The sequence below is a fragment of the Panthera pardus genome, unplaced genomic scaffold, assembly GCF_024362965.1.
Source record: "Panthera pardus isolate Hobbes unplaced genomic scaffold, ASM2436296v1 HiC_scaffold_13, whole genome shotgun sequence".
NCBI lineage: Eukaryota > Metazoa > Chordata > Mammalia > Carnivora > Felidae > Panthera > Panthera pardus.
Window position 1 is genome coordinate 62,991,950 of NW_026526688.1, and position 225,680 is coordinate 63,217,629.

General features: G+C 38.8%; 3 protein-coding genes and 2 pseudogenes across 8 annotated transcripts; 1 reads left to right on the forward strand and 4 right to left on the reverse strand.

The window, feature by feature from the left end:
- Positions 1-13,673: 13,673 nt before the first annotated feature.
- MSMO1 (methylsterol monooxygenase 1) lies at positions 13,674-29,106 on the reverse strand. Its single transcript, XM_019441059.2, has 6 exons — positions 28,977-29,106; positions 22,689-22,974; positions 18,838-18,986; positions 17,624-17,750; positions 16,070-16,224; positions 13,674-14,697 (listed from the first exon to the last, which is right to left on the reverse strand). The coding sequence occupies exons 2-6, from the start codon at positions 22,941-22,943 to the stop codon at positions 14,502-14,504; spliced, it is 882 nt and encodes a 293-aa protein (XP_019296604.1). The 5' UTR covers positions 22,944-22,974; positions 28,977-29,106; the 3' UTR covers positions 13,674-14,501.
- Positions 29,107-33,142: 4,036 nt separating this feature from the next.
- Positions 33,143-150,211, reverse strand: KLHL2 (kelch like family member 2). 6 transcript variants are annotated; one of them, XM_019441061.2, is made up of 15 exons: positions 150,067-150,211; positions 137,062-137,187; positions 126,064-126,170; positions 101,475-101,596; positions 81,426-81,588; positions 61,079-61,188; positions 54,858-54,974; positions 53,496-53,645; positions 47,029-47,146; positions 41,559-41,756; positions 40,837-40,938; positions 39,355-39,483; positions 38,599-38,739; positions 35,422-35,565; positions 33,143-34,262 (listed from the first exon to the last, which is right to left on the reverse strand). In XM_019441061.2, exons 1-15 carry the CDS (start codon positions 150,090-150,092, stop codon positions 34,234-34,236), a joined length of 1,782 nt encoding a protein of 593 aa, XP_019296606.1. In that variant the 5' UTR covers positions 150,093-150,211; the 3' UTR covers positions 33,143-34,233. The 6 variants fall into 6 exon arrangements, with proteins under 6 accessions (XP_019296606.1, XP_053757125.1, XP_019296609.1 ...); XM_053901150.1 differs by lacking the exon at positions 54,858-54,974; XM_019441064.2 differs by lacking the exon at positions 41,559-41,756.
- Positions 64,678-77,806, reverse strand: LOC109262134 (hsc70-interacting protein-like; annotated as a pseudogene).
- A 28,691-nt stretch (positions 150,212-178,902) lies between the features above and the next one.
- On the reverse strand, positions 178,903-179,171 carry LOC109262205 (protein S100-A6-like). Its single transcript, XM_053900682.1, has one exon. It carries the CDS (start codon positions 179,161-179,163, stop codon positions 178,903-178,905), a length of 261 nt encoding a protein of 86 aa, XP_053756657.1. The 5' UTR covers positions 179,164-179,171.
- Positions 179,172-186,562: 7,391 nt separating this feature from the next.
- Positions 186,563-196,032, forward strand: LOC109262166 (NHP2-like protein 1; annotated as a pseudogene).
- The last annotated feature ends 29,648 nt before the right edge of the window (positions 196,033-225,680 follow it).

Consider the following 225,680-nt stretch of genomic DNA (forward strand, 5'->3'; position numbering starts at 1 on the left):
TACACAGAGAACAAAACAAACAAACCTCTTACTCATTGTCAGGACTATGCCCTTAATTTCAGAAAAGCTTTGTGCATGACAGTAAACCCAACTCCACTGAAAGTTTAAGTCAGATGGCTGTAGGTGGGTGAGTGGTCAGTCACATTGTTGCTGGCAAAAAAGAAAAAAAAAAACATACACAGCACATTCATCAAGTGGATACTCAATGTTCACAATAGCTATGACTTTAATATAGTACCATACATAATTTTTGCTGTTAGAAACCTCAGTGTTGTCTGATTAGTCCTCGAAGTTAAATCAGGATTCTCCTGCAACCCAAACACAAAAGAACCTTCCACTGGCCCTTTTGTTGAAAAATTAATCTGTATGTGGAGTCTTGGTCCAAGCTGGGTTTGCTCTCCACTTGGTTGCACGATTTACTCCAGGGGCCTGCATCCTGAGATATGTAATTTGGGGGAGGGCAGATCATTCTACCAGGTAGATGAGAGGCCAGGAGGTATGGAATGGTCACTGCCCAGCAGAGTCCTATGGGGGGCTGAGCCTAGGTCTTGGGGCCAGGTTTGCCTTCTTGTGAGTGACCATGGGTTGTCTTTGTCCGGGGGAATCTGTGGTCAAAAGAATAGAGTTTAGGTGAGAACTTAAGTCACATTTGTGTAAGAGAAGAATGAGGAGTTAGGGGTGGAGAGAGAATAGTGAAATAGCAAAGAAAAAGGAGGAAGAGGAGATGAGGGGGAGGAGGAGAGAAAAAGAAGAGAAGGGAAGAAAAAGCAAAAGTAAGGCAGTTGAAAATCCAGTACTATGTCTATTCAAGGGTCTTAGAAATTTTATAAACTTCATCTTCCTTAGTGTGAAATGTGTAGGAAATTTACCTTCCTTATGGATGATTAGTCCTAAATCAAACCGAAGAATCTCTATATCTTATTCAAGATGCACAGCAGCATAACAAAAACAAAAAAAAAGCATGACATTTATAAAGCATTTCAGTGTTCACAAAGTGTTTCTCCTGCATTTTCCAACTTTATTCTCAAACTTTTTTCATTTTATTATCCACTTTTTACAGATAAGCCACCTGAATTCATGGAGGATAAATTCAAAAGCAAAGACATGTGAAATCAAAGAGAAATATTATTAACTCAAAGATGTATTTTAGAACTACCCCTTCATTTAATTTTTTGGACTTGAGCTCATTCTACTCTAGAAAAATGTACTATAAATCTAAAGTCTTAGCGTGTTACTAGGAGCCAAGAACAAATTGAATTTCTGTGTCTTCCTCCCCTCTGTGAAAAAATTATTATGTCTGTGCTTTTACCAACGATAAAATGTGGTGTTCATCGGACTTCAACTAAAATTATATACTCTGCTATTTAAAAACAAGATACCAAAAATGGAATTAAAAAGATAATACAATAACTTGCTTATAAAATATAACAGACCCTAGTAGCTAAGGGAATGCATTGCTTTATTGCCCTTAAATTTTCCATTAATATAATACATAGAAAAAAGTCAGAAGTGCATCTTCTCTTATATACCCATGTTTGAGAATGAAATTACCAAAAATGAAAATCAAATGTCATGCTCTCGTGAGACAAATGTCACAAAGGATGATTGATTTTCTCTTTAGCTATAAGATGTTGGCCATCTTATACATTTTAAACTCTTATAAATTAATAAATCTTGTAAATAAATAGGGTCTTTAATTAGGGAGTAAGTTAAATTGCTTCAGGAATCTATAATGGTAACTCTAAACTAAACATTACACAGGTGCACACAACACTAACCTTTCATCATAATTAATAATCATATCTACTTGGATCTTTAATACTCTCGTCAAAGTATTGATCCCCACTTCCCCTCCCTGTCGTAGATTCGTTCTTTCTTGTCCAGCAAGAAACTGGGATGCAGGGGGGCGCCTGGGTGGCTCAGTCGGTTAAGCGTCCGACTTCAGCTCAGGTCACGATCTCACGGTCCGTGAGTTTGAGCCCCGCGTCGGGCTCTGGGCTGATGGCCCAGAGCCTGGAGCCTGCTTCCGATTCTGTGTCTCCCTCTCTCTCTGCTCCTCCCTGGTTCATGCTCTGTCTCTCTCTGTCTCAAAAATAAATAAACGTTAAAAAAACAATTTTTTTTTTTTAAAAAAAGAAAAGAAAAGAAAGTGGGATGCAGGATTAAAATGCGAGAAATGGCTAATGTCCAGGAGAAGACAAGAGCCCCGATGAAGGGTTCTTGCTCCATTTTTATTAGGATCAGAGGGCTTACAAAAATGATGATGGACGTGCACAAAGAGGCAATGAAACTGTGAACATTAACCCATGGGCATGAGGGAAAGGGGGTTTTGGAAATATGTGGTGCTAGAGGTTTGGGTTAATACAAAACAAAATCCTGGCTCCGGTTGGAAGGTTGTTTACGGCAGACTGAGGCACTACCTCTGTCTACCTAAACTGGTCTAGGGGACAAAAAAGACAGAGCATGCAACCTCAGGGTCAACAAGGCACCTTTCTTTTGTTAATTAGCTCTGCTCTGGACAACTTCACCCCGCAGAGGTCTTACAGCTCTATTTACCTGTCTACCTAATTCGGTCCTTCCTTCCTGTTAAAGCCACATATTGTACTAAATTGGGGGCGTTCCTGCCCTGAATACCTAATCTTGTTTACCTCATATACCTTTGTCCTATACTGGGGTCTTTGCCCTGCCCTATCTATACTGGGGCCTTTGCCCCACCCTCTTTATACCCATTTGCCTAATCTCGTTTACCCAAACTTGGGTGAGAACATACTATGGCTTTCTAATTCTTTATGCCTTGTTAACACATCAGGGAATTCCTAAGCCTATTCCCCACACTTCCCTACACACACATACAACCCCTGTTTCTCCATGGGTATTTCATCTCAGAAATGGCCTCATTTTCTATTTGTTCAATAAAATTCCAATTGACAGCCTTGATCTTCCTTTTTTCCCCATGCCCCACATCAGCACTTTCCATCAATTCTACCATATATATACACACATATATGTATGTAATATGTATATATATATATATATATTCCACCCTTTCTTTTTTTTAATTTTTTTTTAATGTTTATTTATTTTTGAGAGAGTGAGAGAGACAGAATGCTAGCAGGGGAGGGGCAGAGAGAGAGGGAGACACAGAATCCAAAGCAGGCTCCAGGCTCTGAGCCATCAGCACAGAGCCAGAAGTGGGGCTCGAACCCATGAACCATGAGATCATGATCTGAGCCACAGTTGGATGCCCAACTGACTGAGCCACCCAGGTGCCCCTATATTCCACCGCTTCTTGCCATAACCACTGCCATTACCCTAATCTCGGCCTCCAACTTTTCTCACATCAACAATTGTGATCGCCTCTTAACTCATCTCCCTGCTTCTACAACCGTCCACCCTGAATTTATTATTCCCACTGCAGCCCATTTTCAAAATTTAAAGCAGATTATATCACTCCCCTGCTGAAAATTTCCAGGAACTTTCTAATGTACTTGGAATAAATTCCCAACTTCTTGCCTTGCCTGCCTCTCCCATCCCATCAATAACCACTCTCTTGGGATCCCTAAATGCAGTGGGGACTCCCAGGTACTATCTATCATATCTTCCTGTTCATTTCCTTCAACACACTTATCACAAAATGCCGTTTCTTTACTTGTGTTGCTTTTTTTTTTTTCCTATAAAAGATGAGCACCTTGAGGGTAGGTTCTTGACACTAGAGTCTAACTTACAGAAGAGATTCCATAAATATTTGTTGAAAATAATGAGACATATGTCCTGACATTTTAACTCAAGTCCACAAGAACTTTATCCCTTTTAAACTTTAAAGACTTTAAGGAAATAACCAATCCGCATCTAAAAGAAGAATATTATCCCTAATAGACTTAATATCTACAATCTTTTTTTCTTAAGTTTATTTATTTATTTTGAGAGAGAGAGAGAGAGAGAGAGCATGAGCAGGGGAGGGGGAGAGAGAGAGAGAGAGAGTCCCAAGATGGTTCCTCACTGACAGTGTGGAACCCGATGTGGGGCTCGAACTCACGAACCTCAAGATCACTACCTGGTCTGAAACCAAAAGCCGGAAGCTTAACCGACTGAGCCACCAAGGCGCCCCACTATCTATAATCTTTGAACGAGACACTGTCCTAATTATTGGCTTTAACTTTCTACCCCTATGCCATATTTTACAAATAAGGAGACTGAAGTTGAGAGATGTTAAATAATTAGTACAAGTTTATATAAACAGGAAGTGATGAAGTCAGGCTGATGGAGAAACTGCATCATTTTCATGGTATGGGCTTTCCATTCATTCATTCATTCAGTCAGTCAGTCAACAAACTTATTTAGAACCCACCATATGCCAGGTACTTGGTAGTTACTTGGTGGGATGTGGTCAGTGAGGAATGTAAATGGATTAACATATAGTCCCTGACAGAGAAGAGCTCAGAGCTCACTCTCCAGTGTAGAGACATAAGACTGCCTTGTCCAGTGATAAACATGTTCTCTGGCTAGAACCAATCACCATGCATAGGAGAGTTTATTTCAATTAGGATGTAGCAGAATTGAAATCTTGGAAAAACACATCCTGTTATGATGTGACTTGTTGAATATTTTAAACACTTTGAAAACAATATACAATATAAAGTCCAATAACTAATTAATTCAGATTCAGAACACACTACACCCCAGCGGCTTGGGAACCGACTTGTGGCAGGGAGTGTTACCAAACACATTGAGTCATTAAGTCTTCTTAGTTGGGTAAAACAATTAGGTTCAGCTGCCACATCACTCAAAATTGCTTCATGAAGGATTCTTTCAAGATTTAGTGTGCTATTTATTGTCTTGTTCCTTGCCTCAGCGAATTAATATGCTGATTCGTTGATTCGGCTTAAATTTTATTTCATACTTGCAGAATACCCCAACAGCACAACTAAAGCCCCGTCTTTAATCTAGTTTTATCTCTTCCTAGGAAGTAGTTGCTTATCTCCTTATTGTCTTCAGGCTGCCTCCCAACATCTCTGTCTTTCATCATCCATTTAATTGACCCGCCCCTGGATGTCTATGACCAACCCACACTTGGCTAGACAGCCAACTGGGGCCGAAATAACACCACCACATAGAGAAGGGGCTGAAATGGTACCTTGAGCTGATGGGATTATGTAGGAGAGGAAACAGAGGGCAAGAGAGAATGAGTCACAGGTACTCCGCTGGAAAATAAACCACAAGGCCCCTTGGCCATTCTTCTACCTTGGCTTGTCTCATGTATACGCCTCAGAGCAGGGCAAGCTCCCTTGTTTGAAATGCTTCTGGAACAAACTCCAAGTCACATCACGAGCTAGTGTTATTCTGCAACTTCTTTTCCTATTGCTCCCATTGCTTCCATCCATCTCTTCGTATGTGGCATATTCCTGGTCTGACCAGGTCTTAATGCATGTTGTTCACTGTACTGTGATTATTCTTCCCCTTCTGTCCCCACTCCATTTATGGGTAACTTCTGTTGTTATTCAGGTCTCAGAGGTCTTATGGGGGAACGTTCCCTAACAGCCTCCATCAGGTGTGAAAGATCCCATGGCTGTGTGATCCCAAAGTTCCTTGTGTCTCTCTCCCTTCTCAGAGCTTTTTACTAATTACTTATTTAATTGACCAAAATCTCCTTTATACTATAAATTTTGTGAAGGCAAGAATCATGTCTCTCATGCCTTCTAGTGTCTTCTACTGCCTAGCATAGGTTGATACAAAACTAAAACTAAGCAAATATTTATTGACTGCATGAATATATAAATTCTTACAGAGATCAAGCAATGCTCCTCAGTTGACACTGGATACTCCACCATTCAAAAATAACTTGCTCAAAATCTACATCCGTTAAACTGCAACTGCTTCCATAGCTACGGGAAACAGCCCATGGTTATGGACGTATGCAGATCTGAGAGAAGTATTGTCCTGAGCTTGAGGAAGAACCATCACCACTGCCTATTTCTGCCAGTTCACATGGAACCTGGAATATAACTCTACTGACTCTGAAGTCCTGAGCAGCTGAACTAGTCAGGACTTGTTTTGTTACAACTTAAAATAAACTGAATTCAAAATGGCATAAGCAGGGGCACCTGGGTGACTCAGTTAGTTAAGCATCTGACTTTGGCTCAAGCCATGATCTCACAGATCATGGGTTCGAGCCCCGCATAGGGCTCTCTGCTGTCAGCGCGAAGCCTGGCCTGCTTCAGATCCTCTCTCTGCCCCTCCCCCAGTCTCTCTCTCTCTCTCTCTCTCTCTCTCTCTCTCTCTCTCTCTCTCTTTCTCTCTCTCTCTCTCAAAAAAAAAACAATTTTTTTAATAGCATAAGTAAATAGGAAGTAATATAGGAAGGAAGGACAGAGGGAGGTGGGGAGGGAGGGAAGAAGGAAGGAAACTAATTCACAAAATGGAGCTGGCCTCTTTCCCAACTTCTTCCAAGGACTCCACCAACCCCAGGAATCTCCATCTAGCTATCCATCCACCTATACGTCCCTTTCTTGCCTCAACCTTCTGTGCTAGCTTCATTCTCTCCAGGGAGAAGGACTTCTACAGGGAGTTCTGCAGGCACTTTCAGCACTCTCTGTCAATGCCCATACATAAATTCCCTAAGAAAGATTATGGATCCGTCGGCAGACTTGGGTCAGGTGCCTATTCTCAGGCCAATCCCTGGAGATAAGAAAATGGGGCATTATGGTAGGTTACACCTACAATTTTTTTTTATCTAAAATCCTGGAACAAGCAAAATCTCTATAAAGACTAGAAATACAGGTAAAGATTCATTATCATCAAAAACATATCCAATCTGTAATAAAAATTAAATAATATTATCTGTGTTTTCAGGTTTTATATAAGACTTCATAGACTAGAAACTAGAGTTCTGGCTTTAAATAATGTTCATTATCTAAAAAGAGGTCAAGATTTTGTGTGTGTGGCTTTTTTCTAGCTTGATCTTTGTTTCTGGAAGACAAGCACTTTCCCCAACCATCCCTCAGCCAGAAATGGATGGAAGTCATCACCAAGTTCCCAGTCTGGGACTTTTCAGTCTATAAACAATTAAAGCTGTGGAGCCGACATGTGGCCATATTAGAAAGGAATATTTTTTAATGGTTAAGTCTCAGAACAGTGAAGTCTCAGAGTATTTTGTTGTCTTGTGATCTGTCCTCACTCCACTGAATTAGTACTTTAGAAAACCATTCTTACTCAATCCTCACAGTCTGGTGTAAGAAATTCTTTCTAACATGTAAGCTTAGTGTAGTAGGTAAGCGATGGCTATAGACTGCTCTTGGATTAAATGGTAAAAATAAACCGGGGTAGCATGAACAAGACTTAAGAAGATCATTTGCTTTGGTAACTAAATGGTCTGGGGGCATAGCCACCTGGACAATCTAGTTCCAGAGTTGTTTTATGCTTTCAATCCAGCATCAACACTCCTCACAGCAGGAACATCACTTCATTTATGAGGTGCAAAAAAAAAAAAAAAAAACATGATTCATTTGGACTAAAATAAGAAAAACTGATAAAATGGATGATAAATATGATTTTCATGTAAAACTTCCATCAAGTTGAAAACTTGATTTTTTAAAGTTTTTGTGCATGGGGGTTCCCTTTTCTCCATATCCTTGCTAATACTTGTTATCTCTTGTCTTTGTAATAACAGCCATTCTGACATAAGTGAGGTGATGTCTCATTGTGGTTTTGATTTGCATTTCCCTGATGGTGAGTGATGCTGAGCATCTTTCCATGTGCCTGTTGGCCATCTATATGTCTTCTTTGGTAAGATGTCTATTCAGGTCCTCTGCCCATTTTTTAATGGGATTATTTGGTTTTTTCGTGTTGAGTTGTATGAATTCTCTATATATTTTGAGTGTTAACCCCCTATTAGATATATCATTTGTGACTATCTTCTCCCATTCACTAGGTTGCCTTTTCATTTTGTTGATGGTTTCCTTTGTTATGCAAAAGCTTTTTAGTTTGCTATAGTCCCATTTGCTTATTTTTGCTTTTTTTCCTTTGCTGGGGGAGACACATCCAGAAAAAAAGTTGCTTCACAGTTGAATTCTACCAAACATTTAAAGGAGAGTTAATACCTATATGTCTCAAACTCTTCCAAAAAAAACTAAAGAGAAGGTAAAGCTTACAAACACATTTTACACGGCCAGAATTACCCTGATACCAAAACCAGCAAAAATGAAACAAAAAAAGAAAATTACAGGTCAATATACCTGATTAATATAGATGAGACAATCCTCAACAAAATATTAGCAAACTGAATCCAACCATATATTAAAAGGATTACATACCACAATCAAGTGGGATTTATCTCAGGGATGCAAGGATGGTTCAACATCGGCAAATCAATCAACATAATACATCACATTAACAAAATAAAAGATAAAATAATATAACCATCTCAATAGACGCAGATAAAGCACTTGAAAAAATTCAACATTCATTCATGATGAAAATTCCCAACAAAGTGAGTATAGAGGGGATATACCTCAACATAATAAAGGTCATATATTAACATCATACTCAACTTTGAAACTTACAAGACACCGATGAAAAAAACTGAAAAAGACACAAATAAATGGAAAGATATTCTGCGTTCATGGATTGGAAGAATTAACATTGTTAAAATGTCCATATTACCTAAGTCAATCTACAGATTCCTTATAATATCTATTGAAATTTCAACAGCATACTTCACAGAACTAGAACAAATCTGAAATTTTCACAGAACTACAAAAGATCCTGAGTAGCCAAACCAATCTTGAGAAAGAAGAAAGCTAAAGGCATCACTCTTCCTGATTTCAAACTATACTGCAAAGCTATAGTAATCAATACAGTCTGGTATTGATATAAAAACAGACACACAGATCAATGGAACAGAATTTGAGAGCCCAGAAACAAATTTATAGATACAAAGAACAGACTAGTGGCTTCCAAAAGGGGAAGGGGGTCAACAGTATGGTGCTGGATGGTAATGAAGTTTGTGGGGGTGATCACTTTGTAGTGCATACAGATGTCAAATCATAAATCTGTACATCTGAAATTTCTATATTAAAAACAACAACAAAATGGACTTTATATTTCTGAGATAAATCCCATCTGATAATGTATAATCCTTTTTGTATCATCCTAGATTTGGTTTGCTAGTATTTTCTTATGACTTTGTGCATATATACTCAAAAGGGATAGTGCTCTGTAGTTTCTCCTTATTGTGATGTTGTTAATCTGGTTTTGGTATATAGGTAATACTGGTCTCACAGAATGCATATGAACTGAGTTTTAAACACTGCTGTTCTCTCTCTCTCTCTCTCTCTCTCTCTCTCTTTCAATTTATCTATCAGGTCACTGCCAAGTGTTTTCACTCTCTTGGAAAGTCTATACACCTATAGGTATAAAGACTTGGGTCAACAATGATTGATTAAACATTCATCCACTTGATAAATATTTATAATGAAATCATTTTTTAAAAACCATTTGTCAGCGTATTCTGGTTTCAGTCCAAAATAGCTGTATTTTAATTTTATTTAGCATTCTTAGAACACCAAACACTCTGTAGGAACTGGGATGGCTACTGTGGATAAGATCATCGCTATGACAATCCCTGAGTCTCCTGGGAGATACAGACCAGCACATATCCAGTGTGCTAAGTTCTACGATAGAAGTCAACAGTCAACAGTGTTATGGGAGTACTTCAGAGGAGTACCCATGTCTGACCAGAAGAGAAGAGGTTAGGGGCGCCTGGGTGGCTCAGTCGGTTAAGTGTCCGACTTCGGCTCAGGTCATGATCTCACGGTCCGTGGGTTCGAGCCCCGCGTCGGGCTCTGTGCTGACAGCTCAGAGCCTGGAGCCTGTTTCCGATTCTGTGTCTCCCTCTCTCTCTGCCCCTCCCCTGTTCATGCTCTGTCTCTCTCTGTGTCAAAAATAAATAAACATTAAAAAATAAAAAATTTAAAAAATAAATAAAAAAGAAGAGAAGAGGTTAGAAAATGATCACCAGAAGGGAGTAGAAATTGAACAGAAGAGGCTAGGGTATCTCTGGATACTGAGGAGGCCATGGATCAAGTGGGCATGAGGCTGAGAACAGACAGACTCTAAGGTTACCTGCTGAACTGTGGATCCTAAACCTTTTTCCAGAATTGATTCCCAGAATGAATCTGGGCATCAGGATATATTTCTCCCGAGACAGAGATTGAAACTGAACCCAACCTATAGAAAAAGACAAAGCCTGAAAAGACTCTCTTGCTGCCTGATTATCTAAAATGGTTTCACAATCATATTTGCAAATTCTTTCCCCCCTCAGGAACTTGGAAATTTCAAAGTGCATTTAAAGCTATTAGGCACTTGATTAAATATCTCCTCCTCTCTCCTGGGATTCAGTTCTCAATCTTAGCAGGGCAATCTCGCTTCTTTTCCCAACGACAGATCATTTTCCCTTGGTAAGGAAGTGTAAGGGCTGAGTAGCTCCAACTGCTACTCTGTATGCTAACAGTGCATCACCTACTCGTGAGCAGTAACCAATGCCCTATTCTTGCTTCTTACTCTCTACTTCTTCTATTACTAGCAGATGAATTATTTTGTAGCAAAGAAAGCTCACTGAATCTCCATGGGCTACAAGAAGGCGCATTCAAATCTGCCAAAAGGTTAAACAAAATTTAAAATTTTCTTTATAAGGTGGACACAATCTTTTGTCAAGTTCGACAGACACGCGTGCCCTCTACACGTACCAAGCAGCATACTCCATAAAAATCTATGTTACTGAAGTCAAACTCAAAGCTGCCAGAACATTAAAGTGCAGCAGACTTCAACTGACCCAGGCAGCCCTGATGCAGAGTTTCTTTCACCTTTGGTGTGTACTTCAATGGGCATCTCCCTTTGCCCTCTGCTCTCCCCAGCATTTGCTGTTATTTACTTAAGACTTTCTCAATTGATTGTTAAAATGGCAGCACAGTTGCCAAATCCTACATTAAGGTACTGTTGTGTGCTCTCCTCTTTTTTTAATCGATCGACATTTCTTGAACTCCTATAACATAGGAGGCATCCATCACATCAGATGTGCAAAGGATATGGAGGAAAATACAGAGAATAGGAAAATCCCAGCCTGCCCTGCAGGCAGCTTAGCCGCTCATGACCTGCATGCCTTTGATCATATTAATAACCCTCGCTGCGCCTCTGTTTCAGGCTGAGAGATTAGCATGAGCAAAGGTACAATAGTACATAGTGCAAAATAGGTAACTTTGGCTAAAAAGAGGTAGCAGCACATAGTAGCCTGTGCTAAGGAGTGATAGAGACGAGTGTTACAGAACCCACCGTGGGGAGAGTGGGGAGAGGTTGCAGTCACCTGAAGCGGGAATAAGACCTTATAGGAGTAAGAAGGAGGGGGCGGTGGAGGGAGGCTTGAGCCGGGTCCTTAAAAGTAGGGAAAGGTACGGAGTTTTTAACAGAACGAATAGCTAACGTTTAGTGCCCACAGCAACACATACATACTCCACATGGAGGATCTTACTTAATCCTCACAAAACTCCTATGAATTACTATTATCCTCATTTCATACGTGAGGAAATGGGTTTAGTGGAAGAGGAAGGGAAAAGGCTTTCCAGGAAGTGAAATGACTTATCTGAAGCAAAGGAATGAGACCTGCTATGAGGGCATCTGCGGCTTTGTCTCTCCTGTTCCTGTCCCTGCAGTGCTGGTTTCAGTCCATGAGCAAGCAGCTCCTGTGTTTACTTGTCCCGTGATCCTCTTCTCTGCCACCAGCCCTTTCCTTTCCATACACAGCGAGCCTGCGTCTGTCCCCGGAGTTTTGCTTATTTTCCTAGTAGGCTTAAGGTAATTTCAGTTAGTGCATTTTAGCCTCCCACATCCCCTTGCTTTTGACATGTGGACTTCAGCAGTACTCTAAAGACATTTCAAATGGTCCTCTAGTGATTTTATGTAAGAATGTCAGCATTTGCCAGTACCCTGCCATTCATGTGACCAATGGCGTGCCACTCTTCCGAACATTGGCAGAGATGCTAGTCTTTTAGAATGGATTGGGTGTTAAATCCTCAGAGATGAACATACAACCCTCTGCCCCCTTGCTCACGAATGGTTTCGGGTCTTTCTCCAGCTGGGGGGATATGGGACTTGAACATGGATTTAACAGCCCTAGGCTTTACGTAAGAGCATTAGAAATGGGAGATGTGGGACAGGGGAGGTCTCGTGACACACTGCAAACCCAGGCTTTTTTAAAGGTCTAAATGTCTTTAGCCAGGATATGTAGAAGAGTGAGATACTAGTTCACTGGGACAACACAGATGTAACTCTAACATTCATTTTAGCTACAATATTAACCATAAGCTTTCAAATTACTTCATTACCACTATCTTTACTTTTGGTAAAATCCAAAATAGATAACCCGAAACAGAATATTTTGCTATTTTCTAGAGTAGGAGAGCTATGTATTTTATTTGTACTCTAGTCTTCTTACTTGTTTCATTTTTGTCTGTCAAGTGTAATAGAGAAGATAGTTTAATCCAGGGAATTTTAAGAGGTCTGGCCAGTAAATCATATTAAAATGTATTTGTACTAAAGTGTTGTGTGAGCCTTGCTTTCTGGGTAGCTACTGGTTTAGAACTTTCTTCTCAAAAGCCTGTATATAATGACAAGGGGAAATTTTGGAGACCCATCCCCTGAGATTTTTATAGAAGATGCAAGTCTCCAGTGTTGTGAGCGTAGTAGCCACAAGCACGGCTTCTGAAGTCAAAAGGCTAGCCCTGTGATCGTGAGTCACTTAACCTCTCAGACAATGCCCTCACAGAGAGGCGGAGAGAATGGCATTTGCCTCAGAGACTTAAATGAAACCATACATTAAAAGCTCATGGCAGAAGTCAGGGTATACATTAAGTGCTCAGTAAGTTAACTAGTATGAAAAGAATGAATGAGGTGAACCAAGGTGTTTAGCACCATTTCCAACAGTAGATGTCACCCTCCTCCCAAGTACTGAGTCAAAACATCTGTGCATTCCATGAACATTAGAGAACAGAGGGTAGAGAATAAAATTTCCTACAGATAGCTTATAATTAAACAGCACGATTTTAAGTACAGCCCCCAAATCGCTGTTTGAGAATTAAGAGCTAACATTTTAAACCACGCCCACACAGGAAGGGAAAGGGATAGAAAGAATGAAAAGGGTCATATGGTCTAGGTACAAATTAGAAAACATGGTCTAGCAGAATAGTCTCAGTTCAACTTTCTGAATCCTTATTTGAATCTCTTTATGTTTGCAAAAGAAGGAAAAGAAACTTACCCAAAAATGGCTCCATATTATAAATAACAATTTGGCAGAATTATCAATTCTTTGAGTTGAAATCTAGGTATGAGATTAAATCAGCTCTAAAAAGTTTAGTTCTATTCTTCCATCTGCACAGAAAACATACACCTCAAAACAGAGAAAAGAGCTGTCTCAATATCCTCCATCTTATTAGCTCAATGGAATTGCCTGCAATCATAGCCTTATAAATACATGTTGAAACTGCCAAAGACGTTCAGCAAATGAAGCACTTAAAAAAGTAGAATTATTCCTTTTATTACAAAACTTAATAATTTAACGATTTCTGTACTTTTCTTTAGAAGAATAAAAAAATGACAGCTGATACTCAAAACCGGAAACCAGATAATCAGACAAAAAACATCACATTTATTTCAACAGTTCAAAGTGCAAATACAGCAAGTCAGTCCACAATGTTTCAAGATAGTTTTAAGTATAATGAAAACTTGATCTACAAAAATGAAAGGGTAAACAGCAGAAATAAAGCTCAATTTTTTTTAAAAATTCAAGTAACCCAAAAACCCTTAGACTAAAATATTCCACTTATGACGATTCAGAAATGCCTTCATTTATGGATACCAGTAGTATTTTGCAGTCCAAAAGGACTTCTCAAAGAAAGAGAATCACCCAAAACCGGTCAGCTTAGGACAAGAGTGGAGGTTCTTGGTGCGGGCTCTTCCTGATTTGGCGGCCTCACTCACACTGTCAATTGATGTGGTCCAACCCATGATACTTTGAGGTTTAGGCAAATTCTAAAAAATGTGTGAAGTTCAATATGAGGCCAACACCCTGCTAAGAGTTTTTGAAACGGCCCCCATAGATTTAAAAGATTTTATAGACCGATTTTCACTTCAGGACTATGGTGTTATTGGGGGAAAGACATAGATTAATACTTGTTCCATTACTTCGCACCTTTCCGTAAGGTTAGCAACGTGGCCTTTGAAACTTCCTTGTGACAGTCGTCCTTCAGTATCTATTTACTTATTTCCACACATACAGAACTTTATTTATATAGAGTAGAAAAAGTTCCCACTAGGAAGATAATTAAAGGTTGTTAATGTTCCTTGTATCACCTGGCAGCCAAGACACGTTTATTTCTGCTCCGCAGAAGCAATGTTAGCTACTTGCTTCAATTCAGGAAAGTGTATCTTCAGAAAGGTTTAGATGAGATATTTATTTACTCGGTCTTTTTTCCAACTTTCTTCATCTTTTCATTATAGGCAATAAATTGAGAGTCTGTTCCAAAAATTCTATCCCACCAGGTAAATGTTGAAGCATAATTTCCGATGAAGTTCATATGGTGGAAATCATGATGCCGAGAACCAGCATAGAAAGGGATCAGATTTAAAGGGTTGAGAGGAATGTCATAACCACTGAAATAAAAATGATAAAGATTATGAAGGAAATAAACCCACTTCAAATAACTGACATTTTCATTGACAGTCATCTGCCTGTTAACTAATTCGAGTAACTTTCCATGTCACCTAAGTCACATTTATTTCCGACATGTTTACAAAGACAAAACCTCACAGAAAAATGGTACATATTCTAGAAACCATTTCAAGAAATTAAAATAAAAACCTTAATAGATCTTTGGAACTTAATTTTATATATCATGGGATCAGAGAGAGGGCTTATAGTAATGAATCTTTAGACACAGCCTTTCAAGAATTATTTTTCTTTTCTGTTTTAGAGGAGCTTTCTCACCACAGTTTGTAATGCCCATAAAAGTATGTGTCCTTTAGGAAAAGTTAAATGAAAGGAGTGACTGGGGACTCCTGGGTGGCTCAGTCAGTTAAGTGTCCAACTTTTGATTTCAGCTCAGGTCACGATCTCACGCTTCATGAGATGGAGCCCCGCGTTGGGCTCTGTGCTGACACCACGGAGCCTGCTTGGAATTCTCTCCCTCCCTCTCTCTCAAAAGAAAATAAATAAACAAAAATCTTAAAAAACAAAACATATGTAACAAACAAGGCTAACATGAACCAAGAGGTTACAAGACATATAACCTAACAAAAATGGGCAAACGATATAAAAGGGTTACTCAAAGAAGACAAAACACATCGACTGATGAGCACACACAGACGCACAGCCTCTCAAGTCCCTGAAGAAATGCAGATCACAATACTGAAAACTCTTCAGTTCTCTTAAGGACAAAGAGTAAAGACTGTATCTATCCGGCTTGGAAGGTGTTGTGGGAGGGCAAGCATTCTCGTATATACTCCTCCTGGGGATGTAAATAGGGACCCTTTTGGAAGGCAGTTGGGCAGTATCAATCAAAATTTTATTTCACTTGACCAAGCAATACATGAGTACATTCTAACTGTAAAAATGACAACTGCCAGAGACAGGAATGTAAAAAAAAAAAAAAAAAAAATGTTTATCCAATGATTATGTTCTCATGTTTCCTTTAAATAAAAATAACAAAACTAATGTGTCTTACTAGTCTGCTTAGAAAGATCGGGGCGCCCGGGGGACTCAGTCGGTTAAGCATCCGACTTTGGCTCAGGTCATAATCTCGTGGTTTGTGACTTCGAGCCCCACGTTGGGCTCTGTGCTGACCGCTCAGAGCCTGAAGCCTGCTTCAGATTCTGTGTCTCCCCCTCTCTCTGCCCCTCCCATGCTCATGCTCTGTCTCCGAATAATAAATAAACAGTAAAAAAAATTTAAAAAAAGATAATCTTACGACTGTGAAAACAAAGATATATTTTGATACCTTATACCTGAATAGAAACCATAGCTCACCTATGGACGTCAATAGTTTCCATCAAACGAATGGTCACCCATGCCCAAAGGAAAATGACATGATCACATAAAAGCATGATTCCAATAAAAAATCCAGTTCCAAGAATCAGAGTTTCCAAGGGATGTGCATATTCAGCTTCCATTCCAAATGGAGCCTAAAATAAATAGGTAAGAATTACTTAATGTGTTGTGACTGTTAATTTTATGTGTCAGCTTAGCTAGGCTACAGTGCCCAACAGTTTGATTGGTCAAATACCAGTCTGGATACTGTTGTGAAAGTACTTTTTTGATGTGACTAACATTTAACTGAGGAGACTTTGAGTAAAGGAGATTACTCTCCATACTGCAAGTGCTCTTTATCCAATCAGTCGAAGACCTTAAAAGCAAAGACTGAGGCTTCTCAAGGAAGAAAGGATTCTCAAGACTGAAATACAGAAACCCTGCTCAAATTTCCAGCCTGTGGTCTGTCCTACGCATTTCAGACTTGCCAGGCCCCACAATCACATGAGCCAATTCCCTAAAACAAATCTGTGTGTATCTCCTATTGATTTTGTTTCTCTGGAGAACCATGACTAATACATAACATTAAATATATTCTAATTTATTTATACATATGGTTTTATAATATTATATTGTTTCTTTATGTAATGACAGTATACCTAGCTGAAGATATATAAACAATAACCGTAATTCTCAATAAAAACATCTTTTTGTGGGGGCCTGGATGGCTTAGTTGGTTGAGTTCAACTCTTGATTTCAGCTCATGATTTCACGGTTCATGAGTTTGAGCCCCGTGTTGGGCTCTGTGCTGACAGTGCGTAACCTGCTTGGGATTCTCTCTCCCTTTCTCTCTGACCCTCCCCTGCTTGCTCATGCGTGCGCGCGCTCTCTCTCTCTCTCTCAAAAATAAAGAAAACTTGAAGCAAACATCTTTTTGTTTCTACCAAACATCAAAAGGTCTAAAGATGTCCCTAATAAAATCTTAATAACTGCCTTTAATGGTGTTAGATAAAAACATTAAACAACTTAAACTCTAATTTTGGTTTATGCAGTTGAATTTGTTCTGCCCAGAAAAGGACACTTGATTTAGCAGACCCTGTCATCAGGATCAATGTGGAACACATTGACATAACCAGTTGGACAAAGGTACATGAAAGCAGTTCTGATCAAATCAGTTTTTGTGGAGGCCAGAATGAGGTGGAACTGTGTTAATCAAACAAGTCAGTAATTGTTTCAGAAGTTTAAAGATGAAAGGTTCATTGTTTTGGGATCCAATTTAAATGACTTTAACATCACTATGGCCTCTATTAATCTGCCACATACCAACTGTGATAGGATAGTGCTCTGGCCCCAAAGATGAGTGACTGAACTATTTCATATAACATTTTTCTTGAAAATTTATAGAACTGGTTGTATGTATGTGCGTGTGTGTGTGTTATGGTCTTAACATGTTCATGCCAAATAAAAAGCAATACAAACATCACTGACAGTTTTTTAAAAGCTTGAAGAAAAACATTTTGCCTCTAATAGAAAACAAAAAAAATTCTAACATACCTGAAACTCATGATGAACTTTATGAATATATTTATATATTCTTTTATGATGTAAGAGCCTATGCAGAAAATAGTGCCAGGTATCTTCAATCACTGCGCAGCCTAAGCATTTTACCAACAGCAGACACCTTTAAGATGAAAATACTGTAATGAGTATACGATAACTTACTTAAACAATCTAGATTTTTCCTTGGGATCACTGCTTGAGGAATTACATGAAACCAAATACCCACCAACCACCTGACCTAACTGGATACACTGACCAGCAAACTCTCAGAACTGATAAGTACAACGTGACTATATTATAGCTGGTATTATAATACCTCTGAAGAAGGGGTAAAGAGATTGACACTGTAGCAATTCTAATTCATTTTTTAAAAATGCACATGTATAGGGGTGCCTGGCTGGTTCAGCAGGTAGAACACATAACTCTTGATCTCAGGGTTGTGAGTTTGAGCTCCACATTGCTCCACTTAAAAAAAAAAACAAAAAACAAAAAACAAAAAAACTGAAAAAATTTCACATGTATAAAATCAGAGTTAAACAAAATCCAAAACATCTAGGAAAGGAATAATACTGATGAAGGACTTGAACTGAGATTATTAAGAGTTAAAATCATCACTTCTTTTCCACCAAAGAGAGGGTCATAAGAGCAAGGGGCAAAAACATTTTATATACAAATGAACACATACACAACGCTTTTATACGTTAAACATATATTACAAAGAAAAGAAAAAGTGTACACCTAATATTGGTATATCTGTATTTGGGTAAGTCAGGAGCAAACAGTTGAACACAAATATTATTTGAACACAAATACTTGTGCTCAGATAATATATATGTGTCTGTATGGACACAACTTTTATAAATCTCACAATTACTCTCTTCTCTTTTTATTCATTTTGGACTTAAAATGTAACAGAGTTTTTCTTGGTTGAAGCATATGGATCTGTATACAGTCACATAAAGGGTGCTACTGAAACTTCTGATGTATGTAAGAAATCACTTTCCAATAAAATATTACATTAAAATATAGAGAGATAAAAAATGGAAACATTTTAAGTTTCTACTAATGGTTTACTTTTCTACATTGTATTTACTTCTAAAGTTTAGAATAAACATTAACCAAATGAAGAAAGAAGATCAACATTAAGGATATTTTAACTAGATAATAAACCATGACTGAGTATCAAAATCAAATCTTTATCTACATACCATCTTGGCATTCTTTCCCAATCATAAGGAATATTAAAATACTCTGTAAAATAATAAGTTCCACATATCAAAGGAAGCTGGATACAAAAGTGATTAAAGAGAAGTACTTTAAAACATTTCCACTGGTTTTCCCATGTTTCTGGTTTATCCTAGGGAGAAAAATCGTAGTATTTAGTATTGTGTCGGTAATTTGACCTGAAAATCAGAGTGAATTCTAATTATTTCTGTAATGTTTCTATGTGACCTTAATTCTACATTATTTAATTAATCTTATATTACAGTGACTATGTTGTAATACGCAAGGGCCAGGAATCACAGCACCCTCCCCTTCTAAATTCTTGACAACTATGGTAATGAGTTAAAATAGGTGAAGAAACTGTTCCCAAACAAACCCAGGAATAAAGGTCACAAACAAACTGAAAAAAAAAACAAAACAAAAAAACACCACACCGTGAATCACTCTTCCGTCTTTGCTGCCCACAGAGCCCTCACTTCTGTCAGCAGGAATTTCAGAGAAGACATGTGTTATGCTGAGATCACAGGCAGGTTCTCCCAGCTGTCATACAGACCGCACTGGAAACCTGGATTACGGAGGTGAAGTGATGCCTCCAGCCATTTAGCGGTACTCAGAAATAAGTGTATTCCCAGAAATAAGTGGATTTTTGTCATTTCCAATGACAGAATTATAACTCTCTGAGCTGGAAGAACGTCAGAAATGAGTCCAGTGGTTCCCAAAGAATGGAGAGCTACTGCCCACAGATGACGACATTCAGAGATGAAAGTCAAAATGAGAAAAGTGAGATCAATGTTGTAAAAATGTTCAGAAAACCTCATCAGGATATCGACTTGGTTAGCAAGCCATATAAAAGAATCTAAATTTATTCGATTTAAAGGGCTGCAGTTAGATAAGAAAAGGTGCTTCTGGTTTCATAAAAAGACGGTGATAATATATAATAGTTATTGCTTTGTTTTGCATGTCCTTACTTAAAAATCCAGACAGCTGCCAGTCAAACTTTTTTAACTAAACCATAATATCCCAAGCAAGGAAACTACTGCTCAGCAGAAGCCCAGAGAGGTCTGCTACCTTGCCCAGGATCACACGGGCAGGGACCCGAACTAGAACTAACTAAAATCTAGGTCTCCAGTTCTGGTCTTAAAATTCTCTTTTTTGTTGCTCTTAAAATTCCTTGAGTTATCCTCTCTAACAAAAAGAAGAAAAAGCATTTAATAGATAACCAATCTAGAGAGCCAGCCTCCAATCTCAGGGCCACCATCACTAGCTAACTAGCTCTGAGATGCTCACAACTCTGTTTCCTCAACAATAAAATGAAGGGATTAGACAAGATAATTATTAATTAGCTATCTCTACTCTGAGATTATCTGACCTCCTTACTCCAAACCTCCAGTCTGTGATTGGGGACAAAATAAATTAAAGAGCCTAGCTTGGGCAAATTGTCCCTACAAATTCCATTTAACAGACTTTTAATATGCTAGCTTGAATGTGATACCCTAATTTAGCTGCAGAAATTAACACACAAATCAGTCAACTATAAAATCACATGGTTAAAATGTACATAAATTAGTTTAAAAGATAATGAACAATGGGGGAGCCTGGGTAGATAATGAACAATGGGGGAGCCTGGGGTGGGGGGTGGGGTGGTGGTAATCTGCTTGGAATTCTCTCCCTCCTCTCTCTGGCCCTCCCCTTGCTAGCTCTCTCTCAAAATAAATAAATAAATAAATATTAGAAAAAAAGATAGTGAACAATCAAAAACTCCTACCTAGTGGAACATCAGAGTTTACTGCATTTTACACTTTATATATCACTGCATTCTAATATGAAGGAATACCATTATTAGGACAATCGAATGTTTTTAGTATACGCGTCCCTGAGGAAAACTGCTAGAGAACTACGAAGATGTGATGTTCTGTAAATTTCCCTCTCACTAGTGAGCACGCGCACTGACTATCCCCTAGTCTATCCTGTTTGAAACTGCTCTCCTCACTGCCAGCAACCTTCTTCCTGTGCCCACAAACAAGGGTTTCAGGGCTTTTGCCTTCAAAATGCATAAACCTGTAATTAACTGTACTGATTCTGTTGCTTGTTTTTAAACCCTTTTATGAGAACTTGTACTGATTTACCAACACAGTTCATTTTGATATCAAAAAGCTCAAAGCAGGGATTTTGATGGTGTTGAACCTCAAAGGAAGACAAGACAGCATGAGGCCATATACCCGCCCTTTCCATTTCTGTTTCTAAGTCCACCTGTAACCAACTAGACAATTACTTGTACGGTCTTTTGCCACCTTTTAAAGTCATTCATAAAACACTGACTGAAAAAGGTCTTCTTCTCTCTGGAAAAGTGACCACCCTCTGACCAGTGAGTCAAGTGCGGAGGGCAGAAGGAGGCCAGGGACACTCTGGCCTGGCCAGACATACCATGATTCAGCCCTATAAGCAAACAAATCAAGAGGTGACACACTCTAGTCAGAATCATCCCAAACATGCATGAAGACAGACATCCAAATTGAACTCTGCCTTTCAAAGCAGGCCCTGTTATAAAAAGCATTTTGGAACTTCTGTCCTTAATTTAGGGTAAGAGAATACTCCCCTTTGGGCATGTCCCTTTTTCCTTCCTCTCCAATCTTTTTGTTCTTCCCTTGGCTTACAGTCTAGTCGCCTGATCGCCTGCGGTATCCCCGGACAGGATCAATGACGCCCTTTGCGTGAGCACTTAAACTCACTGGGAGAGGCAGCGGGGCAAACAGACCCATGGGGGAGAATGTGCACACCGCCTGCCACCTGACGGGTACTTAGTAAGTGCAAATTAGTCTCCACAAAGGAACACTCTCAAATGTTCTACCAAGACCACGTGTCCTTGAGTTTTAGTTTGGCATGACTTTTTAGAAAAGTAAACAGCAAGCATTAGAAACTATCATGGGTTTGCCAAGTGCTGATAAAGCATCTCTAATAAGCTAGTCCAGGCTCTTTGCTGGGACCCCTGTCACACTCTAGTTGACACTCTGGTAGAGCTCACCATTTTCCCTGTGATTAAAACTGAAAAGCAGCACTGTGTGTATCTCAACACTTTGTCATGCACGGTGGGATCTCAAGAAATTTAGTGCACTAAAACAAGTATCTAGAAACTAGGGGCCTCAGGACTTCCTCATTTGGGATGACATGAATGCTGCTCAACCACTACCATATTATTTAAGGAAAAAACAAAACGTTTAATAACCCCAATCAAGATCTTAGAATATTAACTTACACTTAGCAGCTGAGACATCAGGGGTAGGAGCGAATTGCAAATTATCTACAAATCCCCATAACTTTCCTTTCCAGCTAGTTTAAGAGATTAAAATTTCTAAGCCCAAATTAGACAAATATCACATCTAATGAAAGCATAATTTAACAAATTATTCTTGAAACATTAGCAGTAACAATCTAGGGCTGTGCTGTCCAATATGGTAGAACTAGAAATGTGTGGCTATTGAACATTTTAAATATGGCTAGTCTAAACTGAGATGGGCTAAAATTAATGTAAAATACACAATTGATTTCAAAGTCTTATTGTGAGAATAAGAACATAAAATATCTCATTAAGTACTTTTATATTGATTACTTAAGATAATAGTTTAGATTTATTAAATGAAGCATAATACTAAAATTAATTCCCCTATTTCTTTATACTTTTTTATGTATTCTATCAGAAAATATAAAATTATGCATGTTCCTTCACTGAATTTCCATCGGACAGCCGTGATCTAGATTCTCTCAAAACAAAGTTATATTTACTTTTAAAACCTTCCACATCAACGATAACATTGCATTGTAAGTCCATCACACTCACCTTCTGAATTTTGTACTTTTTCATGTAAGGTATAAATTGAAACAAAAATCCAGGTAAACAGAACAAGAAATAAAGCGCCTCATGAACTATCAAAGATCCCCATGTTGCAATCTGGAATTTCGTGTAATTATTCAACATATAGTTCCAAGCATTTTTAAATGGTTCTTGTAGAGGGTTCTCAGGTAACAGTGAATCTACATACTCCACAGCCAAGGATGCCGAACTAAAGATGCTGATACTTTCATTTGTTGCCATTTTTCAAATCTCTGCAGAAAGCCTTAGAATTCTGTAAAAATAGACAAATAAATACATAAAACAGTGAAATTCCAGCAAAATAATTTTTAAAATTCATCTTCTGATAATTTTTAAAACAACAAATACTAAAGTACCAATTCTCAGATCCTAAACATGTGATTAAAAAAAAAAAAAGTCAACTACTAGATGTCATCACCGTGTCCATTTGAGGACACTGATTTAAAAGCCACACGTTAAGTTTCAAGAGCAGGATCTAAAAGAACACTGGACAAAGAATTTCAGACTATATTTATTTATTTATTTATTTATTTTCAATATATGAAATTTATTGTCAAATTGGTTTCCATACAACACCCAGTGCTCATCCCAAAAAGTGCCCTCCTCAATGCCCATCACTCACCCTCCTCTCCCTCCCACCCCCCATCAACCCTCAGTTTGTTCTCAGTTTTTAAGAGTCTCTTATGCTTTGGCTCTCTCTCCCACTCTAACCTCTTTTTTTTCTTTTTTTCCCTTCCCCTCCCCCATGGGTTTCTGTTAAGTTTCTCAGGATCCACATAAGAGTGAAAACATATGGTATCAGTCTTTGTGTGTATGGCTTATTTCACTTAGCATCACACTCTCCAGTTCCATCCACATTGCTACAAAGGGCCATATTTCGTTCTTTCTCATTGCCACGTAGTATTCCATTGTGTATATAAACCACAATTTCTTTATCCATTCATCAGTTGATGGACATTTAGGCTCTTTCCATAATTTGGCTATTGTTGAGAGTGCCGCTATAAACATTGGGGTACAGGTGCCCCTATGCATCAGTACTCCTGTATCCCTTGGATAAATTCCTAGCAGTGCTATTGCTGGGTCATAGGGTAGGTCTATTTTTAATTTTCTGAGGAACCTCCACACTGCTTTCCAGAGCGGCTGCACCAATTTGCATTCCCACCAACAGTGCAAGAGGGTTCCTGTTTCTCCACATCCTCTCCAGCATCTATAGTCTCCTGATTTGTTCATTTTGGCCACTCTGACTGGCGTGAGGTGATATCTGAGTGTGGTTTTGATTTGTATTTCCCTGATGAGGAGTGACGTTGAGCATCTTTTCATGTGCCTGTTGGCCATCCAGATGTCAGACTATCTTTAAAGAGACTCTTCAGTGTGGTCTCCTTGGAAAAACTTGTAATTTCAATTAGCAATAATGGAGTTTGAGTGTCACTTAAAACAAAAAAAAAAAAAAAAAGAAAACATCTGCCAAATAAGACTACATAAAAATTAAATACTTCTGACTGGGGAATAAATAATTATAAGTAAAGTCAAAGATCAAATGACAAACTGGAAAAAATATTTCCAACACTCATGACAAAAGGCTGCCAAGTGTGCTTTAAAGAAAGAATAAAAACCCAACAGAACAATGCCAAAAGACATTCCCAAGGAGTTCATGGAAAAATAAATATAATACAAATGTTCACTAAACAAATATGCAGCTCAGTTCCACTCAAAGAAATACATCCTAAACCAAAAATCTTTAAAAGTTTCATGGTGCTCAGGACCCAGTATTGGAAACACACTTTGGGGAAACAGGCATCATTATACATTGCTAATGGAAGGATCAGTATGTCTGAGGAAAAATTCACAATATTTGTCACAATTAAAAATAAATACACCCTTTGATCCAGCAATTTTCTTACTCAGGTACACTAAGACTGAAGGAAGCATTGCTTATAGCAGCCGAAACAAAGAAAAAAAAAAAAAAGAAAAACAACATAAATAAGTCCATCAACAAGAAAGGAGTTAAATAAACCCTAAGTCCTTTCACAGGCAATTATACAGCCACTTAAAAGAACAAGGAAGGGCGCCTGGGTGGCGCAGTCGGTTAAGCGTCCGACTTCAGCCAGGTCACGATCTCGCGGTCCGTGAGTTCGAGCCCCGCGTCAGGCTCTGGGCTGATGGCTCGGAGCCTGGAGCCTGTTTCCGATTCTGTGTCTCCCTCTCTCTCTGCCCCTCCCCCGTTCATGCTCTGTCTCTCTCTGTCCCAAAAATAAATAAAAAACGTTGAAAAAAAAAATTTAAAAAAAAGAAGAGTCAATTAAAAAAAAAAATTAAAAAAAAAAAAAAAAAAAAAAGAACAAGGAAAATCTGTATGTTCTTCATAGAAGGATGTCTAAGATACAATGTTAAATGAAACAGCAGGTTGCAGAATAATACCCATAAAGAAGAGCCCCCCCACTTTGTTTCTGTGAAAACGTTATATATTTATCTGTGTGCGTGCACACGTGTACACACACACACACACACACACACACACACACACGATGTATGGAAGGATATCCAGGAAACAATTGAGAGTGGTGACCTTTAGAGGAAGAGATCAAGAGGAAAAGATGCACACTCTTGTCCATGTGCACACACGGGATGAGGGGCGGTGAGGCGGGAGGAGAAAAATTCTACTTTCCATTTTATACCTTTTTGCAATTATAATTTTCTCATGAATATACTTTACCTATATAATAAATAAGCATAACGGGTCATGAAATCAAAAAAGAAAAACTTACAAAGAATGTTACTTTCCTAAAAATGTTCCCTGTTGTTCCTAATGTGCAAATTATGAAGGACAACTTTAAAGACAAATTGTTTAAAGCCTCAGAAGCATTCTTTTCTTTTTTTAATGTTTATTTATTTTTGAAGCAGAAAGAGAAAGACAGTGTGAGCAGAGGAGGAGCAGAGAGAATCCGAAGCAGCTCCAGGCTCTGAGCTGCCAGCACAGAGCCCGACACGGAGCTAGAACACGAACGGTGAGATCATCACCTGAGCCGAAGTCGGACGCTTAACCCACTGAGTCACCCAGGCGCCCCAGAAGCACTCTTAATAGTGCTCAAAATGCCCCACTCCCAATGCTGACCTCTCACTGTGCCTCACAGAGGATACTGGGGAGCTCAGTCAACTTTCTCAGGTCTCTGAATTCACTTTGTATGCTTAGTTCTTTTGTCCTACTCATTCTCAAATGGCTTATATTATGGGACTACAGTTACATCCTGGCCATTCCAACCTCAAAATTTCTCTTTTCTCACTCACCCTCTCTGAGAGTGACTAGTGTTTTGTTCCCTTCTTACCTTAAGAACTAGTCTGTCACTTGTCCTTTCTTACTCTTCATCTTGCCCTCTTCACTGAGTCCATTCCTTCAAGTTTAGAAAACATACTCATGTCTCCATACTCGTACTTTCACAAGAAAGTCTTCCTTTCTTGTGAAAAGTTTTCCTAACCTGTATCCCCCACTTCCCCAAGCCACTGTCCCACTTTTCTTCTCTGAACCAACCTCTTTTTTCTCTAGGGAGAAATCAACAAAAAGCCTCTCCCTGCTTTGTTTGCATCCAAACACGTCACTCAACCACTTGCAATCTAGCTCCCATTCACGCCAAGGTGTCTTCAGTCTCCTAACTCACAAGATAAAAGTCATTCCAATCCTCATTTTTCATGAGATCATCACCAAATTTGACAATGCTTAACCAACATCACTTAGTAGCTGTGTGACGTTAAGCAAGTTATAGAACCTCTCTGAACCTCAGTTTTATCATCTGCAAAATGTACAGAATCGTAACTAGAAAGTGGGATCTTTTCATAATGTATGTTTATATATATATATGATATATATATATCATATACATATATATCATTTATATATATATCTCATATATGAGATATATATAGAGAGATACACATATCACTACAATATACACCTTAAATATCTTACCTGTCAATTACACCTCAATAAAGCTGAAAAAAGAAAAATAGTTTTAATGAGTCCAAGACATAATACACGTGAAGTACTTAACTTAGGACCTGACACACAGTAGCTAAGCTAACAATAATTGAGCACTTCCTATATGCCAGGAACTGTGTTCTAAGAGTGCTACATGCTCTCTCTATATTAAAGACTTTAATCCCTCACAAAGCAGGTGATTTTATTATTTCCATCTTATAAATGAAAAACTGAGGTTTAGAAAGAGTAATCAACTTTTTTTTTAATGTTTATTTATTTTGAGACAGAGAGAGCATGGGGGGAGGGGGGGCGCAATGAAAGAGGGAGACACAGAATCTGAAACAGGCTCCAGGCTCTGAAAGGTCAGCACAGAACCCAATGCGAGGCTCGAACCCACAAACCATGAGATCATGACCTGAACCGAAGTTGGTCTTTCAACCAACTGAGCCACCCAGGTGCCCCAGAGTGAGCAACTTTCTTAACCCAAGTTACAAAAATACTAACTGGGGGAGATTATGCTCTCATCCACTATGGTCTATTGTAATCATCAATAATAAAGCATACAACAGGGGAGCCTGGGTGGCTCAGTCGGTTAAGTGTCCGACTTCAGCTCAGGTCATGATTTCAGTTGGTGGGTTGGAGCCCTGCGTCGGGTTCTGTGCTGACAGCTTGGAGCCTGGAGCCTGCTTTGGATTCTGTGTCTCCCTCTCTGCCCCTCCCCTGCTCACGCTGTCTCCTTCAAAAATAAATAAACATTGGGGCACCTGGGTGGCTCGGTCGGTTAAGCGTCCGACTTCGGCTCAGGTCATGATCTCACGGTCCGTGGGTTCGAGCCCCGTGTCGGGCTCTGTGCTGACAGCTCGGAGCCTGGAGCCTGTTTCGGATTCTGTGTCTCCCTCTCTCTCTGACCCTCCCCTGTTCATGCTCTGTCTCAAAAATAAATAAATGTTAAAAAAAATTTTTTTTTAAAAAACAAAAATAAATAAACATTAAAAAAATTTTTGCTAAAAAGAAATTATCTATAGTATCTATAGTCTTTCTGTCCCTAGCCCTTTCTCCTAAACTCCAGGTTCTGATTATCTAAAACTCTACCGGCCATCTTCAATTACACAGTTCAGAGTTCCATCAAACTCAACATGCCCCAAAATTCAGCCAACTGCTCCCTGTAACCCTGCCCAAATATTCTATCTTCCTTAACCTCTAATTTGGGGAACTGCACCATCATCTACTTAGTCATCTCTGAAAGAATGTTCCCGGTCTCTCCTCTGCTGCCTAGGTCAAGCCTTCAAACTTACCCCCAATTTAGAGACTTGGTGTAATTCAGGGGTTTACTCTCCCGACACAAGAAAGGAGAGTTGGATACATCTTTGCCAAATGAACAAAACCAAAAAACTAGGAATTAAACTTAAGGAGAGGGGAGGGGAAATAAAGAGTTCTTTTCCCTTTTCTCATCCTTGTGCAACCTGATTGGGAGCCTGCTCCATTCTCAGGAAGAAAAAAAAAAAATGAGTTATCTGTGTATTCTCTGAGAAACTCTGAAGTTTGGCTGAGCACGGTCGGCCAGTGTCCATCCTTTGGCCCATATACCTTGGCTGAGCCCGGACTGCAGCAAACAGTTCCCTCATTGGCTGGCGTTGCCCAATCTCTTAGCTTGCCCTCCTTAAACACTACCTTTAAGGTACAACGGCAGGGTCTAGCTAAACAGCAGAGTTAACCCCCTTCTTTTAAAAAGATGCCAAGGGAATGCGTCCCTGAAAGATAAAAACCAAGGCCCTGAGCGAGGCGAAACAGGCCCTGCCAGGCCTTCACTCTTCACCTCCTTATCTCCCACCTTCCCGCTGTATTCTCACACTTCACGTGTAACGGGCACAACACTCCCTTGTCGGTAACGTCCGCCATCCAACTCCTATTCATCCTTCAGTGACCTCCTCTCAGACGCCCTTCCCAACCCCACTACCTCCACTGCACATACGCAAGAGACCTTATCTCCCCAGTAGTGCTTCTGCTTTTGCAAAACTTTCATCACTCCTTCACCCTGTGAACTATCTCCTAATATATCCCGTCTTCGGATGACTGTAAACTTTTAAAGGGCAAGAACCATGCCCCAGCCTAAATTCATCGTTTGAGATTTCACACGGCTTTCACCTGTTCCCCTTGCCTTCCGTCCTCACAGCGGGCGCTGCCGCCCTGCGAGCGCGCATCCACGGCCGACCCCGCTCCCCTCAATACCACGGGGCAGCTGGCCGGCGCCCGCCCGCTCCCCCTTCCTGGCCTACCAGTCTCACCTGGACGACCGCGCGGGAACTGCGGGCCACCGTCACCCAGACTCCACCAGGTGCTGCACCTTCGGAACCTGCCTTTCCGGCTCGAGGGTGGAGCTAAGAGGCCGAGGCGGCTTCTTTTGCTGTTATTGGCTTGCGAGGGCTCCCAACCCTCCTTCTCCGCGCTGTGATTGGTCCTTGCAGTAGGCGGACTCGTGTGACTCGCGTGAACAAATCCCTGGCGGTCCCAGCCATTGGCTCTGCGAATGGAGTGAGGATAGTGAGACCGAGGCGTCTAGCCAGTAGCCAGCGCCGCAGCGCGCCTGGAGGCGGGGAAGCGCGAGGACGCGTGACGGCGTGAGGGGGCGGACACTACCACCACGAGAGCCGCTGCAAGGAGTTGCCTTGGCAACCGCGGTTCTTGAGGAATTGCTGCCGGCCCCCGCGCAGTCCCCGGAAGAGGGTACCAGGCCGCCCTCCGCGCGACTTTAAGATGTGACTTGTGTAGCAGTCGCTTGGCAAAAACCTGGGAAGAAAAAGTATAAATGAGTTTTAAGATCTGTTTTGACAGTTTCTTTACAGACAGCCTTGCCTCCCTCTGCTCTACCTTGGATCTAGATCATTCTTCTTCCTTGTTTCCCCAGCCCCAGTGTCCCTTAATAACCCCCTATATATGGAAGATGGAGAATTTCAAACGCAATATATCTCCTGTGATCATCTAAAGAGTTATGATTACCCCCATTTTCAGATGAGAAAACACGAAGCTCAGAAAAGTTTAGCAAATGGTTTGACTTGGCAGACGGCTGCTCCCTGGGGTGTTTAGGCGTCAATCTAGCCCATAGGCCGTGACCTGAGAACGCCCACGTGGTGTACGTGGTGTAATCCAGGTGTGGGACAAACGGGCAGAGAGCTTGATGCGCTTACAACTTTTCGGGAGCCCTAGCCTCGTCCCCGCCATGTGTCAACAGTAAAATACTTGTGTACGAGGCAATAAGAGTCGTGTGTACAGATGGTGTAATAGTATACGAATTTAAACAGGGCCTTCTAAGAATTCGCACAAAGGCACCATTTGGGCTAGGTGAAAGCACTTGCTATTCAGTAGTTTCTGGAAACAGGATGCCATTGTTTCTCTCAGGGCTATGCTCAAACTGGTTCTTCTGCCTGAAGTACTCAGCCATCTCTTCCCTTACCCATCACCCATCAACTCAGGCACTATCAGCTTGAGGAAGTCCCCTTTTGGTGGATGTCTCTCGATAAGTTCAGTGACTCTCTCGTCTAACTGTCCCATGTCTGACAACCACGTTCTCTGTAAAGTATCAGGACAGAGAGGTCAAATCAAATGAAAAGCAAATGGATCTGCCCTTTTGGTGGTCAGAACCCTGTAGGACGCCTGTGCAGGCAGGTGAATGGTGTCCTGGAATGGATGCTGTGGTGCACCACCCAAATCCCCCTCTTCAGGACTGAAGCAGGCATTTAGCTTCTGAGTGTTGGCAAAGACAGCCACCTCTCCCCACTGGCACACCCCCTTTTCATGGGACCGGAGTCCAGTGACTGAATGATGCCGCAGTACAAAAGCGCAGCCCCTCATCCTAATTTAGGACTACTTTGCTTGTCCAGCCCAGCTCCAGAGATCTCCCCTCTTGTTGGCTGAGGTTACCAGGCTTTCTCAATTAGCAGTGTGCTCTTGGGTAACTTCTCAAAGTCTTATCTAGTACATTTGTAAAATGAGTATTGTAATAATACCTACATCTCATTTGCACAAGTATCTGGAATACAGGAAGTGTTCAGTAAAGTGCTTACTGACCATTTCAGATCATATCCACCATAGTAGATACATTTTCTAAATCAGAGCAGGTGTATGTATTGGAGGGGCCAAATTATTATTTTAAATCTTGGACATTTAGAGCTGAAAGAAAATACAGATATGGCAGCCAACTCAGTTACTTCCCTACAATGAAGAAATGGGATGTTCAGAGAAGAGCAACGAAGGCGGTAATTTATCGAGGGTCCTCTGTATTTCAAGCTTATTATAACACACATCATTTCTTTCAAATCTCACAATAACCTTGTGACACAGGCACTATTGTTGCCATTTTAGAGAAGACAAAATAACAGTCAGAGGTTAAGTAATGTGTTTAAAGTCACAGCAAGCAGCTGTTGGAGAGGGATATAAATTTAGAGCCACCTTCTGATTCTTATGCCCATGGGTTTTCCAGTACACATCTTTTTCTTCTTTAGAGTCATGAGGCCAGGGTTGGAACCCCAGTCTTGATTCAAAGTGTGATTCCACTCTCCCCTGTAACCTCCTCTTCCAACTGAGGCACTGGCAGCCATACAAGCCAATAGGAGGCAATTTGCTCAAGATCAAACTGAAACAAGCGGCAGGCATAGCACATCAATGTGTATTATGCTACCCTTGTCTCTAATAAAATAAGTCTCATAACTCGGGGTGCCTGGGTGGCTCAGGCGGTTGAGCATTTGGCTCTTGGTTTCAGCTCAGGTCATGATCTTATGGTTTGTGGGATGGGGCTCTGTGCTGACAGTGCAGAGCCTGCTTGGAATTCTCACACCCTCCCACTCTCTCCCACTCTCTCTGCGCCTCCCCCTTCTCTCTCCGTCGTTCTCTCTCCAAATAAACAAAGTCTCATAACTCATCAGCAGCTAAGATTATGAATACCCAGGACCTCATGCTCTAAGAGATGATAATAAAAACCAGGAATCATATGCCAGAGTCTAAAGGAACTCCTAGCAGTATGCACCCCATCCACCGTACCCTTGCCACCAGTGCATTTGGCCAAGAAAGCAGAGATCCACACAAAGCAGGAAGCAGATTTCCTTCCCAATGCAGATGCTCAAATCTAGTCTTGAACTCTGCTCAACCCGGTGCTGTTTCTTTGGCAGGATTTCTAACATGCCTCTCTGTCTTAAGTTCTGCTCTTTTTTGTACGATAATAGAACATACCAGGAATGGTCTTCTATGCCTTTTTAAAAAGGGGTGGGGGGTGGGGGGTGTTCCAAACTGGAAAGACAGAGAGGCATGGGGGAACAGGGTACATCCAAAGCCTCTGAAAACAGTTATGAATCCACCCACTGACAAAACGTGGCAAAACTACTTTATAGTATAGCTATTAAAGCTTCAAAGGAAGTAAAGACAAAGTGGTGTTTGACATTTTAAGTATTTAAGTCTCTGTTACCTTAATAGATTGCATTTTAAGAAAAGCTTACACATTTTTTAGATAAGTCTAATAATGCACAGAGAGTTTCATAGAATATTAGTGTTTGGAAGCGATCAGGAAAGATAATGACACACATTTTACTTGATGCCACTGTGGGAAACAGCTAATAGCGCTCTAAGTTCATTAGATCCTCAACATGTTCGTTGACAGTGGATGTGCTTGGAGCCACACTAATGCAGAAATTCACTTTTTCATATGGTAAGCAGAGGCTTTTTCTTTTTCTGATTAAGTTCTTTATATTTCCATTTATAATTGGAAGTTCGAGTATTAAATATGGTTGTTTAAATTTCAGTACTCTGTATTAAACTAAATGGAAATTTTATCACAGGTATAATTCTTTCCTCTTGGTTATCCATTGTTCTGGCTAACGTTCTGTCTATGCTAGCCTTTTAAATTCCTCTTCTGAGGCACAGCCACCATATCCCATCGCACTTTCTCCTTCCCATTCCCCTCCCCACTAGTCCTTCCCCTCTTCCCCTTCCCATCTCCTTCCCTCCCCCTCTGCACCCTGTCAGGGGTCCACAACCTCAGCTGTCCATCTTGCTCCCCCACTCCCAATCCTTCAATTCCTTTTATTTAGTATCAAAATCACAATTCCTTTCTCAGTTACTTTAGAGCAGATTTTTTCTTTTTTCTTTTTGGTCCATTGCTCTTTGTTCTATTGTTATCTTGTGCTTAGATTAGGGGACAGAGGAATATAAAAACTTTAAATTTCACCAATACTTGGGAGACTTTTCTCTGATGGTTGAGGTAACTTTTTCTTGGATAACAATTTTCAGGGACCTCAGTTAATGATAACAGACTTGCCTTATAGGTTACTTTGGCATCAAATTTAAAATACTGATTTGTGAAGTTACAGAAAATGCAAACTTTAAAAAAGAACAGAAAAACGAAGTAGGCAACTTTCTTAATATGAAACTAAATAGATACAAATCAAGGACAATGTGAAACAAATAATATACAAACTTTTATTCAAAGATATTCAAGAAAGACATGTTTTGGTCATTTTAAAGTGAGATTAATTGAAGATCTCAGAAAAATTGTATTTGATCAACGCACATGGCTACTCACAGAAAGTTCTCTCTTCTGTTAATAGCAGCTAAATTTATACACACAGAAAAAATTCTTAAGACCATGCAAATTCAGTTGAATTCCATACATTCATTATATTCATCAAAAACCTGCAGTAATATTCATGCCAAAGAGTTACTTTAAGAAAAAAATTAAAAATACACACCAAAACATGACCAAGATTAAACTAAGGAAAATAATAAATAAGCATAATTTATATTTTATTTAAAAAAGTTTGGCATCACACATAGTCAAGTGTGTTACACCATGTTCATTCCCCAGAAGTGGCATTTTAAAGTGTTAAGCATTGTTAAATATCAAAAAATACAACTCTGTTTTACAATGTAGTACTGGCATAATTCAAAGTACTGTGCCAATTATAAATAGTATAATCAAGTTTCAAACATCTTTTCAAACATATTTAAAGGAAAGCATATAGACACACATTATATGCACACAATTTATTATACTCATGTAATCAAAGGTATTTTATAAAAGCAAACAGTTTTATCCCTCACCTAGTTTGTATACTTACATAGATTTTAATACCTGTTCAAAGATTTTCAGTTCCTGTGTATACAGATTTTCAGGAGAAGGAATAAAGATAAAATTTAATTTTACAAGAACACACATTATTTTATCTTCCTTCACAAAATAATCCATAGTCATTCAAGGTTGGTAAAGAACTAGTCTTTAAGAAAGCAACTGTTGTCTAAAGACTACAGAGTAAGTACTGCAGTCCGGGATTCTTATTAAAACTCAGTCAGCTGCTGCTCATTGCAGAAAAAGCCTATGCGGTGCTTCTACCAAAAATAATCTTCAGTGTCTGAGGCCTCTCAGGGCAGCCGATCGTAGCTTCTGCTGAGACGTAAAGTGCAGCCACAAGTGGAGAAGTGCTAGGCTCTGAGTCACTTCAGAAATACTTGGTGAAGCCTGTCTCTCCAGTATAAATATGCCAACAATGCCCTTCAGGCTCATAGTGGTTTATCAATAACTGTGACTCCTGAGCAAAGACACAAAGAAATAAGACAGAAGTCACAGGCACCATTCTGTACCTCTCAGAAAGCAGTGGACTCTTTCCTACAAAAACATCAGGGACTGAACAAATCATGGTGTTTCAAGGTCTCTTTCTTAAACTTTATTTAATACTACTATCATTTTAATCTAAATGACAGCTAAATCTCTGTTCCGGTTATGGACCAGAACCACATCAGACTATTTAATCCAGAACTAACCTTTTGCTCTTTATAGTTATAATTAAAGGAAAATAATTTTATTTTATTCAGGAAATGTCAAAATCCACCTAATACTCAAAGGGACACAAGAGACTTTTGGGGGTGATGGATATTTTCATTATCTTGATTGTGATGATGGGTTCATGGGTATATACACATGTCGAAACTAGTAAAATTCTACATTTTTAATATATGCTGTTTATTTTATGTCCATTATATCTCAATAAAGCTATTTAAAAAATTCACCTAATTTTGAGCTATGTTATTCTGGGATCCTACTATATATAGTTCTTCTATTAGGTGTTTGGATGATACCTAAATAACAGTGATGGTTAGTTAGTATAAACTTCTTTTCTCTCCACTATTGGGTCAATATCAGAATGAATATTAGAATTTAGAGTGATATACATATGTATCTGTCATCAGAATAATATGCAACATACAATTTTAAAGACCTGTCATTATATTTATTATTATTACCAATCTCTTACTAAGAGAATGGGCCCAAAATGGTATTTTATATGATTCAACCACTGTTTTGCTTAAGTAAGAAAAATTATGCCACTGTCTTACTGTAGTACTATCACACGGCACCCTGCCAGGGGAGGTGTTCTAGTGGTTATATTTCTTGGATAGCTGAGTAATTAAAGACTTGCCACATAGTGAACTCCACTCTATGTAGATTTTAGCCATATTAAATTTTATTGTACTGTTCTACACTGGAAAGGTTTGGGATTTTGAATTCAAATGACTGTAGAATGACAAAAGAATACCAGTGCCTTATTTTAGAATATATACATCCAGTATTAATTATTTTGAGAAAAGAAATATACTTTGAGAAAATTCTTCTGACAACATTCTTACATAAAAATCAAGATGATGTAATCTTTCTCATATTCCAATAGAAGACAATTAGACAATTATTACCTGCGTAACTTCTCCCTGTGCTCATACAAGATGACACAACTGTCCATTTATCAGTCGTTGGGTTATAATATTCTACTGATGCCAAGTTACAGGAACCATCATCCCCTCCAACTACATATAACAGACCATTAACTGCACAAACTCCTTTAAAAAAATTATGGAGAGAAAAAACAATTAATTTTAAAACTTTGGGGAAATATAAATACCCCTATATGTGTTTGGTGAGGTGTTCCAGAGACACTGATTTCCTTGAAAAGAGGCAAGAAGAGAAGATGGTGAACATGAAAACAATTCCTCTTATATTTGAGAGGTGAACACCACTTCCGAGCTCCTACTCATGCCATGTAGGCAGTAGCTGCTTATGCAGGCACTATTTCAGTTAGTCTTGACAACAACCCTACTTTATGGGTCAGAGACGATTTTAATTCTTATTTTGTTAAAGAAAAATTAAAGGTCAAAACGTTCAGTTAACTTTCCCAAAGTCAACTTCTTAGGGAACCCTAAAGAAAAAATATATATTGGTAGAAGGTAAAAATGATTTTGAACTCTGAAATGATACTGAATGGTTAGCTATTTTATCTCCTGTAAGAGGAGAGAACAATATTATTTATTACTAGAATAACTCATTTTTTTGGAAAAATTCAAAATACCTAGAAAAGCATATATAAAAAAAGATCACCTCTAATTCTGTACTACTTAGAATAATGACCAGTGAAATTCTGATCTCTACTCTTGCAGACTCTTTTCTATGCATATATACTCAGATACTTCTTTTTTTAATCTTAAAGTTCCTCATACTACACATGCTACTTTATTACCCACCCACTCCTAAATGATATACCTTGGACACTTCCCTAAGTTAATAAATACAGATCTATGTAATTTATAATGGCTGCATAGTACTCCATCTATGATAATACCATAATTTGTTTGTCTTTTAGATATTGTTATTTTCAGGTATTTTTGCTCTTATCATGATGTTGCAATGAACAAGGATTCCTCTTGCATACTTTTTTTGCATACTTGTGCAACTATTTCCTAAATATATTTTTTTACAAAGAAAATTGCTGAGTTAAAAAGATAAATACCTTTTTTTAAGATTTTATTTTTAAGTAATCTCTACACTCAGCATGGGGTTCAAGCTTACAACCCCGAAATCCAGAGTCGCATGCTCTACCGACTGAGCCAGCGAGGCATGCCAAGATGAACACCTTTTAAAAGCTCTTTATTTTAGTGTATATTTTTTTTTCAACGTTTTTTTATTTATTTGTGGGACAGAGAGAGACAGAGCATGAATGGGGGAGGGACAGAGAGAGAGGGAGACACAGAATCGGAAACAGGCTCCAGGCTCTGAGCCATCAGCCCAGAGCCTGACGCGGGGCTCGAACTCACGGACCGTGAGATCGTGACCTGGCTGAAGTCGGACGCTTAACCGACTGCGCCACCCAGGCGCCCCTAGTGTATATTTTAAAAGCATATTTCTAAGAATTTTAAACAAGGTTCAGAGCTATTAATAAACTGGCACTTGGAGGGCATTAAAACATCCAGACGATGCTGCCCACACACTGGTCTCTGTAGTTTTGTAGATGGTTTTTCTAACATAATGAACAGATGCCTGCGGATTTTTAACATAACAAAATAATGAGTTCAAATCTCTATATGGCATTTAAAAGTGGACAAGCAATAGTATTTTCTGTGCAAATGGAATGGATCTTCTCTACTCAAATTCAATTGTGTTACTATTCTAGTCTCTTGACAGGGAGCAAACTCATACCATTTTAATGTAGCTCAAACACTTGAAAAGCAAGAGCAAGATGGTAGTTCTACATACACAAATGACTACCTTATTCTTCTCACTAGCAGAAATGAACTAACTTTGATTTGAAAACAATAAAACACAGGTAGAGAAGAAAGCCACAGACTATTCCAATCTTTAGGAAAATAATGAAAGCTAAATGCAAATAAATCTCCCAGTCCAGCAAGGCACATGAATGTATTACTGTGGCTTTTCTAACTTTGTATACACCAGGGTCAAGCACTTATTCTACTTAATAATTTGTGGGTCTTACCATAGTTCTGGACTGTCTAAAGCAGAGAGGTTTTTAGTACCTCACCAAATACAATTGACTAGATGAGGGGAAAGGTCAAGTGGAATTAATTATAAATTCTGTTCTGTTACGGACAGTCCTTGCAGTCCCACGTACTTTGTCTCCCCTCATGATCACACTGAATTAAACAGAAATTTTTTTTTAATGTTTATTTTTGAGAGAGAGAGTGTGTGTGTGCCTGTGTGCACGATGGGGAGGGGCAGAGAGAGGAAGAGGAATACAAAGGATCTGAAGTTGGCTCCACGCTGACAGCAGTAAGCCCTAAGCGGGGCTCGAACTAATGAACAACAAGATCATGACCTGAGCCAAAGTTGGACGCTTAACCAACTGAGCCACCCAGGCGTCGCAAATAGAAATTTTTGTAAAAATAAAGAGAAATTCAGAGGAGCATTTTGGGCAGGATCGAGGGTGCATCTTGCGACATCATCCAGTGGTGAACAGTGAGTTTGAGAATCATGAGGAACTTATTTTGGACTGGAAAATGGCATGAAGATAATGGCATTTTCAAATAGACCAGCATTTCCTGAAAAGACAATCTAGCTATCCTGGATCTAGTTTCCATTTCTATTTTCCTTTCATGGATCTTCTTTCTAAGAGGTTAGTTCCCTAATCTTGAAGACCTCAGTTTTCTTAAAATTACTTGTTGCTATTGTTGTTTTAGTTTTTCCATTTTTAGAAATCAAGAACTAGTAAATTAGGGTTAGCTTCTTCAAGCTTCAGATTCAGGTAAACAACTAGCTTTTAACCTGGTACCAATATTTACTCAACCAGACTAAATTGAGAACTGTAGTCTCTAGTACATTATGCATGGTATGCAATAAAAAGTGTTTGTGGTTAAGAATGAATGAATTCAAGCATCAAATATAGAGGGCTCTTCCTCTCATTTAGTCACCAAAAAGTAGCCACTAAGCTAGGCATACACTATATAAAATTATTACATAAGCTTCTGTCTTTAAAGAACCAATCTATTAGAAAACCCAAATCACTAAAAGAATAAATATACAGCAATACTAGTAAAACTCTGAATACAAATCAATATACATTTCATAACTGTAAGCTAGACAGATACCTGCATTTCTTCTGCACATGTTCATATCTGCAACCTGCCTCCATGTATTGGTGGTGGGATCATACACTTCAACACTTTTTCGTACTAAAGGACCATCATGACCCCCTACAGCATACAGTAAATTGTTTAACACACCAACACCTATAAAACACAAAGAACCAAACTAGAGCAGAGTAAAAGGGACAAGAAATTCAGAACATATTGGGGTTTCTACAAATGACTTGTAAAAGTAAGTCAATATTAAAGCATACAATCTAAGAAATGGAAATGAACAGAATTGACAAGTGAGTATCCCAATAAGAACTATTATTCTAAAAGAGGGATGTCAAATAGAATAAAAATAACATGTACGTGAAACACAGAGAGGCAAGTCCTTTAACATGATCTCTTGAAATCAACTTTCATGGTGTAAGCAAACCAGTATTAAAGCACAAAATTTGTAAGAAAAGGATATGAAGAGACTTGATTATTGAGTTCAATAAGCACTCAAAACAAAAACTAAAAGGAATGCCAAACAATATAAATAATTAAATGAAACACAGAAGAAGCCTTTAATATAGCACTTACGAATTTTACAGTGATATTTAAGTACACCTACTACCACTACCTGCATAATTCAAAAGACATTTGACAGTGGCATTAAAATCAGTATGTATATTTTCCGATGGTATAAAGAGATGCTAATGAATCATTTCACTTGTTTAACTCTTTTCCATCATTTTCATACTTCAATTGCTAAATGAGTTTCCTACGTACCGGCTCCACTCCGTCTGGTGCTCATTTCTGCTATATAGGTCCACTCATTTGTGGTAGCATTATAGCATTCGACTGTGCTAAGACACTGACGTGACGCTCCATCATACCCCCCTACAGCATAGAGCAAACCTAAACAAGGAATCACAAAGAAAGCCAAATTCATAAAAAGCCATTTTTTCAAGTCATAAAGTATTTTCCTCCACAGTAGCAGTTTCCCTTTTGTTACTCATTTTTATAAATTATGAAGATCTTGCCTAATGGTGACAGTAGAGTTACCAAACTGCATTATGAAGATCTATACGTGATGGTATTAATTTAACATTTTCATCAATAAATCTGACTATAAAACAGAAACATAAAACTCACTACATCTTTGGATAACATTATTTGGTAAGTGAACAACATCCTGGAAAACAGAATATAGTAATTTTAGTAACTTGGGAAAAAACAGTTAAATCAAGAATTAGTACCAATATGCAATAGAATATTATTTGGCAATAAAAAGAAATGAGGTACTAGTAAATGTTATAGCATAGATGAACCTTGAAAACTTTATGCTAAATCAAAGAAGCCAGTCACAAAAGAACACATACTATATGACTTCATTAATATGACATTTCCAAAAATGGGAAATTTATCCAGAGACAGAAAGTAGACTAGTGGCTGCCGAGGTCTAGGGAGAATGGGGATGACAGTTAAGGGGAGTGGACTGGTTCTTGGGTTAAAAATGTTCTAAAATGAATTGTGGTGATGGACGTACATTGAATTGAACACTTTAAATGGCTGAATTGTTTGGTATGTGAATTATATCACAAGAAAGCTTTTCAAAAAAAAACTCAGTGCAAAGAATTATACCCACAGTAGGGAGGGAGCGAGAACCCACAGATCTGCCCAAGCAAATAAAATAAAAATCACACCAAAAAATAATACTTATAGCCTACTTAAGCTCTGTTGGTAAACAAAGTAGGATATAAATACGTAACTGTGGCAATACATCCTCTTAAATGTGAAATAGACTTTCTCTAGAATTAAAATTTTTCACTTATGTCATTTTATTTGTTCCCCAAATAATTGTATTAAGATCAGTTAACAGTTTTATGTAAGGTAAAAACATACACACACACACACAGAGAGAGAGGGAGAGAGAGAGAGAGGGAGAGAGAGAGGGAGAGAGAGAGGGGGAGAGAGAGAGGAGGAGAGAGAGAGAGAGAGAGAAAGAGGGAGGGAGAGAAGGGCAAAGAAGAGGACAGAGGGAGAGAAGGAGGTGAGGGGGAAACAAGGGCCTTACATAGGTTACTTTATATAGACAAACTAATTTAAAAAAATAAATAAAATTTTACGATGGCTACTCCTTTCTTTTAAATGATCATTTGCTTGCTCATTTAGAAAACTGGTGTTTGGATTACTAGAAGAATCACTGCTAGCAATCCAGAAGCCGTATGTGCCTGGAAATGTTCACCTAAAAGAACATTCAGCACCCACCTCCAACAACACCGACACCCACGCTGCTCCTCCTTGTGTTCATGGGAGCCACGTGAAACCACTCATTTGACTTTATATTATATGCCTCCACAGATGATAAACCTATAATAAAGCACAATGCTCTTCATTTCCTCCTCTAAAAAAAAGTGAGGTAATTTTTCTTTTATATATATTATTAGGGAAAAATACTTTAGGTATGTTAAATTGGGCTAAAATGAAAAGAGGAAAATGGTGGAAGGTAAACATGTCAAAATAGGCATAGCCTCTCTTCCCCAGGGCCCCTAACCATGCTACTCACACTTACTAGCTTTTTAAATGTAGTAAGAGGACTGACAGTGATCCATAAGGAAGAAAATTTATATACTTAGTATTCTTACACCATTTAAAAGAGTTCTTTTAACATTTATTTATTTTGAGAGAGAGAAAGAGAACAAGTGCAAGCAGGGGAAGGGGCAGAAAGAGAATTCCAAGCAGACTCTGTGCACTATCAGCACAGATCTCATGAACTGTGAGATCATGACCTGAGCCAAAATTAAGAGTTGGACGCTTAACCACCTCAGCCACCCAGGTGCCCCTAAAAGAATTCTTGATGAGAGTTTTTAAACTTATCTTTATAAATTCCCGTTAAAACACTCAATGTCTAATTTTGCCCCAATTCGTTCCCTAAATGTGATTGTTGTGTTAATTCTAATGCAATGTAGAAAAGATGAAAAGGAAGTTACCTGTACTGCCATCAAAGCCTCCCACAGCATATAACAATCCATTTAATACAGCAGCCCCCAAAGTGCTTCTGCGGTCTCGCATGTTAGCAACACTGGTCCACTGATCTTTCACGGGATCATAGGAATCTACAGTGCGGACTCTTAAGGAGCCATTAAAGCCACCAACAGCAAAAACGAGCCCAGCCATGTAGACCATCCCTGCAAGAGAAATCCAGCAGTTAACGATGAGTATGCAACCATACTCATACCATAGATAGACTACCATACTATCTAAAGGCTGCATTCCAGTAAGTCTATAGCTGTTGTCAGAATATAAGCTACTCTTAGGAGAATGCTGACTGAATAGAATTCTACTCATTAGCAAGAGTATCTAACCAATACATTTTCCTCCTTTCTAAGATTATTAAAAAATCCAATGGTATGGGCTGACATATTATTCTGACTCTTGACTTTTTCAAATATTTATTTATAGACTTAAATACTGAGCCAAGAAGTTTGCCAACCACTTGTATACAGCTCCCATGGCTTTCAATTTTGGATCTTCTACTTTATATGTGTATCTTAATTTGCACAATATATTCTGGTTTATCACAGTGCGATAAATCAGGGGACAGTAAATTACAGCCTGCAGGCTGATTATTTTTTGTAGAACCTATGAGCTGGGAAGGGGTTTTACATTTTTTTAAATTTATGTATTTATTTTGAAAGAAAGAGACACACACGAGAGGGGCAGAGACAGAGAATCCCAAGCAGGCTCTGCACTGTCAGCATAGAAACTGATGAGGGACTTGAACTCACCAACCATGAGATCATGACCTGAGATGAAACCAAGAGTCGGACACTTAACCGACTGAGCCACCTAGGTGCCCTTACATTTTTTTAATGGTTGAAAAACACCAAAAGAAAATTTTGTGACACGTAAAAAATTACATGAAATTCAAATTTCTGCATTCATAAGTCTTACACAGCCCCACCCATTCATTAATGTAGTATCTATGACTACTTTCACACGATAGTGGCACATGAGTTGTGACAAAAACCATATAACCCCCAGAGCCTAAAATACTCACTCTCTGGTCCCAAAGAAGTTCGCTGACCCTGGGCTAAAGAGAGGTTAGGGAATCCCTGGATGGAGAAGCCAAATTGCTAGCCTCTGGATCTCAACCACCTTTTCACTTTTCTAAGCTTTCTCCTGTGCTTCTCCTGATCTGAGAAGCCCCTCTCACCATCCACTGTGCTTTCTTCAAGTTTAAAGTCCTACTGAAAGTTCCACATTCTCTAGGAGGCCTTCCTCGAACCACTTGAGCCTGAAGAAATTACCTCTAGCTCCTGAACCCCTAGAGCAAATAATACTCTATACAGAGCATTTGAGGTTAATAAATCTTACTGAACCTGCATTATCATCACTTTAAATTGTTCAAAGTTTTATTTTTAAATTCTGTAGTGTTTATGTCACTGTTCAGATGAAGGCAGGCATTGTGCCTCACAGTTCTCTGAATCCAGCCAGGAGAACAGGAATCACCAGCTCTGTGTTGACCAGCTCAGTGTTTCCTATGATGGTGTCAGGCAGGCATACATCACTACCCCCGACTGTCTTACCCTCTGATGCTTCATCCCCAGCTCCCAAAATATTTAGGGATGTGTAGTCCTTCATATGGCACGAAGACTCCTACTGTTCAAATGAAGCTGCCCATGTTGGCAGCTCCCTGTCAGAGAAAGGAATGACTTCTCAGTCCCTGCTTCAATCAGGAAATGAAAACTCAAGCTAGTTTCTGGTAAATCTTCAGAGTTTGGGGAGAGCTGTAGGCAGTGGACAATTTAAGTAGGCAGGGGACTAACAAATGCTAGAGAGTAACCCCTGGATTCCTGAATGCCCTCAGTAGCAGAAAATGTGGTAGATCTCCTGGGAAGGTGGGGGGAGAGGCAGTGAGCAGTGAACACCGCAGGCAATATATTTCACCGTGAAAATGCCCTATATCCCAATTCATAAGGAGCACTGGGGAATGTTCACTGTGGAAATTTGGCCCATTTCAATGTTTTCTTTTCTCTACAAACAAAACAAAAATCTATCATTTCTTGCAGACAGTATAATATGCTTACCAAGTGGTAGGGTATAAATGACCAAGTGGTAGGGTATAAATATATGAGTCCAAACACTCTGGGGGAGAGGTGGGTGAACTAAAAGAATTGATACTTGGGGCACCTGGGTGGCTCAGTTGGTTAAGTGTCTGACTTTGGCTCAGGTTGTGATCTTGGAATTCATGAGTTAGAGCCCCACGTCAGGCTCTGCACTGACTGCAGAGCCTGCTTGGGATTCTTTCTTTCTCTCTCTCTCTCTCTCTCTCTCTCTCTCTCTCTCTCTCCCTCTCTCCCTCCCTCCCTCCCTCCCTCCCTCCCTCCCTCTCTCTGTCTCCCACTTGTGCACTCGCTTGCATGCTCTCTCTCAAAATAAATAAACTTAAAAAAAATAAATAAAAGAACTGATATTCTTCACAGTTATAGGGAAGCAAAGCACCCAGACGTTTGAGTAATTTGGCCATAATTCCACAGTTAAAGGGCATCAACTCTAATCTAAAGTGGGTAGAGAAGCACACTGTACCTTCATGGGGACACAATGAAAGTAAAATTTACTCATGAACAGTAAACTTTGGAATGGACCCAGGCTAATGACTTATGGTGCAATAAAAAGGAAACTGAATCAGGAATCAGATATGAAGTAAGAAACCAGTTATAAGTATCACAGAAGACTCCAACAGTAACAATAAAGATAAAATACCTAAGAATAAACTTGCCAAGAAACATGTAGAAGCATATGAAGAAAATGTTAAAAATCTACTAAAGAGGGGCACTTGGGTGGCTCAGTTAAGTGTCTGACTTCAGCTCAAGTCATGATCTAACGCTTTGTGAGCTCGAGCACTGCGTCAGGCTCTGTGCTGACAGCTCAGAGCCTGGAGCCTGCTTCACATTCTATGTCTCCCTCTCTCTCTGCCCCACCCCCGCTCATGCTGTTTCTCTCTCTCTCTCAAAAATAAATAAAAACATTAAAAAAATTTTAATAAATAAAAAAATTAAAATCTGAAGAAAGAAGACAGGAGTCCCATCACCAGTCCCATCACATATTAAATTATAAGCCACAGTAATTATAACAACAACTGCTCTGTTTTGATGCATAAATTGGCAAGACAAATCAACAGAACACGATATTTAGAATAAAACCAAGTAAATGTAGAAATTTAGTATATGATAAGGGCAGCACTTCAAATGAGTAGAAACAGCTAGGTTAGCCATTAGAAGTCTTTGGACAACCGGATACCATTAAAAAAACAAACTCTACATCTTACTTCTTATATCAAAATAAAGTCTAGATGTTTTTGATATGAATATAAAAAATAAAACTCTGAAAGTACTAGAAAAATTCGTATTTTAGAATATAATTTTGTTTTAGGGAAGAAACCTAACAGGTACCACCTTAACCAAGTGATTGAGGTTACTATCACCAGAAATACCCCATCTATTCATGAGAAAACATCACACCCAAAACTGAGAGACATTCTTCAGAATACCTGACCAAGTACTCTTCCAAAGAATCAAGGGCATGAAAAATAAGGAAAGACTATGGAACTATTACAGAGGACTATCACAGAGGTCAGAGGAGGCTAAGAAAATATGACAATTAAATACAATGTGGGATCCTGAAACAGAATAAGGACATTAATGAAAAAACTCATAAAATACGAAGTCTGTAGTTTAGTTAACAGTAATGTACCAACACTAATTTCTTAGTTTTGATAATTGTATCACAGTTGTGTAAGATAATAATATTAAGGAATAAATATATCAGAGCTCTTTGTAGCATCTTTGTAACTCTTCTGTAGGTGTAAAATTATTTCAACACAGAAGTAAATAATTTTTTTAACTTAAAAAAAATAAAAAACGTGTATGTACATACACACACAGTTTTACAGTAAGGATTTTCTACACACGAAATAAATCCTTAAGTCTAAAGGCAAAACTCTGATGTACAGGACTTCATAAAAAGGCAAAAATTTGGGGAGCTTGGGTGGCTCAATCAATTGAGCGTCTGACTCCTGATTTCTGCTCAGGTCATGATCTCACAATTCGTGGGATTGAGTCCCCCTTGGGCTCTGCGCTGACAACATGAAGCCTGTTTGGGATTCTTGCTCTCCCTCTCTCTCTGCCATCCCCCTGCTTGTTCACACGCACACACACTCTCTCTCAAAATAAATAAATAAACAAAAAAAAATGGCAAAAATTTTACATGGCAAAAATAACACAGGTAAAATCAACAAAGATTAACACAAATATTCACACATGTGACAGACAAAAATGGTACTTTCCTTACCATATATCTGTCAAATCAATAAAATAATATAATAAGAAATGGCAAAAATCATAAACTGACAATTCAGAAAGATGTTTAACTTTCCTCATAATAAAAGAAGTATAAAGTAAGATAACATTTTTCACCTACCAGACTAGCAAAACTCTAAACATTTAATCACAAGATGTTGTTAGGAATGTAGGGAAATTGACACCTTCATATTTTACTATTAGTAGTAATAATTGGTAGTTCCTCTTAGGATACCCTTTGAATCAGTCATTACAGTTCTAGAGTTTTACACCCCACTAAAATATACTGGCACGTGTACATAATAATGTATATATAAGGAATTCATTCTGGCATTGTTTATAATGTAAATTTAAAAACAATTTTTAATGTTCAATTAAAAATTCGCAAAAATTACACTACATCCAGACCGCCCCCCCCCCCCCCCCAAATACTAAACAGCTCTTAAAGAATGAAGTAACTCTATGCTGACAGGTAACAATCACCAAGAAATACTGCTCAAGTACTGCCTTCCATTTTGCTATGGAAGCTATGAATTATGGATCCAAATTTGAGTCCCAGGAAGAATCCTTAGAATTTACAACTGCCTATTCTGACTGCAGTTTTGGCTAAATAAGGTCTATTTCAACAAATGTTTATAAAGTGCATGCTTGGAAGTAGGCAACTTACTGTGGATTATGGCTAAGTCAGGAGTCTCTTAGAACTAAGGGTCCCACTCTAAAAAATTATTTTTCAGCACTTCAGCAAAGGTAACTAGGAAAATACTGACCAAATTGCTAAGCTATTCCGCTTTATATTAGAGAATCAGAAAGGTATGTAAAGATGAAGACTGAGTGGCTGTTCCCAATAATGTCTTGGGACATTAAAGACACGTCTATTTTGGGGCACCTGACTGACTCAGTTGGCTAAGCCTGCAACTCCTGATTTCGGGTCAGGTCATGATCTCATAGTTGGTGGGTTTGAGCCCCACATCAGGCTTTGTGCTGACAGCATGGAGCCTGCTTGGGATTCTCTCTCTATTCTAATTAATAAAACAGGACCTCAGAGAGAAGCTCCCAATGACACAGCAGTAGAGAAATGACCATAATGCATCATGCTTACCTGCCCTACATCTCCTGGAAGGCAATTCTGCTACTTGGTGCCATCGCTCTTCTTTAAAGTCATAGCATTCCACACTTCGGATAGCCTTTGGTGCTTGGCCCCCAACTACCACCATCAGCTGGAGGGCAGAAATGTAAGCATTTGAATAAACAACTATTGCATTTTGGGGGGATTTAAAATGTCTTACAAAGACATCGATGTGGAGAGTGTTAGGATGAAGATGGTGGGGTGAGCTGGGAAAAACAACCACCTAATCAACACTTAATAAACATCAACAAAGGGGGCACATGTTAGAACTACAATTCTATTATCTAGCACATTTAGTCAAAAATAAGGATTTCAGAAACTAAAATAAGTTTCTGATCCTTCAAGCAAAAGCAGAATTAAAGCCAAAAAACAGCAGGCAGTCAGCACTGGCAAGGCTGCAGTACGTCATAGGGCTTGCTATAAACTAAACCCTGGCTTTGTAACGACCAGGGATTAGATCTCCACAATCCAGGAGTACAGACAGAAGTGAAATTTATGTTAGTGGGTAGGTGAGATGAAAAGGATGGTAAGGCATTAAAAGAAACATGGAAGAAGGTGGGGGGGAAAAAAACCTATTGAAAAAGGGGGAATAATTGAATTGGGAGTTCACAAGAGAGCACACATTCCTGTATCTCAAATAGAGATGCCACACAAATAATGGAGATGCTAGAAATCATAATGAATGAATGTACAATAACCTAGTGCTGAGAATAAACAAGGTCTACAAATTTCTTCATTTCAACTCAATCCAACAACTATTTACTAAGTGCCTGTCATCTATCTATACTTGTCCAGAACTAAGCTAGGTGTTATACACATAAGAAATATAAGACATAGTCTCTACCTCCCAAGAGCTTATAGATCTCACTAAGGAGACAAGACCCATGAAGTAATTCAAGAACAATATACATTTATTTATGACCAAAAAGGTATACGATTAGTATAGACATTAGTCACTAACGCTGATCAGAAAATGGAATGTTGCCATAATTTAATGAAAGCTTCCTGGAGGGAGTGGAACCTTGAGAGACAGATGGAATTTAGCAGTCACTGTGTTTGTCTTTTACTGAGTACAAAGGGGCACTTTTTGGCAACAATGGAAACACAGCTGTCAAATCAGAAGAACATAAAAGTTAATGATGTCACATATGGAAAACTTTAAAGAATGGCAAGGACCTTAGGGGAAAGTTGAAATGATGATAGGAGAAAATAGATGTTCAAAGGAAATAAAAAAATCAAAACAAACAGAAAGTGGAATGATTCATACATACAAAGAGGGGAGGTTTGCAACCTTGACTATGACCTACCTGTACTTAGAACTACAGAAAGACAGGTGCACAGAAAACAGGATTCCTTAGAGTAAATCCCAAGTTTCCAAAAAGAATCCTATTTTAGTAATTTATTAACTGGAGAGTTTAAGGAATTTTAAAGGTTTTAAAAAGAAGACTGAGCATAGACCAATTACACGGTTTTCTTCAGATGTGTCATTTTTCTAATGTTGATGTAAATAAATAAAAGGAAGAATTAACAAAGAAAATCCACGATATTCTCTCCACATATTGCGGAAGAGGAAAGAACAGGGAAGAAGGCAAGGTTGTAAAATCATAGAGGTAGAATAGACAGAAAGATCAACACCATATCCAGGTGTTTATATAAGATCGATCAGAATTTAAACTTCTAAACACTGTCTGGCAGTTAGGCAATAGTTAAGAGGCTTAGTTAACATCTCTGATAAAGATCAATCTAAAAAAATCTCCACACCTGAAAAACATAATCCAGTGAAGAAATGGGCAGAAGACATGAATAGACACTTCTCTAAAGAAGACATCCAGATGGCCAACAGACACATGAAAAGATGCTCAACGTCGCTCCTCATCAGGGAAATACAAATCAAAACCACACTCAGATACCACCTCACACAGGTCAGAGTGGCTAAAATGAACAAATCAGGAGACTATAGATGCTGGCGAGGATGTGCGGAAACGGGAACCCTCTTACACTGTTGGTGGGAATGCAAACTGGTGCAGCCGCTCTGGAAAACAGTGGAGAGGTTCCTCAAAAAATTAAAAATAGATCTACCCTATGACCCAGCAATAGCACTGCCAGGAATTGACCCAAGGGATACAGGAGTGCTGATGCATAGGGGCACTTGTACCCCAATGTTTATAGCAGTACTTTCAACAATAGCCAAATTATGGAAAGAGCCTAAATGTCCATCAACTGACAAATGGGTAAAGAAGATGTGGTTTATATATACAATGGAATACTACTTGGCAAGGAGAAAGAATGAAATCTGCCCATTTGTAGCAAAGGGGATGGAACTGGAGAGTATTATGCTAAGTGAAATAAGTCAAGCAGAGAAAGACAGATACCATATGTTTTCATTCATATGTGGATCCTGAGAAACTTAACAGAAGACCAGAGGGGAGGGAAAGGGAGTAAAAAAAAAAAGTTACAGAGAGGAAAGGAGGCAAACCATAAGAGACTCTTAAATACTGAGAACTGAGGGTTGATGGAGGGTGGGGGAGAGGGGAAAGTGGGTGATGGGCATTGAGAAGGGCACCTGTTGGGATGAGTACTGGGTGTTGTATGGAAACCAATTTGACAATAAATTATACCTACTATCTATCTATCTATAGATAGATAGATATAGATATATATATGAAATAAATCAAGCACATGTTGTAATGTTCTAGAACAAGATTAAGTCTAAGTATAGTTATACATTTTGAAAACATTGTACTTCTCTATGCTCTGCTTACTTATTAAGGTGTTTGACATGTTCAAAAAAATTAACCAGGCTAATTTTTTAAGTCTATTCTAAATCATTTAAGGGGATTCAATTATTTTTATAATAAGAGTTGAAATATTTAAGGAAGATTAACTTATGAAGTTTATTGGCAATTATTTAATAAATCAAACATTTAAGAAAATGTAAAAAAAAGAATAAAAAGTTTATTATTATTTTTTTACAAACCTCTAGCTATTCTACCACTGTTCAATAGAAATGTGATATATATAATGTGCATATCATTGTAAATTTTCTAGCAGCCACATTAAAAAGCATTAAAAGAAAAAAAAATCTCCAAAGGGAATATTTTTTTAAAAGACCTTGAGAAACAATATGGGTTTATTAGATTTCATGATTCTTAAACTTTGAATCTCATGTTTTCCACGCAGTAGTTCACTTTTGCGTATCAGAATAAGAATGGAAGAGAAAATGTACTACTGAGTACAGAGAATGCTAGTGTTATCTGTTCTGTACTCACCCAAGTAAAATGGGGTGAGGATTTGGGACTCCAGGAATCAGAGAGAACAGGGACAAAGAATGTATAATGGGAACACAAGAGAGCAAGGATATTTGTATGACATCAAGAGACTGCACTAATAACCACTATGCTACTAACCATCAAAAGAGGTACTCATGACTCTAACACTCCAGTTATTTGTAAAAGACATTTGATATCATTTGAGAAACACCAAACTAATTATGCTACTGTAAAGAAATAGAAAACTGGGAACACTTTTGGTATGAAAAAATTAAATGTGACATATTTAAGGAAGGCAAGGGGTAGGGAGTTAAAAAAATTCAAGTGACCATCCTAAAATGTAGATCGATTAAACTTTATTTTTTTTCTTCACCTATTAAGTATTAGTTAGAAATTGCCTCCTGAAAACTCCAGTTTCATAATTTTCCAGTTGGAAATCTCAACACATATGCTGGGTAAAATACAGAAAAATAGATACACAGAACTAATGATAGCATTTGTTAAAAAAAAAAAACAGATTCCAAAGTAAAAAAGAAGCCACAAAGTATAGTAGCAAACACACATAGTTTGTCACTATGATGTCCAAAGCCAAGAGCGCCTTACAAAATCCCAATACTGTTTACTGGAGATGCAAAACTAATGTCTGAGATATACAAAGAATCATTCATGCAAATTTGTATGTATATATCAGAGCCTAATATAAAAAGTACTAAGTCACTGTCATGGTAGACATATTGCCAAAACTTACAAAAGTTTCCTTAGAACCACTACCGCATTTTGTCTGATTTTACTTATCATTACTATGAAATATGTAGGCATGAGAAATTAATCTTTGCTTCATTCTTACCTACTCAGAATTAATCTTGAATATAACCACTTGAAAATGCTGAAAGAGCATCCAACATAAGCACTTTTTCAAAAATATATGTAGATAAGTAAATTTTGAGAAGGGATCATGCAAATGCAAGGTCAAAGCAACAGTGGAGTTCACTACCATTTGCCATGTCTGCTGCCCCTCCTCCCTAGCCACCTGAGAAAGCAGAATGAAACAGAACCTTCATGGACGGTATACCAACCACAAAAAAAAAAAAAAAAAAAAAAAAAAAAAAAAAAAAAAAAAAGCTAAAGAATTGAGAAATCCAAAAGTATAATAGATTGGAAGGGCCATTCCAAAGCCATAGCCAGAAAAGCCCAGAAACAATATAAACTGAACAGATAATCACAACTCTACAAAAGAGAAAATAAAATACCTGATAAGATTTTACCAAGAACTCTTTAGAAAGTTTCCAAAAGTGACATGTTTATTCCAGAAATTAGAAGAGAGTTAGTTTTCACTCTAAAGGTCTTTGCAGGATAAAGATAGCAATGCTAAAGATGCCAGAAGAGGGGATATACAGATATGAAATGTTTAAAAAAGTATTAAAGATAAAACAAACCAGAAGGAAGCTGACAAAACTAGCATAAAATAGTAATTTAAATGGGCTAAGACTATCAACACTTATTATAATTTTTTTTAAGAACAAAAACTGACACCAAATAATATGGACAAATATGAAGTGATGAAGATTTATAAAGATGGCTATTTATAAAAGCAGGTAAAAGGGTATTTGGAAAATGTAAACATTTATAAAACCAGCAGACCCAGATGGCATGCATACTAAGATGTTAAGGGAACTAGCTAATGTACTTACTGAGCCACTTACAATTATTTTTGAAAAATCTTGGAGAACTGAGGAGAGATCAGAAAATTTAAAAACGGCAAATACCAATTCTCAAAACAGGGTAGGAAGTGAATGCCTTGTAAATACCTTCTAAGTGATAATAGTTCTGAGTAAAAATTTAGAATATTTTGAGAAAAGCATCCAAACCTCTAGGAGACGACAAAATGATGAGTAACACGCAGAGGGATGTTAAAAAAAAAAAAAAAATCATGCCAAATTTGAGTCTATTTGATCCTGAATCTCACTGGACATTACAGGCCAAATTACTTATTTTTGGCTGAGATAAATTATCTCTGTTTAGATAATAAACATAATCATATGGACTGAAATTTTCTGCAAATGGACTATGTCAGTGAGTGGGTATTTCTAGCAAGGTATCACCAGGGAGAGTGCTGAGGTTCATTCTAGATTAAAATGTTTACTAATGATCTAGAAAAAGGAGTAAATAGCATACTGGTAAAATACACAGTTGGTTCTAAATTGAGAACTGATGTTAACACTGGGCAGAACAGAAAAACAGTATCGATAAATATGTGAAGCAATTAAAAATGTAGATTCCAAAAATAAAACTTGAAAAAAACACTAAAAAACATTAAGTGAAAGAATTTAAAAGACATAATTTAATGGAAAGGATAGAGTGGTAACTAAAGATGATATAAAAAAAAACAATGGGTAACAGATTCTTATTTCTTAATTGATCATTGCCCCAAATGCATACAAGAGCTAAAAATACATAAATAAAAGCATTACACTATGGATCATTCTGATTAGACCCTACACAAAATGATACATAAAGTGCTGGTCTTCCAGTACTGTGAAGATGAAAAATGAGTACAAGAAATTGCAAACAGAGACAGAAATGAGGGGTTTTTCTGAAAGGAAAATTAAACCAGTGAAACATACATGGCTTCAACTAAAAAGATAAAGGTAGAATATGAACGTTGACACAAGGGAAATATGAACACTGGAGATCTGGGAGGACATATGGTGAACCTTGCACTGATGGCTACATAGGAAGTGTGAGTGCACCGTCAAAGAGTATACAACAGGGAATAGGAAGGAAATGTACTGAACAGGCTATTCATCAGCTTTAACTCTAATACGTAATTCTGAGAAACTACTTGGTCTTCAATTATTATCTATATGCGCAGCTTCCAGAGAAATCTTTTTACCTACTCTGATTTTCCTTTCTACTCTAACTGAAGCTAATGAGACTCAGAAGGGAAAAAGATCAGTTGCCTTCTGTTCCAGAACAGTGACATCATGCGGTTTATAAAGATTAAATGAACCAAACAATCCCCACCCTCTACAGACAAACCCAACAGGGAAGTTGAGTTATATACACTACAGTGAATTTCCAGGCACATAAAAATTCCAGACGAGTAAAAGTATTAACAGCCTCACTATGGGCCTTTCAGATGAAATAATAAGTGTGAACAATAGATCCTACTTTGGGAAGGTTCATGGGTGTCCTCAGTCGGGTCCGGACACTCTTCATTAATATACGCTGCTCTGTCGGCAGCAAATGATACTTCATAGCTTCAATGAGGTAATCTTTGCAGGCACTGCTATTCTTGACCAATGCCTCCTCTTCAACCCTCTGTAAGAGAGAAGACACACCCCATGAGGGGAACAACTATTTCATGATAAAACGGACAAAGCAACAGAGTAAAGAAGAGGGAAAAAAGCAGTAACTATCCTCTCTGGTTCAGTCTTTCCCTTACAAAGGAACATTTATAAATATCACCAAGAGAAAAATAAATGAAGTCCAAAAATGCTCAAGTATCTGGTGTGCAGAGAAAAACATACGTATGCAACAAAAAGAAGAACTACAATCAAAATTATATACCTCAACATCGGCTACAGAATAATCTTTAGATCATACTATATTTGCCTATTTCTTATCTTTAAACATCAAGCCAAAGAGTAAGAAAAGAATTTAGACAATGAGTTCTTCAGGTAGAGTAGGCAATACTAATAAGCTAAAGACAATTTTTCAAACACAAAAAGGCAAATAAAATATCCAGAAGAGGGACTCAAAATATTCTATAACAATGTGCCTACACCACAACTAAATCTTGTACCTGCTATTCCTGACCTCAAATGCAGGACAGGTTTTTCTGTTCATTTTCTTAATAGTGGAGTATCAATGATTATACAGATCACAACAAATAATGAGGCTTCAAGAAATCCTAAAATGCTCAGACTGAATCTCTTAATAAGGAAGGTTTCCATGGATGGCTCCAATTATAAAAATGTTGAAATGTTCCAAGTAGGATACTAATAATAAAAAAATAAATTCAAAGTTGTTCATAGACTGCTAAAGATCCATTTATTTCTACTTATTTCAAATATGGTGGTTTTCCTCACCTTAGAAACAAAGACAGAAACCCAATGCATGCCACTATAATACTATGAAGTCAAATTCAATGGTATTTGGGTCGCATGTCAAAACTCCATTTCTGCAGGGCAATCAGAAGAAGCTATCAAAGGGAAAGCACAGAAGATGCAGAGCAGGGACACAGAGCCACAGGTGCATTTATTTATGTGTAAATGACCATAAATACTGCCTCAATAAGTTCTAGTATCTGCTTGCCCACATCAGAAGTGGGGAGAAGTAAATTTCCAAGAATGGGGAGTGGTCTAAGTAAAGGAGCAGCTGCCGAGGACTGCAGGTGCCTTTATCATTCTCTGTCCTGCGCCCTGTGGTCTGCATTCTGCAGGTGTTATCACCGTGTTAACAGAGATCTCCATGCTGTCAGCCCAGTGACAAAGTGCTATGTGTATTCAGGTGTTGTGAATATGCTTTTACCTGAACTAAATATTCCCGAGGAAGCAAAGGTAACCGCACATGTTCCATCAGCCGTGCCATAAATTCCTGCCTTACATCCTTGTCATGGTTTACCCAAGCTATTACTGCTTCAAATACCTTGCAGAAAATGTGGGGAAAAGAAAATAAGTAATGAGTTATGTACCAAGGCATCTGAATAAAGTATGATGAGATTACATTTTATATACAACTCTTGCTAAGACATTCAAGTTTAATACATGGCTCAGGGGCACCTGGGTGGCTCAGTACTTAAAAAGTTATCCAATCTATTTCTTTTTTTTTTTTCATTTGACAGAAGTACTTTTTTCCCCTGCTTTATTGAAATATAATTGACAGATAACATTGTATAAGTTTAAAGTGTTCATTGATAGACTTGTACATTGTGAAATGATTGCCATCAAAGCTCTAGCTAACCCTTCCAACATGTCACATAATTACTTCTTTTTTTGTGGTGTGAACATTCAAGATCTATTCTCTTAGCAACTTTCAAGTATATAATGCAGTTTTATTAACTATAATCACCATACTATACATTCTCCAGAACTTATTCATCTTATAACGAGAAGTTTGTACCTCTTTGACCAACATCTCCCCATGTCTCTCACCCTCAACCCCATCTACCACCACTCTACTATATTTCTGTGAGTTGTTTATTTAGATTCCACATATAAATGATACCATACAGTATTTGTCTTTCTCTGTCTTATTTCAATTAGCATAATGCCTTCAAGATCCACACATGTTGTCACAAATGGCAGTATTTCCTCTTCTCTCATAGTTGAATAATATTCCTGTATATGTGTGTGTGTGTGATACTTCCTTATGCATTCATCCACTGAGGGACAACAGGCTGTTTCCAAATCTTGGCTATTATGAATAATGCTGCAATAAATCAATGCACATGCGAGTGCAGATGTCTCTTCAAGATTCTGTTTTCATTTGCTTTGGCTATATACCCAGAAGTGGCATTGTTGGATCATATGGTAGTTCTATTATTAATGTTGTAAGTACTTTTAGTACTTTTATGTATCTAGTATTTTTCATTTGGTATTAACTAAGCACTTAACCAAGTACACTATCTAATCTTCTTGAACTGAAGTGGTAGCTGTGATAATCAGATGATACGTGATCTAATTCACTGTTGATGACTTTTCTAAATTGAATTTGGTTCTATTTACTTGATTTAAATCTCAAGTCTCTTGCAATTCCTATCAAAATAACATCAGCATTCTTCACAGAGCTAGAACAAACAATCCTAACATTTAAATGGAACCAGAAAAGACCCCGAATAGCAAAAGCAATCTTGAAAAAGAAAACCAAAGCTGGAGGCATCACAATCCTTCAAGACGTATTACGAAGCTGTAATCATCAAGTCAGTATGGTACTAGCACAAAAACACACTCAGATCAATGGAACAGAATAGAAAACCCAGAAATGGACCCACAAACGTATGGCCAACTAATCTTTGACAAAGCAGGAAAGAATATCCAATGGAATAAAGACTGTCTCTTCAGCAAATGGTACTGCGAAAGCTGGACAGCGACATGCAGAAGAATGAACCTGGGCCACTTTCTTCTACCATACACAAAAATAAACTCGAAATGGATGAAAGACCCAAACATAAAATAAGAAGCCATCAAAACCCTCAACGAGAGAGCAGGCAAAACCTCTTTGACCTTGGCCACAGGAACTTCTTACTCAACATGTCTCCGGAGGCAAGGGAAACAAAAGCAAAAATGAACTACTGGGACCTCGTCAAAATAAAAAGCTTCTGCACAGCAAAGGAAACAATCAGCAAAACTAAAAGGCAACCAACTGACAGAATGGGAGAAGATATTTGCAAATGACATATCAGATAAAGGGTTAGCATCCAAACTCTATAAAGAATTTATCAAACTCAATACCCACAAAACAAATAATCCAGTGAAGACATGTGTAAAAGACATGAATAGACACTTCTCCAAAGAAGACATCCAGATGGCCAACTGACACATGAAGAAATGCTCAACATCACTCATCATCAGGAAAATACAAATCAAAAAAATGAGATACCACCTCACACCTGTCAGAATGGCAAATATTTAACAACTGAGGCAATGACAGATGTTGGCAAGGATGCTGAGAAAGAGGATCTCTTTTGCACTGCTGGTGGGAATGCAAACTGGTATAGGCACTCTGGAAAACAGTATGGGGGCTCCTCAAAAAATTAAAAATAGAACTACCCTATGACCCAGCAATTGCACTACTAGGTATTTTTCCAAGGGATACAGGTATGCTGTTTTGAAGGGGCACATGCACCCCAATGTTTATAGCAGTGCTACCGACAGTAGTCAAAAGTTTGGAAAGAGCCCAAATGTCCATCGATGGATGAATGGATAAAGAAGATGTGGTATATATCTACTATGGAGTATTACGCGGCAATCAAAAAGAATGAAATTTTGCCATTTGTAACTACATGGATGGAACTAGAGGGTATTATGCTAAGCAAAATTAGTCACAGAAAGACAAATATCATAAGGCTTCATTCATATGAGGAATTTAAGATGCAAAACAGATGAACATAAGGGAAGGGAAGCAAAAATAATATAAAAACAGGGAGGGGGACAAAATATAAGAGACTCTTAAATATAGAGAACAAACAAAGGGTTACTGTGGAGAGGTTGTTGGAGGGGGAGGATAGGCTAAATGGGTAAGGGGCATTAAGGAATCTACTCCTGAAATCATTGTTGCACTATATGCTAACTAATTTGGATGTAAATTAAAAACTAAATTAATTAAAAAAATAAATTTCAAGTCTCTTTGGAATAAAGCACCCAAAATATTAAAGCAAAGTGATGTTGTGGGATGAAAATCATATACCCTTATAAACAACTATTTTTGGCATTTCTTTAGATTTACAAATAGATGTGGACCATACACTTCTAAACTGAGGGACTGCAAAATAGATGAACTTTCTTTTCTCACAATGGAATATGTTAAAATCTAATATTTGAATTTTTTCAAAAAATGAAATAAGATCATTACAAATTAACAACATAAACCTATGAGAAAGCTAATAAGCTAATATGAAGATAATAATTGACTACATAATTTCCTTCCAGACTGATGAACACATAATCAATAATTTTTAAAGTGTTGTAGAAAATGCTTAATGATGATAGTTAAGTTGATTACCAGGAACAAAAAATATTTATTTTGATACAGGAAAAGAGCGAGAAATTAAAAATAATCTACATTATAATGAACATGCCTCCTTAATTTATTTGGTCAGCAAGCACCTACCAAGTACCTCTATGTGTTGGCTGCTAGAAATAGAGGATCCTGTAAATTCTATCTACTATTTCTCAGCTCTGCTTTCTCTTCACCTGTTTATACCATCCTGAATCAGATCCAACTACTCACTGGTTTGACTTCAACATCCTATCTGTCCCTCACCCCATTTCTGGGGTTTTGTTCATTCAGCATATCACCACTGTGACAGGTGGTCTCCAAACTGGTCCCCTAATAAAGTACATCTCTCAGTATCCACATCTTATGCAGTAAACCTCCCACAGGGAATCTAAGCTGTCCCTGTGTAACCAAAAAAAAAAAAAAAAAAATATTGCAGATGCAGCACTGTGTGACTTCTGAAGCTGGGTCATAAGAAGCTTTTCTCATTCATTATGGTCTCTTGAAATGCTCATTTCAGGGGAAGCCAGATGTCATGTAAGAAGTCTGATTACTTGAGGTGCACCTGGATGGCTCAGTCGGTTAAGTAGCCAACTCTTGATTTCAGCTCAGGTCATGATCTCATGGTCCTTTGAGTTCAAGCCCCACGTCAGGCTCTGCACTGACAGCATGGAGTCTGCTTGGAATTCTCCCTCTCCCTCTCTCCCTGTCCCTCCCCTGTTCACTAATGCTCTCTCTCTCTCTTTCTCAAAATAAATAAACATTAAAAAGAAAAAATAAGTCTGATTACTTAAGATCAATCACCATGCTATGAGGAACCCAAGCTAGCCACAGAGAAGGAGGGTAGGGAAGGGGAGGGAGAAAGAGGTCAGAGGGAAGGGAGATACCAACCAAACTTCAGCCCAGGAGCCAGATAAGTGAATGAAGAAGCCATCATGGATATTCTGGATGGATGTCCAGACGGACTGAAACCCCAGCTTTACGGCTAATTTGGTATCACGCTGGTATCTCCAGATATTCAAGCCAAGCCAGCTGAAGCCCCAGACACTACAGACTGTTCCTATATGCCCTGAATGAATTCTGCCCACAGAATTGTGAGCATAATAAAATGGTTATTGTTTTGTGTCACTACACTTTGCAGTGGCTTGTTATGCAGCAGTGGAAAATCAAAACAACCTTCATGACATTTCTATAATATAGGTATTACCATGGCATTCTCCTACCATTTAAAACCCTTTAAAGGCTTTTTGTTACAAGGATGACGTCAAGTTTCTTTAATACGGCTGAGAAGATATTTTATGTCATTTTCCCATCTTATCTCCCAGCATTCTGCCATACATATTCCAAACTCTAATCACAAAGAACCAACCTAATATAATTATTCTTTCATGCCTTTTTTACATTTATGTATTGTACCTCTTCCTGGAATGCCCTTCCCATTCCCACCCATCCCGACTTCCCTGGAAAACTCATAAACATTTTTAAAAACTTGGATCATAACTTTGGGAACAAGCTGATCTTGTTCCCATCCCTGGAATGATGTAATGTTCCTACAGTACCCTCTACAGCATTCTGTAGTCATCCATTTACCCCGCTGGTTGTCCCTCCAGTGGAGTAAAGAGTTCTATTTTGTTAGTATTGCCATATCTGGGACTCCGTGACAGTGTCTGGTACAAAGTAGGCACTCAATATGCGTCTGTATGCGTCTGAATAGTGATGTTTTCCTCTCCCCTGTATTTCTAAAGTGCTAAGATTATACATCTAACAACCATTTACTGCATGTTTTTTCATATGGTATAGTAAATACGTCTTTTTGTGCCCAGGCAGGAATAAAGCTAAATTTCATACAACTTTAAATGTAAAGCATCAAGGGGGGCGCCTGGGTGGCTGAGTTTGTTAAGCACCTGACTCTTGATTTCGGCTCAGGTCATGGTCTCACAGTTCGAGAGTTTGAATCCTGCATCAGACCCTGCACTGACAGTGCGGAGTCTGCTTGGAATTCTCTCTCTCCCTCTCTCTGCCCCTCCCCTGCTCGTGCGCGTGTGCTCTCTCTCTCGCAAAATAAATAAATAAACTTAAAAAAAAAGTTTAAATTTTTTTTTTAATGTTTTATTTATTCTTGAGAGAGAGAGAGACAGAGCATGAGCGGTAGAGAGGCAGAGCAAGAGAGGGACACAGAATCAGAAGCAGGCTCCAGGCTCTGAGCTGTCAGCACAGAGCCCAGTGGAGGGCTTGAACTCACAATCCGTGAGATCATGACCTGAGCTGAAGTCAGATGCTCAACTGACTGAGCCCCTAGGCACCCCTTTAAAAAACGTTTTAAATGTAAAGCATCGAAAGAAAGAAAGTTTCACTTCCTTCAAACTTTCACAAGCTTTTGTGCCCTGATTCCCATAGGATACAATACCTATCCAAAGAATAAAACTCACTAAGAGAAGATTCTTCATCAACAGGAAAGGTACAGGTGGCTGACATAGGTAAGCTCAAAATGTGGAGAGATCGGAGGCTACAACCAGACAAAGCAGTTGCACAGTGCTCTGGAAGGGAGGAGGGAAGCACTGGGCCGGGCAGAGTATAAGTAGTAGGAGATCAGTCTAAAGAGCATGGTCACGAATGTTCAGTCTAGAACAAGCTAAACTTTATTAGCCCTGGTAACTTCCACCAACACACATGATGGTGAAATTACTTTGGTCTGAGAAATACTGCATTTAGATCACAATTTTTACAGACATCTAGCTGTGGGAAGAAACCTAGCACCCATAAGGGCTTATTTCAGTTTAATGTGTTCAAGCACTTGCTGTGGGGTCAAGTACAAAACTCTAATGTCTAGCAATTTAGGGAACTTCCTATGGAGTGAAGAAACACACCAATTTGCACAGATAATCAAGTTGACTAACTGAGTTTTTAATACCTTACAGATCAAAGGTCACTGGCTATCACTACACATATAGGATTACAAAGTTACAAAACAAAGTGAAATAAAGAAAGGAAAAATATTACATCACTATATACTAGGAAAAAAAATTTTTCCTTACCTTCTCTTCTGAAGAAATGGTAAGTTTGTCGCTTGAGATTAAGCTGCACACTTGTTCAATGCCAAGATTGAGAAATTCTTCACTAAGGACAACATCTGCAAAATGCTGCTCTGTTTGGAGGTTAAAAATAAAATCCATTAACACCAACATTCCATTATCCAGCTTCAAGCTGCTTTAAAAAAGAAGAGGTTTTTCTAAATCTAACCTAAGAATGAAAAGAACAAATTACTTCCTCAAAGCAAGAACTAACAAAGCCCAAACAAACTCACCTGGGGAAGTGGGCTCTACTTGAATAACAAAGCAGAAGCATGAGCAGAAAGGCTGCCTTATCACATACTCAGCTGAATCACTTGTGTTTTATGTTGGTATTTTAAACATGTATTCCTTACACAGTAATAAGACTACCAGTATTTAAATCAGTAAAACCTTTTGATTACATAAATCAGAAAAATATATGGCATTATATACTAACACATTTGAATGTATTATGTAAAACATTAGAGGGTTCTAGAACATAATGGAGGAAGGATGGAAACCTGCTTTACTTGAAAACTTTAAACAAAGAAATTTTAAATGCTAGTTTGAATATATGACCATCATTTAAAAAACAGAATTGATTTATAATATAGATAACTCTGGATTCTATGGCAGTTTATCTGGGGATGAAATCACACTATTTTTTACTTTCAACCCCTTTCCAAAAACTAGTAAAATTAGTAATTCTTAAAATACTAAAAAAACCTTTCTTTGATTTCAATGATAAAATATTCCCACTTCTCCAAAGGGGGCAAAAAAAAACTATTAGTATAATCAATGACTTTACAACTTTAAGAATAAATCATCTACAAAGTAACCTTTCCTGAAACTCCAGCTCTCATTTATAAGACATGAGCTCACAAGGAAATGTGGTACTTTGGAGTCAGACACACCAAGGTTAAATCAGAGCTCTGTCACGTACTAACTTGGAAAACCTTGGGCAAGTTATGTCATTTCTCTAAGCCTTGGTTTCCTCATCTATAAAAGGAGAATAATAATACCTTACGCAATAAGACTGCTGTGAGGATTAAATGAACTAAGCACCTAGCATTGTGGCACAGTAGAGAGTAAGGATTTAATAGTATAGCTCTTAAGTGTATTGTAATCCCTAAGTTCTAAGGTAAACCTAGGTATTTTCTAGGTCTTCACAATTAACCATATTCTAATAGTAATTTTGTTAAAAGGCTTCCTTAGGTGAAATAAAGACTTATCTCAAATGTATTTCAACATACCACAGAAACGATTAGTTGGCTTCCCTTTCAGAAACACTTCAAAATCTGGATTTACATAAACCCTATAACTATTCACTTTACAAAAGATTCCTTACAAAATCACTTTAAAAATGATAAGCAGCTCTAGGATAATTATAAAATGATGTGGATTTACAAATAATCTGACACACAATTTTTTTCTGTTGGAAAAAGTTTATTTTATCTTTTTAATTTATTTTTTATTAGAGTTGACAATATTAATATTAGTTTCAGGTGTATAACACAGTGATTCAACAATTCTATACATTATGCAGTACTCACCAAGGAAAGTATAGTTACCATCTGCCATCATGCAGTTATTACACTATTACTGAGTATATTTCCAATTTGAACTTTTCATCCCTATGACTTATTTATTTTGTAACTGCAAGTTTGTACCTCTTAATCCCCTTCAACTATTTCACCCATCCATCTATCTTTTTACCTCTGGCAACCACCAGTTTGTTCTCTGTATTCAAGAGACTGTTTCCAGACTTATGTGTGTGGATTTTGTGTTTTTTAGATTCTGTATGTTAAGTGAAATCATATGGTTTTTGTTTTTCTCTGAGAAAGGGCCATCCATATTATTGCAAGTGGCAAGATTTCATTCTTTTCCATGGCTGAGTCACATTCATTGTATCCATATACTACTTGTTCTTTATCCATTCATCTATCAATAGATACTTGGGCTGCTTCCATATCTTGGCTATTGTAAACAGTGCTGCAATAAACATCGGGGGGTGGGGGGGCATATAGTTTTGTTTTGCCACAATAAACCTAAGGTTGCATATATCTTTTCAAATTGGTGGTTCGTTTTCTTTAGGTAAATATCCAGCAGTGGAATTACTGGATCAAATAACATTTCTATCTTTAATTTTTGAGAAACCTCCCTACTGTTTTCCACAGTGGCTGCAAGTATTTACATTCCCACCAGCGTGCACTCAAAACACCTTTTCTCCACATCCTTGCCAACATTTGCGTTTCATTTCTTTTCTTTTTAATACTAGTCATTGTGACCGGTGTGAGATGATATCTCTTCATGGTTTTGATTTGTATTTCCCTGATGATTAGTGATGTTGAACAAGCACTTTTTTATGTGTCTGTTGATTATCTGTATGCCTTCTTTGGAAAACTGCCTATTCAGGTCCTCTGTCCATTTTTAAAACAGATTATTTGGTTTTTTTGTTACAGAGTTATAGGAGTTATTTTTTTTGTTTATTTATTTATTTTGAGAGACAGAGAGAGAAAAAGAGAGAGAGAGCAAGCAAGCAGGGGAGGGGCAGAGAGAGAGGAAGAGAATCCTAAGCAGGGTCTGCACCATCAACGCAGAACCTGACACTGGGCTTGAACTCACAAACTGCGAGATCATAACTTGAGCTGCAGTCAGACATTTAACTGACTGAGCCCCCAGGTGTTCCATGAGTTCTTTATATGTTTTTCATATTAACCCTTTTTAGGATACAGTATTTGCCAACATCTTCTCCCATTCAGTAGGTTGCCATTCTTTTTTTTTTTTTTTTTTTTTTTATGGTTTCTCTCACTGTGTAAATGTTTTTAGTTTGATGTAATTCTGGTATTTCATTTTTGCTTTTGTTTCTCCTTGTCTGAGAAGACATATCCAGCAAAACGTTGTGAAAGCTGATGTCAAAGAGAGTATTGTTTATGTTTTCTTTTAGGAGTTTTACGGTTTCAGGCCTTACATTTAGTTCTTTAATCCATTTTGAGTTTACTTTTGTGTATGGCTTAATGAAATTCCAGTTACACTCTTTTGCATGTAACTGTCCAGTTTTCCCAGCACCATTTATCAAAAAGACTATCTTTTCCCTAATGTATATTCTTGCCTCCTTTGTCATAGATTAATCGACCATGTTATTTTGGGGCTCCCAATTCTGTTCCATTGGCCTAAATGTCAATTTTTATGCCAGTACTGCCCTCTTTTGATTATTATACTTTTGTAATATAGTTTGAAATGAGAAAGTGTGATGCCTCCATTTTTGTTCTTTTGTTCCAGTCTGAAACCATAGTTTATTTTTAATGTAGCTAGAAATCCAATAACTGTATATTTTTAAGCAGAAAAAAACTCCTTTACTTTTCTTTCTTTCAGCATTGCTAGCATAAGAAAAAAAACACTTCTGGTTTAGAAATGATACTGAGTTTCTATGAAAATGAAGGTACTTCGTATTTGTGGAAATTAAAAGCACAGGACACATTTTCAGAAGACCACAAATTTTACTTTTACCCCTTTATGGTAATATTTGAAATGTTAGAATGTACTTAGCTAATATATAATTAAGTAAATTAAATAAGGGACCCCAAAAGGAACTGGTCTTCTTGAGTTATTCACAGCACACATTAGAAATTTTTAGAGAGAACACACATTAACAACAACAAAAAAACACTGACAAGCCCAAATGCAAATTTATATGCTGAGTATTTTTAAAGGGTTTAAAAAGCATGTTAGCAGACAGCCTTTTCTCACTTATACAACAGATGCATTTCTATCTGCTTGTGCACAGCAAAGGGTGAGAACCTGAATCAACTTACTTATGACTTCAGAAATGTGCTATTTCAGAAATGTATTCCATGGAATTTTATTCACTGCTCCTATCACTGTCTCTTCAAATAAGCAAAGTACAGAGGCTTTTATCCCTTGAAACTGTTTTTAAACATCAGCACTTTAAATTGAAAGATAGGAGGAAACTTAGCAATTCCTGGTACCGCGCCTGGACTTAGTCTTAATAAATGTAAGAGGTGAAATGTGCAACAGAAAATCTATCATTTCTTTATTCTTGGAGGAGAAGGAGGGAGAAACAGGAGAGACGGAGGTACGGTGTAATATTTAAGAGCTGAATAGGAGCACAATGACTCATAATACCATCAACTCCACATTGAAGAACCATGGAACTCATCAATTTTATAATTCATACTGAACCACAAGTTTGGTTCCCTTCTATGTATATCAATGAATTCAAACCTCATGCTCTCCAAAATATGAAGATGAATAATGGAAGATAAACTCCAACTATAACAGATATTTCATAAGTAGAAGGCTAAACACCAAAGGGAATCCCTCTTAGAGAGCCAAAGCATAAAAGACTCTTAAAAACTGAGAACAAACTGAGGGCTGATGGGGGGTGGGAGGGAGGGGAGGGTGGGTGATGGGTATTGAGGAGGGCACCTTTTGGGATGAGCACTGGGTGTTGTATGGAAACCAATCTGACAATAAATTTCATATATTGAAAAACAAAAAAAACAAAGGGAATCCCTCTTTCCAACATCTTTTGATATGGTAACATTTCACTGAGGGGGAAACCTAACACTTAACTATGAAATCTTTTGGTCAAGTAAGAAATTACAACTGCTTACATAATCACTATATGTATTACATATTAAATTAAACCCAGCATTACCTATGCTTGCATAATTATGCTGTGAATGATGATAGCAGTGATGATGCCACCAAAAAAAAGGACTACTTTTAACCCCAAAAAAGTAAGGGTGGGCAGCGGGGGAGGGGAGGTGACAACAAGTAGAAAGCACACAAAGAGATGGGCATTTTCTGACCAGGAAAGGTCATTCTAAACACAGAAATCTAAAAAGAAAAGTATTCCCCTGTGTGGAAATAATGTGAAACATTTATTTTCTGTATCAGACAAGAACACAACTAAGAAATCTAACCCTACTGCAGCATTATAAAAATCATGCCCTCACCAGTGTAAGCGTAAATGCATCTGCACAAGGGCAACGCCACATAAAAGGAGCAAGGTTGCTGCTGTTCTGCCAGTACTTCCGGCCCCTACCCAGGTCCTACTGCAATACTGGTGGTCCCAAAGGTTTTATTGAAATAAATCATGTTTAAAAAATAAAGCACTTAAAAAGACAAGTCAAAATGCCTCAGTAATCATATATCCAACTCAAACTGCATCTATTTAAATGTTATATTTGCCTCCTGCTAATAAACCTCTATTTCACTCAAGCTGAGCAGTAAATCTTCCATACTGAAAAGTATCTTCCTTGCCCAATTAACCCAAAGGGAAAAAACTGAAATCATTAGTAAAGAAAAACGTAGGGGTTAACACCCCCTTTTAATATGTTTTAAAATATTTTTAAGGTTGAAAAAGTGTTTAAAGTTTGTAATTCCCAGTAGGAAATCATTATCTGAATGAACCCAATGGCAAGCCACTGTAAAATGTTTCAGTTGCATGCGAGGCAGAAGGGTAGGGATTATCTTCACAGCACCCCAGCTTTCTCCATGAGAAGGTCAGAGGGACGCTGACTCCTTCTCCTCCAGGGTTTGTATTATTGCAGCATCCAATAGGTGGTCTACATTGCTTTTCCTTCAGCAAGGGCTTTATTTGTCAGAAGGGCATTATGCCTGACCTCCAAATTTGGCTGAAAATTTACCCATGAGATTCATAACATTTGGGTTGCTCTGATATCCAGACATATTTGCTGGGTTCTGGGCCACATCCTGGAAGGCCACCATAACTTCTGGATACTGCATGGCTTCTGGGTCACTGAGAATTTCATGGAGCCCAGGCATTCCTGCCATTCCAGGCATTCCTTGAGGAAAATTACCAGGCATTAAGAAGAAAGTTATCCGGGAAAGAGCCATAGTGAGCTCCTGATTGTCCTCTGGCTTCTTCCTCCCTCTGGGCTCTCTCATGTTCTTCCAGAGCCTTCTTAACCCTTTCTATTCTTTCTTTGATCTCTTGCTCTTTCAGTTTTTGCTCATACTTTGTTCGATATTCAGCAATTTTCTGGGCCCTTGGTTGAACTTCTTTCAGCATTGCACTAGCATCTTCATCATAATCCAGTTTACAAGTAAGGGCAAGATCATGTAGTCCAGAAGTCTGTGGTGCTTTCCCTCACCACTTGTAAGGCTGAGCTGAATCAGGATTTATTTCAATAGCTCTATCACAGTCTCGGATGGCAGCATTTGGCTTCTGTAATTTGATGAAGACACTGGCTCTCTTGACATACAGAACAGCCAAGCGAGGATTCAGCTTGATGGCATCTGTGAACAAGTCAATGGCTTTCTGTAGTTCACCATCATTCAGGGCATCAATGGCAGCCACCGTTCTATCATTTGCCTGATCCATCATTTCCTCAGTTATCTCTATATTTTCATCCCCCATTTCTTGAGGGGCATCAGTATCCGGTTCAATCACACCACCATTGTCAATTTCTAGATCATTTTCCTCACTTGAAGGTTCATCTGTCTTTGTTTTCCTCTGCCTTCTCACTGTGTTTTCTTCCTCGATATGGTCTTCTCATTTAGTTTTATGGGTAGGAGGTGCTCCACTCACTCATGGAAAACACATTTCCTCAGTGTGTAGAACCCTCGGGTCCTGCTTACACATTTTCACAAAGGCCCCAAAGCTTCCTCACTTTGCGGGGTCCATGGTCCATGGTCCAGAGGTGGCAGGCGGTGGGCACGACTAAGGTTGTGGCTGATTCCAGGCGTGGGTACTAGCTCTGCATGACCATGTGGAAGGAAGCTGTTCTTCTTTCTTAAGAAGGATTGCTTTGGCTATTTGGAGTCCTTTGTGATTCCACAAAATTTTTAGGAATTTTTTTTTTCTATTTGTTGAACAATACCACTGGCATTCTGATACGGACTGTACTGAATCTATAGGTAGCTTTGGATGGTATGGACATTTTGATAATATTAATTCTTCTGATTCACGAACACAGGATGTCATTCCATTTATTTGTATCTTTTTCAATTTCTTTCATCTAAGTCTTGCAGTTTTCAATGTACAGATCTTTCACCTCTTTGGTTAAATTTATTCCTAAGTATTTTGTTGTTTTTGATGCTATTACAAACGGGATTGTTTATCTGTTTTTCAGATATTTCATTGTTAGCATACAGAAAGTCAAGTTTGTGTGTTGATTTTGTATCACATAACTTCACTGAATTTGTTGATTAGTTCTAAGTTTTTTTTTTTATGGAATCTTAGGATTTTCTATATATATGAGATCATATCATCTGCAAAGACAATTTTACTTCTTCATTTCCAATTCAATACCTGTTATTTCTCTCTCTTGCCTGATTGCTTGGCTAGGACTTCCAGTACTATGGTGAATAGGAGTGGTAAGAGTGGGCATCCTTGTCTTGTTCCTGATCTTGAAGGAAAACTTTTCAGCTCTTTCACTGCTGAGTATGATGTTAGCTATGTGTTTGTCATACATGACCTTTACTATATTAAGGTTTAATATATTAAGGTATGCTCCTTCTATACCTAATTTGTTGAGAGTTTGTCTCATGGAAGGATGCTGTATTTTGTCAAATACTTTTTCAGCATCTGAGATGATCACATAATTTTTATCCTTCATTCTATTCATGTGTTGTATCACATGTATTGATTTGCAGATGTTGAACTATGTTTGAATCCTCTGGATAAATCTCATTTGATCATGATGTATGATTCTTCTAATGAGCTGTTGAAATCAGTTTGCTAATATTTCAATGGGAACTTTTGCATCTATATTCATCAGTGATATCGGGCTATAGCTTTCTCATTCTCTGGAAGAACATGAGAGAGTCCAGAGGAAGGAAAAAGCCAGAGGACAATCAGGAGCTCACTATGGCTCTCTCCCAGGTGGCTTTCCTCAGAATGCCTGGAAGAACAGGAATGCCTGGGCTCAATGAAATTCTCAGACAGTATTCTCAGATAATGTCCTTATCTGGCTTTGGTAGTTTTAACCCTTGCAAAATGAGTTTGGGAATATTCCCTCCTCTTCTATGTTTTGGAAGAATTGGAGGATTCGTGCTAATTCTTTAAATGTTTGATAGCATTCATCAGTGAAGCCATATGGTCATGGACTTTTCTTTTGGGGAGTTTTTGATTACTGATTTGTCTTTGAATTTTGACTGCTTTATTATAATGTGTCTTGAAGAAAATTTCTTTAAGTTGATTTTGTTTGGTGTCCTACAAAAGCTTCATGAACTTAAATTAAATATCCAAATCTTCATCCAGATTCGGGTAGTTCTCAGCCATTATTTCTTTAAATAAACTTTCTGCCCCTTCTCCCTTTCTTCTCCTTCTCAACTACAGTGATTCACCAGTTGGTCCTTTTGATGGTCTCTCATAGATCATGTATTCTTGCATTCTTTTTCCCTTGTTCTCCTCAGACTAGATAGTTTCAAACTTCCTGTCTTCAATTTCACGGGTTCTTTCTTCTGCTTGATCAAGTCTGTTGTTGTTGCTCTCCACTGCATTTTTCATTTCATTCACTGAATTCTTCAGCTCCAAAACTTTTTTTTATGATTTCTTTTTGTTAAACTTTTCATTTTATTCATGTATTGTTTTCCTGAAATCACTGAATTATCTGTGTTTTCTTGTAGCTCATTGAGTTTTCTTAAAACAGCTACTTTGAATTCTTTATCAGGAAAATCACAGATCTCAATGTTTTTGGGTTTGGTTATGGGAAGATTGCTATAATCTTTTGGTGGTGTCATGTTATCTTGATTTTTCATGTTTCTTGGCGTTGTGTGCTGCTGTCTTTACATCTGAAGTGCAATCATCTCCTCCAATCTTAACTGGAGTAATACCTTCTTTCAGCCCTGCTAGAGATTCCGAGGATAATCTTAAAAGCAAAAAAGGGAGGGGGGGGGGGACCTTGTAACACACAAGGGAGTTCCCATAAGGCTATCAAGGAGATTTCTCAGCAAAAACCGTATGGGCTAGGAGAGAGTGGGATGATCTATTCAAGGTGCTGAGAGAAAACAAACACAAAAAAAACTGCCAACCAAGAATATTTGGCAAAGTTGTCCTTCATAAATGTAGGAGAAATACTTTCCCAGATAAAAAAGCTAAGGTAATTCACCATCACTAGACCTGCCTTAGTAATGCTGACAGGGGTGCCTGGGTGGCTCAGTCAGTTAGTTGAGTGTCTGACTTTGACTCAGGTCATGATCTTGTAGTTTGTGAGTTAGAGCCTTGCATTAGGCTCTGTGCTGACAGCTCAGAGCCTAGAGTCTGCTTCAGATTCTGTGTCTCTCTCTCTCTCTTTGCCCACCCTACCCTCCGATTGTGCGCTCTCTCTCTCTCTCTCTCTCTCCCAAAAATAAACTTTAAAAAAAAGAAATGTTGACAGGAGTTCATCAAGCTGAAATGAAAAGATCCTAATTATTAGTAATATGAAAACATATGGAAATATGCAACACTTTGTTCATGGATAGATACAGAATATTTGTTGTTGGGGGTGGTGGGGCAAAAACAAGGGATGTCTTATGCCACTGTGATAAAAAAAAAAGGTTTCAGGGGCACCTGGGTGACTCAGTGGGTTAAGCATCTGACTCTTAATTTTGGCTCAGAGCATGATGCCGCAGTGTGTGGGTTTGAGCCCTGCATCAGTCTCTGCACTGACAGTGTGGAGCCTGATTGAGATTCTCTCTCTCTCTCTCTCTCTCTCTCTCTCCCTGCCCTTCACCTGCTTGTGCTCTTTCTTTCAAATTAAACTTAAAAAAAAAAAAAGGTTTTTAATCATATGAAAATATTAATGATTAAAATTTTTAAAACAAAGAAAAAAAAACCAAAATATTCTCAAACTAGGCCTCGTTTTCTTCCCCAATAAGAAAGAAAAGCATTGCTATAGACAATCGATGTATTTTACTGTCTTGACTTCAGTGGACAAATGCTGTCCTAAGAAAAAAACAACTGCTTACCCTCCTCATCCTGGGCCACTGCCCCACTTTGCTGGCCTTTATGCCAAACTTCTTTAGGGCAGATCTTAATAATGAAGCCTCTGTATTTTGATTCACACTCACGTCTTTATCTGTTGTAACACAGCCTTTGGCCCATCCTTCTTCCCCTGAATTTGTTCTTTGGAAGCCCTTTTCTTGAGATTAAAACTTCTCAACCCCTGCACAGTGTTTAACCCTAAGGTCACTCTCTCCCAGTCTGGATTCTATTAATACTTTTTTGAAAAAAATTTTTAAAAGATTTTATTTTTTTAAGTAATCTCTATACCCAACATGTGAGTTCAAGCCTGAACTCATAACCCCAAGAACAAGAGTCACATGCTCTACGAACTGAGCCAGCCAGGTGCCCCTCTAATCTTTCTGATCACTCAGTCTGTCTCCTTCAGCTCCCTAAAACTGGGTATTACTTACAGTTCTGACTGCCCTGAGCCCTCTTTTCATTCTCTGCTTCTTCTCCCTTAAGTATCTCATCCACATTTTTGTGTCCCAGTTATCTTTAACTAGCACTCCAGTATGGTTGCTCCCAGATCCAACCTCTCTCCCCAAACTCAATATTTGAATTTCCAGCTGTTAGTCCCCACATGATCTCCATCATGGCTCTTTTATTTTTTTTTATTTTATTTTTTTATTTTTTTATTTTATTTATTTTTGGGACAGAGAGAGACAGAGCATGAACGGGGGAGGGGCAGAGAGAGAGGGAGACACAGAATCGGAAACAGGCTCCAGGCTCCGAGCCATCAGCCCAGAGCCTGACGCGGGGCTCGAACTCACGGACCGCGAGATCGTGACCTGGCTGAAGTCGGACGCTTAACCGACTGCGCCACCCAGGCGCCCCCATCATGGCTCTTTTAAACAGACAGATCCACCCCTTACTGGGTACCCAGCAATACACATAAGCAGTCCTCTAAAACCCTCACTTTATTCACCACTTTAGGCCACTTACAATGGCCTGCTTTGAGCTGTACTGTCTTAATTTTTCATCATTGTGCATTTTTCTACTCCTTGGCTGGATTCTTAGCTAGGTCTGATTATCTCCTCAAAATAAATCAAGGTCTTCTACTAGCCTGCTGTCTTTGCTTATTGCTAATAAACTTGCCCAGTGGGAGAACTTCTAAAATTGATAGTGCATTTCACTGTTCATTCTCCCTTAAGCCATCAAGACTAAGACCCACCTACACCTCAAACAGGGTCAGTACCTTCCTCCAAACACCTGCTTGCTCTCCTGTACTCCTTTTGTGTCTTAATGGCTCTCCTACCCACACTGATTCCAAGGCTAAATGAAATCTCAGTTGATTCCTCACTCCCTTTTCTCTCTTTTTTATTACAGTAAAACATATAACATAAAATTTAGCATCTTAACCATGTTTAAGTATACAGTTCAGTAGTTTTAAGTACACTTAGATTGTTATGAAACAGATCTCCACAACTTTTTCATCTTGAAAATATGCAGCTCTATAGCCATTAAAGAACTCCCCTTTTCCCCCTTGTACATCCCTTCCTCCCTTTAAACCTGAAAATAAATTGTTTCACAAATCCTATTGATTCTTTCTCTGTAATGCCATAGAAAATCATAAGATTTAGTGGGGTAAGGGATCTGAAAGGTCCCCAGACACAACTTTTATTATGTCAGGGTAATCTCTAAAACTTTTATATTCAGTGGATATCTGGTATAGTTCACAGATATCAGCAGACATCAAGGCATTCACACCATTCTTGAACACTGACTGTAAGTGGAAGTTCTGCTTTATGTTGCACTAAAATATTTTCCCCTCTGATTCTGTAGCACTGATTCTAACTCTGCCCACCACAGAACAAGATTACTCTCTCTTGCCCATGAAATTCCTTCAGACTTTTACAGAGCATTATATTCTCCCAAATTTCCCTCCCAAGGTCTGTAACTCTTAAGTCTTTCAAGCATTCCTTGTATAATATCATTTGGGGTCTTCGGTTTGTCAGTCTCTCTCAAAATATGTAACCTGAAAATGAACTCAATTTCACAGATACGGTCCGACCCGGGAAGAACAGAATGAGATAATCACCATACATCTTTCCAGACACAGTTACAGTACTATTATTGAATACACTATCAACTAAAACCCTAACATCTTTGGATTGGTTTGGCTAATACAAACCTAATACTTGTCATAAGCCAAGATAAGAACTTCTTTCTTTTCACTGAATGAATTCTGATTCAGCTTGCTGCACCTCAGCAAGGTAAGGTATTAATTAACAGCTACTGCAAACTGGAAATATGCACACACTAAAATGCACTCACAAAATATTTATTTAAAATGTAATGCTAAAGGGCAGATCATGTCAGAGTTTAGTGTGTTTCCTTTACTCACATCCAGGGTTAGTTTCCACATCCCCAATCTTGCTTCAGTCACCTCCTCTCTACCTTCATTATCATGGTTCTCTGTTGCCAACTTCAACTATTGTTTCCAATCCTTTCACTGACATGCTGACAGATTACTCTTGTTTAACAGCACAGAGCTTTCACTGTGACTTCAGTAACTTGCTCTTACTAGTTTACCACCGCTGCTGAGTAAAACCAAGCTAGTTAAAAATTTTTTTTAACATTTATTTATTTTTGAGACAGAGAGAGAGCATGAACAGGGGAGGGTCAGAGAAAGAGGGAGACACAGAATCTGAAACAGGCTCTAGGCTCTGAGCTGTCAGCACAGAGCCCGACGTGGGGCCCGAACCCACGGACCGCGAGATCATGACCTGAGCCGAAGTCGGACGCTTAACCGACTGAGCCACCCAGGCGCCCCTAAAACCAAGCTAGTTAAACTGGCATTCAACAATCAGTTCCTTTTTTTCTAAAAAAAAAAATCCCATGACTGCAGTAGGGCATAATTCCCAGCAGTACAGACTACACCATGAATATGCAATATACATTAAACACATATATTGTACATATAGGATATACAGATGTATTCTTCCTTATTGGTAAGGATTCTCTTCACTCTCTAGTAGGACAGCTGCACTTTGCTGTCTGCTTCCCTTCTGCAACTAAAATAAACTTATCAAGAAATGACTACCCTATGATACAGCAATTGCACTATTAGGTATTTGTCCAAAGAAGACAAAAATACAGATTCAAAGGGATACATACACTCCGATGTTTATAGCAGCATTATCAACAATAACCAGATTATACAGAGAGCCCAAATATCCATCAACTGATGAATGGATAAAGATGTGTTGGGGCACCTGGGTGGCTTAGTCAGTTAAGTGTCTGACACTTGATTTCAGCTCAGGTCATGATCATATGGTTTCGTGAGTTCAAGCCCCGCTTCGGTCTCGGTGCTCACAGTACAAAGCCTTCTTGGGATTCTTCCCCTCTTTCTGCCCCTCCTCTGCTTGCATTCTCTCTTAAAAATAAATAAACTTAAAAAAAAAAAAAGATGTGGTGCATATACACAATGGAATATTACTCAGTCATCAAAAAAATGAAATCTTACCACTTGCAACAATGTGGATGGAGCTAGAATGTATTATGCTAAGTGAAATAAGTTAATCAGAGAAAGACAAATATCATATGATTTCAGTCATATGGAAGTTAAGAAACAAAATAGAAGAACATGGGAAGGGGAAGAGAAGAGATGGAAACAAATCACAAGAGACTCTTAATGACAGAGAACAAACTGAAGGTTGATGGAGGGAGGTGGGTGGGAGATGGGCTAGATGGGTGATGGGCATTACAGAGGGCACTTATTGTGATGAGCACTGGGTGTTATATGTAAGCGATGCATCACTGACTTCTACTCCTGAAACCAGTATTACACTGTATATTAACCAAAATTTAAATTTAAAAAATTCTGAAAAAATAAAAATAAAAAAAAAAAGACAACCCATAGGATTTGTTACACCAGGTTTATTGGGTTCATTAGTTCTGGTCTCTCATCCAAAATTAAGTCCAATGAAATTGATAATAGTCCAAAGTTTTTCTTGTTCCATTTTGTACACAGTGATAAGCCACAAAGTACCCTTTAGGTTTGATTTCTCAATACCAAACACCTTGTTGATCAAAATTAAGCCATGAAGAATTCCTATAATTTCTCTATATTCCATCTGGCGCAGAATTCCATCTGAGAAGTGAGGTAAGTGCATGGATAACAATAGTATTTTAACACACAAACAGCTCATCCCTGAGAGAGAAAGTATTTTTGGGAAAATAAAAGTCTCTCTGGTCTTCATCTTCCTAATTAATAAAACAAAAGTTATCTTAGCAGATAACTGCTAAGGTTCCTACAAGTGCTAATACTCTGTGATTCTTTCATTCTGAATACTATTTAGTCTCTAGGGAAAAAAAATTACATATATATATCCAGCAGCTCCATTAACACAGATAGCTTTGGCAATATCTAAAAACAGCTAACTCATCTCAATGAGAAAAACTATCAACAAAGCAGAGCAGAAGAGACTGCATGTTTACCAGGACACAAATGAGGACCATAATGAATGTAAAAATATAAAAATGATTAATTCTTGTAAGAAGCATCAATTAACGTGGCATGAATTCAAGAAGTGCTGTACATCAAATTCTTTCACAGTTCTCCAAAGGAAGAATCTTCTGTAGCAGTAAATTAACATTGCAATAGACCCTCAAATAATCAGCACCTATTCTTTATTGCATATCATACAATCTAGGCTAGTAATACTATTAATTAAAACCACCCTCTTGGGTGTCTAGGTGGCTCAGTCGGTTAAGCATCAGACTTCGGCTCAGGTCATGATCTCTCGGTTCGGTTGGTGAGTTTGAGTCCTGCACTGGGTTCTGTCCTGATGGCTCAGAGCCTGAAGCCTGCTTCGGATTCTGTGTCTCCCTCTCTCTCTCTGCCCCTTCCCTACTTGCACTGTGTCTCTCTCTTAAAATTAAACATTAAAAACAAAAAACAAAAAATAAAAAATACTCTCTTAACACAAGTTTCTTTCAAAAAGGCAGGCTTCAAAATCATGGGCTTATTTTGACAGATGTTTACCCCAAGCAGTGATTCCTAGCCTAAATTACAGAAGAGTGAGCAAATTGACTAAAGCAAATTGATTGGAAAGGAAAACAAAACAAAAAAAAGTTACAGGAACTACTTTTACAAGAGAATAAGGCAAAATGTGGATATAGTGAATCTGGGTGTAAGTGGAATATTACTGGCCTATAAACTCCTTGTAAGCAGGGGTTACATCGCACTGAGCTTATCACCCCCAGCAGTCTGGGTGGAGTTAGGTGCATAAAGAGGGTAGCTTTGAAATGACTGACCATTGAGTCTAGGTGGAACAGCCAAAAGATTACTGGGGTACTGGCATCAGAGAGCACACAGATTTATGAAGAAATACAAAAGTATGAAAAGGCAGGAATATAGTCAGCACAAAGGTTGAGACCTTGGCATTCCAAATAGCAGCAAGGTTCAACATGCCCCAGAATTGTGTTCTAAGGTGGCAGGTAGGTTTATATAGGAAAGATGGCAGTCACAAGCAACTATGAGGAAGGAGTCTCAAGGAAGTCAACAATATAGATCTTGAACTTGCTGATGGCAGTAGAAAAGAAGTAGAGAGGGAAGAAACACTCTAGGTGTCAAAGACAGAGGTAGACACAGGCCTGGAGAGAAAACAGGCTGCAGAGAGAATGCTGTAGGCTGACAGCCAGCCAGTGCAGAGCCGAGGATGGTGCCTGGAACGGAACAACAGTCTGAAGTCGTATCCCTTTACCCACCTTCTCGGTGAGTCGGGGGAGTGGTCTCCTAAAAAAGTTTGCCCCCAACATGCAGGTTTGCAGGGAGGGAGCAAAGTTTTATTTAAGACAAAGGGAGAGGGAACATACATGAAAGCAGGGGGGCATATGAAAAGTTTGATCGCTGTACAAGCACAGTGCAAAGGCTAAGTGGAGGGCAGCCCAGGCATCCAGGCCCAGGATGTAAAGAGATAACAGGGTTAAGAGCAAGAGTAGAATGAGAAATAAACTGAAAAGTATGGCAGTGACTGGAGAAGACTTCTTTGCAGGTTGTCCTAATACCGAAGAATGAGGAGTGTTCACCAAGCCCAGAATTTCAGTTGGAGCGCTGGCTTGAAAACGATACGGCAAATTTCGCCAGAGATCACTTAGAACTAATAGTAAGCAGCTTCTCAAATTTTTCATATAGGGAGTGGTGAGATGAAGAAATGACTAAGAATCTAAAACTATTGTTCCCCTTAAGTGTGTCTGAAATTCTTTTATAATTCTACAACTGGCAACTTTTATTTATCAACATAGAAGGTTAAAATCTAACTTTCAAGTTCAAATCTAACTTCCGAAACAGTCTGGGACTATTAAAATGCATCAAAACCAGTAAGTTCGGTTTTTATCTCCTCTATATTTTTATCCTGAGGAAAATGCTAAAGGTATTTGTGATTTGGGACATGGTTAAATACGGATGCCACTCAAAACATGGGAAGTAAAAGCATCCACAATCCAGCATTATCGAAACAAGTCTATACAACTTGGAATTAAGTGTGAAAGTTTTCTTTTTCAGGCTTGAAGCAAACATAATTTCATATAGCTTTTTAGCTAAGAAAATAGTCATTCAAGACCATAACAAAGGCTGATTACAGTCCAGAACACCATGCCTCAACATGCAAATCATTTCCTTGGCTGGTCTGGTTGCCCTCAGTTGTCCAGGATTTGAAGAACATATCACTACATGCCCTGGTGAAGCGGTGTGGGCCAGTGTGACAGGCTGTGACTGCCAGCATCATGCTGCGGAAGCCATGAGTGTACAGCAGGATGAATAGAAGGATTTATACCCTCCCTGCCCAGACTTTCTATCCTGCCTACTTGGTTTCTCACATTTTTACTTTCTTCAAAAATGTGATATTATGAAAAAATAACAAGTTCATAGAAGACATTTCCATGGGACACCTTAATTCTTTCATTATACCTGTATAATTTAATTTAACTATAATAAACACCAGAGAGCTCTTTTCCAATCTGCAAGAGAAAGGAATAAAGCAGGTCTTATGTCCAGAATCTCTGGTGAGTTTTCAAAGGACAGGAGTGCTCCAGTCTCTGAAGTGCAGGCTACGTTGGATTAGAAAGTGCCCTGAGGTTAAGCAAGCCTTCTTTCCTTTCCTTTCCCATTCTTCCTCTCTGCCAGCTCCCCTCTCTCCTCCCTTCTTCTTTCCTTGTATGTATGTCTGTATGAACCCTTCTATTATTGCTCTGTATTCCTTCCTTCCTTCCCCTTCCCCTTTCCTTTCCTTTCCTTCCTAGAAAGGCCTGTCACAGGCCTACCTAGCCCACTATCTAGGACAGAAAAATGAAAAGGTAACATATTAACTTTCTCAGTTGTCACTGTCTCCCTTCACCGCACCCCCCCCCCCCCCCCCACAGCCCAGATCATTTCACATGCTGGATTGTTTGAACGTGAAAGTAACTGAAGAATTTGGGCAGATTTTCTGGATGCAAAAAGTGCTTGAATTGTACAAAGAAAGAAGGGAAGGACTAAAAAACTATCATTTGTTCACAACAGAAAAAAAAAGTTACCTTCCTGCAAGGACTCCTGACCTCCCCACCTCCTATCTGCTTAAGATATAAACAACAATCAGATATTTTCACTAGGAAGAACAACTGTTTTTTAGTAGTCTACTGAATTACATAATTCAGAAAGCTTGTTATTAATATACCAAAGTATATGGAGATAGTTTCATTATATGAAGTTGGTCAATGCAATTTTATTTCTTTAAAATTATGAGTGAAATATATAGATAATATGACAGAATGGCTTCAAATAATACAAGATGCAAAAATTCATCAAGATGTAGACCTACCATTTGTACTCTTCTACATATACATTAGATTTCATCAAAAATAACATAAAAAATAACAACAGAGGGGGGGATAGTTAATAACAGAGGGATATATAGTTGAACAAGATTTTCCATGAATTTACAACATTTAAAGTTCAGTGATGAATACTATTCTATTTTTATATGTGTCACAGTTTTTCATAATAAAAAATGCTGTAAAATGTTACTTATAAACTCAAGCAAATATAAGATTCAAATGCATGGTATAAAAACAGTGTATCTTTTAAGACTAGACTTTGATTTAAAATATAGAACATTAAAAGCTAAGAACTGGGGCGCCTGGGTGGCTCAGTCAGTTGAGCATCTGACTCTTCATTTCAGCTCAGGTCATGAGCCTCACGTCGAGCTCCACACTGAACATGGAGCCTGCTTGGGATTCTCTTTCTCTCCTTCTCCCCCGCTTGTGCTCTCTCTCTCTCTCTCTCAAATATTAATTAACTAATTAATTAAGGGGAGCCTGGCTGTCTCAGTTGGTAGAGTATGCAACTCTTGATCTCAGAGTTATGAATTCAAGCCCCACATTGGGCATGGAGTCTAGCTTCAAAAAAAAAGAAAAAAAAGGAATTTTTCTTCATAATTTTGCTGAAAATGACAATAAACTCTCCATGAAAATGTCTTTGCATAATTATGAAGAAAGACTCTACAAACCAAGATACAGAAGTGTTCAAATTCTAGTAGAGAATTGTTCATATTTTATACTTTATAATAATACATTTAAGATTTTAAATAAGAGAAACAAACAATTAAATCTCATAAAAATCTCCTAAACACACAGTACATGAGTTGGTTCTGACAGGAGAAGAACTAGGAGTTCCAGTATATCATGTGAATTATGGGTGGACATCTTTTGCATGAATCCTGCTTTACTCATTCTGTCCCCAGCCCCTCTCCCTACCTCTTAAAAGTCAGTAATGTGTATCAAGTAATAGGAGACAACGAGCTGCCCAAGAAAGATATGTTAAACAGTGATTGTTTCCTGCAGAAAAAAAAAAAAAAACATCCAAAAATATACAAGCCTCCTTCATTCTCCCAATATAAATCACTTATAACAGGCACATTATGTCTAGAGTTAATGGATCTTACAGATTTAGAAGGAAACTTTTCTATTTAGCTGAAGAACAGCTGAAGAACACTGGAACACATCACTGAATCCAAATTTATCTTTGGTTTTTCTTAAAATGCCTCATCCCACTCAAAAGGATTACATGAATATCATTACATATTATAGGCATTCCCCAACTTACAGAAGGGTTATGTGCTAAAAGTTCATCTCTAAGCTTTCTGAAATTCAGATCACATTTTCTCACTGAAAGAATTTTATAAAGGGTAGTCAGGTCAGTCAGGTCACCCTAAGAAATCTATAAAGTTCAAATTACTGGACCTTTTATGTTTCTCTGCAGCACTGTGGTTTTCTTTTCTTTCCAACTAGCCACCTAACCATTATTTCTTTGAAAAAATGGAACAGAGATTCTAGGAATACTCGTCTCCAATGCTTTGTGCGTGCGTGCACGTGCGCGCGCGCACACACACACACGCGCGCGCGCGCACACACACACACACACACACACACACACACACACACACACCTTGCCCAGGTCTATGTGCCACGATGTCCCTTACCCATCAGAGTAAGCACAGTAGAACAGTTTAGACAAGGGGCTCTTGCGTTTGAAGGCTGAAGGAAGTTTTAGGGTTCTGTTTTATTGGGTCTCACAAATACAGGACAGAGATGGTGGGTTATAACTTCTATCAGGCTTATCTTCTCAAAGATGATTTAAAAAATTAGAAGCTTCCTAATAATCACTTTTAATACACATATTTTTAAATGCTTATAAACTCAGAGGAAAAATCAATTAGAGGTTACTTTTGTGTACTTTAGCTGCATCCAAAGCTACAACAAGAAACTCTCCTCGTAGACTGGAGTGATGGGGGGATCAGAGGGTCCCTACACAGCAACTGAAGTGATGGCTTCCTCGACAAGGGCAAAGGGCTGCCCTCTGCCACAGGAGGGCGCCAGCAGGAGGTCCTGAGAACTGTTGTCTAAGGAGAAAGCTGCCTGTATTTCAAATCTACTTTTCCACTCTACCCAAAGGCAACTAGATTTCATCACCTTGAAAATGGTTAAGCCACTAGATTGTTCTCCTGGGTGCAAGATAAAGGTGTAAGAAGCCATAGAAATAAAATGACTTAGTTTCATATGCAAATATTTTCTCATATGCCTGTTAATTTGACAGTTTGAAAGAAAGAGATATAGAGATTCAATACTTGCATAAAACTGGTATTCTATTCTTTAGACTCAATACCAATTTATAGAGTTTTTTGAGGTCAGAATTTTGTAAGTATGCTTTAATTATGCAGTGATACATTATAAGATTTTAAATGGATTTTTATAAGGTTCAGATCCAAAAACATGACATAACTTTCCAGAAATTACTACAGAATTTTATCAGAACTCAAGAGTTCCAGATTCCTCCCGGTCTCAAACTCAGCTGAGGTCTACTCTACTTGCCTGCATAGGTGTTGGCTTTGTTCAGGAGGTCTGTGCACGCGTGCATATCAGCAAAAGCCCGAATTCCTAAGCAGTTGACAGGGTGAAGCTGAGATTCCAAAAATTCACAGCAAGTCTTCTTCACATCCTGTAACTGTAACAGCCCAGCTGCTGGGAGAAGTACCTGCAACATCCAAGGAAGCAGTTAGGCAGGTGGATGAAAGAACAGTCACTACTTACCACTCCTACCCAGGGCACAACAGATGCAGGCAGAATTTATCTGGATCCAGACCCAAACACTCCATAGAAGAGGAATGCAACAACCATTTGCCAAAAGGGTGATGCCCACATTCCCCCATAATTTCTACAGTATTTTTCAAGGATCTCTTCCTGGCCATAAGAATATAAGAGATAGAAGACCATATTAGATTAAGGGTTCTGTTTATAAGCATAAACCAAATGCACCTTTGAATTTTAAAAATATAAATTATTAGGATGCTAGGGGGTGCTATACGGTTCAGTGAAAATGTTTTTTCCCCTTAATTCAAGCAGTCATGAGTTTCAGCGATTTGTAGGGAAGGCATGAGCCCAAAGTAATACATATCACAACAAAGCCTCATTTTGTTCTCCCACTGTCTGAAGAGCACAAGCTGCTTTCCTTAAGAGGACAGAGCAGTTTTAAATTCAACAGTCTCTGTACAAGCAGTTTCTCTCAAATGTAATATATGTGCTAAAAAAGAAAACACAAAAGGTAATTACCTAATATTAACTTTTTAATTTGTATTTTTATTTGAGTAACTCCACGAGATTTTGTATTAATTATAGGTTTTTCTATGGGATTTAACCAGTATCTTTACTATAAATACTATATTCAATACCACAACTACTTTTCAAATAGGTCAATAATGGAAATGTTTTTTTCTTGTAAGTGAATTAGTGTGAAGCTATGCTAAGTATCACATCTGAAAGTCAAATTAAATGGGAAAACATAAAAAATGAAGTTCTTGAACATCTGCTGCTCTTTTACAAAGGCAAAAGAAAATATAAGCCTCAACTATTAGAACAATGGTCAATTTTAGAAAAGATCACATTAGCATAAAAAAATAAATAAAACCTAAGTTCCTTCAGGAATTGACTCTTATATCTGCCAAGCTGTAGCCCAAAGGGAAAAAGAGAAAAGAAACAGTAGTTCTAGAAATGTTTTATAATTTTCCTGTATCTATGTAATAAGTCCTAAATGTGGAAAAGAAAGAATATGTTTGTGTCTTTGCATGAATTAAAGACTGAGAAAATAACTTTATGTTTTAGTGCAACTGTACCAACTAATAGTTTTCTCTAAAAACATACAAACAGTATCTAGTGGGCTTTTCCTTCTGAGTTTAAGAAAAATAAAGTGCAAATAATGTTGTTTATGGCCAAATCTTTTGTATAATATGTATAGTGTATTTCATTATGTTATGAGAAATGATCTCCATGGAAACCTTTAGTTGTTGATAATTTGCAAATGGGAGGTTTTCCCACACGCGTATAATTGTGCTCTGAAGCAACATAAAATACATTCCAAGATGCTTAAGAGTCTGCCATTTAATTCAGCGAACACATACAGTTAAGAAAGTGGTCTTCAGTGTAAGATTCAATCTCTGTGAAATTTGCACAAGTAGTAATGATCACCCATCTGATCAGCATTTTCGCAGGGACAATCCTGTGAGGTAGAGTAGTATTCAAACTGCTTGGTAATGTAGAAAAGGCAGGAGCTTTGGGGGAAAAACATGGCTGAGCAGAAATGAGCTCACTCATGCACTGGTGGTAGGAGTGTATACTGGCTTCAACGTTCTTGAAAAACAATTTGCCCATTTCAGTCAAAACTACAAATGCACGGGTGTGCCTGAGTGGCTCAGTCGGTTGAGTAGCTGACTCTCGACTTCTGCTCAGGTCATGATCCCAAAGTCATGAGTCTGAGCACCGTGCTGGGCTTCACGCAGTGTGGAGCCTCTTAAGATTCTCGCTCTTCTTCTCCTCCCCCCGCCCCGTTCACAGCATCTCTCCCTCTCTCTCAAATCATTAAAAGAATAAAATACAAATGCACAATCCTCTAACCCAGCAATTTAACCTATAGATACACTGATAAATGCACAAAATCTCACATGCACAAGATATTGTTTGGAGCACTTGGAGCACTACTCTGGGTAATAGCAAAAGTGAGGGTAAAGCTTAAATGTCCATTGTGAGGAGACCAATTAAACAATATCATCCATTCAATGGAATACTCTGCAGTCATTCAAAAGAATGAGGAAACTATATGAATGGGACAGTTTCTAAAATACATTCTTCAGTGAAAAAAATTAGTGATTGATTCATACTATGCTAACTAATACATATACTCCCTCACGTATATATATATATATATATATCCATCTAAAAAAAGCAGCTACAGCAAGCTTTTAAAATTTTTGTTTCATTACTTGCAACTTCATCACTACCAAGCCCATATCTACCTCATCAGGAGACTGAAATTCATAAAACTGTGTAATATATACACCAGGAATAGAAAAGTTATTCCAATTGTAAGCCATGTAGCTAGAAATTCACGTATAATTTTAATTTTTAAATGACAATGATGAGTCAAGTGGTTCCATGTTTGGCAAACAATATGTATTAAATACACCTTAAAGGTTAGTCAAATGTATAAAACAAGCTTACTCATAATTTCGTTGTCAGTAAATCCTTTAAAATTGCCTCAGTTTTATGACATAATTTTACTAGGACTAAATTTCAATAGCTCCTAAGTATTAATTATGTACAGCTTCAAAAACAATGAATAACTAGCCCAGGCTTACTAACATGACCCACAGTCACTCATGCTGAAAACAGGAAAGCAGCCAGGGCCACACCTACTTTATGTATTAGATAGCCAGCAAAAAAACAAAACAAAATAAAAATGCTTCTAATTTCAGATGAACCACCTCTCACAATCAGAACCACTCAGTTGGCAGCCTGTGAGCTAGATGCCTCGAGATCAAATCAAATCAAACCTTCTAATTTGTCTGATAAAGAAATCAAATCCCAGAGGAAGCCGGAAGACATGACCAAGTCATACAGCTGGTCAGTGGAAAGCTGAGAATATAATCAAATTTACCAACTCTTTGGTCTATTGTTCTTTCTACTACCTTGGGCCCTATCTGTAGGTGCAGAATGGAAGTGCTTGTCCAATTTTTAAATCTCCAATACTGCTCTTTTCAGCAAGAGTAATAAAGACCACAATCATTTCAACAACCCATTCTTGCAATTGCTTCCATTTACTGAGTAATTACTACCTCAGGCACTGTGCTGAGCACTTGTCACACAATAATATCTGATTGTCTCCATTTCACACAAGTGAATATAGAGGGTTGGAGAAGATGGGTAACTTGCCCAAAGTCACACACCTCATATGGAACAGGTAGAGTCCGCTCTAAGAGCAGTATTTAACCAAAGTGAGTTGTAACGCTTTTAGATGGCACACATAAACATTCTGATGTCAATAGTTAGGAATACGATTTTAAATACGATTTATTTAAACAAGAACTGAGCCAATGTAGAGAAAACATCAAGTATTTACCAGTGTCAGCAGTATAGAATATAGCAAAATCATGAAAGTACACACAAATTACTAAACTTTAGAAAACTCTGAATTGAGAGGTCACATTAATCCTTCAATATCTGATAGCATTCTGATTTTTACGGTTTTTACATACCACTAAAAGGAAGGATGTGCTTTAATCTGGGGCTATCACAGTCCCATGGCATATTTTCTACAGAGTGGATAAACTCTACTCTTAGTAACAAATGTCGGTAACACCCAGCAATGTAAAGAAGTGGTTTCTTAATTTGTTATTTAGGTCACAAAAATATCTTGGGCATTGTAATTAAGAGGTCTGAAGAATAAATTTGTGCCTTTAAAACTAATTTTTCTGAGCTCCCTAGAGCAAAGGTACAGCTGAATAGTGCTGCTTCTTATATGAAATGGAATCATATTGACACAATAAACCTCCAGCCACATAGCATTATGACCCAATGGAAATTTCCACTTGTTCCATTTTTCCATACACTAGTATTAACCCTGAAATTGATTAAAATAACCCTACGGTGCTCTATGATCTAAAGTATATTCTAAAACATCAAAGAAAAAGCAATTATATTTGTTATATAATACAAATGTTAATGATGTATTCTAAGAATCAAAAAGTGATTAATTCCCATATATTCTATTCCCATATATACTAAAGGGACGGCCACACTCCAAAAGCTGAAATATTTCTCTCGATTATGTTGAGCCCTAAGAAAAAATACAAAGCTGGCAGTGTGTCTTGGGGCCCAGCCTTTACCTCTCCCTCCAGCAGCCTCCTCCCTTGCTTCCCCTTTAGTTCTATTCTATCAACCTGGAGCTTCTCCACTCAGACCCTGGTGTTTTCACCATGATCTCTCAGTCCCTTTCAGGTCACTACTAACAGCATCACACCATTTCATCTGCTTTGTAACACTCACCAATGTCAGAAATGATTTTATGTATCTGCTCTCATGTTTACTGTCTCTCTCTCTCTGCAAAAGAATATATGCTCTGGGACCACATCTGTTTACCCCCATTGTAACCTCAGGCACTACAAGAATATCTAGATGTATAATAAACGAATCAACCTGAATGTAAATTAACGTGTTACTCTCATAGGTACTTGTATTTTAAAAGAGATACAAATTTGGATGTCCTTTAACCCAGAAATACAAACTGTATTTCTAGGCTGTGTCTATATGGGACATCTGTGACCTACTGCAAATCCTTTCAGCCCCAACTCTTGCTCAAGCCAACACTGCAGCAACCATGTCCAAGTAGACTTTGATCACCTTTGTGAAAATGTAACTTCACTGTGCCTCACCACACCTCCTACCATAGCTCTCTCTGCCTTCCTAGCCAGGGAATGCACTGGGGACTCACACCTGCGCTATCTGGAAGCACAGGGGAAGTAATGCTTATGGGGCCACCCTGACCTATGGAGAATGGTCTAAGGAAAGATGACAGCTAAATGCTTCTCTTTATTCCCAAGCAGATACTTCTGAGACACATTTCATAAGCCTCCTCAGAAGGTCCTGGTAAGAACAAACATCTTACATTTTAGCTGTAACCAGATCTATACCACACTTTGAATTGGTTTTCCCTCCTTTCCAATTCAAATTCCCTATTCATTCACTGTTGCTCTCTTGGATCACTTTCCAAATAAACTAACTGTACGAAATCTTGCTTTCAGGGAAACCCCAGGCCATTACACTGCACATGGAATAAACTGTAAGTGTGAATATACTTAGTTATAAGTATGAATTATAGTGCTGTTTATACTATTAAAAATTGAAAAGAACTCAAATGTCCAATAACAAGAGACAGATGAAGTAGATTCTGTACTATCAATAAAATTGAATACTTTGTAAATATTAAAAGACATACAATAGACACATATCTAATGACCTGGAAAAATATTCCTAATACATTCAGTATACAAAGATAATTTCTAAACAAAATATACAATACAATCCGCTTCTTTGTAAACACACAAACACAACAACATAAAGGGCACTAGAGGAATATAAATATACTGCAATTGTTAACAGGGATCATCTCTGGTTAGTGGTAGTGTTAAGACCTTCTATTTACTTCTTTTTATTTGCATTTCCTAAATTTTCAATAATGAATCTGTACCATTTAAATAGTCACATATTATTTAAGAGAAAGTCGGGGAGAAACAAACAAAAGACTGTCTTTCTGGATCTCTAGAACTCCAGACAATATAGCAATGGTGAAGGGAGCTATTTATTTAATAATTATCACCCACCGCTTGCCAGACATTGCTTCAGTTTGACCTGTATTCTGAGTATCAGGAGTCTCAAAGGCCTATGATCATCAAACTAGTGTTCTGCAGAGTGTTATGGAGGCTCTACACATTACTCTTCCTGTTCACGTGAATAGCGCTATCTCCAAGTGCTGGGAAAAACATGAAGTAATAGAACATGACCAGCTGATTAAATAAACTTAAGATCGACCACTTCAGCAAATAGAAAAAAATTATTTTCACCTAGATATGCTGATTTCCAAAATAGGGAGACAACAAAAGCCTAAGCATTTTACACTGTGGAAACATTTTCTGCAATGAACAAAAGAAGCAGGGGAAAAGCTACCACTGATTAGAGAAGACAAGTAGAACACTAGACAGAGAAGACACCCGAGACAAACAATTAGCACCCGTGTGACACTCTTACACCAGCTGCACATTTTAAAGTAAGATGCTTTCATCCTACTTCACTTTGTTTGACAAGCCAAATTATACAGAAGATGTTTCGCTTAGACAAGTACACTCCTTCTGCTTGGCTATTAGGATCTGCAATTTATTTTCAGCTCGGGCACTTACTCCATAGGGGGAAATAATTTATGTAGTAAGTCTTTTAAATCCTGAGCCATTAGCAGTGTGTTTATTAGAAGAGACTACCAAGGGGTCTGACTGCTCCATAGACAAGATTTCCAGATGTCTGTGAAAGTATGCAAATATGAAACAGCTCAGTCACTGTTAACTTTACAGTAGGTTTACTGCTAAAAAGCAGGTTTTTTGTTCATTTCCCAGCCATTTTATATTCACATGAGAAGCACCTGTTTGTCTACAGAGTAAGGAAGGGCCTTGTGTGTCAGGAATGACCTGGAAACAAAAAAGGAGACAGCTGTTCAAAGAGCACGCAGAGACAGAAGAAATTATCCCCAAACTTAAAGGAGCTCTATGTTGTTGGACCAAAAAAGTCTCACTACGAAAGAAAACCTATAACTTTCATTAGCATATATCTTCCAAAATCTGCATTTAGTCTCCAAATTATAAATAAGTCATGTTTCACAAGTTTACTTTTTCAATTGGCTGCTTACTACTCATTTAATCATAGAAACAGTATTGAAAAGTTATAAATCACAATATCAAAGAATATAATATTACTACTTGACTGCTGTGACCCTATGGGGCACTGGGTGCAGGAAAGAAGGAGAAAGAAAGTTTCCTTCCTCTTTCTGGGGTGCAGGCCTGGCTGGGGGCAGAATTTTGAAATAGGAAGTGTGCGCCCTTGGCATCCTGCCACCTCATTCACACTTTTACAACTCAAAGCCCTAAACCTTGGCCACCAGGAGTCAGCCTCTGCTCTGTGCACCCAGCTATGGTTCTCCACACAGATCTGCCTTTCCTGACTGCTAAGTGTTTCATCCCGTAAATATACTGACCTCACCTCTCTCCTCCCAACACCCCACACCCCAAGCTCCATCCCTCGGGATAGCTACTGCCAGCAGAGTCAAAATGAAAGCCGTCTTATTATTAATTCATACTAATTGCTAATAATGCATCACCTTCCAGGACAAATCCCTTCCAGGGATATTTAATGTTTTAAGAGATGCTAACTCTTAAGCAGAATACATCTGTAACTGAGGTCATTTCCAATGGTATAATAAATGAAGCGAAAAGGCAAAAGAAGTATGGAAAGAGGGAATATGTGGGCAATGTGGCTTTCCCACAGGCTGAAAACCACCTATCCTATACTTCCCTTTTAACAACTGCTTTTTCCATTCTTTTTAACCTAAGTTTTCTCTAAAATTTCTAACTTATTCAACAGTGGCTCAAATGTATAACAAAGACAGCACCTACCTTGTAGAGTTGTTGAAAAAAATTAAATAAGATGGCCTACCATTCAACACAGTGCCTGACACATGGTAGAGTAGAGCATTAGCTCCAATTCAAGGCATTGCTTCTCAGATTGAATCCAACATCCAATCCCATGACAAGAGAATGCCAGGATTTCCTTTCTCCCTCACAAGATGATGTTCTATGACAGATCATTTCCAAAGAGCATAAGGTTGCTTTCTTTTTTGAGCAAATATTCCCAAAGTAAAAGATACAATCCAGGACACTTTGGAAAAGAACAAACACAGCATGTGAAAAAGGGAAATACAGGGGCACCGACGTGGGTGGCTCAGTTGGATGAACATCCGACTACAGCTCAGGTCATGATCTTGCAGTTCGTGAGTTTGAGCTCCACACTGGGCTCGCTGCTGTCAGCACAGAGTCCACTTTGGATCCTCTGTTCCCCAGTCTTTGCCCCTCCCCCGCTTGTGCTCTCCCCAAAATAAATATTTTTAAAAAAGAAAATGGGAAATATGTTTGATATCCCACTAGTTATTAAGTAAATATAAATTAAAATAATGAGACCGCATTTTGTAACTATTGCTACTTTTAACAACATATATTCAGGTCAAGGTACGGTAAGCCTTGGCCCCTATCACATTTTTGCCTTCACTGTAAACTAGTCAACTCTCTTAGAAGGGAAATAGACAAGGGGCGCCTAGGTGGCTCAGTCAGTTGAGCGTCCGCCTTCAGCTCAGGTCATAAACTCACGGCCTGTGGGTTCAAGCCCCATGTCAGGCTCTGTGCTAACAGCTCAGAGCCTGGAACCTGCTTCCGATTTTGTCTCGGTCTCTTTCTGCCCCTCTCCCACTTGTGCACTGTCTCTCTCTCTCTCTCTCTCTCTCTCTCTCTCTCTCTCTCTCTCTAATACAAATAAACATTTAAAAAAAATTTTTAAAGAAAGGAAATAGGCAGTATTCATCAAAGGTACCAAAAAATATAAAAGTTTAAAGCATTTGATGCTGGAAGTACGTTCCTAAAAATCTACCCTGAGAAAATAGTTCAAAAATTGGAACAGACTAAATCCATAAATTTTACTTTAGCATTATTTATAAGAATTCCTGGGGGAAAAACCAGAAACAACTATGGATTGAACAATATGGCAACAATTAAGTGCATTATGTTAAACCACATGATGAAACATTATAATCAATGACAATGAAGACTAATAATGGTTTTAAAAAACTAATATTTCTAAAATATTTGCAATAACATACAATATTATAAAATTGGATTGACACACTGCTCTAACCTATACTCATATTAGAAAAACTTAATAGACATCAAGTTCCTTTGATGTCAAGGAACTTGATTAGTAAAACAACGTTGACAGAGAAAAAACAAACAACAGAACGTTTCCACACAACTTATTTTTTCTAACACATAATGGACGTAGAGACAGTGGCGCACTGGTCTTTTTAACAACAGATTGGCTCCCTGCCCTCGCATCTGTCAGTTCTATAGCTGGCAGCACTGGATCTGGATCCAATCCTGTCTCTAATCAGAGAGAACGTCTGGGCTCTAACTAACAAGCAGCACAACCTGGTCGACTTCATGTCAGTGCTAATGTGACACTGGGTACTTTGATGCTTTGTTTCCTGGACAAAGTTCCAGCCCACCTTCCTGTAACTAGGACCCTCTCCTAGTGGGCATCAGCAATGTGGCCCTGCTTCACTGTGCATGGAGCAGTTCTCCTGGAGGCTGAAATGCTGCCCCTGGGTGCCAGCCCAGAAAATAAAGCCTTGTTCCCAGGCTCCCTTCTCCTCTTGTTCTGCAAGGACCTCCTGCCGGGCTCAACTTCTATTCATCAAACATGCCTATCCTATGGGCAGTTCCTGATTACTCACCTAAGAAATACTTATTGAGCACATAGTCTAGGGTCTAATCACTAGTGTAGGTTCTAGGGCAATGGCAGTGAACAGAATGTACAAATATACCAGCCATCCTAAAGCTTGGATTCTAATAGGTAGTGCTTCCATTTAGTAAGGGCATGTGTAATTTCCATCATCCCAGCACTCCACCCCTTCAAAGTGGTCTTTGGATCTCAAAGTCTACAGTCTAGGGGCACGTGGGTGACTTGGTCGGTTAAGCATCTAACTCTTGTTTTTGGCTCAGGTTGTGCTCTCACAGTTCGTGAGTTTGAGTCCTGCATCGGGCTCTGTGCTGATAGCGCAGAGCCTGCCTGGGATTCTCTCTCTCCCTCTCTCTCTGCCCCTCCCTTGTTCTTTCGCTTTCTCTCTCTCCCTCAAAATAAATAAATAAACAAACACAAATTTTTTTTAATAAAAATAAAGTCTAGAGGCACTGGAGGACTCAAGAGCTATAGATTTTAATCCCCATCTGTCACTAAATTCCTATAAAGCCTCAGGGGCAGAATAGAGTTAGCATGAAAAGAATGGAGAATGGAAACCATACCACAGGCTCAAGAGGCAGAGAACTCTGGTCTTGAGTGCTAGCTGTGTGAGCCAAGAAAACCACTTAACCCTTCTGAGCTGCAATTCTCTAAGCTGTAAAAAACAATTCTGTATCCAAGATGTTGTAAAAACTAAATGAGATTAGTACTTTAGCAAAGTGGCTGGAACAGGGAAGGTAGGCAGCCCCTTCTTCCTCAATGAATATTTTATTCTATTTCCACTACCATTTATCAGAACTAATCCACTTTAATTTCCTCTCCTTTAGTCCTTCCTCTCCAAAATCACTACAAATAAAAAAACATGAGTACTAGTCTCTTGACTAACTGATCATGCATTTTACTCCTATTATAGATCAAAATTTCCCCTGTATCTCCCCTGGATTCTCCAGGATTCTTCCTTTCCACAACCTCAGAATTTCATGAATAACCAAAGAACAGACCAACAGACTGTCAGTGATTCCACATCCACCTTCCAAAAACAGAATTTAAACTGGTGGTGAGACTGAGGCATCAATGCACTGTCTAAAGAAGAACACAGGGACCAAAAAGTCCTGTCAGCAGGCTTCAAAAATATTTTTTAAAGAAACAAATAAAAGCAAGCAAGTTTAAGGGGCCAATGTTATCAATAAAGGTGATGAGTCTTAGTACGAGGGACTAGTGACACTTCCGGCTTTTCAAAGGTGCTGCATGGATGTATTTACAACTGTGCATGAGAAATGCCAAACTGTCCCAATAAGTTATCTTCACTGTCTTTCTGTGGCAGTCATTCCTTAGACCAGGGAAAGTAATCCAAATCACTCTCCAGGGTACTATGTTGCTTTATTATACACAACTCCCTCTTCCTCTCCTCCCTCTTGGTCTTTCCCCTCTTCCCCTCTCCCTCTCACCTTTCTGTCTTTGCCCGCTCCTTTTCCATCTTCTTTCTAAATTGATTTCTATTATTCAGAGCCTCTCCACCCCTGCAGATTACCAAGTCTATTCCAGTGGAATTTTTTTAAGAACAAAGAGACTGATAATACTTTTTGAAGATTTTTGTTTGTTTGTTTTCACAAATATAACACTTAAACCACATAGACACCCATGCATGTATGCACACAAACACGCACATCCATAACACACTCTTCCTCCTTAGACAAATGACTTTTTCTGTTGCATGTCATTTTTCACCAAAAATTATTTTATATTCTCTCTTTCCAACCATGTCTGTAATCAATATTCATATACTATCATCTCCCAAACTGTCAAAGCCTAGGCTTGACATGAAAGAGAGATCACAGGATAAAATTATTGCTGGAGAATAAAAAGTGAGAAAATATATGATAAGAAAGCACATGTCAAGCAAAAAAAAAATCACATTTAATAGACAATTTAATAACTTTACCTATCTGATTAGCCTCTCCCTGACCCTAACTACAGCTTAATTATAGACTATGTATTTCTCAACGTTCTTTATCAAAGTGCCTTAAATCCTATTCATAACAGCCCCAAAATTTAATTTTTTTAATGTTTATTTATTTTTGAGAGAGAAAGAGAGAGTGCACGCATGCGAGTGAGCAGGGGAGGGGCCCAGAGAGAGGGAGACACAGGATCCAAAGCAGGCTCCAGGCTCTGAGCTGTCAGCACAGAGCCCTATGTGGGGCTTGAACCCACAGACCACGAGATCATGACCTGAGCTGAAGTCAGACGCTCCACTGACTGAGCCACCCAAGCGCTCCAAGACAATCCAAAACGTTAAATACAGGTCCATTATCACCCCCCCCAAACCGCAATAAACCCATACAATGGAACACTCAGTATTTATAAAAAGGAACTAACTACTGAAACTTGCAGCAACACAGATAAATCTCACAAGTATTATGTTGTGCCAAAGAAGTCAGCCTCAAAAGAATACATTCTGTGTGATTCTATTTATATTAAGTTCAATAACAGGCAAAACTTAGAAATCTTATCAATGGTTGCCTGGAGTCAGGGGTAAGAAATTTATTAGAAAGAAGCTTGAAATTACAAAGGTTCAATATCCTGATTTGGGTGTATGCATTTGCTAAAACTTAGCAAACTGAACAGTTAAGATGCATGATGTACGAACAATAGCCCACTAGGAAAAAAAAAAATGAGTGCTTTAAGCCCACACAAAGATTAACCAGAAGTCAGTGAAAGGCATTTATAAATTATGAAACAAAATTTTTAAATGGAAAATAATAATCCTCTCTGCTAGAATCCCAAATAAGAAAATAAAAACATATTAAAATGTATTTACATGACCAAATCTCTATACTAGTATTTGTAAAGTTAATTTAAAACAATAGCTTTTGAATACATGTTAGTGATACAGCTATCTTCTATTTTCACAAAAAAATAAAGTTTTCATAAATTACATATCCTGGGAAAAGACACATGTACACATGTACACCAGATGATCAGAAGCATATTAATTCTAATGTGACATTGGAATTAAGACTTCAAGGTCCAAAAGGTAGTACTTTTTAAAGCTGTATGTCAATAATGCTAGGATTTACAAAACCTTTGGCTTATTTCAAACCAAATATGCCAGAACCACAGATAATTCAACCACTCTAGGCTCTCACCACCTAAAATGGTTTGAAGAAAGGGACCCTGAACACTGGCAACAACCTGGCACAGATGTACTATGCTCGACGCAGGCTCCAAACCTAAACAACGTGATATAAAGGTCAAAGACCAAGAAAAAAATCCACCTAATAAGGACTTTGATATATATCTAACTTTTCTAACTTTTTTCCCCTGCTCAAATTAGAACACTGCTATAAGATGCTAGGTCATAAACAGGATGGAGTCATTTTTTGCTCATCAAGATAAATTCTTCCTATACACCCCATGAAGCTAATTAAAATATGACTCACAAGATGATTCAACCATGGACATCTTCAAAGATTATATATTTCAATAACATAAAACCACAAGTACCTTAATTATTAATATTTCTGGAGTACGTAGCTTTTCTCTCAACAAATACTTAAAAAACATTTTAAGTTTGATGTCTATCTAGTTTTATAACATGTTCTTATGATAAAGCTTCTAGATTTTTCTCAAACTAGCTGAACTCCAATGGCTTCTTCTATACTAAATTTTAAATAATAAGCTTTCATGTATTCTATACTCTTAACTTGTACAGAGTAAAACATAATTTAACTGGCATGACTGAAGAACAGATATTCTAGCTGGTCAAGCATTTTCATTAAAATTATAAGGATTACCAAGTTCAGACTTAAAATATAATAAAATACAATTAACATCAAAATTCAATTGTAAATAAATTTAAGTTGTCTCATAATTATTTTTTTAAGTTTATTTTATTTTGAGAGAAAGAGAGAGAGAGAGAGAGAGAGAGAGCGCACACACATGAGCAAGTTGAAGGCAGAGAGAAGGAAAAAGAAGTCCAAGCAGGCTCCACACTGTCAACCCAGAGCCCAAAAAGGGGTTGATCTCACGAACTGTGAGATCATGACCTGAGCAGAAATCAGGAGTCAGATGCTTAACCTACTGTGCCACCCAGGTGCCCCTACAGTAATTATTAATATAAAAGAAATTCACCACTTGGGGCCTCTGGATAATAATAAAGTAAAATTATCACTATTCTGGTAAAGTGATAAAATACTAGGTTAAGAGTTTTCTGGGTATTAGGATGTCAGACAAATTCATTTCAGTGATAGGATTTCCCATTGTTATCCCATAAACAACCACGAATCCTCAAAGTTTGATTCAATACATTTTTATGTTTGGGTTTTTTTTTGGGGGGGGGGGGTTTGTTTTGTTTTGTTTTTTACCTTTTAACATGTGTTTTCTAAGCACATCATCTGCCAAACTCTTTTAGTCGCAAAGAACTTCCTTTCTATCTCATAAGAAAAAGAGAACATGGGTGGAAAAAACAATAAGGCTTCCATAAACTCTGCTAGGAAAAATATCACTTTTCTTTGAGCCACTGCATGTCAAACCAATAAAAAAGGGTGTTACAAATTATACTGCAATCACCCCAGAGTGCTGCCTCCACACTAACCAAATAAACAAGTCTTGTCGGGTGGAGAGAAATCTATAGCAAATTCAGATTTTTTTTTTTTTTGGTCACAAATATATTTCCTCATTCAGAATATAAAAAATGAGGGTAAGGTTACACAAGCCATTTTCTTTAACCCAACGATCCCAAACAATCTCAGTGGGTTCTTCTTCCTCGTGGTCTCAAGACTTTTTATTGCTGCCTCATTTCTTATTTCTGCTCAACATTTATAGAGCACTTCAATATTTTTATAAGCTTTAACTGGTATATTTTATAGCATTTCTGTGAGATGTCAAAGTAGTATTAGCCTTATTTATAATAGCTGAAAAGCAGAAAGGTTAATGTTTTCCTCAAGGCCATTCCTGAAGTCAGTGGTTAAATTCAAGATTTGAACTCTGAATTCTCATACAATAATTAGCCAGAGTTTTTTTTAAGCACATGAAAGTTTTCTAGCAGGGAGCAAGTCTAAGGGGGCTGCATATTATTTTCTGAGTTATTCAGTAATAATTTGAATATGTAGTATTATATACTTAATTTTAATTATTTATTAAAGTAAAAACATTTACAAAACTGCTCAATAGATGTTTTGTTCACCCTCAAGATAAGCATTCTACTGAACTGCTTTGGTACTTAGGCAACTTCTAATTGTGTGGCTAAGAATGGAAAGTGGTCATTCAATCAAGAGAACTAAAAAGCAGATCTGGAATGTGACTATAATTAAGGTTAAAACATAACCAAGTGTATAGTTACAGTCTCTGTCAGAAGAAATCATTTTTTTAATGTTTATTTTTGAGAGACCAATAGAGACGGAGCGCCAAGCAGGAGAGGGACAGAGAAAGAAGACACAGTATCTGAAGCAGGCTCCAGGCTTGAGCTGACAGCACAGAACCCGATGCTGGGCTCGAACCCATGAGCCATGAGATCATGACCTGAGCCAAACTCTGACACTTAACAGACTGAGCCACCTAGACTCCCCATGATATTACATAATTTAAATAAACACAAATAATCCAATGAACTGTAAGTGTAAAAGGAGAGCTGTTTCTACGAAAACTAAGTTGACTGCTTTAGAATGACTTGATCAACATGTTACTGCAAAAAAAAAAAAAAAAAAGTTTCTCAAATTATACATGGGGAAGGAAAGAGAAATTGTGTAACTGAAAGATGACTTTGCACTGAGATTTCAAGTGTCTGAGCTCTTGCTGTACTTTTTTAAAAACTGTAAAATTAGAGTTGATCCATCATTATGATGTCATATGTGTAAAAACACATATGGCTCTCTAAGCAGCTGACCATACTAAGTTTTACAACAAAAGATTGCCATACGATTGTACAGTTGCATATTTTAGGTTAAAATAAAATATCTGGGGTATACATGTATCCTTGTTTGATGATTTCTCCACTTTAACAATATTTTGTTGATCAAGCAGTCAACCACATCAACAGGTCCCCTACTGTGAATGCCCCTCTCTGCGAGGTCTTCTTTTTAGGACCGGCTGGTAAAACGCTATAGAACAACATTCTGTCAGCACTTCTGGTCTGAAACGAACAAAAAAAACCTGCCCTACACCACCAGCAAAATGGACACACTATGTCGAATTTTCTACTGTACTGAGATTGTGTAAAATACTTTGGTGTGTTTGTCGCCAAAAGCTAATTTTAAATGTCTCTTGAAAAACTCTCATTTAAATTCTGTTCCTTTTCTAAAAGGATTGGATTTTCTATTTCAAACAATTTCAATTCATGCAAAACATAGAAGTTTCCTGAACTGTTTAAAACCTATCCATTCACAATTATGAGATGCTTAAGTTCTTCTTAAATGACAAAAGTTCTAATGCAGACAGAACTTGTAGATGAACACTCATAATATTAATTCGGGAATAAGAATTTACTTACATTGGCACTGCCTATTAACATCCGTACCTTTGTTTTTCACACTTACATCAAGTGAAAAAGATTCTTAGCTACTTTTAGCAAGCCAAAACAAATACCCAAAAGCTGAGAAGTCAAAATGTATATAAAACCACAAATTTAGCAATGAAGTAAAGGCTTTTAAAAATTCAAGTTGCTTTAGAAGTCTCCAAAAATGCTGATCAACACATAGAATGAAGAAGAGTTAAAAGGTACTTTTATTTATAAACTCTCTAAGCAACTATTAGTTCATGACAACTTAACAGTTGCTGTATGATAATGAACTAATTACTTAACCTTCTTTAGCTTCCTTAATTGCAAAATGGAGTAAAACCTACCTAAAAAGATGATGAATATCAAATGAGATTTATGGAAAATACCTAGCACATAGTTGAAAATAAACTCACGCGAAAGCCTTTCATTCATATAAATGTATATATTTATATATTTATTATTTTATATTTTATTTTTATATTTAATATATATTATATATATATATATATAATATATATAAAATATATATATTATTTTCCCAAGTATTCCTAAGAGTGGGAGAGTGAGGGAGGGAGAAAGACAAAGTACATGAATTCTCTAAAAGTATATGTGTATATGCAAAACTCTGCGTATAAATGGTTATATGTACTTTACTTGGGAAAAGGTCCATAGTTTTTCATCAGACTCTCAAAGGAATCCACGATAAGCCCCAAATTTAAAAAACTACTTCATAATAGCCCTTGGCTTTATTTTCTCTGTTCCCAGATGTATAGTTTATAAAATTTGACTGGAAACTCTAGACACAAGTTAAATCTAAATTACTCAGTAGCAGCAAAAAAAAAAATGTTCAATTAAAAGCATGGTCATGGTAAGATACATATCCTCCTTTTATTTCTCCTTTAAAAAAATACACAAATTCATTTGGCTCAAATTATTCCCCAACCTTGCCATAAATTAAAGCAAATATCTAAACTCAAAGCCAAAGTTAAAAAACCTAAACAAAAAAAAACCCAACAGCAACAGCAAAAAATCAGGGAAATCATAAACAGCCAAGAATTAAAGTCCTATTACTTATATAACACTAATGATTATACTGTTTTTGGAGTTAATGCTTCAAATTAATCCATTCCTCATTCTGACTCAAAGTTAACAACCTTTACTTCAAATAGCTGTTATATATTTTTTAAATTTGTGTAATAGGAGACTCACAGAAGGAACCCTAAACTAGGAATCAGGAAAACCAGGGTTATGGTCCTATTCGGTCACGAACTAAGACAGCTGGACCCCAACACTCTATGGCACTATGATTCTACATCAAAACATGCAATCCCAAAGTAAAAGGCTAAGATACCTGCTATCCTAAAATTGTATTTTATTATTGCTAAAACAGAAACATGGTAAAAGAGAGGTGACCTGACAAGAGATTTGATTCTAGGTGTAATGAGAAAATATACCTACAACAACAAATTTTTGAATTACAGGAAGTTCTATCCCCACAGTCAGTTCTCTCAAAAGAGATAGGGTCAGGGTGGGCGTCCAGCTGGCGCCACTTTAAACTTTAGCTTAACATTAATAAGAACACCAGATACCTCCACCCTAACACTCCTTTCCCTAAGGTGAACAGCACTTATAAGAAAGATCTAACAAAGTACAGACAGGCAAAAATACAAAAAACAGTGGAGACAGCAGTTTGGTGTATCTTGATAGGTAATCTCTTACTTTGTATTTCACCGAAAAATTACGGAAAAGGCAACTTGTTTTAATGAATTTTATTTCCAAACTGCCTTTTCTAAAATAAGTATTTTTCGATGGACAAAAATAAGGCTTTGCACACTAAGGTACCCCTATGTTCTCTTCCCCCTTCCCCTCAAAATAAAAACTACATGAATATTAAGCATTTAACAAGTCTGCCAAATACACCTCTTTGAACGTATTCCTGTAGGAGCTGAACACATATACAAAAGGCAAATCAGCATGGCAAGAGGTTTTCTGAAAGGCTGCGATGACTAATATTTCAGGACTGGAACGTGATAGTTATTAAAAGAAACACGAGAGGCGAAGCGTTCTCCCAGTTCCGCATAGACCCATGTCTCCACTGCAAGAACTACTACAAACAGCATTCAGTGCTGAATTCACACAGTCTATTGTCTCAGGCCTAAATCATCTTTTGCAAATTTCCCTCATGTCACATATTACGTGAATCAAAGAAACCAATCAGCAATTCATTTGCTGAAGGTCAGATATAGGGCACAGTAAGGCCCATGCACTCAAATGAATTTAAAAAGGGAGGAAAAAGAAAACCAAGATAACTTCTTGTTGAAAATGATGCCCTAGAATCCAGCAGACAGTAGAACTATACAGAAAAAATTAGATTGAGATCATATGGTGGTAGTTACCTCCTGACATGTACCAAACACCTTCCTACAGGTTAAAACAAAAGTTCACCTAGCAGGTGGTTCACACCTTTATACATGACTTGAACATCAACCAAGGTTTTTTCAAATGCCTTCCGTCATGAACTGGATTGCCAAGCAAAGGCAAATGAGGCCACCCATGAAAGACCACCAGAAGGCCTCACCACTGCCAATATTTCAGATTTAATAAAAGCATTCTTAGCAAGTTCATGTCCAAAGATTTCAGTCTCCAAATTCAAATATTTTGCATCCTATTTCAACTAATTACAAAAGCATTAAAAGACTGAGCTCAGACTTTCCTATTCGAGTAAGTAGAATTTACAGACCACTTCTTAAGAAATAGTCCTAATTTGGGGCGCCTGGGTGGCTCAGTCGGTTAGGCATCCAACTTTGGCTCAGGTCATGATCTCACAGTTCGTGAGTTCAAGCCCCACATCGGGCTCTGTGCTGACAGCTCGGAGCCTGGAGCCTGCTTCGGATTCTGTGTCTCCCTCTCTCTGTTCCTCCCCCGCTTGCACTGACTGTCTCTCTCTCTCTCTCTCTCTCTCTCTCTCTCTCAAAAATAAATAAAGATTAAAAAAAAAAGAAAAGAAACAGTCCTCTTTTTTGTTGTCCTCAAGACATACTTTACCTGTTGGAAGGAGTGTAAATAAATATAAACTTTCAGATGGCAGTTTGGCATGCCTATCAAAAATTAAAACATGCATGTACCTTTTGATCCACCAATTACATTTGAGAAGTCTATTATATGACATTTTGGATGTAAATATAAAAATGTTCATTCAATGCAGTATTTTTATAAAGGTAGGAAAATCATATATGCTGATTAACATATGGGATGCCATTCAAAAGAACGGGTTAGACCCACATGTATTGATGTGTAAAGAACTTCAAGAAACTTTGTACAGTGAGAAAAGCAAGTTTCAGAAAAACTGTGCATGTGTGTGAATGCATGTATATATAAAACTGCACAAAAAATGGTCTGAAAGAATTCACACCAAGCAGGTAACAGAAGCTACCCTCTGGGAAGGAGAGTGGATCAATGTGTGTGGGCTGGGGTGGGCGAAAAAGGAAGGGCAGTTTAAAATTGGGACCTTCACTTTCTGTGCTTTATGCACCTGTATTATTCACTTACATCATAGATTACAAAACATTTATTCTTTACAGAAAGCGAGAAAATGCAATGTCAAATTTTAGCTAAGCTCTAGAATCACTTATATGCTGCAACAGGAAAAGAAGTAAAGACCACTGATAGTCAAAAACATCCCTGTAGATTTGAACCTCAAGGGAACAGAGAAATGTAGGCAGCATCAGTCAGTAGTTACAAATGAATATGACAGCATTTTCACAAATAAGCATCACTCAGAGAACTAAAAGATTACAACTTTAAGATTATAAAGGACACTGAAATCAGAAACATTACTCAAAAGATATAATCATTCCAAATGTCTCCTGGAAATTCAGTTTTAACAATGAATTCTATTACTTTGGTACAAAAAGTATACTGTGGGTATGCTCTTTTGACTTAAAAATCTGGCATATACAAAGAGCTAAATGGTATGGGGTGTTTATTCTTACCTGTACATTTTCTTCTGTAACCTGAATTTCTGCAGTGTAAACATAATCAATTAGCATCCTCAGGGTCCAGCCATCTACCTCTTTTATTCGAACTCTCTTTGCTCGGCTCTCACTCATCTCACCTAAAACACAAAAGAGTGAGAGTAACGCTACAGCAAGACACTCTGTGAAAATACCAATGCCAAGACAGATTCATCCATTTTCTTGCCACTCATTGTATTTTGGAGGCAACACAATCCGCCGCTTCTTGCAGACCTGCAACATTTCATCACCTCCCCTGAAAGCTTACCTGAGCAAACCATAATATGTACTTTCATTACCCACTTACACCTGAAAATCACATCACCACACTGAATGTGCCACGTGTCCAACTATAATACCTGTGACATTGTAAGTTCAGTATCTGATGGTTTTTCTGGTCCATGCTTTTTTTTTTTTTTTTTTTTTTTTTTTTTGTAAGAGAGAGAGAGAGAGGAGAGAGGAGCAGAGGGGCAGAAGGAGAGAAAGAGAGAATCCCAAGCAGGCTCTGCTGACATAGGGCTCAATCCCATGACCCCAGGATCATGACCTGAACCAAAATCAAGAGGCAGAAGTTCAACAGACTGAGGCACCCAGGTGCCTCTGATCCATGCTTCTGAGCATCTTGTTTTCTTTTTGGATTTCTACCCATGACTAGAAGAGTCACAATGTTACCCCTTTTGGCTAACAGCAACCAGTACTTGCTAAAAAGGACTCACTGGCCTAGCAGCATTCATTCAACAAGCACAGCAGTGCTGGTCATGGGCATGAGTGGCCTGGACACAGAGCCTCTGCCCTGGGGGATGACACAACCTTCATGCAGGAAACAAGTAGAACACACATTACAGAAGATGCTGAGGGAAGACAAGACAAAAGAGGGATCATAAAAAAGTTAGTCAATGGCAAGGGCTTGTTATAGGGATCTTCTAGCCCAAGTTCTCATCCGGTTTGTCATCTACAGTCACTTTGCCCACAAATGGTAAGTCATTTCCATACCAACATTTATTACTAAAGCCAGACATTCTTCTATGTCACTGCCTGCTAGAAAGTGCTATACAACCTCTCTCTTTTACTCACTGAACTAATTAAGCATTCAAGGATCATAAATAAGATCCTCTCGTGTGGAAAGAAACAGGAAAGCAGAAAAGAGAAGGGAATGTAGGGAGAGAAAGCAGCAGGTTTGAGCACACGTGTGTGGACAAGAGAAAATGACCCAAGACATAGGGAAACACAAACTTTCGAATGGAGGAGAAAGAAAACTTCAATCAAAAATGTCAAGTGCAGAAAAAAAAAATGACAGAGGCAGTTTAAAAATTATAATGAGTGCTATAAGACACCTTAAAGAAAAGGTTTGGTTCTAGAATTCACGAGGCTTCAAAGATTAAAGAAGCATGAAAACGATGCTGCCACCCCTCACCTTCACCTTAATCCAGCATCTCCTGTTAGAAAAACAACATAATTAAGCCTCAGGATTTCTTGAAAGTTCATTTCTTTTTTAGACACAGTACACTGTCAGCGACCATAAGCTATCAGAAAAGCCTATGGGAATCAATAATTACACCAAATTCCTTCGTAAACACAAACGCTGGGAGGAAAGAAATAATAATGATGTACATTTAACTGCGTGCTTCCCAGGAGATTATTTCTGACAAGATCTCAGAAAGAAGCTGTTTTCCTAAGAGCTAAAGTATCTCAAAACTATCCTGCCACTTCCCAGGGGAGGAAACATCCATCTGTATTATAAGGGAAGGGAGCTGGTTAATGAGAAAGAGGTATATATGCCTATACAGCAGAAGACAGGGATTGGGTTACGAGTCTGCTGCCTAAGCACGTTTTTCCCTCTAAAAAAAGGGAGGAAAAAAGAAGGGCTGAGAAATACAGAAATATAATTCTTCATCTGCATATAAGGCACGTTCCTCTATCCTACTCTCCCTGGATCTTGTAGACAGATGGGATTTGTATTATCTGGAAGTTCTTTGGTGCCAAAAGTAAAGACACTTGGGTAATTCTCACTTGGACTTTAGACAAAAGCCACACCTAATTCATCTATAAGGCTCAAGCGATGCATAAAACCCCACAGGGCCTGGGGCCACACGAATATAAAACCATGCACTTAGTTCTCAAGGACTGAATTCACCTCTTAGGACTTAGGCATGACTTAGCTTAGACACAAACACGTCTGACTTTAATTTATATATATATGACTGCCAAGCAATTTTTAATATCATCATTTCTAAAGTATTACTAGAAGACATACTTTGCTAATTCATACATTCCAAGGATCATTTTTAATATGAATTCTTTCCCCAGAAAACTGCATCTGCTTCCAACAAATTCAATCTCTATCATACGCTGCTTTAGAAATGTTTTAATCTTTGTTTCATGTTAACCTGTGAAAGAGTATCAAAACAAATAGCTTGTCACAGATTGCATTAATAGCTTAAGAATTCCAGTAAATACTGAGAATTAATACTAAAGACATACTAAAGACAGTTGTAAAAGCTTTAGATTTAGAGTAAAAGTAGATTTAGATCGGGGCGCCTGGGTGGCTCAGTCGGTTGGGTGTCCGACTTCGGCTCAGGTCATGATCTTGCGGTCCATGAGTTCGAGCCCCGCATCGGGCTCTGTGCTGACAGCTCAGAGCCTGGAGCCTGTTTCAGATTCTGTGTCTCCCTCTCTCTCTGACCCTCCCCCGTTCATGCTCTGTCTCTCTCTGCCTCAAAAATAAATAAACGTTAAAAAAAAAATTAAAAAAAAAAAAAGTAGGTTTAGATCTAATTCTAGTTTTTATATACCACCTGAGTTACTGCTCTTTGCTGTTTATAGAGAAAACCTTTAAGTAGTATGGTTTGTGACATTTACTTTTGACAAGGCACTAAAAAAACATATCCAATGTAGTCAGGTGTCCAAGTCTTGATTTTAGCTCAGGTCATGGTCTTGTGGTTTGTGGGATTGAACCCTGTGTAGGACTTCATGCTGACAGTGCAGAGTCTACTTGGGATTCTCTCTCCCTCTCTCACTGCCCCTCCCTCCCTCCCTCCCTCCCTCTCTCAAAATAAATGAATAAACATTTAAAAATTAAAGAAATAGGGGTGCCTGGGTGGCTCAGTTGGTTAAACATCCGACTTTGACTCAGGTCATGATCTCACAGCTCATGGGTTCAAGCCCTGTGTCGGGCTCTGGGCTGACAGCTCAGAGCCTGGATCCTGCTTTGGATTCTGTGTTTCCAGCTCTCTCTGTCCCTCCCCACTCATGGTCTGTCTCTCTCTCATAAATAAATAAACATTAAAAAAGTTTTTTAATAAAATAGAATAATTAAAAAATATCCAATGATACTGTACAGAGTTTACCTGGTGTCGTTTTTAACTTCACAGAGTCTCTCTCCAAATTAGAGTGTTATGCTTCTGTATTTCGATCATGTACACCTCGGAAGCTCTATGTGGATATCCACACAGACATCATCACTAAAATTCTGAGAGTCACTTTTGACTCTCCCCTCTTCCTTACCCACCCATGCCATCATTCACTAAAACCTGCAGAATTAAGCTCAGGGAGATCTCAAATCAAATACACCCCCCCCCATCCCTTCCACCACTATGTCACCAGGGTCCCTGCTAACACCACCACAGCAACTTCCTAATTGTTTCCCAACCCCCAGGAGGACTCCACAGATCTAACCATGGCACTCAAAACCCATGAGCTGCTCTTAGTCCAGGCGTGTGAGCCCCTTCCACATCCCATCCCTGCTTAGCTATCCAGCTTCCTCTCTCCCTCTCCCACTTCTAGCCTTAAAATGTATCAGGAAAGAACTTCCCATAGTTCACATACAGCGAACAATATCCTGCTTTAATGCCTTTGTTGAGTTTTCTCTTTCTCTCCCCATGCTTCCATTTACCAGGCTAATCTCCATTCTTCAAGATTCAGATGGACCCTCTCAAATAGGCTTACCTGTTGATGAGCCAAGGCTGGGTTAGGCTCCCAACCTGGGTACACTTGGGTACCTACTGCAAATGCACTCTGTTATACTATACCTAGCTCTCCCCACCTAGATCTTGAACTCCCTGAGAGTGAGATGTCTTTCTCATTTTGTCTCTGTATCCCACAATGACTGACCTATTGTAGATACCCAATAAATTCTGGTTGGATAAATGAATGACTAAAAAAATAAAAAGTAAAGTGTAAAAATTTAAAATGTAGGATCTTTACTCAACATAATTAACATGTGAATTAATCTCAAGCATGGGTATTCTAGCTATGAAGGATTTCAATCAATATTCATTGAATATCCACTATACATCCCAGGCCAAGCTAAGCCCTTCACTAGTGAACACTGCACCATCCCTACTCTTTTTCTTTTAATTTTTTTATTGTCTATTTATTTTTGAAAGACAGAGAGATGGAGCTTGAGTGCGGGAGGGGCAGAGAGAGAGACAGAGAGAGAGACACAGAATCTGAAGCAGGCTCCAGGTTTTGAGCTGTCAGCACAGAGCCCAACGCAGGCTTGAACCCATGGACTGCTGAGATCGTGACATGAGCTGTAGAGGGATGCTTAATCTGCTGAGCCACCCACATGCCCCTCATCTCTACTTTCTTTGAGAAAAAAATGAAGTCCTCCAAATTGTAAAAGTTTATGGACATATCTCTGAATAGGAACATTTCCATCTCAAGGACCTTTAATTAAGACTCCAGAAATCCAGCACAAACTGGTAACTTTATTTATCCATTCTAAAGTTCTAAAAAGTGAATAGGTTGAGACGGCAAACCCTAAGATCTGTTTCAATACAAAAATCCTATGATTCTAACTTCAGTTACTGTTCAGCATATAAAAATATTTGGAGAAAAAACATAAAAACAAAGAATCTTTACTCTGCTGAAACCTTAAGAAGTGAATGACAAATTTATAGCTACATTTAATAAATAAATTTTATTCCATTACTTTCAAGTTCACATATATTCTAATCATTATTCTAATCATGTATTTGCCATTAGTCCTGGGTTACAAAGAAGCTATTGACACACAGGTATTTTCATTCTGGCAACCTGTCCTGGATGCCCCTGCCAGTCATTCCCTATGATGGTCATGGTGCATAACTCCCCAATTCTACCAATAATAAGAGGCAAACATGGTAACTGCATTCCCCTGCCAGTTTTGGTCTAGTTTGAGTAACTTCTGGGAAAGTTCTACTAGACCCTAAAGGGGAGAAAAAAAGAAAAAGCAATCCCTCTCTTTCCTTGAGATGTTGGGTTCACTCTGATAGGCATCTTGCATTCATGAGGGGCAGCAACCTTGGTATAAAATTTTTACTGAGGCTAGCAGACAGAGAGACAGAAGAAAGCAGATCCTTCATGAAATCTTTCAGCTGCAGATCTGACCATGCCTGGTGTCCAGCCTACTTTCCAGTTATGAGAGAAGAGATTTCCTTACTATTTAAACCAGTTTAAGTACAGTTTCTGTTATGTGCAGACTAAAGCATCCTAACTTAGGCTCTTAATACACAAGACCCTATTTAATTCTCTTCACAGCAGTCAATAATATCAGAAATTATATTTTCTTTGAATTTACTCTGTCTAGCCTTTCCTCCTCTTCCAATGACAATCATGAGAACAGGGACCTGTCTTATCCATTTCTAACATCCCCAAACCTAGGATAATGCCTAGGACATAGAAGATGCTGAACAAATATTCCTTGATGAACAAAAGCATGAATCTTAGACAAATATAACCATACATACAACTTTCTAAAACTCTCACTTCTTGGGGAGAGAAAAGCCATGGAGGGTAGGGAGCTGTTTTTGCAGAGAGAGGACAGACAAAGGGGGAGAGGGAGGACAGAGAAAGGGGAAGAGTGCAGGAAAAACGCTTCACCTTTAGTAGCTGGAGAGAAAGAGTGAAAAATGCTCATGGGGAAATGAACAAGAAATCTGTTCTCCAAAACTATTGATGGGAAGAAAGGCGAGGGTTTCAATACCACCAGGATTCTATAAACCGTGAAATGCAGAGTCTCAAATTTCAGAGCTCAGTGCCTGGCAGTGCTCTGGTGAGGAAGCAGGACTAATCCCCAGGAGCAGGCAACAGGATGTGAAGGGTCCATGTGCCACATAGGAAGAAGTGGTTCCCCTGTTTGGAGAGCATTTGGTAGAGATCATACAGCCTCCCCACAGGCAAAGGTCCCAGCAGACCCTGGAGAGCAGCCGTGTTTGCTGACAAACATATTGGGACAAAGACACCAGAGTGTGGTGAAACCAAGTGCCGGCTGTGTGTTGTGATTTGCCAAAATCTCTGAACCTCTGCCGCTGCACGATCACACAAACCTTTTCAGAGGCAAGCCAGCACTTGGCCATTGCTCACCGAGACCCTCCCTCAGGGAGTCAGGACAGGACTAAGCCACAGGGGTCTCTGAAGTGTGAGGTTTTGAAACACAACCCAATCTGAGATAAAACTCTGGAGGGAGGTGCTGCCTGGCAGGCTGACAGTTTGGACATGGACAGAAGCTTGACACAAAGGAGGAGTGCTTGATCGCGGGTAGGCGAGAGCGCAAAGTTCCTGTGACAGAGACTAGGGAGCTGGGTGAGGCCATTCCCACCTCTCCCGCACACCCATAAACTCACCACACTGATCCACCCCAGTAAGCTAAGCAGTGCCACCTTGTGGGGAACGGGGCCACTACACCAAGCCCCACCCAACTGTGCCCTCCAAGCACACCCCTAGAAAACCAGGACAAGTCCCTCCACCTGCATAGTTTACAGACTATAGAGGACTTCATAGTTTCAATTCTAGGGAAAACTGGATATAACTTCATTTGGGTTTCATTCTGTTTCCTGGTTGATCTGTTAATTTTTTTTTTTTTTTTTTTTTTGCTTCTGTTTTTGTTTAACTTGGTTTTGTTAGTTTTCTGTTTCTTTTCTTTTCCTTCTCCTGGATACAGAAAGAGAAAAATCTATTCTTCTTTTCTTTTTTTTTTTTTTCCATTTTTATAAAATCTTTTTTACTTTATTAAATTTTTTATTCTACCTAATTTTCTGTATTTCATTTTACTCTATTTTATTACGTAATTCTTTTAATTTTCTAATTTTTCTCACCTTTTTTTCCCTTTTCTTTCTTTTCTTTCCCTTTTTGTCTATTCTATCAAGCTTCTTTCAGCAAGCAGAACAAACTAGGATCTAGCTTCCTCTATTTGATTGTTTTGTTTCTAATTTTTTAATTTTAATTTTTTATTTTATTAATTTTTTTCTTCCTCCAAAATGACAAAATGAAAGAATTCATCCCAAAGGAAGAACAGAAAGAAATGACAGCTAGGGGCTTAATCAACACAGATATAAGCAAGATGTCTGAACTAGAGTTTAGAACCACAATAATAAGAATACTGGCTGGGGTTGAAAAAAGCATAGATTCCCTTTCTGTGGAGATGAAAGATGTAAAATCTAGTCAGGACACAATTAAAAATGCTATAACCAATGTGCAATCTCGAATGCATATGGATGCCATGGTGGCAAGGATGGACGAAGCAGAGCAGCAAATCAGCAACACAGAGGACAAGATTACGGAGAATGAAGCAGAAAAAAAGAGGGAAACAAAAGCAGAGGAGCATAATACAAGACTTAGAGAACTTAGTGACTTTTAAAAAGGATTAATATTTGAAAGGTAGGAGTCCCAGAAGATGGAAGAGAGAGAAAAAAGGGACAGAAGGTTTATGTGAGCAATTTGTAGCAGAAAACTTTACTAATCTAGGGAAGGACACAGACATAAAAATCCAGGAAGCACAGAGAACTCCCATTAGATTTAACAAAAACCAACCATCACCAAGGCATATCATAGTCAAATATACAAAATACACAGACAAGAAAAGACTTATGAAATACCAGCAAGGGAAAAAAGTCCTTAACCTACAAGGGAAGACACATCAGGTTCACAGCAGACCTATCCACAGAAACTTGGCAGGCCAGAAAAGACTGGCAAGATATATTCAACGTGCTGAATTGAAAAAGTATACAGCCAAGAATTTATCTGGTAAGGCTGTCATTCAAAATAGAAGGAGAGATAAAGTTTCCCAGACAAACAAAAACTAAGGGAGTTCTGACCACTAAACCAGCCTTGCAAGAAATTTTAAGGTGGACTCTCTAAGGGGAGAAAAGACAAAACAAAGACTAGAAAGGTCCAGAGATCATCACCAGAAACACCAACTCTACAGGCAACACAATGGCACTAAATTCATATCTTTCACTACTCACTCTAAATGTCGATGGACTAAATGCTCCAATCAAAAGACACTGGGTATCAGAATGGATAAGAAAACAAGACTCATCTATATGCTGCTAAAAAAGAGACTCATTTTAGATCTAAATACACTTGCAGATTGAAAGTTAAGGGGATGGAGAATAATCTATCATGCTAATAATAGTCACCAAAAGAAAGGTGCAGTAGTCATCCTTGTATCAGATAATCTGGACTTTAAAATAAAAACTATAACAGATGAAGAAGGACACTATATCATAATTAAGGGGTCTATCCACCAAGAAGACCTAACAATTGTAAATATTTATTCCTCCAATGTGAAAGCACCCAAATATATAAATCAATCACAAAAATAAAGAAACTCATTGATAATAATACCATAATAGTAGGGGACTTCAACACCCCACTTACAGCAACGGACAAATCATCTAAGCAGAAAATCAACAAGGAAACAATGGCTTTGAATGACACACTGGACCAGATAGACTTAACGGATACATTCAGAACATTTCATCCTAAAGCAGGAGAATGCACATTCTTCTTGAGTGTACATGGAACATTCTCTAGAACAGATAGCATATTGGGACACAAATCAGCCATCAACAAGTACAAAAAGATTGAGATCATACTGTGCATATTTTCAGATCACAATGCTATGAAACTCGAAATCAACCACAAGAAAAAATTTGGAAAGACCATGAATACTTGGAGATAAAATAACATCCTACTAAAGAATGGGAACTCTTTCAGAGGAGCCAGGATAGCGGAACAGCATGGAAGATTTTTTGTGTGTCTCGCATCCATGAAATACAGCCAGACCAACACTAAATCCTCCTACACACCTAGAAAACTGATTGGAGGATTAACACAACAGTCTTCACAACCTGAACCACAGAATTCAGCAGGTACACAGCACGGAGAGGTGGACTAGGGGAGTGGGAAGGCACGGGAAGGGAGGTGCTTTTGCAAGTGGAGAGAGGATGGAGACTGGGGGTGTGGGGAAAAATACGGGAAAAGCACCCCTCCCCAAAAGCAGCTGGAGAGAAAGTGGAAAATTGGAAACAGCTACAGGGACTAAACTAAAAAGGGAGTAAGGAGAAAGGAAAGGGTTTAAATTCCATTAAGACTGTAAACAAGGGGAACACAAAGTGTGCAACTCCTCAGCTCAATACCTGGTGGTACTCTGGTGAGAAGGGCAAATCCCCAGGAACAGAGTGGGGTCCGGGAGGTTCTTGGGCTACACGGGGAAAAGTGGTTCCACTGCTGGAAGGACATTTGGTAGAGACTATTGAAGCCACCTGGTCCCAGCAGACTCCAGAAAACGGCCACATTCGCTGGTGCTGGCACAAGGTCGTTAAGGGTGAAGCCTGGTGCTAGATATATGTTGTGATTTTCCATAACCCCGAAAAGCTGCTGCTATGCTATCTTGCAAACTTTTTCCGGGGCAGGCTGGAACCTGGCCACAGTCTCTGGGCACTGGAAGCAGCACGGTCCAGCAAGCATTCCGGGGTGCAGCCAACATTCGGCCATTGCTTGGTGAGACCCTCCCACAGAGGGGCAAAACGGGTCAAAGCCACAGTCCTTCAGAAGTAAGGGACCAGGGGCGCCTGGGTGGCGCAGTCGGTTAAGCGTCCGACTTCAGCCAGGTCACGATCTCGCGGTCCGTGAGTTCGAGCCCCGCATCAGGCTCTGGGCTGATGGCTCGGAGCCTGGAGCCTGTTTCCGATTCTTTGTCTCCCTCTCTCTCTGCCCCTCCCCTGTTCATGCTCTGTCTCTCTCTGTCCCAAAAATAAAAAAAAAAAAAAAAAAAAAAAAAAAGAAGTAAGGGACCAGGGAAAACAGCCGCATCTGAGACAAAACTCGGGAGAGAGGTACTGCCTGGGGCTTGGTCACCGACAGTGAAGAAGCAGGGAGTGGACTAAAGCTGAAGACAGAGGACGGGTGCACGATTGCTGATCAGAGAGAACAGAGTTCCCATACTAGAGACCGGGTAGCTGGGTGACACCATTTTCACCGCTCCCGCACATACGCATAGACACCTACCAGCGCTAAAACCATCCACCCCAGTAGGCTAGCAGCGCCATCGAGTGGAGAACAGAGTCTTTACACTGAGCCCCGCCCAACTGGGCCAACCTCGCTCTTCAAGAACACAAGTCTCACTGCCTACTTAGTTTATGGACTATAAAGCGCTACATAGACTGACTTCTAGGGGAAAACGAAGTAATTTCAGTCCTATTTCAATCTGTTAGCAGGTCCATCTATTCAATTTTCTTTCTTTTTTTCTCCTTTACACTATTCTTTTTCTTGAATACAGAAAGAAAAAATTCATTTTTATTTTCAATTTTTTATTAAAAATATTTTTAATTTTTTTTACTATATTTTTTGTGTCAATTTTTTCAAATTCTATCTTACTTCCATCATTCTATTTTTGTCTACTTCAGTGTATTCACCTTCTCAAATTTTCAAACGATTTCCTTTTCTTTTTTTTTCTTTTTTCTCTTTTTCATTTCTATTCTTTTTCTTGAGTTCAGAAAAACTTCATTTTTACTTTCAATTGCAACTAAAAATATTTTCTTTTAATTTTTTACTATATTTTTTGCTTTTATATAAATTTTTTCAAATTCCATTTTACTTCCATCATTTTATTTTAGACTCCCACTACTTTGAAAGTGTATTCACTTTTTAAAACGATTTCCTTTTTTCTTCTTTTTCATTTCTTTTCTTTTTCTTAAACAGAAAGAGAAAAAACTCATTTTTATTTTGAATTATTAAAAATATTTTTAATTTTTTTCTACTATATTCTTTACTTTTGTGTAAATCTTTTTAAATTCTATTTTACTCCCATCATCTCATTTTAGTCTACTTGAGTGTATTCACTTTTTCAAATTCTCAAACAATTTCCTTTTTTTTCTTCCCCCTTTTTTTTCTCTAATCTGTCAAACCACTTTCAACACCCAGACCAAATCACATCTATGATCTAGCATCATTTACTCGATTTTTTTGTGTATGTTCTTAATTTTTTAATTTTAATTTTTTAATTTTAATTTTTCCACCTTATTAATTCCTTTTCTCCCTTCAAAATCACAAAATGAAGGAATTTACCCCAAAGGAAAGAGCATGAAGAAACAACAGGCAGGGATTTAACCAACACAGATACAAGCAAGATGTCTGAACCAGAATTTAGAATCACGATAAGAATACTAGCTGGAGTCAAAAATAGATTAGAATCCCTTTCTGCAGAGATAAAAGAAGTAAAAAATAGAATGAAATTAAAAATGTTATAACTGACCTGCAATCATGGATGGATGCAGCCGCGGCAAGGATGGATGAGGCAGAACAGAGAATCAGTGATATAGAGGACAAACTTATAGAGAATAATGAGGCAGAAAAAAAGAGGGAGATGAAGGCAAAAGAGCATGATTTAAGAATTAGCGAAATCAGTGACTCATTAAAAAGGAACCACATCAGAATCATAGGGGTCCCAGAAGAGGAAGAGAGAGAAATAGGGGTAGAAGGGTTATGTGAGCAAATCATAGCAGAAAACTTTCCTAATCTGGGAAAAGACACAGACGTCAAAATCCGGGAAGCACAGAGAACGACCCCCATTAGATTCAACAAAACCCAACCATCAACAAGGCATATCATAGTCAAATTCGCAAAATACTCAGGCAAGGAGAGAATCATGAAGGCAGCAAGGGAAAAAAAGTCCCTAACCTACAAGGGAAGACAGATCAGGTTTGCAGCAGCCCTATCCACAGAAACTTGGCGTGGCAGGATATATTCAATGTGCTGAATCAGAAAAATATGCAGCCAAGAATTCTTTACCCAGCAAGGCTGTCATTCAAAATAGAAGGAAGGATAAAAAGTTTCCCAAAAAAAAATTAAAGGAGTTTGTGACCACTAAACCAGCCCTGCAAGAAATTTTAAGTGGGACTCTCTGAGGGGAGAAAAGATGAATACATATACATATACATAGCAACAAAGATTATAAAGGACCAGAAACACCACCAGAAAATCCAACTCCACAAGCATCATAATGGCAATGAATTCATATCTTTCAGTACTCACTCTAAACGTCAATGGACTCAATGCTCCAATCAAAAGACATAGGGTAACAGAATGGATAAGAAAACAAGATCCATCTATATGCTGTTTACAAGAGACCCACTTTAGACCTAAAGACACCTTCAGATTGAAAATAAGGGGATGGAGAACCATCTATCATGCTAATGGTCAACCAAAGAAAGTCAGAGTAGCCATACTTATATCACAAAATCTAGACTTTAAAATAAAGACTGTATCAAGAGATGCAGAAGGACATTATATCATAATTAAGGGGGTCTATCCACCAAGAAGACCTAACAATTGTAAACATTTATGCACCAGATATGGAAGCACCCAAATATATACATCAATGAATCACAAACATAAAGAAACTCATCAATACTAATACCATAATAGTAGGAGACTTCAATACCCCTCTCACAACAATGGACAGATCATCTAATCAAAAAATCAACAAGGAAACAATGGCCTTGAATGACACACTGGACCAGACGAACTTAACAGATATATTGAGAACATTTCATCCTAAAGCAGCAGAATATACATTATTCTCCAGTGCACATGGAACGTTCTCCAGAATAGACCATATTCTGGACACAAATCAGCCCTAAGTAAGTACAAAAAGATCGAGAGCATACAGTGCATATTTTCAGACCACAACGCTATCAAACTCAAAATCAACCACAAGAAAAATTTGAAAGGTAACAAATACTCGGGAGACTGAAGAACATCCTACTAAAGAATGAATGGGCTAACCAAGCAGTTTAAGAGGAAATTTAAAAGTATATGGAAGTCAATGAAAATGATAACACCACAACCCAAAACCTTTGGGACGCAGCAAAGGCAGTCATAAGAGTAAAGTATATAGCAATCCAGGCCTTCCTAAAGAAGGAAGACAGATCTTAGATACATATCCTAACCTTACGCCTTAAGGAGCTGGAAAAAGAATAGCAAATAAACCCCAAACCAGCAGAAAACAGAAAATAATAAAGATTAGAGCAGAAATTAATGCTATTGAAACCAAAACAAAAAACAAAAAAAAAAAAACAGAACAGATCAATGAAACCAGATGCTGGTTCTTTGAAAGAATTAACAAAATTGATAAACCACTAGCCAGTTTGATCAAAAAGAAAAAGGAAAGGACCCAAATAAATAAAGTCAAGAATGAAACAGGAGAGATCACAACCAACACAGCAGAAATAAAAACAATAATAAGAGAATATTATGGCAATTATATGCCAATAAAATGGGCAATCTGGAAGAAATGGACAAATTCCTAAAAGATATACACCACCAAAACTGAAACAGGAAGAAATAAAAAATTTGAACAGACCTATAACCAGTACGGAAATCAAAGTAGTAATCAAAAATCTGCCAAAAAACAAGAGTCCGGGGCCAGATGGCTTTCCAGGGAAATTCTACCTAACATTTAAGGAAGAGTGAACACCTATTCTCTTGAAGCTGTTCCAAAAAATAGAAATGGAAGGAAAACTTCCAAACTCTTTCTATGAAGCCAGCATTACGTTCATTCCAAAACCAGACAGAGACCCCACTAAGAAGGAGAACTATATAGACCAATTTCCCTGATGAACATGGATGCAAAAATCCTGAACAAGATATTAGCCAACTGGATCCAAAAATACATTAAAAAAATGTATTCATCACGACCAAGTGGGATTTATACCTGGGATGCAGGGTTGGTTCAATATCCACAAAACAATTAACGTGATTCATCACACCAATAAAAGAAAGGACAAGAGCCATATGATCCTCTCAATAGATGCAGAGAAAGCATGTGACAAAATACAGCATCCTTTCTTGATAAAAACCCTCAAGAAAGTAGGGATAGAAGGAGCATACCTCGAGATCATAAAAGCCGTATAAGAACGACCCAACGCTAATATCATCCTCAATGGGGAAAAACTGAGAGCTTTCCCCCGAACATCAGGAACAAGACAGGGATGTCCACTCTTGCCACTGTTATTCAACATAGGATTGGAAGTCTTAGCCTCTGCAATCAGACAACACAAAGAAATAAAAGGCATCCAAATTGGCCAGGAGGAGGTCAAACTTTCACTCTTTGCAGATGACATGATACTGTATATGGAATACCCAAAAGATTCCACAAAAAAAACTGTTAGAATTGATTCATGAATTCAGCAAAGTTGCAGGATATAAAATCAATGCACAGAAATCAGGTGCATTCCTATACACCAACAATGAAGCGACAGAAAGAGAAATCAAGGAATTGATCCCATTTACAGTTGCACAAAAGAACATAAAATACCTAGGAATAAATCTAACCAAAGAGGTGAAAAATCTATATGCAGAAAATTATAGAAAGCTTATGAAAGAAAAGACACCAAAAAATGGAAAAAGATTCCCTGCTCCTGGATAGGAAGAACAAATACTGTTAACATGTCAATACTACCCAAAGCAATCTACATATTCAATGAAATCCCTATCAAAATAACACCAGCATTCTTCACAGAGCTACAACAAATAATCCTAAAATTTGTATGGAACCAGAAAAGACCCCGAATAGCCAAAGAGATCTTGAAAAAGAAAACCAAAGCTGGAGGCATCACAATCCCAGACTTCAACCTATACTACAAAGCTGTAATCATCAAGACAGTATGGTACTGGCACAAGAACAGACACTCAGATCAATGGAACAGAATAGAGAACCCAGAAATGGACCCAAAAACGTATGGCCAACTAATCTTTGACAAAGCAGGAAAGACTATCCAATGAAATAAAGACAGTCTCTTCAGCAAGTGGTGTTGGGAAAACTGGACAGTAACATGCAGAAGAATGAACCTGGACCACTTTCTTACACCATACACAAAAATAAACTCAAAATGGATGAAAGACCTCATCTTTGATCTTGGCCACAGCAACTTCTTACTCAACACGTCTCTGGAGGCAAGGGAAACAAAAGCAAAAATGAACTACTAGGACCTCGTCAAAATAAAAAGCTTCTGCACAGCGAAGAAAACAATCAACAAAACTAAAAGGTAACTGACAGAATGGGAGAAGATATTTGCAAATGACATATCAGATAAAGGGTTAGTATCCAACATCTATGAAGAACTTATCAAACTCAACACCCAAAAAACAAATAATTCAGTGAAGAAATGTGCAAAAGACATGAATAGACACTTCTCCAAGGAAGACACAGATGGCCAATGGACACATGAAAAAATGCTCAACATCACTCACCATCAGGGAAATACAAAGCAGAACCACAATGAGATACCACCTTACACCTGTCAGAATGGCTAACATTAACAACTCAGGCAACAACAGATGTTGGCGAGGATGCAGACAAAGGAGATCTCTTTTGCATTGTTGGTGGGAATGCAAGCTGATGCAGCCACTCTGGAAAACAGGTTCCTCAAAAAACTAAAAATGGAGCTACCCTACAACCCAGCATTGCAGTACTAGGCATTTATCCAAGAGATACAGGTGTGCTGTTTTGAAGGGACACATGCAGCCTCCATGTTTATAGCAGCACTATCAACAATATGTAAAGTATGGAAAGAGCCCAAATGTCCATTGATGGATGAATGGATAAAGAAAATGTGATATATATATTAAATGGAGTATTACTCAGCAATCAAAAAGAATGAAATCTTGCCATTTGCAAATACGTGGAGGGAACTGGAAAGTATTATGCTAAGTGAAATTAGTCAGAGAAAGACAAAAATCGTATGACTTCACTCATATGAGGACTTTAAGAGACAAAACAGATGAACATAAGGGAAGGGAAACAAAAATAATATAAAAACAGGGAGGGGGACAAAACAGAAGAGACTCATAAATATGAAGAACAAACTGAGGGTTACACAAGTGATTGTGAGAGGGGGATGGGCTAAATGGGTAAGGGGCATTAAGGAGTCTACTCCCGAAATCATTGTTGCACTATATACTAACTAATTTGCATGTAAATTTTAAGAAATAAAAAATCAAATTAAAAAAAAGAAAAAGTACATGGAAGCCAATGAAAATGAAAACACAAAAACCCCAAACCTCTGGGACACAGCAAAGGAGGTCATAAGAGGGAGGTATATAGCAATCAGGTCTTCTTGAAGAAGGAAGAAAGGTCTCAAATACACAACCTAACCTTACACCTAAAAGAGCTGGAAAAAGAGCAGCAAATAAAGCCCAAAACCAGCAGAAGTCGGGAAATAATGAAGATTAAAGCAGAAATCAGTAATGTATATTTAAAAAAAAAAAAAAAAAAAAACAGTTGAACAGATCAATGAAACCAGGAGCTGGTTCTCTGAAAGAATTAACAAAAGTCATAAACCCCTAGCCAGTTTCATCAAAAAGAAAAGGGAAAGGACCCAAATAAATAAGATCAAGAATTAGAGAGGGGTGATCACAACCAACACCACAGAAATACAAACAATAATAATAAAATATGAGCAACTATATGTCAACACATTTGGCAATCGGGAACAAACAGAAAAATTCCTAGAAACATATAAACTACCAAAACTCAGATAGGAGGTAGAAAATTTGAACAGACCCACATTCAGTAAAGAAATTGAATCAGTAATCAAAATCTCCCAACAAACAAGAGTCCAGGGCCAGATGGCTTTCCAGGGGAATTCTACCAAACATTTAAAGAAGAGTAGCACCTATTCTTTTGAAGCTGTTCCAAAAAATAGAATGGAAGCAAAAACTTCCAAATTCAGTCTATGCAGCCAGCATTACCTTGATTCCAAAACCTGACAAAGACTCCACTAAAAAGGAGAACTACAGACCAATTTCCCTGATGAACATGGATGCAAAAATTCCCAACTAGAACTAGCCAACAATACATTAAAAGAATTATTCACGAGGATCAAGTGGGATTTATTCCTAGGATTCAGGTCTGGTTCGTATCTGCAAATCAGTGTGATATATCATGGTAATAACAGAAAGGATAAGAATCACATGATCCTCTCAATAGATGCAGAGAAAGCATTTGACAAAATACAGCATCCTTTCTTGATAACCCTTAAGTAGGAATAAAAGGATTATGCCTCAAGATCATAGAGGCCACTACAAAAGACCCACAGGTAATATCATCCTCAATGAGGAAAAACTGAGAGCTTTCCCCCTAAGGTCAGGAACACAAGGATGTCCGTTCTCACCACTGTTATTCAACATAGTGTTGCAAGTCATAGCCTCAGCAATGAGACAACACAAAGAAATAAAAAGCATCCTAATGGGCAAAGAGGAAATCAAACTTTCACTCTTGGAGGACGACTTGATACTCTATGTGTAAAACCCAAAAGAGTCCACCAAAAAACTGCTAGAATTGATCCATGAATTCAGCAAAGTCGCAGAATATAAAATCAATGCAAAGAAATCAGCTGCATTTCCATACACCAATAATGAAGCAGCAGAAAAAGAAATCAAGGAATCAATCCCATTTATTGCACCAAAAACCATAAAATATCTAGGAATAAACCTAACCAAAGAGGTGAAAAATCTATATACTGAAAATTATAGAAAGCTTATGAAAGAAATTGAAGACACAAAAAATTAGAAAAACATTCCATGCTCATAGATTTGAAGAATACTGTTAAAATGTCAATACCACCCAAAGCAAGCTACATATTCAATACAATCCCTATCAAAATAACACCAGGATTCTTCACAGAGCTACAACACATAATCCTAAAATTTGTATGGAACCAGAAAAGATCCCAAATATCCAAAGCAATCCTGAAAAAGAAAACCAAAGCTGGAGGCATTATAATTCCATACTTCAAGCTGTATTACAAAGCTGTAATCATCAAGACAGTATGGTACTGGCACAAAAACAGACACTTAGATCAGTGGAGCAGAATACAGAACCCAGAAACGGACCCACAAACGTATGGCCAACTAATCTTTGACAAAGCAGGAAAGAATATCCAATGGAATAAAGACAGTCTCTTCAGCAAATGGGTGTTGGAAACACTGAACAGCAACATGCAGAAGAATGAACCTGGACTATTTTCTTACTCCATACACAAAAATAAACTCAAAATGGATGAAAGACCTAAACATGAGGCAGGAAACCATCAAAATCCTAGAGAAGAAAACAGGCAACAACCTCCTTCACAGCGGCCACAGCAACTTCTTACTTGACATGTCTCCAGAGGCAAGGGAAACAAAAGCAAAAATGAACTATTTGGACCTCTCTGCACAGTAAAGGGAACAATCAGCAAAACTAAAAGGCAGCCAACGGAATGAGAGAAGATATTTGCAAATGACAAATCAGATAAAGGATTAGTATACAAAGTCTATAAAGAAATTGTCAAACTCAACACCCAAAAACCATGTAATCCAGTGAAGAAATGGGCAAAAGACATAGACACTTTTCCAAAGAATACATCCAGATGTCTAACAGACACATGAAAAGATGCTCAACATCATTCATTATAAGGGAAATAGAAATCAAAACCACAATGAGATACCACCTCACGCCTGTCAGAATGGCTCACATTAACAACTCAGGCAACAACAGATGTTGACAAGGATGCAGAGAGAGAGGATCTCTTTTGTACTGCTGGTGGGAATGCAAACTGGTGTAGGCACTATGGAAAACAGTATGGAGTTTCCTCAAAAAATTAAAAATAGAACTACCTATAACCCAGCAATTGTACTGCTAGGTATTTATCCAAAGGATACAGGAGTGCTGTTTTGAAGGGGCACGTGCACCCCAATGTTTGTAGCAGTGATATTGACAATAGCCAAAGTATGGAAAGAGCCAAAATGTCCATCTACTGATGAATGGATAAAGATGTGGTGTGTATGTATGTATACACACACACACACACACACACACACACACACACACAATGGAATATTACTCAGTGATCAAATAGAATGAAATCTTGCCATTTGTAACAACATGGAAGGAATTAGAGTGTATTATGCTAAGCAAAATAAGACAGAGAGAGACAAATATCATATGATTTCACTCACATGTGGAATTTAAGATACAAAACAGATGCACATAAGGGAAGGGAAGCAAAAATAATGTAAAAACAGAGTGGGAGACAAACCATAAGAGACTCTTAAATACAGAGAACTGAGGGTTGCTGGAAGGGTGTTGGGTGGGGGAATGAACTACATGAGCAAGGGACATCAAGGAGGACACTTGCTGGGATGAGCACTGGGTGTTATATGTAAGTGACGAATCACTAAAATCTATTCCTGAAATCATTATTATACTATATGTTAACTAACTTGGATTTAAATTTAAAAAAAGAAAGTAAAATAAAATAGAAATCTCACTTATCATTCAAATGATAATCCCCATTTTCCTATTCTACTCACCGAATCATGTTCAATATGACAAAGGAAATCATCAAAAAGCACAAAAGAGTAAAAACAAAAATCCAATTATTTCCTACTAGATGTCAGATATTTTAGCCTGGGGTACTAAATAGGCCTCAAATGTATTTGTAAGAGAAACAACATTTTAAATTCCACATTTATAAGAAACAAGTAATTGAAAAACACAAGAACTCAAATGATATATGCTTCCTTAAAGTAAGAATTAAACCACCTGGCCTTGCTCTAAATAGGCCCATACTTCACAGAGTAAAATCCTGTGACTGTATCACACAATTACTTTTCACCTCCTTTCTCTACCCAAATACTTGGAACTACAAAGGGTAACACAATCCTTTTTTTAGGTAATAGAATTTGAATAAAAATTCCTCCTACAATTTATAGGAGATTAGAAACAAGGGCCAAAAAAGAACCTCTTCATGTTCCCCATTTCCTAATAGGTGAGGCCTAGGAAAACAAGAATAGGGTAACGACCTATGCCACTGCAAGCACTTCTGATTACCCACCGAGCAGGAGAAAATAAATATACATAATGTACGATGGAATGGCAGCATGCAAAGGTCTACTGGTTTCCTCGCTCTATTTTTTATAATAAAGTTTAACAGGGTTTCAGACCAAAAAACAAAACAAAAAGATACAAGGGATTCATAGCAAATCATAGCAAACCACAAAAAAAATATATGTACGCTAAACCACCTACACCAAATCTCCTTATCTTCCTCACCTAATCTCTGACAAGTGATGGGCTATTCAGTGGATTCAAAAGTAGAAATGTACAAAGACTGCCAGAAAAGTGAATAGCATCTATTGCTAAAGAACCAAAAAGTCAGGGGCACCTGGGCAGCTCAGATGGTTAAGCGACCAACTTCAGCTCAGGTCATGATCTCAGCATTTCTCAGCCCACATGGGCTGACAGCTCGGAGCCTGGAGCCTGCTTCAGATTCTGTGTCTCCTTCTCTCTCTACCCCTCCCCTGCTCATGCCCTGTCTCTGTCTCTCTCTCTCTCTCTGTCTTTCTCTCTCCCTCTCAAAAATAAACATTAAAAAAAATATTTTTTTAAGTCAAGCCTAATAAGTATATGAAAAGATGTTCAACATCATCACTTATTTGGGAATTGCAAATTAAAACTACAAGAGATGCCATTTTACACCCATTAGAATGACTACAATTAAAAAAAAATTAACAAGGGTTGATGGGGATGTGGAGAAATGGGAACCATCCTACATTAACAGTAGGAATGTAATATGGTACACCTTCAAAAACAGCATAGCAGTCATTGTTAAGTTTAAAGAAATTTACCCAGCAATTCCACTCCTAGGTATCTACTTCCATGAGAAATGAAAATAAATGTCCATGTAAACAATGGCACATGGATATTCACACCAGCATTATTCCCAACAGCCCGAAACTGAAATTAACCCAAATGTCCATCAACTGGAGAATGGACAGCCAAAATGTGATACATCCATACAATTTTATCTATTTAGCAATAAAAAAGAACAAACTGATAATAAATACTATAACACAGAAATAATTTACATACATAAACCCAAAATCATTAATGTGGGAATAAAAATGTTCCAAAATTGACTTATGGTGATGACCACTAAATACATTTACTAAAATTCACTGCCACTACACTGGAAATGTGTAAATTTCATAATATGTAAAATATGCATCAAAAAAGTTGTGAAAAAAACACAACTGAGGTATTCAATTCATTTTATATGAATCAGAAATTAACACAGTATCCCTATTTTGCATTTATCTTAGTATACCGCAATCTAAAATTTGACTACATGTAAAAGGTATATTAGACTAAAAACAACAACAACAAAAAAAAAAAAAAAAACAGGGAAAGTGAAATGTAGTTTAGGTCATAAGGTAAACAGAAAAGAAGACAAAGATATAACAAGATCTCCCATCTCTATTTAGCATGCATGTCTCTGGATACCTAAGGGTCAGGGAGATTGGAGACTCTAAGTGCTGCCTTTTGAAGGGAAAGGAAACTAACCTTGATCCTGCAGTTTTAAGTTACTTTGATCTTGCATTTTTAAGTTAATCACTATATATTTGTGTAGCTCTATAAAAAATAAAACATTTATCAAAAGAAATTCTAGTCTAAGCGTTCCTCAATCTTCTACTCTTACAAAATATAAGGACATTTAGAAATTTAGAGTAAAAGAAAAATAATTGATCATATGGTATTCTTATTTTTAATTTTTTGAGGAACCTCCATAGTGTTTTCCACAGTGGCTACACCAATTTACATTTCCACCAGCAGTGTACAAAAGTTACTTTTTTCCTACATCTTTGCTAACACTTGTTACTTCTTGTCCTTTTGATTCCAGCCATTCTGATAGGTGTGATTTGCATTTCCCTGATGATTAGTGATGTTGAGTACCATTTCATGTGTCTGTTGGCCATCAGTGGTCTTTTTTGGAAATGTCTATTCAGGTCCCTGCACATTTTTTACTGAATTATTTGGTTTTTGATATTGAGTTATAAAGGTTCTTTATATATTTTGGATTTACAAAAAACAACAACAACAACAACAAAAAACACACCAAAAGCATTAATTCGAACAGATACATTTACCCCTATGTTTACTGCATTATTTACAACAGCCAAGATATAAAAGCAACCCAAATGGCCATCGATAGATGAATGGAAAAAGAACATCTGGTATACAATATTAGCTGTAAAAAAAAGAATAAGATCTTGGCATTTGTACCACTATGGGTAGACCTAGAGGGTACCATGCTAAATGAAATAAGTCAGAGAAAGATATATACCATATGATATCATTTATATATGGTATCTAAAAAACAAAACAACAAACAAGCAGAAACAGACCCATAAATACAAAGAACATAAATAGACCCATAAATACAAAAAACTTGCGGTCACCAGAGGGGAAAGGGGGACAGGACAGGCAAAGGGGAGAAGGGGAGTTGGGGATACAGCTTCTAGTAAGGGAATAAGTTAAGAGGATAAAAGATACAGCATAGGGAATACAGTCAATGGCACTGTAATATCATAGTATGGTGACAGATGGTGGCTACAGTTGTGGTGAGCACAGCATAACATATAGAGATGCAGAATTACTATGCTGTACACCTGGAACTAATGTAACATTGTGTGTCTGCTATTCTTCAATTCAAATAATAATAACATAATTACTGCCAAAATTAATTATATATTTTCTATGGGCCAAGTAGAGTGCTAAGAAATTCATATATATGATCTGATTTAATTTTTATAAAAATCCTAGAAAGTGGGTAAAATTACCATCCTCCTTCTCCAGATGGGGAAACTGAAGCATAAGTTGATGATGTGAGTTTCCCATGGTTTCCAACAAGGAAATAGCAATAGCAGTGTCATGTGAGAGAATGCCACCTACAGGGGACAGCCCTACACTAGGGAATTCCTAAGTTAGGCTGACACATTCCAGCCAGAACCTTCCTCTCATAAGCCTGGACACTCTGTTTAGAACACTGTCCACGGGAAATAAATAAGATGTAAGATGTAAACCATGAGACTGAAATGAACCCTAGGACATAAAAATCTGACTAGTCCCACATTATTAGTATTGACTTTTCAAATCAGCCTCAGCTAAAGGCACCCTCCCAACTTGGCTTACAGCCCCTCCGCTATCATTCCTACATTCTTGATTATTTAACTCCGTTCAGGAACAGCAAGGCTGCAACAGGCTGAATAGTGAGGGCCTTCCAGACTCTCCTCTACTCCCAAAACATTAAGCCCATCCTCTTCACGTGGCCTTCTGGACTCCTCTTCATTGGTGTGAACCCTTTAAACCTATCTGGCTTCAGGAAATGTCAGATCCCCTTCTCTTCAGTGCTGTCCATCACAGCCCTCGCCATCTGCATCACTGCTTGGGCAACCAGATCTTCCATACTCTACTACATACTTAAAGTGTGCGTATTGTTACTGGGGGTGGGAAGCACACTTACACGATTGTATATTCCTGGAAGTATCTAAGCAAAATGTTAGGCACAAGAAATACTTCATGATTTCTAAAGTATGAATATCTTTTATTATTTGCACTTTTTCATGTAACTATATTCGCATTCATAAGTGTTTTGTTTTGTTTTTTTAGAGAGAGAGCACATGAGGCGGGGAGGGGAAAGAGGGAAAGAAAGAGATCTTAAGCAGGCTCCACACTTAGTTAGTTGGAGTGGAGCCTGACACGGGGATTGGTCCCCCGACCCTGGGATGATGACCTGAGCCAAAATCAAGAGTAAGACACTCAACCAACTGAGCCCCCCAGACACCCCTGTATTTATAAGTATTTTGTTTGTTCTACCAATACTCTTAAGATTATAAGCTCACTGTTCTATGACTTCATTTCTTTGTACAGTAATATATGTTTAATTTTTTTAAGAGAATGAGTGGGCAAGCATAAATTACTTTTTTTCCAGAAGTACTGAAGTCATTTTATATATTTTTAGTTACCTAAGTGACCACCATTTTTTTTTATATATTTAAATCAAAGGACATTAAATAAACATCTCTTTATTCACTGTAAACAATCAACGAAACATATGTGAAAATCATTTGGAAAAAAAAAATGGAAAACAGTAAAAGCACTTTTCTTTTGCCAAAATAATCAAGTGCCAAAAGTTGTTATAATTGGCAGGCAGGTAAACTCGGCCAGTATATGTAGATGTAAATACAACGGGGCAAAACTAGCATAAAACTATGAGTATGTGAATATAATGCACATATACACACATGATTACAAAACCGAAAAACAACAGGGAGGAGGAATTTGAAACAAAGCAAGAGCGTTTACTTCCATTACAGTACTTCATTTCATAACAATAAAATGTTAATAAGAAAAGAAAATGTGGAAAGAAAAGCCCAGATCTGTATACGCTTGAAAAATACCCAGAACTAAGACATTTCATACCTGTAAACATGGCATGAAAATAAGGACTACAGGCAGCCAGCACCACTCTGTGAGCAGAGATCTCCATGTCTTCAGCCACAATGGTGACATCACACAGCAAGTTTTGACTGTTCACAAAGCAGAGAAAGAGAAAATTTTAATGATACCAATAATAAATGTATTCAGCATCCTGTGCTAAAATATTACAGTAAAAATTGCAACATATTACACTCTTCTGAAGTTGAGACTTTTAAAACTGCCATCCTTTACTTTAAAACAGAATTCCTTAAACGTGAAGCGCACAGAAAACAGTCACAACAAAGACCCGACATGCATTGGGCCCTCACTCAGAATCCTAACTTTGTTCAACAGAGAAACCTTTCCCAACTTGATTAATGATTTCTCAACCTAAATAAATTACTGGCAGCAAACCATCAATGGATTGTAAAAGGAGAGGATGTTTGAATTAAGAACAGTTTGAATTAAGAAGTGGCAGATGGCAGTCTCACATTAAGATGAGACAAAATAAATTGTATGTAGAAAACCAAATTGGGTCAAAGTACCAAAAAAAAAAAAAAAAGATATTTAAAATGATGCTGGGTCATCAAGCAAAGGTAAAACTATATTCAATTACTCCCACTACTTAAAAGGCATAGAAGACATTTTAGGCTTAATTTAATCACAACATTTTACCAATGCCAACTATCTCTTTCCTCAAAGCTGGAAAACATTACCACGTACAAAATTAAAAAGCATTTTGTTACCTTAAAACAAACCATTATTCAGCAAGCATAATTATACCTCCCATTCTGAAATATCCATTTTGAGCCATTCAAAACCATACAGTGAACACTTTCTACATTCTACACAAACTGCTAGATGAGCTTCTCCCGCTAAATAAGAATGTCACAGGATATCTTTTTGGCAAAAAGTGGTGCTGATGCTTATTCCAGAACAAGCAAGGAGGCTGTAGCTCTAAAACTGACCTTACTGGTAGTCATGTCATTAATGACTGAAAGAGGTGTGGTGAACCCAAAAGTCCTTTCCACACCTCACACACCCAAGCATGAATTTGTGTGTATCCCACACACAGGTCACACTTGTCCCCTCCTCCACTATTCTATCTCCTACAAGGATGGCCTGCGGCCTGCTATAATTTTCTAGTAGCTCACAAGCAACATTTTCACGTGAGCTTAACCAAATCCTTGAAGTTTTCCACTTTTCCACACTGCCTGTTTCTGTAGAATTCACACCAAAAGTTTTTGGAGATCCTACTGGCATTGACTTTCCCTCCGGTCTAGGGGAAACTGTAAGAAAAAGGAGCACGGCAGCGCCGGTGATAACTGTGCTCCAGAGCCTCCCTGCTGATGAGCCTGCTGTGTCCTTTAGAGCAAAGTATGGCTCATGGGTGTCAATTTAATGGCTCAGGATGCTGTATGAGACACCAGGTAGGTCCCACGTTAGAGTCATGGAAGTTAGAGTCATCAAAGGTGGCATAAGGTCACTCTTCGTGATTCCTCCACTGTGAACACCGACAAAGTCTATGTCTGCTCTGAGAATATAAAAACCATACTGCAATTCTATGAATTCCATGGTTTCACAAGTAACCAGGGTGGGAAAATTCAGTGGTGTTTTCAGGAGGTTACTATGCAAGTGCTTTACCTGCATGTTTTATCTCATTTAGGACCCACCACAATCTTACCAGGTAGGTATTATTATGATTTTTACCCCCAAAATGTACAGCTGGGGAAGTCAAGGTTAAAGATGAACAATCAGCCTTAAGTCCCCACTTGTGGAATGCCAGGATTCAAATCCATGGAGTCTGGCTCCAAAGCCTTTTAACCACTACACAAAACCACCTGTGTGTTTTCAAGACTTGTTAAAGCTTGAATGAAACAGGGAATAAAAAGTATAAATCAAATAACACCAATCTATTATTTGGCATACTATATACTAGAAACAATTTTAAGTTCTGTATATAGTTTATAAAAGGCACAGTTTTAGTGGGGTTTTAGCACTACAAGCATATTCAGAAAGATCAAATTCAACAAAGCACTGCAAGATCATCTCTGACCTTAAGGAGTCTAGCAGAAAGGAATGACCGTGCCAAGATTACAGGATAAAGTAGAAAAAATCACTGTAAAGGTGCTATGGGGAAGCATCTAAAGCAGACTAGGGGTGAGAAAAGTCTTCCTGCAGCTACTGACCTTAAGCTGAGTTTTATAAACAAGTAGGCATTAGCGGGATAGAGAAGGAGCAAGGGAGCTCCTAACAGAGAGAACAGTATGTGCTACTGCATGGAGACGTGAGGCAGCACAGCACAATGGGGAACCCTGGAAAAAGGAAAGCAGAGAGAAAGAAGGGTGATCGAAGAGGAGGTCAGCAGAGATGCACACAGTCTCTCAAGGACGGGGCCATCCAGGTTTTCCTATTATGGCCAGTGCATCTGGACACAACTCAAACATGAGCCAAGTACATTTTTATGCCGATTTTCCTTTTGTCAGTACTAATCTTTCTTAGTGCTCTAGTTTCAAGATGGAACATAAGTGGAATTACACTTGGACACCCCAAAATCACATAATTAATTACATTTAGCTTCAATTACAATTACTTATTGATCAAAACCATCTAGCATAACACCTGCTGGCTGTCACATAATTAGCTCAGCCTTACTGGCTTATTAGCTGACATTAGTTAACTAGGAAGGTAAAAACACTGCCAAATCAGTATGTAGCCACACCCTGGGTTAGGTCACACAGAATCTAAGGGTCACATTCTAAAACAATAACATATTTGGTTCTAGTGCTTCTTTTTTTATCTTTTTGTGTCCAGCAATAACGTATTTTATTTTGTAATGTTTTTCAATTTTTTCAATATTTTTTTTTTTGAGAGAGAGAAACAGCATGAGCAGGGGAGGAGCAGAGAGAGAGAGGGGAACACAGAATCGAAAGCAGGCTCCAGGCTCTGAGCCGTCAGCACAGAGCCTGATGCGGGGCTTGAATCCATGAACCATGAGATCATTACCTGAGCTGAAGTTGGATGCTTAACCAACTGAGCCACCCAGGTGCCCGAACAATAACATATTTTAAAACGGCACTCAAAGACAAGAGAGACCAGGAGCATTTGGGTGGCTCAGTGGGTTAAGCGTCTGACTTTTGATTTCAGTTCAGGTCATGATCCCAGGGTCATGGGATTAAGCCCTGAGTCAGGCTTCACACTCACATGGATTAAGATTCTCTCTCTCCCTTGTCCCTCTCCCCCGCTCCCGCTTGCTCTTAAAAAAAAAAAGAGAGAGAGATCTGACCAGCTTTCTTATCTTTCAGCCAGTGTGTATCTAACTGAGTATGGCCCTTACCTCTTTCCAAATGTGCATGCTTGTAAGTAGTACAATAACTTTTGGATGAGGAGGAGGACAGGTACACATGAAAAGTTTGGCAATAAAAATTAAAGTGAGTTTCTGAGTTTATATTCCTATTACTTGAAATTCAATGAAACAATGAATGATAGAAGGAAAAGTCTTCCAGAATAGTAAGACAAATAATTGCTATTTAGCAAAATTTGCATCTATTCATTCATCAAATATCCAGAGTGGCTACTGTGCGCCTAGCACTATGTTCATTTACCACAATAGCAAGGCAATGCCCATGACAGCAAGGAGTTCCCAGTGGAGTGGGGAGAAACAGACAAGCTAACAGCTAATTACAAAAATGAAACTGTGACTTTTAAGATGGGGCACGTGTGGCATGTTTGGGAAGATATAAGAGAGGCGAAGCCCAACCTTAAGGTGGCTTTGCAAAGGAAGATGCCTCTAAGCTCAAATGTGGAGAACAAAAATTATATAGGCCTTTTGTAAAACCCAAATTGCCTAGAAAAATGAAAGGCACTCCAAAACCTAAATGAAACAGCATCATGCAAATTGGTCCTTCTCAGGAAAAATGCTGCTTTGAAAATTAATGAAACATGCCTGACATACCAAGACATCCTTTAGTTTCCTGACACAAAGTCACAAATTCCTAAGAGGAGAAAAACCGATCACTGCTGTGTACATATCAGGCTTTCAGAGGTCAAAAATAATTAGTAGTCACATGAAACAAAAATTGACTTTCTACTGGAAGCCGGCACGGTGAGGCAATCACATGGCATCTGTCCGTCTGTCTTCCTCGGGTGCCACGGAAAACCTAGAGGCACTTCCTGCCACATGGAGTGGACTCGGTGGCTCGTGAGACGAGGCTTCCACCACAGCCCAGGGGCAAACCCCATACCACGGCCTGGAATGTGTCCAAAGTCATCTCTGGAACAGCAACAGGTGTTAGGATAAAGAAACAATAGCAAGACATAAAAAGAAACGAGGCAAGGGGTCAGAGGTCAAGGAAAGAAGCCAAGAAGTTTAAAAACTGGTCAGGAAGCAGAGGGAGAGCCAGATGTGGAGCTGCTGTTCAGGACATGGCTGCATCGCCGAGTACTGGTCACTCGGCATGAAGGGAGATGAGCTGGTTTAAAGGCGAAAGGCTGCACAACTGCTGACTTAAATTAGTCATATTTAACCAACCCTCCTCTGACAATTTCATTTAACAGACAACGGAGATGCAATCTGGTTTATAATGTCAATAATCTCGAAGATCAACAGAACTCCATGGCATGTGTCACCACCATCTTCCTTCTTTTTCTTCTTAAAACTATGATGGTTTGATTTTGATATGAATTTAAATTTCTGTGGCAGTTAAGCACAGGGAAAAATGTAGAGGCTGGGTTTACCCAACACAGATTCACCACCATAGTGTAAGTCCTGATAGCACAGCCCCCTCAACAGATTTGCACCTGCTGAAATTTTCAAACAGAAAGCAGGAAGTGGTGACAATGTGGAAAGTTGTAGGACAACCTACTACAGTCAATAACTTAGAAACTGCCTTAAACTAGCAAGGGTCCCAGAATATAGAGATTATTCTTTTCAAACAGAATCAAGACAGCAGAATGACAGTGAGGGGTGTCTGGGTGGCTCAGTCGGTTAAGCATCCGACTTCAGTTCAGGTCATGATCTTGCAGTTCATGAGTTCGAGCCCTGCATCAGGTAAGTTTAAGCCTCGCTTTGGGTTCCCATGCTGACAGTGAGGAGGCTGTGTGGGATTCTCTCTCTCTCTCTCTCTCTCTCTCTCTCTCTCTCTCCCTCTCTCTCTCTGCCTCCTCATGGGATTCTCCCTCTCTCCCTTTCTCTCTCTCAAAAAAGAAAAAAATTAAAAAATAAAAAAGAGTGACAGTGAAAAATGACAAAACGGAGCCACTGGAAGGCACACAGGAAAGTGTGTTACTAAATACCTGCAGAGAAGGGAAGGTAACATCTCCAGATTTGAGGACCTACAAGAACACTTGGTCACAGTTGAGAGAAGATGAAAAGAATAATTAGAAATAAAATGAAGGAAGAGATTAGGGACAGAGAAAAGCTGGTGGGGAGAAGAACAGAGAAATGAGGAAGGTGAAGGATTTCGGGGGGTAGGGGCGGGAAGAGTAATGCAGCAGAGATGAGTTTCTGAATATGCAGATGAAAAGCCTCTGTGGTAGAAAGTGTAGGATGCATACAAAGGAAACTTCCTCATTACAAAGTATTTTTTAATTGGTGAAATAAATCATAAGCTACTCTTAGCTATAATAAAGAAAAAAGCCAGAGTAAGATCTTCTGATTTTCTGATTTAACAGGCATAGTAAAAGCGAGCTCTGAAGCCGGTAGGTATTCAACAACATAAAGAAAGGGAAAAGAAAGGAGTTGGGTCAGTAAACTCATTTATTACTATCCACTATTGGTATTCTTTGAAATGTTCAATGATCCTATCCATGCTCAATAAACACCACTTAAAAAGAGATTAATCACATGTGCTTAAGAAACACTGCAGAAGATTACCAGTTAAAGTGAGACTAGAAGTTTCAAACTGTATCTTAAAATTTCTAAATAAACAAGTCTATTTGATTTGGGGCTCTACCCAACTGCTCTATCTTTCAAGGAATGTTTTACATCCTACTCTAGTATAACATGAAAACAAAAGAACCTGGCAATGTTTTACTACAGAAAAAAATATATGTTCGAGCAATAAAAAAAACTCACATCGTATGTAACTTCCTGAAATCTCTTTTAAAAACAGTCCCATAAAGGGGTGCCTGGGTAGCTCAGTCAGTTAAGCATTTGACTTTGGCTCAGGTCATGATCTCATGGTTCCTGAGTTTGAGCTCCCCCACTTGCACTGTCTTCCTGTCTCTCTCTCTCTCTCTCTCTCTCTCTCTCTCAAGAATAAACATTAAAAAAAAAAATTAAAAACAGTGATATAAAGCTGTGAAGAGAAAGGGAGATTGACTTAAGTTTGTTCTTTAATTCACTTGCCATCTAAGCAACAGAGTATAAATAACTAAAGAGCCACAACTCCAATTTTTCATAGATGCACAATAGATAACTTAATCCTACTGGTGATCTGGATCCACAAGGTCTAAATGTCCTGGAGGAAAAATACAATAGGCACTCCTTTAAAAGACAGCTTCAGGCTTTTTTGATTAAATTATACTCAGGAAGGTAAAAACTGCTGTTATAACTGACCTACTAAATATTTATGACTTAGATATGATATATAGAGGAGCACTTGAACTGCTTCAAATGATTTATCCTTACTAAAAACTTTCAACTCCTTAATATAACTTAAGGATCAAAATTCTCTTCCTTCTAAACAAGCAACAGGTTGGCCCTAACTAACAGTCACTGAAATTTTTAAAGCTCAGATACTCTTATCCCATAACCTACAAAACAGAAGTTGTGTGTGTATGTGTGTGTTTAATGTAAAGGCAAAAAGCTATCTCTTGACATTTCCTTTCTGGGGCCACCTTAAAAAGCCCATAGCATAATGTTCTCAATAAAACCTATGTCTGAGATTTAGTCTGCTTGTCTTCTCCACAGACTCACTACAGTGTTTTACACATAATTAGATCTATTGCTTTGATTTTGAAAATGTCAGTATCCTGAAAAATTCCTACCCCCACCAATTCAAGCTTGGGAAGTTGAAAGAGCTGAATTTTCTGCCAGAGATGCGTTGCTAAAAAGACCTGTCCTTTCACTACACTGCCAGGTTATGCCTCCAACACCATTCATTTTACAACGCTGCTCCCTTTTTCAAAAACCTTCACTGATTCCCAGTGCCCACAGGATTAAGTCCAAATTCATCACGCTATTTAAGCCTGCACAATTCAGTCCTTCTCCCGCTCCTAACCTTTTCTGCACAGACTCCCCAGCACGAACTCTTGATTCACTTTATCCAACAAGTTATGTTTATCCCCCCCCGTAGCTCATGCAGTCATCCAGGCCAGGAACTGCCTTTCCTCTCCTGTCCTTTGTATGAATCCTACTGCCCGCGATCAGGTCCAGCAGAAACCTCTTCTTTGGGCTGCTGTGGATTTCTCCTGTGAAAATCCTCTTCAGCATGCACTGTTCCCCCACCTCATCCTCTCCTCTAGACATCTCCTATAGCAATCTAGACATTCGCAGGGCATGGGCCAAGTCTGATGCTGTTTCTGGCTCCCGCACAGCCGCGCATGCTAGCAGATTTCAAAGGAGAACCAGCTGCTTACAAACACTTGTAGAATACACTGTTTACAAGTAACTGCAGGGTTTTTAAGCCAAGTAATTTTAAGCTATTCAAGCTCATATTGGGCTGGGACATGGAGCTATATCTGGGCCTCCTGTCTAAAAAAGAAAACAAAAACAAAAAACTAGTTTAAAGAAAATGTCACATTCTTTTTCTATAAACTATATTAATTCTCAAACTTAAACTTTACAAAGCTCTTGCCCGCTCACTCCCACTCCCCCAACCACACCTTACAACAACCATAACTAGAAAAAAAAAGTTACTCTTACTCCTAAAATATCACTTCCATCAGTCAAACATTCATAAAAATGCTCTCTAGTGTATGGCTGTTATTCTACCAGTTAAAGGCAAGGGCCCAAGAGCAGAGCAATAAGAACAAGGAAGTTCTCTCTTCCCAGAAGTCAGGAAACCACTCTCAGCTACCTCTTCCTGGCAGCAGGAAGTTGATGCAATGGCAGGAAATTAAAGATTTTCAGCTGTTTAAAGAATAGGCTTCCTCCAAGATTTTTTTTTTTAATTACTCAAATGGGCCATAAGGGTTAAGAGAGAAGTGAATGATATTTTAAAAATTTTTTAATGTTTATTTTTATTTTTGAGAGACAGAGAGAGACAGAGAGAGAGCATGAGCAGGAGAGCGGCAGAGAGGGAGAGAGACCCAGAATATGAAGCAGGCTCCAGGCTCAGAACCCAATGAGGGGCTGGAACTCACGAGCCATGAAATCACGACCTGAGCCAAAGTCAGACGCTCAACCAACTGAGTCACCCAGGTGCCCCAGAAGTGAGTGATATTTAAAACAAAACAAAAGGGTTCTGATGAATCCCAAGAGAGTTTATTAAAAAAAAAAAAACAAAACAAAACAATATCAGTTAGTGAGTTTATTAAAACAATCCTGGATATAGAGCTGGCAGCAAACACCCTCTGGCTATTTAAAAGTCGTTCTTTGTTCTGAAAATCAGCATCAACTACCAGCCTGGTGACACGTTGGTTCCTGATATGGTACGACACAAAGAGTAAGACGCTGTTTCACAGCCATATAGCTCACACCCAAAACGGGACAAATAGGTACATGAAGGCTAGAGCAAAATAAACCCAGGATGAAGCAAGGACACCAGTGCTGTGCATGTAAGCAGGAAAAAATCTCACAGACTCAGAGAAGTCAGAGCAGCAATGAACCTCACATTCCATCCTGTCTCCTCACTTCACTTTATAGTTAAGCCTCAAAGAAGTAAAACAGTTCGCCCAAGTCCAGAGTGTGTCCCTAAACCGGGGTCATCCACCTCAGGGGAAGGTGTCACCTTCCCTGAAGTTTAGTGAGTCATGCCTAGGTCAACAGAGGCCCTACTCACACCAGTGGAAGGCCATGGTTATGGTGCTCCCACAGAAGGGGGTGGGGAGAGGAAATGTGAACAGGAAAAAGTCAGTCTTTCTAGACTTTTCAAAGAAAGAGAAGAGCCATTAAAAATCTCAGTCTTAAAATGACCAGACTAGGGTCACCTGGGTGGCTTAGTCGGTTAAGCGTCCGACTTCAGCTCAGGTTATGATCTCGTGGTTTGTGAGTCTGAGCCCTGTGCTGACAGCTCAGAGCCTGGAGCCTGCTTCAGATTCTGGGTCTCTGTCTCTCTCTGCACCTTCCCCGCTCACACTCTGTCTCTCTCTCTCAAAAATAAACATTAAAAAAAAAACATCTTAATGACTATTTTTCTTACTTTTCAGTTCCATTTAGTAACCACTGCAGTTTACATTCAATAACTACTGTTAAAACGGGATTAAAAAACTAGAACAGCACATCCGGACCTGCTGGGTTATCCCAACTACATATTTTCCCAAAGACTAAATGAAAACATTAGAAATACTATCAGAGCTGGACTAGGAAGCAAATCAAGTATGTTATAGTCGATTTAACTTCCTTGTCCCTCTCCACTTCACTCTCCACCTAGCAGCAAGTATGTTCTTTTCAAAGTACAAATCTGATCATGTCACTACCCTGCTTAACACTCTCCAGTGGCTTCCTCCCATGACAACAAGACTGAAATGTGTAAGGCCCAGAGTATGCTGGGCCCCACCTGCCCACTCAGGCTCCTCTCTTGCCATGACCCCCTTGACATTTGTGCTCCAGCTGCCCCTCATTTCCTCCAATGAGGCCAGCTCTGTCCCACCACCAGACTTGGGCACTGCCATTCCCTGTGCGTGGAACAGTTTTCTAACCTCTCCCACCCCCATCCTGCCTTCATTTCCTTACCTCTGTTTTGCTTTAGTTCTCAGCACAAATATTTCTATCAGGTCGGGAAGCCTTTCCTGACCACTGTTATCAACCTTCACAGCACCAGGCAGCCCTCCTTCATAGCACTTACTGCCATTAAAATTTACAGTAAATTATGTGTGTAATCCTCTGATTAATGCCTGCTCCCTGCATTCAACCATAACCTATGTGTCTCATGCTCACCATTGCATCTCCAGCACCCAACAGATAAATATTTATTGAATCTTTACGTAAAGAAAAAACAAACAAATGATGGGCCTAAAGGGTGGACTTTTACGAAGACATAGCACATAGAGATTGAAGGACAGTTTAAGTCACTCCCTTCTTTTTAGTCCAAGCTTTTAAATATATGTACTTTCACAAAGAGAACAATGCAGAAAAAAATACTTTCACAAAGGGCTAAGAAAACTAAACCAAGGTTAATACACACATTAGTCTTTTAATTAAAAAAAAAACAACTATTCATTTTCCAATCAACTTTTAAAGTCACTTTTTTCATATCAGTGACCTTTAACATACTTAAGAATAACGTTAACAATGGGCAGGTCACCAGTCCTCAAAATTACTACCACCACCACCACCACCAAAGTATCACATTTTTCCCTTACAGTTTTCTTTCCGTATCTTTGTGATAAGTGAGAAACCCTACACCAAGCCATCCAATAGAACTATGGGAAATATATGTAATATAAAATATAATGCAATTCATAATTTTCTAGTAATCACATTAAAAAAAGAAACAAGTGAAAATAATTTCAATAATATATTCTATTTAACCCAAAATATCCCATATATTATCATTTTTAAATGTAACCAATATTCTTAAAAGTTATTAATAAAACATTGTACATTCTTTTTTGTACTAAATCTTGGAAATCCACTTTGTATTTTCTACTTACAGAACATCTTAATTCAGATTAACCACATATGGCTAGTTGCTACATATCGGAGACCAGCCTTATACTATTCATGCTTCTGATTAAAAAAACAAAACAAAACAAAAAAAAAAACCCGTAGAAACAGCTTTTAATGTTGTCTATATCAAATAAAGAACCAATGAGGCATGAAGAGCATATTCACTAGAAACAACTACAAAATAAAGGGAAGAGACCCATGTTACATGAATATTAATGTAATAATACCTTCTTAATTCATTCATGACTTTGAAAGCTTTCTTCATATGCCAAGGATTCACTGTCACTGGGCAGTGTTTTTCAGTATTATCATCTTTTGAATCGAGAGGCTTCTGATGACCCTGCTTTGTGCATCTGTACATAAAAGAAAAAAAACAGAAAAGATCTTATTAAAAATAATTTAGTTCTGGCTTGTTAGGCTATAAGAGATACAACAAATCTCTCAAATTCATTTAGAAGAAGTCTTGCAGTATATCCCAATGTAAGATCAAGACACAATTCAGAGCACTTTCTGATGGTCACTACGATTTCAACAAAAAAGTGGGTAATCACCTCCACGGTGTCAAAGCTCTATCACAAAGGAGCACAGAAAATTCAGTAAAAGTGGTTCAGCAGATACTTTGAAATAAAAATGCTGAGAAATGATCTCTGTTGGAAATTAACATGCTTTTAACAATCTGCTGTAGTCATACATTATTTACAAACCAAGACAGGAACAGGACCATATTTTACACAAACTTCAAAAACTTAGACTCTGATTTGAATTTTGCTCTCTACCTGCCAGGCTATTTATTTACCCCATATATTTCAGACCTACTCTTGTAACAAGAGATTAATCCTGTTAAAGTTTATTGAGTATTTACTATTCAGCAGCCACTGTGCTAAGTTGTTTACTTGTATTATTTGCTTAATCTTCACAACAACTCTGTGAGCTCATTACTATTACCATCCCCATTTAACAGATGAAAAGATGAAGGCAAAAAACAATTTAGGTAACTAAATAGTAGAGCTGGGTAAGAGCAAAGTCAGTCTGACTCTTTGAGCCCATTCTTTTCACTAATGTTCAATACCATTTCCTACATTAAGCAATGATATTTAACTTCATATTTAAACATAATTTTTAAGAGCACAGGCTGTATTAGTATTGCTGTATAAACTACTCTTTTGAGACTTGGGAGCAAAAAAATTAACAAATAAAATCAGGGTACCATGGCAGGGAGTGGGGATTAACTACTAATGGACACAAGGGAACTTTCTGAGAAGACAGTTGCGCAACTCTAGAAATGTACTAAAAAATCACTGAATTGTACAACTGTAATAGGTGAATTTTATGGCATGTAAATTATACCTCAATAAAGCTATTAAAGAAAAAAATCAGGATACCAAATTAAGCCTAAAGAAGTCATACTTGCATATATATCACACAAAGGACAACAGGCAAACATCATTATTTATTGCCATATTTCTCTTCGTACCTCTTTCTTTCCTGACCCATTCTGAAAGGATCACTTATTTTTAAAGTATTACCTCTTACGAATTCACTCAGCAAACATTTTTTGAGTCCCAACTATGTACCAAGCACCATTCTAGGCACTTGGAATACAGGTGAACAGTGAACAAAAAAAAAGACTCCTACCCTCACAGAGCCTGGAGTCTAGCAGGGGCGATGGGGAGGAGACAATACGCAGAACAAATCAGTAAAACAGGCAGCACATCATAAAATAAGAGCTACGGATATAAGAACAAAGGCAGGGTAAAAAGAATCGAGAGGACGGAGTGATACAACTTGCACTAGTCAACAGGGCCATCAGGTCATCAATAGCCCAACTGAGAAGTGAGATCTGAACCAAGACTAGGAGGTGAGAGAAGGTCCAGAAGGAATGAAGAGCTAGAGCCAAGGCCTACATGTGCCTGGTGTGTTCCAGGAATGGTGAGGCCAGGGCTGGGGCTATGGGGGCAGAGGGGAGTGCAGATCATGTAGGACCTGTGGGACACTGTAAGGACTTTGGCTTTTACCCTGAGTGAATAGGGAGGCATCACAGAAGAATGACACCATCCAAGTTACATTTTCAATAGGATCACTTTGGCTGCTGGGTGAGAATAGTCAATGTGGGCAAAGATAAAAGAGTGTAAACTATTTAGAAGAGTGATTCAGTAGGAGATGCCAGAGGCTCAGAGCACAGTAGTAGCAGTGGAGGTAGGAGCAGTGATGAGAAGTCGCTGGGTTCTGGGTATATTTTAAAGGTAGTGCCAACGAGATTTGTTGACGAAATGCACGTGGTGCATCAAAGAAAATCAGGATGACTCCCAATTTTTTGGTTTGAGCAACTGGAAGGACTGAGTTTCCATTGAGATGGGGAAGGCTGCAGGTGGAACCAGTTTGGGGGTAGGAAGATCAAGAGCTTAGCCTTCACACATGTTGGTTTTAAGATATCAGACATCCAAATGAAGATGTAAAATTGGCATATTAGAGTCTAGAGTTGGAGAAGAAACTTTAGCTGGGTAGAAACGTACACATAGAAGGTACACGAAGCAATGGAACTCAAGCACTCAAACACTAATGTAACCTCTACCATTAACCACAGATGCTATCTTTGCTCAGTCCTCCATTCAACACTAATTGAGGCATCTGATTCTTCAAGGGTTTGCATACCAGAAGTGGAGATAAGTCATGTGTCCCTATCACTTGAGAGTTTTTAAAGGGGGGCCTTACAAGCAAATGAGTACAAGACCCTGCCTCCTGGAGGTGAGCCCACAGCTGGAATGGGAGAATAGGACAGTACATCCTCGTGTGTGTGTGTGTGTGTGTGTGTGTGTGTGTGTGTGTGTGTGTGTAGAGGGATGGGTTACGCTTGGCCTGAGAAAAAGAGCTAGTAAGTCTAGGAGACAAAGATGAAAGAACATTCAGATCTGGTGGAGGGGACTGGGAAACATTTTATAGTTTAAGACATATTCTCATGCTATTCCCCACCACCCTTTCATAAAGAAAACAGTAGGAGGAAAGGGAAATTATATAGATATATTCAACCTATGCAAACTTTCTGACCACATAACACTGAACGTCCGCATGTATAGCAACTTAAGAAGTTTTACATTAGCTTCTAGTTTAATAACTTAAGAGTTTATAACAAAAGGGAAATATAATATTGAGGACTGACAAAACTATCACAGAAGGGCTTTTCAATGCTCAGAATGGAAGTGAAAGCAACTCAGTCCTAGAAAGAATACCATTATTTAAGAGCCAAGAGTGTTTATATTTGCTTAAGAAATTATGAATTAAAACTGCCTGCATTAGAGAATTAACTTTAAGACAGCTACCATACATGGGGCGCCTGGGTGGCTCAGTTGGTTGAGCCTCTGACTTTGGCTCAGGTCATGATCTTGCAGTTCATGGGTTCAAGCCCCTGCTCAGAGCCTGCTTCGGATTCTGTGTCTTACTCTCTCTCTCTGCCCCTCCCCCGCTCACACTCTGTCTCTCTCAAAAATAAACATTAAAAAAAAATTTCTTTTAAAACTACCATATAGCAATCAATATCTATATAGGTGCATTCTTAAAGCTATGTTCAGCTCCTGCTTTTTCTGATGTACTCCATAAACTCTACAAAGAAAAGACTTTATTCAAAGGCTTAAAGGAATAAGAAATAACACTGACTTTTTTTTTAAGTGTTCTCTGTACTGAGAGCTACTTACAAATACAGCACCCTGCTGCACAGGGCTACATTTTCAACACTAAAGTCCTTTCCATAATTTTCCATTTCCTATATGGTTTTGTGTTAGATAGTCTCTCACTCAGAAGCAGAACTGAGTAACAAAATGATACATCATGCCTAAAACTACAGATGTGGAAAATGAACATACACTAGGAACCAGCTAAGTGGGAGGTGAAGGTTTACCCTTTCAGGTATACCAGTAAGTGCAGTTAAACCTTCTCCCTGCTTCCCTTCTGAAGCAGGGAGGTAGCCTTTTCCAGAGAAGCTCCTCATTCTGAAAACTGTCTTCTTTTAATTATCTAGAAGAGATACTTTTTCAAAGTTCTTTCATTTTAAGTCTTTCCCCAAGTCTAACTCGCAACCAGTCTTAAAACTTTCCAATAGCTTACTGCTATCAAAACATACTCAACATAGTTGAGGTTTCCAAGGGTCTGGATCCCAATACACAGCTATGTTTTATAAGAATCTTTGAGTCTTCCTTCAATGACTGACTCTTGTGTAAATTTCCAGCTGTGGGTAAGGTTGGCTTCTCAGACCAGGTAACTAGGTAACTCTAACTCTGCCCCAAAACACACTAGTGACAGAAATGAACTCTCAGAGAAGAAGAAAATAAAGTCTCTCACAGGGCTGTCTCCCTCAAAGAGTCAATATCCATAAGCAAAGGTTTAAACCTACTGCAAGAATTCTGTGGCCATCTTGAAATGAGGCATAGTTTCTTTAGATATACATTACTTGTTCTGGCAGAGTGATTCCTAATGGCAGGGGTCAGAAGGATGAGAAGCAAGGAGTACCTGAGTGGCTCAGTCGGTTAAGTGTCCAACTCCTGATTTTGGCTCAGGTCATGATCTCATGGTTTGTGAGATGGGGCCCCATGTTGAGCTCAGTGCTGTCAGCTTGGGGATTCTCTCTCTCCCATTGTCTCTGCCCCTTCCTCACTCATGCTCTCTCTCTCTCTCAAAATAAATAAACTTCAGAAAAAATTTTAGGAGCGCCTGGGTGGCTCAGTTGGTTAAGCATCCAACTTGGGCTCAGGTCATGATCTCACGGTTTGTGAGTTTGAGCCCCGTGTCAGGCTCTGTACTAACAGCTCAGAGCCTGGAGCCTGCTTCAGATTCTGTGTGTCCCTCTCTCTCTGCCCCTTCCCTGCGTGTGTGCGCTCTCTCTTACTTTCTCTCTCAAAAATAAATTTTAAAAAAATTTTTTAATTATTGATTTTTAAAAATCAATGAGCCAAACAATTTTTCAAACTGTACTCAACCATCCCTTTTCCCATGAAGATTTGGGCAAGCCCTTTTTATAGGACTAGGTATATCTGAATGACAGCATCTCCAGAAGCAGGGGTGAAAGGCAGCTATGTATAATTTCAAAACAAAACAAAAAAAGTGATGTAATATGTCCCACCACCCACTTCCCTCCCACCCCGGGACAATCATCTCAGATTGAGAACAAACACTTTAGAACATATGAGTTGTTCATGTTTTTAGGGTTTTCTGGTAGAAACAATGCTGTAACTCATGTGAATGATGCAGCTGCAAAATTTAACAGGGGACCAGACATTTTCACATGCAGGACACAAATACTTAGCCCCTGGGTGGCCACCATCTCTGCTCTCCCCTCTGCCTGTTCACCTCAAAGGCTGTAAGACTCCCTTGCTCACAATGAGTCACCCACCATTACTCACAAACTTCTGCCAAGTTCACATCAGCAGCTGTTGTTTTCAGTCACCATCCATGCTCTACGGCTCTGAAGTTTCTCCATTACTTTATAATATCTCTTCTATTTTCTGTGCTGTCTTCCCTAACTAAACTTCCACTCAGAAGCTGATTATACTAACAACGCTCCAGTTTGCAAGTCCAAGATATCAGAAGGCCGATATTTTAACTAGTATGTTATGTCACTCTACAGTTTCCCAACAAAATAGTCTCACATCCTTCATCTCACCCAAATAACCACCGTAGTATTTAGAGGTTGTAAAAATAGAGGGCTTTCTCCACTGGAAACAGGATTTGGTTTGTGGAAGAGTTGTGGCTTCAGTTTTTGCAATTAGCTAAAGACAAAGAGACATGCTCTGCAGATTCTCTTCAATTGTTTGGAATTCAAACTTGCATTAGGTATAGAGCCAGCAGACTAACTATCATCTACAGACATTTATTTGGTCCTATTACCAAATAAATGTAGCTTTAAAAAAGTTAGTGTCTATATCTATTTACATGTAAGAATTTGGATTGTACCTTCAGTATGAAGACCTATAGAACTGAATATAAAGCATCTTGTGAGACAAAACAAAATCCCTGCTCTCCAGTCACAGAACACCTTACAAGACATCATAATGATGCCACTGAAATCTTGCCATTTGTGATGACATGGATGAACCTAAAGGGTATTGTGCTAATTGAAAAAAGTCAGACAAAGACAAATGCCACATGATTTCACTTATATGTGCAATCTAAACAAACAAACAAACAAAAAAAGAGAAAAAGACTCATAAATATAGAGAGTACAATCTGGTGGTTGCTAGCGAGGAGAAGGTTTGGGGAGTGAGAGAAACAGGTGAAGGGGATTAAGAGGTACCAACTTCCAGTTATAAAATAAGGCACAAGGATGAAAAGTACAGCATAGGAAATATAGTCAATAATATTGTAATAACTTTTCATGGTGACAGAATAAAAGGTAATGCCACTGAATACATCAGTATAGCACATATATTGCCAAAAGTTATGTTTCAGATTTCTCTGAGCTGGAAAAGCTGGAAATGCCCAATTTTCCTAAAATGGATTAGCAATTAAGGGAGAGCACTGAACCTACTGGAGGACAGAGGGAGATCTCACACACACCCTGGACCCACTACTCTCCCCCTGGGATTTAGTCGTGTGGCTTTATGTTAAGTGTGCGTTGAAGCACTGGCAGGAGGACGTGGTTGGGATGTCTGAAGTGGAGAGGTTGATGAAAGTTGGAATATAATTGCTCTCTGATAGTAGAACAATAGAGCTGTAAAAAGCTCTGCTTCAGTTCAACTCAGCTTGCTCTCCCTCTTTCCCTCCCACCTACACGACAAACAGAGCACAATCAGGCACTTTTTGTCCCTGGCAGTGACTATTACCAGGAAAGGGACCAGGGTAAAAAGCATGTCTTATGCAAGATCAATCTTATTTTAAAGAATTTGTTATAAACAAACAGTTAACAAAGCGCTGTCAGAGTGGGATATTTGTGATGTGCTAAAATAGGGAGAAAGAGGTTGGTGATCCATTTCAAACACTTCCGTGTCTTTTATCAACTCTTTTTTCTGGCCTTTCTTTTGCCACTTTCCCTAGTATTACCAGCACTTGGCTAGTAAGAGAGGGCAGCAATTTGATTTCACAATTCAGTTGACTAGGCTACATTTTCTAACACTCGGATGAAAACACACTAGAAGAGGACCAGAATCAGCTGGAAGACCTGAATGGTATTCCTGACGATGCCAAATACTAACCAAGTGACCTTGGGTGTAGTCACTTGGCCTCTCTGGCCTTTAGACTGTTTACTTACAAAATAAGGTGCTGTTATTCCACAAATCTGTCTAATACGAAATGTAATAGGAAAGTCAAAGATAATAACACCTCACCTACTTGCCTCAGGGAGCTGTACAAGCATTAAATACTGTATGAATGTAAACACAGAGTTAAGAAGAAAAATGTTGAGGTTAGGAGCTGAACTGAATATAGAGATATATTTTTATGGATTTGACTGGCCTTCCTCCTTTTTAATTGTGACATTCAATTAAAAATTATTAGCAATACTCCACGCAACCACCAGTGTTAATAAATCAAGTAGATAAGCACTGCCTAGATGCTGACTGCATACCCTAACATAAGCAGAATGGGGGAGATGAAGGAGGCTGAACGCAAGAAACTTCTCCAGTTACCATCTAACTGGGGAGGCACATCTGAAACCACCAGGGAATGGCACAAGTCAGCACACAGGTGCAAAATAATGGGCTACCAACACTAGAGGAATGCAAAGAGCAGCTGGAATGAATTAGAGTAAATAGGGAAGACTTTGTGAAGGAAGAGAGGGTTCCAAGTGGGCTTTGGAAGAATTCCAAGTTGTTTTAACTGGGGACAGGCTGGGAAAAGGCTGGGGATTCCTCACTCATGATAAGGCAGAGTTTACTCTAGGAGGTCAAAGCACATAATACTTTTGAACATACTGTAAGATTAGGACAAAATGATCGAGGACTCTGACCATCTATCTGGTTGAGATAACTGGTTTGGTAAGTCACTTGATGTGACTCTAAGATGTTGGGGTCAAAATGGTAAGTGGATTGAAAGGTGAGGAAACAACACATAGAGTTCAACAGGAGAAAAGGTAAAAGAAAAATGCAGGTATCAAGGGATGAAATCTGTTCAGGATAGAAGGAGTCAGAATGGACACTTGAAACCATGAGTATACAGTTTCCAGAAGTTGTAACTGTGGAGGATGATGAGAGACAGAGAGACAGAGAGACAGAGAGAGAGAGAGAGCGAAATCAAAGACCATGCCAAGGCTTTGGGTATCTGGGACCAAAAGGATAATTATTCCATTGATTATGTGCAGATGTTATAAAGGGAAATCAGTTTGAGAACAAAGGTTACAAACTCAGTTTTAGACATGTTGAATCTGATGTGTAAGCTAAGAGCAGAGAAGTTCTATAAGAAGTTGAAAATTCAAGACTGAGGCACAGATCTAGAGCCTAGGCTTAAGACACAGATGGAGCCACAACTTAGTGATCAATAGTTATTAAAAAGAACTGGCCAAAACCTGCATCTGTGAGGAGCAGCCACTGCCAATGAACCGTAACAGAAGAAAAGCCATCTAAGACAGAAAACAGTGATCAGTGAGAGAGTCCCAACTTCTCCTCCTACTTGATAACCTTCGAAAAGGAATTTACCGTCTGAAAAAAGATAAGAACCTACACCAACATAATCTCATGTTCACAAGATTAAATGAGATAAAGTAATAAAGTAAATCACATTTAGCAACCTAAAACCTACGGGAGGGAACCAAGAAAAAGCAGTGTCATAGAAAGCAAGGGCTTATTTTCAAGGCAGGATCAGTGAAAAGAACTGGTCAAAAAAATACTTCAGCAAATGCCAGCCGTCTGAAATGTAAAACAGTGAAGCACATAACACACAAAGTATACTGACCCTAGCACTACGGGAATTGTATTAAATATTTGTTTGCTATCAGTTTCAACCACAATGAAAAAGACTTTGTTTTCTGAGATATTCCCAAAGTCTGGTCATAGTAAGCACCCAATAAATATGAATGAAAAACCTTATCTCCCTTATTATCAATAGTAAACAATATTTAGAATTTGGAAGAATTCTATAGAAGAGCATCTGAAAAGCAATTTTCATTCTCTGTATCACCTGAAAAGAACCTTCTCCCTGGTCTTAAGGAAGAAGTTCAACTGTTTTCATAAACACTTCTAGTGCAGTTCCATTACAGCCACAGATGAGTAAATTTACAGTCACCTTCAAGAAAGCAGGCTTACTGATATTTATTGAATGCCTACTGTGTGTATTATAGAAACAAGAGGTTTGGGGCTATTTAGTGGGAGAGGGAGGAGTGATTTCCCAGCATCAGAAAAATTTAAGACTACTGCATCAATGTTACCTATTTCCAGAATCCACTTCTCAAGTTCCCAAATACACCTCAGAATTTTCCTTACATAACACTTCTTTCAACACACAGTGATCCATGTCTTCTTTCAACATTACCTTGTCAGCCATTATTACTCCTACATATTTTAAACATCTTTGTCTGTCACTGAGGAGATTCACCTATCATCTGACAGATGCCCAATTTACATTCATGCCTACTTAAACAAAACCAAGAATACATTCCAATGTGCTGTAAGACAAACCAATGAATACTGGGGTAACCTGCGTCAAGGTTCCAAATTCACAGTAACTCAATCTTAAAATTAGAAAGAACATTAAACATCATCTGGTCCGGTGGATCACAAAAGCTGGGCTCCAGTAAACTTTTTATTGATCCGTGACAAAATAAGGAAAATATAGTAAGTTTTCATAAAACTAAATTAATTCAATTTAAAGACTATCCTTTTAAGTCTGAGATTACATCCTTCTTTGTATTTGGAAAGGGACACTAAACTGTCCTTCCTTTTACAAAAAAAAAAATGGTGATAGCTTATAATTATTATTTCATCAATTTTTTTTCTACTAAGCAAAAAAATAAGTTAGCAGTTCTGTGATGGACCTCAGTTTATTTATTTATTTATTTATTTATTTAACTTTAAAGGTCAGTGAAATCCAAAATTCTGAAAACCTCTGCTCTGATTCAACCAATCTTCTGCTGCCTAAATCCCTATGAACACGGTCAAGAAGATGTCTGTCTGCCTACGCTTGAACAACTCTGATGCCAAGAGTCTCCAGTGATGTGGAATCGCTGATCCAAGATATGGTTGTATGTGAGACATGTTTGCTGAGCTCTGTGAAGGAAAAGCAAAGATGTAAGGCTTGTAAAGAGAAAGCCAACATGTAAAAGCAGAGCCATTAAGAAAACAAGGACCAAAACAATGTTCAGTGAGAGGTGGTCAAAGGGATGCATGCCACCCTATACCTCAGCCTTCCCTCAATTTCATAATTATGAAAATCTTTTACAAAAATAACTATAAAAGCTAGAATATGCAAAACATTCCTGAGGTCAGGGCTGCACGTCTCAGTTTACCACCCAAAATTCCTATACTAACCTACATCTAATTTTTAGTTACACACCTTCAGATTCAATCAGAGGCAAATGTCCCATCATCTTAATATCACCCAGACTCCTAAATGCAAGAGAATCTAAACGTCACATATAAGATCCAAAAAACAACAGGCAGAGAGATATGAAGCCCAGTGACAATATGAGAATCAAAAAGGATGAGGAGAACTTGAAGGCAAAGAGTGAAAGAGTGGAAAGAGTAGAAGAGATCAAAACCTAATTTCAACGAGCCCATCCCATCCCAAAGGAACTAGAGAACCTGGGCAGTCATCCTACCCCTCCAAGACAATGTGCTAACAGGCTGAAGGGCAGCAAGGTGGGATCTGAAAACAGTGTAAAACTGGCTGTCACAAGAGAAGGACGAGCATAAGCTCCTCCACAGTGGCAGGCAGAGACAGGCATTCAAATATTCGCAGAATTAATGAGTTAATAAACAGACACTCACCCAAAGAGGACCTGAGCTCCTGCTTCCAACCACATCACCCAAGGCATTTTAAGTCCACATCAAACATCTTTCCTTGCCTTAAAGCTCAGGTTAAAAATCTAACCTTACAAGAAGCTGAGCCCTCCCAATAACTTTGACTGCCTCCATCTACCCAACTCAAGCCCAGTGAGGCCCAATAAAGCTCCTTCCCAAAGACACTGTCTGCAATCCTCAAATACAGCACCTATGATTTAGTGTGGAAGGAAAAAGTAAGCTAATGGGAGTGAAGGCAAATAGGCCAAGGGGCAGGAAGGGAACCTATTTCTGATTCTAACAAATTCTGGAATGAGGGTTAATTTTAGATGGGCCAAATGAAAATAAACCCCATTTGTATTTAGTGTTAAATGAATATCAACAATCAAGAAGTCTCACCAACTTTAGCCACCCCTCATTAAAAGAAGTTTTAACAAATCTTTCATCCCTGCTGACATTCCTTGTTTTCCATTACATCTCAGCCTGTCATTGTTCCAGCATTATTGATGGAGTCTCAATACCAGAGAATTGTGCTGGATACCAAAATTATGATTAATTGATCTGTCCTAGATTCAGTTTATCACTATTTCCATGCACACGTCCATTTCATTTTCAATTATTTCTATTTAAATCATTTTCTACATCTCTAGTCCCTCCCTCCAGAGGCTGCTTTTTGTCCACACCCTTTTTCCACCTGCATTCTAAGAGCCCCTTGTTCTTTCCTGTAGTTTCCTCTGCTCCAAAAGTAAAAGGGGACTGCAGGAAACTGATATAAAGGGAACAGGCTTAGTATAGATAACATGCCTACATGATATATTCCATATACTATGTGCTATCTACATACAAGAACCATTTCCTGCCTTAATTGTCTCTAAGCCTGGACAGAACCCATGTGCTGGTGCTATATTCATGCTGCTGATGCTAACAATCCACCATCATGTTTCCTAGGGTTTAGGAGCCTTCCCAAACCTGCTAAAGAACATGACCCGATCACAAAGCCCTCAAAGCTAAGTGATCACGAAGCCACTGAGCCCTTGCTTCTACTGGCCAGGAAGGGTCAATTCATCAGTTTTATCATCTACTCCTTAGATCCCCATGACCTGTTCCACTCAAGCTAAAAATTCTGTAAGGCACTTTTAGAAATTACAGTTCCAGGATCTTATAGTTCCAGCTCTCCTTAAAAGGGCTGGACATCAAAAAATTATTCAGTCCAGGCCAAATACCCATATTTTGGCTGGAATTCTGCCAAATAACCACAAGAGGCTGGTGCGGTACAACTGCCATGGAGTGAAGCTGGCCAAATCTAAGTGAAAAACGATAAGGCTCCATGAATAAGCTCTCGTGAAAAGGTACACTGATCTCAGAATGAGGTTTGCTTGAGGTTTGAAAAGTCAGATTCAAGGGGCTCTTGTTCCCTGATAAAGGTTAAACTAAGGAAGGTAAATCAAAATGGAAATTTTCAAAACTCCTGGGGATTTATAGTCCACTTTTACCAAATACTTTCAAAAAATATATACTGTACTGAATAATGCAATTCTTCAGTATATTCCACGTAATTGTTCAACTGTTATTATTTCTGGAAAGTAGTTTCGCTGCAGGTATCTTAAATGTATTTGGGTACCAAGGAAGAAGACACCTGTGCCTGGCAGGTAGCTACACTACTAATTTGCCTAGGGTACCAAGGAAACAGAAGATGCTCTGGTTTCTGGATACAATTTTCTGCAGTGCCAGGTAAAAGAGGTCACATGCCCTGAACAGCCGTGGCTCACTTAGAGTGATGTAAAAGCTCTTCAGATATTAATTTTGCTAGAAATTCGAAGAAGCAAGCAATCTAAGGTCAATTCATTTAGACGCCGGTGTCTGGTACTTTCCAGTTCCCTTTTTTCAACGGACTCCCGTGCAGCATATCTCCATCCCTTAGAAAGGGGTTGGCAAGCTAGGCACCAGCAGCCCAAGCGTTCCAGGGAGGCGCACACAGGACGGGCAGAGTCCCCAAGCCCAGCCCAGCCGGAATCTTCTATTCGCCTGGGATGGGGAAGCCCCTTCCCTAGATACTATCCAGGGTTCTAAGTCACTGCCTGGCCAGGCTGAGTTTCCGCCCGCGTCCGCCTCAGGACTGCGGGAACCGCACCTCGTCACGCCCCGCAGCTCCCACCTCCCACCGCCCCCAGCGTCCGCTCCCCGGCGGCTCCGGGCGTCTTCCGCCGGCGGGCACCGGGCGGCCGTGCCCGAGCAGCGCCCGTGGCCGGCGACACGCGCCGCAGCGGCGCGCTTATCCGCAGCCGCACAGCCCGCCTGCCTGCCCGCCCGCTCACTCACGCGGGAGGCAGCGGCGGCGTCTCCATTGTGGCTCCTCTCGGGCTTCAGAACGCAGGCACCGACCGCCGCCGCCAGCACCATTCCAGCCGCGGACGCCGGCACTGCCCGCCCGCCGAGCCGCGTTCCATCCGCCCCGGAGGGGGCGCCGCGCTCGCCTCACCGCGCGCCACCACCTGCGGCGGCGGCCCCCGCGGCCATGGCCCGCTCGGCCGGGCGCGCTCCGTCTGCCTGCGCGGCTCCCGCGCTCTCCGGAGTGCGGGGCGGTGGCGGCGGCGGCGGCGGGACGGGCGGGCGCGCGGGCTCGGCCACTTCCGGGTTTGGCCCCGGCCGCGCCGACGCCGTGACGGGACGGCGATGCGGCCTCCCGCGGCGGCCGAGGACCCCTCCCTCGGCGCCTCCCCTTCCTCTTGCTGCTGCTGCTGCTTCTGCTGCTGCTGAGGGTGCTGGCGCTGCGGAGGGTGCTGCTCCTGCTGTTGCTGTTTGAGGGTGCTGCTGCTGCTGCCGCCGCCGCTACTGCTGTTGTTGGTGGAGGCGGGCGGGCGCCAGCCAGGAGCGGGCGGGCGTGCCCAGACGCGGGCTCGCGGGGCGGGACGGGGGCGGCGGCCGCCCGCAGCTGGGGTTGTGGGTCACCCGGGCGGGGGAGCTAGAAAATGGGGCGGGGGGCGGGTTGTCTGTGCGGAAAAAGGGCACCCGAAAGCACGGCATATTAGCGCTCGCTATTGACTTACTGCTCTGCTTTGCAAGCGTGTTCACATCCTTCGCTTTTGATTTGAGCCTATGCCTGGGGAGAGGGAAAGGGTAGGCATAACCAACCACTTCCTTTACAAATGGTGAAACTGAGGCAGGAAGAAATGAATTTGCCTGTCCAGTGTTCCAAGCAGGGACCTGGGCCTCCCCTCTCAGTGTATGATCCCTTCGTTGGAGAAGTGAAATGAGCACCTACTAGACAAGGTGTTGGTACGGAATGCGATGAGAGGGCAAAGCCAGGTCTGTGGGCTCGTGGAGCTGTCAATCTAGACGGGCGGAGAAACAAACGAACGATGCCTGCTATGAAGAAAATCAGAGTGAGGAGCTGGGATGCTATTTTAGGAGTAGCCAGAGAAGGCCCCGCAAATGATGTCATTTAAACAGAGATGGAATAAAATGAATCTTGAGGAAAGCAAAGAGCGCTCAGGGCAAGGGAAGAGTCATGCAAAGACTCCTATGCAAAATCTTGCCTGGCTTGTTGAGGAACAGGAAGGAGAACAATGTAGCAGGTGGTTGTCCAGGTGTGTCCAATAGCATCTGGGAATTTGTTAGAAATACGAATTCTGGAGGCCCACTTCAGATCTACTGAACCAGAAACTCTGGGGTGGAGCCTAGACGTCTGTGCTATAACAAGCCTTCCAGAAGATGCTGATGCGTGCTAAGGTTTGAGAATCTCTGGTGTAGCTGAAGCAGAGTGAGGACAGGAAACGAGATGTTGTATGGGGCAGACTGGCATATCACAGAGGCCTTGTAGGCCATCATAAAAGATTTGACTCTTACCGAAAAGCAACTGGAAAGTTGTGAGCAGCTTGATCTCATAATTAAAAGGACACCTTTGCTGGTATTTGTTTTAAAATATTCCACAAAAAAAAAAAAAAAAAAAAAAAAGAGGGTAAAAAATAGGGGGAAAAAAGATAAGGAAGGAGACACCTGGGTGGCTCAGTCAGTTAAGCCTTTCACTTTTGATTTCGGGTCAGGTCATGATGTCACAATTTGTGAGTTCGAGCCCCACATTGGTCTCTGTGCTGACAGCATGGGACCTGTTTGGGATTCTTTCTCCCTGTCTCTCCCTCTCTCTCTCTCTCTCTCTGCCCCTCTCCTGCTCACTTGCTCTCTCTCTCAAAATAAATAAATAAACACTTAAAAAAGCTTTAGAAAAATATGAGCAAAATGTTAATTTTTGATGCTAAGTGATGGGTACATGGGGGTAGTCATCATTTATGTGTATTTATGTGTATGCTTTTAAAGGTCCATAATAAAAAGTTGGTTTTTTTTTTTTTCCAAACGATGACTGATTGCTATGTGAGCAGTATATATAGGGAAACAAGAGAGCAAGCACAGAGATTAGCCTAACTGGAATAAAAAAAATAAGGATGACCTGGACTAAAGTCAGTGTGATGGAGAGAAGTGGTCATATTCCAATCCTATTTAGAAGATAAAGCACACAGGAATTGCTGATAGGTTAGATATGAGTATAAGAGAAAGAACAGAGTCAAAAATGATGCCCAGTGTTTTAGTCTGGGTTCTTGGGAGAATGGAGCTGACATTTACTGAGAATGGGGAAATAGAAAGAAACAGATTTGGTCAGGGGGAGGGGAGTATTTTTAAACTCTGATTTAGACACAGTTAAGTTTGAGGTGTCTATCAAACATCCATGTGAAGATAGTAGACAATTAGATATATGTATCTGGAGGGGATATAAATGTGGAGTTTGTCAGCATAGATATTATTTAAAGTCATGGAACTGGTTGAAAAAAAATAAAGTCATGGAACTGGTTGAGATCAACTAGATAAAGTAGCTACAGAAAAGAAGAGGACCAAGAATTGAGCCCTGAGGCACTCCAACATTAAGATAATAAGATAAGCAGAATTCAGCAAAGGAGACAGAGAAAGAGCAGTGGGTAAGGTAGGAGGAGGACAAGAAGTTTCTTGGTAGCCTAGTGAAATGTTCTAGGAAAAAGGCAATACTTTGGTATGCCTTAACGTGAGCTAACCTTTCTATAATGTGGTGGCATTATTGATCCATCATGAGTAGGAAATGACTAAGGATGTCATCATTGATGACATTCTCTCATTGATGGTTTTTCTCGGGTCACCAAAAAACCTCCTACTTTATAAGGTCGTTGTAAGAATTAAGTGAAATCATCTATGTAAGCATATAACACTAAATGTACAATGGGGGCACTTAATACATGGTCGTTGCTATTATTATTTCTACACATTTCCGTGACTGTCCGTTATATCTGTACCTGGCTTTGCTAGGAATTGAGTTTAAATGCTAGTCCCAAGAGATACACACTAACTTAGATTTGATCAAACCTGTGGCCTGACTTCTTTCTTCTGCATGCAAGCTGAGTGAACAGGGCTGTTTGATCAGCCATTTCAGGAACTCTTTCAGGAGAAAACAAAAACAAAAAACAAAAAAGTCTCCTATTGCTTTCGTATACTTCTACCCAAATAAGGAGGTGTCAGTCTGACAAGTAGATACGCAAGTCCAAACCATAGCTCCTTTCACATCTCCCCTGGATTAATTTTATCTGTTATAATTCTCTGCTTGTTAGGGGATCCAGGTCAACTAGAATGCTTAATGTCTACCCAAACTTTTTGTTTTTCATATCTATTTCTAAATTTATAGACTTTACAAATGATCTGGGAAAGAATACCTTTTTACCCTCATACAGTTCAACCTCACTGAGAGTTAAACATCAGCCCACAAGCTCTAGTATTCTAGCTTGTTGGCCACCAGGTAGATTTGAAGGCAGTCTATACACGTTTCTTTTCTTTTTTTTTTTTTGTAATGTTTATTTTTGAGAGAGAAAGACCGACAGAGCATGAGTGGGGGAAGGGCAGAGAGCGAGGGAGACACAGAATCCGAAGCAGGCTCCAGGCTCTGAGCTGTCAGCACAGAGCCCGATGTGGGGCTCAAACTCACGGACAGCAAGATCGTGACCTGAGCTGAAGTCTGACGCCCAACCAACTGAGCCACCTAGGCGCCTTGAAGGCAGTCCATGTTTCTAACTCAAGTCTCTGCCATGGAGCCAGTTCCTTGCAAAGAAGAGGAACAGCCAAACCCACAACTTGGCATCTCCTCTGAGAATCTTGAAGCAATTTGAAAATGTTAATTCATCTATGCTGAGCTTTTGTTGTTTTCTGAAAAGACAGTGATGGAACCCTTGGCTTTCAGACATATGTAGACCTGCCTAAGATCAGCAGCAATTTATGAGGCCAGTTTCCATTTTCATCTTTGTGTGGGCCAAGTAACTTCACAAAACTGGCCCTTGGCAATCAAACATCAAGATTTAATGCTGCCTCACCCTTCACGAGGGAAGTAAACAAAAATGCTTGTCAGGATGAACACAAGGCCATCTGTGGGGGAAAAAACTTTTAATATATCTTCCTTTGTATATGAGTTTCACTATTTTCTCAAGTAAAGGATGCAAAAGATTGGGAGTAGCTTTCCAAGGGCCGCTAAGGACTTCTCATTTCTCTTTCCCTTGGAATGGTGCTCACTGGACACGCAAAGGTGTTTGACCTCTCCCTGCTTGGGTTATTAGCTCCACCCACCTGCTGATTATTCTTTGGATGAGCTCCTCACTCCTTACAGAGGGATGAGACCTTACAAAAGTCCGTCCATTTGTTATACTGTTGAAAGAGAACAATTCCTTAGCCATATTAGTAACCATAACATAAAGCTAATGTGAATAACCAGATTATATCACTTGTAAAGAAGATGGAACCACACAGAGGAACATGTCCATGACAGGAGCTGGTGGCAAAAATTACTGAGATTCATTTGGAATCCGATGTTGCAGTAAAACTAATGACATGACATGGCAGGTGCAAACACATCACGTGGCAAGAATCTGGGAACTGAGAATCGTTCCTGTAAAGAAAAGACTTCACGTCACTAAACAGTATAAAACTGTAAGATCCTGTTTTTGTAATTCCTTTCAGTGTAAAGATAGCAAGTATGAAAAGCATCACGTGTTCAAAAATATGGTTTTAAAGAAGATGGAGACCTTCTAAACAGTCTCATTTTCTATCCTAAAGAGTTAGTTTAAAATGCATTTCTTGAGTTGTTTCTCTAATTTTAAATCAGGGTTTTTTGCTTTTATTCCTCGGATTTGGAAGCAGCTTAGTGTACATAATATACTATGAAGCATTTCAAAGTATCCTTGCAAGATTTTGCTATTTAGCAAATGGGTTTGTCGATACATTAAAAGTATTTATTACAAGCTTTGTGCTGTTAAGTGGGGTGAAGTGTGTCTTCTGCTCCAGACCAATAGACAATTCTAATTGAAGGAATCCTTCATTTTTATGACTCCAGTTTACTCTGCAAATGCTTGCTTCCTTGTTTTCATAGTCTTTAAGATACCAACCTTTCTTCCAGCACAGCACACCTGCCCATTACCCTGTATCAGAGGTTCCTGGAGAAATGAAAGCAAATTGTTTGCTGCAAAGTTTAATTGGAAATCTGTTGGAAGTGGTACAGGAAGTATCCAAAAATAGACTTCACACTAATGTATATCAGGTAAGCAGTTTCTCTGTGCTTTTTTAAGAAAAGGAAATCTACTTAATCTATTTTTACTTGTATATAGTTATAAGGTATCTATTTATGTAGTCTAGTGATGTAATACCTCATTATAGAATTATCTAGGACTAAACATCTTTCTACACAGTCAGCAATGCTGGCGGAAAGGAAAAGCAAGTAAAAATTCTTGACAAATTACGGGAAGCATTATTAGCATGCTGTCATTCATCTCAAGTTATGCGCGCGCACACACACACACACACACACACACACACACACACACACACACACGAGCTTTTATCCACTGCTTCTCTTTGTTCATCACAGCTGACTGTTAATAGCATAGAACCTAAGCAGTACTGTGAAATGAGTTTGTTGCTGGCATTCTCATTTTCCCCATTCTGTTCCTTTTTTTTTTCCTTTTGGCGTCAATATACCTATCACCTCTAACCATCACCAGCTACAGGTCTCCAGTGTCCTTTCTTCATCCGTAACAAAACCTATAATAACAGTTAACAGAATGATTGATTAGTGGATTACACTTTCATACAATAGCTTTAGTATAATGAGGTAACTTCATATTGGTATTACTCTAGCTGAAGAGAATCTTCATCATCTACTCCCTATTCTTTCTCCTAGAATGCATTCCAATGCCTTCTATATTCTCTCAATCACAACATTTTTTGATAATAAAGTGTGATGTTGAAATGTGTCATTTTCATTAATGGAGGTGTTACTGTGCAACACTGTGAATGCTTTACTTAAAGAACAATGCTGACAGAAGAGATGAAAAATATTCTTGAACTCTAGACTTTTTGAGACCAAACCTCCGGGAGTTTGTATTATTTGTTCAACTTGTTCACATGGTAATATGAAAAGATAAGTCTTGAATTTCCACATAAATCCTAAAATTGGAGCTCAGCCCAAGTCTTGGAATTATTTTTGCAAGTGAGGATCTTTTGCCAAGAAATCCTTTCTAGTTCTTAATCTGGTTCTAGTCAGCTTCTGGATGCAGAGAAGCATGTTTAATGCAGGATATAAGTGGTTAGTCAATTCCTGAGGCATCCATATTTCTTCATTTTCCTTGTTAAGATCTTGGTAACAATCCAACCCAAGAAATAGAGTTGAATCCAGGCTGCATATGTATGAGAACTATTCTTCATTGAACTAAAAATGAACCTAAGTTGCCATTTTGAAGTCTTTGTTAAAAGCCAACTAAAATTAAATCATGAGAAAAATATTCCTAGTCATATTTTCTGAGGCAAACTGATTCAAGCAAATCTTAATTGTATTATACTTAGGTATTATGTCAATTTTGTATGCCAGATAGGGAAAACCCTGACCACCCTATTTTAGGTTACAGCTGTACCCTTAACACTCCCTAAACTCCTTTTCTAATTTATTTTTCCCCAAAGCACTTATCCCAATTTAACAAGCTGTGTTTTACACGTTTATTTCATTTATTGTCTGTCTTCTCCCTTGGAATGTAAGCTCCGTGAAGGCATAGATTTTAGTCTGTTTGGTCCCTGCCATATGCAGGCTTAGAAACATTCTGGCACATAGTATGCGTGCAAACAATACTATTGAATGAGCAAATTGACACGATTTATTGTATTCACCAAGCAAAACATTTACTCCCAAGAACACATATTCTAACTCAGATTCAGGCAATGTGCATTTTAACACCTATATACAACATCTATATATTAATTTTTCTTTCTTTTCTTTTTTCTTTCTTTTTTTTTCTTTTCTTTTTTTTCTTTTTTTTCTTTTTGTCTTTTTTTTTTTTGCTTTTGGAAGCATAAAATCAATGCTCCCAAAAATAAGTCACAGAGAAACTTATGTTGATTTCAGTCAGTGAATCAGCCAACATGTGTCAAATGACTTGTTTGATGAATATACTGTGATAGGTTAGGAGTTGCGGGGAGTGGTAGAAATAATAAAAAGCTTAAGCCAAGAGTTCTGCCTTTAAGAAACTTGTAGCGGGGCACCTGGGTGGCTTAGTCGGTTGAGCATTCGACTTTGGCTCAGGTCATGATCTCGCGGTCTATGAGTTCGAGCCCTGCCTCAGGCTCTGTGCTGACGGCTCAGAGCCTGGAGCCTGCTTCGGATTCTTTGTCTCCCTCTCTCTGACCATTCCCCACCCATTCTCTCTCTCTCTCTCTCTCTCTCTCTCTCTGTCAAAAATAAATAAAACATTTAAAAAAAATTAAAAAAAAAAGAAACTTGTAGCTAACTTCAGACACAAGAAATAAATCCAGTATATTAAATCAAATTAATTAAACAAAAATACCAGACAACAAAGTCTTCACAAATAAGATGAATACTGACTTGAGCACTTAAGAAAGAGAAAGCACATAGTAGGAAAAGAGAATGTATTCATGGACAGTAAAGGGGGATTTTAGACAACAAATGATTTGAAGATGGGTAATAAGAAACAAAGCCAAGATGTTAATGTGAAGGTCAGATTCTAGAGATCCTTGAATAGATTCTGGGCTTTATATGAAGTAAGTAGACAAGTATTAGAGGAATATGCTGTCTGTATGTATATGTGTGTGTGTGTGGGCAGGTAGTGGAGTACAAACTCTACTGTAAGAATTTCAATCTGGCATTGGTGTGCAAAATTAGCAGATGGAAGAGACTGGAAGCAGGAAGATGAGTTGGGAAACTATCTTATCCCAAGAGTTCGTGTGTGAGACGACAAAACTTGAAATAGAGCAGAGTGCTATTAATGAAAAGAAAAGGCCAAATGGCAAAGATGAAATAAGCATGACTTGTTGACTAGTTGGACATGGAGGCAAAGGAACATAAGTCGTCAAACACCCCAGGGTTTTGAACCTAAGAACATGGTGATAGAATTGATAAAAAGAAGAAAAAAATCACATGAGCTAAATGATAATGGGTACGGTTGCAGGCCTGCAGAGTTTGCAGTAATAGCAGGATACCGAAGTGAAATGTCCAGCAGGAAGCTGCAGATAAGGCAGGACAAGGCCACTTGGTACAAAGATACAATCACTCATAGAGTTATCCAACCCTGAAGAAACAGGTAATGCAACTTTCTGTGGCCAGCTACTTTGTTGTAAGAGGTAAACTCTCCCGTGTGTTCGCCACATTTTTCTATGCATAGGTTGCCGGCCCTGTTTTGTTACTTGTTAACTTCTTAGTTGCTGATTTTTTTTTAATTAGGGACATAGTACGTGATTCTATTCTTCCAGTAAAAACTCAGACCATAAAGTGAAATCTCCCACTGACCTCTTCCCAATCCCTTCCCAGAGGTAAGCCATTAACCGTTTTATGTATGTCCTTTCAAACATTTTTCTGTGCGGTTACATGTGGATATAGTACATACAGAAACACATGTGTTTGTATTTGTTTGGTTTACATAAGCGGAAACACGCTGCATGGTACCATCAGCCCATTAGCAGCTGCTAAGGAAATCTTACTGCCAATTTGCTGTAGCTGTGGGGAACCCAGGCAGGGATAGCTCGGCTGCCAGTTGCCAATACATCCAAGATTTTAACTGATACTAATTTCAGGGAAAATTCTGAACATCGGAAGTTTGGCTAATGCATTAGATTAGATTCAACAGTACCTCGCCAGATAGATACTCCATTGCGTCTCGGTACCACAGACGATTTTTCCCTCCCCTCTCACCAAAACACACACACTCTTTTAGAAATCATATTTTTGTCCTCATCTTTAGGCAATAAGATTCAAGTCACTACTTCTCCAGTAATTTTTTTTAATGAGTTGCATTACCAGAAATCCTTAGTATTTCTAGATTCTCTATTTCTGTTTTTTTCATCTCTTTCTAATCTGTACCTTTTCTCTCCATACTTTTTTCATTCCAGTTACTGCTTTTAATTGTTTTCAAGTTTATTTATTTATTTAGAGAGAGCGTGCACACAAGCAGGGAAAGGGCAGAGGGAAGGAGAGACAGAATCCCAAGCAGGCTCTGTGCCATCAGCACAGAGCCAGATATGGGGCCCGAACCCATCAACTGTGAGAACATGACCTGAGCTGACATCAAGAGTTGGAGGCTTACTCTTAAAAACTGAGAATAAACTGAGGGTTGACGGGGGGGTGGGAGGGAGGGGAAAGTGGGTGATGGGCATTGGGGAGGGCCCCTGTTGGGATGAGCACTGGGTGTTGTATGGAAACCTATTTGACAATAAATTTCATATTAAAAAAAAAGTAAATAAAAAAAAGAGTTGGAGGCTTAACCAACTATGCCATCCAGCCTCTCCAAGCGACTGCTTTTAAAAAGAAGGCTTTCTCTTTACAACTCAGAGTATGGGACTGCCTGGGTGGCCCAGTTGGTTAAGCGACCAACTCTTGATGTCGGCTCAGATCATGATCTCATGGTTCGTGAGATCTAGCTCCATGTTGGGCTCCGTACTGACAGTGTAGAGCCTCCTTGGGATTCTCTCTCTCCATCTCTGTCTGTTCCCCTACCCCGACTTGCTCTAACGCACGCACTCTCTCCCTCACTCTCTCAAAACAAATAAATTTTAAAAAATTTTAAAAATAAAACTCAGGGTATGAGGAAGATCTAGAAGATTTGAGTTATGGTTGATAGCTGTTCATTCTATATTGGTCAAAAGCTGCTGAAATTTCAAATTTCATTCTTTTGTGTTTTTGTTCCTGGTTAAACTTTCCTAAAACCATAGTAATTACATGCCTACTTATAATGATTTACTGATTTACTTTAAAGCGTATTTAAATATTGCAGCAACATGCATTTTATTTAGCACAATCTGTTTTTAAAGTTCTAACTGTGGGAAGCTATATATGCTCATAATTACAGTTTATTTGAATGTGTAATATTTTTGGAAAGTGAAGTACCATACTTTGGGGGGGTGGAATGAAAATAATTTATGTATTTTTAAATGAACTAAAGATTTTTTTTAATGTTCAGTATCTAGGGTAATTTTTAAATTCGTTGGTTCTATTTTATATTTTAAGCCTTGAATAAAAATATCTTTATACAATGAAATCTCACTAATGTTTTCAAAATCCATATCATGTGACCACCTCTAACTACTTTGGTAATTGTGGTGATTAAAATATCATTGAGAGATTTTTTTTCTTATACTAAACTCCATACAAAACCACTTTTGCAAGTAAGTGGATGTGTCTTTCAAAAAACTAGCTGAAAATTATTTCCATTTATCAGTAACTAATTATAATCATGGTATTAGAAAAGTATGGCTAAAGCCACTTTGATAACTCATCCAGTCTGTTAGTTTCATATGGGAGTATGACCAACTCTATAAACATTCAGGATATATTTCAGAATGTTCCCCAATAACTCATTCCACACTTTTACAGTCCTTTTCAAGATTTAGTACCTAGCACTGTGTTTACTTTGGAGACAGACGCAAAAAATAACCTGTCTGGGAACAGCTTGTCTACCCTGAGGAAATGAGATATACATACCTAAAATTATAGGGCAATATGGTTTATGACTGTAAAGATATTATGAGTTGGATTATTCCAGAAACACCTTTTGGAAAGTAATAATTTGATTTGAGCCTTGGGGGACATGTAAGATTTACATTAGTAGAGAAGAAAAGGGAACAGTTTCCTCACATAGGGAAGGAAAAAACAAAAAACAGAAAACAAAAAACAAATGGTAGATGTGGGAAAAATTGTAGGTCTACCCTAACTGGAGTTTAAAAAGAATAGGTGAGATTGAACAGGTAAGACAAGGTATTTTCCCAGAGGACCCCCAAGGCCTCAGTGTGGGATGGTTGACAATTGGTCTAATAAACTAGAAGACTGAGGATTTTTAACAAGTGAGTAAAACATTCAGGCATTACTTTATTAAGATTTATCTGGCTGAGGTGGATAGACCAAGTTGTAAGTTGGAAGGTTTTAGAAGGACGGACATTGATTAAAGATGGCTTTACACGTGTATCAAAAGGTTTAAAAAATACACATGTCCTGGGGCACCTGGGTGGCTCAGCTGGTTAAGCGTCCAACTTCGGCTCAGGTCATGATCTCACTGATCGTGAGTTCGAGCCCCTTGTCGGGCTCTGTGCTGACAGCTCAGAGCCTGGAACGTGTTTGAGATGTTGTGTTTTCCTCTCTCTCTGCCCCTCTCCTGCTCAAACTCTGTGTCTGTCTCAAAAATAAAGAAACTTTAAAAGTTGTTTTAAAAATATATATGCCCTGTGACACAGCAGTTCCACTTTTAGGAATTTATCCTAAAGAAGTAATCATAGATGCAGATAAGTCAGCTACCAGGATATTTAATGCAGTGTATTTCAATCACAATAAATTGGAAACTTACATTGGTGACCAAATGTTATTATAATACCAACATATAGTGGCCTGTTATGGGACCATTAAAATTGATACGTTATAAGACTACTTAATGTCATAAAAACACGACATACTGTTGACAGGAAAAGAAAGTTACAAAATTTGTGTATAGTATGATCCTGTGCATGTAAAAGGAAAAAAAGGTGTGTGTGTGACAGAAAGAGAGAGAGCATCTCTGTGTGTAACTGATAAATTGAGCAAATAGGACACATTTTGATTGGGTGAAAAATGCAATTTTTATCTTCCAATGTCCTTTTAAGTGTGTGTTCATTGGTGTTCCTGCCCTAAGGTGAAGTGTGGGAGAGCCCCATCACTTTCAGGAAACAAAAATTTCTTCAGCCAGTTACAGTTCTACAAAAACCACAACTCAGTCTCAATAGTCAAAGTTCCAATCCTGGCTTTGTGCTAATTTTTCTTCTCCCCCGCCGCCACCCCCCCGCCCACTTCTCTGACTACTTCAATCTGAAATCTCGCAAAGGGAAAAGTTGGAGAGGGAGTGAGATCCCTCAGCAATACTCTTTAGACTTTGGATGGCTAATCAGGAAATTTGCATTCGAGAACCACCTCTGTGTATCAAACTAGTAAATTAACCACACCAATTTTTCATCACCTCATGTGAAAAATGGAACTAATAACACTTGGCCTACCTACATCTTAGATTTATTAGGCACATCAAATTATATCGCAGAAGCAGAATTACTTTGCAGAGTTGAAAAGTGTTTTAGCAGTGCATTAGGAGATACAACCCACTAGACGAGGGATCCAGAAGCCAAATGCCGACAGGAGGCCAGGAAGGTAACATAAATGGCTATATCATTGAAGATGTGAGGTCGTAAATAGCAACTGTAACAACGGGCATCTGACCTTAACGTTGAGGATGTGGTACACAGTGGTAGGGAAGATGGTACGAAGGATGGAGAGCTCGTGCCCAGTGAGAGGGAACAGCTGCCCCTCAGATCGAAGCAGCTCGTGCCATGGAGACATGCAGGCCGTATTGAGATGCTCTGATATTTCAAGGGAAGTCCCAATTTCTGATTTTTTGTGAAATCTAATTTTCCAATATTGACAACTGATTTAAATACCAAACGCAACATAGACCAACAATGTGTGATTTGAATTTACAGTGAACAAAGGCTAGATTCAGGCCCCACGACATCACTTCATAATCCTGCGCTAGACTACAAACAACTTGAGGGCAGAGATCTTGACTTTTATCTCTGTGGTCCTGATATTTTATATAATGTCTGACATAGCTGGTGCTTAATATACGCTGGCAAAATGATAGATGTGCACTGCTAAATTGAAAGACTGTTTCTACACATGAAGTCATCCAACAGCTCAAGACTGCCTCGTCATAAGGGTTTTTTTTAATATATATATAAATTTAATTGTAACAATCCTCCCTTTTATTTTCCCAACCAGTCAGAGTAGGGGAAACAAGTAGAAGACAGCTAAAGGAATACCTGCAACATAAAAGGTGAATGTGAGCAAAGAGTTACATTAAATAAATAAATTGTAAGAGGTTTTGTTATTTCTGGTGCTTTGTTTAATCTCCTATAAGGAGATTGGGTTTATCTGATGGAAGTGGGTGGATTTAGTGAACTAAAGAGGTAGGTGAGAAGAACAGCACCTAACTTAGGGGATGTGGGTGTCTGTTGTGGGGACCACGAGTAGTCAGAGAAGACTTCCTAAGGATGTGTTGCCATTTAATTCAACAAGTGATTTAATTGAACAAATATCTATTGAATATTTACTATGGAATATATCAGTGAGCAAAACAAAGACTCTAATCCTCATGGAACTTCTATTTTGCTGGTGGGGACAGACCGACAATAGACATAATGTATTAGAGAATTATATAGTACCAGGGAGCCTGAGTGGCTCAGTCGGTTAAGCATCTGACTTCGGCTCAGGTCGTGATCTCACGGTTTGTGGGTTCGAGCCCCACATCAGGCTGTGTGCTGACAGTTTAGAGCCTGGAGCCTGCTTTGGATTCTGTGTCTGTCTCCCTTTCTCTCTGCCCCTCCCCTGCTCATGCTCTGTCTCTCTCTGCCTCTCAAAAATAAATAACTGTGGAAAAAAGTATTTTAAGAAAAAAAGAAAATTATGTAGTATGTTAGATGGTATGATGGTCAATTTTATGTGCTGGTTGGCTAGGCTATAGCCCCTAGTTATTCAAACACTGATCTAGGTGTTGCTGTGAAGGTTATCCTGGATAATCTGGGTAGACCTGATTCAATCAGTTGAATGACCTTAAGCATAGAACTGAGGTTTCTCCACAGAATGAGAAATTCTGTCTACGGACTTCAACTTCAACTCACATTGGCAAGTTCTAGCCTGCCCTTCCTGACAGCCTGCCCTGTGGATTTTGGACTTGCCCAACTAGCCCCCATAGCTGCGTAAGCCAATTCCTTATACTATATTTAAAAAAAAGTCATTTGTGTTTGTATCAAACTACTGCCACGAAACAAACCACCCTCCAAATTTAATGACTTCATCACCATTTGCCCAAGATTCGGTGCACTGGCAATTTGGATTTAGCTAGGGTAGTTCATCTCCCCTCCATGCCATGTCAGCTGGAATCACTCATGTGTTTGCAATCGTTTGGCAAGCCAGCTGGGCTGGCTACCACCAACCAAATGGCCTCATTCACAGACAGGTCTAACAGCTGAGTGAGGCGGCAGGGCCTCTGGGACAGCTGTCTTACCAGCAGACTAGCCCAAGCTTCTTTAGGTGATGGCTGGGTTCAAAAAAGCAGCAAGCAAGCCAGTGCAAATACTCCATGTTCAAGCACTCATCAAGCCTCTGCTTCTGCCATTGGCCAAAGCAGGCCATATGGCCAAGCCCAAAATCAATGTGGGAGAACACATTACAGGGGCCTGGGTTTAGAGATGCATGACTCATTGGGTTTGCCATTACTTCAACAACCCACATTAGGGGCGCCTGGGTGGCTCAGTCAGTTGAATGTCTAACTATTGTTTTCAGCTCAGGTCATGATCTCACGGTTTGTGCTTGAGATTCTCTTTCTCCCTCTCTCTCTCTGCCCCTCCCCCACTCACTCTGTCTCTCTGAAAATAAATAAACTTAAAAAGATAATAATAATTGGCTAGGATTTGAGCCAAATCTGACTTCAGGGACTGTGCTCTTAACCACTAAGCTCTACACGAGGGAAAGCCGTGGGAGAGAGACCAGAGGGGTGAGTTGGGGCAGATGGTGATGGGCCCTGAACACCGTCAGGGTCGTTTCCTCCAGGTCCATGCAAACTGTAACAGCAGGTATAGGAAGCAGCAGGTAGAGGATTTGTGGGCTGGGATTCCTGAAAAAAGAGAGAAAAGCTTTAACCAAGAAATAGAGCCAGAGTCATAGCCTGGGAGAAAATGAACCCTGGACCAAACCACAGAAGGCAGGTGGTGGCATAAATAGATGTCAGCATCTAGAAGTAGATACTGAAGAAGGTCAAGAGAAAGGAGTGAAACCAGTGTTCTAGACGTTGCTGCAGACAAACCAGAAGTTAATTTTGCATCTTTAAGGGTGAGGTACCCCTAAAAACTGGCATCTGCTTTTGTAACAATTTGTCTGGAGTCATGCTCATCATAGCAGAAATAAATTCAGTTTTACTCCGTTTTCGTGAGGGTGCGGGTGTATGTAAAAGCCGGGAATAGTGGATGTGCCGAAATAACAGTGAGCAGCTTTGAGCAGCCTCTGAGTGTATTTATAGATATCAAGCACACGAAACACGCCCACATCATACACCCTCTCCCCAGGAATCCAGGATGTATGCAGAATAATACAAGGTGTACATTTGGCAGTCTGTACCACACAGGGGTGTGCTGGGTGTAATAATTTTAAAAATCCTTTATCATACCTGACCAGTATTTTATCAAAGCTATATGATGAATGATTAAAAGGCTTGTAGGCAGAATCATTTTGAATGCACAATTTTTCTTTTTTCCAACATTGGTGCGACATAATCTGTCTGAATCTCTTTTTTTTTTATTTTTATTTTTTTATTTTTTAAATTTACATCCAAGTTAGTTAGCATATAATGCAACAATGATTTCAAGAGTAGACTCCTTAATGCCCCTTACCCATTTAGCCCATACTCCCTCCCATAATCCCTCCAGTAACCCTCTGTTTGTTCTCCATATTTCTGAGTCTCTTATGTTTTTGTCCCCTTCCCTGTCTTTATATTATTTTTCTTCCCTTCCTCCATGTTCATCTGTTTTGTATCTCGAAGTCCTCATATGAGTGAAGTCATATGATTTTTGTCTTTCTCTAACTGACTAATGTCGCTTAGCATAATACCCTCCAGTTCCATCCACATAGTTGCAAATGGCAAGATTTCATTCTTTTTGATTGCCAAGGAATACTCCATTATCTTCTTTATCCATTCACCCATCTTCTTTATCCATTCATCCATCAGTGGACATCTGGGCTCTTTCCATACTTTGCCTATTGTTGATAGTGCTGCTATAAACATAGGGGTGCATGTGTCCCTTCAAAACAGCACACCTGTATCCCATGGATAAATGCCTAGTAGTGCAATTGCTGGGTCATAGGGTAGTTCTATTTTTAGTTTTTTGAGGAACCTCCATACTGTTTTCCAGAGTGCCTACACCAGTTTGCATTCCCACCAGCAGTGCAAAAGAGATCCTCTCTCTCCACATCCTCGCCAACATCTGTTGTTGCCTGGGTTGTTAATGTTAGCCATTCTGACAGGCATGAGGTGGTATCTCATTGTGGTTTTGATTTGTATTTCCCTGATGATGAGTGATGTTGAGCATTTTTTCATGTGTCCATTGGCCATCTGGATGTCTTCTTTGGAGAAGTGTCTATTCATGTCTTTTGCCCATTTCTTCACTGGATTATTTGTGTTTTGGGTGTTGAGTTTGATAGGTTCTTCATAGATTTTGGATACTAACCCTTTATCTGATATGTCATTTGCAAATATCTTCTCCCATTCTGTTGGTTGGTTGCCTTTTAGTTTTGCTGATTATTTCCTTCGCTGTGCAGAAGCTTTTTATTTTGATGAGGTCCCAGTAGTTCATTTTTGCTTTTGTTTCCCTTGCCTCTGGAGATGGGTTGAGTAAGAAGTTGCTGTGGCCAAGATCAAAGAGGTTTTTGCCTGCTTTCTCCTCGAGGATTTTGATGGCTTCCTGTCTTTCATTGATCTTTCATCCATTTTGAGTTTATTTTTGTGTATGGTGGAAGAAAGTGGTCCAGGTTCATTCTTCTGCATGTCGCTGCCCAGTTTTCCCAGCACCACTTGCTGAAGAGACTGTCTTTATTCCATTGGATATTCTTTCCCGCTTTGTCAAAGATTAGTTGGCCATATGTTTGTGTGTCCATTTCTGGGTTCTCTATTCTGTTCCATTGATCTGAGTGTCCGTTCTTGTGACAGTACCATACTGTCTTGATGATTACAGCTTTGTAGTATAGCTTGAAGTCTGGGATTGTGATGCCTCCAGCTTTGGTTTTCTTTTTCAAGATCGCTTTGGCTATTTGGGGTCTTTTCTGGTTCCATACAAGTTTTAGGATTATTTGTTGTAGCTCCGTGAAGAATGCTGGTGTTAACTTTGATAGGGTGTTGCATTGAATATGTAGATTGCTTTGGGTAGTATCGACATGTTAACAATATTTGTTCTTCCTATCCAGGAGCATGGAATATTTTTCCATTTTTTTTGTGTCTTCTTCAATTTCTTTCATAAGCTTTCTATAGTTTTCAGTGTATAGATTTTTCACCTCTTTGGTTAGATTTATTCCTAGGTATTTTATGGGTTTTGGTGCAACTGTAAATGGGATCGATTCCTTGATTTCTCTTTCTGTCGCTTCATTGTTGTGTGTAGAAATGCAACTGATTTCTGTGCACTGATTTTATATCCTGCAACTTTGCTGAATTCATGAAACAATTCTAGCAGTTTTTTGGTGGAATCTTTTAGGTTTTCCATATAGAGTATCATGTCATCTGCGAAGAGTGAAAGTTTGACCTCCTCCTGGCTATTTCGGATGCCTTTTATTTCTTTGTATTGTCTGATTGCTGAGGCTAAGACTTACAATACTATGTTAAATAACAGTGTTGAGGGTGGACATCCCTCACTTTTTCCTGACCTTAGGGGGAAAGCTCTCAGTTTTTCCCCATTAAGGATGATATTGGCATTGGGTCTTTCATATATGGTTTTTATGATCTCAAGTTATACTCCTTCTATCCCTACTTTCTTGAGGGTTTTTTATCAAGAAAGGATGCTGCATTTTGTCAAATGCTTTCTCTGCATCTATTGAGAGGATCATGTGGTTCTTGTCCTTTCTTTTATTGATGTGATGAATCACGTTAATTGTTTTGCGGATATTGAACCAGCCCTGCATCAGGTATAAATCCCACTTGGTCGTGGTGAATAATATTTTTAATGTATTATTGGAACCAGTTGGCTAATATTGTGTTGAGGATTTTCACATCCATGTTCATCAGGCAAATTGGTCTATAGTTCTCCTTTTTAGTGGGATCTTTGTCTGGTTTTGGATGTCTGAATCTCTTAACGTCAAGATATATCAGTTGTGACCTCAGGTGAATGGATTAATGATAAGATGGCAAAGGGTTGAAACTATTCTTTTTTACTCCATTCAGTTCTCTACCATCACTTTTAACAACAACAACAAAAATAGATTGCTTTTATGGTCAAGAAAACCTTACTAAAAAAAAAAAAAAAAAAAAAACTAATGGAATCTCTAGACAGAACTGTCTGGCTCTGTTAGTATGAAACACAAGCAGAGAATTATCAGGGAACAGGGGGTACAGGTACTTTTGTCAGAGGGATACTCCCCCAGTGCTCCATGCCCCAAATATTGGGAATGGAGTCATTAAATGCTAGGATCAAATTCCAACGAATAATAGTCTCTAGGCATGAAATGTCAGGGCTCTGGTAGCCTTTTGATTTGTTATCTTTACAGGCAATGGAGGCACACATTGTTTATCAGAAAAGACATCAGTTTTTCACTCACCAGGAAAGAAAGAAAGAAAGAAAGAAAGAAAGAAAGAAAGAAAGAAAGAAAGAAAGAAAGAAAGAAAGAGGGCTGCCTTGGTGGCTCAGTCGGTTAAGCACCCAACTCTTGATTTCAGCTCAGGTCATGATCTTGGCAGTTCGTGAGTTTGAGCTCCACATTGGGCTCTATGCACGCAGCACGGAACCTGCTTAGGATCCTCTCTGTCCCTCTCTCTCTGCCCATCTCTCACTTGCAGTCTCTCTTTCTCAAAAATAAAGAAACATTAAAAAAGGAAAGAAAGAAAAAACAAAGAAATTACTGTGAGACCCAGGCTTAAAACAGACAATACAAAAGATTGAGGGCATCTGCTCTCCTGCCACCAATTTAGCGAGGTGCAAAGAAGAGGAAAGATTGGCAGAGACTCAGAAATGCTTAATATGAGAGAGAACACAGGCATAGGCTTGTCTGTTCTATACCAAGTGTGCCCGAAGTATGTTTTTATTTTTTTTAATTTTGTTTTAATCTTTATTCAGTTTTGAGAGGGAGACAGAGTGTGAGCGGGAGAGGAGCAGAGAGAGAGACACAGAATCCGAATCAGGCTACAGGCCCCGAGCCGTCAGCACAGAGCCTGACGCGGGGCTCGAACCCACAAACCGTGAGATCATGACCTGAGCCGAAGTCGGACGCTCAACCAACTGAGCCACCCAGGCGCCCCAAGTATGTTTTTAATGATACAAACTTATTGAGCACCTACCCTGCTGCTGAGTGTGACGGGGGATGCACCAGCAAATAAAACTCCACTTCTGATCTCAAGAAGGTGATAATTTAACCATCCATGCTGCTCTCTAGGACTTTGTAGCAACTCAAACACTCTCTCCCTGTTTCTTGGAATTGGATCTGCTTATTTGCTTGATTTCTTCTTGGTCTCTTGCTACTTCCCGCCACTAGTTTCCCCACATATTTGATGGCTGGTGGACTTTATTTTTTATTTCAAGTCTCTCACATCTGATTTCCTGGGAGAAAAAAAGACAGATTAACATGTTATTGGTTGGGATGTATTCAGTGACTCACTCCTCAGGGTTCCTAACTCACAAGAGCTCAGTGACAGGAGAAAACACCTCTTTTTCCAAGCTGTTAATTCCTTCTTTAGGTATAAACCATCTCTTTTAACACAATTTCATAATGAGTTCTCTTTGGACATAGTAACAGTAGCAAAAGTTATTAATCCAATCTTTCTGACCTTTAAATGATCAGTTAGGTCCTATACATCTGAGTTCTTTGTCTGGCTCTGTGACACCCAGCAATATCACACTACCAGGTTTCAGTTGTACCTGTTACTATCTGACTAACTGTCCAAAGGAGACAGCAGAGGAAAGCTGAAGCCATCCGGCTTCTGGCTACCACAGGTCCCTAGAACAAATTTTTCCTGCTTGCTTGCTTGCTTGCTTCTCTTTTTGAATAATAGCATGGAGCTCATGGAATGTTCTGAGGAGAAACATTAAATAAGCTAGTGCCTGGATTCATAGGAACAGGGAGAAATAAAACACGTAGAATTTCTGAAGGTCATTTATTGAAAAGAAGGGAAAAGGGATGAGGCTAGGGCACATTTCATTCTTTTTTTTTTTTTCCTCTGTCGTTTTCCCTTCAGTGTGAGAACACTCTATATATAATATCCTTCCAGCCTGCACATATATCCGTGGTGTCCCGGGTAAAGCTCTGTCTCCTCAAGCTCCAGTAGGCCTTCACTGAGAAGTAGCCCAGGACAGGGAAGGGATAGTAACCCAGGCCAAACAAAAGAAAAGCACACAAAACTATTATTCTTTTAAATTTAGACAGAGTTCAGGAATCTATAGAAATTCAGAGGTGAAAGAGCCCATTTTTGGTTAAGAAGACAAGGAAGGGATAACAGAGTGGGTGGCTTTTGAGTTGAGTTTTGAAGGATGAGTAGGATTTCCATGGCAGAGTTGATGGATGGGGAAAGACAAACTACCTGCTTCCGTCGTAGTGTGAGATTGTAACTCCTCCTCCCTGAGATCCATAGCTTCCTCTATAGAATGAATATGTGAGACTCTGGAAAGTTTCCTCCCAATTCATCTCTTGTTCTAGCATGTGATTCAGTCTCCAAGTGAACTTTGGCTAATATTTGCTTGGATCTTCACCAAGATCTTTCCCACTCCTCTGCTCCTTTATGCTAATTTTTGTCTTTCTCCATTTCCCCCCATTTATCTTCTTTAAGTTAATAATGAGACAATCATAGCTTATATAAATAAGTGTACTTGTTGGCCAGTGCTATGATCATGTTGCATATAAACAACTCCACAGTTTAGTGGCCTTTGACATTAATTCTCCCACTCAGGTTTCTGGGGTAGCTGCTCTGGCCTGGACTTTTCTGGACCCTTCTGGTTCACCTTCCAATCTTAGTCAGCTCTAGTTTATTCTCATTATCACTTCCAGCTAAGGTTTTGTATTCTTACCTTTGGCTATACCATCTCCCAACACATTGTTTATGTGGAAAAAGACAGAGTTAATATTCATTAGCTAAATCAACAAAAAACCCACAAAATTTTCCAGAATCTTGTTTAATGTTGAAATGAATGTTCTAGAAATAGCTAAAATCAAACCATAAGGAACTGCTGTCTGGACCAAGCTGTATACACATGACACAACTACCATTGTTGTGTGGTGAATAAAAGTGATGATGAGGATTTAGTAATATCTCACTAAAAAAACCTAGTACTTTAAGAAGATGAGATACTTCTAGTAAGGCAAGATCACAACGTTTGTACTTCTTCTGAAGAAAGTGTTTGCTAAGTAAATTATTAATGAAAAAAATCCAAGAGGAACCATTAACAGTCTTCAGAAAGTCCTTTCAAGCATTCTTGAAATTCTATGGCAACATTTATTTGCATATGAATGATGAACAAATTAAAAATTATTTTTATCTGTTGTTAAAACAGGTTCAAAAGAAGCTCTCCTTAGAAGTTTTGTGGAAATTAGCCCACATTGCAGAAGAGCTTTAAAATACAAACTTGTAGATCTCAAAAAGAACTCTATAAAGTCTTTCAGATAATTTTTCTGAATTAGAGTTTTTCCCACATTAAGCAATTTTGCCCACCTACTGATGACTTTTAACAAAGCATTTTAGGAGGGATAGCAAATAGAGGATTACGTTGGATATTTTAACCCAAATAAGTCAGCCCAGACAAACCCCATTACATCATGACACAACTATACCACACTGTACCACACTGAGACCTAACTGTACCAAAACAACCTGAGAAGAAAAATTATGGGAAACACAAAAAATATGAGTATTACGCTCCAGAATTGACTCTGCTTATATCTTTTTTTTTTTTTTTTTGACTCTGCTTGTTTCTTAAAATAAGTCTTCTTCCATGGGACACAGGTAGAATGTCCCTGTTTATTCTCCAGGGAATGCGTTTCTCTAATAGTTCAGTGTAATTGTTGTGCAAGGAATGGTAAACATATGAAAATATGTGCATGTTTGCTATGCTATTTGCCTCCAAATGACATATGCTTGTGAGTATTATTTGTGATTCTAGTTTCTGGCAGTAATAGACTCATTATCTTAAAATATTTAATTCCTGGGGTGGCTGGGTGGCTCAGTCAGTTAAGCCTCTGACTCTTGATTTTGGTTCAGGTCATAATCTTAAGGTCATGGGATTGAGCCCCATGTCAGGCTCTGCAGTGAGTGTGGAACCTGCTTGATATTCTCTCTCTCCCTCTCTCTCTGCCCCTCCCCCGCTTGCACTCACATGCACAAGCTTTTTCTCTAAATAAATAAATAAATAAATAAATAAATAAATAAATAGGTGGCTCAGTCGGCTAAGCATCTGACTTTAGGTCAGGTCATGATCTCACAGTCTGTGAGTTCAAGCCCCATGTAGGGCTCTGTGCTGACAGCTCAGAGCCTGGACCCTGCTTCAGATTCTGTGTCTCCCTCTTTCTCTGCCCCTCCCCTGCTCATGCTCTGTCTCTCTCTGTCTCAAAAATAAATAAAAACATTAAAAATTTTTAAACAAACAAACAAACAAATGTTTAAAAAAAATGTTTAATCCAGGGGTGCCTGGGTGGTTCAGTCAGTTAAGTGTTCGACTTTGGCTCATGTCATGATCTCACAGTTCATGAGTTCAAGCCTCCAGTGGGGTTCTGTGCTGACAGCTCAGAGCCTGGAGCCTGCTTCAGATTCTGTGCCCCCCTCTCTCTCTGCCCCTCCCCTGCTCATACTCCGTCTCTATCTCTATCTCTCAAAAATAAATAAAAATTTTAAAAAAATTAATGTTTAATCCCTGTTCACTGTAGTAAATAGCATTTTTAAGTACTATATGTTCAATTTGATGATGGTTTATTGTTAGTGATCCTGTGTTTCTTTGTAAACCTAAAAATCAAATAAATTTTTCTTAATTTTCTCTCTCCTTTTCTTCCCAATTGTGTTCATGCATTCTCTCTCTCTCTCTCTCACTACCACATCTTCCACTGTTTATTTTCCCAACCACCTTAGACCCAGTCAAATACTTTAACCTTTTGGAATTGACATTTGGCAAGGGTTAGTTTTATCTGTTTCATTTCTGAAATGCAGTACCAAAGATTTCAACTGAACTCAGCCTTTTATCACACTAATCAAGGCACAGACTAAGCCTTCCAAATTCACAGCTTGCTCATGAACTCGACAAGTATGGGATGGGGGAGGAAACTAGAACACTCCGTACTGCATGATCCTCCCCATCGCTCTGTCACCTCTTTTACCAAGAAAATTTTCTGAAACTCCAAGCTAAATGACCAGTTCTTTTTAACCCTCTTTCCTTCACAGTAGTTTTCAGTATTTATACCTGCTTCTCAAGCTTTTTTTACCTATACACCTAATTTTTCCCGAGTTTTACCTTCTGTGTCTTGTTATAAAAATCAGTGTCTCTGCAAAAATATACAATTATAATTTTTTAAAGTTTATTTATCTATTTTGAGAGAGAGAGAGAGAGAGGACAAGTGGGGGAGGACCAGAGAGAGAGGAAGTGAGAGAAAATCCCAAGCAGGCTCTGCACTGACAGCAGAGAGCCCGACATGGGGCTTGAACTCACAAACCGAGAGATCATGACCTGAGCCAAAACCAAGAGCTGGATGCTTAACCGATTGAGCCACCCAGGCACCCCAATTATAATATTGAATTCTTTTCCATTGACATACCCTGGAGATTCTCATTCACCCCTGAGTGAGGAGTGGAGGGCCTGGGGTTGACTCTGTACTCTGTTTGAGAATCACTGCTCCCACTGTACTGCTCCTGGGAGCTTGGTTAGTAAATCTGCCAAAACTGAAAAAGAAATTCTAAAGGATAAGCCGTTATTGTTGTAGATATTCCAAATTGCATTAAACTAAGAGTTAGGGCTGTAAACTATAAATGAATTGGTCCCTCGGGGAAATATGCAGGTTTCTATGAGGCTCTACAGTTGGTCCTAGAACCTTGCACTGACTTTAGAGATTTTGCAACTAATAAAAACTAGCAGCCCATGATAATCTTTGTTTTGCTAAATAGAATTTAGAGAGCTGTTTGACTAATCTAAGTGAGTTTTCTATTTTCAATCCCTTTTCCAAAATATGTGGTTCTGCATTTCCGTTTTTAAATGAAATTGGCTTATGCACATTCCTTACAAAAATGAGATACAGAAGTTAGTGATTAACGAATAGATAAGGCTGAACAACATTGGAACAATGTGGTAAGCTTGTCCTCTGTTAGGATTTCTCTGACCTTGGGAACTTGGGTTTCTAAAGCTGAAGGTTTTTTGGTTTTTATTTGTTTACTTTCCTTGGCAAAGCAACAAGGTAGAATTTGTCTATGAATGTGAAACACCAAAAATATTAAAGGTTACACATGCTTTCATTTTTTCCCTTTAGTTATCAATATGGAATAAGTGCACCCATAGCATTTTTTTTCCTTTTCCCAAAAATAGTTTATCAATATTATCTCATTAACCAACCCTTACTGCCCCCCTGTGGCATAAGGCAATGTTCTCTTCCCTCTCTGTCTCTATTTAAAAAAAAAAAAAATTTAATGTTTATTTATTTTTGAGAGAGAGAGAGAGACAGAGACAGAGTGTGAGTGGGGGAGGGGCAGAGAAAGAAGGAGACACAGAATCTAAAGCAGGCTCCAGGCTCTGAGCTGTCAACACAGAGCTGAACACGGGGCTCCAACTCATCAACCATGAGATCATGACCTGAGCTGAAGTCGGTCACTTAACCAACTGAGCCACCCAGGCGCCCCGGCTCTCTGTTTATTGGGCTGACAAAATCTTCTAGAAATAAAGACATTTGTCCAAACCAAACAGTGTAACACTGCTAGAACTGGAATAGAATTTTAGACAGCAGTGTCTAAAATTTCTCAATCAAATTGCAGCAGAATATGTAATTTGACTCAATGTATATACAGTGTTAAGGAGGCTTATTTAAGACAACATTTTATTTAGAGGATGCCTTTTGGCAGTTTCATTACATGAAAAAACTAAACCTTAAATAACTATATGTGAAAAATTTTAAGAAATATAAAGCCCATTCTGTTCTATTGCTCTATGTGTCTATTTTTGTGCTAGTACCATACTGTTTTTGATCACTATAGCTTTGCAATATAGCTTGAAGTCTGGAAGTGTGATGCCTCCACCTTTGCTTTTATTTTTCAGGGTTGCTTTGGCTCTTTGGGGTCTTTTGCGGGAGTTCTATACAAATTTTAGGATTGTTTGTTCTAGCTCTGTGAAAAATGCTACTGGTATTTTGGTAAGGCACAAAAATAGACACGTGGATCCGTAAATAAAACAGAATAGGGGCGCCTGGGTGGCTCAGTTGGATGAGCGTCCGACTTCAGCTCAGGTCATGATCTCACGGTTCATGGGTTTGAGCCCCTCATCGGGCTCTGTGCTGGCAGCTCAGAGCCTGGATCCTGCTTCCAATTCTGTGTATCACGCTCACTCGCGCACACTCTCTCTCTCTCTCCCCCCCTCGTAATCTGTTTCTCCCTCTCTCTCTCTCAAAAATAAACATTTAAGGGGCGCCTGGGTGGCTCAGTCGGTTAAGCGTCCGACTTCGGCTCAGGTCACGATCTCGCGGTCCGTGAGTTCGAGCCCCGCGTCGGGCTCTGGGTTGATGGCTCAGAGCCTGGAGCCTGCTTCCGATTCTGTGTCTCCCTCTCTCTCTGCCCCTCCCCCGTTCATGCTCTGTCTCTCTCTGTCTCAAAAATAAATAAACATTTAAAAAAAATTTAAAAAAAAATAAACATTTAATAAATAAATAAATAGAACAGAATAGAAAACCAGAAATGAACCCACAACTGTATGGTCAATTAATCTTCACCAAAGCAGGAAAGAATATCCAATGGCAGAAACAACAGTCTCTTCAACAAAGGCGTTGGAAAAACTGGACCGCAGCATGCAAAAGAATGAAACTAGACCACTTTCTTACACCATACACTAAAACAAGTTCAAAATGGATTAAAGACCTAAATGTGAGACCTGAAACCATAAAAATCCTAGGAGAGAACACAGGCAGTAACTTTTTTTACTCTGACCATAGCAACTTCTTTCTAGATATGTCTCCCAGGGCAAGAGAAACAAAAGCAAAACTAAATGATTGAGAATTCATCAAAATAAAAAGCTTCTTCACGGCAAAGGAAACAACAAAACAAAAAGGCAACCTATGGAATGAGAAAAGATATTTGCAAATGACATATATGGTAAAGGGTTAGTATCCAATACTAGAACTTATAAACTCAACACCCGAAACACAAATAATCCAATTTAAAAAATGGGCACAGGACATGAACAGACATTTCCCCAGAGAAGACATCCAGATGGCCAACAGACACATGAAAAGATGCTCAGTATCACTGATCATCAGGGAAATGCAAATCAAAACTACAATGAGATACAACTTCACACCTGTCAGAATGATGAAAATCAGCAACACAAGAAACAACAGGTGTTGAAAAGGATGTGGAGAAATGGAAACTCTCTCACATTGTTGCAAACTGGCGCAGCCACTCTGGAAAACAGTATGGAAATTCCTCAAAAAGTTAAAAATAGAACTGCCCTACAATTCAGCAATTGCACTACTGTGTGTTTACCCCCAAAATACAAAAATGCACCCGGATGTTTACAGCAGCATTATCTACAATATCCAAATTATGGAAACAGCCCAAGTATCCACTGACCTATGAATGGATAAAGAAGATGTGGTATATACACAATGGAATCGCCACGCAAAAGGATGAAATCTTGCCATTTGCAATGACGTGGATGGAACTAGACAGTATTATGCTAAGCAAAATAAGTCAGTCCGAGAAAGACAAATACCGTATTATTTCACTCACATGTGGAACTTAAGGAAGAAAGCAAATGAACGAAGGGGGAAAGAGAGAGAGGCAAACAAAGAAACAGGCTCCTAACTATAGAGAACAAACTGATGGTTACCAGAGGGGAGATAGGTGGGGGGATGGGTGAAATAGGTGACGGGGATTAAGAAGTGCACTTGTGATGAGCGCCAGGTGTCATATTGAGTCACTACATGGTACACCTGAAACTAATATAACACTGTGTTACCTATACTAGGATTAGAATAAAGACTTAAAAAAAAAGAAATATAAAGACCACATTGGTTGCTCTCAATATTATGGAGATCTTGCCTAATAGCTGCTTGTGTTCAGAAATGCTTCAGGACATGGAAGGGAAGACTAAATCTATTTCTAAATCCAGTCCACTCTTTTGGAACATAATACCCTCTTGAAATACATTTGATAGTTCAATTACCAATTCTGTTTCTTTGCCAGAAATATGCTTCTGGCAATAGTGTGCAATAGACTTGGCCTTGCCCTGATGCTATATTTTGGCCTGTGACTCCGAATGTTTCCTTCATGGAAGTCGATAGTGCTTTACAATGATGCTTTTCCTAGCCTTGTGATGCAAGGATGAAATTTTGTATATTTCACAGGAATGCAAATATATTTTGTAAATTCAAGAGATTTAAGTTTCTGAATAATGAATGCCACTTTTGAGTATAAATGTAATATTTTGGTGGTAGAATGTTTTAAAAAGATACATAGATACAATGTGAACTCTTTGAAGCCACATTATTGGGTAGGCAGTCATCTGACCTTATACTAACCACCTTATTTCTAGTGTACTAAATACCTCTCAACATCTCCTGTAGTCACTGAGCTTTTTTTTTACATTTTTCTTTAGGACTGAGGGTATTTTAGGGGAGAAGTTTTCCTTGACATGATCACTGTTCCCATATCTGCTAACATATGCATTGCTGTGCTGAAAGGATCTGCATTTAGAGTCCTTTTTTTTTTTTTTAATTCTTTTTTGATAGCATCAATTTAAAAAAAAATTTTTTTTTAACGTTTTGTTTATTTCTGAGACAGGGAGAGACAGAGCATGAACAGGGGAGGTTCAGAGAGAGAGGGAGACACAGAATCTGAAACAGGCTCCAGGCTCTGAGCTGTCAGCACAGAGCCCAACGCGGGGCTCGAACTCACGGACCGCCAGGTCGTGACCTGAGCCGAAGTCGACCGCTTAACCAACTGAGCCACCCAGGCACCCCTTGATAGCATCAATTTTTAAAACTAGCTTGCTGTTTTTAGAACATGATATATGCTCACTATGAACAAAATTCGTTTTTTCTTTTTTTTTCAAAATTTTCTTTAAATTATAGTCAGTTAACATGTAGTGTAATATTGGTTTCAGGAGTAGAATTTAGTGATTCATCACTTACATTTAACACCCAGTGCTCAACGCAACAAGTGCCCTCCTTAGTACCCATCACCCATTTAGCCCATCCCCCCCCCACACCACCCCTCCAGCAACTTGAACAAAATTCTAACACGACAGAAGAGTACAAATAAGAAAATAAATACACACCTAAAAGCGCATCACCAGAGAAAACATCTGACAGTGTGGTGAGCATCCTTTAGGCATATCTACCCATTTGTAGACTAGTGCAATTTTACATAAGGGAAATCACTCACTGTATACACTATTCTGAAACATGCTTCTTTTCATGTTAATCATTTGTCCCTGAGATCCTTCCATACCCATCAATAAAGAACTACTTTCTTGTTTTACAGGCTGCAGTGTTTTCTTTTTTTTTTTTTTTAACTAAAAAAAAAAAAAAAGATAATTATCGAACAATTACCCACCACTGGATTTGACTTAGGCAGGCCCTATAGAGGGTGTCTCCACCTTCCTGATTTATTTTCAGCCCTTAAGGGCATCATTGTAGATGAAAATCAGGGTGACATAATCCTGGAAGTTTACCACCTGGTCCTTGTTCCAGTCCAGGTCGTCCATGAGCTTTGCAATTTCAGTATCCTGCACCTTTGGGCCAATGGTGAACTCTTTCTGGATCAGCAACTTCAACTCCTTCTTGCTCAGGGTGTTCTTGTCACCTTCCCTGCCCAAGTACTTGTGGAAGATGGCCACAAAGAGGCCAATAGCCTGATCCAGGGGGTACGCCATGGTTGGACACTAGGTTTAGCGAGCACAGCCTGGAGAGTATGGAGGGACCAGCGGGCGGTGGCCAGCCTACCTCTTAGCCTACAGGCTTCAGTGTATTCTACTGAATTCATGTGTCACCTTGACACAACTTATCTAGGCTATTTCTAAATTTCTACCATTATACACAAAGCCATGATGAGTATCCTGTGAGAGTATATCTATTCTCACTTATGCCTTTATTTCTTTTGGATAAATTCATGCATGTGTGATTTTGGGTCATTTTTATGAATATTGCCAAACTATCCTCTAGAAATATTGTACCAATTTACATTCTCACCAGTAGGACATGAAAGTATACATTTCCTGAGACTATATCCAACTCTGAATGTTATTAACCTTTTCAATATTTGTTGAGAACCAAACAATAATATTTCATTAATAGTTTACTTAGCTAGTATTTGATTCCTAATAAAATTAAGCATCTCCTATGCTTATTGGTTATTTGGATTACTTCTTTTTATAAATTTCCTGTTCATATTCTTTTGTCATCTTTCTTTTGTTTTTTCCCCCATAAAGGTATGTATGTATGTGTGTGTGTACATATGTGTGTGTGTATTAGCACTTTGTTATATATCATTTTCTGAAACGTTTTTCTAATTTGTCATCTGTCTCTCTCCCTTCCAGATAGTGTGAATTATGAGTTCGTTTTCTATTTGGTTGTCTGCAATGCAAAAGTTTAAAAGGTCAAAGTTAACAATCTTATCCTTTTTGGTTTCTGAGTTTTTGTGACATGGTTTTAAAAAGTTCGCCATATCTCAGGGCACCTGGGTGGCTCAGTCAACTAAGCATGTGACTCTTGGTTTTGGCTCAGGTCATGATCTCACAGCTGCTTGTGTTCAAGCCCCACATTGGGTTCTGTGCTGTCAGTGGGGAGCCTGCTTGGGATTCTCTCTCTCCCTCTCTTGCTGCCCGTCCCCGACTCATGTTGTCTCTGTCTCTCTCAAAATAAATAAATAAACTTAAACAACAATTTTTTAAGGGGTACCTGGGTGGCTCAGTTGGTTAAGCATCAGACTTCGGCTCAGGTCATGATGCAGTGGGTGGGTTCAAGCCTCTCATCAGGCTCTGTGCTGACAGCTCAGAGCCTGGACCCCGCTTTGGATTCTTTGTCTCCCTCTCTGCCCCTCCCCCCACTCATGCTCTGTCTCTGTCTCAAAAATAAACATTAAACAATTTTTTAAAAGTCTCCCATATCTCAAAGGGAAAAATATTTACTCATTTTTTTCCCTCTAGTACTTTTGTTCCATCTATCACACTTACATCTGTGATATATCTAGGAGGTATTTACGCAAAAGGAGTTAAAGTCTGGATCTCTATGTTTTTTGTTTTTGTTTTTTGCTGGATGACTAATCTATTGTCCCAAACCCTTACTGAATGACCTTTCTTTTTTTTTGTTTATTTTTTTTATTTAAAAAAATTTTTTTAAGTTTATTTACTTTTGAAACAGAGAGAGACAGAGCATGAATGGGGGAGGGGCAGAGAGCGAGGGAGACACAGAATCGGAAGCAGGCTCCAGGCTCTGAGCCATCAGCCCAGAGCCCGACGTGGGGCTCGAACTCACAGACCGCGAGATTGTGACCTGAACTGAAGTCAGACCTTCAACCGACTGAGCCACCCAGGCGCCCCTGAATGACCTTTCTTTACCACTTATTCAAAATGCTACCTTGGGGTGCCTAGGTGACTCAGTCTGTTAAGTGCTTGACTTCAGCTTAGGTCATGATCTCACAGTTAGTGAGTTCGAGCCCCCAATCAGCTCTGTGCTGATAGCCCATAGCCTGCTTCAGATCCTCTGTCTTCCTCTCTCTGCCCCTTCCCTGTTTGTGCTCGCTCTCTCTCTTTCTCTCTCTGTCTTGAAAATTAAAATAAATAAATAAATAAATAAATAAATATCTGAAAACAAAACAAAAAACGCCACAAAATGCTACCTTTATCTATAAATTAATATGTATGAATATATGCAGTATAGTGATTAACACTGTATTTGGAGTCAAACAGATCTCAATAAAGTTTGATCATTTTCTTCATATAGCACTTATTATTAATGTTTTCTTATGTAATTTAAATTTTTGTGGCTATTGAAATCAACATGTTGTCTGCCAACATATTTTATGATTAGGGATTTTTTTTGTATATAAGCCAACTATTAATTTTATGTATATATAGATTAAAATAACCTGCAAAAAAGACAATTTTGCTGCTTCTATTCCAGCTCTTATTGAACTCCTTGTTTTAATATATTAGTGGCCCCTTTATTTTACCCCAGACATTAATGAGTTAAGGAAATATTCATCTAATTCTACTTTACTGAATGTTTTCATTGAAAATGGATATTAAGCTTTATTAAATGCATTTTTGGCATCAATCAAGATGAACATCAGTTTCTCTCCTTTGACCTATAAATATGGTGAATTATATTAATACTTTTATTTAATGCTATAAACTACATTTGCATTTCTGGAATAAATCCCACTTGGTCATGGATTATCAGTCTTTTAATATACTTCTACATTCTGTTCAAGACATGCAAGATTATTTTTACATTTATAATTTGACTCTAAATAATGTGTCCTAACAGTCCCACCATTTTTTTTTGTTCTACTTCAAGTACCAACTTTGAAGTCAATTAATTTAAAATATTATGCTTTATAAAATGGAACTACTAAACAAAATCAGAAATGAGAGAGGAGAAATAACAACCAACACCACAAAAATACAAAGATTATAAGAGAATAATATGAAAAATTATATGCAAAAATATTGTACAACTTAGAAGAAATGGATAAATTCCTAGAAATATATAATCTCCCAAAACAGAATCAGAAAGAAATAGAAAATTTGAACAGATTGATTATCAGCAATGAAATTGAATCAGTAATGAAAACACTCCCAGAAAACAAAAGCCCAGGACTACATGGCTCCACAAATGAATTCTACCAAACATTTAAAGAAGAGTTAATACCTATCCTTCTCAAACTATTCCTAAAAATAGAGGAGGAAGGAAAACTTTCAAATTCACTGTATGAGGCCACAATTACGCTGATACCAAAACCTAATAAAGGCACCACACAAAAAAAGAGACCAATATCTCTGATGAACATAGATGCAAACATCCTTAACAAAATATTAGCAAACAGAATCCAACAATACATTCAAAACTCATTCACCATAATCAAGTGGTATTTATTCCTGGGTTGCAAGAGTGGTTCAATACATGTAAATCAATCAACATGATACATCGTATTAACAAGAGAAAGGATAAAAGCTGTATGATCATTTCAATAGATGCAGAGAAAGCATTTGACAAACTACAACATCCATTCATGATAAAAATGTTCAGCAAAGTAGGTTTAGAGGGAATATACCTCAACATAATAAAGACCATATGTGAAAAACCCACAGCTAATATCACACTCAATGGTGAAAAGCTTAGAGCTTTTCTCCCAAGATCAGGAACAAGACGAGGATGTCCACTCTCATCACTTCTATTTAACATAGTACAGGAAGTCCTAGCCACAGCAATCACATAACTAAAAGAAATAGAAGTCATCCAAGTTGGTAAAGAAGAAGTTAAACTTTCACTATTGCAGATGACAAGGAGGTGAAAGACCAATACTCTGAACACTAAAACGCTGATGAAAGAAATTGAAGAAGACACAAAGGAATGGAAAGATAATCTATACTCGTGCATTGGGAGAACAAATATTGTTAAATTGTCCATGCTACCCAAAGCAATCTACAGATTTAATGCAATCCCTATTAAAATACCAATAATTTTTTTCACAGAACTAGAAAAAATAATCCTAAAATTTGTGTGGAACCACAAAAGACTAGCCAAAGCAATCTTGAAAAAGAAGAAGACTAGAGGTATCACAATCCCATATTTTATGATATACTACAAAGTAGTGGTAATCAAAACAATATGGTACTGGCACAAAAATAAACACATAAATCAATAGAACAAAATAGAGAGTCCATAAATAAATCTATGATTGTATGGTCAATTTATCTTTGACAAACAAGGCAAGAATGTGTAATGGGAAAAAGACAGTCTCTTCAATAAACAGTGTTGGGAAAACTGGACAGCTACGTGCAATGGACCACTTTCATACGCTATAGGAAAAAAAAACCTCAAAATGGATTAAAGACCTAAATGTGAAACCTGAAACCATAAAAATCCTAGAAAAAAGCATAAACAGTAATTTCTCTGACATTGGCAGTAGCAACATTTTTCTGGATATACCTCTAAGGCAAGGGAATCAAAATAAAAAGTAAAATAGACTATTGGAAAGTTTCTGCACAGAAAAGGAAATGATCAACAAAACAAAAGACAACCTACTGAATAGAAGATATTTGCAAATGATAATATATTCAATAAGGGGTTAGAATCCAAAATATATAAAGACCTTATACAACTCAACACCAAAAAACCCCAAATAATCCAATTTAAAAATGCGCAGAAGACATAAACAGACATTTCTCCAAAGAAGACATCCAGATGGCCAACAGATACATAAAAATATGCCTAGCATCACTTACCAACAGGGAAATGCAAATCAAAATTACAATGAGATATCACCTCACACCTGTCAGAATGGCTAAAATCAACAACATAAGAAATAACAGGTGTTGGCAAGGATGTGGAGAAAAAGAAACCCTTGTGCCCTGTTGATGGGAATGCAAACTGGTGCAGCCACTGTGGAAAACCTTAACAAATTAAAAAGACAATTATCATATGATTCAGTAATTCTGCCACTAAGTATTTACTCAAAGAACAGGAAAATACTAATTTAAAAAGATACATGCATCCCTTTGTTTATCACAGCACTATTTACAATAACCAAAGTATGAAAGCAACCCAACTGCCCTTTGATAGATGAATTAGGATAAAGAAGTGATATCTATATATCTATATCTATATCTATATCTATGAACATAGTGGAATATTACTTAACCATAAACAAAAGAATTAAATCTTGCCATTTGCAAAAACATGGATGGATCTAGAAGGTATAATGCTAAGTGAAATAAGTCAGTCAGAGAAAGACAAATACCATATGATTTTACTTATATGAGGAATTTAAGAACCAAAACAAATGAACAAAGTAAAAAGAGGCAAAAAACCAAACTCTTAGATGCAGAGAACAAACTGGTGACTATCAGAGGGGAGGTGGGTAGAGGGATGGGTAAAATGGGTGAAGGGAATGAAGACATTTATCATAATGAATACCGAGTAATGTATAGAATTGTTGAATCCCTATATTGTACACCTGAAATTAATATAACACTGTATGTTAATTTATACTGGAATTAGAAAAATTAAAAACAAAAATAAAATAAAATGTATAAATACATAAATAAATGAATAAATAAAATGGAACTACTATCATGTGTGAATTCTACTCTAAGAGAATGAAATGGTCTATATGAATTTTCTAAAGCATAATTGTGTACTATCTCATAATGTATAATTACATTAAAAATTTGAACTTGAAGGTATATATACAAGAGAGTTATACATATGTCCTACAAAAAATGTGTACACAAATGTCCATAGAATTATTCATAATAGCCCAACTGGAAACAACCCAAATATCTACCAAATGACAACTGGATAAACAAAATATGGTATAGTCATACAATGAAATATTATTCAGCAATGAAAACAAATGAAATTCTAATACATACTACAACATAGATGAAAATCTTAAAAAGATTTATACAACCTGACTTCGAGGTTTTCTGTAATATATCAGTAATGAAGAAAGCATGGTATTGAAATAAGGAGAGACTTATGGATACAGACTAATGGAACAGAATAGAAAATTTAGATCCACACATATATAGTCAAGTGGTTACCAACAGACATCAAAGCCAATTAATTGACAAAGATGGTCTTTGCAACAAACATTACTGGAACCAAATAGTTTTCATACAGAAAAAAATGAACCATAAATACTATAAACAAACATTAACTTGCATTAATATAAAAGCCCAAACTTCTGGAAGAAAACGTAGGAGAAAATCTTTGTGATCTTGGGTTAGGCAAGGTCAAAGCACAAACGATTAAAAAAAAAAAAAAGGATAATTTGAACCTCATCATATTTAAAAACTTTTGATCTTTAAAAGACAGAAATTCTGAGCTTCCTTTCTTGCTGGTGATCTGAAGAGGTTGGAGGACTAAGGAAGGACTCATGCACTCATGGATGGGAGATAGATTCACGCACATTCTGAAGAGCAGTCTGGCAGTACTTCATCAAACTAAGTACATGTACAATGTGTGGCCCAGCAGTCTTTCTCATGGGTGTATACGATATCCTCACACAAGTCCAGGGAGTGGCATGTATAACTACTTTCATTGGCGTATTAATGGTGGTAGACGCCAAAATAGTATAAAGCAAAAAAAGCAACTATTAATTTATATAGAAAACTTTTTAGCATTCCCAGACCCCCCAAATAACCTCTTTTAGGCTTTTCTGATACGTTCGGACACATCTTGCTAACAGACGCACAAATAAACTGAGATAAAGCACAAATGTTCACGAACGATTCAAAGTTACAGCAGCTTGATGTTGAGATGCTGAGGGTAGTTCCCAGGAAAGAAGCCCACTAGGGTTACTCTGGCTGTTGGGGGGCAGAGATGAGGGGCATGACCCACAAAACAAACTCTGACTGCTATTTGCACTGTTTGTCTTTTTTATAAAAGTGAAAGTCCTCTTTGGATTTCTTTCAAGTTAGCTAAAAGAGTTACTAATGTAGGTCTTTTGTAAGAGTGAAATGGCATAACATGAACTTTTGAGAAATGGGGGAAGACTGTATATAACATCAACCATAATCTTCAAACCTGAAAGCAATTCATCCTGGTAGATTCTACTTTTTTCAGGTTACAAAAAAGAAAATGACCCCTCTGCACCCATTAGGTTGGCTATTTTTTCTTAAGGAAAATAACAAGTATTGGTGAAAATGTAGGGAGAAATCGGCACCCTTGTGTAATGCTGGTGGGAATGTAAAATGTTGCAACAGCTGTAGAAAACAGGTTGGCTGTTCCTCAAAAAGTTAAACATAGCAGTTTGCAGGGTGGTGGAGTGCAAAGGTCAGGAAAGAATTCTTGAGACATTGTATGGCTCAATTTATTAAGTTTATTGAAGTAGCACAGGGATAGTACAGAAAGACCTGCACTTGAGCTATGTGAAAGCTGGCGGTTATCTGCTTAGTGCTCAGGGGGGAGGGGACGGGACATGTAAGAAGTATTAGATCATAAATGTCTTCCTCGAATTTCTCCTCACAAAACTACTTTCACAAGATTTCTCTGGTGTTTATCATTCAGTTGGATATTAACTATCGGTAAGATTTACAAGCCGTCATGAGACCCATTGAGAATGTGGCAACCAGGGGCACCCGGCAGATTCAGTCGGTAAAACATGCGACTCTTGATCTCGGGGTTATGAGTTTGAGCCCCACAGTGGGCGTAGAGATTATTTAAAATAAATTCTTTAAAAAAAAAATGTGACAACCAGCACGTATTTGATCCTTATCGGAACTATGCAGGCTATAGGTCAGCCTTCCAGGCTAAAAGTGAACATTTTTCTGCTTCCAACCCTCATCAGAAGTACCATATGACTCCACAGCTCCGCTTCTGGATTTATACACCTCCAAGAGTTGGAAATAGGGACTTAAACATATACTTGTACATGAATGTTTATAGCAGTGTTACGGTAAGTGTAAGCGAAAGGTGGAAACAACCCAAATGTCCATGGGAGTGGATAAACACAACGTGGTATATACATCCAATGGAATATTATTCATCTGTAACAAGGCATGAAATTCTGATACATGCTACAGTGTGGTTAAAACTTGAAAATATTATGCTAAGTGAAAAGCCAGACACAAAGGACAACTATTTTATAATTCCACTTATGTAAGGTTCCTAGAATAGGCAAGTTCCTAGAAACAGAAAGTAGAGTAGATGTTGCCAGGGGCTGGGACCAGAAGGAAACGGTGTGTTGTCGTTTAATGGATATAGAGTTTCTGTTTGGGATGATGAAAAATTCTGGAAATGGACAGTGGTCGTGGTTGCAGAATACTGCTAAATTGTACATCTAAAAATGGTTGAAATGGCAAATTTTGTGTTATGTCTATTCTTTCCATAATAAAGAGAGAACAGCAAACACAAGATTCAGAAGAGCTAAGTGACTTACCCGAGGCTATCTCCCTAGCAGATGCCAGAATTGGGATCAAACCCCTTCCAACTGCCCCCAGGGTGGGACTTTCTTGCCCTGCCCCCTACCATCTCCATCCTCCTGCCATCTCAGCACGAGAGCTGAAACAAGGCAGAGGCGCCTCCTTGGACCTCAGCTGGGAACCTGTGCATCAGGCTACTCAAATTTTTCCAGGCTCTGCACATGTCCACAAATGACCATGAAAGTACCACGAGTATTGATTTGGGGATTACAAAGAAATTTTAGCAAGTAGGTGAATCCATGGACACGCAATCTGTGAACAACGGGGATCGATCATATTCACTAAAATGTATTTTTTAAATTGGCCAAGTTTTGGAAGTTATCTTCCAACAAAATGGGTACAGATTTATATAAGGTAGTCTCTCTCTGGCTTTACTTGAATGGACATTTCTTCAGCACACGTGGAAAACATGTCAAGCTCTGTATACACTCTTACATGCACGTAACATTCACCTGAGAAGCTTGTTAAAATGCAGCTCCTGGCCCTCTGAAGAGGTTCAAGTGATCTAGGATTGAACCCAGGCATCTGCATTTTTAAAAGCAAGCTCAGATGATTCTGACAGCTGAAAAGAAAAGAAAGTATATGGCAGTCCTAAACCTGGGCCTAACTCTGGTTTATGCACTGCAGCCAAAAACTACAAGTAACACATCTGTAAGTCAAACAGACTTGGTTTCTTGGCTGGTCTCACTGCAACCACACACCATGGAGACCACACACCATGCAGGAACTATGAGGGCATCTCATTAGGACAGAGTTAGAAGGAACTGTCTGTGGGAACTTGGCTCGTGTTAGACATTTTGGAGAAGAGTTCAACACAAGCAGGTGTCTGCCATGGATTGGATGCTGGCAGGAAGTAATTGGGTATCTGTAATTGGGTACCTTGATCATTTTTATCTAGAAGGCAGGAGAAACGAAGAGGGGTTAGAGCTGCCATTGGTAAAGAACCAGACCAGGAGTTACTCTGCTGGGAGACAGGACGTTTGATTGTTTTTATGATTTCATAGTGACCTTGTTTTTTGTTAAGCTCAGACCCAACTCCACAGTGGTCTTGCTTTTGTTTCACTTCATTACCAAGACAAAGTGCCCTCATCCAATGTTGGTGCTCTAAGAGATTGTTTATACTCAACAGGAAACTGTCATGGCCTGGCCGTGAGCGCCATGAACTCTATGGCCCGGTTGACAGGACCAGGCCAGCTCCCAGCTCTTGAGGGTTATTTTGTTCTTTTTGGTCCCCTTAGACATCAGTTGTTTGTCCCATTTGCCCCTTCTTCCATGGTCCTGTCACTCTCCCTCATTCCATTTTGCCAATGTCTCACCAGATTCAAATTCAGCAATCGGCTTGTCTAACATTCGCATAAAATGTCCCATGCTCAAAAGGGTACCAGCACCTCTATTTCCTGATAACACATATACAAATGATAGGGAGAAATGCTCCCCAAACACTCACAGTAAAAGTGAGATGATACTTGAAGTTGCTATCTCAAAGGAAAAATTTTGTCTTTTTTTTTTTTATAGCTCTTGGCATATCATAAATGTTAAGCAAATATGAAATGGATTGTGGTGGTGAGCTTGGGGAGAAAAAGGAGGAAGCAGTTGCGTTAAAAGGAGTCAGAGGTGTTTAATCTCATTTTAAATCCTCAGAGAAGTTATAACCACCTCTAACAAACAGCTTTAAGTGAGTTGTGGTAAAAAGGTGTGGATCTAGTGATCAGAGGGTCATTAAGAAAACCATTATGTAGCCTAGATTTCTTAGAAAAACAGTACTTTTTAAGACTTTTAGGAGAGCCAAATTCAATTTCCAGTGGTTCTGGATCTACCTTAGACAGGATGGCTCAAGCTGATGGGTTTGCACAGTGATGCAAATGGTTAATAAAACCTAGATCTCTGTAAATGGAGTGACGGTTACCGTAAGTATGCTAATTATTAATAACTACAAATACTTGAGTTTAGGCATTCCCAGGATGCTTTTACTTGCTCGGAATCTGGGAAGTAGAAATGCCAAGCATTTACATCATAAAAAACAGGATTTGCCCATTGAAAATACCTGGCTTTGATCATATATTTGGGCAGTATCATCCACCAAAAATTTTTGAATTATTATCTCTATAAACCAAGTCTCTGATAGTTCCAAATAATGACTGTTTTAGTGACTGAAGAAGAAAATCTACTGTTACCAAAAAGAAAAGGTAAAGATGAAACTAGCCCAGGGAAGAGAGAGAGAAATCACAACAACTTGACAAATGAAGCAGCTCTAGGTAATCTATTCACAGCAGCTCTCCCAATTCTAGGTGATCTTTATTTCTCCCTGAAACAACAGACTCTCTGAAAGCTCTATTTTGAAAGGAAAAAAAATTGTATTTCCAAATGCAGAACACTTAATTACTCCCTTAGTATCGTTACCTCTTAATTTCTCTAGATGTTGTCTGGAAAGAGAAATAGCATAAACATACAGAGAATTCTCTATTTTTTTGAGACTAGATTTATTTCAATCTTGATAGTTACATAGAAGCACATGATTACTCTATAAATGATCCAAGTAAAATATGTGTTTTAGGATCTTTATTGGTGTGTTGACAATACACATCGATTCAATGAAACCGTTTTATAAAAGGAAACCCGTATGAAATAGACCAGTGGTGGGCAAATGTAAGTATATTTTAGTTTTGTATCAAAAAACAAAATGATAGACTTGCCTGTTTACAACATTTAAAACTGAAGTATGTATCACATAATTCTCTGGCTATGTGTCACATTATTATTTGCCAATCTTCCCCATAAGAGATGAAAGATTGGAAATATGTTCTTCAATTGAGGAGAGTCTAGGTGGTTCCAGAAATGAATGTGTACAGAGCCAAGTAGGTAGAATTTGTGGATACATTGGAAAGCATAGTTCTGTCAGGCTTCCGCCCAGTGTGCCAACCATACCTACACTTGGTCTGTGTCTCTCTGAGCCTTCAAAGTCCTGAACCTCTTAATTGTCGTACAACAAGCTAGAGTTCACATACTTTGCTGGTAAAGTATACATGAACATGAGACTTTCTTCTACAGTTCTTATTTGCGTGGCTTTTCCTTCCTTCCTTCTTTCCTTCTTTTCTTTTTTTTAAGTAGGCTCCACGCCTAATGTGGGGCTTGAACTCATGACCCTGAGATCAAGCGTTACATGTTCTACCAACTGAGCCACCCAGGTGCTCCTATTTGCCTCACTTTTAAAACCAGGTGAATTGTTTATGTAATAAGTAAAAACAGCAAAATCTCTGTTGCATTTACTTGAACCACAACCGAGAATGATACAAAAGGAAAAAAATCCTTATTAGGAGAAGGAGAAGAATGAAAAGGTGCTTCGATCTCATGAACGTAGCATTGGAATTTATATATACATAGATGATTTACGTGTCTTCATGAACTTAAAGCAGTTTTTCTGCAAGACACATATCTGCAACACGTTTTGAGAGCAGACACATCATGAAACAGTACAATCACGAGGATGGCATTTAGGTGTGTTCTCTTTCAGGGTTAACATACCACAATTTTCCTCAGTCTGTTCATGTGTTTAATTGCCTTCTGTTATTATTTTTTATGCAAGACATCTAGCCGGAGAATTGGAGCAATTACGTTTGGCTCGGATTCCCTCTGAGAACAGAGCCTACTAATTGCAGCGAAATTCACCCTTCACCTGCGCTTTCCGTTGTCTGCCTCAGACCCGTGTACCCAGGCAGAATGTAGGGCTTGGGACATTGTTCAGGTAAACTAACAGCCTCAAAATAATTTGGAGGAAAAAATACATTTTCTAAAATACAATATGGTTGTGAATTTACAATGGTTTTGAGGACATACTTTACTCACCAATTGTTTATAAATGACTGCTCAGCACGTCCCTTGGGTATTTAATATTCACATAATAATATATGTGCAATACTAGTTATAAAAGTGAAAAATGTAGTTCAACCTACATGGAAAAGACTGAATCATTGAACGGAGTCGTAATATTTGGAGAATCATTGTAATGGTATTTGAGCCGCAGGTCCACTATTTTCATGTGACTGTTCAGTAGTAGGGAGATGGCAATGCGGTTGACCTTGATCAACACAGGGATTAGAAGCACCGACCCCTGAGTAGTTGAAAATTTCAGTATAATATTTTTTAAATTTTTTTAACATTTATTCATTTTTGAAAGACAGAGAGACACAGAGTGCGAATGGGGAAGGGGGCAGAGAGAGAGGGAGACACAGAATTTGAAGCAGGCTCCAGGCTCCAAGCTGTCAGCACGGAGCCTGATGCGGGGCTCGAACTCAAAGACAACAGATCAAGACCTGAGCCAAAGTCGACCGCCCAACCAACTGAACCACCAGGTGCCCCAATCTTAGTATAAATATGACTCCCCTAAAATTTAGCAACTAGTAGCCTATTGTTGACCAGAAGGCTTACTAATAACATCAACAGTCGATGAACAAATATTTTGTACATTACATGTATTTTTTAAATATTTTATTTATTTCTGAGAGAGCACAAGCATAGGAGGGGCAGAGAGAGAAGGACAAAGGATCTAAAGGGGGCTCTGTGCACTGGACAACAGCGAACCCGATGTGCGGCTGAAACTCACAAACAGTGAAATCATTACCTGAGCTGAAGTCAGATGCTCCATTGACCGAGCTACTCAGGTGCCGCTGTATGTTACATGTATTAAAAACTGTATTCTTACAATAAAATAAGCTAAAGAAAAGAAAATGTTATGAAGAAAATCATAAGGAAGAGAAAATACATTTACAGTACCGGACTGTGTGTATCAAAACCAATCTGTATGGATAAGGACCCGTGCAGCTCAAATCTGTATTGTTCAAGGGCCAACCATACACCTCAGCCGGACTGAAACATTTTTGTGTTTCTGATTTTGTCATGTTCGCACAGAAGCAGCCTTGCTGAGAAACACTAGGATGTAGATCATTTCCCCCATCCTTGTCAAGACTAGATATTCTTTTGTCTTTAGTTTTTACCTCTAATCCTGACAAAGTAATGCTGGCTTCCCTCCCCCGCTCCCCACATCAGGTCCACCCTGCAGTTGGGCCAAAAGGCTGCCCAGATCAGCTCCCAAAAGACCCCAGGAAGGCAGTTCTAGGTGGGCCTAGAAAATGCACCAAGTTTCTATTGGGTCAGAGTTGCTTCTCTACAGTGATGCTGGTTTTATTTTTGTTTTCTCCCTGTTTTTCTGTAATAGTTAACTATCTTTATTTCTAAAAAACTATTTATACTTATATATTTTACTGTCGTGCTACCCCTATCATTTAACTTCTCATTTTATCACCAATTCCTAAATTTATTTATCTGACATAATTGTTAAATTTCATGTTCTTGTAAAAAAAAAAACAGGATCTATTTTGGATTTACATTATACTTAACTTTCCCTCTCCTTATCTTTTATTTAGATGTACTTCTCCATTCTCCAGTACATTTTTCTCAGTTTAATAGTGTCTTGCTTGTCTGATCAAGAGCTACTCGAAGTTTGGTATTACTAGGGTCAAGGTCAACCTTTGGATTATCAATAAATAGGATTTTAACTTAAAAAAAGTAGTGTTGGTTAGTTTTCTGTTCAGTTCCATCAATTTAGCCTTGTCCCTCTTTCTATAGTATATTCTCTTTTTTTATGCATAGCTTTATACATTTTTATCCCCTTAAAGAAAGAAGCTCGCATTTGTAATTTTAACCTGAAAGTTAAAAAAACTCACATAATCTGAATTGCTCAATCCTCGGTATTTTTTATACACAATATTGCCTATATGACTGTACTACAATGATCTTTTAGCATGCTTTGTGTTACCTTGATCTTTTTAACTATAAACAGAGAGTCAAAGTTCTTTTACCAAACTTGGCTTATGGAATTGGAATTCAGTCCTAAACCTGCCTCAAAATAGATGAATAGGCAAATAGCAGCATATTTATCAGGACAAATCACTTCCAAAGGAAAAGGCTAGAGAAGCACTGTTTTAAAATAAAACTTCTGGTGGGCACCTGGGGGGCTTATTCAGTTGAGCATCTGACTTCCGCTCAGGTCACGGTCTCACAGTTCGAGGCCTGTGTTGGGTTCTGTGCTGTTAGCCCAGAGCCTGGAACCTGCTTCTGATTCTCTCTCCCTCTCCTCTCTCTCTCTCTCTCTCTCTCTCTCTCTCTCTCTCTCTCTCTCACACACACACACACACACACGCACAAATAAATAAACATCAAAAAAACTTAAAGTAAAACCTCTGGGAACAATCACTTGCTTATCTCACATTATTATCTTTAATTAAGTGCCTATTGATTCTACTCATGCTGGCAGTTGGATTTGTGGGTTTTTGTTTTTCCTGAGGAAGGCTCTTCTGGACCTGCATGTCTTGGAGGCAATTCCAGCATGCCTGGGCTGAAGATCAAAAAATAAAATAAAATAAATGTAAGAATTCAAAATCTTAGGGAACAATATGGTAATTAAGACACATGGCAACTGGTGGCAATTACTGCTTCCCTCCTTGCTCCTCAAGCTGTCACTAAAAGTCCTCTTTTCAGGCTGGCCTCTTTACCTATTTAACATCGATTCTCCTGAAACTGTCTGCTTTCTGGGAAAAAAAAAGTTCCAGGCTCACCTTGATTTTTTTCTGCCCCAAGACACTGGATCAGCTATTTTGAAAAGCTCTGCTTCTTTTTAATGGAAAACAATACTGGAGGATAAAAAAAGACAAAATCGGGCACTACAATGTATTTTAGATTGCTTAACAGGACCGCTGGAAGGGGTCAGATGACATCAGAGAAGACAGTCCCTAACATACTGTAACAGCAATAATCCCTTAACAACAACAATGAATTCATGTTGATGTTTCCAATTTACCTCCAGTTAAATTGAGTCCCTCTTGTATTGTTCTGCTAGGACAGCTGATTTTTCCACTTTAGTTAATGGAGCTCTGGTTTACATTAACATGCCACAGTACAGGTTGTCATACTATGCATCTTAATTATTGTGTTGTCCCCTAAAATGTCAAGTTCTTAGAATTCTTTGAATTTCATCTTTGGATGCTCAACCCCGGTGTCTGGAATTGCCTCCAACGTATGCAAGTCCACGGAGCTCTCTCTACCCCCTTCTCAATATCACCAGAAACACCGAGCAAGTATCTTTAAAACTGAAAGAAACCCACGCTTCCTCAGGAACACATCCACAGATCCAACTCAGCCTCATAGGCTAAGTCAGTGGACACTTAGTCAAAGATAATAATATCCAATGGGCAAATTATTGGTTCTCCAAATTACTTTGTTTTTCAACAATGCTTCTCTAGCCTTCTTCTTTTGACCTGATTTTTCCATTATGTTTTTTTTTTTTTCTCTTACACTCTCATGTCCTTGTTTGTTTGAGTATTCCTTCATTTCTTTTCTTTTAAATATTTATTTATTTTGAGAGAGAGTGAGAGAGCATGATCAGGAGAAAGGGCAGAGACAGGAGAGAGAGAGTACCCCAAGCAGGCTCAGAGCTCTCAGCAAGAAGCCCAAAATGGGGCTTGATCTCAGGAACTATGAGATCATGACCTGAGCCAAAATCAAGAGTCGGAGGCTCAACTGACTGAGCCGCCCAGATGCCCCACATATTCCTTTATTTCTAAGGCTGTCTTAGGGCTGAATTCCAATTTCAAAAGTCCTCGGATGCATATGTATTGTCTCAGTGTTGTTCAATCCCAGTGATCCAAACCAGGCAAAAGATAATCTGAAAACAAAACTAAATTATAGCTAGAATCATTAGAAAATTAAGTTACATGGAATAGAGAATTCTCTTCCTGGAAAGTTTACTCTGAACAACTTCTGTATTTCTTGTTGATTCTGCTATATTCCCATAAGAACCATTTCATAAAAGACAAAAGCCCAATTGAACTATATCATATTTCCATATTCAAATAACTTTTAGATATTCCCCTAATGGCATTATGTAATTCCCAGACACTTGGCCCATCTACAGACTCCTGTAGTTCAAGAATTTTTTTCACCCATTAAATTATAACGATAAGAAGTTTTAGTGCAACATATCCAGGTTCTCAATGGATTAAAACACCCCATGCCTATACACCACTCCTGTACTTTACAATAATTGTCTAGTCACCGCGGAAATAAATACTTCAATTTCCACTCCTCGGGTTGGCGCTCCCCCTCTGGCGTCAGCTGCGCTCCTGGGGAGGGGACCATGGAGTGGCAGACAGGACTGAGGCTGATGTAAATCAGAAGGCCCCTGACGCCCACCTCACCAAGGAACTACTGGACCTTGTTCAGCAGTCATGTAACTACAGGCAGCATCCGAAAGGAGCTAAGGAAGCCGCCAAAACCCTCATCAGAGGCGTCTCTGAGTTCATCGTGATGGTTGCAGACGCTGAGCCGCTGGAGATCATCCTGCACCTTCCCCTCTGTTTGGATCAGAATGTGCCCTACCCCTAAGTGTTTGTGCACCCCAAGCAGGCCCTGGGGTGGGCCTGCAAGGTCTCCAGGCCTGTCATCGCCTGGTCTGTCGCCAGCAAAGAAGGCTCACAGCTGAAGCAGCAGATCCAGTCCATTCAGCAGTCCATTCAAAGACTCTCAGACTAAACGGACGGCCCCTGCCCCACTCCTCGCTGAATCCCCCCACGCCCTCCCCACCCTGGGGCTGTATATCATGTTGTCTGTGTTAGCATGTAGTACCTCAAGCCACCTTCTCTTATGATATTACGGTACTAAATCTGGTTTTTGCATTTTTGTATTATTTTTATTTTACAGGTTGTCATCCATATATTAATCCCCCACCCCAGCCCAATCTCCCATTCTACTCTTTCTGCCTTCTTATCGTCCCTTTTGAAAAACTAACTAATGCCAAGAACAGGCCAACACAGTGGTGACACCATTCAAAGGCAGGGAAGAGCCAGGATAGAGATCCGGTTTCAGCTTTCAGCCACTAGCTTCCTATGGTGTGTAGAACATGATGGCTATAAACACCATTCACTTTGTAGCCCTTGTGCCTGGTGTACAAAATCATTCCATACAGTATTTGCTCTCTATGAAGATTATGTATCATCTGGGGAGACTGCATGTATCCTGTGAGGCTGTTAGGTGTATGTTCAAGTGTTATTTGCTAATCTGCTTCTGCTGTTTGCTTTGGCAATATGGTGTTATTCCCCCTCTCCCCCAACTCCTAAACATGCCCCTGAGGGCAGCAGCATGCCAAAGATGTGAGGCAGAATTCCAGAGGCTGCCTGGGGAAGTTAGACATGGGGCAGTTGACCTACGTCATGAAGGAGTCCAGAGTAGCAAGAAAAAAGAGTCAACTGATGGTGGAATGAAGAAGTCTGGGCAAGTCATGGAGACCTGACTGGATGCTACAGCAGAGATGTTGGAGTCAAGGAAACATCCTTTGTGGTGAATGGAGATGTCTTCAGTGGACACTTGGTACCAGCCCTGAGAGCCCTTACCCCTGTTTCCTGCAAAAATGTGGGTCAGATAGATGTATGTATTCTTTATTTTTTTTATTTTAATTTCTTTTTTTAATTTACATCCAAGTTAGTTAGCATATAGTGCAACAATGATTTCAGGAGTAGATTCCTTAATGCCCCTTACTCATCAGCCCATCCCCCCTCCCACAACCCCTCCAGTAACCCTCTGTTTGTTCTCCATATTTCTGAGTCTCTTATGCTTTTGTCTCCCTCCCTGTTTTTATATTATTTTTGCTTCCCTTCCCTTGTGTTCATCTGTTTTGTATCTCAACATCCTCATATGAGCGAAGTCATATGATATTTGTCTTTCTCTAAGTTCACTTAGCATAATACCCTCTAGTTCCATCCATGTAGTTGCAAATGGCCAGATTTCATTCTTTTTGATTGCCGAGGAATACTCCATTGTATATATATACCATGTCTTCTTTATCCATTCATCCATCAGTGGACATCTGGGCTCTTTCCATACTTTGGCTGTTGTTGATAGTGCTGCTATAAACATTGGGGTGTGTGTGTCCCTTCGAAACAGCACACCTGTATCCCTTGGATAAATGCCTAGTACTGCAATTGCTAGGTCATTGGGTAGTTCTATTTTTAATTTTTTGAGGAACCTCCATAATGTTTTCCAGAGTGGCTGCACCAGCTTGCATTCCCACCAACAATGCAAAAGAGATCCTCTTTCTCTGCATCCTCGCCAACATCTGTTGTTGCCTGAGTTGTTAATGTTAGCCATTCTGACGGGAGTGAGGTGACATCTCATTGCGGTTTTGTTTGTATTTCCCTGATGATGAGAGATGTTGAGCATTTTTTCATGTGTCGGTTGACCATCCGGATGTCTTCTTTGGAGAAGTGTCTATTCATGTCTTTTGCCCATTTCTTCACTGGATTATTTGTTTTTTGGGTGTTGAGTTTGAGAAGTTCTTTATAGATTTTGGATACTAATCCTTTATCTGATATGTCATTTGCAAATATCTTTTCCCATCTGTCGGTTGCCTTTTAGTTTTGCTGATTGTTTCCTTCGCTGTACAGAAACTTTTAATTTGGATGATGTCCCAATAGTTCATTTTTGCTTTTGTTTCCCCGGCCTCCAGAGACATATTGAGTAAGAAGTTGCTGCGGCCAAGGTCAAAGAGGTTTTTGCCTGCTTTCTCCCCTAGGATTTTGATGGCTTCCTGTCTAACATTGAGGTCTTTCATCCATTTTGAGTTTATTTTTGTGTATGGAGTGAGAAAGATTAGTTGGCCACATATTTGTGGGTCCATTTCTGGGTTCTGTATTCTGTTCCATTGATCTGAGTGTCTGTTCTTGTGCCAGTATCATACTGTCTTGAGGATTATAGCTTTATAATATAGCTTGAAGACCAGTAGATGTATGTATTCTTTATCACATCAGAAGGACAGTGCTAGTGGGCCAGTCTTGTGAGCATTCTAATAAAGAAAGATAAGAACATTCGTAAAAAATACATGAATATATATGAAAGAAAAATATAAAGGAATATGAATATTCTTATTCCAATTTTTAAAAAAGGAAATAAATACTTCAAATAATCCACTGATATTAAAGATTTTTTAAAAATATAAAAAAGAAAGGAAAAGACGGTTTCTCTTTCAGTTAGAAGCATAGGGAAATCTCATAACTAAGAAACATTAACTTCTTCAGTTTTATTGTACCATACATGTCAATTATTTTTTTGATGATAGAAGGAGAGAGTTTTACTCCATTGTAACCAGATGGAAGAAAAATAAATGTGAGTCCAAATAGGCAGGTTTGTAGTTTTGCTGTCACAAAGATGAAGAGCCTGAAGTCTGATGATTTCTGTTTTCTCATTGAATTTTGTTTCACAATGAAATATTAGGGAAGAGCATCATCTCAAGAATGAGTATATCAGGAGTGCAGAAAGTTTAAACATAGAATAGGAAATGTAACATCATTATCTCAGGAGTGGGAAAACTGGCCAATTGGGAACACCAAGGGATTGATAGGCAGAACCAAGTATCCATGAGGTCTGTGACCATGAATTTAAAGTAGAAGTGTTTACCTGGATTGTGTGATTCAAAAACGTCCAAGGTGGCAAAAGAAAACTTTGAATCAGAATTATTCTGACACACCCCATCCTGACCCCAGCCAAATGCCAAGGGTGGGGAGAGGGAAAAGTGAGGTGAGATTATCTATCTACAAGTGAGCTATTAAAATGTTAGATCACAGAATCTAGACCACCAAAGAGAGAAGGAGGTTGAGAGAGTCCTGACACTGCATTATGGTCAAGAGACTAGATGCTAATAAGAGGTTGAGGAATAGAGGTTACTAGAGCAACTGAACTGAAAGAATAGGGAGTGATAGTTAAAGAATGAGTGTTTGAAAACAAAGTTTCAGCAGTGGACATATTTTTTGAGATTAGTATCTTGGTTGTGACCGTGGGAAGTGGTTGCCAGGAATCGAGTAGAGGAAAAAGTCATTAGAGACGTCTTAGGTCCTTTTCAGTCTTACATTTTCAATTGACTATTAATGGTACATAAGAAAAATGTTGATTTTTTAAATTTGTATCTTGTCTCTGATGACCTTACTAAACAATCTAATTGGTTCTAATTATTTTAAAGTTGATTTCTCTTGAATTCTCTGGGGAGATAATCATCTTACTGACAAATAACAACAGATTTGTCTCTTCCTTTCTAGTAATTCTACCCAACCTTTTCTTCTTGCCTTATTGAATTGCCTAGAGAACCCTCTTGCACTGTTGGTGGGAATGCAAACTGGTGCAGCCGCTCTGGAAAACAGTGTGGAGGTTCCTCAAAAAATTAAAAATAGACCTACCCTACAACCCAGAAGTAGCACTGCTAAGAATTTACCCAAGGGATACAGGAGTACTGATGCATAGGGGCACTTGTACCCCAATGTTTATAGCAGCACTCTCAACAATAGCCAAATTATGGAAAGAGCCTAAATGTCCATCAACTGATGAATGGATAAAGAAATTGTGGTTTATATACACAATGGAGTACTATGTGGCAATGAGAAAGAATGAAATATGGCCCTTTGTAGCAACGTGGATGGAACTGGAGAGTGTTATGCTAAGTCAAATAAGCCATACAGTGAAAGACAGATACCATATGTTTTCACTCTTATGTGGATCCTGAGAAACTTAACAGAAACCTATGGGGGAGGGGAAGGAAAAAAAAAAAAGAGAGAGGTTAGAGTGGGAGAGAGCCAAAGCATAAGAGACTCTTTAAAACTGAGAACAAACTGAGGGCTGATGGGGGGTGGGAGGGAAGGGAGGGTGGGTGATAGGTATTGAAGAGGGCATCTTTTGGGATGAGCACTGGGTGTTGTATGGAAACCAACTTGACAATAAATTTCATATATTAAAAAAAAATAATAAATTGCCTAGAATACCCAGTAAAATGTTGAATAGTGATTACCAGGGTCCACTTTGGTTCCTGACCTTAACAAAAATACTTCTACTATTTTTTTTAATGTTTATTTTTTGAGAGAGAGAGAGAGAGTGAGAGCATGTGTGCACATGAGTGGGGGAGGAGCAGAGAGAGAAGGAGACACAGAATCTGATGCAGACTCCAGGATCTGAGCTGTCAACACAGAGCTGGAACTCACGAACTGTGAGATCATGACCTGAGCTGAATGAAGTAGGATGCTTAACCAACTGAGCCACCCGTGTGCCCGATGAATACTTCTACTATTTTATCATGAAATATGGTGTTGGTTATGGCTTTCTGATATATTCTTTTTATCAAACTAATAAGTCTTCTCTTATTCCTAAGGTTTGTTTTACTTCTTGCTTTGAAATCAGAAATGTGTATTACATTTTACTGAATTTTTTTTCATCATTTATGAAAGTAAACATAACTTTCTCCCCAATCCCTTAATACAATGGCTCTCATATTAAAAATGCAGACACTATTTCAATCCAATTCAACAAATATTCTTTGACTCCTTACTATATGCTACACTGTAATTTAGACTGTTACTGTTCAGTGTTGAACAAAATATGTATTTTTAAAAATCTCTTCCCTCATCTAGTTTTCATTCTTATGGATCCATCTACCTCAGCACTCCCACTTCTAGGGATTTATTCCACAAATATATGGTTAAATGTATGTAGGTTCAGGGGTATGTATTGGAACAGTTTTCTGTGTTGTAGAATATTCAATAACAGATGAGTAAAAAAGGAATAACGACCTATACACAGATAGAACACTGTGCAACTATTAAAAGAATGAGGTAGACACATGTGTAGTGACATGAAAATTTCTTTAAGATGATTAATTTTTTTAAAGTGCATCTTGGATCCATTATGCAAAAGATACGTGTGTTTATGATGTACATGTATAGAGAGAGAAGTGAAGGATACTGTGATCGTTAATTTTATGTGTCAGCTGGACGGGGCTAAGACATATCCAGATAGCTGGTAAAACATTATTTTGGGGTGTGTCTGTGAGAGCATCTCTGGAAGAGATGAGCATTTGAATCAGTAGACTGAAGAAAGCAGACCACCCTCACCAGTGTGGGTGGGCATCATCCAATTCTGTGAGGATGTGACTGAAACACAAAGGTAGAGGAGGGATAAATATGGCCTCTCTGCTTGGGCTGAGACATCCGTCTTCTCCTGCACTCAGATATCGGTGGTCCTCGTTCTTGGGCTTTTGGACTCAGACTAGGACTTACGCCATTGCTCTTCACTCCCCGTCTTCAGGCCTTTAGACTTGGACTAAATACCACTGGTTTGTTTGGTTCTTTAGCTTGCAGATGGCAGACTGTGGGACATCTTGGCCTCAGTAACCGTGTGAACCAGTTCCTGTAATAAATCTCTTATGTCTACATCTACGTCTACATGTATCTTCTCGGTTCTGTTTCTCTGGAGAACCATGACTAATACAGATATCCATCAAACTGTAACAGTGGTGGTTGCCTCTAGGGAGGGAATTCGGAATGGGAGTGGGGTGAGTAGAAGCCACAATATGTTACTCTATGGACTTATGTATTGCTCCAACCATTTGCAATGAGAATTTATTTGTGTATATTTGTGAAATTTTAAAAAGAGAGAGAGTGAAAAAACAGTATGAAACTGCTGTGAAACCAGCAAAATTTTGACAGATGGTCTGTCAAAACTACCAGGAAAAAATGCAAGCACTAGGAAAATAACAGAGGAAAAAAAAAAAATCAGGGAAATATCCTCGGTTAATTAGCACTGAGAAAGAAAAGAAAGAGAACGATAGAAAAATAACCTAAGTAGTTAGAATCTAAACCTAAAGCAGGAGATCTGAGAGATCTTGAAGAGCTCTTAAGTATGACCACAGCCCATTACATCTGTGATTTATGAAGACCATTTTGTCAAAATGAGAGCATCACGAGTCTCTCTTGCAGCTCTATTTCAGAAAAGCTGGAAGGCATCATTTCGTTTCAACACCCGAGAGGAAACAATCATGAGCCAAGAAAGATTTAAATATCCTCTGAGACAAGAGTTTTGCTTGCCAACTTTTAAGAAGCCAAGATTTACTTGTCATGATGAACCAAGATGCTGAGCAGAGAACAGATTCCCAAGTCAAAGTCAGGGACCGAGCACAGTGACATCTGCAAGTCAGATGTTTTTATTCAAGAGTTGTTGTTTTTTTCATTTTTAGATTAGAAAATTATTTGATATATGCTTCTCCAGTCAAAATCAGATCACATCAAAGGGAGACCATGGCAGCTTTCTGGATATTTAGCTGTCCATGTCACTGAGCCCCCCTGTTCCTTGCACATTATCCAGCAGTTTAGAAAACACTTGCTCATGCATTACCTCAGGGGGTTCTCAGAACAAATCCAGGACTGGTACTATTGATCTTAGCTTAAAGGAGTAGCTTCAACCAAGATCACCTTAGTGAATGGCATAGATCTAGGGCTGCTGACTCCAGCATTCCCCACAGTGATTGCTCAGGCAGAGACAATTAATGTGTTTGATCTTTTCTTAAGCAATATTTGGGTAGCAGTACAAGAGGAGGAAAGTAGATAGCTTGGGATGGAGCAGGAGAACCGAAACAGGAAATAAATAGTACAAAATGAGCTTGGGGAAGCATGTAAAAGGGGAAGTGAATGAGCAGTCTTGATTTAGCTGGAGGGTTTTTTATCTGTTGTGATTAGGCATACCAAATGCCACTGTAGAACTTTGAAAAGGGAAACGGCATGACGAAAACTGTGGTTGAGGGAAATTATTTGAAGCATCCAGCATCAAAGGAAATGGTAAAAGTGTATCGGAAACAAGGGGAGTGGGGCAGTACAGAAAAGGTGATGAAAATCAGAAATATCCAGCGCTTGGGGCGCCTGGGTGGCTCAGTCGGTTGGGCGTCCGACTTCAGCTCAGGTCACGATCTCACAGTTCGTGAGTTCGAGCCCCGCGTCGGGCTCTGTGCTGACAGCTCAGAGCCTGGAGCCTGCTTCCGATTCTGTGTCTCCCTCTCTCTCTGCCCCTTCCCTGCTCATGCTGTGTCTGTCTCTGTCTCAAAAATAAATAAACATTAAAAAAAAAAAAAAAGAAAGAAATATCCAGCGCTAGAAGATTCCCAAGACCCTGGAAAGACGAGCCAGTCAGACTGTGAATGAAGAATGAATCAAAAGATATATGCCAACATTTTATACCAAGTACGCCAGACTGAAGTAATGCTAGTGACCAGTGGAAATGTTGACTGGGTGGCTTTTTTTTTTCTTTTTAGTTTTCAAAGGCTTTTTACTGAAGAAAAAAAACAAACAAACCCAAAACGCAAATCAAAATATTTCCCATCTGAGGCTATTTCTTTTTTTGTCTTTTAAAAATTTTATTACACAGCTCTCTCCCATTCCCATGTGTCAGAGGAAAGATGTCCTTGCTCTTTCCAAAACCAATAGTGGAGAATGTTTAGAAAACAAAAGTCCAACTAGTTTCCCTCCTTCCCTGCTCCCAAATACCCACTGAGTGTCAACCAAAATAGCAGGACTTGCCCCCTTAATGCTTACATTTAATTCACATTTTTTTATTTTTTTAAAGTTTATTTATTTGGGGGCACCTGGCTGGCTCAGTCAGATAAGCAACCCACTTCAGCTCAGGTCATGATCTCACAGTTTCTGGGTTTGAGCCCCAAGTGGGGTTCTGTGCTGACAGTTCAGAGCCTGGAGCCTGCCTCAGACTCTGTGTCTCCCTCTTTCTCTGATCCTCCCCTGCTCGCACTCTGTCTGTCTCTCTCAAAAATAAATAAACAATAAAAAAATTTTAAGTTTATTTATTTATTTTGAGATAGAGAGAGAGAGAGAGCATGCACACACACACACACACACACACACACACGCATAAATGGGAGAGGGGCAGAGAGAGAGGGAGAGAAACAATCCCATACAGGCTCTGCGTGCTATTGGCACAAAACCCGATGCAGGGCTTGAACACATGAACCATGAGATCATGACCTGAGCAGAAATCAAGTGTCTGACACTTAACCAACTGAGCCACCCAGGCGCCCCTAATTTAAAATTTTTAGCACAACACTGGAGATTGACTCTAAATCAGCAACAAAAATTGTATATTGACAACATTCTCCAAAACACAAAAGAACACAACAAAACCCTTTAGACACAGTAACTTTAGGAGTTTTATCTATGCAGCAGTTATTTTTTTTAATCACCCAGCGATTTTATATTATATGTATATAAATTTTCTTCCTTTCCTTTGTGGTTTTTCACCCTGGTGCTCGGAAAGACGGAGGCGGGGTGTCCAGCTCTGTGGTCTGAGGAGGGCAGGCTCTCCTGGCAAGACCACATCTCAGAGCAGGTTGCAAGATATGCAATGGGAATTCCAGGATCCTCTGTCCCCAGAGATTTCTTTCCTCTGCAGGGACAAATCCTCACCTCTAAAAATGTCCCCCCACCCCCGATATGTAAAGCTTCAGGTGTCAATAATCAAGTGAAACTTCTTATAAGGAGTTGGTGGTATAAGTCTGGAGAAAAGTAAGAAATGACTGCTAGACCTTTATATATGAAAGCCGTTTATTTAGTTAGGTGATCATGACAATCAGGAGCATTGAGAACTGCCCATGTATAAGAAACACTGGAGAGGTCTACCCAGTAGCAGGCAAATGGGGAACTCTAGCCAAGAAGGAGAGATCAAGGAAATAGTGAAGGTTTCAGCAAAGGCATCCACCAAAGTGGGAAGAAGGAACAGGAATCACTAATCTACCCAACAAGATCTGCAAGTCTGCAAATACAGCCTCATGGAACATGTCTGTTAAGCTATGGTTTTACAGCAGACATCCTCTTTGCTTTTGCTAACCTCTTATTAAATGGAAGCAATCCTAGACTTAACAGCACTCATTATTGCTACGAAGAGATTATTGGAGAATGGCAGGGTGTTGGAATTACTTTATTCTAAAGGTATATAAAATAAAAGGGAGGAAAGCAAAGCCCAAGTTTTAGAGACAGCCCATAATGAAAGAACAGGGGAAATGTTAGTGAAGGAGAAAGAGAGGAAGATAATGGTAGAAGGAAAGGAGAAAATAACAGTATCTCAAATCTTAGGCTAAGGTAAAACAGAAAAAGAGAAGTGCTGTTAAATGTAACAAAAAAATCAAAAAGTATGAGAACACACCAAATAAAGGTTTCAATTATTTGATAATCAGGAAACCATTGGAGATGAAAAGAAAGGTAATTTTGGTGAAGATGCGGGGATGAAAATGTGAGAATGGAGAGCAAATTGCTGGGAAGGAATGGTGGTTAGGAAGGCCATAGGGAAAGAACAACTCTGAAAGACAGGAAAATAATGCAATGACAATTGTTAGGGAAAGAAAATTGAATTTAATTGAAGAAGCATTTAAGGAACATGTATGGTATGCACAGCATCCTGTTAGGTGCAAAAAAAAAAAAATGTTTTAAGAAGAAATAGTCAAAGGAAAGTAAACGGTAGGAAAGATAGATGAGAAAGGTGGTTCCCAAAAGGCTAACGCAGGGAACCCAGAAAGAATAATAATCTGTCAGCTGGCTGCTCAGGTATGGTAGAGGAGGCGTGGAGGATGAGTTGGGGTAAATGAAAAGCAGGGGCAGAGAAAAACTTAGCATAAAAGTTTGGCCTCAAAAGGGAACTGGTAATTACTAAGTACAAGATTGGCATCTCCAGTCAAATTGTAGATAAACGTAAGGCTGGAGTGGGGGTCAGGGAGGTGAGGGTGGAGGGTCTGTAAGAAGCTTAAGCTGAGGTCAATCGTGGGGACAGACCAGATCACTGATAGCAGCCTGTTGTTTGTTTGTTTCTTTCTTTTTTTATTTACATCCAAGTTAGTTAGCATATGGTGCAACAATGATTTCAGGGGTAGATTCCTTAATGCCCCTTACGCATTCAGCCCATCCCCCCCTCCCACAATGGCATGTTGTTTCTGAAGTCAAAACAGAGCTGGATTTCAAATCTGGTCCTGTCACCCTCTATTTGTATGACCTTGGGGAAATTACTTAAGTCTTTGGAGCTCTAGTTTTTCCCCTGGAGAAAGAGCTATCTCATAGTGTTACTGTGAAAAGTTTTTGATGGGAATGCAAGCTGGTGCAGCCACTCTAGAAAACAGTATGGAGGTTCCTCAAAACACTAAAAATAGAACTACCCGGGGCGCCTGGGTGGCTCGGTCGGTTAAGCGTCTGACTTCGGCTCAGGTCATGATCTCACGGTCCGTGAGTTCGAGCCCCGCGTCGGGCTCTGTGCTGACAGCTCAGAGCCTGGAGCCTGTTTCAGATTCTGTGTCTCCCTCTCTCTCTGCTCCTCCCCTGTTCATGCTCTGTCTCTCTCTATCTCAAAAATAAATAAACGTTAAAAAAAAAATTAAAAAAAAAAAAAAATAGAACTACCCTACGATCCAGCAATTTCACTACTAGGCATTTATCCAAGGGATACAGGTGTGCTGTTTCGAAGGGACACATGCACCCCCCCCCATGTTTATAGCAGCACTATCAACAATACGCAAAGTATGGAAAGAGCCCAAATGTCCATCGATGGATGAATGGATAAAGAAGATGTGGTATATACATATACAATGGAGTATTACTCGGCAATCAAAAAGAATGAAATCTGGCCATTTGCAACTACATGGATGGAACTGGAGGGTATTATGCTAAGTGAAATTAGTCAGTCAGAGAACGACAAAAATCCTGTGACTTCACTCATATGAGGACTTTAAGAGACCAAACAGATGAACATAAGGGAAGGGAAACAAAAATAATATAAAAACAGGAAGGGGGACAAAACAGAAGAGACTCATAAATATGGAGAACAAATGGAGGCTTACTGGAGGGGTTGTGGGAGGGGGGATGGGCTAAATGGGTAAGGGGCTTTAAGGAATCTACTCCTGAAATAATTGCTGCACTATATGCTAACTAATTTGGATGTAAATTTTAAAAAATTAAAATTAAAAGGATTAAAAAAAGAAATTGCCAACACCAAAATGTGAAAAAATAAATAAACAAATACATACATACATACATACAACTTCACATAACATAAGGGTAGAAAAACGTGGTCTTCTGGCTCTTTCAACATGACTAAAATATGTAAAATTGAATAGCGACAAAGGATAGACAATTAAGCCTTTCATTATGGATGAAGACAGCCTATTTTCAAAGCATCTAATTAATTTAAGTTGTGACATTTTTTGAAATTAAAAAGTAATCTGCAGGAGGAGCCTTTAATAGTATTGACTTTTAGTCAAGAAGTTACGTTCCTTTTGCTTTCGAGTTTAATTCAATAAAATAATTTTGTTGTATAATCTCCCTCTCTAAAAGCGAAGCAGAAGGATTTACCCGAACAGCATTGTAAGAGGAGTACTGGTGTTCTGATAAAACTTCTAAGGAACTTAATGCATTCAATTCTCTCCAGAATGTAAATAAACCACAACTTTTTCAGTTAAAAAACAAAACAAAACAGTGTATGAGATAGTGCCTGTAAAAGCAAGTAGTTGATATTCAGTAAGTACTGAATGTGGCTATTTAGCCACTGTTATGAACATAAAGTACAAAAGGACAAAAACGTGAGTGAGGGGTACAACATTGGATTGCATCTGGACACTAAGGCACTATGGTTCTGAGGAAATGGAGTAAGGGAAGCAGGAATGAAAACACCTCAGAACTCAACATTCAGTCAGAGGGCTGGGAGATCGTCTTTGATACTTTCTGAGAGATATCGTCAGTAGTGCTATCAAAGAGGACCCCCTCCCCTTAGAACAGCAAAACAGCATTTCAATTTTAATATGTTTATTATTAAGCTAATACATATGCAAAAAAAAAGTCTGTATAGAAAAGCCAGGGACGCCTGGGTGGTTCAGTTGGGTGAGCGTCCAGCTCTTGATTTTGTCTCAGGTCGTGATCCCAGGGTCGTGGGATCAAGCCCCAAGTCAGGCTTGGTGCTGACACAGAGCCTGCTGGGGGTTCTCTCTCCCTCGCTCTCTGTCCGTCCCTTGCTCAAGAGCTATCACGCACACATGCACCATCTCTCCCAAAATAAATAAACTTAAAAAGAAAAGAAAAAGAAAATCCAGAAAATATTAAAAATGAGTTTAAAAAGTTATGTAGTTCTATATGTGGGAGCTAACCACTATTAAAATGGTAGGGTAATTCCTTAGTTTTGTTTTCTGCATACATGTAGGGGGGTAACAACTGAATCCTACTTTGTTCACTTAATATCATATCATAGCTTTTCTCCATACTTCATCTTATGGGTATACCATACGTCATTTATCAAACAGCTTACTATTGAACACTTGAGTGTTTTTAATTTTCTCTAATATAAGTACTGGAGTGATATTAATATCACTTTGCATCATTTAAAACAGTTGTGTAGTACTCTATTGTGTTACTAAGCCTTAATTTACTCCCCATTTGTCTCCTACTTGACATTTTAATTTTTTCTTTCTTTTTGTTCTTTGATATTGAAACAATATCATAATGTACTTGTTCATACTTTTACATATTTGTGTGTATGTGTGGAGACAAATTCCTTGAAAAAAAAAACACACACACAACTTTTCAAAAAAGCCAAACTCTTGATACAGACAGCCAAATTTACCTCTGGGAAGTTTGTGTTGATTTTCACCCCATCAGCAGAACCTGACTGCCCATTTCAACACATGCACATTAATAATGAACAATGATCGTTTTCTTAAATGTATTGCTAAATTGCTGATCGAACCAATAGTTTATGCTTTATTTTTCATTTATTATTAACAAATTGCTGATCAAACCAATAGTTTTGGGTTTATTTTTCACTTACTATTAACCAACTTGCACACATACATTTTTATTGGCCGTTTGTTTTTCATAGAATCCTTTTTAAAATCTCTTTTAAGGAAAATATGACAATCACAGAAGCCTATTTTTAAGTACCATAACTTGAACATCAGAAATCACACTTTTTGCACAATTCTCGAAGGGCTTTGTTCTGTTGCCCACAACCTAATAGCTGGAAGCAGAAGCATTTGGCTTCAACCCCCAGTAGCTCTTCATTATTTAAAGGATGGGATGGAAAACTCTAGTGGATATCTGAGACTATGTCAGTAACAGAGCCTCTGTTATCTTCTCTGAGTGCTATTTCCTCATGTACTCTCTGTTGCGGTGCATTGAAGGGCTAGGTTGCATAGACTATAGACTGTATATTTTTCTACCATGTTTGATTAAGCTCTGCCATTTCCTTCAAGTTGGAAATAAGACACTGGACAATGGAAGTGTTGACTGGAATTAATTGTCAAACAAGGCAGTGGGTATATTTCTTTTCTCATGGCTAGTGATAGTAAGGGTAGGGAAGTGCAGACATTTCAAACAGAAACAATCTTATTTAAAGAAAGAAAAAGAAAAAGAAACAATCTTAGTTAGATGGAAGAGACCACAAAGATTGCAATAGCAAAATCTGGTTGCCCAAATTTCTCCTATTCTGGGAACTCCTTCCTTCCCTGCTCACCCCTGAAATATATCTAAATTATCACCAACAGGTTGATTCTGCTATAGACAACTGTCAGAAACTAGGCCAATCTCAACCCTTGGGAACTGGAAATTTTTCTCACCAGGTGGTTGGACCTGAAGGCTAATAAAAATTTGGTACATTTTGGCAGGTAGTTTTTCTGCCATGTGGCTTGGGAAGCAGAGAAAGTTGGCTAGCAAGAGGGAAGAAGGTAATAGATGAGAAATAGTGCGAAATATTTCCTTGGTTCACTATGATGCTGCAGGCTCTAGTTCTAGTCCACTGGCATGTGTCCCTGCCTGTATCTTTATAATCAATTCTCTCAAATTCATTCTCTATCTTCTTAGTGTTGGCGAGGGTTGGTTTCCATTGCCTGCAGACAAGAGAATTCTAAACAATGCAACCACCCCAATCTCTTTTTCTATCACCTTACCTATAAATAAAGAACATGCTGATGATTTTAAATTGATGAGGAAAGGGATATATCTTTTCCCCTAATGCCTTTATCCCAACTGTTTTCTTTTCTCTAGCAAAGCAAAATACTTGCAAACCATTTACTATCATGTTCTTGTAAATGTAATGAAGTTAATTGTAAATGTGGTCAATTCAATTAGTAGATGTAATCAATCCAATTGTACGACAACCTTATTGTGTGATTGCCTTGGATATTCCTCTTACTCAGAAGAATGCTAAGTCTTTTAAAGAGCATTCCAATTAATTATTTTCCTAGGCAGTCTTAGATAGTAAGGTAGGCATGTTTTGAGACATATTATTGAAAGATTTTCGGGGCGCTTGGATGGCTCAGTAGGTTAAGTGTCTGACTCTTGATCTCAGCTCAGGTCTTGATCTCAGGGTCGTGTGTTCAAACTCCGCATTGGGCTCCATGCTGGGCACGGAACCTACTGAGAAAGAAAGAAAGAAGAAAGAAAGAAAGAAAGAAAGAAAGAAAGAAAGAAAGAAAGAAAGAAAGAAAGAAAAAGAAAGAAAGAAAGAAAGATTGATTTTCCTATTCAAAAATATTTCCCCATTTGGGATGATGAAAACATTCTAGAATTAGATAGTGGTGATGGCTGCACAACCTGGTAAATATATTTTTTTAAAAACCCACAGAATTGTACACTTTATTTTTATTTTTAATTTTTGAGAAAGACTGAGTGAGAGAGAGGGTGCATGCATGAACGAACATGAACACAAGCAGGGGAGTGGCAGAGAGAGGGCAAGAGGGAGAATGAACCCCAAGGAGGAGCCTCACCCATTGTGAGTCTGAAACAGGGCTCGATCTCACAACCCTGAGATCATGACCTGAGTTGAAACCAAGAATTGGATAGTTAACCTACTGAGCCACCCAGGCACCCAGAATTATACACTTTATTTATTTTTATTTTTTTTAACCTTTATTTATTGTTGAGAGATGGAGAGAGACAGAGCACAAGCAGGGGAGGGGCAGAGAGAGAGGGAGACACAGAATCTGAAGTAGGCTCCAAGCTGTGAGCTGTCAGAACACAGCCCAACATGGGGCTCGAACCTATGAACCATGAGATCATGAAATGAACCGAAGTTGGATACTTAATCGACTGAACCACCCAGGCGCCCCAGAATTGTACACTTTAAATGGTGACTTTTATGCCATATAAATTAAATCACATAAAAAGTAATAAAACGAAAAACAACAACAATGAAAACCTGGCCACGCCGAGTAATACATATTTAAATTAGAATAGGAAGTAATAAAATTAAGTTTGTTGATGATATAACACAGAAAAAGAAATGTGTCACCAACTGCCATGCCAAAATGTCTCTAACTCTATTACTGGAGAAATTGGTCCTTTAGTTAAAGCTTTGCCACTTTTGGAACCCCCATTCATGAGCCAATAAAATTTTCAAGGTTACATAAAAAAAAACAAAAAACAAAACAAAAAAAAACACTATTGGCCATTCACTCTTTTAGTTTAACTTATCTGGTAAGCAGCAATCACTTATCAGGGTGTGAAGAGAGAAAATATGATGGAAAAGTATAAATTCCCTTCAGTGTAGACAGTTGATGGGGGAAGATAGTGGTGAGAAAGTGGGCAGTGAGCAAAGAATGGACTGTAAATCATGCTAGGCCCTGGACAACTAGAAGATAACATTAGTGCTTGGGGTCTATATAGAGTAGCAGGGGATCAGATTGTGGAGTAGGAAGAAAAAAGAAGAGGAAAGGAGTGCCAAATAGAGCAGAAGTGCAGGGAAGGGGGTGGGTAATGAAGCACTTAAGCCACATTTGAGCTCCCTTATAACTACCCCAGAGTGGATCCAGCCTGCTTTCATCCTTCTGAAATCCTGAGCTTTCCATGGAAATCGCAAAGACAAATCTTAGAACAAAACTAAATTATTAATGATCCTTAAAACAAAATGGACTTTTTATCTCTCTGACAACACACTTGTTCTCCTTTGCTTGCTAACTACAGATCACACACAGCTTACATTTCTCTTTGTTCTCCAAGTGGTACATGAACTTTTTGAATTCTTGCCATATTATAGAATGACAGGATGGGGTTTCGTCAATGAGGTGTGATGGGTAAGTCTAAGTTACACAGGCAGCAAAGCACTAAAGTTTTCACTAAACTACTCCAAAGACTCTTAAGAAAGCACAATGAAAATGAATTCTTTAGAAATAGTATTTACTAATATTTAAAAAATAATGATTAAAATTATGTCACTGTTCCCATCCAAAATTAAAATGAACTTACAGATAGATGATTAAGTAATGACTTTGTAATTCAATATGTACATAGAGAATTTAGGTAATGTTACTTTCTCATCAAAATGTTTTGGGATAAATTTGACCTAGGCTTTATCTTTGCTCATGTAAACAAATGCCTATGAACCACGGAGAAGTAAATGGAATTAGCAATTGCTTGAGAGAAGACCAACGAATGCAGTGGTGATGGTTAGGTACTAAGATAGAATTGTTCTAATAGTAACAGCTAAACTTTACTGAATACTGACTGTGTACCAGGATTTGTTCTATGCATTTTACACATACTAACTCATTTAAAATTTACCATAGAGGGGCACCTGGGTGGCGCAGTTGGTTAAGCGTCCAACTCTTGATCTCAGCTCAGGTCATGATCTCACAGTTTGTGAGTTCAAGCCCCATGTCGGGCTCTCTCTCAAAATAAATAAACTTTAAAAATTTAATAAATAGGGGCACCTGGGTGGCTCAGTCGGTTAGGCATCTGACTTCGGCTCAGGTCATGATCTCACAGTTTGTGGGTTTGAGCGTTGGGCTCTATGCTGACAGCTTGGAGCCCGGAGCCTTCTTTGGATTCTGTGTCTCCCTCTCTCTCTGCTCCTCCCTCACTCATGCTGTCTCTCTCTGTCTCACAAAAATAAAATAAAACATTAAAAAAAAATTATAAAAAATTTAGTAAATAAAATTTACTCAGTTGGTGGAGCATTTGACTTTGGCTCAGGTCGTGATCTTATGGTTCGTGAATTCAAGCCCCACATCAGGCTTGCTGCTGTCAGCTCAGAACCCGCTTAGGATCCTCTGTCCCTCGCTCATGTTCTCTCTCTCAAAAATCAATAAACATTTTAAATAAATAAATAAATAAATAAATAAAGTTTACTACAATGCCATGAGATAGGTAAGGTTAGTATCTCCACTTACAAAATGAGGAAATGAGGAAGAAGTGAGAGCTTTACCCCTAAGGTCAGGAACAAGACAAGGATGTCCACTGTTACCACTTTTATTCAACTTGGGACTGGAAGTCCTAGCTACAGCAATTAGACAACAAGAAGAAATAAAAGACATCCAAATAGGTAAGGAAAAAGTCAAACTTTCACTGTTTGAAGTTGACAAGATATTATATATAGAAAATCCCAAAGAGGATGAGCACTGGGTGTTGTATGGAAACCAATTTGACAATAAATTTCATATATTGAAAAAAAAAAAAAGAAAATCCCAAAGATTCCACCAAAAAACTGCTAGGACTGATAAATGAATTCAATAAAGTTGCAGGATACAAAATCACTATGTGGAAATCTGTTGCATTTCTATACACTAATAATGAAGCAGCAGAAAGAGAAATTAAGAAAACAATCCCATTTACAATGTAGCAAAAGTAATAAGACACCTAGGAATAAACCTAATCAAAGAGGTAAAAGAACTGTACTCTGAAAAACTGTAAAACAGTGATGAAGGAAATTGAGTATGACACAAAGAAATGTAAAGACATTCCATGCTCCTGGATAGGAAGAACAAATATTGTTTAAATGTCTATACTACCCAAAGCCATCTACACATTTAATGCAATCCCTATCAAAATACCAACAGCATTTTTAGAACTAGAACTAATGATCCTATAATTTATATGGAACCACAAAAGACCCCAAATAGCCAAAACAATTTTAAAAAAGGAAGGTAAAGCTGGAGGCATCACAATTCCAGACTTCAAGTTCTAGTACAAAGTTGTAGTAATCAAAACAGTATAGTACTGGCACAAAAATACACACATAAGTCAATAGAACAGAATAGAAAATCCAGAAATAAACCCACAATTATATGGTCAATTAATCTTCTACAAAGCAAGAGAGAATATCCAGTGGCAAAAAGACAGTCTCAGGGGCTTCTGGGTGGCTCGGTTGGTGAAGCATCTGACTCTGGATTTCAGCTCAGGTCATGATCTTGTGGTTCATGAGATGGAGCCCCGCATCAGGCTCTGCACTAATATCACAGAGACTGCTTGGGATTCTCTCTCTCCCCTTCTCTCTGCCCCTCCCCACTTGCTCTCTCTCTGTCTCAAAAATAAATAAATAAACATTAAAAAAAAATTTTTTTAAGAAACAAAAAAAAGACGGTCTCTTAAATCAATGGTGTTGGAAAAACTGGACAGCTATATGCAAAAGAATGAAACTGGACCACTTCCTTTCACCATACATAAAAGTAAACTCAAAATGGATTAAAGACCTGAATGTGAGACCTGAAATCATAAAAATCCTAGAAAACAGCACAGGCAGTAATGTCTCTGACATTGACCATAGCAACATTTTTCTAGATATGTCTCCTGAGGCAAGGGAAACGCAAAAGTGAACTACTGGGATCTCATCAAAATAAAAAGCTTCTTAAAAAATAATAAATAAATAAAATAAATAAAAAGCTTAACCCAAATAATCCAATTAAAAAATGGGCAGAAGACATGAACAGACATTTCTCCCAAAAAGACATCCAGATGGCCAACAGACACTGAAAATATGCCTAAAATTACTTACCACTGGGAGAATGCAAATGACTTCACACCTGTCAGAATGGCTAAAATTAACAGCACAAGAAACAACAGGTGTTGGTGAGGATATGGAGAAAGGGGAACCCTCTTACACTGTTGGTGGGACTGCAAACTGGTGCAGCCACTCTGGAAAACAGTATGGAGGTCCCTCAAAAAGTGAAAAATAAACCTACCTAATGAGCCAGCAATTGCAATACTCTGTATTTACCCCCAAAATACATAAACACGAATTCAAAGGGATACATGTGCCCTGATGTTTATAACAGCATTATTTACAATAGCCAAGTTATGGAAGGAGCCAAATTATGGGGAGTCCACAGATAGATAAATGGGTAAAGAAGAGGTAGTATGTATATATATATATATATATATATATATATATATATATATATATACATACATATATATATGTATATATGTGTGTGTGTGTGTATATATATGTGTGTAGATATATGTATATATATGTGTATACATATATACATATATATTTACATACACATATACATTTCCATATATATATACATATACACACATATAAATATGTATATATATATATACACACACAATGGAATGTTATTCAGTCATAAAAAAAGAATGAAATCTTGCTATTTACAATGACATGGATGGAGCTAGAGCGTAGAATGCTAAATGAAATAAGTCAGTCAGAGAGAGACAAATATCATATGATTTCACTCATATGTGGAATTTAAGAAACAAAACAAAAGATCAAAGGGAAAAAGAGAGAGAGAGAGACAGGCAAACCAAGAAAGAGATTCTGATAGAGAACAAACTGATTGTTACCAGAGGGGAGGGGAGTGGATGGGGGAAATAGGTGATGGGGATTAAGGAGGGCACTTGTGATGAGCACTGGGTGCTGAATGGAAATGTTGAATAACTATATTGTACACCTGAAACTAATATTACACTGTGTTAACTATATTGGAATTCAAAGAAATTTTTAATGAGGAAATGAAGGTACCAGCCTGCTGGTGACAGGAGTAAAATAAATTGCAGGGAGATCCCAGATTTAAAGTAAAATTCAAGAAGTTTGATTAGTTCTCCCCTCTCCCTAGAAATTCTCCTTCCAGTGTTAAAATTTGCAGATTCTGGGTTTTGTCTCATTATCTCACTTGTAAGGTTTGTCACCTTGAGTGCCTTGCCCAAATCCCCCAGGGGACTGTCATGACTCTGTATGAATTCTGTGGGTATAGTTCTAGAACCTCCCAGACTAAAGTGAGCTTTGACGCTTTGCTTTTGTTGCCTAAAAGGACTTCAGACTTTATTCAGAGTGAGATGGCAAGCCATATGAGCATTTTGAGCAGACAAGTGTCATGATTTTATTTTTGTTTTTCACAGATCACTCTGGCTGGATGTGTAGAAAATAGATTGGGATGAGGGCAAGGACTGAAACAGAGAAACTAATTAGAAAGCCACTGAAACAGTCCAGGTGAGAAATAATTACGGTCTAGGTTAGGGAGGTGGTAGAGAAGGTAGTGGGAGATAGATTTTTAAATATATTTTAAAAGTAAAGCCAGTAGGATTTGCTAATGGCTTAATTGTGGGCTATCTCCAAGTTTATTGGCCTTAGAAACTAATTGAAAGGAGTCTTTCTATTCAATAATATGGGGAAATCCATGGAGAAGGATAGAAAATTAAGAGTTGTTTTTTTGGATATTTTAAGTTGAGATGCCCTTTAGACATTCAACTGACAATATTTAGTAGGCTTTTAAATACATGAGTCTGTACTGTAGAAGAGAGGTACCTTTGTTTTTTTTTTTAATTCCTCCTCCCACCATGTTCTCAAGCAAAGACTTAACTCATATCAAGCTACAAATTAAGATGGAAATTTTACACATTCTCCTTTTAGAAATGGTTTAATTTCAATAAAGGACAAAATGTTATGCCATTTCCTGGTGGCACAATTTCAGACATTCATATTACTCCAATTTGGGGTGAATAAAAAAGGCATCTAAGTGTTGCCTGGGCCATACCACAGAAGTAGGTATTTATAATACTATATAGTCACTCCTCATGATAATCTATGTTCAAGAAGCAGACATCCTTATAGAAATGTCAATGAGTACCTTGACATTTTACCACTTTGAAGAAGAAATTTCTTGTATTAAATATGTTCTTGGATTAAACAGATAGTTGATAAAAATTATGCTTAAAATAAATTTACTTCCTTTTGCTCACTGAATGGTTTTTAAATATGGATGAAGAGGGAGAGGTAGGGAATGTTTTCACAAGCTGAAATTTTATCAGGAAATACATAAAGACACTAAAATCACAGCACCCTATCAGAATGTGTGAAAAAAATACAGTATACAAAAAATGTTTTAAAGTCTGACGTTTTTACATGCAAAAAAGACACGCATTTTCTTTATAAAATATACTTAACTGTATTTCTCAACAGCTAAATACGTTTCTATAGTTGGATTTATAGCTGGAAAAAAAAGGAACATTCTCTAAAATGTCCAACAGAAAACACTGAAACCACTGTTATTTTGCTTTTATGTTATTGTTTGTTTTTCTCAAATATTCTTCAAAATAAAAACCCTTATCATATCTTGCACTAAATTTAGAGTGCTGTTTCACTAACATATATAAGATATAATATTTTACAAAATATACTTACACATACATTATGTTTGTCTATTTGATCTGTGCAACAATCTTTCGGAGCAAGTGGTATTAAAATCCCCATTTTGCAAGTGAGAAAAGTTGACACTCAAAAAAGGTTAAATGATATGCATAAGATGATATAATCAACTGATGGTTTTAAAATAGGCTACAGTTTGGTTCTTCAGATTCCGTAACATGCTGATGCTTTGCATTTCCCCTCCTCCCAACCCACAATACCCATTCAAATTTTATCCATTTTCCTTTTCCTTGAAACCATAATGTTTCTATCAAAAGAGGCTTTTTCAGGGTGCCTGGGTGGCTCAGTCAGTTAAGCGCCTGATTCTTAATTTCTGCTCAGGTCATGATCTCATGGTTTGTGGGTTCAAGCCCCACACTAACTGTGTGGAGCCTGCTTGGGATTCTCTCTCTCTCTCCCTCGCTTTCTGCCCCTCCTGTGCACACACTCTCTCTCTCTTTCTCTCAAAATAAATAAAATTTTAAAAAACAATTCTTAAAGTGGTTTTTTAAAGAAAATACTCACTGCCCTTGCCAAGACAGTTGCCCTTGCCCAGAGTGAAAGAACAATCAAATGTTTTCTGTGAGCCTGACAGAGAAAGGAAAGAATTTGTCTGAACATGCCATGTATCCCTCTTTCTCCCCTACTTCCTACTTCTACCTTCCAAATCTGATCCCGATCTATGTTAAAGGCTGCTTTAAACCCCTTTTAATTTGAACATCTGAGTCATCTCATAGCTGACCCCTATTGATTCTCTTCCCCTTGAAAGTGACTGATATTTTTCTAGTTCTTTGTATGTCAAGTAATTTGGGGCTGTATCTTGGAGCTCGTGAATGTTGTAAAGACTCTGGATTTTATTATATTTCTCCTAAGAGTGTGGCCAGTTTTGTTTTAGAGATAGTGATCATTTAGCAGATAGTTAATTTGGCTAGATTCAAACTACAAACTTTGTCTCACCTGCAGTGGGGGGCAGCTCAAATATCAGCTCCGTTCTTTTCTCTTTAGCTGCACTGCTTGCAGTCTGACACCATGCATGGCTCAGGAAGCAGCCTGAGTCTTGGTGAAATTTATACACAACATTTTGGACTCCCTTCTCTAGCTCTTTCCTTTCTAGGATTTCTCCATCATGCTTGTTCTGCGCGCCCCCTATTTGCCCCAAAGTTATTCTTCATATCAGAAAGATGGCTAACTTCCTACTGGTGTTTTAGCTGCTATGTACCCTGAAATGACTGTGTCCACTCAGGGAAAAGCTTCAAATCAACAGGAAGCTCCCCCTGTCGTTGTCTCTCCCTCCAAGTTTCAACTCTTCTACAAAAACCTACTGCTTTGCCCACTCTTTATAGGTCATTGTTTTTTATATTTTTTCCAGAGTTTACAACTGTTGTCTGCAGTAGGTTTGATCTATCAGTTTGCTATGCTATACCAGAAGCATACTTCTCCATATAGATCTCCATTTCAGTTATCTGTTGCAACAACCCAAAATTTGGTGGCTTAAAATAACAACTATTTGTTCGCAATTTTGCAACTTGGGCTGGACTTAACTGGGTGGTTCTTCTCCATGCAGTGTTGGATGCAGCCATCTGGAAGCTTGAATGGGGTGGAAAATCCAAAATAGCTCCACTCACATGCCTGACACCTCAGATGGAATGGCTGAAACAGCTTTGGGGCTGATCAGATGGCTTGCTTTTTGCTTTCTTTCGAGCAAGATAGCTGGACCTGTTTATGTTGTGGCTTAACGTTTCAAATGGAAGTATTCCAAGAGCACAAGCCCCAATATACAAATACTTATAAAGCCTCTGTTTGCATCACACTTGTTAATGCACCATTGGCGAAACAAATCACATATCTAAGCTGAGAGTCAACATGGGAAGGAACTGCACAAGAATGACTCAAGCCGTTGAGTTGAGGCTACCAATGTAATAGTCTACCATAATCTCTCAGGTACCTCTCCTCCATTCAAGCTATAGGTTACCTCTCCCCACTCTTCTACCTCAAGTATCTTTCTCTATCATTTGTTCCTTCCTCAACCTCTCTCTCTCTCTCTCTCCCTCTATTGATTCTTTCCATCAGTATGTAGGTGATCTCCATATCTTGCTCTTAAAATAACACAAAACTTGACTTTGACCTAGTACCCTATCTCTCTACTAACTCTCACAATCAAACTTCTTAAACAGTTGTCCCATTCAACTGTTTCCAGTTCTCCATCTTGTGATTATTTGACTCCATAAGTGATATGGCTTCATGCACACCACTACATTGGATTGCTCTCATCAAGGTCACTCACACCTTTTTATTGTTAACTATAACAGCTGTGGCTCAGTTCTTTGATTAACTCTCAATAGCACTGAGCAGTGTAGATCAATCCCTTCTTGAAACACTCTCTTCCTTGTACCCACCTTACTTTATCTTCTTCCCTTGACAGTACAGTTCCTTGCTGCTCCATTTATTCCATGTCAGTTTTTAAAGTGTTGTCCTTCCTGAGGTTTTATCTTGAGCTCCCTTCTTTTTTTGCTCTAACATTATTTCTTGTCATCTCATCCTTTTCAGTGCCTTTAGTTACCATCTATATGCCGTTACCTCCTGAACCTAAATCTTTGGCCCAGATCTCTCTCCCTTAGCTTCAGAAGTGTACATCCAATTACCTACTCGACATTTCTGCTTGCTTATCTCACAGGTAACCCAAAATGAAGTTGTTTCCACTCTCCCCAAAACTATCTCTCTTCTTGTGATATCTCTCTTCATGACCAACACCATCAATGGCTCTCGGCTATCCTCTTACCTCCCTTTTACCCACTCCCACCTCCATCCAACCGATAGTGCTCCGTCCCCAAGTAGATCAGCCATCAATGATCTCATTCAGGTTTCTGCCAGGATATCATCTGATTTCCCTGAATACACTGTCAGGTTTCCTGCCATACCCCATCCACATCCCAATCCTTCAGGCACATATATACATAAGCTATTTATCACAGACAATCCAGAATGATCTTTCTATATGAAATTTATCCACTCATTTTAAATCCTTCAGTGGGTCCCCAACATCTGTAGAATAAAATCTCAACTCCTTACTTGGGTGACAAGGTCCTTACTGATTTGGCACCTACCGCTCAAACTTCCTTTCTTAGCTCTCTTCAACTTCCTCTCAAATCCTCCCCCTTCACTCACTTTCCCTCTTCTGCTTTTCCAATTACACACAATCTCAGTCACCCTGGCACGGGAAATTCAACATGTTATCTCTGAAGTTAGACTAATTGGCTGTTCTGTCACTGCCTTAGATGTGTGACCTCGAGCAATTTACAAGACCTCTCTGTGCTTCAGTTTCTTATCTGTAAAACCAGAATTGTAATAGTATCTACTTCATAAAGCTGCTGTGAGAATAAACAGGTAATGTATGCAAACTCCTTGGCCTAGTGCCTAGCACCTAACAAACACTCAATTAACATTATAGCTTTGGGGCACCTGGGTGGCTCAGTCGGTTAAGCATCTGACTCTTGATTTGGGCTCATGTCATGATCTCACAGTCATGAGATTGAGCCTCCTGTTGGGCTCTGTGCTGAGTGTGGAGACTGCTTGGGATTCTCTCTCTCCCTCTCTCTGCCCCTCCCCCATTTGCACACATGCGCTCTTCAAAATAAATAAACATTAAAAAAAACATAGCTTTTATTATTTTTTTTCCAGCCACACTATTTTTAGTTCTTCAGTCTATTCATCTCCTTCCTTCTGAGTCATTTGTGAGCTGCTCCCTCAGCCTAGAACATTCTCCTTCCTCCAACATCCTCCTCACAATCTCCCCTTCCACCACCACCGCCTAGCCAACCCATACACATACTTCAAGTGTTAGTTTAGACATCATTTTCCACTGGAGGTCTCCCTTCCAAACTACTGTATTTCTTTCTATCTATAGTATCTATCACACTGAAGCATCATCTCCTGTTTATTTCTTAGCATCTCCACTAGGTTGGAAATTCTCTGAGTGATTTGGGTGATATCTTTCTTTCTCACTCTCTTCCTGTAATGGACTGAATTATGTCTCCCCAAAATACATATGTTGAAGTCCTAACTCTCAATAACTCAGAATTTGAAGACAAATTCTTTAAAAAAAGGGAATTAGGTCAAAATGAGGTCATTAGAGCGGGCCCTAATCCAATATAACTAATGTCCGAAATTTGGACATAGACATGTATGTGTATAGAAGAAAGATTGTGTGAAGACAGAGAAGACTGCTATCTACGTCTTCTAAGCTAAGGAGAAAGGCCTCAGGAGACATCAACCCTGCCAACATCATAGATTTCTCCAGAACTATGAGACAATGCCACCCAGTGTGTGGCACTTTGTTATGGTGGTCCTAGCAAACTAATATACTTCCTCATGTTGCATCTAGCAACATGCCTTGCAAACAATAAAAGCTCAAAACTATTTGCTGCATGAAAACAAATCATCCCGTTTTCTCCAATCCTATTAGAAAACGCCCCAATGAGTTGGAATAACAGTAATAAGCTAAGACTTTTTGTCCAGACCAAAGATACCACAGAAATGTGAGATTAAACCAAAATCGAAATCTAAACACCAAGTTTCAAACACTTGCAAATCACTTCCCTTTTTTTCCCTTTCAGAAACAGAAGGTAGGAAATCTTTTTTTTTTTTTTAATGTTTATTTATTTTTGAGAGAGACAGAGACAGAATGCAAGTGGGTTAGGGGCAGAGAGACAGGGAGACACAGAATCCGAAGCAGGCTCCAGTCTGCGAGCCGTCAGCACAGAGCCCGATGCGGGTCTCGAACTCACAGAGCTGTGAGATCATGACCTGAGCTGAAGTCAGATGCTCAACCGACTGAGCCACTCAGGTGTCCCAGAAGGTAGGAAATCTTAAAAGTTGTTTATAAACAGCTGAAGCAAAAGAGAATATTTACAGTATCTATATTCCAAGCAACTTTGCTTTTGATTGATTTCATCCCTGTTATTTAATTAATGGGGGTGTGTATTTGAAAAAGTCACCAAAAGTGCTCAGGATGCCTGCAACCGGCATCCAAAAGCCCCAAGTCCTTCAGGCCCTCAGAGGTAGCAGGGAAATAGTGGGGGACAAATAAACAGTCCAAAAGATTCTCTTGCTAGGAAACAACTTTCATTCCCTCATTAACTTTCTCTTTGATGGGCTAAGATAACCCAAAGCAGAGAACCAAATGAAATGATTCCTCTATCTTAGTTTGCTACTATATCAGTATGTAAAGTTTATTTGATCTTTTCCTCAATCAAAAAACGAGGCTCCCTAAGATATAAAGAGTCCATTTGAATATAATATCTGCTGAAAAATTACAAGAATGAATGGAAACTCCAAATCTGCAATGAAACAGTTTTATATTGCTTTGCATGTAGTTTAAAATCTTCATGGGGCGCCTGGGTGGCTCAGTCGGTTGAGCGGCCGACTTCGGCTCGGGTCATGATCTCGCGGTCTGTGGGTTCGAGCCCCGCGTCGGGCTCTGTGCTGACAGCTCAGAGCCTGGAGCCTGTTTCGGATTCTGTGTCTCCCTCTCTCTCTGCCCCTCCCCTGTTCATGCTCTGTCTCTCTCCATCTCAAAAAAATAAATAAACGTTAAAAAAAAATTAAAAAAAAATAAATAAACGTTAAAAAAAATATCTTCAATCATCTAAAATTTCCGTAAAGACAACATTGAAGAAATTCCTTTTCTGTAAAATGAGCATAATCTCACCTACTTCATCAGGTTATGAGGTTTAATGAGGTAACTTTTAGAAAATAGCAACATAATACCTAGTGTATGAAGGACATTTAAGAAATATTAATCTCCTTTCCCCGCTTTCCTTCCAGAGGAAGGAAAAATAAAGACAACCAGAAAGTCCCTTCTCAAACTCACAAAGAATTTCGGTTATATTACCTGGCTTTGTGTTCCTGCAGCCTGCACACAGAAGAGTATCACACAGCAACAGATTAGTGTAGTACGTGAGTATGGCCTTAGTGATGACGATGATCATAGTTGAGGCACATTAGCAAAATCTCACACTTTAAAATTCTGTTTTCAGCGATTCAGGAAGTCAACCTCCTCACACAATGCCTGGTAAATACTAGTGCTATTCAAATAATAGTCCACTTTACTAATTTAGTATCCACTGAAAAGCCACTTCATACATGTCGCTAACAGGAAACAAATATCTATCTTTACGTGCTGAGTCGGAAACACTAAACATTTGTCCCGTTTGATGAAAAACATTACGCCGGAGTCCACTGTCTCCATCTTACTGATAGAGGAACAGCGCCGCTCAGCGGGCTAGTTGAGAACTGCACCTCTAAATGTAAGTGGTTTGGGAGCGTTTACAACCAAGTATTTTAGCTACTGCGAAGCAAGTCAGTTTCTTAAAGTTTCTGGATAGCTCGCAGTCCTAAAGCATTGAGATGGACATAGCACCCTGCCGAACCTTATTGCTTACTCCTAGGGAGTGACCCTCTAGCAGTGTAGGGGATGTGGTGTGGAGTGTAAGAGGAAGGAAGAAGGGGTGATAAGGTGGAGAAGAGTTCATACCACAGAGTATATCCTAGGGAGAACTCTAAGTCTGGAAGAAATACTTTGATGAGCTACTTGGAGAGGAGGGTAGGGCATCAAGGTCCTGCTCAGGCAACAAGAGATGTAAGCTGAATGGATATGCATGAAAAACGAAGGTTTTTTTGCTCCTAAAAAGGAGAGAAAAGTGGAAAAGAGGAAGAGGGCTGAGTCAGTAGGACAGCAGGAAGCCCTACCTTCCCCAAATCCTCAGGCAATCCTATAGAATCCGCAAGCACCTGGCATAAATTGGTTTCCTGTAGAAATCAGCAAAGGCAGAAGGGCAAGAAGAATTGAGCTAACTAACGTCTGGGTTCCTTTTGAAAGCCGCGTCTTTTCCTGGCTTTGGAGGGGTGAGTGTTGGTAAGAAGCAACAAACCACTTCCTCAGTCTCTCTGACTAGCTTCTCAATCTCTTGCTTCTATGTTTGGTTAATTATGTTATGGACCAGAAGGCAGGCCCTCAAATTCTAGACCGCAGACTGTCCAATGGCATAGAAACAGAGTTGTGAGACAGGTGGGAGGATTATCATCCCATCTTGGGGAGAAACGAATTGAAGTATCATTATGTGATTTGCCAAAACAACACTTTGAGTTCATCATTGGTGCCATCTGAATTTCTGCCAAGGAAAAACATCTAATCAGGGTGATTGCTCAAAGTGTTTTTCACCCACTATGATGCTGCTGAACTTAATCAAAGAGCATTTATTAAGTACTTAATTACATGCAGTGCTGTGCTGGATACCCACAGAGAGAGCTATGTGCACTGGCCCCTCCTTTCCAGCAATTTGCATATGGAGAATTGCAGGAAACAGAGAAGGAGACAGGAAGGAAGCTACAATTTCACGAGTTCCTCATATGTGCCAAGGCCCAAATAGATTCAACACGTGATTTAATACTTCCTGTCACCTTATGAGACACAGATCACTGTGTCCATCTCATAGATAACGGAAAATGAAGCTCAGAGGGGTAAGTGGTAGAGCTGGAATTCAAGCTGAGTTTTCTGGCTCCAAGGGTCTTTCTCCATGCCATGTTGGTGTGCCCAGGCTGACATGGGAAAGGGTGCCCAGAATGAAAAGCCTCCTTAAAACAAGAAGCTGACTTCTAAGCGTTTAGGGGTGGAAGGCAGAGATATGTGTGTTATGTATACTTTGAGATCAAAGAAAATATGCCCTGCAGACACTTCTTTCAGTCTCTAAAAATTTGAGATGAGAATGTTTTGTTCATTACCTAAGGCTTGAGGTGCCTGAGAGATAGCTGCCCTCCTCTCTCTCTCCTACCCCTCCCTCACTCCCCGTCCTCCCCCCACCTCCATCAGCCTCTTTAAGAGACTCTGACAGTGTCTTCGGGGGTTAATGCCCAGACCTGAGCCAGTGAATCTGCCC

Coding starts and splice junctions, on each gene's coding strand:
- MSMO1 (XM_019441059.2), bottom strand. CDS start 22,943: ATGGCAACAAATGAAAGTATCAGCATCTTTAGTTCGGCATCCTTGGCT. Junction 18,987..22,688: donor AAAAGTACAAAATTCAGAAG/GTGAGTGTGATG, acceptor TTTTCTCCCTAG/GATAAACCAGAAACATGGGA. Junction 14,698..16,069: donor GAAACTATTGACGTCCATAG/GTGAGCTATGGT, acceptor TTTTTATTTCAG/TGGTTATGACATTCCTCTCA.
- KLHL2 (XM_019441061.2), bottom strand. CDS start 150,092: ATGGAGACGCCGCCGCTGCCTCCCGC. Junction 61,189..81,425: donor CAAAGCCAACACCTATGCAG/GCAAGTAGAGTA, acceptor ACCTCCAAACAG/AGCAGCATTTTGCAGATGTT. Junction 34,263..35,421: donor CACAGGGAGAAGTTACGCAG/GTAATAATTGTC, acceptor GTCTTTGCTCAG/GAGTCACAGTTATTGATAAA.
- LOC109262205 (XM_053900682.1), bottom strand. CDS start 179,163: ATGGCGTACCCCCTGGATCAGGCTATTGGCCTCTTTGTGGCCATCTTC.